At 38.6% G+C, this 288,358-nt stretch overlaps 3 protein-coding genes across 6 annotated transcripts in view; all 3 read left to right on the plus strand.

Moving 5' to 3' along the window:
* Positions 1-2,129: 2,129 nt before the first annotated feature.
* Positions 2,130-32,420, plus strand: slc9a1a (solute carrier family 9 member A1a). 2 transcript variants are annotated; one of them, XM_072393814.1, is made up of 13 exons: positions 2,130-3,261; positions 13,471-13,934; positions 14,776-15,026; positions 17,099-17,316; positions 18,208-18,410; positions 22,288-22,377; positions 24,275-24,345; positions 24,720-24,896; positions 25,576-25,702; positions 25,962-26,063; positions 26,696-26,777; positions 27,039-27,095; positions 27,488-32,420. In XM_072393814.1, the coding sequence occupies exons 1-13, from the start codon at positions 2,961-2,963 to the stop codon at positions 27,769-27,771; spliced, it is 2,427 nt and encodes an 808-aa protein (XP_072249915.1). In that variant the 5' UTR covers positions 2,130-2,960; the 3' UTR covers positions 27,772-32,420. The 2 variants fall into 2 exon arrangements, with proteins under 2 accessions (XP_072249915.1, XP_072249916.1); XM_072393815.1 differs by lacking the exon at positions 27,039-27,095.
* Positions 32,421-44,251: 11,831 nt separating this feature from the next.
* Positions 44,252-233,539, plus strand: LOC140316109 (mannosyl-oligosaccharide 1,2-alpha-mannosidase IA). 2 transcript variants are annotated; one of them, XM_072393817.1, is made up of 12 exons: positions 44,252-45,801; positions 129,697-129,793; positions 155,988-156,103; positions 173,062-173,142; positions 212,544-212,638; positions 217,438-217,561; positions 217,791-217,884; positions 218,919-219,034; positions 220,488-220,707; positions 225,196-225,368; positions 226,758-226,873; positions 231,415-233,539. In XM_072393817.1, exons 1-12 carry the CDS (start codon positions 45,244-45,246, stop codon positions 231,554-231,556), a joined length of 1,932 nt encoding a protein of 643 aa, XP_072249918.1. In that variant the 5' UTR covers positions 44,252-45,243; the 3' UTR covers positions 231,557-233,539. The 2 variants fall into 2 exon arrangements, with proteins under 2 accessions (XP_072249918.1, XP_072249917.1); XM_072393816.1 differs by having other exon boundaries at positions 212,544-212,637; positions 217,434-217,561.
* Positions 233,540-284,385: 50,846 nt separating this feature from the next.
* Positions 284,386-288,358, plus strand: part of ifnlr1 (interferon lambda receptor 1) — a 6,190-nt gene continuing 2,217 nt past the window's right edge. Inside the window, exons 1-5 of one of the 2 annotated variants that reach the window (XM_072393818.1) lie at positions 284,386-284,446; positions 285,412-285,538; positions 287,294-287,463; positions 287,563-287,747; positions 288,011-288,152. In XM_072393818.1, coding sequence (XP_072249919.1) covers positions 284,398-284,446; positions 285,412-285,538; positions 287,294-287,463; positions 287,563-287,747; positions 288,011-288,152 — 673 coding nt within the window. In that variant the 5' untranslated portion in view covers positions 284,386-284,397. Of the gene's footprint in view, positions 284,447-285,411; positions 285,539-287,293; positions 287,464-287,562; positions 287,748-288,010; positions 288,153-288,358 lie in introns of those variants that run through there. The other variant, XM_072393819.1, reaches the window with a different exon arrangement.

Here is a 288,358-nt window from a genome sequence, read left to right on the forward strand (position 1 = left end):
ACACTGCTACTCCAAAATACAGGAATATTTAACTGTACCAATAGGCTTGATAAACATTGAATGGTTTCTTGTGAAAAGAACTTGAATGTAATGGAGAACCCTTCCTCCAAACATCTGAGGGAGAAGTACATTTACAGAAGCATGCGGTAACTGCTATGATTTTTGCAAAATTCCTACTAGAAATAATATTGAAAACAACAAACTGTTTAAAAACTCTTCGCCGTTAGTTCAGTTAAATGTTATCATACCCACCACAGTCTTCACACACATTAAAGATGTTTGAATCTGGGTTTTCTGTTGATGTATTCAACTGTTCAACAATATAATGCACAAAGGAATTGATGTACTCGTCACACCTGAATATATAACGTGTACTTTGAGCCACTATGCACATTGTCACAACTCTGAAAATAAACCGTAATCATTAAATTTACCTTTCAACGATTTCATTATTCATACCTGTGTTTTTCAAAATATACCCACCAATGTCCTACAAAATAAATTTCTAAAAGAGATGCAAATTGCAGATTGTCCCCAACCACCACATCAAAAAAGCCATAAGTGTAATGAAGGCCTTGAGACATGAATAACTAACAGCATAGACTCTTTGTCTACTGGACTGGCTTTAAAAGTCTTTTGTAAGTGAGTGATATACAGCACACTGTTATCACCTTTGACCATACCTAATTAATGGTACACCCTGGCTGACTCTAAAAGACTAGACACTGTCTCATCCATTTTGTTTGGAAGATTTGCCTCAGAAAAAAAACAACAACACAACATCTGCCATTCATCAGCCAATTTACTGTCTTCGACTCCAAAAAGCAGCTAAGTATGTCTTGCTTCTTTTCTTGCCTCAGTGACAATGATTGTTGGGAGCCTGGGGCAGTTTAAGATACACAAAAAGAAACACTTATTTCATTACTGCAATCTAAGCTCATAGTTACAAAGACAGTGTGGCTAACCACGTGAAAGGAACTGTCATTTCAAAACCTTTCTTTGTCAGTTATTCTGACATATTTTCTCCGTTTACATGTGCAGGTTTTCTTGTAGACTTCAGGCTGCCCTTGTGCTGCTTCTGGGTCACTTCTCACATCAAGAGACATCGCTGATTTGATCAAACTGTCAAATAATTAAGCAATCCTTGTAAAAAAAGAAAAGAAAAAGAAGCAGTCTATTAACTGCTTTTGCAATTAGAACAACCAAATCTTACTTAACCTGGACGGTGTGCTCAGAAATGTACTGCATTGGGTAATAATTTTGAAGTTGTAATGCAACAAGCTTCCAAGGCCACTCCCACAGACACAGGCGTCTCTTTTATCTTCACTTAAGCCACAGCATGCTCACGCTTCAGTTGTGTGACTTGAACAACCTGATCTGGGGGTTGTGGCTACAACCTGAAACTGACCTCTGAACTCTCAGAAAAATGTAATGAACTGATTATCTGAGGTATAATTATGAGAAATACTACCTGAAACTGTGGTCTGTTGTTAACGCTCATCTAGCACTGGGGACCATGAAAGTATTGGATTACTGTGATTTACAACACAGATCCCCTTACAAACAACTTATAAGACAACAGGCCTTATAACGGGCTTATAAATAGCCCCAGTAAATGAAAAATATGCTTTGAGTCTCTGTGGATGAGATGATTTGCAGTGGTTTCTATCCATTTATGTTCACGACTGTGTCATTTGTGTCCATTTGTGCTAATTTTTTCTCTTATCTTTCATCATTTGGTGTCTTTCTCTGGTCATATTTCATCTCCTTATAGGATCACAGATTTTATTGGTGTTTTATCTATGTTTTTAGGTTATTTTGCATCTCCTTGTCATTATTTTGTGCGTACTTGTGGTGGTTTGATCACAAACGGGGGATAAACCGAATTCCTGGGGACTCCTGGCCTGTGCAGTGTTGGCTTCTTCGTGAATCTCTCCTTGAACATAGTTTACACCATTCAGAACCAGCTGCCTCAAGGTGAAATGTGTGTCAGACCTTTAAGTTGAGCATCAGCAGATCCTTTTTTAACCCAGGAGGCACCTTCAACCTCCATTCCTATAGGTGTCACTATAGTCGAACATCCCCCTCCCCTCCGTCTCCACTTCTCCTCCTCCTCCCATCCAGTAAACCTCCGCGAAAGGGTGTGCGTTTTGAAGGTTGTAGGAAGCTATAACACCGCTGCGGAACAGATGACTCGCCACTTGGCTTGACAGCCAAAGACTAGTGTCTGAATCCGGAGCGGAGCACACCTCAGGTCCTCCCCTGTTTTCCCTCTCAGCCCAGTTGCCTCTCAGCTGCCGCGCGACCAAGGTTTCGTCCTCCAGGACGCACGGTGGAGATGCCGCACGCACGGATATCAACATAAAAAAGTTTAGACATTTATATGATACATGGCAAAATGCAATGTGCCAGCTGTGTGGGGTTTCCTCAAGGTCAGTATCTGAGAACCACCGCCTCACTGACGAGTTTGTCTGGCTGTTGGAGAGGAAGAAGGGGCGAGGAGGGGATGCTGCCGTGTCTCGTCGCCTTCAGCATCTACAATGACATCTTTTACCGACTAGGACATTGATATTGACTGACAGAAGCGAGAACCACTGTGAGGAACAACCAGACTGCCCGTCTCAGCATTACTGCCTGAGCTTTTGCAAAGAGAAACTCCTCTGCAGCATCTTGGCGTTTCCTGCTTTCCCTCAGCCACGGCCTGTTTTGGTGCGGTGCACCTGGCTACTAACAAGTACGCTGAAGTCAAGCTAGCTAGCGATACCTGACAGAATGAGCCGTTGGTTCGGTTTAAGGTAGCCGGACCCGCCCGCTTGACTTAAAATGTTCCACGGTTGGAGAGTTTGTTAACGATAACAACACTACAAAGTTTTTTCCAACTCAACTTCCTTGAACTTGCTTTGTGTTTGAGGCGGACTTTCACACTGTAATTCTTTTCAAATTACGCCGCCTTGGACAGCATGCCTCTGAGGACTGGCTTACGCAGCTCCACCGGCTTCGGTAGGAGTTTACCGGAGCTGGGACTGCTCCTGCTGATGGTGTTTGTGCTACTGGACGGCTCAGTGCTCTCCCTCGGAGCTTCCAGCTCTTCGGATACCAGGCCCCATAAAAAGGACAATAACAGCGTTGGGGTTGAAAACCATACCATCACTGGGCACCCTACTAAAAAGGCTTTCCCTGTACTCAGCTTCCAATACGACTATATCAAAATCCCCTTCGAAATTTCATTATGGGTGCTTCTTGCCTCTTTAATGAAATTAGGTGAGTATCATGTGGATGTTGCCTGTGTTAAAACTGTCTGTGAATCAGAAGGGTTCAGCCTTTACAGGAAATACGTGTTTCGTGTTTTGTGGCCCTGCTTAAAGGGGTTGTTATTGTGGGTTTGTTGAGTAGCCCGGTTTCACCCAGATTACCCAGAAAGCAGACTATTTGAAAAATGGCCCAGATTAGACCCGAATTTATCTGTTGTCTTGCCATTCAAATGCACAGTTGGACTTCTTTATATCAAAACTAACCAGCATATCAGACTGTCCTTGGTTCAAAAGGAGTCTTCTGTCAGATTTAAAGTTTGACAACCGTATGCTTCGTGACCATTTAATAGACTTTAGTAGGAACCCCTTACATAAAACAAGCTGATAAGTCAGAAAACAGGACTGCACCTAAAGACTTAGACTTAGACTCAATTTTATTTATCCCTTGCTATGCTATGCTTACATAACAAGTTTGACTGCATCAGCTCAGTTCAGTCACTGAGAGGTTAAACGTGTAATGCTAGTCAGGCAGATTGCTCATCTGATCTGTCCACTGTATTTGGTCAGGATCTTCTAGAAGTGTGCACCCTACTATAGGGATGACAAAGCAGCTTCATGCAGCTATTACTAGGAAAGTAACTGCTGTATCTGCTAGATATAGCACAAGTTACTCTGTTGTATAGCAATACCCTGCAAAATTTAAAAGGGAACAAGCTTTTCTGGGATAAACCCATTCAACATGAGGATTCAAAGTTATCCGGTTTAGCTTTTAGCTTCTCTCTGTTGTGCCTGTGTCTTCTGTTTTCTAATTCTTCTATACACTATTCTGGTTTACCCCTCATCGTCATCAGTTCCTCCTTGTGTTGTGCTTTCGGCAGGACACTGCGTTGCCCTCAGCTTTCTTTTTTTCTGAGAGCCAGCTCTCTTGTCACTTGTCTGTGACATCAGGGGGCTGACTGAGCAGCAGTCTGTAGCCAGGGATTGTACCGCCTCACTGTCTGGGCAAGAAGCCCAGCATCTCAGGGGAAATGACAGGCAGCGACGGACCACCTGAGTCAGGTAGCTTAATTGCAGGACATGTCTCAAGGACATTAAGTGAAAATGAGACTATAAGGAGAATGAGTGACCAAATTTAAGTTAAGGGAGGCGGAAAAGAAATCGCCTGACAGCAACAGACAGTGGTGATTTTAAGCTTCTTATACTGAAAATGGGTTGTGGGTAATTCAGTGTGACTGCTTTTGATTCATGATCGTAGACTTTCTATCTTACAGACATAAAAGCAAAGCCACAGTCCATTTATCTCTTAAGCATTCCTCTCCTTAATTGTTCATTCAAGTATTTTTCTTGAAAAAATTGTACTCTGTGCCAAAGCTTTTAATAAAAATCAAAAATAGGGGATGCAGTTTAACTGAGAACCCGTCCGAAAGGGATAAAGTCTTCATATATATTAAACCTCTTCCATTTAGGTTGTTGTAATTAGGTTAAAAACATGTTTTAAGCAAGAGTAACTTTTTTTTTCCCCCTGCAATTTAAGACTCTAAAGTTTTATTTGGCTTTGGAAGTGTACTTTACAATCCTCATAAACTGAAGGATCTGTTTGAAAGCCTAGTTTATAATCGTGCAGTGACCTTCTTTAGGAAATCACGTTGTAACTGTAATATGTAACATATTAAAGCAATAAACTATATTTACAAGACTTCACATGCAGACTTTAGTTGAATGTAATTGCTATAGCAGCTTGTTGGCCCATCAAAGGTGTATCAGGCACTGACTGCCCCAGTGACCTTTTGTATTTCAGCCTGATAACATTCACTAGTAATACCTCAATAGACAGTTGGGACACACCTTGTAATAACTGCACTGATTCCCGTGTAGCTGTGTCCTACATCCCCGTCCCATGTCTGACCAACCCAGCTAGTGTCACCTTTCCTCATATTTCACAGATGATCAGACTATTTGAAGAGTCCTGTGTACTCAATGCCATACATGGTTTCATGCAGTAGTTGATACCCGAGTATAGTTTTGGCAGCTGTTCAATTCAACCCTCATTTTTTCAAAATATTTTGCTTCCAAGGTTCTTGAAATCTTTGAGTGATCGTGAGAAGTAGTTCTCCAGGCTTTCTTAGGGTCTATCAAAATGTTTTTGGACATTTGGACCCTATTTCTCTCATTCCAGTCTGGAGAACTGACCATTTTTGTAGGGAATATATTCATTCATCAAGCCACTAAACACTGACTGATGAAGCATTCGTGCCAAAAGAAGATGCCTAACTCAAAGGATGAACTAGTGTTGTGGATACATTTTAACAAACAAGTTAGCAAAGAACCTATGACTGCAAAATAGATATTATCTGAAAACGTGGATAGGCTGAGGTGTGCCAAATGAATTAGAAAGTTTTTACAACAGGCTTTATGGAGGGACTAATCCTCCCCAGAACCAGAACTTCAACATTATTGAAGCAGTATGGGATCATCTTGACAGAAATAAAGAAAAGGCAGCCACCATCCAAAGAAGAGCTTCGGTAAAACCATTTCTGAAGACTGCTTAAAGAAATGACAAGAAAGCTTATCTTAAAGGGTTCAGGCTGTGTCAAAGAATTAAGAATAAACTTACATTTATGTTTGCATTTTTCAATAAACTGATGCATTTGTTGAACTTTTTTCTTGGCACTGTACCAATAAATGAGGGTGGCCCAAACCTTTGCACTGTGGTTGTTAGCTATGAGGTGTGACTTGGAACTGTTATAAAACATATGAAAACCTTTTTGATGGTTCCTAACCTGCATTATGGAAACGTGAGGAATTAAATAAGGCGTATGTTTTGTTTACATTGAATTAATATAGACTGAATTAATATAGACATGGCCATGTTCAGCCACAGAAAGTAGGTTAAAGTACCCACTTACAGGTTTTTTTAATAGGCTGATTTGTTATTTTATCACTAACAAAGATTATTGTGATCCATTCATGTAATCGAGATGAGCTAAAGCAGTTAACCGTTGGGACTAATTATACTGTGAAAGGGTGAATTGTTGAATTTTTTTAAAATGTGAACTTAGAAAATGTTATTTTGTCATCGTTAGTCAGCAGGAAAGGCACAAATTCATTGTTGGTCCATAACTGCATCACTGACCACTATCTCAAACATTGCTGTCACTTTATTTTATTCCCATGAACTTAAAAGCTGCTTTTACCCTTAAGAATTGTGATTCTTACTCTTGGTGAACTGCAGTGTTGCAGACGGTTTTGATGCCCTGTAATGACGACACACGACTGCGATGTGTTTGCGTTTTCTGTGCTGGAGTGACCTGAGAGACAAGGTCTTCATTTCTGTTGTGTTGTTGTTTTGTTTTGTAATGACAGACAAATTTAATCTGATTTGTTAAGTCTGATTCTTACAGTCTGTAGGTTATTTTCGATTGCTCGGAGGGTGGGTTTTCTAAGATATTCTGTATTTTGATCTCTGCTATCTTATGAATGTTCTCCTTGTTCATGTGTTTGCAGAGTAAGTGCTTCCCTGAGAGACTTGCCCAAACCTTGAGAGATCACTTTATCTACAGTAAACAGTTCAGATTATTGATTAGTGACGCTGAAAATGGGAGACATGTTCAGTATCATTGAATTTCTGCATACATTTCTGCTTGTTTTCTAGCTGTGAGGGTTCCACTTTGTGCTTGTAGAGTGTGTGTATTCGTTCTGTACAGTCACTGCATTTCTTGATGAAATTGCAGTCTGCCAGAATCAACCAAGGACAGCTTTAAAGTGAATTACAGTGTCAGTGTTTCTGCCCACGCTTTGACCAGACATATGGCTCTCAATGAGGGAGTTCAGTCAACGTTACGCTTGCGTATAAGCCTAACCAAATATGGGCTTCACGGTTGTCCTAATCTATAGTGCCTATAGTGTTAAAGATACCCAGCACAGCACTAGAAACCAGACCTTTGGCAAAGCTTGAGTCACTGTGTCCCAAACAATGCTCTACTTATCTTTATCGTGCTATCTAAGTTGAGGCACAGCCCAGAAGATTTCCTGATTTCCTAACAAAAATAAATGCTGTCGTGCTGCTAATCTCAGAGATAAATTTATATCCCTATCATTTAAAATGCCACTATACAAGATAAAGGTGATTTATTGGCAGAAACGCAGTGTAATATTCTGTTATCAGTCGTGTAGAATCGTTTATGGAAAAAAAAAAGTGTCATCAGTAGGTGGCAGAACAGTGATAATTAGATAAATGAATTAAATGATTTCAGTAGTTCCTCTCATACAGCTAAGACCAACACAAAATTTGCTTTTAGAATTGCTAAGTTGAATGTTGTATTTCCCTTCAAAACTTGGCTTACACACCATTCGCTTCCCTGCAGTTTGCTACATCAGTAAAGGAATCTGTGCACATGCTTTACCTACGTGCACTGAACAGTTGCAGTGTTGAATTTTTCTCTCCCTTTAAAATGTCGCACCTCCTTTTAGCAAAAACCCAGCAGTGGCAAAAGTGAGGGTTGTCGCAGACTATGGTCATTTGCATAGAGAATTCAGTCTTGGTTTCAGAGCAGTTCCACCCAATTGTTGTTTATTATTGAACAAAACTCCCTAATGGGAGGATTATTGTCTTATCTAGGATATCGATGTTCTCTCTGAGATAAAGGTGAACTCATGTCAGTCATGAGGCAACCTCCAATGTGGATCCACACTATTCTTAGAATTGTCAACATGTCCTTAAAGCTTATTCTTAGATGTCTTCAGTCATTTCTCTTTGTTCACAACCTGATCTGAACCTGTTTATCTTGGTGAATCATGTAGTTCAGAAACATACGCTTGCATCATCAGGAGAAGCGACTAGTGTTTATGTGCAGGTACAGTCCTGAAATATACCAACGCCAGGCGTTAATGAATAATTTAAATCGGCGCTGGTCTTGCACTACTGGAGGTGCATAATGGTCTGCATCAAATAATCAAACAATGACTCACAGCTGCTGATCTTTCCCCAGCACTGGCGGTCACGAAGATGGCCTGAATCGCTTCAAAGTTAATGTGTATCTATGACCTTTCTGCTAAAACTAAAGTGTTGCAGCATTTGAAAGCTGGTCAGCCAATTGGAACGTCACCACTTTCAAAAAAAGAATCAAATTGATGTATGATAAGTCAACATCTTTTTAAAAGGCTTGCTCTCTTTTGTGCTTGCATAATCCAGTTGATGGAGTTGTCAGTGGTGCACAATTAGTCACCTGGCAACAGGACACCAGTTCTGGCTTTGAAAAGGATAATGTCTGGTCAGTACCAGGCTGTGTCGGCGCTGGGTACACTTGCAGAATTGAAAGAGCTGTCACCCCTTGTCAGTTTTCAATAACATGGCTACATAAAGGCTCTCTAGAGGGACAAGGACACAGCAGCTACTGTTGGTGATGAGTAGCCATGCCGAACAGCGTGATCTTCTCATATGAGTCTGTCATAAAAAAACACAAATATTACGTATTTGGTGGGTTTTTTTTTTTATTGATTGCTCACTCGTACACTTAGCACATATCTCCTATATACACACTTCCTGATTACACTGCAGTTGTCTGTTGTCTACAATGTTCTGCTTTGAAGTTCTTTCCCTCTGTTTTGTTATCTAATCTTTTGTGAAATGGCTTTTCTCTTGATGTACTGAAGTATGCTGGACTGGAGCCATGACTACAACAGAGATTTAGGGATATGCTAAATGCCGTCACCTAGCCTGGACTGGAGGCTTCAGTGCTTCTTTCACTGAGCCTTTTGTCCCAGGACCATGATGTGTTGAGAGTTTTTACATTGAAAGGGGTCAGTATTCATGGCGAAACGTCTTTTAGCCTCCGCCTGCTCGTTCTGCATCCACAGGGTTCACTTGAGTTTCATTCTCAGATCAATAGCTCGAGACACAAATAATGATATTTTCATCATCCAGCCATTCATCATCCAGTTTTTTCATGAGAATGAAACAACACTCCTGACCTCTGTTTTAGCTTCTGCACCTTGACTCTTACAATCACGTCCATGCCACTGGTTCCAGTATTTATACGCACCTTGCACAAACCCAACCATGTGAGATCTCATGTTGCAACTGATTTTAAATTCAGATTCTGTTATATTATGATAAGCTATGATATGGGATTCATCCCTGGCCCTAGTTTTACATATTTATGCTCGAGCTCATGTTATGAAATTCAGATATGATTGTCATATGCCTATGTCAGTCTTATTCATTTGATTTAATAGCAGCTGGTTGGGCTCTATTTACTGAATATGATTGAAGGAGGAAAAGTTGCTCACCAAAAGTGCCCTCATCCCTCTCTTATTTAACATCAGTCACAGGAATGCTTTACACAAGGGATCATGGGATTGCTTGTCCTCTAATAATAATGCTGGTTGGTTTCCCACGCCACCCTCTGGATTCACTTATCCTTGACTCTTTTTGGTGGAGATTTGAAAGACTGCACATGGCCACGTCTCTCTGTGGTCAAACTGCTTAACGGACGGGTAAAATGAGCTGCTCAGTCCGTAGCAACAGAGGCCGCTTTCAGCTTTATCAGCGTTAGCATTTCTGAATCAAACAGTGTAAGTTCTCACTGGGCGCTGTGTAAAGTAAGCATGTGTTTCCAGTCAAGTGGTTTATTTAGGTGAAGAGCGTTAGATTTTCTGAAACTTTCCATGCGCATCCTGTCATGATCGTCATGGTAACATCATATCAGGCTCAGTTCTTAGACAGCACAGAGGAGTTGCTTCTTTGACTTTCTCTGAGTGCGAGCTCGTTAAGGCATGTTGACTTTCCCTCTGTGATCCGGTGTACTTACACAGCCTGTTATCACTCGTGTGTGTGCAATGTATCCTCTCAGAAACAGAACAACTTCCCTTAAGGTTCTTAATTAATTGCTTGTTTGCAGATATTTCTTCGCATCCCATAAGACCTTGTTGCAGTCTTTCAGTCTGCAACTGTCTGAAAGCCATTGTTTAGTGCATTTGAAAAATAGAATCTATTATATACATAAATTGTTGGTTGAAATGAATAATTAAAATTATTTCTGGTTGGTTATTTATTTTGTAAGAAAAGAGAAGGACAATAAAGTTATCTCACAGATACATTTTTTAAAGTTAAAAACTATCAGGGGTACAATCTCTGAAGGAGGCCTGTCCCTGTTATTGATTTTGTTCACCTGAGATCCAACTAGCTTTCCTAAACTTGTGCAGGCTCTTTCGTGTAATTGGATGTCCCCACACTAACTGAGATGTGTCTGACACATTTAGACGTGACTTTGTAACTTTGACTGCACAACCCCGTCTTTGGAAGCTGAGACGCTGTGAACATTAAGGTGCTAATTTATCTTTACTTTGGAAGTCTCCTGTTCACAGATTGACTCACTCCTGAGAATATGTTATGCAGCGGATAGTCTCCGAACAAGATGTGGAATTTTACATCCTCCTCACTACAGATGCCTTTCGCCGCGGTGTTTATTGGGTCAGGCAGTGTTCACAGGACAGCTTTGTTAGCCCACCCTGCTGCTCAGTCTCTGGGGAGATGAAGGAGGTGCCTGAACATAGGTGCTCAGGTCCAGACATCTTTTAGTGGGGCAGCCCACAGACGTGCACTTGTTGAAACACTAACAGTGTTGTCTTGAAGCTGTCCACGTGTTAAACACCACCACCAAACATGTTTTCCTGCAGAACATTTCTAATTTCAGTGCTGAAATTCTATACAAATCCAACTGAATTAACTACTTAGTGACCGTGGTAAACTTGTATGTTGGCAGGACGAGGCAGTTGCTTAATAAAACTGTGAGGCTCTAATGAGTGAACATTCTTTGGAGCTGGCTGTAGCGGTTCACCTGCCTGTCCCTCCTCTCTTTGCACAGGAGGAAGCACACACCCTGCGGCTGTGGTTCCAGATGGTGCCATCCACAGATGGTGCCATAACTGTGCCATCCATTCTTGTCCCTAAATACATGAACTTTGTAGCTGTGGTCCTTACTTATATTTTACCATATGTTTCCAAGGATGATATCCAATATTCTCAGAGCACCATGAGTCAAACTTTTGAGGGGGAATATTATTAATGCAGTCTAAAATTACAGGGGTGGGCTACGTGTCCTTGTAGACATGGATAAATCTGCCTCTTTTGAACATAAACACACACACACAGGCTGTCAAATTATAGTGCATTTCTTATTCTGTCAGTCAGAGGGGATTCGAATCCTTTTGGGGCATGTGTTACAAAGCAGGAGCCATTTTTTTCACGAGGCTTTATATATAATTTCATCATCTCTCATAGTGAAAGTAATGGACTGCACCATATTTTAAAAGTAGGAAAGAAAATGTGATTATTCTGCAACATATTTAGGATTTTTGGAGTGAATGCTGTAAAGAAAATGAAGATTAGTTAAGTAGTTGGCCTTCAGATCTGAATGTGAGGTCTGATTAACAGCTAAAGAATATTTGTCATGTTAGTTCACGTGTGGTGGTTGGAGTAGCTGTTTGTAATGAACCTTCTCATTTTGGCTGAATTTTACTTTTGTGTGTTTTGCTCCTGTTATTTGCCTATTTTTCCGTGGGTATGTAGAATCTGAAGTAATTGTGCACCCAAGAGCCCAGTAAATCACAGTAAGCGATCAGGTGGACTTCGGTTAGTCTTTTTCTTCTGTAGCAAACTGTAGCAAACTGTAGCAAACTTTAGCAAACTTTAGGAAACTGTAACAAACTATAGCAAACTATAGCAAACTGTAACAAACTATAGCAAACTGTAGCAAACTTTAGCAAACTGTAGCATGGGTTTGACTAATTGCAAATGTTACGTGCCTTTAATTGTTGAACAAGTTGATTTTTAACAGTTACAACAAGGTAGCGGCACAGTGTTATCTACCCCTATGAAATTGTTTAGCCCAAGCGTGAGCTTGATACCTCACCTGGTTCATGTGTATGTTTTGCGTGCCACTGTCAGTTTTCTGTGGAGATATTTGTTACAGTGCGACCTAGAATGTGACACGGCCCTGTGCTGCAGCAGTGTACGGTAAATATAGCTGGGGATAAACTGCACATTGCTGTCCCTTTGAAGCCCTTATCCCCTCTGGTTTGTTGTTTCGAAGGCTGCAGTTGTCTTGTCACCTCGCTGTGTATTTGTAGCTGGGAGTGTGCTTTCGTCTCCTGGAAATATTGTTTAGTCTGTCGTTTTGTGTCAAAGCTAGACTTTAAAGTCTATCTGTAAGTGCTGGTGAAGGGTGCCTGAGGACTCACCGCAGAGTTGCTTGTGTTGTGATGCGTTCCCCGCTGCCTCAAGCAACAGTGGATGACTGGGAAAGACGTTTCAATCATGTGGAACACCTACAAAATTGGATTAGCTCCTAATTTAAAAGGGATCAATTAAAATTGAAGGATTATATATATTCCTGTCAGTTCTCAGTTTTTTAATTTCTTTAATGTGGGCTCATGGCAGTCGTTTTAAATTGGTGATCGGTCTTCTGTAAATGTTTTACATCTTGTTTAATTAATTCATTTTTTTTTCCTTCAAGAATTCCAAAGGTCATCCTTATAGTGTCACAGCTAACTGTACCTATTCGACAGGTTCAAGACCAGAGAGAATCAGTTCTGTCAAGGTGGGAGTTGAAATGAGCAAATGAGAACAGGCAAGCTCTGACATGTCTGCGCAGGCCGCAGAAGGAACAGAGGTGTTTTCCTTTAGCATTGTCAGTCTATCATCAGTCCTGAACACTAATATTTGTTCTTGAAGTATAATTGAAGTTTATTTTTAATAGTTTCTTTTGTTTTTTTTTTAATGGGGCTCAGCACCTCCAAAGTGGCTTATTAATTTGAACCAAAAGTTAGAAGTTGTTGCACCTCGGTGGTGACATAATCACCAAGGTGTAGCATGTCACAGCTGATTGTCGCTGTAGTGTTGTGTTCGAGTTATCTTTGAAGATCGTTTAGTATACTGCCAGTTCACGTGTGTCTGTTTGGGATTGTTAGCCACATTTCTCAGTCATCCATGTAACTTGGCTAATGAAAAAATGATTACTGGACTTACTTTAATTGACCGTGTTGTTTAAACAAGTTTTCGACATTGAACAGCTGTGGTTTTGTATTGAGTGTGTGTGACCTACAGCTCAGTCGTCTGCCCAAATTCCTCAAGAAACACGATGGATTTAAATGCACACAGACACAATTCATTTCAAGTAAATCTCTTCCTCATGCTTGTCATTTCAATTCCTTTTTCCAGGGTTCCATCTGATTCCTCGTCTGTCCAATATCGTACCAGAGAGCTGCCTGCTGATTGTGGTTGGCCTGCTCGTTGGGGGGCTCATCAGACTGGCTGGAGAGAAAGTTCCACCTGTGCTAGACTCCAAACTGTTCTTCCTCTGCCTGCTACCCCCCATCATCCTGGATGCTGGCTACTTCTTGCCCATTCGTCCCTTCATGGAGAATATTGGTACAATCTTGATATTTGCTGTTGTGGGGACTTTGTGGAATGCCTTCTTTATTGGGGGTGTGCTGTATGGTGTGTGTCAGATCAAGGCAGCCGGTCTTGACCATATAGGGCTTCTGCCTTGCCTGCTGTTTGGCTCCGTCATCTCAGCTGTGGATCCTGTCGCTGTGCTTGCTGTGTTTGAGGAGATTCACATCAATGAACTGCTGCACATCCTGGTGTTTGGTGAATCACTTCTCAATGATGCTGTAACTGTGGTGAGTGATCAAAACCGGAAATAAAACACAAGGACGACAGACTTTCATGATGCCGCAATGTCACAAGAAAATGCTTTTAATGTTAACTGGCGTACCAGAAAGGGAAGATTTTTAGATGCAAAGCAGACAGAGTTAAACTTTGTTGGTTTTTATCAACTGTCTTGTCTGCCACTGCTGGTTAATTCTCAGATAACACCATGCACGCTGTTAGCTTGTCTTCTCCAGTCCAGCATTTTTCTATCGTATGATGAAGTTATCAACCACACCTGAGCTGTAGCCTTCAGAGGCGTGAATGAGCTTTACTTTAAATGTGTTATAATCTTTAACCAGCACAACACTTTCCTTCATGAAGACAGAGATAAATGTTTCCCCGCATGCTCATTCCATCACGGACATTGTCTCCAGGTCACATGCTAGGCTGCAAGTTTGGCACCAGTGAATCAGTCTCGATGATGTTACGTGTTTTCTCACCTTTGGTTGGGTATTTGTAATCTCCTGTGACTTTAACCTCATTTTTATTTCTAATGTATAGCCCCCCCAAAAAGCCAGATGTACTTTAAATAGCTTGCATCATGACCAGTTTACTTCACAGTTTAAGTCTTTATTTGACACAGCCAGACAGTCATTGCAGCCGTGCTGCACGTAGAATATAAATTTGACTTTTTTTTCTCTCACAGAGATATTTTGTAAGCTTTTAACATGATTTCTCATAAAACAGAGGGGGAAAAAAAACCCACAAAACACTTGACGTCCTATTTTTTAATGGCATTTGTTTAAAAAAATGAGTTTCCCATTTCTTTCTTTTCGTTGGTCACATCTCTCCTCTCACCTCTCATCATAGGTACTGTACCACCTTTTTGAGGAGTTTTCAGTCGTCGGCACAGTGACGGTGTTGGACGGCTTTCTGGGAGTTATCTCCTTCCTTGTGGTTGCATTGGGTGGCATTCTTGTGGGAGCCATGTACGGGTTCCTGGCTGCCTTCACCTCTCGCTTCACTTCCCACACGCGTGTCATCGAGCCACTTTTTGTCTTTGTGTACAGCTACATGGCCTACCTTTCAGCCGAGGTGTTCCACCTATCGGGCATCATGGCGTAAGTTTGGGGGTGGGTAGGATGCACAGACACCTGCAGAGAGAGACCAAAAGAACAAAGCAAAAGAGCCATTTCCCCACATCTAAGGTGGGATGTGGCCCAAATGATACCACTTTATCTCAACGCACCACTGTGCCGAAATACAACTTTACAGAGCCGCTAGCATTGCTATACATCTGTTATTTAACGTTTGCCATAGAAACAGCAACCTTAAAGTTAATCCTGAATAACTAGACTCTTAACCGGCAGCAGTGTTTAAGCTTCCAGTGAGTAACATTAAGGATAATCTGTTGTGATAAATGCAATGTATTATTCATGTTGAATGGAGTTGAAATGAGAATCATTATGTCTCTGCTACGTTGCATTATCAGTTTACTACAGTAACCCCGAGAGGACAACCTAACAATGACGCTAGAGGGAGCCTTTTTAATTGCCATTATAGTTTTTTCCTATTTGCTGGACACAGGGGATGGTGAGTTGGAGAGTAATCAGCTGGTAGCAATCTGAAATTTATGCAGCTCGGTGTCCCTGCATGACACACGATGAACCTTTGGCTCAACAAAAGAGCGTTTTATCAAGGTGCTTTTTGCCATAACCAAGTCCAGCACAGAATCCAAATAAGGACATTAAAGTTCTGATATTTGTATGTTTGACTGGCAGGTCTCTCAGATTTTCTGCAGATGGTCACTGACTTTCTTTCCGGTAATTTCTTAAAGATATTTAGGATTACCATTCAGTAGGTGTTTGGGCTACAGAATACTGGAAAGAAAAGCAATTATATTCTGTTTTCTTTTTCTGTGAATCTTTTTCCAATAATGAAACATACTAAAGATGACTTTAGCCTGTTTTGAAAGTAGTAGAATGATTGAGATTATTTTGTAGGGAAATGCACCCACATTAAAAAAAAGTTGAAATCATTAAAAAATGCCTTTTTGCTGGGATTCTGAGAGATGCTGGTCAGAAAACATCCATGACTCCACCACACTATTATTAAAAAAAACATCTCTCTTTAACTGGAGGCTAGATTATCTTATTCTGACCTGTGAGCTGCTACTCAGTTTAAAAGTATAGATAAAAAAAGATAGTAGATCTCAAATATGCATATTCTTGTCCATTTAGGTGTAAAGTACTATAATCCAGCTCCACTGTAAATCCTGACAGCCTTAAAATGATTGGATAGTTACTGCAGTGGAAAACGGCCCACTGGATTGTCATACAATCCACTTTGTATATTATGGTTCTTAACATTTTTCTCACAGCGATTTGAAGTCTTGGTCTATACATAACCGTGTATCTGTATACCCAGTGATATAATGAATCAGTTTGATCTAATGCTGCCTGAACCAAGCCTGTATTTATTGGCATCTCAACATTTTCTGAGCTAGTATTTCATCAGCTCCTCCAGTACAAAGCAATCAGCTTCCTGTTTAAGGTTGTTTGATGGTGCTGACAGCAGGTGCTGATTTATTGAGTGTCCTCTGTGACAGGGCCAGTTTAGCTTCAAGGATCATCCTTTTTGGTTCCTGAGGCTGCCTTATTGCACCTTACATAAACTCTGGTTTTAGCTTTTTCATGTCAGTGTTTATGAAAGAGGAATGAAGCAGCTCACTTGGATGGATCCATTTTATAATTCTCTAATGCCTTTGAATCCGAACCAATATTTACATGGAGCAGAAATGGCAGTAAATGGTTAGCAGCTGCTGCGTCTGATGAGATACTTATGTAACAGTTGCTTTAGGCCTCCAGATCTTTGTCATAGAAGCATTGCATAACTTAGGAATTAATTGTAATGTTGTCATGAGGAAAGGGTGGAGATGTGTTTGTTGGTGTAATGAGTTTGATAATCAGTGTGAAGGGAGCACTTCCAAAGAAAACAAGGCTAATTTGCTGTTAAATCAGCCACTTCCCTTAAACTGTGTGTGGCTTCATCTTAATCATGTGTTCTACAACAAGTTGATTTTGACAACATTACATTTGTAAGCATGCAGGTTATTTAAATAAGTTTCCTAACTTACTTCTACTTATTTAAGCATCTTTAAACTGCGCTAACATTTGTCTTTTTTTCTGTTCAGGTTGATCGCATGTGGAGCAGTCACGCGTCCCTATGTGGAGGCTAACATATCCCACAAGTCCCACACCACCATAAAGTACTTCCTGAAAATGTGGAGCAGCGTCAGTGAAACATTAATTTTCATCTTTCTTGGTGTGGCCACAGTGGACGGAGATCACTCCTGGAACTGGACCTTTGTCACGGCCACTGTCATCCTGTGTCTGGTTGCACGGGTCATAGGTCAGCTCTACTTCCTTTGATAAATGCAACTGTACCATGTCCAGGTTTTTTAAAGTGTTGTATCTCTCGTAGATCATTGTTTCCCAGGTTAATTTGTGGAGGTTTTCAAACCTAACATGATATGTATAAGATCTGATTTAATCGTGCTTTGGCTTCAGCATTTCTTAAGCTGAAGAAATGTTTTCTTTTTTTCAAAGAACATGAATGTATTACTAAACAAGCATAAAAGGGCCTTGTTCTCAGTAAAGCAGCTAGACACTTACGACACCATGTTTCACCAGACTGCTGTCTTTGCATGAAAGGAAGCACTACGGAGGATTTCATTGTCGACTGCTGGATGCCACAAGTCCCTCTGCTGATGATTTGTCATACTAGACGGCTGGTGTTGTTGAGTTGACAGCTTGACAGTGAAAGAATCGTGGAGAATGCTCTGTCACGTGGTCCAGAGTTCCTGATAATACATGTGATAGACCACAGTTTGTTAGCTGTTTAAGTCACATGAATATTTCACTGCTTACTGCTTTTCAATGCTTTTGTGATCCAATTTTGATTAGAGCTTTTTCCCCTTTCTTGGTGGCATCTTGCTTGTATTTCACTGCTTTAAAATTTTCAATTTTGACAACATAAATGAAGATTGGTTCATGAAAATGAATCTTAAAGAGACAGCAAAGCGTAACAATGAAACAGCAGGCATATTTAACCTAAAAGAGTTGCATTCAATCTGATGGACAATTGATCTCAAGTAATTTGTCATTTAAACTGATTTTATGGTCATTTTCATGAAAGATGAAACAACATCAACACATTTTTTTTCTAAACAGGCAAGAAAGTACGCTATGAGACCTAGATATGACTCACCAAGCTAACTATCATGTGCCTTCTTTTTTCCAGGTGTGGTTGGTTTGACGTACATAATCAACAAGTTCCGCATAGTCAAACTGACCACCAAGGATCAGTTCATCATCGCCTATGGTGGACTGCGAGGAGCCATTGCCTTCTCCCTTGGCTTCCTTTTGGATCATCATCACTTTGTCATGAGAGAGATTTTCCTCACTGCCATAATCACAGTCATCTTCTTCACGGTCTTTGTTCAGGTATGGAAACAGAGCTAAGTTGTCCTTTTTATCATTTCAGTTAACATGAATTGGAGAAAACTTGCAGGAAGTTTGACATGAAATGATACGAGTGTTTGTTGAGGCTTAACTAAAACTATTTCAGTTGTTTTGTACTCTTTTTAATTCACATGCACCCTGTTTGGTCACTCACCTGCACCTATCATGTGAAAACATATTGGTTGCTTTCGGTGTAGTGAATTTGCATGTAATGAATCTAGTTTGAATTTTCCGTGCACTCAATTTAGTCAATTTAGTCAAGCTTGTATTCGCCCCCGTCCATAGCTGACTATCCAGATAACTTGGCATTGTACAGGGTTCCTACTCAGCCTTGAAAAGTATGATATTTATTTTCAGTATTCAGGTAAGTGAATGAAAAGAGAATACTCCAGACCATGTGCTTTTCATGTAACTGATATAAAAGCTGGAAGTTGCTACTGTGATTTGACCTTTTTGTTAAATCTAACATTTTAAGCTTAAAGTTTGGCGTTTTACCCATAACCATCTTGGCTTTAGACCCTGCATGTTTTAAGTTGCTGAGAACCCACAAACACTTTGCACTTTTATACAAGTGTCTGTGCGCCATGATGGGTGATAGTCCATGTGTTGGGTGATAGTCCATGTGTTGGGTGATAGTCCATGTGTTGGGTGATAGTCCATGTGTTGGGTGATAGTCCATGTGTTGGGTGTCCATGTCCATGTCGCCCACCTGTAAAGGTTCGCAGTTCAGCCAGGACACTGAGCCCCAAGGTGCTCCTATTGACAGCAGCTTACATGGAGAGCCATGTGTGAATGAGAAACACATTGTAACCTAGCTAAGGTTAAGGGGCTGCCCATTTGCATTGTCACTGAGATGTTGGCCCAACCCTAGGTTTTTTTTTTTTAAATCTGTTTTATATTTATTGTAGTTTTACTAAAATAACAGCATGTTGTATTAATAAGGATTTGATAGCAGTGATTAACACCATAAAATTATAAGAAAAATGGGGAACAATACAGCTGAGAAGTAGTCATTTCCTCATAGAATACAATCTGCACCATTTTAGCAATCAGCAGTGTCAGACCCCTTCTGATTGTTTAGTCTTTTCGAACCTGGAGGCAACATTGGTCTTAAAGTTACAGGTTTTTCATATCGGCTGAAGCAGACAGCCATCACTGTGTGGTAGAGGGTGGAGCAGAATGAGCTTGATGCCGTTGAAAGTTTGACAAATATACAAGGCTGAATTTATGTCAAGCAAATGTAGACATTTAACTTTTACTATTTTTTAGTATTTAGATTTTTCGACTACAGGAGAAACAAAAGAAAAAATGTGGAGCTGTCAAAGTATAAAAGTCATTCTTCAGTATTATGTTGGTATATAAGAGGACAAAGTGGCGTCTTTTTCGTTTTGTGCAGAGCTGTTTTTGCTCTCTGTTTTAGATCCCACCTTTAACAAATATTAAGGGTGCAACGATTAGTCGACTTTGTCGACAAAAATCGATAACATAATTAGTCGCCGACGTATTTAATTCTCAGTAATTGTCGGTTACGTGAGCACACGTCTTTTTCACGCTGTCAAGCCGAACATTTTCATTTATCATTTTTCTTACGGAGTGAGTTATCTCACTTCCTACCTATCTCTGCTAAGAGATGCATGCCTGTTACGTAAATAATAGACCTGTATAGACATAGTAGAATGGCTGCAGCGGAATTATCCTCCTCTCGTTCAAAAGTGTCCTGGGTCTGGGAGCATGTCACCCTCGGCACCCAGAAAAAATAGATTACCTGCAAGTTTTGTAAAGCGGACCTCATGTATCACGGGAGCACGTCTGTCATGCATGAACATTTGAAGAGGAAGCAGGTTGGAGCTCTGGGAGACGCGGACTCACCATGGTAAGATATTTAGCTTGTTAGCGTAGCCTGCTAGCTATAAATAAGCGGAGTTGTCTTGGCTTTTAACATTAAAGTGCAACATTGAAATTGTATCATTCAACTTCACAGTCTAAAGTTAAAACCAAGCTGTATTCTTTTTCACTTCTTCACTTTTTGGTATTGATTTGACTGTTGGTGCATTACACCCGCACTCTTCTGAGCATTTTCAGGTAATGTTAATGTTAAAAGTCAAGATGAAATATGGATTAAATGTATCCTTTTTCAGTTTTAGATTGTTTTAATTGGTTAATTACCAATTAAAACAAATCGATTGATCGATGACGAGTCGACTATCAAAAATAGTCGTTAGTTGCAGCCCTAACAAATACATAATTCACTCAATACAAACATAAATGACACACGAAGGCAATATAAAGATACATCCACAGCGATTGTTAGTATCTAAGCATTGGCCCTGTATTGTTCAGTTGAATTAGTCTCCAGTTGGATAGTAGGGTGAGTCTTGCGGTTAAACTGGATCCTTAATGGCAACCACTAGAATAAAAGCTTGAAATGGCCATGTTCCCTGTTAAAGGTTAGATTTGGGACATGTTTTATTCATGCTGCTGGACTCAGCTCCGACACTTTGATGCTGCCTAAGGTCAAGCAGGTGGTGGGTGTTCCTTTTATTTAGCTGTGATCAGAGTAATCATATTTGTTCTTTAATTAAGTGAATGACCAGTCGTGGCTCACTGCTGATATGTTTGTTTCAAATTTGACTATCTGGATTTGTGCACTTGTTTATGGGCTGATTGGTTGGCTGAATTTCTGATTAAACCTGTTATCAGTCTTGATAATATAGGAAATTCACGCTAAGTTAATATATTTCAGTTAAGTTATACTGGTAAACCTACATGCATATTCTTTCTTTTATTTATATATATATATATATATATATATATATATATATATATCCTCCTAAATTAAACTAATGGAGATATTAAGGATACTAACTTTGATGACAGCAGTTGAACTCTTGCAGAACTTTAAGAAAAAAGCTGAAATAACATCTGAATCAAGGTGCCAGTTTGACATCTTTTAGTGCACTACACAGCTTAAAGTCTGGAGTTTAATTTGGAGTGACCATTCAGTCATATTTGTTCCAGTGTATCCTTTCTATCCTCTATATTAGTATTATGGCTCGTGTTGAAAAGATATTAGGAAATAGAAGCGCAGTTTACTTTGCATACATCTCTATTAGAAGACAAGGTTATCGTTAAAGAGCAGGATTCTCTTGTTATCCACCCTATGCTGCGGCAGTTATCCAGACAGCTGGTTTAATCTCCTTAAGAGGTAGAACGATACACTGGTGTAATGCAGCCTTGGCTGGAGCTCCTGCTTATGATCTGAAAGTAACTTGACTTTCACTGTTTATAGGTTTCCCTTTCTCATTGATGTATTACCAGAATCATGTCATGTTTAAGAATCACATCAACTTGGACTTTATGGAAAAAAAATCCTCCTATGTTTAAGTGAACCACTGTAAAGTCCTCCTATTAACAGGTTACTTTAATTCCTTTTAATGCTAAATTGTTATTACCATACTGTCTGTCTGGATGAAACATTGAAATGTAAGACTTGTGTAACATTTTCTTATGTCCATGAGTAGAATACTTGCTCTGTACCTATTCTGAAACATGACGCTCCATGCCCATTAGGTATTCTGACTGTTAAAACTTTTTGCAGGTTTAACCCTAACCCTACTGTGCATTGAGATTTAAAGAACAAACTTTATGAAGGTGCAGGTGTGATGCTGATCTGACATGAGTCGGGGTGTGGAGAGTGCTGGTTTATGTCTCGTACGTTACTCTGACATGAAAAAAAACCCATAAAACCTCTGCAGATAAGAGTTTTAAAGCACTCACAACAACCAGGTCATTACAACGTGTTTCTATTTTTGGCGCGTTAACAACGAATAATTCCTTGTTCTTCTTTATCTCCTTAAAGGGCATGACCATCAAACCCCTGGTGGAGCTGCTGGCAGTGAAGAAGAAACAAGAGGCCAAGCGCTCAATTAATGAGGAGATCCACACCCAGGTACAGTCTGTCAAAAGACATTAGATCTCCCTGTATGTGTATAGGTGACCCAGAACCTTTTGCCATGCAGGTGGCATCTGAAATGTCAAAATGGTTTAGAAAGTTTTCAATCACAGCACATCCTCTGCATGATAACATTTGACACAGGAAGAAAATGCAGGTAAGTCCTGCAGCTCTCTCCTTCCCTGAGCTTCGACAGCGAGACGTTCTCTCTTCCCCTTTTTCAAACACAGAAATACAAATATCACCAATGATGTCCTTATCAAATGCATTTGCTGAATATATAGGAATTGGAATGAATTAGCAGTATGATTGATTAATTATTAGCTGCAGTTGTGAAGTCCTTTCAGTTGTAGTTTCTTGAAAATGTGACCTTTTATTCTAAAAAGTCTCTCAGACCGTTTAGTCAGATCTTGATCTTTACCTCCACCTGCTGGCCTTTTGGCGGTACTTCATAATTAAGTAAATGTAAATCTGGAGATTTTAATCAAAAAACAGTTTTTAATTTGGCTGCACAACAAAAGCTTTGTACAGTCTGGCTTTCTTCTATCTTTAAGTTTCGGTGTTATGAAAATGTAGCTACAGTGGTTCATGGAGTGTTTTACAGCTATGGATATAACTCAGACAGATTCACAGTCACACACACACACACACCCAGGGTTTTTAGTGATGAGTCATCGGTTCTCATGAAAGGACTCAGAATGCCATCCAGGCTTCTGACTTGTGTTTGTTTACTGTTTTATTGTTTTGCAAAAGATGAGTTGAGATATCCGTTCAACCAGTCACAACGTGCTGCAGGTTCTAGTGGAGATTTAGCTGCTGTTTTTGTTGTTAAGGTGGAAATTGCATAAGTCACAATACAATGCTACCAAGATGCTCCTGACAGTGACCGTGGTGTCACAATATGCTGTTGATTATGTAATGTTTGTATTGTTTGTCAGATTTCTGAAGCTGAACAGAAAAGCTTTCAGATGCAATTTCACTGCATCATGAGGGTTTAGAGATGGCTCACATAAAAAAGCATTTACAGTTTTGTGTCTACCTCTGTGCTTTCGTAGCACAGCCTTTACAATTGTTTCTGTATTCCAATATTACATTGGCATGAGCGGTGATACTTGAAGCTCCAGAATTAAGAGTTTCTAATAAAAGAAGGGTACATGTATTATCAGAAGAAAACTTATATTGGTGTCTTGATCATTTGACTTACTTGACTCTCTGCAGAAACTTTCTGGAGAGACAGCACTTTAAAAATGAGACTTTGAGCACTGCTTATATAAAGCATTCATCTCTGATAAAGCAGAAGTGGATTCGGTAGTTCTGCTTAATGACTTGTTACTATAGCAACACTGCCCGTCAGACTGTCTGACGGCTTAGTCAGAGCAGAGGGGGCAATCTGCGGGCAGACTACAGTCTGAACAACGAATGCTTGGGTACATCTCTCTGGTTCTCTGAGCAGCCATACTGCCGCTGGTAATAAACTCTGTCCAATCAATCACCCTCCTTCTGCTGCTGCTGCTGTTTCCTTTTCTCTCTGGATTCCATTTTAAAGCTTGTCACCTGCTGTTTTTCATAATGATGTTGGCAGTCTAACCAGAGAGGTTGACTTTAGTGTTTGGCATGGCAACAGCAGTGAGACAAACAGTAATATGCGTGGTCCTGGAGTGTCTGTAATCACTGTTCGTAATCCTTATGATTCATATACCAAAGAACTATTGCATATTTTCTCTCAAGTTTTCTTATTTAAAATACAGTGAACTCTCACATATGTTAAACAGGCTCTTGGATGACAGAGGCTTGTTCTCACGCATTACATTTTATACCTTGCTTTGTTTGTTTTTACATTCAAACTTATTCAGTCTGAAGAATTTTCATCAACTTCTTTGCTTTCATTATGCAGTTCCTTGACCACTTACTCACGGGAATTGAAGATATCTGTGGACACTATGGACATCACCACTGGAAGGACAAGTATGGATTTCATTGAGAGCTGATAATGAATCTTGTTGTTTTGAGAGAAAAATGGCTACAGTATTTTCTTTAGTCATTGAAAGGATCAGATCAAAGATGTTCAGGCTGATAATGTTTCTAATAATTTGTTTCAATCATATTAAAACTGAGAAAAGCAAGAGAATCTTTGACTGACCAAAACTGTTAATTTTCTGTCATATTTGGCTTACTATTTTCAGCTGAAAATAATTTTACTGTTGAATTATTGCTAGCAGTCACAAATCCCATCATTCGGCCAGTCTTACTCCTTATGATGTGCAGACTCTGCCTGACATGTTCTTAACGTTCTGTTCCCTTCTCTCTGTTTTCATTCATCACTGCCGTCCTCCTCTCAGGCTGAACCGCTTCAACAAGAAGTATGTGAAGAAGTGCCTGATAGCAGGCGAGCGCTCCAAAGAGCCACAGCTCATCGCTTTCTACCACAAGATGGAGATGAAACAGGCCATTGAGCTGGTGGCGAGTGGAGGGGGGGCGAAGCTGCCTTCTGCTGTGCCTTCCACTGTTTCCATGCAGTGAGTACTGAGAAGCCTTGTGCTGTTAACATTTATTTAAGTCAACTTTGACGTAGTTGTTTAATTCCACAACATCAGTCGCAGATTTGACGTGTTTAGGTCAAATTTAGCCTTTCACAGTAAGACATGCAACTTAGATTTATTTAAGTTTGAAATTGGGGAGAAATAGATATTTTCTTTTTTAGGGTGTTTTTATTATGTTGTGCGTTGTGTTGTGCCTCTATCTCATTGCTTTAGAGGTAGAGGTGCTGGCCAATAAGAGGACGACAAATTGCTTTTCTTTTCAGCATTTATGTAATACATAAATACTTAAATACAATTTAAATCACCAAGAACAGAAAATAACAGTACTTTACTGTTAGCAAACTTCTTTTTTTATAGAGAACGTAAACATCGTGCTGGGCTGCATCTTTTGAAGAATGCCCTCTTTTAAGGGTGCTTGCCACTGTTGTCCCCTGGTTAGCTTGTGTTTAACTGTAACAGTGCTGCTAAAGATAAACAGCGTGCATCCATAGCTAAAATCCTGTAACTTGTTAAAACTTGTCTTTTAACTTGCAGTGGAAAGATGTTTTATAGATGGTTGTGTTTTCACAAAAAACTAAACATGATTTGATGTGTTTGGCTGTTCTCACCGGTCTACAATGCAAAATCTCTGATCATTTCCCCGTTTGTGTTTTAGGAACATTCAGCCGAAGAAGACACCTGCTCCTAAACCTGCAGAGAGAGCTCTTCCACAGCTGCCCAAAGGCCGAGAGGAGGAGATCAGGAAAATCCTCAGGAGCAATCTTCAGAGGACACGACAGAGGGTAACACTGCTGATACCGTGTGCTTTTCTAATTAAATAAGTGGGGCCTGAGTATGTTGTTATTGATACTTATTTGTTTTTAAGTGCTCATATGTTACTGATGTACTTGCATGTTATTTTAATATAATTTTTTTTTAATCTATTTATTGATTTTTTTTTTTTTTTCCTGAGTTAGTGGCTGTACTCAGACAGTAAATAAGCACTGTTACTGGAATAATGCACCGTCTTTATGTTACGTTTTCCTTGCCTATATTTCTCAGCTGCGCTCCTACAATAGACACACTCTGGTGGCTGATCCGTATGAGGATGGATTTAGCGACTTGCTTCTGAAGAAACAGAAGATGATTGAGCTGGAGAAGAAGGTAACCTGAACAGAACAGAACAGAACAGAACATGTTTCATCAATCAGTCAGCGTTAAAGAAGTTTGAGACTGTTTGAAAACATCAGGATATCTGTAATCTTACGCTTGGTGAGCCACACAGACTCGGGTAGATTATGAGAAATGTTGTTGCCTGCAAAGAATCAGCAAACAGCAGGTCCACTATCTCATGCTGGCCCAGCAATCATTAAAGGATTTTAGCCTAAAGTATGATTTGTGTTCTAATTAGTCCACCTTCGGTCTCCCAAAATTGAATTTCTCCACACAAAGGAGCTGATTAAATCCCACAGCTGAACAGTCCTTCCACTGTCTTCCATTTCATCTGCCCGTAATTGGAAAATGAAATTGACTCCCGTTTAGGGTAAATCGAAGGTGCTGGAAGCAACTTTAGACTCAAAGGGATTTCTGCTCGCTCCAATAAAGCAACACATAACTTTAATGAAGTTTCCTAAAGACGTTGATTAATGATGATTGACTGGGAACTTTTTAGTTTGGTCACATTTTCTGAGCAGTTAATTGAGTCAGAATGTTCATGTCCCATATGAAAGCCTTTTTAAACGTACATTTCTTATTGTTTATCCTACGAAACAAATAATATTTCTGTGTTGTCTCAGATTAAAGAGATGACTAACCACCTGACGGTGCCTGCTGCTCCTCCTGACTCTCCAACCATGCGCAGAGCCAGGCTGGCCTCAGGTAAGTTCATCCATCTTGGTTTCAGCCAAACACAGTCGCTACCGCAGTAGCTTTCACCATTTTATTGTCGGGTACAGCTTGACACAAAAGAAGAAAATTCACCGTGTCACAAATGGGATCCAGACGGACTTGACGTTGTATTTTGTTGGGGTGACACTGCGTCTCTTCACCACACCCTCTGTGATAGATATTTCCCTCACTAATGGAAATATGTTTGCATGTGTCAGCCAGCATGTAAACCAGTGTATGGTTTCATTTTAGGCAGCGATACTGATTTCAAACCTGATCTGCAGCAAAAAGGAAGCAAAAATTGCTCAGGTATGTAGTGGGTGTAGACGGGACTCATTTCATGTTGCGTTGGGCCAACAGCAGTTCTAACACGCATGCTTGTAAACCTTCACTCATTTTTCATTACTAATAAGAGATCTAATGGGCTGGGTTTAATTCTGATGAGCATGTCACCTGTAGGTAGCTGTAGGGAGCTATTCCAGCATGTATTGGACCATCAATCATTGTGACCGACTTTGCTGTATTTGTGTTGTACTGTAAAGTATTAGTTAAGTTCTCACAGCCTGTTGTTGTCTAGTTAGGGAACTTTTTTAAAAAACTTTTTATATTTGTATGTTCATGCATGCTGATGGAATGATGGTCTGATATTAAAGCCTGTTAAGTTAGTTTCCTTGATAATTGTATCTTTGTCCTGCCTATAGATCCGCAAACCTACAATGTAAAGCCAACAGATGGCGTGCCGGCCATCAAGGTAGACCTGGCATCTCCGCAGTCTCCAGACTCTGTTAGCGTGTTTGACGAGTTCAATCGGGCTGACCAGCAGAGATCAGGGGAGGACCAGGGCCTGATCATGAAATCTCCTTCAGGGTCAAGCGGACCAAACAAGCACGGTAAAGAGGATGAAGCAAGAGATCAGCAGAAGCTAATGAGGTGTCTGAGTGACCCCGGTCCCAGTGCAGACGAAGATGAACCCTTCCTGCCTTAGGATGCAAAGCGCAGACAGAGAGGTCAGGCTGCACGACCCTCCTTCACTGGTGAAATGATCTCTGTGGTTCACACAAACCAAACAAGCCAAAACCGCTAATGCTGTAAGAACCAGGAGTAAAAAGCAAAAAGGAAGAGCCAGAGAAAAAAAAATAGAGCCATCGGTTTGTTATTTTTATGGCTGTTTATTTCTTCAGACAGGAAGTGGAACAGCCGCTGCTGGACCCACTGTCTGAGAAATGATGGATTTTATGTTCAACGGTCCGAGACGTTCAGGAAAGAACTATGCATTACCAAAGGTTTGGACTGTTTTTGTGTCAGACAATGTTATTTTAATGTTGTGTCAGATTTTTTTTCTCTTTGTTTCATTGTTTGCACCGTTGTTAGTTTAAATTTGATCATGGTTTTACAACTTTTGGGGGCTCTAGTCCTAAATGTAATCAACAAACCTTTCACTTTCACTCATGGAGCTCTGGGTTCTGTTTCTAATTGTCTTTGTGTCACTTGAAATTGCTGGATATCCAAACATTTTAGATGTAGCTATTTGAAATATTTTGCCTTATTTAACGTCAAATAAGTGCATTTTTCTCTCTTTTTTTAAATCAACATATTTTAATGTCACTACCGCGTTTGTACTTGTTAGACGTAGGTTAAAAGCAGGGTGTATTTCCTCACTGTGCAAACCACTTTGTAAAAGAACCACAGTTGTTTATAGTCAGGCTTACAGACGATGGCTGAGTGCAGGAGTTATGTGAACTGTAGAAAACCCTCTCTATTGTGGGAGATCGGAGAGGTTTTGACCCGAAAACGAAGTTAAGCTGCTCAGAGGTTTTGGTTTGCCGTCATACATGCGTCCTCATCTAAGTTATCCCTTTTCTGTGTGAGCGTTTTAGGTTTTGTCTCCATTTAAAGCACCCTTTAAAACTCTGATTCAGGGGCTGTTAAAGCAGAGCCCCTTTCCCATGCCACATATTCTAAATGTGTCTTAAGTCTGTACAAGAATCATCTCATGTCTCCTAACCTTCAGAATCTAAAGCCGGTCATGGCATGTCATGGCAAAAAAATAAATATATGTACCGGTATTTAATTCTATGCAGTATGGCCGTTTAAAATGTGTAGATTAACTATAATATCCTCTATTTATCAATACCCTTTAAAAGTCTTAATCTCTAATCTTGCAAATCACTGCTGAAGGCGAAGCTGAAATCAAAACTGGGGCATTAAGAAAAACAGTCACTGAAAACAATTAACATGGACTTTTACACATCTTGAGCTTTGCTCGTCACACGTGTCATTCTCCGCTGTAAATATATGCTGAGCCTGACACCACTGAGCAGTCGTTTAATCGCGGTTTATTCAAATAATCAAGATCACGCCTGCATGATTGTCTTGGGTCAGCTGTGTGAAAACAGCTGGATAAATCGAACAGATTGTTGACGAACGTCACCCTTTAAATGACGCCATCTTCCTGCACCCCTGTCCTCAGCTGTGGATGTGGCCTATCTGCCTGTTTATTTTTAGAAATTCTAAAAAGGAAACAGGAATTTTCTTTATTCCTCTTATTCTTTATGAGAGTTATGTAAATAATTAGATTATTCATAGGCTTGTGCTGCAATAGTGTTATAAACATGAGCAGCGAAAGACGATTAACGCGTCAACCAAATGTTGTCATGTCAGCTCTATAATACATACAGGAACAGTGTCTATGATAGGCAGTGGAGCATACAGTCTGTGTGTTTTTAACACAGCTGCTCAGTGAATTGCAATATAACACACTGTGAATTACTGTTGTGATGATTTTCATTCATTTGAACATCTCAGAACACCGCGTCACAGTTGAAATTAGATTTTTACAGTTACAAGTATTATTTGAGCCAAGTCTAATATCACTTCATTCCAAAAAAACAGACAAATATTCCCATGCAGGCTGTTCAGAGACCAGGCTGTGGAGAGCAGACTTAAGCTTTGTAACCCAGCCTGACTGACGCAGCGCGAGCGAGTCATTGTTCCTGCTTTCTGACCATGTTCTGGGTGTCCGTGACGACGGACTTTTTCCTGATCCTCTTACATCCAGAAAGCTCACGTTACAGCTCAGGTGAAAGAACAGAGGGCCGTACGGTGGTTTTGGTTTGCACTGTCACCTCCTGGGTCGAATCTCGGCTGGGGCTGCATGCTAGGGTTCTCCCTGGGTACTCCGGCTTCCTCCCATAGTCCAGAAACATGCATATTCGCTTAACTGGTGATTCTAAACTGACTGTAGGAGGAAGTTTGACTGTCAGGTGACCCTGAATAAGAAAAAGGATGGATGGATGGTGTAAAGAGCAGAAACAGCCGGCAGGTGTGTTCACCTCCTCCCACTCTGCTTCTCTTAAGCATCTGGAAATGGTTTGCTATGGTGGTTATTTTCATTCTTTTTTTGCCATGACACCATACCTGCTTTTCAATTTCTAAGAGGGTAGATACAGCTGAGAAGGGAGGATCTATCCTGAAAACATTTAATTTCTCTAAATTTGACTAAATAGATTTCTTGAATTTACTTTCTGAGGATTCAGCATATGTGACAGACTGTCAGAGAGGTAAGCTGAAAATGTCATTAGGGATGATTCAGGGACAAAAAGGTTGTTTCTAAACCTTGAATCTAAAACTTTCAAATCAAATTTGTTCCTTTTAAAGGAAAAGTAAACATTGAATTTCTGAGTCTGAAATGGGGAACAAGCTGCTGCTACAGAAGCCCTGAGAAACATTGAATTCCATCTGTGCTGTCGGGAGCGTTTCTTTGTCGTCTGTCCAGATGTTCTCTGAGTTGGTCACTCAAAGGCAGTTTGTTCCCCTTTAAACCTGTAACTGCTGTGCTCAGTGCAGGAAGTAACGCGTTTCTGAACCTACGCCTGCTTGTTAATGTGTAGCCGTGAGAACGAAGAGCAGATTATCTGTCTGAGAAACTATACGATTGCTTAGGGATGGGGATCAAATGAAGAGAACCAAAAAAGATTTATATTTACAATAAAAAATCCTCACAAGACGTGACATGTTGATGTTTACTTTACATTATTCCAAAGACATTGATTTCTATACAAAAGAAACACTATTTTCATACTTTTCTTTTTCATACCAAATGCATCTTGTGAGCAAACATTGGAGAGTAATGTTTGGTGCAGAAAACCTATTTGAAGCCATATAGCCTATAGAAGAACCTGTGTTATTATATTCAAGCATATGAATACATCCGTTCATATGCTCATCAGTTATGCCTTTGGAAAAACCTTTCCTGTTAAATCATCTGCATCGTTTCCTCTTGTTTAAAAGAATGCTTTTTGATCTCAGTGTAAACGCAAACTGAATGTTCACCTACGGCAATGAATCGTTTCAAGTTGTGGAAGTTGTACTCACTGGAAGAGGAAGTCAGCGCTGTTGCCTCACCAGCATTCACCTTAGCCCTGAGTCATTTAAGACATGCTTTACATGTTCAAGTGCTTTATTGTGAAAGTTTCGTTTTGATCAGCTTCACTTAACAGCTTCCTTTAATGGCAGAGCGTCGCATCACTCCGTGCTCCACGAACAGCTTCAGGCTTTGATTCACAAAGTGAAAAAATATGCTGAATTTACTCATATCAGCTATGATCAGTTAAGCTTTTAAGCAATGTGCTTAAATTCAATTAGCCTAAAGTCAAATAGTTTATCTGGATAAAGTGAGCTGAGTCCATTGAGGTTTTTTTTTTTTTTTTTTGCATGTTTTAGATTTGAGGTTGAGTTTGCTGTGGTGATTTCATCTTTCCAACATATAACTATAATAATTTATAGTGAAATGAATGGATACTAACAGTAGATGAGCCATAAGCATGAATTATTCGTACCACGAGCTAAAACCTGCCAAAACACTGGCACCTTGACATTTGACCAGCCTTTCAGTGCAATATTAACAGTCACGCTGCAGATTAAGACACCTGTCAGTTATAACCTGTCAGTTATATGACGCACACTCGCATGTCATCAACATCGTGGCCCCTGCGGTGTCATTACTCCGCCACCCAACGACTCTTTCTCCCTTTACCTCGTCTTCCTCCAATTTGTCCGAATCGACCCCCAACGCGCGACACTGTTTCACACAACTCGGAGCACTTTAATGAAGCTGTAACTTTATCTTAAAACGCTGATGTTGGAGTGAGCAATAAAAGGCTTTAGTTTAGTGTACGCATTGCACATTAGGTTACATGTCACGGGGAAAAGGAATGTACTTTATGATGGGCCTTATAACAGGAATGAGCTTTGTACAAAGAAGCTGGGATTTAAAATCTTAGTGAATGTTATGCCATATGGATTATATTCCCCTTTTAGTCATTTTGTCTGCTTTAACTCCATGTGATCGAATGTGTATCAATCAATTATTTGTTGTTTTCAAATGGAAATATTGCAATGATTATGAATATTTTTTATTTTATTTTCACATACAAACTAATATACTGTATATAAGAGGACAAAACAAATGTATTAGAGATTTAAAATGTACAAATGAGAATCTGAGAAACAAAGTGTGCACTTTCTTCTTCAGTAATCAGCCGCTTGAAGCATTCCATTGCAATGACCACTAAGACTAACAACCGTAATGTAAAGTATGCCCAAAACTATACATTAAAGTTTTACTTTATAACACACCTGTATCCATGTGTCGTGGTTTGATATTCATGGCTTGCGTGAAGAGAAATGTTTACTTTTAAGTTGATACATCAGATTTTGGAGAATAAGCTGATGTGTTTTTAAAGCATTGATGGCGTTTTCTCATTTGTGCTGAACGGTTTGCACCTGAGTTAGCCTGAGAGCTTGTAGGAGGTAAATAGAGATTTAAAAAAAAAATAATACCCAGACTTGTTTTAAAGGTGACAAAATTCCCTCACCAGACAAGCCGAAAACACTCTTTGAATCTTCTATTAGACTAAGGTAGAAAATGACTATCTATACTTGGCTTATTGAGCGCATTTGGAACATTTTCAGACTCTCAATGGATATGTTTTTTCTCCTGAAATTCTGCACATTTTTACTCGGTGACAGATCCCACAGTTTATAGGAGTGTAAAAGAAAAAAGGCAGCTGGGACTCGTCATTGACGGGCAACATCCCAGGAACTGGTAACTCGAAGGAAAATATTTTAACTTGCTGCAAACAGGTTATTTAACTGTGGCACAATTAAAAAGAATCTCTGCCCTCCAAATAGTCAACAATAATGTCAAACTTTCCTCATAAAAAGCTAAACATGTCACGAAAAAGTGAGAAGTGTCCAGTTATTTTAACTGTTGGAACGTAAAGCAGCATGAGGGAAGATGATGAACCATAAAACTATGTGCTGGTGACTCATACTGAATTTCCTGGGTCTGAACTTTGGTTTCCTGTCACTTGACAGCTTTTCCTGGCTTTTGACTGTATCTTTGTAGCTTCTTTAACACTTCATGTGCACGCTTGTCCATGAGGAGTGGTGTGACATCCCACCTCTGCAGGGGTGGGGGGAGGTTGCAAAATTTTTGCCAAATTCTCTAGTGTTACTTTGATAAAGCCAGCTTAGATAGCGTGTGACATCACTGCTTCATGGGAAGAACGGCAGGAATTCGCAGTTCTAACATCACGTTCACACAACTAATACAGAGGTGTGTTATCAGCAAAATGTAGTCCTCAGATAATTTAAAGCAGGTCTGTGGGTACTGATAATGCTTGTTTGATACTGCTAATATGTAAATGAGCAGATACTGTTTGTTATTAGTAAGTTACTTTATTAGGATCCCAATTAGCTGCAACAAAAGACTAGCGATTCCTCCTGCAGTCTGACACAATATACATAAATAAAACAAAGTACATTTATGAGAACGAATGTCACAAGGTAATATATACAAAAGACTGGAAATGAGTAGGCAGCTATAATGTGAATATACTATCAATATGGCACCTTGATACATACATACACATTGCACCACACTACTGTAATGTTGCCACATGATGTCTCTAATGTGGCCGACGCCAGTGAAGCTAAGTTACCTTTCTTAAAATGTCACCACTAACCTCATCCTCTTACGCTTGTTTTTAAGTCTCAAAGTGCAATTCTGGAAGTACAAAAATCTGTTGTTTCTATCTAAAATGTACTGAAGAAGAACTGATTGAAGAAATTATTCCAGCCAAGTTCAAATTCCTCAACGAGCAGTCGGTAAAAGAAAAACCAACAAATATAAAAGGATCATCGCACCTGCTTGAGCTTGCAGGGACTTTTTTGTCCAGTAGGGGTGAATGACGCACATCGTAATTAAAATCAGCAGCATTCTGAATATAGACATTCCCAAAAGGAAAACATAAAAGAGATGAGCTGTATAATTAGAGTGTAATAAAGTCAGAATGAACTGTCTGCCTTGTTAAAATGTAACTGCTCAGCTTGGCTCGGCTGTGCAAAACAGGAGGAAGCATCCAGAGAAAGATGTGGCCACTCTGGCTGGGATTGTTTGCTTATTCTGTTCCTGTTAAATGCATAACATCAATGACCTGTGTGCTCCCTATAACAAGTCTGATGAACGATTTTACTTCATATCAGTTTCCGAATGGATGTGCTTTATTATTGAGCTAATTTCAATGGCTCACGATGTCATATTTGATCAATTTCCAGCATAGCTGCTGGGTGGCCAAGTTTTGTTTTGACTCTATGAAAAGTACTCTGAGTCTCAAACTACTGGGATGGTGTCATCTTAAAACAAAAACACTTGCTGTAGTTGAATTCTTAGGCATTTGGCTGATATCCATCCAAAACACGAGGATAAGCTTAAATTCATATAGAACAATACAACAGGAGGAGGTGCTTTTTAAGCACTCAAATACCACAACTTTCAGTTTCAGCCCTGATCATAAGCTTCATATAGTGGAAAATAAGATCATTTGCTTTCTTGCAAAAGACGGATGATTCAACAACAAAAAAGAACATGTTAACTCGTGAATTATAGAGGTGCTGGTTGATGATTTTAGTTACCGTTGGACAAAACTAGCTGTACTGTTTTGTTTATAAGAAGTTTAGCTAACTGCAAATGTTGAATTATCCCTTTAAAAATCTTCAAGCCAGTGGATCCCAAAATAACCTACTAGTTGGGCAGAAAGGCTGTGAATGCTAGAGTTTTATGTAGAATCTTTTTATATCTTTATGATTCATCCGACTGAACTTGTAACCTCAGTGTTGAGGCTGAGAACCAAAAGCTTCGAGGAACGACTGCGAGCCACTGGGCTGCGGCACCTGCGTAATAAATGGACTGTATTTCCACAGCGTTTCCCTGCTCTAGTCGATCTGTCGAACCACTTTACAGTAAAAGAATTCTGAAAGGCCACAAGTTGAATCAAACTGAAGTCTGAGCGCAGAATGCTGCTCACCTCTTTCGAAAACTCTCAGTCAGAGGAAGGCTTGCTCCCTTTAGTTGGTCTGATAGCATTTGAGAACCTTTAGTTTCTGATTTGTTGATAAGGTTAACAGCTCTGTAAAATATCAAAAACATTCTGCCTGGTCTGTACGTTAGAAAACAGCTTTTTTCTTCCTCTGCTGACAAAGACGAGTTTGAAGCCTTTGAATCATCTTGTTGCTGCACTCCTTGAACACAGCAACTCTCTCTCGGCACATGAACCCTCACTGGTGAAAATCTACTGTATTGTATGTCCTCTTTTGGTTTCTTTTCTTTTCTTTCGAGGAATTGACCCTTCTCTGATGGGGTCATGTAAAAGAAAAAGGTTTGTTTCCACTTGTCTTCAAAAATAATGAATGAAATGCATCCTTTAAAATAGTTTTGTCTTAAGATTATTTAACAGTGGCTCAATTAAAAAAAAAAAAAAATTTGTGCACTCCAAATAGTCAAATTTTCCGGATAAAAAGTCGAACATGTTACAAAAAAGATTAAAAGTGAGAAGTGTCCAGTTATTTTAACTGTTGGAACGTAAAGCAGCATGAGAGAAGTTGGTGAACCATAAAACTATGTGCTGGTGACTCATACTGAATTTCCTGGGTCTGAACTTTGGTTTCCTGTCACTTGACAGCTTTTCCTGGCTTTTGACTGTATCTTTGTAGCTTCTTTAACACTTCATGTGCACGCTTGTCCGTGAGGAGTGGTGTGACATCCCACCTCTGCAGGGGTGGGGGGGACGTTGCCAAATTTTTGCCAAATTCTGTAGTGTTACTTTGATAAAGCCAGCTTAGATAGCGTGTGACATCACTGCTTCATGGGAAGAACGGCAGGAATTCGCAGTTCTAACATCACGTTCACACAATTAATACAGAGGTGTGTTATCAGCAAAATGTAGTCCTCAGATAATTTAAAGCGGGTCTGTGGGTACTGATAATATGTAAATGAGCAGAGACGGTTTGTTATTAGTAAGTTACTTTATTAGGATCCCAATTAGCTGCAACAAAAGACTAGCGATTCCTCCTGCAGTCTGACACAATATACATAAATAAAACAAAGTACATTTGTTAGCCTTAATGTAAAATAGTCCTATGATTTAGAATAGTTTTCGAGGCCATCGAGAATTGGAGTGATATGGTCCAGGTCATATTTCTGTATCATTTGTATGACTGAGAAACACATAAACACATCAAGGCAATGCGAGGTTCAGTATGTTACCCAAGCACACCTCGATGAGTGGGCAGGAGAAGCTATGGGCCATCTGCTTAGTGGACATCTGCTCCATGTCTGGAGCCACAGCTGCCCCATGAGTAAGTGAAATAAAATCCAATACATCAATCCTGCAACAAAAATACATCACGAATAATCTTTTAACCATTGTTTTGGGCTTTTCCAGTGGAAACAAAACAAACCTGTACAGAACTTAAAATGTTGGCTGCTTCCCCACTTTCAGATCAGAAGTTGCAGTGAATCTAGTTGATCTGTTGCTGCAAACAAAATGTACAAAACAAATGTGGTAAAAAACCTCAAGCATCTTCTTATGTGGTCTTATAGTGGATTAAACACGCTTAACATTCAAATGTCAGATGTTTAATAGCCCTCCCCGTTGCTGCAAATTTCCAAAAAAGATGTTCAAATGGATGGGTTTAAGCCATTCTTATGACTATTTAAACCACTGTGTTTAATTTGTCTGTCAAATGGGTCTCCATCATCCCAGAGCCTGTTACATTAGTCTCATTTATATGAGAGCTCTTCTCTTCATTATTTCTTGATTGCTCTTTGATATTTAGAGTGGCTGACCTTTAGATATAATGAAACTGTTTGTTTTGAATATTAAGGTAGTCGTATCCAGAATCTCCTCTAAATGCACAGAGGAGCTGAGAGTTTGGAGGTCTTTTGCCAACTTCAGTGATACACACTGCAAGATTACACTGTTGTAATATAATTCAACACAAATATGTGCAAATGCTAATTCTAATTCAGGCACCTTCGCCTCTCAGGATGTGGGAGAGCAAAGCCTTTACTCTGCTCCACATATTGTACATTGACTTTCGATCCACATATTCCGTGAATAACATGTTGTTGAGGTCAGAATTAACCCTATCTAGATAATGACGAAGACGCAGAAGCGTCCTCAGGCAGCAGGCGCCAAGTAGAGATTGGGTTTGAGCCACGTACACCTGAATGATATAGAAAGGTATAAAGAGTTGTCCCAAAACTGAGGTCATTGGGAATTTCCGTGTATGTGTCTGTTCAATAAATTCTGCTTGAAACCTGTCAATATGCCAGCAGATGGCACTATGTAACCATACAATTACCAAGCTCCCCAGTGGCTGTTGCCTCCACTGAAAAGCATCTACTTCTTTATATGTAATTTCACAATGTGAACGATTTGTACACTGAAAGCATTCTGGCATGTTTAATCAGTGTGTTAGGTAGGGAGTCAGGCTTTCTGTGGCCTCATTCCATCAGCTTAATGGTGTGTTTGCTATTGCCTTCCCTCTCATTTACATGGCCCATATACCTCATCTACTGTAAGGCTAATTGTTGTGTTTAGGCCATAAAAACGCTGAACCACTACACTAACGTTCCTCACAACACTTGCATTTTTAGCAGTGGCACTTGTGCTTTGAAAATATTTGGTTACATAAACGAGCATTGTTCTGATTATGATTCTGGTGGAGAAGGGTCACTCCAGGGCTGCGTACGCACAGTAGTTTGGTGTTTGTTTTGTCTATAAAAGGAACAGATTAATATAACTGCGGCAAGGCAATAAAGCCAAGCTCATTGTTCTGCTGATAGCCGGCAATTTGCACTGATGGCTGATCTGAGCCGTTTTCCATCTCTTTTGGACCAGGGAGGCAACATGATAGTTGAGGCTCACCTCTTTTCAGTAGAATTATGCACACAATCACCAAAGTACCACACATGCATCACTGGCAATCTTTGTCACAGTGAAAAGTTTAATCTTTTTAAATGTAGTCTTTGATTAAAGTGTAACAGTTTTGATGCTTTCTGTATCTATACCACCATGATTTTCATATTTTATTCACAATAGAACACAGAAAACATATGAAAGTGAGATGTTTTTTACTATATCATCAAACACTTGAGCTCTTGAACACTTGAGCTCATCTTGACTTTAATGCATAAACATATTTCAAAACAGTTAGGATGGGAAGATTGGCAGGAGTTCAGTATTCTGCAAAAAAAAAAAAGCATCTGCAAATGAAAGAGCAGCTTCAGAACGACATTTCCATCATCTACAGTACATAGTATCATCAAAAGCACTGCATTGAAAACGGGCATGATTCTGTCCTGGAAACCACTGCATTTATTCAGTTATTTTATTATAGATTTGCTCTATCATTCAAAGAAGAAGCCACATGTGAATATGATCCAGAAATGCTGCTGATTTCTCTGGGCTAAAGCTTGTTTAAAATGGACTGAGGTGAAGTGGAAAACTGTTCTGTGGTCAGAAGAATCAAAATGAATCATTCTTTTTTAGAAAACACTAAAAAAAAGGACTGAAGAGGAGAAGGACTCAACATCAGACTTATTGTCAGCGCTCAGTTGAAAAGCCTGCATCTCTGATGATATGGTGGTGCATTAATGTCTGCAGAACAGATGACTTGAACATCATGAAAAGTACCATCAGTGCTGAAAGGTATATTCAGGTTTTAGAGCAACATGTGCTCCCATCCAGATGACACCTTTTTCAGGAAAGGTCTTGCATATTTGAGCAAGACAATGCTAAACCACATACTGCATCTATTTCAACAGCATAGCTTTGTAGAAGAAGAGTCCAGGTGCTGGACGGAGCTGTCTGCAGTTCAGACCGTTTACCAAATGAAAATGTTTTTCACATCATGAAGCGCGAAATAAGACAAAGATAACTCAGAACTGAAGACCCAGCAGCTGGAATCCTACATCAGACAAAGGTCCAACAGCTGGTGTCCTCTGTTCCCAGATGTTTGCAGACTGTTGTAAAAAGAAGAGGGGCTTCTACACAGCGATTTTAAAAAAAAAATGGCCCTGTCCCAACTTTTTTGAGACATCAAATACGAGATGAGATGAGATGATATTTTTTATGAAATGGTAAGATGACTTTCAACATCTGTTGGGTTTTCTGTTATAGTGTGAATGAAATATTGGTTTATGAGAGTTGCAAATAGCAAAAACACTATTGGTAGATGAAAAAAACCCAGTAGATCTCCTTCAGCATGCAGCGGCCTCATAATCTTGTGTACATGATAATGTTAAGGCATCAGCAATAAACATTTTTGCATAAAGGCGCTGCACTTCCAACCCAGCAGGAAAAATGCTGCAAACTTTAGGACAAGTTTCCAGAGTCACATCTTGTCAGCCCACTCATAATTAATTAAAGTTCACAGTGTCTACAATATGCTTTGTCAGGCCTTGTAAATCTAGGACATCAAGCACCGGGGTCAGCACCCCATCTTCAAATTCAATCCCTGATCTTCATTGCTTTACATCAAGCATCCTGCCGGGTCACACTTCCCAATGTCAGGGAATGCTTTGCAGGGGTGCATAGAGAAACAAATAGCAGGGATGATGACATTATTAATCCGGACACTCTGGCACTGGCTGATAAGTATCTGTCCGTTGTTTAATGAATTACAATGAGCTGAACATAGAGATGGACTTTTTCATTGCTCATCATGTTTGATGAATAAAACATCAGAGCAGGTTGAAACACTTGCATTTTTTTACACAAGAGCAGAAATGATAATGGCTTGCAAGACATATTACAGACTGTGACCCTCTGCAGAAAATATTTTTAAGACTGAGCTGTTTTCACCATGCGTTGCATACATTCAGAGAAACTTTGTGGCCATCATGTGTTGGTGGCACATGTTCTAACTGTCAGTGACTGTAAACAAACAAGATCTTTCTTTCACTGCAAAACGAGCTCTCACAGTACATCACAAAGAGGGCACACAATGATTGCCTCTGCTCCCTAATGTATTCTGTTCGTGAGAACACCTCCCAATTGGCAAACCATGAGTCGCTCTATTAACAGCTGAGGGACGCATGCCTATTAACCACATGCAAACATCATCATATGCGGCAGCAGATTTCCCTCAGTGTGCTTACTGTCCAAATTATATTTGTGCATGAAGGATCAGGGTGCCAGGATGTAGAGCGCTGAGCCGATGAAGATGTTGTGTGAGTGTGACTGGAGCCCAAGTTGCATTATGAAGAGTCCATAGTCACTGCAAATGACATTTCAGCAGCAGAATCCCAAACACCATCCAGTTAGTTTCAGAGGTGAAAGTAAATGTGAGGCATACAAGATATAACCTTTGGGAGAGACTGTTTTTTGTGTGTTAAAAATGAAAAATAAAATGCCTGCTTTGGGCTCACTCTTGCCTGTTGATAGCAGTGACACTGTATCGCCTCGCCCATCTATCCTGGTGATAAACTAGGCTGTCACTGGACAGTGCAGCTTCATGCAAGCACAATGAGTGGACTCCTGTATAACCTGGCCTTTTGAGAAAACCGTGACTTGATGTGTCTATTAAGCTGTTTAAGAAGGAGAGCATTTCGTATTATGTTCAGTTGGGATTAACATAAAATGCTAACAATCTCAATGAAAAAAAATGATATAAAATCTTAAAATCTCCTGTACATCTTTAATGTTCAGGTTTAACGTTTCGCTTTTGTTGACACTGTTGTAAATGTGCACATCCAATTATGTTGTATATTCAGGATGGAGAATTAAAGTGAGCTTGGTGTTGCAATGTGGCAATTTTCTGTCTTTCCTATTTTCATGAAAGAATGGAACAAAATATTAGAAACAACCATTACTATATATTATCTAACTATATACTAATATTAAAACATCTAACAAAACCGATTAATCTGTGATTGTTTAAAACAAATGCATGGTGATGTACAGACTGTGGCCAAAAAAGTGACAACAGCACTACAATGATAAAACGATTCAAGCCTGTCTATACACTTCCCTCTGACTACAAACTGTTCTTTTGTCACTGATAAGGCTTTCAAAATGCTTCATAGATGTACCGACTCTCAGAGGCAATACAATTGACTTCAAAAGTAAAGAGGCTTATTCAACAGTTCTGTCTTCTTTTCTTCCTCTGTTCTCTCAACTACAGAAAGCTAGCACTTTGACTGAGTCAGTTCTGCTTTCAATAGTGGCCCAACAGTGGAAACACAGTGAAACAAACTGCAATACAAATGATCTTAAGGATAGCTTGGCCTAAAAGATGCACCTGGTAGTGCCTTTTACTCTGCAGGTAGACTTTTTTTCCCAGGAAATAAGGTGTTCATCACATGTCACATTCAATGTCTGGGATGTCAGTGACACTGACAGTCGACGTTAAACACAGGGATTTTAAGGATATCCTGTTAAAGGTTTCAGGCAGCAGAAACCCTCCTGGAGGCCTTTGGGTAGGTTTGGAAGTTGGTTTTGAATTGATTTTCAGTTATTGAAAAAAATTCAGGCCTTAATGACCCTACAGGTACACTGCTTTAAGAGGCATTACTTGAATAGTGCTGTGCAGGCTCTTCACTAATGGCCACTTTATCTGCCCATCAATCTTATTTAATCTTGAGAAACACTGTGTTTACAGTTCAGCTTCTATCCTGCTTATGTAAATATGATGTACACACACATCTGAAGTTATGATGCACACCTCACCCAAAGTATGGAGGGCTACTGAGACCATTCAATGTCATGATTGATGCCTTGAACTTATCTAAACTTGAATTTTAATATTAAAAACTTGACAGCAAGCCCAGCACATGGTCTCCAAACCACAGTGTTTAACCATACCACAGAGAGCCATGGTCCTCAGCAGCAGATGCTGCTTTATTGATGGCGGCGCTGACAAGCATACTGCTGAGTTCAACGTGTAAGATCTCCGTCATGGAGATAATCTCAGATTCGTCTCCATAGCTGAACAAATTCCATTTGCAGATAAAGACAATGTAACAGGATTAAACAAAGCACCAGAAAAAGATGGGAAATTGATCTTACTGTGCGTATTTACTGAGATAGAAATCATTAATCTTCAAATTTTTGCAAGGGCGCTATGAGCTGGTATATTCCATATTCAACTTGAATCTACTCTCTTACTAATATTTTCAGGAGAAAACGTGGCCAAAAGCACAATGGAGTATTACTGAAGTCCAATTAACATTTATCTCTTGCAATGAGTAGAATCAGTTAAAGTAAGCATGAAGAAATCCAACATTTTAGATGTTAGAGTTGTGTTGTTAAAAAACAGAGCTGTCTATGGACACACTGCGTTCCTCTACGAACAGAAAACACTAACCGCCATTCATGACTCATCATATTTACAGTAGAGACTTCTGCTCAGATGACTGTTGCATGGCTAAGGGGGCCAACTGAAAACCAAACCTTGAAAACCCTTAAAGATGTTTTGACAGCACTTACAGCTGTTTTGACGACATGCCCAGACTCATGATACAATATTCTGCCAAACTGGTTTGAAAAATTGTCCGTCTGTGACACAAAATGCAATATCTTTTAAATAATGTAGCTTACTGCATTGCCTCTCTGTTCAGCCAAAGACTGCAGCCAAAGCAGTGATACTTTTACCTGCTTTGTCAAACTAATGTGAAGGTATGCAACACTGTATTGAATGCTGGGACAGGAGCACCATCTTGTAGGATTGCTCCTCTGTTACCTCAGCCTACTACTGTTGTAGCCTTGCTCATTTTTGTTTTGTTTTGCCAAAAAAGGGTAGTATTTAGTATAGAAAGGAAGAGATGGAAAAAGATAAATCAGAGAAAAGATGGACCTTACTGGAAGAAACTGAATCTACCTGCCGAACGCAGGACCTGCTGATTAACAAGTTAAGTGTTCTGCTGAAATCTGATCTCTTGTAAAATCCAGTCATTTTTTTTTCCTGCCCAGTTTATTAAATTAAATGAATGATGATGCTCCCAAATATATTCAGCAATCTAATGAAGTGAACAAATCATAATACAACCAAATAGACTCAACAGTGCGTGACTGTATTGATAAGAAATGTGTTTTGATATTGACACTGTGTTTTTGTTTAACATTTGGTTAGGAGGACTAGAAATTAACTGAAATATGAGTTTAGAGGCCAAGCCTGAAGTCTCAGCATAGAAACACTGCCCTTCAGGTAGATTTCAGGGTTTGCACTACCTCAGAGCCACTTAGTATTTGCATATATAAAAAAACATGAATATGAATATTTCTTTAAAGATTAATTGATATTTCTTTAAAGATTAATTAAAACAATGGGCGAGACGTGAAATCTATCGATATCGTAAATGACCAAGAATCTATTATTTTAGTCTAAACATTGTTCAGGAACACCTGCGATACAAATTCACAGATGCTGCGTCACATCCGGTAACTACCTGAAATGCTGGAGACAATTAAGGTTATTCTTCGTATTTTTGTTTTGAGCTTCTCGTGAATTGCAAAATGGCTTCATACTTGAGGTAAGTGTTATGTTACATGAGTGACTTAGTGTTTTTGTGTTTGAGGGACTCTAATTCTTAAATTCCCGCATTGACCCAACAATAATCATGCCTGAAGCGCAAACAGGTGTGCTGAGGATAAAGACAGATAATATATAGGTTACCGGATGCATTTAACTCTCGGTGGGCTCCTGTAATGTAGTGTCACAAGCTAATTAAAAATCCAGGTTTTAAAAGAAAAAAAGAATAGGTTATTTTATGGTTTTGCTCAATTTGTTTTTGAAAATGAAAACACTGCTGGTGCATTCTTTGTATTATAACGTTGACATGCAGTCGAGACATCTGCCGCAGCTGTATCTATCCTCTTCATCATTTTCATGATTAATCAGGCTAGTTTTCCTCATGAGGTGCAGATGGCACCCCAAAATACAGAGCCATTGAGACCTCTCTTTTTTGACCTAACGGCTTAACTGTGTTTTGATAAGCCGCTGTGAATATCCATCAAGAAATCCGACCAACCCACTGGATTGTAAAGCAGTAGACCGTTTCGTGCCCTCCTCCTCTTCCTCACCCTGCCTGCACTATATGTTACATTTCCAAACCTCTCCTCTCGCTTTTCCACGCAGGCGGACGTTCACGCCACAGCGGCAGTGCGCACCACACAGAGCGGGGCACGGCAGGCGGACGGCGGCGGGTACCGGAGAGCTACGACACGGCGGCGTGTCTGTCTCTGCCTTTGCTGGAAACTGGCGGACTGGATAGTGGATTTGTTTTTTCTACGGATTTGGATCGGGGCTTAGGATAACTTCGTATGGGACAAAACCCGCCTTCTTTCATATCTGCCAGCGATTTGTTTCGCCCGGCGTGTTGACGGCGGTGGAGAGGGGGCAAACGGAGGCTGCCAGAGGAGCGCAGTTGACAGATAGGAGACATGAATATACACACGTTTCCGTCCACCAGCTGTACGGGATAGAGGCAAACAAAACGGCTTGTAACCTCATTTTTAAACGCGATCTCAGGAGAGTGTGATGCAGCAACGTGGGTCGTGTTGAACGGAAACAAGGAAAAGATGCTCTGCTGTTCGCTTGAGGTTTTGCACCGTAGGGCAATGCGTTATTGACGATCTGCACGGCATGGCATAATGCATTGAGCCACAACTTTGTTCAGAGGCCTCCCAGACTGCAAAACGTTTGTCTCTTGGAGAAGCGGTTTTATTCGTGATCCTGTACGCTTAAGTTATCTTATTTTATTGAACCAGCTCCGAAGCCTTTTGCTGTTCTGTGACCTGCAATTTAAACCCAAGTCCTGCAGTCTGTCGATGTCAGTGAGTGCGATAGAAGATAGATGAGATAAAAACAGAGTTCAGTTGACTAACGGTTTGGAAATTGTTGGTGTAGGCAGGCCTTACCTCCGCTAATGCAAATCCAATCGATAGCGAGATAAAGGCAGCTGTGGCTGGTGTATGTTTCCCTGCAAGTGTCACAGGGGTGTGTTTGGAGTCCTGCATATTTCGCTTTTACGCAAGGCTCGAGTCAGAGGGGACGCTGTCAAAACAACGTTTAGTCTCGACTGTGAAGTAGCGTCTCAAGAAAAGTTTCAATGGTTTTCCGAAAGTTGCCCGGTGTCTCGGCATCGGGCATGGGTCTGCGCCTGTCCCAGAAATTCGTCTTTCTACTCTTTCTCTCGGGTTTGGTAACGCTGTGTTTCGGCGCTCTTTTCTTTTTGCCAGACTCTGTCCGGCTAAAGCGCATTTTTCTGTCTAAGACGGAGATCCAGCCAGTCACAGTTGGCTCCGGGTCCGAGAACGATGTCAGAGAGCACCTAAAACGACACAAGGACCTGGAGCACCCGCGGGGCATGACCTCAGCCAAAGGGGAGACGGGCACCAAGCCGAAAAGTCAGAGCCGCAAACCCCCCGTGTCTCATGAGACCACCGAGGAACGACTCGCCGGGGGTAAAGCGCTGGAGGACTTGACTCTGTCCAGGTCGAAAACGGAGTCCGCCTCAGAGAAAATGACGTCCACTGACCACGGTGCCACCTCGGATACTTTCAATTTCAAGAAGTTCCAGAGGTGCCTGCTCAAGCCCCCGCTTGGGAGAGACACCGGCAAGCCGGCCGACCCCCAAACCAACGAGCGCCGGGAGAAAGTCAAAGAGGTGAGAATGAGACCCTGCTGGGGGATCATGAAGTTTGATATTTCTGTGTATAGATCCCTCAAGTTCTTCAAAGATGATATAAACGTAAATAAAAGATGTGAATGGTTAAACAGGAGCTACAGATATGAGGGGATTTTGAAACATGTCATATCTATCACTATTGAAATGACACCTTTTACAAGGCCTGCAGGCACTTTCTCTGTGGTTTTCTCAAGTAAATAAGTGTCAGTTTAAATGTCCTTTGAATGAGAACGGTTCATGCTGTCAAGAAACAACAGACAAACAGAGCAGATAAATGATGCCCTGCCTTATTTTAATGTAAAATACAGATTCACTTTCGATAGAGGCGATTATATTCCAAATGCTCAGTTAGATTTGTCTGACAGTACCAGCAACTTGACTATAGAAGCGGTGGGGCAGTTGTTTCTTGAGCAGTAAAGAAGACTACATAAAATCCCTTTCAGTCTACCTAAATTTCACCCCTTCTTTTTCCATAGCTCGATAAATTCCTGTTTAATATCTCCTTATCAAGACTGAGAACACTGTCAAAAGTACGGGTCGAATGAACATTTTCTTTATCTGAGTCAACGGTTCTAACATTCAGTCTAAACAAGGATGGAATGGCAGGAGACAAAATCCATTTTACCACGATTTATTTGTCAATGTGCACGAAAAAGTACAATTTAACAACCTCATTTGTTTTCTGTATGTGATGGGTCAAATTGTGTTTTATAAGGTCGCCCCTGCTCCTAAGCATAGCACCTCTGCCTCCCTCACGCAGTCGTCTGCAAATGATGTGACCGTGTGCTGTGACTCTAGCCGGGAGCTCTTCAAGCTGTGTGCCAGCCGCTGTTGAGCCCTGTGGCACCAATAAGGGCTTCGGAGTGGGAGAGTCTGTGGATCACACATCTGTACCCACTCAAGGCTATTAAGGCTGGTGCAGAGGGGGAGGAGGAGTGTGATGAGGCTGTTCGTTGGCAAGCATGTACAGATGGGTTTCAGCCTTGGCATGTGACGCGCATAAGTCCTGTTGTCACTCTCACTTCCAGCCTGGTGTCACCCTCTCACGCTGCTCACATGCCTTATATCTAGAGGTGATTATGACTGAGGCGTCAGAGGACGAAGGGTTATTTGCCCCGTGCTCTGAGCTATACTGACTCATAGTTTGTGTTTGATGCTCTTTGATGTGAACGTCAGTGTGACTTTGACTGTCCGATGTGTTCAGCTGTGCTCTGCAAAATTCTCAGTCGTTGTCGTCTGAGGAAAAATATTTTTATTCATGCCCTCCTTGCTTAATTGTTGATGAGGAATATCAATCTTGTTTCATGACTTATGAGCACACACACACACAGCCTTGCTTTGTGTGTATAATCCTATTTTTTGTTGTTTGCTATTGTTTTTCTGCACAATTTCCACCCTCTCGAGCTCTGCTGGCAGGGCTCTAGACGGCTTCTGTTTTCCTCCATGCTCGCATTCAAGATGCCAACGCAGGCTGACACATTGTGAACCTGTGTTTTGTCCAAGTTTACTGATGTCAAACCGCAGACTAAATGTAGCAATGAAACCAAATTGATTCACTGTTTGTCTTTCAGTGGTTCAGATATATATTTCTGTAAACCATACTGTTCAGAATTAGATTTTTTTTATTGTCACTCTCCCAGCTCATGTCGTCTACAGCTCTGTGGAAGCAGTCTGTTTTTTCACTGTCGTGGAATGCAGAGAGAGGGTACCCTTCACACAAAGCCAACAAAAACGGTCTGGTTCAGCCCACTGAGTGCCTCAATGCCCAAACTGTGAATGGGCATAGTTTTTCCTAAACTGCCAACAACAAGAAAGCAGACACCCCACCTTCTTCCTCTGTGTGTGCATCCACTGCCAAGACGGGGTGAAACAAGGGACAATGTCTGCCTGATCACACATCACAAATGTTAAAAGGCAGCCCTTAGGATACCAGCAAATACTGCCAGAGTTGCCAAGGTTCTGTATACCTAATTTAGAGACTCCGTGCTGAAATCATTGTCCTCCAAAAGTCCCCAGCAGGATAAAGACGACAGTCATTTTCATACAGCCTCCCACTTGTAATTCTTTGATGTTATTGCCCCAAGATGCCTACATGGCATGAGAAGTTGAATAGTGGGAATCTAAATGCACAGAAATGCATGCCAGATCAACTGGAGGGTGTTCTTTTCATCATGCACATTTAGGATCTGATGTCCTTTAGTTCAGAATTTGGAGTGCAGAATTAAAATCCAAAATGCAGAAAAGGAACCCTCACTCAAAAAAACATAAAACTAAAAATACAACTGAAGAGCAAAGTGGACATCAGAGAACGACAGGAGCTCTGTAGCGTGGAGGGCTGAGGCTCATTCAGACTGAAGCCTCCACATCTCTCCCTTCTGCTGGTCTCCACAACATCACACATACCAAAAAGAGAAGTGTGCTTTAAAAGGCTGTATCTGTAAAGCTTGAGATTTGCTCTCTCTTTCGTCCACTGAATGTTTAACAGAGATATGCCGATGCAGTCAAATGAGGGCTTTCGCTTGAGGGAGTCGGAAGGCACTCTAACATATGATGCGTTTGAAAAAGGAGAGGGTGACAAGGGGAGGATATGGAGCTGACAGCTGAGCACTGCAGTGAGGGACAGACCCGCTGCAGTTTCCAGAGCCTCCTCCAGTGGAGCAATAAAAGTCTTGAGAGCTCTTTTGTCCTCTGTGTGTGTCTGTGTGTGTGTGTGTGTGTGTGTGCATGCACATGATTAGTTGATTGAGGCCTTGGGGATACATAAGAAGTTTGAAGTTGTCACTGTTTTTATTCATCTACAGCGTTCTATGTTCAGAGTTCTGGATTAAATTGTTTAAGAACAGTCCTACTCATTATGTTCCTGACAATATCCCGGATGGAAAAATCATACCAAAACTCACATTTGAATGTCATGAGGCAGACTAATGAATTTATGTTGATGTCTGCAATTGCAACCAAATCACTTGATATTGGGTAAAAAACTGAAAAATGACTGAAAAATTCAACAGTCATCTTAAAAAATGACCTTTTTCTCATTTAGACAGTGTTGATCAAATGTTGTTATTTTAACTGACAAATTTAATTATAATGCAGTGGTGATTCATCGACATAATTTATTCTATTAAGTGGTTGATCCATTATGGATTTTACCCTGAACTAATTGACCCATTTGATCAGGACCCAATGTTGACGTATGAAATGGTGATGTTGATTCTCTGCTTAGGGAATATGGTCATTTTCAGACCGAGCTTATGCCACCAAAGAAGCTTAGCTGTTACAGTAAAGCAAACTGCAGCCTATGCATTGTGTTGCTATGGTAACCATGCACTTTAGTAATAATGGGCTGTAAATCCCTTTTTTTTTTTTTTTTTTTTTTGTCCTGATTTACTGACATAGTTGCAATATTGTTACATACTTTTTGCTATAAATATATTTTTCTGTTTTTCACACTTCTTCATTCTCACTAACCCTGCCCCCAACCTCTTACATCAGTGTTTTTTTGCTCTTGCTGAGCAAAGAGTTGGTGCCACTATAGCAGCAGCTTTTTGGGTCTTGGGCCAGTGCCTTGGTGGTTGAAACAGAAGGAACTGGTTCTAAGTTATGCTCTGGCTGTTTGTGAACGCTGCACCGTGAGTTGCAACGTGAGTATAGAGTGACATTAACGGACGCAGTTTTTAACAGAATGTCTAAACCTGTCTGCAGCTGCATTTATAAATGCTGCCAGGGGTTTTAATAGCACCTTCTGGTTATACACTCTTTCTAAAATAGTGTACATCCTGTTAGCAGCATTGTTCATAAATACTGGTCAGGAAAACACAGATCAGTGTTTCAGAGAGCGTTCACTAACATAAACTGTTTAACTGTTTGTGGGGAAAATGAGCCAAACACTGTGACCGTTGAGATTGCCTGTCTCTCTGCACTCTCTAGCACCTCCATTGGACCTGCTTTGGTGGAAAAGTGGTGTGACTGTTTTTTTAAGGTTTTGTCGACACAAAATAATTGTGGTTATGTAGATTATGCTTAATCGTACACCCCTCTTCATCACTGTAGACGTCACATGACTGGATGTTCTTAAAACCAAAGTCCGTCTTAATGTAGCAGAAGGTCATTTCTGTGGTGCTTGTCATGGTTGGAGGGAACTTGTAGATTGAGATTCGGTTAAGGTTTCTGTTTGGTATTCTGTACAGGACTGTGACTGTTAATGCGTTTATAATGATGAACAATAAGAAATGAATCTTAATATGTGAAGACTGTTTAATCTGATAATAAAGTCAGACTGAAACGATGAGAGAACACTTACTTTTCTGCTTACTATAACTTCCACATGACAGCTGTTGGGGAATTTTAGCAAATTTTTGCAGAATCCTTTCCAGACTTACTCTTTTTACTTTTGTAGCTTTTAAATCGGAGACCAAATATTTTGATCTGATTAGATTAATTTGAGACCTTTTTCCGAAGTAAAATCTTATGTGAATAAATTTAATACTTTCTTACGCACATGCAGTTTTATTTTCCTCTTAAGGCAGTAATGCACATAGCTGCAAAAATGGATGATGTTTTAGTTGGATCTGAAATCCATTATTGGTAGTAATGACCAGCGAGCATGGTAACTGCCTGAATAAAATGCTGCCGTAAAGCTGGCGCCTGCTGGCCGGCTTGGAGCGCTTTGACCTCCCTACACCCCTCATTCCCCCTGCTGCTTCCTCTCCTCTGTATAAGGTGTGCCGAACAACCTTCAGTCTGAACTGGGGAAAATAGCCTCCTGCTGAGTGAGAAGAAAGAAACGGAAGATGAACAGAGTCTTAAGAAAAGACTCGCACTCTCCTAGTGTTCCCACAGAGCTGGAACATTTGTGCTTTTCTTCTCCTCTGCGGATGCTGAGCAAATGTCAGACGCTGGTGTCTCAAATGTAAGCCCATCATTGTATTTGGTCTGTTTATGTGGGGGAGTGAGCCACCAGACCTGCTGGATTATTGATTATATTGTGCAAGTCAATGGAGGCAGAGATGGATATTTTCAACTACTCAGTGCTGCGTGGCAGTGATGCAGACCTTCCCTGCCACACAAACGAATGGCCTGTGTTTGCACTTTATTCGCATGATTGTTGTGCAATGGCTTTCATGATAAAGCTGCGCTGTTACTGTAAAGATGTCAGTTATGTCGGGATATGCTGTTGCAAAGAGCTGGAGAAAATTAGCTTTGATATTAATTAAAAAAGGCACGAAAGGCTGAAAAGAAATTTTGGATTTATCACATCATGGCTTTGTAAATGTTTGAGTAACCCGAACACAAGATTTTCAAGCAGCTGCTCATTTAAACCACATGGCCAGCTGCAGTTTACTGGTCGAAACTTCTTCAGCTGGTTCAAACTCTGAATATCCCCTTTGAAACTCACTGACAGTTGGTTTCATTTTTTTTTCTCTCCCTTTTGTGGTTCTGTAATGAAAATTGGCCATTTTCTTTTTATGATTATTCCTCCTCTGCCTTTGAGGTGTCAGAATTAACATACATGCCATCAGCAGCAAAGTGTCACCTTTAGTCGTTTGCCAGATTCAAGAAGGGCACGTTTGAAAATGCAGAGCGTATGCTCTTATGTCACAGTTTTCTGTAGATGCATCCCCTGAGTGGCACAACACCGATCATGGTTGCCTCCACTAATTGTGGGATTGAGAGAATTTCAAATAAATATCACATAAAATATCAAATTAAAGGCTGTTGATCTCAACATGGCACAACATATTATCATCTGCCCAGAAATCTGGTTTACTGAGGTTAATATGAAAATTTACGAAGCAAAGCTTGAAAGCATATGAAAGTCTAGCTCTCTGGTCATACTTCAAGGAGGGATTTGTCAGTGAAATTAAGGTGACAAAGACCCCAATTGACGTTCAGGATGTATATGGACAGGTTCATACCAGTATTTTTAATTTTATTCAGACTTTTATAACGAAAACTGTCGACATGGCTGTAATAATAGTGTAGAATTCACTGTTATGTGTGTAGTCTTCAGATGGTTTAGGTGTTTTTCTTGTTGGCATCTCAATCTGTAACAGTAGGAAAACATTTGACATGTGAACCACAGGACAAAGGCAGGTTTGGAGTTGGATTGAACAATCCATCAGTAACCAAAACTTTAACTGTAAAGTCGTTTTCTGTTCACTCAATTTGCAGAATGCACCCGTTATTATTGCTCTTAAGTTCATGACAAGTTAACATCTAAGCCTCATCCACAATGCAGTCAGAAATGAGTGTTTTTACCCTTTTTTTTCCCTTCAAATGCAAAAACATTACTATTACATGGACTGTAAATGGGAGATTCTAAATGATCCATCTAGGTTTATAAGAATATTCTCCAGATAATGGATCAAATGTGTTCACTGCAAATCTGTTTTTCTGAGCCTGGATTCCAGATGTCTGTGGCAGAAATCAATTTGTTTGTAAAAAGAAAAACCACAGTTTCTTGCTGAATCTGGATCTGTTGGCACAGTCTTTGGAGAGCTTTTATTGCACTTATAACCTAAGAAGTTTTCAGTTGAACATCTTGTTCACTTTACATGTGCAGTCTCTGTTTCACATGTGAACACAGGAAGACGGCAGGCTTTTCTTTTTCTTGCTTTCACCCAGTTCTGATGCAAGGGAGGTGATGAGCATTGCCTGCTTTGTCAACATAGTGCGAGTTAAGATTCTCTTGTTTATACACTTCACTTACAACACTGTAGAGGATCTTGTTTTATGTTCTCTTTTTTTACCATGCAGTGTTGGTTGTTGTTCACTTTCTTTTTCTTATTTTAAGGCACCCTTGGAGTTTTCTTTAAGGTCATGCTGCAGAAATGCAGGTGTGACAGTTGTGCTTTTATGCAGCGTTGCGTCACAGCTGGAGAGTTCTGGGTTTGAACCTGTTGGTCAGATGAGGCCTTCTGTGGAGTTTGCATATTCTTCATTTGCCTGTATATGTTTTCTGTGAGTGCTCTATCCTCTTCCCCCATAATTTATTATTCCTCTTCTCTGCCTTTGCTGGAAAGGAATCTGAATTGCTCTCATGCTTGCGTATGTGTAACTGTGCTATTGTTATTTAGCAGCTGCGGCTACACTTGAGTGATCTCATGCAGGTGTGGTTTATTGCTACACTTCTTTTTTTTCTTTTTTTTTATTGCCCCATCTTTTTTATATATTTTCAAGCTAATACCTTCTTACCTGCACAGACTGTAAGGAACTAGTTGGAATAGTAAAGCTTCAACTCCTCAACTATTGACCTTAAAGGTGAAAGCATCTACATCCAAGAAATGTGTGTTCTGCATAATGATGGTGAGGTAAAGGACTGCCAGGTAAAAACATTTGAAAAGTTGTTTTTCTGCAGGTGATGACGACTGATTCAGCAATAGAATGAGTTTCTTCCTCCAGGCACCTGCTCATGGAAGGAAATAATCAGGTGAACTGGAAAAAGGAATCATGGCAGTTTTCTCCCAGGACTCTCCTTTTGGTGGAGGCACTAGCCGTAGGGCAGGTTTCTCTGATGTGTGCTTTTCAAGAGGAGCGTGTCCCTGTCTTTGTGTCTTTTGCAGGAGCGTTCATACACAACTCTTTGAAGTTGGTTAAAAAATGCACATGGGCTGTTTGGTACAGGCATGTGTTTATTTTGGTGTTGGCTTTTCTGTAGATTGTGTACAGAGGAGGAGGATCAGAAGTTTTCTTACCTTCTTTGAGCCCTTTTTCGACATAAACCAGGAGTCGTTGGGTGTTTTTAAAAAAAAGAAAAAAAAAACCTGGTCAATTTTGGCATCCTGGTGAGGGTAAAAGGTAAGTGGAAGTGAGGCTGAGGCTAAAGTTTGGTATGTATTGGTTTGGTTTGGGCTGTCCACCACAGTCGTGGGATGTCCCAGTGAGTATAGCTGCACATGGAAAAGCTTGCTGGGAAGTTGTTGATCGGCAGTTTTAAAGTGACCCTCTGCTTTCTTGTGTACGTGGCTTAGTCAACGGTCCACAGATGTTTTTACTCCAGTTTTCCCTGAAACCCCCTGTTTGCTTCTCCACTGCTCTGTTTATTAGCTGTGCAAGGTCCCTGTGCCTGTTTACTGCAGCCTGCAGGTCTTGCGTAAGTTGCCAGTAAAAGCAAAGGGTAACGTCCTGAATCACATTTTGACCCCCAGCTTAAAATGCTTTGAGAGGGCATTGCTCTTGGCTGTGGTTGTATTTTTCTTGAAAGTAGATTCCTCCTTTTCTGAGATTTCATGAACCTTACTCTCAAGTCTTTTTTTACCAGCCCTTCTACTGTTGTGATGTTGCAATAAATTCTATCGCGGCCCATGCATCTAGAGTTCACAGCACTGCTGACATAATGAGGTCATCATGTGTGGGTGTCTTAATCATGTCTTCTGACGGATATGATTACTGGAAAAAGTGCCTTTGGCTTAACTTTCCTCTGTTGTTTTGGCTTGGTCATCACTTACAGGACCTCGTTTATTGCTTTTTCTGAGAATATTGACTTCACCAGAACAAAAATGGAGGAAGAAAAGGAACCTTCTTGACTGTCCATGTGAATGCATGTGGACATCAAGCATGTTAAACGAGTCTTTTGACAACTTCAGCAGATGTAGGAGTGTGTGTTTGTTAGTTACAGATAAAGAAAATGGAAGAGCTTAAATGTCTAGGCATGGCCTTGTTTGCTGCATTCTCTGCTTGACATCCAGAATGAAATTGCCTCCACCATTATCCCCACCTAGAATTGCATGATACAAACGGTACCCCGTGGTACCAAATCGTTACGGTTCCTACTATACTAGAAATTCTACACGGTACTACTGTGGATTACTATACTAAGGGTGCCAGTTTCCGCTACACAGCGGTCGCCTCGACTCTGCTCCCGGCTTCTCACCGGTTGCTACTTCCTTGTAAACAAACCCACACGGCAACCACTGCAACCGAACTACCCAGCTGCTGAATGATTGGCTGTTGTCTTGTTACTGGTGGCCTCTGGGATTTGATAGGCTGTTTCCGCACGCTGGGTCCGCCCGTCCGTTAGCTGATTGGCTGTTCGTGTGTTGCTGGCGGCTTGAACGAACTCCATGTAGACGGCTCCGCTTCGATAGAAATTCGTTTCAAAACGACAGTTCTGTCTCGCCCAGACGCCTGCACAGCGGTCACAAACACGAGACAACACACACACACACACACTCTCTCACCATGGCAGAAGCACCGGGCCCGAGCGGCGACTCTGCAGCAGCGTGCAAGTGGCACCATTTAAAACAAACTCCAAAAGCCACCAAGCTATAGGAGCCAAAGGGGCAACACATCCAACCTCATAAAACACCTGTAGTGTCGTACCAGGTTAGTATTTCCTGTTTATTTTCTAATTGGCTAAAATTAGGCTATATGCTCCATGTACAGGCTGAACAATGAAGAGTTAAAAGATGTTAAAGCACCTATAAAATACATAAAAATATAGTTTTCACAGGGAATCAGTTCCTGTTTATTGTATTTTGTCCTCCATGTTTTATTATGTTGGAGAAGAAGCATTATTGTCAAATATATATTTTAAAAACCCTCAAATTTCCTTGTACCACCCCATATAATGACAAAGACTATTCTGTTCTAAAAGACAGTGGATTTGTTATCCTAAGTCGATTATTTATATTAGTATTATGTTTATCATGCACATAATAACATGCGTTATAATAATATAAGTATTTATAACTTGTACAAATACATTGCAGTTCATAAAAATAATAATAATAAAAAAAAAAGGCAGCAGTATCGCGATAATACCCGAACTGTGATACTTTGTCTGGTATAGTATCGTGGTTACTTATTTTGGTATCGTAACAACTCTACCCCCACCTCCTCTGTCTTTGGCCTTGCTGCTCAGGCAGATTCAGCAAATAGGAAAGATGAGAGGGGCAGAGTGGCCTAGATGTAACCAGCAGATGATCTGAGCCCCTAGCGGAGTTCGAGCCTCCTGCCTTTGTGCCTGCCTAATTGGTCAGAAACAACATGCGTGGCTGTGTGTGCAGGGTAATGGAAAGACATTAGAGTAGGCCGGGGGATTTGGCCTACCCCTGTATGACCTCTTGCTTTTGTTTAATCCTAGTTGTTGTTATTTTTGTTTTATTTGGAAAGCACTGTCTTTGTTTGTCTATCTCCTTTGTGTTCCTTCCTCCCTGCTTCATGGCAGTGTGCGGCCCCAGGCATGTTTACTGCCAGCCATCCCCTCCTCTGCATCTCCAGAGAGCCAGTGTGAGCTGTCCAGCTGCTGCTGTCGCAGATCGGCCTGTGTGCATTGTTGTTATTGTTATGTGACACCGTTTCAGCCTACTTTTAAGCAGGCTGGACAATGCTGTCAAGCATTTGACCTACAATTTAGGCAGATCATGGAAGCCAGCTCTTTATTTTCTAGCTTTTTATTGTCATGGATCAGGTTTTGTGCTTATCAGATTGTGTCCATGGTCAGCACAGTGCTGTCAAGTATTTTGTGGGTTGAGAGGAAAATGTGTCTCCCCAGTGATTTGCTCCTTCATCAGCGTCAGCAGGCAAATTGCCATTAATTAGCTGAATGCTTACAAGACCGTTTTAGGCTGAGCTGGGTGTATTTGTTCATTATTATCGCAATTAAGTCTCTAATCAAATGGCAGCGATGGTGCTCAGTGCCCATTAGGGAACCATATAGATTTCTCTTGTTTCTATCAGGGTTTGATGATGGGCTCGCTAGATAATTGCAATTTTCAACCACGAGTCGGCAGAGAGGCAGTAAAACAACAAAGAAACTGATTCGATAGTCCTCTAATGACTGTTTGTGTGCGAAAACAACTACTTTGCTCATCGTTAATTGGATGAGAAGTGTACGTGACAAGCTCTTCTTCACATTTTTTGCACATTAATATTACACTGGACAGAGGCTGCTGGATGAGATGATGTGCCCATGTAATTCCTTTTGTAGAACAATAGCCATCATAGTCTTTTTAGATATTTATTTTGACCAGAAGGAAAGAAAAAGCAGTCTAAAATTAAATTAGAGTTGTCACAATACCAAAATAAGTAACCACGATACTATACCAGACAAAGGATCACGGTTTCGGGTTTTATCGCGATACTGCAGCCTTTTTTTATTGTTATTTTCATGAACTGCAATGTATTTGTACAAGTTATAAATACTTATTATGTATGTTGTTATGTGGATGATAAACATAATACTAATATAAATAATCGACTTAGGATAACAAATCCACTTTCTTTTAAAAAATCTATTTGACAATAATGCTTCTTCTCAACATAAAACATGGAGGACAAAATACAATAAACAGGAATTGATTCTCTGTGAAAACTATATTTTTATGTATTTTCTAGGTGCTTTAACATATTTTAACTCTTCATTGTTCAGCCTGTACACGGAGCATATAGCCTAATATTAGCCAATTAGAAAATAAACAGGAAATGCTAGCCTGGTATTCGGCATATAAATCTGGGTGACGACACAGCAGGTGTTTTATGAGGTTGGATGTGTTGCCTCTTTGGCTCCTATAGCTCGGTGGCAGCGCCTGCACAGTGGACAGCCATCGTCTATTGCTTTATCATCTGTGCCTTGTTTAAACCCAAAATGTTCCAAATGTGGCTTTTGGAGTTTGCTTTAAGCTAGATTTATACTGGAACGTTTTCAGCGTCGATGTGACGTCTTCCATTGAGCATTCGAAGTCCTGCATCGAGGGATCACGTTGCTCTGCAATTCTCCATGCTGGTAGGGGGGTGTGGCTGTGTTTGTGTGGTTTCAGGGGTTATGGCCGAATCCTTGCTTTTTCCTCCGGTCACAGTTAACAACGGTAAACAATGGCAACCGAGGTGGAGCAGCTGTATTTGCAGTTGGAGCTCATCAATATTGAAGAACAAATGCTTATATTGCAAATGTTGAAGCGCAGGCAACAGAGAAGACGTTCGCGGGGGTGGTCTGTACGACCAGCCGTGGCTGAATGAGGCTGAACAACCACCTGGATGAACAAATGCACTTTAGATCATTTCGAATGTCAACGAGCTTCTTCGCCATATACAGCCATTAAGAGCGGAAAAAGTAACTGCTGGAAATTACGTTCTGAGCGGACCAATCGGCCCGTGTCGAGGCGAAGTGTAGTTAGAATTTTTGGGGGGCGCACGTCAGGCTATGGCGGAGGGGTAATCGGCGACGACGTAGCTACTAAGAACCGACGTCGTTGACATCACGCGGGAACATAAACTCATTAGTATAGTAATCCACGGTAGTACCGTCGTGTAGAATTTCTAGCATAGTAGGAACCGTAACGATTTGGCACCGTGGGTGTCGTGCAACTCTAAATGAAATGTGCTCTGCAAAATATAGTTAAAAACCTCACATTCTTGGGAAACGGACATAAACATTTTTCATAAAAAGCACATCAACATTTGATTGAAAATAAAATCCAGTTTCAGAGCTGTCTGTTTTTAACGGTTCTTTCAGTTACCCTACTGTGACAGCTTGTTGTCCCAAGGCATCGGGCTGAATTACTGTTGAACCGGTAAATGAAGAACTCCTGATAGCTGGGACCAGTTTACCAGAGAAGAGAAAACTGACATGTTCTCAAATGTGTGGCTCATTTTCGGTTTCAGCTTAGTTGAAATAACAAGTGAAGCAGAAGTTTTGCAGCTGGAAATTGTAGCTTTTATTGATCAGATACTGGTATGACACCAAAAATAAGGTAGTGGTGTCAAATCTTTTTTTATTTTTTTTTTAATTTTATTTTTTTTTTAAAAAGCCTGAAATGAGGAACAATTTCTCTATTGTCTCTAAACCACAAGCTTCAAATGTTTTTTTAAATTTTTTTTTTTACAGTTTTATCTCGAACATGGAAGGCTCCATGCCACACTTCTCAATAGGAAGACTTACAACGGCTCAGTATATAATGACTTATGGTTTTTATTGACAGTGAAAACGGATTCATGCATTTTTATGTGTGCATGTTTGAGAATTAACTCATTCTGATTAGGAGCATTGTTGTTTTATGCTTCAAGTCTGGGCTGACACGCATGTCACGTCAACTTTTTCTGACACACTATCTACTTTCGTTCTTAAGATAATCTGAGAACCACCAGGAAAAAGTCACTAGTTTGAAATAAAAGCTAAATGTTTAGCCTGAGAAATAAGATTCCAGTGAACACTTTTCAGGCCCTCAGATTTTAGAAAGCTGCTTTAAACAAAGCCTTAAATATGGATGGTTTAAGCCAGTCAGCTACTTATAGTTAGAATAGAATAAAACTTTAAATTTTTAGATAAATTCAGGTCAAAAAGAAAAAGATTCACAGTAAAGCTGTTTTGATGGGTGTTGTGGTACAAAAACTTATTGGGGTGCACTGTAACAGGGAACTCAGGGAACAGGGAAGTTGTAAGTTATGAGTAAATCTTCAAAAAAAAGAGGAAACATTTGCAAATATTTACTTGGCCGTAATCCTCATTACAAAGGTTGAAGCACTGCTTTTGACATAGTCCCAGTAAGAATTAGAAATCCATAAAAAAGTGATACGCAGACTTCTACACGCTCTGTGTATACCAAATTAAAAATGTCGTTAAGAGTAGTTCAGCGGGAACTTAAGAAAATGATGACCTTGTTTAATCAGCTTGTCTTGTTTTCATTGGATAAAGTGAGTAGAAACTCATTGTGGGTTTGTGGGCAGAGAAGTCTCTGAATCTGGTCTTCGTGGAATGTTTTGCTGCATAAAACTCAATTAACATTACGATGTCTGATTTTTATTTTTTCTATTTTATTTTGTGGAGTGATTAATATTGTGGCATAAAATACACAAGTTTTCACAAGAGGAGTTGAATGTTTCCATTTGGAGAGAATGAATCAAAATAGAATCTTTGGGGTCATTTTGTTAGCAACCAAACACAAGAATCATGGATAGGAAATCTAAATGTAGATTTTGAGAAGGAAGCAGATTTTTGTTTAACTTGAATTTTCATGCTCCAATCTCTTCAAACACTTTGAACACAGGAGAAGAAGCCCCTCCTGAGGGACCATCATTAGTGCTCTCTCCCCAGGAGTTTCCCTCCAGCACTGCTCTCTCGACATGACTCTTTAACAGAACACCTTTGAAAGGTGGAAGCTCATGGCAGACCTGTAATAAGTAGCCCTGCGTAAGCTTCCTGTCTAACCAGCGAGTGAGCTGCAGGCAGCGATGAACCCTTTTCGAGGTAGTGATCTATCTGTTTGTAAGAGAAAGGATAATCCCAGTGGGATGGCAGTTATGATGGCTCTGGCAGAAAAAGCCTGGAGAATGGCAGCATGACAGGAGGTGGCTGCTGCAGCCCTATCTAGAGGAAGACTCAATGCAGTAGATCACCTTACAGTCCATTTAGTGCATGTCGTGTTCCTTTGCTGATTTTTTTTTTTTTAATAATTTTTTTTTTCTGTGAAAATCAACAAATTTAGAAATACACCCCATCAGGCCTTACATCAGAGTACATTGTGCAAAGAAAGGCTTGTATCTCAGTTCTCTTTGTCCATCAAGCAGCAAAAAAAGTTCATGAATTGATCGCAGTGAAGCCTTTTTCAGCTGGCACTGGGCTAGAGGCAGTGCAAACCACGAACAGCTCAGAGAAAGAGAAAGAAACAACCATTCATGTAGCAAAGATGTGGCTTCTACCTGCAAGCGTAGAATTATAGTATCTGGGAACGAGATCAGGTCACTTCTAATTTACTCTAATTCAATATGCAAATTGCAAATGGCAGTTCACACATTAGTTGCAATTTCCGGTAATATGGCAGTAATTACAGATTTGATAAAATAACCTTAATTATGACAAAATGCAGTGTGTTTAAGTTGCAAGGCTTTATTAAGATAGACTCCTTTAGATTGAAATGAAATGGATTCACCTCCGTCATGAATATCCAGAGTCTGCATACATACAGCACTGTATTTCCAATCAGCCTAGCTTTACATTGGATGTCTGTCAGGATCTCAACTAAACATAGACTTGTGGCTTTCAAACATTTGAGCTATAAAAGGTTTACATTGTACATACCAATTTGACGGCTGAGCTTTCAGCACATTTTTAAAAATGGGTCCAAATGGAGAAAGAAACGCAAGCAGCCAGTTAAATGAGATTTTGCCAGGTCAGCCACATCTTTATATAAAGAAATTTGTGGACACGTGATCCTATGAGACCCAGGCACCATCTTTTCTTTCATATCCTCAGTTCTCGTGAATTGTAGTGCTGTCTAATCGGTAGAGTACGGCTTTAGCTACAACTGTAGTTTTCCTTTAAGAACTCACAGATGTTACTGGCCATTTTTATAGATCTGGAAGTTGTTGTACCAGTTGTTGGCACACTGCAATTCTCTCTGTATGTGAAATGTAAAGCATCTGTGGGAAAGCTACCCTCTGAAAAACCAGGCTGTTTTTTATCTCAAAAGGCTGAGGCTTATGGAAAAGTTTAGCAAAGGTAAATGAAAAACAGATCCATCTCTATGGGGCACAGAGCACAAAGTGTGTGTGTGTGTGTGGGGGAGGCTGACGGCACCACTGCCATTGTATTTTCCAAGTAAAATGAGATGGATGCTTGCAATTAATTCCACTGTGACCATTAGATGAAGAGCTGAGTCCGGGAGAATCAGCGGTGGGAGGTTGGAATAAAGAGTAGCAGTGTGCATGTTTGTGCCTGTGACTTTGTGTGTGTGTGTTATACTTAAAAACAAATTGCTTTGGGAGCTTTGAGGCCCACTGAATCTTTACGAAAGGTGACTATATGCTGACTAGAAAGAATGAAAACTGACAGGAGCATTCCACATCTGTTACAGATTCTGCCTGTTCTGTCTATTTTTAGCTATGTAAAAGCATGATGTCAGTATACGATTCTTGTCTGTAGATAATTTTATGACATTAAAGACGGACCTGTGAGATCTTGGTTGACATTTGGAGCAAGCAAACAGGATGCTGACCTCTAAAGAAACACAATTAGTCCTGAAGGGATTTTTCTCAGGAGGATATTTTAGCGTGAATATGCATAACATATGAAGTTCACCTTCATTGTGTTGCTCCATTTTCTCATTATTATTAGACCTCATCTCAATTGGGACTTCAGAATCAGAAAAACAATCATGCAGAACTTGTGTTGTCTTGTTGGGTCCGTTTTGACTACTATTTTCTACTGTTGTAAATGAATTTATAAAGGAGAAAATACAAAACTGTGGGCATTGGTGTAACATTTTGGCCTTAGGATCTGACATAAGGTTGAAATTGAAAGCATTGAATTTTAGTTGTTGTTTTTATATGTGATAATGAATTTATTTGCTGTGATTGAAGCTCTTCATTGTGCAGAATCGACTCATCTGTATTTTGTATTCCATCTTGCAGCTGGCCAGAATTCAGATGCTTGTGTTCCTACTCTGCTTGATTTTTGAAACGGTGCCTGCAACAACAGTCTTATCGAATATGCAGGGGTCTGTTAGCCAGCTGGGACTGACTTATTTTAGTGGGAAGTTGACACACCAATGAACTTGCAGTCCTAAAAGAGCTGAAGGAACTAACGGAGCAGATAAGCCCAAAACTAAAACAAACAAAGCTGACAGCGGTGGAGCTGATGGTGAAGTATTCCTTCCGATGTTTAGCATTGTTTGCCGTTTCCCAGTTGCGAACTGCCACAAGATGATTATTATTGTGGCCCTGACATAAAGTTAGAGAGCTGCTTTTCTCAGTGATTATTAGATTAAGAATAGAAAAAATAGCTGTTACAAAAATAATTAGTTTAAAAGAATAAGATAAAATTAAAATCCCTAAACTGACTATTAATATTTTACGATGCTTGCTGTGATTAAGGAAGTTCAGAGAAGTGTTTGCTGCTCACTGAAAAAGCTGCACTTTAGTTGTCCTCTGGGTTTTTTTGGGGGACTCCCCCCTGCATTTAGACAAGGACTAAACAAAGTACCAAGAAAAAGCTTGTAAGAACTTTAGCTTGTCCTGAGGAATAGTTGTTACTGTTTGAACAGAACATGAAAACTCAGCCATTCATTCCCGTTTCAATGAGTGTGAACGAGCCACAGAATGAATGAGGAGATGGGGCAGCAATGGTGAGAACAAAGAGATTGGTTTGATAAATTAAAGTGTCTTTTTCTTAAATGGTTTTACAGCAGATAAGTTCTGAGGTTCTAAAATAATTCCCTGCACCTCCGCACAACCCTGTAATAAGGTGCCATGTTGCCAGTTTGTGTTGTTGTTGCCTCGCTTCTATGTACTGAAAAGCTGAGGTTCTTCTCATTTGTACCCATCTGCTCCCTCTTCCATCCTCCTACCTGTCAACTGAGAAACTGATCTCTGTGAAACTTTCTGAAGGTCTCGCAAAAAGCACCTGTAGAAGAGAGGAGGATGCTGGAGGGAGTTGTGAGGATGCATGGATGTGTCCTGACTTTTCGGCATCTACACTGTCTCAAGGGAGCATAACTCTTTAATCCCACGTTTTAAATATTATTTAAGATGTATATATACATCTTCCCAAATGTTCACTTGCCAGAAAAGAAAAAACAAAACATGATGATATAGTGATGTCATATTTGATTGATTGGTTTAAAATGGCAGGTCTGAAGCAAGGACATCTGTGACATGAGCCGGTCACCTTGCCTCCTCCGCTCACATATCTGTTGGGATGGAGGTGGCGAGGAGAAGAGTGAGTGCGGGAGAGACGAGATAAGAAGCGAGTCCTCAGACAGAGATACAGCAGTAAGGAGTGTTTCTCATTCGTCAGAGGACAAATTTGTCTAATCTTCCCTGGACTTGAGATCTTAGCGGAAACACAGACACTGCGGTCTGAAGATAGCTCTTTAGCTAAAAGTATTGGGTATTTTTTGGTCAAAATTCTGCTTAAGACTAAAATATTTCTGGTCTAATAGCTTCAGCATTGTTGTTTGCAGTTGTGCCTTTTTAAATCATTGTTTACACCATTATAAGTTATTATTATGTGCCCTTTTCATTTTTGATTATGACATATTAATCTAGTTTAAATGCATTGGTCAATGTAAGTACATTTTCAGGTTTTGTAAGTGTTTATGAAATGACTGTTTGGACAGTAAAAACCGACCACTGATCTGTAATAATTAACGCGGTCTGCATTGTCACATCTGACCTCTTGGGAAAAGTTTTTGGAGGATATCTCGAGGTACACATTCTAGCTGATTCATCTGCCCCTCCCTGTGGGCTGAACTCATTTGCTCAATGCTTGCATTAATAATTTATGGCAAGTATGAATTAAGGGGAGTCTCTGCTTTCGTAGAAATCTTTGGTTTTCTCCTCCAGCCTTTTTAGTTTTATTGGAATTCTCCTTGAGCACTGTTTTAGATTAATTTCACATCGGCCTCTCCCCGACTGTTGCTTCCATTCTATCTTCATGTGTCTTACCCACTCTGTTACTCCCCCGCTTTCATCTGCTCCGTCTGCCTTGTGTATAACAAGTACTGTGCTGTTGTGCTCTTGTACTTTGCCTCTTTCATGACTGCCTGACTGTTCTCATCCTACCCAGTGAAATAAATGGATTAATTGGCAAACACTGCTCATGTTTGGATATTCTGTTAGTTTAACTGGTTAGAGGTCAGGCTGATCCCATTTCTAGTTATGACAGTGATGTAAACTGATTATACAATGTCTGTTAAAATACATCATGTAACTCAGCGGTTACATTGTAGGATGGATCAGCATCTTGCTGTGAAGGGTCAGATTGGCTCCAGAGTTGTCACAGCAAGCTCAAGCATGATAAAGCTAATTACACAAAACTGGTTAATTAATTGCTTACAGCAGTTTAGTCACTCTCTGAGATAATGACTCTGACTGTTTTGGAGGAGTTTGGTGGTGCTGCTCATCTAATAGTGAGACAGGAATAAACAGGCATGGAGTTCCTGTGAACATGAAGTATTGTTCACCCAAAGGCCATCAAAATTCAGAGATTCACTAAGGGAACGGCTTAACTGTTACCAGTGCTTTACAAGTAACTAAGCAGACTCTAAACTTCATAGGATGTTCATTCTGGATTACAATCTTTGTTAGGATTGTCAGGAAGAGACCAGAAGTATTTAGGAAAGTAAACTTGTAAGACCCTTCTGGGAAAATGTTGTAGAACATGTAAAGAAACAGCTGGGTACAGTGGTAACTAAACCACAGGCTTTGTTTACTGAGGGAACAAGCAAATTTACCAAATCTACCATCGATGTGCTGCTGTGGTGTAATTTATTGTCATCTGGCTTCAATATTTGTAGACAAATGTAGTAATGGTACTGTCTGTTTTGCTTTATTTCAATATGAAAAGAGTTCCATTTCAAGAAAGTTACTCATCAGATTATAGGGTTACTGCTGTTTAAAAAGTAAATGATTATTACTGCATTATTTTTTTGTGAAAAGTAACTAATGCATTACCAGATATGAAGACCCCTTTGCAGATGCTCATGCACTTTGACTATAATGTCAGAGTATAACTAATTTTTAATGTACTGTCTCTACTTAATTAAACAGCCTATTCTACAGATTTTTTTTGTCCCCAACTCTGCTGGCTAATGACAGGAATGACAGCAGCAATATCTCCTTTACTGACCATTATCAGGCCTGAGTACTTTGTCTTCAACAGTGGTTCTTACTCAGGAAGTCATTGAGTTTAATAATAGTGAAGGCTAAAATCATGAGTTTTTTTTTGGTATACAAAAATTTACAGTAACGGCAGTCTGCACTGGGTCATGAATCAAAATGTATTTTCTCATTCTACAAATGGGAAGATATGTGTTGGATCAGGTCACCCTGCTCCCCAACCAACAGGCACTGCAGAGTTTTGAAGCCACAAAGGCTAAACATCTAGCAACATAAAGAGGAAGTTATTTACCTTTTCCTCAAACGTTATAAAATTACAAAGAGAAACTTAGTGTGTCTAAAAGGATTTACTGTGTTAACCTGCCATCACCATGAAAACATTAGCAAATTCAACTTGGGAACTTGAAGCTTCTCAAATGTCCATTTGTGATGCAGGTATTCATATGAACATTTGAATGGCATTGTTGGACATTTTGAGAAACAAAACAAACCAAAACTTCAAGTTTAACCTTAAGGAACATAATCATTTGCTGATTAAACTGTACACATTAAACCAGAGAACAGAAGCTGTAAAAGAACCAACAACATGTGTTTGGCTGCACCATCATTACTTTGTGCCTGTTGCTCCTGGCAACATTTTTGTCTCTCTACTCTCAGTCCAGCAGAACATTGAGCAGGGTCCTTATACAGTTACATTCTCAGCTCCAGGTTCATAAATGTAACCTCCAGCTCTCTCTTCCTGTTCCAACATGTGGGAAGTGGCTGCATGGGGAGCTGGCTGCTGATTAATAAGCACTTTGACTCCTACAGTATTGGATGGTGGAAATATAGACAGAACGTCACTGAATGAAAACCAATCCGAGGAAAAGCCCACACTGAGGAAGAGTTGTTGCTATGGTCTGTGCAGACTTTCTTCTTAATCAAAATGGTCATATCTAACATAGTATCCTGTACACTTGAAGTGACAGTATTTCACAAGCCATCCTTTACAGCCTCCTCGGGTAGCCAGATAATGTGACATGCTCTTCATGTAATTAAAGTGAATGAGAAAAGGTCAAGCATTCAAGCCGCATTCCAGCATCCCTCTGGGGCTACACACAGATTCAGACACATTCCCGAAGACTTGGCTAATGCATCACTACAGATTATCTGTCAAGGTCAGGAAGCATGCTGGAAGAGGAGAAGTAAGCATCTTCATTATTTATGTTCATCAGTTTGTTTAAGGGCTAGAGCAGACAGACCAGCAGAATTGGCAGGTGAAAGGTTTAAACACCTCAACACTAAGGTAACCTCAGTGTAACATAAGTGATACCGGTCCCTTTATATGTATGTACACAATATAATGCGGAGCAGCTGGCTGGAGGAAAAAAAAAGCGTTTACGTGGAATATTTAAAAAAAAAAATGGCTGGTCGGCAGGTGTGAATATGGGTTTTTGTTGCTGCACAACAGAGATTAATAATTTGACCTTAAGGTGCAAGAGAGGAAGCTAGAGCAGCTGTCTTCTGGATAGAAAATTTCTCATAAGCTGTTTTAATCATTCTCACCTTCAGAGCTGCTCTGCTGTACGTTTGCTTTATTCATACATTCATTTTAGCTTCCCCTCTCTGGTAATGTATAGATGCTGAGTCAGCCATTCTTTCATCTACTTTACATTTGAACACGTATGTTAATGTGCCAGCACCCCGGGCTGCCTCCAGTCTCCTGACATTTATCTGCATAAATGGTCTGCCTTTTGAATACTCTTACACTTCCTCTGAGCTTATTTCTCATGTGGTTTGGGGCGTGTCATCCTGAAATGGAGACCTTTCGCACACTTTTCTGCGTGAAGCTCTTTCTCATAAAAGTTGTGGTTGGATAGATTGATGTAGTTCATCAACACCCTTCCTTCCTCTGTGATGTCTTTTCATGTTCTTGTTTTTCTTCCATCTCATATGTGTGAATGTTGCAGTATATCTTCCTTTATTTTAGAATGTAGAAACATACAAGGAAATGTTGTCCTTGCTTACCCCTCATTGTAAATAATTGTATTTGCAGAACTGAATTGCAATCCTACTGCGTCTAAAGCCAAACTTTATTCTATTGAGTTCCAACTTGGAAAAACTTGAGCTGATGTCTAAAATGTAATTAAAAAAAAAAAACAGAATGCAACAAAAAGCTCGGGCAGAGTCTGTTAAAGGCTGGAAAGGGAAGTGCTACTAAAAAGAAACAGCTGGAAGAACTTATTCCAATTAATAAGGTAAATTAGCAACAGGTCAGTAACATGACTGAGTATAAAAAGAACACCTTAGAAAAGAAATGTCTCTCAGAAGTAAAAAAAAAAAAAAAAAAAAAAAAAAAGACCTGAGGAACATAGTTCATTGTGTCTTACACAAATGCAGGCTAAATCTCTATAATGCAAGAAAGAATCCATGTGTGAACATGATGCAGAAACGCTGCTGACTTCTCTGGGCCAAAGCTCATGTAAAATGGACTGAGAGAAAGTGGGGAAAACTGTTCTGTGGTCAGATATACCATCAGACTGCATCTCTGATGGTATGGAGGTGCATTAGTGCCTATGGAACAGATAACTTGAACATCTGGAAAGGCACCATCAATGCTGAAAGATATGAGGTTTAGAGCAATGTATGCTCCCACTAACATGACATCTTTTTTTCAGTAAAGGTCTTTCAGCAAGACAATGCTAAACCACATGCTGCATTTATTACAACAGACTGGCCTGCCTGCAGTCCAGATCTTTCAGCAACTGGAAACATTTGGAGTTATTGGTTTATCGATCTAATTTAGAGACATCACTGAGCTCTTTTGCTCTCCAAACTAGGTTGGTGCTAGAGTGGATCAGCCGGAGGGATGCTATGCTACAATTTAAGTTAATGTGCTGTGGTTACATTTTCACAGCTGTATTTTTTAGGCAGAGGCATTGAAAGTAAAGAGCCTCAAATACAGCTCAAAGTAGTAATCCAAATGTTTTTCTTCCGTAATATTGTGTAATTAATGTCTTAAACTTAGTTGTATGTGGAACCAGAGCTGTTTGTTTTAAAACTCACAAATTCAATAAAACATGAAAGAAGTTTGTAAAAACAAAGCAACAAACTTGGCAAAGGCTCATAGCTGACAGCAAAGTGATCGATCGCAGCAGGGCAGTACAACAGCCAATCACAGTTGCAGGTCTGCTGCAGGAAATGTGAAGAACAGGAAGTGGACTCAGCAGAGATCAACATTATCGGTGTCAGTTTTCTGCCTGTTTGCAATCTCATCGTCATCCTCAGCATATTTAGCTGTACCACGGTCAAAGGTCGCCTCACACTCTTCCATACAAACACAAACAGTGCAGGGATCAGGGATTGGAATTTCCTCCAGATTGTAATCAGCACTTCAAAGGTCCAAAATAGTTGCTCTTAAAAAGTGCCTTCTCAGCACTTCATAGTCACTTGCCTCCAACCTACAGGAAGAACTGCTTCACTTTGTTGGATAACACAAAGCAAACAGTTAAGATTTATGAGTAATATGAGTAATGGGATGGATGTGTGAACTTACACCCCCCCGGTTGTCCATATGCCTCATCTTCACTTTCTGCGGAGCTTTTGAATTGTGTTGGAGGTCTTCTGCGTCCCTCGGGTTGTTTGTGGCCCGATAACCTCACAAGACATCTGGCTTTGATTTGGTTTCAGGTTACAAAATGTCACATGAACCATTTTAACATTTTTGGATGCATTTTCATCTTTTTACTTTGAGAATTTCACATAAAAATGATTAATTTTACTGCCTGAAGACATATATTTGTCATTACTTGAGCTGGAAAATATGCTTCTGATAGAAATGATGTGCTATCCTGCCTTTTCTTCAAACATTTAGTTTTAACAGACCAAAGGTCAAACCCTCCCAGCCAACCTTGCTTTGTGACACTGATGGTTTAGCAGCTTTATTTGGCCTGGATATGGAGAAAATAATAACGTAACAACGTTTTTCTTTTTTTGTATGTGTTCAACAAGACTCTCTTCTGAGATGTGTTGAACAGTGCCCTGGGTTGAGCATGCCCAGTCATGACTGACTGACCCAAGGTGAAGGAAAATGTATCTCTACTTGAGTCGTGTGTATGTGTGTTTGATTTGGTTTAGCAATATCTTTCCCTAACTTGGCAAACCATGCACCATCTTTCCCCATTTTCACTTTCATGGAAACTGAATATGTGAAAAGTGATTTCCCATTTGCTTCTCTGGAAGTCGGAGAGGAAAAATGACTCAGTGGGACCATCTAATCTCCCAATTCCAAATAAACCTAAATGGCCTGAGATAAATGCATGCATACACACTCGTAGAAAAGCTTATACCATTAAACGTTCCCCCCCACAGAACTTCTGACAAAACTGCAGTTGGACCACTGTGCAGAAAAGGCCACGTTTGAAAATCGCTGTGAGGATCAATAAGACAATTTTCCATCGGGTCAGCAGCTGACACTCAGTCTGTTTACTCTGAGGGGTGAGGAAGTGTGGTGAAGGGAATAGGTTGTGGCAATATGTTGGTAGACATATTGCATTGGTTACCTAATCCATCCCCGAGCACTGGGATCATATTAGATGGCTTACGCATTGTCCCAGAACAGTCGAGAGATGACAGTGAGTGAAGGTTTGGTGGAAGAACTAAAGAATGGCTGCCTGTCAGTTTTGGACGTCTGAAGAGGGAGGATTTAAAAAGTTTTTCTGGATGTCCATAAATGTTTTTGAGTTTAATTTATTGCTAAATTCTGTAGCAATACAGAAAAGGATCATGCTCGTATAGGGGCATGTCTAATCAGCAGCAGCTGGGCTTGCCTCACTGTGGTGATCCAGCTTTTGAGAGCAATTTAACTACTGCCTCAGCATTTAAAGCTAATAGCAGCAACACAAGCAATTTAGCCATTAAAGAGGCCATATGTTTTTTTTGTTTTTTTTTCTGTTTGTCATATTTTCTGCATGTAAAAAATGTGTGGAGTTATAAAGCCCAAAGTCCACACCAAAGAGTTTCTGTGTCCCTCGGAGGGCAGACTGCTGGACTGCCTGAAACAATAGTTTCTAGTCCAAAAATTCGTTTAACTCCCTGTAACACCTGTCCAGTGGTTAGTTTTCTGTACATCTTGAACAAAGAATGAGCAGATGTCTTGTACTTTATTCCAGTCAGAGCAGGCCTTCAGTAGGTGGTCTTGGCTATCCAGTCTGATAAGACATCGGCAACAGATGTTTATCCACATTTTTAAAACTTAGAAATATGCCAATTGAAAATTGTGAGATGGCAATTTATGTGCAGCAGCTTAACTCCAACCTCTGCTCCACTGCTCCATTTAAGTGAACAAATCAACAAAATGATGTTGTGTGTAATGACGTAGCAGGTGAACATCATCATGCAGCGACATGTGACAGTTGAATTCCATCACGTAATCAGAATGTTGGTTCACATTGAACCTGTACATTATCTTGTAAGCTGCATTTCCGTATGGACAAAGGGAATCAAGACAAACCGATAGTTTTTTTTAGTCTGTGTAACTGCACAGTTTTATGCTGTGAAACAACATTAAAGCACATGGACCCTTTGTAGCAAACCTTTAAAATTAAAGTACGGCCATGTAAATGAGCCTGATATGGGCTCCTTAAAACTTTTGCCTCTAGGAAATGATTTAATATTTTACATATTGGTTAACTGAGAAAATAACTCCAGTTTACTGAAAATAAAATAATTATTAGTTTAATCTCTTTCAGGTCTTGAGTTTTCACTTAAAGTTGTCATTTTATTCCAAAACTGATCAACATTCCACCCATTTGGACAGTCTGTTTCACAAAGATCTAATTTCATCTTTTTGATTTAGGCTTGGATCAGATTGAAGGCTCTAGATTCAGTCTGTGTTTTCCTTTAGCATATTTATGAGCACGACATTCACTTGTAATGTGAGCTCTGAGCGGCAAGAGGCCAATGATGCAGAGAGGGTCAGTGACTGAAACAGACAATTCAAAGTTGTAATGTTTCTGTTCCAAGGATTAGTTCAAGAATTTAGGGAATTGTCATCTTGACTGATCTGTTTGAGGTCTGACATCACAGATGTGCTTCCAGCCTCTGTGAGGAAAAACACCCTGGATTTTACTAATGAAGTGTTGAGGATTACTTGCACATATCTCCTTCCTCTTGTTGCCAATAGAAGAACAGGTCCCAGGGGAGACAAAAGTGAAGAAGATTCATACACACATTGTCCATTTTCACAAGCCTGGATTATATTCTTTGAGTCTCAACAGCTGTGGAGGATTAGAGGTGATCTCTCTCTGAGAAGTCTGGTGAAACTTAAAGATCTGAAATAACACTAATTGGTTTGTCATGCAAATGAGACCCATTAGAGTCTGTTTTTTGCTTTCTGGGGGGTGATGCTTGCTATATTACACACTGTGATATATTCAAGGTGAAATGGAAACCTGAGATAATCAATCAGGCTAATGAATACAATAATTTTTTTTCTTGGGCATCAGTGGACATTTAGTCAATGTGAGGGCACTGAAGCTGAGATCACATATACACAGATAAATGTGTCCACTGTACTATTAAATTATAAGTAGACCATTGAAATGATCATGGTTTTAAATGATTATGACTTATAAATGTGTTTTTGGTGCATTACGAAGACCGTTCTTCAGCTTATTTTCAAGTAAACTGTACTTTGACCTTGCCAGCTGCAATTTGAATGTCTTTGATTTTATGTTTTATAAGGATACAGTGCCACACTAATCACTGTAGTTATTCAGCCGGCCAAGTCTCAGGCTGTTTTTTGCCCCCGAGCCAATAGCTTTAAAAAGTCAGATCGCCTCATTTAGAGTTCAGGTATGTCATAGCAGTGATTGAAACAGGCCCAGATTGTGTCAAATAAGGGGGCTTTACTTGGATTATCTGCCACATATGCATCATCCGTACTACTGAGCCATCTGATTTGACTGCCATGCCCAGGAGAAATGTTTTCCGAGCAGTAGCCCATCTTCTTCCCAATTACAGCAGTGGTGCAGGTGAAGTGGCCTATTTGCTTGCTGAGGTGCACAGAGCATGCAAGGCTCACTGGGATGACTGACACGGAGGATAAGAAGGAGGGAGTTTACATCGGTGCTGATGCTCCATCTGGTGTTGTGGGGAAAACGGTTACGTTCTGTTTCTGCTGGTTTGCATCACACAGTTTTTAACGTTGCAGTGTCTGGCTTTAATGTTGGGGATGTCTAAAAAGAGTTGCAGTGAATGGAAAGTTCTCAAGCAGAACCACAGAAGTTTGTTTGAGTTTGTTTTCCCTCTTGCCTTTGTTTGTATATTTGTATCTCCATCTGCTTAACTTCCTGATTTTTCTTTGAAGTCATTAAAAGGCGAAATGGGTAACATAACTGTATTCAAGTGTAATTGGGATGTCTGAAAAGTTATTATGTTCTTTATAATACCTGCTTGTCTGCCTTTGGTGTACGTTTTCAGTTTGACTTTTTCTACCCAAACAAGAGTAGCTCCTATCTCAGTGGATTTAATTGCATGTGTTAAGTTGAGTTGGAGAACATTCTACTTGGCTTTAGTGTATGCTTTTGTTTTGTACTGATAGGGAAGTGATGCTGCCTGGTGTTTTTTTGTGGTTGCTGTATAGCTCTTGTCTGGAAGGATGTTTCTTCATCTTTTTATTTTTGTCTCATTTACTTGGATTTGAACAAGGAACTTGACTCCTTCCGTATGGCTTGAGGGAAGAAGAAGGCCAGCAGCCACTAAACTGCTGCAATATTATAACACAAGACAGCGAAGTAGAAGTGTAAGTGTTTGCATGTGATCCAGTTGGCCCGGAATACTTAAGTGACAACATTATGGGAAGTATCTCTACTAAAGTGTAATTTCAAATTTAATAGGAAATGAGTTGTTACATGTGAAATGTAAATGTGAGACAAGGAAGGGTGAAGTGATGTTATATCAGCATAGCATTCTAAAAACACTGGTTTGGTTAGCTGTTGTCTTGTCTTTACAAGTTTTTTTTCAACGTTTGTGGTGAACATTTTGATCGATGAGTAAATACTTTAGTCAAAGTTGAAAATAAATCTGATTGTAAACTACCTTTTCTTGAAGAGAAAGTGCTCTCAGCTTTGTAGAGGTGATTTTATTAGCTCACATTCATCAGTCCTGATTGTTGTTTTTGTCTCCTCGTTGATCTTCTCTATAATTTCTATGTGCTCTTCTCTTGTCTACTCTGGATCAAATAAATAGCAATGGCCATCACATTCAAGTGCCCCATCCACAATTTTCAAAATCAGCTCAATGATGAGACCTGGCATGTAATCACAAACAGCTCTGAGGCTATGCTTGCTAAAATAAATGATCAGGTTTTATTGGAACCTGTGACCTGACCTTTTTGTAAACACCGCGTATCATCTCCTCTACACAGATAACAGAGGCACTGAAAGAGATGGCCCAGCTGAAAACTTCAGATATGAATCATGACAAAAGGTCCATCTTTGTAGGTTTTACTTTCATAGTATTAACAGACACTTTCAGAGCCATCAGAACACATACTTTGAAATGCTTTGGTCCCCCCATCATATTGTATTGTAACTGTTTAGCAGTTATTGGTCATGGTGTTCACGCTCAGTATGGTTCCGGTTTGCAATGACTCACACTAAAATACCCAGGAGGGAAACTCCTGAGTTTTCTTACAATCTTAAACACCATAAGACCAAGAGTAACCAATTTATATAGATGTTTAAAACATATTTAGATGGGTGGTTCATCTCTGAATCTTACTGGTTGTGGACCTAAATATAATTTATATGTGATGCAGTAGTAATTTTGTCAGTTTTTCAGATTCAGTAGCTCTATAAAATCTTTGCCCCAGTCAGCTGTTTAACACCCTTGCACACGCTCTGTGCCATTTTGCGCCTGCTTGTGCAGTTATGACTGTCTTTAGACTGGCATTTTCTTATGAAAATTACATGGAAAAGGCAGAAACAAATATATGCCACTGTGAATGTCAGTGGTGATTCACCCCTTTCTTTGTTGGTTCAGGAAATTATGCTCAATATTCCAAATACAAAAAGAACATTGCATGTTTGAGTGTATAACTTTATCATTTGTGGGAGCTCTTGGCCAGCAACTGTGTTCCTTTGATACTGTTTGTTAATCACCAAAACTGTCATCTGCTCAAAGTGGCAGAGTGAGAGTTTAAACTGTTAAAAATACAAGACTCTTTCTGCCCGTGAAAGAAAGATGAATGTTTGAGTGATATAATGTCAGATATAGAAGTAAACTCAAGCAGATGAAACATTTGGGAGTCAATAGAGGACTTTAACAGTCAGAGTAGGAAAAAACTGGCGGTGAAATCCAGCCTGCCTCAGTCTTTCACAAAAGACGGCCATGCTTTCTTTGTGCCACTCCAGAGACATCTCTAGCTGGCACAGACATGAATGAGGAGAGGCCGCGCTTATTTCTGTCCGACACCGAATCCTCGCCTCCCCCTGCTCACACCCCGGCACCCGACCTCCTGTTGATGAAAAGCGGAGAGATGAACAAAGACATTCATTGTTTTACCGTCTGCTTCTGGGGGGCTAACATGGCATATATCTCAAAAACAAGAATGGGGGAGAAGCCTGTGAGCAGGCCTGACACCTAACTGGGTGAGTGACAGCCCAGTTATTATTGCAAGGCATTCTGGGAAGATGTGCAAGAAAAGGGGAAGGAGAGCTATTCATCAACAGCCTGGACCAGAGAGCCTCCTAAGAGAAAAACAGTAGTTCTCTTTGTCATAGCTGAAGTCACAGGCGCGTTCAGTGCCTCTGGTGCCACTTACACATTGTGTTAGGCGAGGACTTGTTGGCGGTGAATAGATGGAAGGGGTGCACGAAGGGTGGGCATATGCACCGGTTGAAAGGCTGAGGGAGGCATCCCCCATGAAGTCCCCCATTACCCCAAAGTGACGTCACTGATGCTTTTGTTTTTCCACCCGCTGAGCGCCAATTAGCCTGTCGCCGCCTGCTAATGGAGAGCAGCTTTTTATGCTGCACAGCTGAGCAGCAGCCGTGTTCTCCTCGTTGACATGTGGTTCACTCTGCATGCCAGCTACTCAGGAAACAGGATGCTGCTGTAGTAAATGATAACACATATCACATGCTGTATGCTGAACTTTTCAGATGGTGTTGCATCTGATCTCTCATACAGTTTGTAATGCATTTTATATATAGCACACAGCTCTGAGTCTTAAGTGTAGAGATGTTAAATATCATTCTGGATTAGGTGTTTTAGCTTCAGTCTTAGTTTTTTACAATCTGTTCAAAGCTGGTTGGTTTACTTTGTGCATCTGAACGTTTAAGAAGTCATTGTGTTGCTCAGGTTCTTAGAAGCCTGATACATTACAAACTGTAACTTGTGCGTACGGTTACGGACCTGACAGAATTACACAAGGTGGAACGAAAAAAGGGAGTGGACAGCAATCCTCCAGCAAGCCAAGACATTTGAACAAGTTAATAACATGTTATGGAACTTGCTTGCCTTACCTGAATGCTTCAATGCGTAATCTACAAATCTGTGTAAAACTTACAGCAAACTGAGTAAAGGAAAGGTAGAGACTGATTGCAGAAATTTAAGTGCTGACGGACATCAAGATAAACATCATTCAAAATAACAGAAATAAACTTTAAACAAGAAAAAACTTAAGTGTGTGGCTTGGGCAACCTGAAATGACTTTGAGCTGAAGAACAACAGCTTGTCTTATTCCTCATTATGGTTTCTTGTCACATCTGACTTTGGCAAATCTGAGGATTGACGGCGACTCATTCAAAGGACACTCACAATGGCAGTGCTCAGCAGGATTATGAAAGATGTGGGTACACGCAGCTGAATGGGTCGGCCGGAGACGCTGATCCTGCTCACTTCCTTGTGCCTCACTATGACTCCAATCGCTGTCAGTCACGTTACATTCTGGCTGCAAAGTACTGTTTGTGGAGTTTGCTTTGGTGATACAGGTTGTCCTCTATAGCCGTCACCCCCTGACTCTTGTTTTCCTTTGGTCTAAAAAAAATAAGAAAACATTGTGTATTGCTTCTTTCATCTCATCTCACCTTGTTTCTGCCCTCGTAAAATGTGCCTCCTTCTAGGGACAATGTGAAGGCCATTTAGCTGAGTGACTCTTTCATTCGCCGGTGTTGTAATTGGCTCCCTCCTCTCTGGGTGGCCTTGGTAACTGCACTGAAATTGAGGTTGAATGGCCTTGTGGTGCTCCCATCCTTGGACACGGTGAATCATTGACAGCCTTTAAAGTTAACCTGTTAGCCTTACTGAGGGTTTGATGATCAGAGTTCTAATATGTATGTACTTTGGCAGGAATAAAGGTCTCAAAGGAATCTGGGATTTTCCAGTATTTCAAATATTCTCTATAAGAGTCTTCAGTTTTGACACAATTAGTTAAAATATGAAATGCATAGTGCGTTAACATAACTGATTATAATTTTTTTTCTCAACTTAATCTTAGAGCCAGGTGGTTTAAACGTGCCATTCCTGTTATCTATTTTGTTTCCTGCTTCTCTTAGTTAAAACGTGCCCTAAATAGTGCTGAAGAAAGAATGCGTCACATACAGCTTTACTTGAGTGTATTGCTTGTTTATCATCAAATCAGGCCTAAATGAGTCAGTTTTGTTCTGATTTTTATTTCTGAAAGTTTTTGTCAGAAATGGCAATCTGCATATTTGCTTCTGTAACACTTACCGAGTTTTCACCCTATTAAATGAGGTGTATTAGCTTCTAAACTAAGCATTAATTTATCACACCAGACTTTTGTAAACTGCTTCTTTCACTTCCTGCAGCCTTAATTTACATTATATGTTTTAGCAGCAGCAGCAGCAGAAAGAATGACTTTATAAAATGCACTTTACATCGGCTTAAATTTGTTGTTGTCCAAGTCACAATGTAGAAAGTGTAAAAAGTAAACATAGCTTAGATATGGTGGATGAAATAAAGATTCTATGGATTCCTCACTGGCAATCGCTGCAGGATTAGTCAGTGACGAGATTGAGACACTGTCAGAAAGGAATCTTATGCAACTAGCATAAACTCTCTCTCTGAGAATAATTCAAAGCAGTCCCTCTTTCAGAATGTTGGTCCCCTTACCACTATTTTGCTCCCACCATTTTGCTCTTTTCTTTACAGAATAATCCCCCTCAGGTGTGTTGTGACCAGTGAGTCCTATCTCCATTTTGCCATAATCAATGATGTCTGCTTAGATTAGGTTGAGTGTGGGCAGATTTCAGGTCAGATTGTTTTATTTATTTAATGATCATATGTCAAATTTAGATAATCGAGAAGTCAAATTACCCATATCGAGTACCAGATTCTTCGCCCTATTCGGTGTTCCTCTGCAGGTAGAGTCCTGACAATGTAAGAAGGAGAACATGAGCCGACAGTCCAAACGCACAGCTTCTGCCTGTGTGCAGAGTGGTCGTTGGACTGAAGAAGTTTAGGACAGGACAAGGAGTACATGACTGTTGGAAATTTGTTTGGAGTAAATCCAACCGCTGTGTACTACAGAGTTTAGGTCAGTGGGGGAAATAAATAGAGCCATGTGTTGTTCCTTATTCTGACAATACAAACGGTCCAAATGAGCTTAAAACCATGAAAAGAGATTTGCAAATAACTTTTCTTCTTGTGAGAACCAGGAATTTTGTTGAAGTATTCACGAGTTCAGTGCTGCTGCTGCTGTTGATGCGTACGTCTGCAGTTTGGAACCTCTACCAGTGTGGTGCTAACAAAATATCCATGATTAACAGTGGAAAACAAAAAGCAAACAAACAATCTGAGTTGATCTGACTTGTACCATTCAGTGAAAGTACGTTACCTCTCAAATCTTAACTCTGGGCTAAATTCCTTTCTTTGGATTGCTCATAAAATGTTAGAATTATACTTGATTTTATTTTGTTTCATATCCTTTTACCAAAGCTGGCATATTTATTTTCCCCCTTTGGTGCTTTGTTAAGCTGGGGCCCTTTGTGCCATTATCTAGTTATCCTGAATCTGACCGTAAAGAGAGTAATAATGTGAAAGCCTTGTGATGTGAATTTTATACCCACATAAAACTAAAATCTATTTAGATATAAAAAGCTGCAACAAGAAATTTGTCATATGGATCACTAAGTATAAGGGTAAATGTTGTAAATCCCTTCACCACTTTAACAGCACTGGTGTTGTTTCTTTCTGTTGTTTTATACGGGGAATTTCTGCTGGTTCTGCTGCACAAACTGCACACTACACAGTAGATGAGACATTGCACCCTGTGTTTCTGTATGCACCAGGAGGTGACAACATAGGAAATGCGGTTAAAATAGGCGTTTCATCTTAAATTAAAGGAGGAAGATTGACTATCATGGAATTGAATGTTGTTGCACGATTGTGACTTTGTTTCAGAAAAAAGAAAAGACCGGTGCTCTGTTTCTACGTGATATTGTTCTCAAGTTGTTGCATCTACATTATACTTGCAGATTGAAAAGGCTTGATTTGTTATGCCCTGTCACCCATGCATTGACACCTCCAGTCATCAGCCTTTCTGAATCTTATTTTTAACTTCTTTTCATGCACGGTCTCTAGCAGTGTTTGGCTCATGCAACCGTGTGCTGGTGACCTGCTGAGTGACACTCTCGCGGGTTTTGTCTGGTCTCTTGGGCAGATGTGTTTTCCTCCCTCAGTGAAGCCACACTGATTGACATCTTATTACTAGATCTTGCTTCTTTTTGACAGACCGATCAGGGAATTGAGAATGAGATTATATGGATCCCTGCACTGTCATAGGATTGCTTTCTTATGTGTGAAGCATTAGAACTACACCTGACATCTCTTTGTCATGCTGTAAGAAAGACAGCTGTGTCGATGTTTGGGGCTGAGGTGAAAGTTACAGATGATACTTTATAGCATTAGACATCAGAGTTTTACGTCTTTTAAAGCCAAAAAATGTGAAGTCATACTCCGATAACATTGTTGGACTCATGATACACTCTAAAATATGAATCAGAAACACAAATACTTGACCCATAACAACATGTGAACTTGTTTTGGAGTTTCAGGCTTGTCCTGTTGCACTGCATTTGAACTCAGAACTCAGAATTATTTTGACAAATCTGTCAAATTTACAACTTGGAAAGTTGGGAGAACCTCATTAGACCCAATGTCTGAATACAACATGGCTTCCCTGTACATATAAAGCTGTGAAAGCTGCAGTAATTAACTGTTTATTTCCAACTCTGTCAGCTATTAAATGAGTTACACACATATTACTGTCTATTGGTAAATGAGTTGCTATGTTTTCTTTTATTCGCAAAATAAAGTGATAGACTTTAAGGAGTATAAGGCACCCAAAACAGGTGTGACATAATTTCCAGCTCGGATTTCTGATTCAAATCAAATGCAGCATCCTGCTACTAAGGCTAAAGCAGCTCTGATGCAGCGGGGAGCCTCAAATTAGTCTCCATGCCTTCAGATTTTTTTCTTTCTTTTTCATGGGGCTCAAAATCAGTATCAATGTAGTTAAATCAATGTCTTACAGGATGTTGAATTACATTTCTCTTTGTAAGCTTGTGAAGCTGAATTTGACTTTTGAGGTAGAAATACTCCTGAAGCTGTAAGTCCATCGGTAGTACTCTGCTAATTCTGCAGAGCGTGATAACGATTGTTTTCTTGTTTAACTGCTGTCCCCATTTCTGTATGTTACAGATGTGTAATTCAGTTGCTTTTCACTTTCCCAGCATCTCTCAAATACTTCAGCACTAGGCCCTAATTAGGAAGTGGATGTTTTCCTCTTGGGCATGAATGTGTGCGTTTTCTTGTAAAAGCGTGTGTGTATATGTGAACATGCGCATTAGTGCTTTAGAAAATGCAGTGAAAGAAAATGTTAGCTTGTAATTTCTACTACTCAACCACATATGGAGAAAGTTTGAGTGGCACATGTTTAAATGGAACGTGCAATGTCCTCAGGTTTCTTCTGTTTTGTCAGATTTTGGATGTATATTATACACTGTCATACTATAAGTATAGATAACCACAAGTGGTAAAGTAGGGACACGTGCATATAACATGTTTCAGAGCTTAGGTAAGAATTTACTTTAGGAACTGAAGTCATTTACTTTAGCGCTCTGTATCACAGTAAACAGAAAAAGCACAATGTTTGTACATGTCCTGGTATTTATCAAAGATTGAATCACATGTTTGAACACACCTTAATTTAGAAAATCAGTGCATCCCTAATTATCCCATAATTTAACCCACTAACTTGTGGTGACAATTGAAAACAATACTCCCAACTGAATAACAGCCACCCACTCCTAAACTGAGTTATTAGAAGAAAAAAGAAAGCTACCAAATGTCAAAGTAACATCTCTGCATTGGTATTGCCTCAAGTTTAGAACTTTTAAGACCTGAGTTGGCCTTTAAACATGGGCAGTGATACTTTCATGCTGAATTGTTCTGACAGACTAAAGTTCCAAGAAAACCAAGCTGAAACCAGAATTATAGAAAAATAGATCTGAATGGAATTATAAACTATATGTAAATCACATTTGAACATGGTACTCACTTTCACATAATCACATGTTTGCCATCCTTTATCATTCTACTTTCTCAGTTAACTGTGGCCTGCAGCTTCAGTCGTTGGTGAGATGGCTCCGTCAGTCTTTTTCTGGTCACATCTCTTCACACAAAGCAAGATAAATGAGAGAGACCTCTCTTTTATTGTCTGAACTGTAATCGCTGTCGCCTGATAAGACTACTGTCACACTGCACACTCAGTTATTGACAACCTTTGTGGTCCAGATCGGTTATCTGTAGAGGTGGGGTGAAATGGGAGAAATATCAAATGTGATTGATTGCTGCACTTTTCACCTTTTGGTGTTTTTTTTTTGTTTTTTTTTTCTTTTTTGAGGGGGGTCCGCTGTATTTGACAAAGTAGATCTGTCAGAAGAGGTTGCTTTGTAAAAGATGAACTCGCAGTGAGGACAGATGCAAATAAAAACGATGTGCTTACACACATGGAAATGTACTCAAATGCTTTGTTTATACTATACTCTTGTGTCAGGTTTAACCCATGATGGCATGGACGCAGCAGGCTGAAAGTGACTTTTGCCTTGATGGTACCAAATCAAAGCAAGGGTCTCTCCTTCCCTCCCAGCCTTGATCCCATGAGGAGCCCCAGGCAAGACTAAGATAAATGCACCAGTGAGGAAGCTGTTCAGGCTTGACTACTTCAGTCTTTGGCTTTTCCTCCATGCTCTCTCTGTATTTTTGTTTGAGTGGATTCAGCTGGTTGAACAAAGCTTAACATGATCAGACAGAAGGACAGCCCTGTTGACGAACAGCTTTGGCACTACCATGAGTTGAGGTATTTGTGAGTGATCTTAGTAATTCTTAAACAATCTCAGTTTCCCGGTATAATGTAAAACAACAGAGGTATATAATGCAGCGATTTGCAATTTTAAGCCTTTTTATTGGTAGTCTGTTTGGCTTTCAGATTGACCTCTTGTAACATGGCAGTTCTTTAGAACTCTGTCCAAGTCTGTGATTAGAAAAGAATGTGTGCTTTTGTGTGTCACTGCTGTAAGTCTGTCTCTGTTTGATTTTAAGTGTAGGTGTGGTGCTGTGTTGGTTGGAGGCCTGCCCTATCACGGTGATTAGTCAAGATACTGGTTGGCAGGCCACATTTTGTAATTTGGCCCAGATGTAGGTTGAGACTTTGAAGCCAAACATTAAGCTGGAAGCTTTTTCTCACATGATCCCCACAACTATCATTTTCCTTTAACTTTAGCTCAAGGTTTCCCATAAAAAATTACTTTCACAGTGAGTTGGATACTTTGAGAGAACCTGTCTGAATCCTGGTGTCTTATCTGTAGGGGGAATTGGTACAGCCTGCATATTATTTTGCAATTTCATTTCCTTTAGGTCATGGCCTGTTTTGTGTGTTGGAAAACCCTGTCTGGGCTTGTTTTGTTATTGTCTAACTCCCTCTATTCTGTTTCTCCTGGTGATGATGCATGGAGCCTGTCAAATATTGAGCAATACAGAGTTTTAGAAATAGCCTGAAAAATGACCACATGTTCAAGCTGAGGCTAAAAGTGCAGAAATGTTTTATCCCTCATCTAAGAGTGAGCAGAACCACACTTGGACATTTTCTTTCCTTAAATTCACAATGAGCAGAGAGCCAGGGAATGTAAATGTTAGCAACTGATTAAATGTAGTCTGGTTGGGAGGACCAAGTCATCCACTCTTTACGTTAATGTTATTAACTTCTAGTTGTGCAACATCTAGCTCCTACAATTGAGGAAATTTTGACAAAGCAGATCGGAAGATGAGCTGAATCGAGTCCTTGTTCACATGTTTGAACTTTAACTTTGTCTCTGTCTTTGTCTCTATGTATTCAGCCCAGTTTCACCAGAAAACTAGAAAATTGTATATTTATTCACAAGTCCAATATGTAGTAGTTTTATCATCTTTGGTCGTAAGCTGTGAGTTGGTGTCTTATCTATGGGCTGTTTTCTCTTTCTGTTGGGCTTTCTGTTTCACCAGACATGACGGGAATCACAACGTATTAACATCGAAATATGTAAACCATAACCACTTAGATTTTTAACTGTCTAACTTCTACTACTTTTAACGTCTAACCATAACTGTTTGTGTGTGAGAGCGCAGCAGAAAAGTAAGGAATCGTGAGTTGGAGGGAAGTATAGTGAAGAACAAGTCTTGATCTTGCGATCTCTTGTATGGAAGTGTCACAGAGGCCTGTAACTGGAACTTGTCTTTCCCCACTTCAATCATATACATGTTTCCGGCCACTCCTGAAAAGTGGAACATGGACATAAAGTGTGGAGACATAGGACTGATCAAATTAAAGCTTGAGCTTTTCCAATATAGGGGAAACAAACAGGGTAAAGAAAACATATTTCAGTTTTTTTGCACCTTTTACTGTTCAACTGCAACATTTTGTGCTGTGGACCAACTTATTCATGTTTTGTCATGAGATTGAATGGGTGGATGATTTAACAAGACCAGACAGGACTATGATTAGTTTCTCTTGATCACATCTCTATTTTGAATCAATAATATATGTATTATGCTTTTTGAATTTATATAAAGCTTTGGCCTTTTCTTTAATCTAGATTTAGTGTTTTATTGCAGATAGTTTCCTTTCTGCTCTTTCTTGTTGTAGGCAAGTGATTTGTATGCTAATTACATGAGCAGTCTGCAGCACTTTCAATCAGTCCCAGTAGAAGTGTTGCAATAAACAGTTGTGCAACAATTAGTCATCTAAGGTCTATCAGTGGAGTAGAGATATGAAGTTCAAAAAGATGAATGCAACAACAGCGTTGGTTAAAAAAACAGACAGAGACAAAGAGGGTGATTTATTGAGGAGAAAAAGAACAAAGGAGCAATAAAGGCCAGTCTAGAAGATGAAGCACCCACCAAGCGCTCTGTAAACAAAACTAAACTGGAGACTCACCCCAGCGACCACAGCACCTCTGTTTTAATCATCTTTATATCAGCCATATGTCTGCGATAACACAGACGAGTTGGTCATCAATTAATCGCAGCTGCAGTTGACTCACATTACCCAACTGCTGTCCTTACCCATCATCCCAGTCCACAAGCCTTGATAAACTGATTTATAACACATTTTGGCTTGTGGAAGATGGCAGAACATGCTTTTTACTTTAGTCAGTAAAAAGAGCCCAAACTCGGTGTCTGAACGATTAACAAATACTAACTCCTATTTGCTACTTTCTAATTTGAATAAATGGGCTGTGTCCTCCAGCGATGTTCAAATTACTGCAGTATGGCTGAAAGTGTGTGTCTAGTGGGAAAATTTGAGGCCACACAGAGAAACCTCTCCTGAGGTAATCATTATCATTTCTGCCCGGCGCTTGTTAGGTCAGCCTCATTGCCTGAGCTGGCTGTGTCCTTGAGGCATCCACTGAGCTGCCCATCACCCTTTACAGACAGATGATTTAACACCGACACAGCAGCTTTAACCAGTGACAGCCTTGCTAACCTGCTAGCCTAGGGAAAAGCAAACTGATCAGAGGCTTTTTGATTTCTTTATGTGTCTGCTGGATTATGGAGGTGCAATTTATACACATGCCTCTTTGCAATGATTGTTTTACACACAGTCTACCACGAAGCACTGACATTTATCGTAAACCTGAAAACCTTTTATTTATTTTGTGTTGCACACTCATGCTGGTCTATTTTCTCCTCCTTTGGACTTAAACGTAGGTATTTCCAAGTCTTACAAACAAAGCATTAGTTTACCACACAATGTAGCTCCAAATTAATTTCCTCTCTGCTGCACCCCAGAAACTTGTTTTGACTTGGATTTTGTCTGGATCAGATACTTGGGTCGAGAGATAAGGTCAGCAGAGAAGCCTTTAAAGATTCTACATTTGGCACGGGCCTCTAAACAAACCGAACAATCTCTACCATCTTTAAACACAGCTATTTCAGTTTAGTTTGCCATTTAATTATTTGTTGGAAGACTCTGATTTACTGGCCAGGGACACACTAGCAAAAGCACTAAATTAATATGATTAATTCTGCACAACAGTGTCGCATCAGAGCCTCTTGTTGCCTGGGGATACCAAACATTTAAAGTTAACAATAGCAGCAGGAGACTAAATGGATGTGTGTAAGATAAGTTAGACCAGCAACCTGAGGAATGGTTAATCCCAATGGCTGACCTCTGACCACATACCCCTTGACCTCAGTGGACATGATGCTGTTATTGAGCCACACCAGAGAAGTTTTGTGATGTCTGACAAGAGACAGAAAGAGAGCCTTATGTAGTGAAAAATGTTTTGTGTGTGTCTGAGTGAGAGCATCGATTTTCATACATTTGAATGAGTGTGTGTGTGCGTGTATTTCCCTCCTGGCATCAGTATTTCAGTCCTGCTGTTACTTTCCACTTCTCTCCTTTTCCTCTGTTGCCCTTTGGGACCAGAGCTGAGTGTGTGTTCATGTGCATGGAGTCTTCAGCAGACAAAAAAGCCTGTTGTTGTCTTCCAAAAAGGGCCTCGGAAAAAAAAAAAACAATGTCAGAATCACGAGTTATATCTTCAAGGAATAGATTGACATTTAGAGAAACACACTTTTTCATTTAAGCTAGTTCGATAAGATCAAAACTGCTCTTGAGTCTGTTTGGCAAATACAAAGCAAATGACAGCTGAAAAGGTGGTGGAATGGTCTGTCTGGCTTGTTGAAAATACCATAAAAGATTTTATGATCAAGCTTTTTTTTTTGGTCCAAGCGCCTAAATGTTGTAAATATGTAGCTGATGCATTGACATATCAGCTGTTTGCTAAGTTTGACGCACATTTTCTGCACAATCAACTCAATGAAAATGCGGAGACCCTGGTTTAAACGCATTAAGCAGAAAAGCTTGAATTATTGATAATGAGACGTACTTTAGATTATAAACAATCTTTTTTGGGCTACAGAATGCAGAGAGCATGCAAACCAGAATAGCAGCCCATTTTGATTTGATATTTGATTAAGTAGTCATGAGAGTTGTATTAGTCTTCTTGTATTTCTTCTCTGTTCCCGTAAACAATTTCTGTGAATCTTTACTTCAGTTTCAAGAATGTTGCTATTTTTAAGCACTTTACAAAACCAGTTGATCAAAGAGACTGATCCCTGGCAGACCATGCAGACAGCGGGGCTAAGAAAGATGAATGCTGGTGTGGATGCGTAATCCCTCCTTGAAATCTATTTTATGTTCAGAACCACTAAGCAAATTCTGCATGTATACACTTGACTATGGACCTAGATGATCTGTATACGCTCAAACCTTTTGTAAAAAGTGTAAATAGTATGCATGTATTAGTACAGCCTATTCTCAATTAAGCTGCTCTTACTCACATATTTTTTAAATTTTTTTTGTAAAACTGCTTAAACGTCAGAAAATGCCAGAAATTGTGACTGTATATAAGCCTGTTAAATGTCGCTGTAATTTCCAGACTTTGCTCTGTTGTTATAAAATCCTGATTTTTGTAACTGCAACATCATTTGAAGAAGAAAAAAAATCACCATTTAAGAAACTTCTGAAGTCAGCTAAGTATGATGACCTCTTGTTTCCACAGTGTCATGTTTTGGACATATTTGGCTAATAAGTTCCCCTCCCATGTATGTATATTGGGACAAGAACAGTGATCCAAGTAACTGGTCAAGTTGAGTAGTAATCAAAGTTGAACTCTACTGTGCATCTAACTGCCCTGACTGATGCAAACCGTTTAACTTCTTTATAACATAAAGTTCCCTGAGTTACTAGTATTAAGTGATGCTGCAGACCTTGCTGTATGCACTAGCTAAATATAGTTGCACACTGTATTTGTTGGAAAAAATGTTGTAAAGTCTGTTACTACGCAAACTGGATCTCTTGTTTATATTCATTTTCTTTGGCGACTATGAGTGATTAAAGAGCAGGCATTGAATGTGATGAACTGGAGCCAAACAAAATGCACCATGATATCAGCATATGAATAATGTTACGGTTCTGGCAAGAATAAAACGAGATGTACAGTAATGTTTTTGTGTGACAGGACAGGCAGTCATCTGTTCGCTGTGGTATGTGAGACCGGCATGCTGAGGCTGGTCATATGACTCCCACTGATGAGTCAGACATGACAGTGGGAGTCCTGCTGCCTGTCTGACCAGCCCCAGTCCGACCCTGGGGCAGCTCTGTCAAGTCTGCTTCTCTCTGTTGCTGTGCACCCATTAGTCTCTGTAGACCAGCAGAGCTCGTTCCCATCCAGCAGCATTAATAGCATAATGGAGGTCATAGATTGGGGGTAAAATTGTTTGGGGTGGCAGACTGTTTGTGTATGGAGGGTGCATATGTGCTGGAAAGGAACATTGTTGTTTGTCTGTGTGCCTATTATCCCGTGTACACAGAAGATTTGCCATCATCGTCATCACAAGGTGGTTTCATAATGTAAAATGTGAACGTAAATCAATGATGAAAAGATGCAACACTGGCCAGCATGAAGGCAGAAGAAGTGAAGCATCTTTGTTTGTGAGGAATAGAAAACAGGAAAAGAGAGTTGGGATTTCCAATCCACTGTAATGCAGAAAGCAGATAGAACACAATTGTCTACCCTCTGTCATTAGAAGGGAAACGATCCGTAAATTCTGTTTTTAGTAATGACGATTGAGAAGATTAAACTCAACACAAGGATGTCTAATTTAAAGCAGGACAGATGTGATGTACTTTGTTATTGATGATAGACTTATTAGTTTTTGCAGATTATCTTCTGCTTTGAGAGGATCAGTTCAGCTGATCGTTTCATGGTATCGGCAGATTTTATTTCAGAGGTTATGGGCATTTATTTCTCCATTTTAATCGAGCTTTAATTGAAAAAGTGCACTGCAGACAGAGTTCAAAATAGCTTCATAAGCAAACGGAGACAAAGTGGGCATAGAGGCGATGATATTTCAAAAGCTGAACAATAATCCTGGGATTGTGTCAAACAGCGGGTTGAGCACTGAAGGAAAAATGATTTTACAAACATTTGCACTCATCAGCAGTGTCTACAATTCCTGCCTCATTTTCTTTGACAACCTCTGGGAAATTGTCTAGATGTATGTGAAGCCAATAAAACAAACAAACCAAAAAAAAATAATGTGATTAAATTCTATTTTGTCGATGTGACTGGAAATATCATCACAATATCAACCTTTCCAGCTGTGGGAAGTGTCACTGTTTTTTAACGCTCTTCTGGTAGAGGAAAGGTTTATTGTAGCTTTCCACTCTGCCACTCACTCTGTCACATGGCTGCCATTTTCTTTTCAGGGTCTCCTCTCTTGAGAGCTGGCCTGTCAGTCGGTGACAATGTGGGTTAGAGGTGTGAGATTTAACCGGGATATGGAGGAGGAAGGAGGTGGGAGAGAAGGCCGCTCTACTAATATGATAAACTTGCACACTAAAAGATTTTTTTTTTTACTCTGCTCTCAGAGGAGTTATTATCTTTGGGCACCTCTGAATGAACTGTTTTTGTTAATGGAAGTAAGTTGGCCTGTGAATGAGCATGCGGTGGAGGTCTTTAACCTTTGCCAGTACTGAGCCCAAGTGATGAACCATGAAGCTGTGAAGCAGCAGCCTTCAGAAAGATGATCATTAGCATCTTCGTGCCATGTATTGACTCTGAGGTGGTGAAAACACTTTTGCACAACTTGAGTCTTCAGCTATCCCTTGCATACCCAGCACACACACTTTCACACACCATCTCCACCCTCTGCCATAAACAATCATGACTCTGGCAGCCTATTTAGCTGATGGATATGGCATTGACTTTATGGGCTCCTGCACCATCTGCGAGGGGCTGACATGGTTGGTTTCCTGCGTTTGGAGAGGGTAAGCTGAAGTGGATGGATTGACTTGTGTATCGATAACTCTCTCTTCTTGTCTGTGGGTGGATTTTTTTTTTATGGCTGCAGGAGGACAAAATGCTGAGGTTAGAGAGGAAAGAACCTAGCATGAAAATCTGGTCTGTGTCAGTTGGAGTTTTATCACTCAGTGGAGGGAGATGACCAGACTTTGGTACTTTAGAGTTGGAAAATGTCTTATAGTCACATAGTCTGATCCCATTTCCATGTGAATATTCAGCCTAAGTTGATCTTTTAATGTTTCCTTTGGACCTTTTGCGTTATTCTGCGTGCTAGTCTATATACTTTAAGCAATTGGCTCTTGTTTTTTGTCGTCATTTTGAAATATTGCTTTTATAGTGACAATTTAAAACTGTAATTGCTGAGAATTTGTTTCAGAATTTAGCATGTAGAACCCTGCCAAGCTGACACACCCTGATGTCATATATAAAATATGTCATGAATAAGATGAAATAGGAGATGATGTTATGATAACAGTAGTTTTTTAGCCTGAAGGAGTTAAAGATGACTGTAGTGGTTTTTTTTTTCCCCCAATAAATTGTCCTAGTTTTTCACTTTTTGGGCTCAACTCTTTATCAGCAGGATACTTGTTTCACTCAGTCCTGCATTTGTTGTTGTTTTCAGCTCAGCTTTGTTAAAACGGTGGGGTACTCGCTAAGGTCTGCTTTTAATGTCTGATGCAGAGTATTCATTCGTCTGAATTCCATTGTGTATCCTTTGTAAAGGTTATTGATGGAAGCAGGGTAAGTAGCTGTGGCCTTAGCTTTTGTTTTCTGATCTCACACAGGCTTTTAATGGCCTAATTGGATCTATTAGAGCCCCTTGTATCAAGGTGTGTAGTAACTCGGACTTAGTCAGCCATCATTAGCTTATTGCAGAGTGTAAATAGGCTTAGTATAAAAATGTATCCTTTTGTTTGGATTAAGTGCAACTTTATCTTTTCTTGTTGCAGTATTTGCACAGTTGACTCATTCTTGGCTATTTCTCTTGTAGGCTGAATGTAAAGTGGTATGTAAATATAAAAGCACAAAACAGATGATTAAACATCGCCAGTGTTCAGTAAAAATGAGGTTACTGCATGATTTTGCACTGTGTCCTGGGGGAGACCACCTACTATAGAGAGATTCCATCCTGCTGTTCATGAGATCTCAGATGTGCACAGCACACATCTAACCACAGGTACACATGAGAGGAGCTGGGACGCACTATTTCTTCTTCGTGTATGAGCCTATGCAGTGTGTTGTACAGGCTCATACACGAAGAAGAAAGAAGAAATGGTGTGAAGTAATATCCTCTGTGTCCTTGCATGCAGGGTGGTTTTCTGTAGGTTTGTTTGGATTTGTTCCTCATGATGCTCAGCTCATTTAATGAAAAATACAGCAGAAAGACTCAGCCTACTATTTCAGTGAGCCAAATGTAAGTGTTGTATCAGACTATTGATTATGACATCAATTTGTTTACCAGAATATTAAACCGTACCCTTAACTTGAAAATGAAAGATTAACAAACCACTTAAAAACATCTCGAAAACTTCTTTATGAAGATAATTTTGTTATGCAAAAAAGGAAAATGAATATTTCTGGAAATCTTACCCAGATTCAATGTTTTGTTTTTTTTTCTGCTGATTTTAAAGTTATTTTAGTTAGACATAAGAAGTCCTTGCACCACACCACCTCTCAGAAATGCTTTTGATTTATGAGCCAGGGAGGCTTCTCAGATCCTCGGGCTCTTCTTTGTTCCACAAAGCAGAAGAAAAACTCTTGTTGATTCTGCTTTCTGCCATTAGGCTCCAACCTGATGAAACAGCCTGCCAAAGGATATGAGAGGAACTGAAATACGAATATTTTAATCCTGAACTGAAAACCTATTTATTGTGTCAGACTTTTGTGTTTCCTATATCATTCTTAATATTTTTTCATATAAACACTGTCATATTTAGCCTTCTAGCTAATCTATATTGTCACATTGACCATTATTTCATTGTATTATTTACTGGAAGCAATTGTTTTTGTAAAATGTCTGATCTTAACTTATCCATCTTATCCTTTATCTTAACCATGAATATTTTCTAGTTTTAATTGTTTTCAAAGGAACTTTATTTGTTTTGTGTACCAAAGTTTCTAAATAGCTAATTTAGAATAGTCACTTTGTAAAAAACAAAACTTGCAATTGCATTTGTTTTGTTGGAAGTATAATTATGTTTGTGTTTTACACATAACTTTGGAAATGTTTAACAAGCATTTTAGAAAGCTTCTATGCTTTAATGTTTATGCCCATATTGTTCTTATATGGTCAACTGCGACACCCATAAGAAACAGGCAGTAGAGCTCACAAGCCCAGGATGCTGCCACATTGGGGGCTTTCAGAAGATAGCCAATCAGAGGAAAATAGGATTTTTTTTAAAAGGGAGAGGGAGGCCTTAAAGAGACAGAAGCTAAATGGGCTAGTTTGAGGCAGAAGGGCATTTGCATTAAGGGTCAGAGAGATGAATGAATATTTTTTTAAATGTGAATCGTGCTAGCGTTTGAGGAATCCCTGAATGATAATTCAGTTAAGATGGCGTAAAATGCCTTTTCCGATAGCTGGCTTAAACAACGTGATAAGATTTTCCCATGACATTAGTGTAGTGCTTGGTGGTGGTAGTAGCTGCCATATCTGGAGTCTTGTTTGAATAGAATTCTTACTAAATTCAGTGAGATTGAATTTTCCAGACTTTTGAAGTCAGGCTTGTAATCTGCTTTGTATCTCCTGTGAAGAAATCCAAGACACGGTCACAGACATATTTCAGCCCTCAGTCTAGTTTATGCTTCGGTGAGAAACCGCACAAGCTGCTCAGCCCCTTGTGTCAATCACATCTGCACTAGCTGACTGACTTTCATCTGAATCTTTTATGGTGCATCTGACATCAAAGATTCAGCAAAATGATAACTGTGCTGTGGCCATTACAGTGCAAGAGCTGGTAAAACATTTCTGACAGGCATGAGGCATTTTATACAAGACACTTTATTAGACACACAAAGCCTCTGTCGATGAAATTAGCTTGTATCTGTCAGCATGTCTGCACTTCACTCAAGGTAAATGGAGGACAGGTGGTGGAGGTATGAGTCATGAGTCGAGGAGGTGTTTCTTTCAGTTGAATCAGGCAAATAATCTTTTTATTTATTTATTTATTTTAATGTAGAGGCTCAGTTTCTGTCTTTTGAGTCGGTTTTATAACAAATTAAAATAGAGCTTGTTTGTTGTGGGTAAACTCCTGTCCCACACCCCCAGTCCCCACAGCAACAGAGGCTTGAGTAGTGGGTTGAGAAATAACACACTTGGAAACCATGCATAAAAAGCACCTTTACACGGATCTTCCCTTTTCCTGTGGTTTTCAATTTAAAGTCACATCTTTTTCTGAAAAGGTTCTGAAAAGGTTCTGAAAGGGCGTAAAAGCTTAAAACGTTTTGGACCTTTTATTTTTGTCACCTCCTTGTCTGAGAGGAAGTTATTCATCAAATATGGATGTAGTCTGTGATTTATATTCATCACAGTGAGAAACGGTTAAGAAGCATGACAGCATGCAAGCACACCACAGCAGGATTAGACACCGATGTAAGAGTATTTGATTGTTTCCGCCGTTCCCATTTATTCCCATCCCACTGCGGTTATTCACCTCCCGCCTTCTACTCCCTCTTTACTCTCTAAATCTTGGCAGCATGTCCAAGTCTGCTCCTGTGATTCAGGAAACATCACATCCCACACTGTTTACCTCGAGCCAAACCCCTCTCAGATGGACAGAATGAAAGAGAAATGAGTTTGTGAAGAAAGTTGAAGGCAAACAGTTGTAGGCTATTTATAGTTTGTTAGTTTGAGGCTGCCCCCTGCTCCAGGTGTGTGGTGCAGACTTGTAAGCTTTATCCAATGCAAAGGCTCCAGTGCCCTGACAATTTGTATTACAACAGAAAGCAACTGAGTAGAGTGGCCTCGGCCACTCGTGCATGCTCATCTTTTATTCCACCAACACAAACAAACATCCAATATGAGCCAGAAATGGGCCGCAGAGAGGCCGCCAAGCTCATTTTGTTTTGTGATTCATTTGTACATGTGCATGCTGTGTGTTTGATCATGGATTTCTATGTACACAATCATATGTCTGTAAAACATCTTAATATTCAGACTCAGCTTATATCTAATTACGCCTGCATGCGTGTTTTTGTACTTGCTGTAGGTAATCTATTTGCAACGTTGCATCTTAAATCACATAAAGCATTTATGTACTATGTGTGAATCTGGGGTGCGTTTTCGAGGAGAAAAACAGTAAATGCATGGAAATTAACCCTGCCATGACTCTTTGGTTATTTGCTTGCGTTCTGGGTCTCTGTTGACTTTCCAAACAGTGTGGGTCGACTCATGTATTTACTCGACGCCTTTCTTGACGCAAGCAGCTTTAATATGGGTCGAATGAAGACTATGCTGAAAGCAAAGGAAACTGTGTGCCTGTGTGCATTTGATAAAGAAATATAGGGAGGGAAGGGAAAGCTATAAACGGTCTTTAAAAAAAAAGGAAATACTTTAAGTGTGTTTGTATTGATTTTTATGGCAGAAGAACAAGTGTATGTTGTCATATCTATTTAAGCGTTGTGTTAAAGAACCTTTACGTACATGAAAATTATTAATAAATCCAATTTTTGGAATGATGAAATTATTCAAGGGTGAACATTTCTTAAACAGCAGGACAGGCAAACTGTTTTTTGTTACTTTTTGTTTTTATTTCATAGACTTGCTTCTGTAATCATGTTATTATTTCACCCAACCATACCTCTCCTTGTAGCCAGTGACAAGCAAAACACTTCACACAGAATAATCAATGATATGCTAATTAATGCATAATAACAAATGTGCAGCGTCCCTCTGTATTACTTTGACTCACAACATATCTACTGAGTTTGAGCCATTCAGCAGCACAATAATGCATCTCTGCAGAAATGGAAATAAGCCGTATTGGATTCAAGTGGAACTTATTTGTTTTTGATGTGGAAAAAAAAAAGAAAAGCTAACCTGTGCTATTTTTCTGTTTCTACATATTTGCCGCTGCCATGATTGTTGTCTCTGCGGTGCATTCCTAACAGGTAATGTGATTTTATTTATTTATTTGTTTTCTCTTTCTTCCTCCTTTGATAAGCCTTATCTGAGTTATTCTGCGATGTTCTGGTTTGCAAATAAGTGTCAAAAACGGCAGTAATGGCAGTTATATATTAGATGTGACCTCACCAGGGCTCAGAGAATACATATTATTATTACCCATAATCTCCTGCTTAGAGCTGCACTCAAATTGCTGCCTGCTTTTACAGTGCAAGCAGAAAACAGACCGTGGAGGAAATGCGTGTTGCCCTTTTGTATACTTTATAATAACATCTGGGGCAGGGTGGGGTTAAAGCAAGAAAAATGTGACTCAGGGTCAAGTGGTATAAGCTTTGCTGCTGGAATTTCCAGAGCAATATTATGGTATTGTATTTTTGGTCAACCTTGTGGGGGAAAAAAAGCACTAAAAACCAAACATCTGACTCCAGTGGAGTCCAACACTTTTTTTTTTTTGATCTGTCTGTCTGTGTCGGGCTCAGTTAGGACGTCACTTTAATCCCGGGGGCCAATCTGTTGTGTACGTCTGCCTGTGTTTGTGTGTGTGTGGATGCCACACTGCCCTCATTCACAACTGTCTATATTTAAAATCCTCTGTCGGACCTTTGCACCAGTATGCCCCAACTACAGGATTGTTGTTTAAAGCTTTTCACCTCCCCCTCTCTGCCACTTCCTCTGATATTCTGTAATCCACACATTTCATTGTCTTAAGCTGCAAACATGGTACACTGCCCTCCTACTGTATCTTTCTCTTCTTTCTCGCATCCTTTGTCATCTTCTTAATCTCTTTCTTCATTTTCACTTTGCTGCTCTTGCCTCATCTTTCCTCCCAACACAACTGCTCTGCCTACATGTTGTGTTGCAGGATGATGAAGATGAAGAATAATTTGAAAGATTGTTAGATAGTTTTTCCATGAGGTGTTGCTCAAAGGATTTTGTATTCGTAGTTCTCGTTAAGCATGTGACATTATGGCTCTATAGTCTGCTGTGCACCTAATGAATGACAGGGACTCGTCCACTGTTGCCATTTCCAGATTATTCAAAGGTTATGTTTTTGTGCAGTCTTCATTCGCGGCACATTTAGGTTTCTTTGTCTCTGTGTGTAAATCTAATGTTTCCCTCAAGTCTGCTCTAACCCCGAGTCCTCAGCTCAGTGTCATATTTTCTTTGTTATTGCATCACAAATGCCTTCAGGGGAATGTTAATACTCTCGGAATGTCATAATGTGACAGGCCCTGTCTGTTTTGTCTGAATAAACAAATATCATCTGAACTGAGGTCCTGTCCTTGCAACAAATGCAGCTCTGAAGCCAGTCTCTGCTTCAATCAAGTGTTTGGATGGAGATTATGAACTGATTAATTTGCTGGGGAAGATTTCTGGGGGCCAAAGGAGATGTGAAAGCAGTGAGCTAAGCATCAGGGATTATCCAGATTTAATGGAGGGAATAAAGCAGCCTATGGATGGCAATCCGCTTTCTATCCACACAGATTTCTGTCGCTTTGATGTGTGATGTGCTGCAAAACACTGGAGCGGAGAGGGTGGGGCTTTCTGTCAAAGATGGTAGTATTTTCAGTTTCAGGTGCAATTGTTTAATCTTTCCTTATCGAATAATTAAGTGCTGTACCTTGTTAGAGGCTTGATGAGTATGCAAAAAGGTCAGATGTAACCAGCAGGTGGTGTGAGATTTACAAACACCAAAGCGCAAAATCTTTAGTCAGGCAATGAAGAGGTGGAGGATTGTGAGGGGTTCAATAATAGATAAACAAAAACTGCTAGAAAATTGTTTAAGTTTAAAGAGTTATGACGATTTTAACTGTGGATAGACGCCCTGTGCCTATTCACACAAAGTGCATGTATTAGAACACATATTACCCAGTGTTACCTGCAAGGTGATTAAGAAGCACAAAATGCAGACTGGTTTAGATTTTGAACACATTTTACTCTATTAAAGATGATAAATGTCTGATATGTCCATTGTTTTTAGATTAACCTTTGCATAGAGGCTATTTGGTGGAGATCTGACTGAACCACAGAAGGAAAATCTACTACCCTGAACCAGATGTTTGTGATTTGAAACCTTTGACCTTGACCCATATAGAATATGAACCTGGCAGGAAAAACACACTCAGACTTCTGTGGAAGCACTTTTAGAGCTTACTGCTATTAAAAGTTATCAAGAGTTGGAACTTTTCATGTTACTTGTAATCTTAGTATCCTCCAGCGAGTGTTTTTAGCAAAATACTCATAAGTTTCTGTTAGGCCTCTCCTGCGGATTTAAACATTTTGGCTAATCCACTCATTGTCAGCTGAAAAGTTAGTCTTTTGTTCCACTTACGCAGGCCAACACAACTTATTTTGCTGGATTAAGTTTAAAAGAGATAGCTGCATTTAAAAAAAAAACAACAATATTTGCTTGTTCATTTCTGCCCTGCTGCTTTGATACCACTAAGCAAGCAAAATTTTGCTCAGTATTTAGCAGTTTTTGTTGCGCTACACAAGGAGATCAGTCATTTAGCAAAAATTTAAAAAAGAAAAAAGGACCTGTGGTGATGTATTATCAAAAATGGCATACAATCCTCAAATAAACCACAATATTTCAGTCACCCTCCAGCTTTAGGCAATGCTGGCAACGTTGTCCTTGTTGCCAAGGATCCAGCTGAGCAGCCGGAGCAATCTTGCAGGGAGGGAGAGATTCAGTGTAGCAGATGCAGCGGTCTGTCTGTTAAACTTATATAGTTTATCCATTAATACAACATGTCTCCCTTAAGTTTTCTACCAGGTGAAAAATGAGGCGGGTGTTGGTAGTGAAACTTCGGCTCTCTGAGTAGGCGTGCAGCCTTCGAACCTCAGCACTGCGTTGCTGTGCTCTTGACAAAATTAATCCACGTTGTATTCTAACTCCAGCATGTTCATGTGCAGTCCCTTAAGAACTGCAGTGTAAGATTTTTGACAAGGCCCTTCATAGATCTTATTCCGTGTTGCCAGGTCTGTGGTGGTGCCACATTTCAGTTTTCCTTGTTTTACTCTGCAGTTTAAACAGTGTTATGCAATACAGCCAAGGTGCTTTTCTGTGATGAAGGCACACCAGCTAGTGAGTTGCTCATCCGAGGAAAATGTATTGTATTATTTATGACGTTCAAATGTTTGGGTTGGGACAGTTTGCCATTTCCTCTCCTTATATATCAATCACACTGCGTCAAGGAATTACGATTTCAGAACTGCCCAGAAAATCTTGAACATAAAATTGTAAAACCATTTAACTGCACAATTCAGTAAAGCACACTTCTCTGTCTGACCAAATCTCTGAATTTGCTTGTCTTCTATGTTTAACCAGACTAAACTAATTTCTTGTGGATAATTCTGTGGCATCAGCTGAGGGAGTCCTGGGGCTGTCCTGTGTGTTGTCTCAGCTTTTAGTTGCTGACTTATAAGATTGTTTATATATCAGGAGGACTCCTTGATGATTTAACTTTCTCGACTGATGTGTGTTAATATGCAGAGACAGACTGCTGACCTCTTCCTCTGCAGACGCAACACCATCAAACTAAATGGATGTCTGATAGTTCAGATAGTGTCCTCGCTGTGTTACCTGCTGTGATGTGTGTGCACATGCGTGTTCCTGTGGGTAGAAGATGTGAATGTGTGGACGGTTTGAATTATGTTGCCTACATATGTTTTTTAAGATGCCTGTGAGTGCTTCAGTTTGTGTCTTGGTGTATTTTGTGTGTTTCATTTCATGCAGCACTGTGCAAGTAAAACATAGAGGCTCAAGCGTGTGTCAAGAGATTTGCAGCTGTCTGCAACTGGGCCATCCATGCACACCCAAAGCATTCAAAGCAATCCGTCATTTATATGTCAGGAGTCCTTTAAATCCAGAGTTGTTGTAGGTGCACTATCGAGAGATTTATGATGTTTAATATACTCTATTCATCCTAAGGGTTGTAATGAACATCCCTAAGGCACAACAAGGCATGTGTCTGTTCACTTTTATACATGACAAAGCTACAAACCCTCTATATGTGACCTTGGTGGTCTCAGGCGTGGAGAAATCCAGCTATAAAACCCAATTACTGGAAGTCTCAAACACCTTAATGCCACTAATACATTGGTCTCAGAATGCATCATATGGACCACAGTTACTGAGCTCAGCATTGTCTCTGAGAATCTGCAGACACCTAACAGCTGGTTGGGGAGCAGAGTGCAGACTAAATTTCCCAGGTGTTTCTCTCCACACACAGCGACCTGTTCGTCAGCATGGAGCCATACTAACTTTCTCCTTCGCTGCCCACCTGCAATTATTTTAGTCTATAATTTTCTCTGTTTTACTTTCTGCTGAAGTTTTTGCACATCCCTCGCTTTTATGTTTTTGACCTGACGCTAGAATGATTTGAAACGATTAAATATTCATTGAGATTGTTCTTGTAACACAATAAATTTTGAACATCCTAACATAAAGCTAAGATATTTTTGAAGCAGCCACCAAAAAAGCACTTAATGTGAATCAGTCCTCTACTAATCCGTTCAAAAGATTCCTCTTTTGTAATAACTCTGTGTATCTTTATTCTGATTCAAAGCCTTTAAAAGAGTTCCTCTTCCATCTGTGTTGTTCCTGGGAACAATGGAGGTATGTAGGGGATCATATTCTTTTACCTTCACCCGCTTCCTCAGCTTTCCCTCATCTTCCCGATAACGGTCTTATCGCGACGCCACCCTCTGTCAAAGAATAGTGCAGCCTTTGAAATCACAGTTCTCCCTTGCCTCAGATCCTTTACTTAAATGATTTTCTTCTATTGTGAGCCTATACCTGGAGGTTAGTAAACTCTGTGCAGAGTGTGTCCACAGCCATGGTTGATTAGTAGAAATGAGATTTTGTGTCATATTCAATAAGGAGTAACTGTTATCTGATTTTGTGTTATCAGGAGGTATGAGTGGAGTCTCCAGTGAAGCATCCTTGCAGTCTCAGCAGAGGTGGAAAATAATAACTGCTGTTAACTGTGCCTGAGCAGAATTCACCTTGATTTTTTTTTTCCTGCTTTTTTTCTACCCCCAACTGTGTGAATTTATTATTATGCTTATTATAAGTTATTAGCTGAAGTCCTATATGCATTCGATTATCCTGAATAAGGATATCTCTGCTGACCTTTTTCAAAATTTCTATTATGTTCCTTTGGCCATTAGTGCCTCAGCAAGTCATCACTTAATCGCAACGCTGGTGGTTTGATCACACTTACACTAAATGACTCCCTGTGGTTTGACCAGTACTTATCTGGCTTCCATTGATGTGTGTTTAAAGCTCTTGTGAGACTAAATGTATTCTTTTTCTGTTTTATTTCAGTAGTTCTGCTTAGATAAGACTTTTCTACTTTAAGTTGTACTTCTATCCAGGATATATTTGGCACACTGACATTACTTCACAGTTTATATCAGGGAGCACCCCATCATTTTAACATGTTTATTTTTTTTCAACAGGGTTCTTATAACCTATTAAATGGCCATTACTTCCATAATTTTATCATCAGAATAGCCAAACTAGTACTAAACGTTGGCCAATAGGGGTGTATCATTCACTCTGATTACAGATGAACAGAAAGCAGATTATATGGGCACCCTCCTGCTGACATATGGAAAAAGCGCATGTAAACTCTCTCTTGTAAAAGTTTTAGCTCAAACTACGAACTTTCTGTTGCACTACCAAAGTCATTTGGAAGACAACAAACCACTTTTATGTCCTGAGCCTCACCAAATGATGACTGAAAACAGGAAGTCTAAAGGAAAAGTAGAAGAACAAAGATCCAACACAGAACTCTCGTGAGCTAACTGCATACTGAACTTATAGTCATATTCATAGGAGTGATAACAGATTAGGTCTATTCAACCCACTGATAACATCCAAAGCAGGTGATTTCCAGCAGACTGTATTATAAAACTAGAGGTGTGTGGAGTGAAAGGTTTGATTATTTACCAGGCAATTTTAAGAATCATAAAGTTCAGTGGTTTGGAGCTCAACAAGGAACTAAAAGTCAGGAAAACTTGCCTTAGCTGAAAAAAATCAAGCCATCGAGATAGGTCTAAAAATTAGGTTCCTTGACCCTAATAATGAATGGCTTGTGTTACAGCAGAGATAAACATGCAAAAGGCCTGGTATGAATGACTGTTTTGGACTATGTGGCTGTTCTTCAGCTCTACCACATTTAAAGCTTCAGTGTGTACTCTGTAGTGACTGTTGGCCACATAAATTGCAACCAACTTAACACTATCAACCTTATTCTCTGGGCTGCTCTCTGTAGCTGCTGAGTTATCCAGTGTATCCTCGGAATCTTACAGGGATTAATAACTTACTGGTCAATTCTTGCTACAACTCATACAGTCTCATACAGTCTGATGGAGATGTAATATCTTACATGCCTGCCTCAAAACCAGCTGTCCTCACACATGTGGCTTCTAATGACACACCAGATTATTTGCACTGGTTATGCTGACATAAATGATGATTTTTATATTCTCTGGTTGTGAATTAGTGGTTTAAAGTAACTAATATTTCTGGATGAGACATTTTCTGTGACATTTTTGAGATTTCGAACTCCAGTTTCAGTCACAGGATGCAGTTGGGTGTGGTTACGAGAGAAACCCTCCACTACCTGCTGTTCACAGGAAATTACAACAGAAAGCCTGAACGAAAAACAGAGTTCCACACGGCAGGTGGCCAAAGCTTTGTTGTTTTATTGAAAAGACACAGAGGGGTTTTTAGTGACTTTGTAGTGGAGAGAGACTTGACACAGTTGTCGTCTTTGGTTTGCGGCCCTGCTGCCAGGCTGGTTTGAGTGATGGAGGAGATGATTCTGCTGTGTAAAGCCTGCTTCTGTGTTGTGGAGGTTTAGACCCAGGTAACTCCAGCCTGTAATGGGATTGTCCTGGTGGGTGGGCAGTGGTGCATACATGTATTTTCACATGCTGTATGTCGCAAAAGGTGACGAAGAAAAGCAGAGTGTGGTTTTAGTGTGTGTGTGAGTGGTGATGAACATTGATGGGAGGAAAGACTCTGACATGATGCTGTGGTTTACTGCAGAAGAATCAATGTATTGATCGAATGATTGGCTGTTATCCCTCCCCGCTCCTGCTGAGGTGTAATTACTGAGATGAAATAGCTATGTTTCTTTCGGTCATTCATCCATGTCTCAGTGTCCAGGGACAGCAACAGTGAACAGGACCAGTAGAGCCTGTGTGCTGTAATGGAGCCGCAGTTCAGACCTGACTTCAAGTCTGAAATTAATCCTGATCTATGTTTATGACTCATGTCTGATTTAAACAGCTTGGTAGTTGATGTTGCTCTTTCATGCAGTAATACCACTCTTGCATATACATTAAGATTGACTTCTTATACCTGAATTTACTCCAATTAACATCAAAAGTCAGGAAGAAGCAGTGTAACATTTTAAACCAACCACTTGCTCATCAGATATTCTAATTACTTCTCTTTAAAAAGTGTCTTTAGCTCATTGGCAGAGGGTTTGTTACATACTGTAAGTGGCTCATGTCTCTCAGGCACCCTTCCAACATCATTAGAACTGCAGTTGTTGGGCCCCCTTCTGAAAAACTGAAACCTGGGTGCTTTGACAGTAACTATTGGCACATCTTTAATCTTTACTTCATAAGGGAGGTTATTGAAAAAGTTGTTTAATCAAATCAATACTATTTTCACACAAATATGACTCTGGACAGTTTCAGGCAGGTACTTTCTCACGTGTCAGAACTGAAACTGCTTTGTTCAAACTTTTAGATGCAATTCACCTTAATGACTTTAACAGTCAGCGTTAGGTTTTTCCCAAATGCAGACATATTTTTAAATCTGCTCAAGACTGCTCCTGATATTCCACCTTATGACTTTTGTATTTTACTTTTGTGAAAATCATTGAATTGAGTTGTACTGAGCACATCAAACTGCCATCAGTTATTAAATCTAGTATATGTATAAAATTGGCTTGATTTCAGTTGAATGCCTACAGTTTTTAATGAGTTTTTCTTTCAAAAAGTATATGATGATCTTGCTTCAAATAAGCACTTTAATGCCATATGGTATTAAAACGATTAGATTTTATGATTATGTGTAATCGTTATCATTTCAATGTAGATAAATGTCCAATTAAAAATGTCAAAGCAGCCAGATACAGATTATTATAATTATTAACTGTGAAATGCTCTTAAGTACTCGAAGACGCCTTCTTCTCTCTTTCATATCGCTGCATTTACTCAGGGATCTACAGTATCAAATACACCAGGTTGCGTTTCAAAAGGCATCTGACAACTGAGAGGTCAATACAGTATGAATGGTCACCGTGACCGGAACATTTATTGTAGCTGGTGAACAAAGCTCAGTTTTTCACTGTTTAAACTTTTCCTTTCTACTGTTTCTAAGGTTGTGAAGGTGTGAGGAGCTTTTTTTTTTTTTTTTTTGGAAAAACAACATTTAAGCCTCCTCAGCAGCACAGTCGATCATGACCATATCTGTGCTCTCATACATGAAGCATGATGGTAGAAATCAGATGAGCATGGAGCAGCTGCATGCTTGTGTGTGCTGAAGTTACAGCTGGGATTTGCAGGATTTGATGTTTTTTTTTTGTTTTTTCTTTATTCTGCTGCAGATGACTAGATGTTTTCGAAGGTTTCTTTTCCATATTGCTTGCAGTGCGTTTGAATAAGTCTGTCTATGCTCTCTCTGTTCCTGGCTGAAAATGGATGAGTGGACAGCAGTGAAGAAGCACCCTCTACCTGCGTGCTGCATCCTTTACCACCTCGACTCCCTTTCTTAATCCTTAATACAGTATTTTGTGGTTCCCCTCTTCCTGCTCTTGTTTGATCAGTATTCAGCAGCTAGAGGAGAAAGTGTCACAGGTTGCCTCGCAGCACAGTATGTTTAAAAAGAGGACATGAGTTGCTTATGTCCCTCCGAGCTAATACATGTAGGCATTTTGACCATGTCACTACCTCCCTGCATGTAGAATTTGCATATAAATGTATTTTTGAGTTTTTCCACTTACATTTGCCTTCTTTTTGCATTCATGCTGTGTGTGCGCACATATTTGACCTTTACCATAACATCAGTGCTGTTCTTCCTGTCCTCTAAGAGTAAAAACATACGGCAGAGGATGTCAATGACCTGCCTCAACATGGTGTTGTCAGACCTTTACGTCACCACAACAGTCAGTCAGTTTCTGCTAGTTTCTTCATAAGACAAAATCCAGAAGTTCAGTGTTTTATACTCTGCTTGTGGAGTTTTTTCTGCATTTTTCATTATGTATGGATTTGTTTGGTTATTTGATAACTTTACCTGGCTACTGACAATTAAAACTAACTCAAGGCTACAGACGCTGTAGGCCTTACTGCTGTGAACAGTTAGTTATTTACCCTTTTTTTTTTATTGAATCAAGGTGAATAATTGTCTTGAAAGCTTAACATCAGTGTTTTCCAAATAATTAGATTCTAGTTGTGGCAACATCTTATATGTAATATTACGAAATCGTACTGTAGAGAAGGTACTCCACTCTGTTTTACTTACCAAGTACTTTGTGACTATACATAATGGAATATATGCCTGTACTATTGGGTAGATGGGCCAATACTAACTGGTTGGCAGAGAAATTTGAAAGTGAAATGCTGTAAATAACAATTTATTTAGCAAAGTGTTTGGATACTAATAGAGAAAAATGTTTTTTAGAATAATAATATTAATACATTTTTTCTTGAGGATCTTTGTTGTCAAACATTGTGACTTAAAGCAAGTAAGGAACATTTAACTGAAGTTACAGTTTTCAGCAGGGAAAGAGAAGATATCAGTAAAGAAAGCAAAGAAGGCAATATAAACCAACCACAACATTAAAACGACCTATCACCTAATGTGCAGGTCAACCTCATGACACCAAATTGGCCCTAACCTGTCATGTAATTGTGACAGAACATCCCAGGATGTGTTGTTGTGGTTCTGGCACCTGGATATTGCAGTGGATCCTTTGGGTCCTGTGGGTTGTGGCTGCAGCCCCCATGGACCAGACTTGAATAGGCACATACTGTGGATTCGCTCTCTCATATTGTGATCTGTAGAAGGGCCAGATTGACACCTTGAATGTTATATCGTGTTCAGTGCAAGATGTGGTGATATTCTGCTGGGAAAGGCTGCCTCCTTGTTATGCTGAAACATGATCTGCAACAAGAGTAACTTTAAGCAGAGACGGCAAAGGGACGATCATGACATCCTTGAAACATTCCAGAGCGTTTCCGTTGTCCTGGAAGTCAAAATGTTGCTTAGTGATGTCCAACGCTTATAACGACTACTTAAGCTGTGGAAATAACGTTTTGGATGCAACATATCTTAGAAAATGGCCCAAGAGCACTAATTATACGTCTAGCATTAATTAGATTAAGCATTTTTAATAACTCAGACATGAATGGATCCAGCAGTTACAAGACAAAACTGTTTTAAGATGCTTCCTAATGACGTTACTGGTTTGTCCAGTACAGAAAGGTTTACTGAAGCCAAAGAGCAAATTAACTGCTTAAAACTAGTTTATTATAATTTGTGTTCCTGTCTGACTTTAATAGACTTTTGATGGAATAAAAAGATCATCTTGAAACCAGTGTGTCAGTTTTATACGACAGAGCCTCCTTGTTCTACATTATCACAAGAGACACAGTTTAACCTCTCACCTCATCCGCTTGATGTTGAGTCCTCTGATTTCATCAGGCAAGTCCTTTTCAGGATTGTTAAACCCTCGTGTTTCTTTTGGCTCAGAATTAAGTTTGAGTCTCTTGAATAATCAGGGCACAGTCGTATTCTGTTTCTGAGGTGATACTAAACCTACAGCCATCACATTTACATCTACATTGCATTACCCCATAGTTATTCATGGTTTACTGTCAGGGGTGAGGCTTGGCTGGGATGACAGATGAGGCGAATGTATTTCACTGAGGGATGTATGAAAGATCAGAATCAATAGCTTCTCAAGCCTTTTCACTTTGTGCATCCAAATCTTGATTCAGAATACACAATTTTACCAAATAGATCAAAGTCAAGAATCTGTTGTGGAGAGTCATTTTTTAAAAAGCATTCCCTACATAACTAAACAATATTTGACAAATACGATCAATGTCAGTCAGCGTGCCCTTGTCCTACTAGATGAGTAAAGGCCAGCAGCAGGCTTGTTTGAGCTTATTGCTCAGACAGGCATGAAGCTCTCCAACGTTGTCTTTGGGTCATCTAGGGCTGCTGTGAACATGCCAGAAAGGCACATGAGGCAAGTCTGTTGGGATTTACAGAAAGCAGCACAACCCATGTAGATCAAATAAGACATCAAGGAGTAAAACCTGATGGGAGTAAGGTTGATAGGATGACATTATTTGATATCTTCTGTTTTTGATCAAGTCATCCCATAACAACATCCAGGGGCAGATAGACTTTGTTCTGTATTCATGATTATCCTTTGGTTAATTTGAAGAGCGACCAAATGAGGCTGATTAACAGAATGAAAAATAACATGTTTACAATGCAACTTGCAAACAACTCCACCAAATATTTATTGTGCACTTCTTTGAGAGGTTACTTTGGTGTTACAGTCTGGTCAGAAAGAAAGGGGATATATAGACATGAAAATACAGATAAAGAAGCATCAGAAGAAACTTTAAAAGGTCTTTTAAAAAGTAAATGATTTGTTGTGGGCTGCACTGTCGCCTCACAGCCAGAGGGCTCCTGGTTTGAAACCCGGTTGCCAGGTTAATTGGTGACTCTAAAACTGACTTTGAGTGAGTGCAAGTGTGCATTGTCGTTTGTCTCTGTGTGGTCCTGTGATGTACTGGCGACCTGACCTTTTTTAAGACGGGTTAGCAGATTAGCCAGAAAGCTTTTTGTAAATCTCAAATCCATCAAACTAATAAGTGCGGGAGTGTGTGTCTCTGTGTGTGTGTGGTTTCTGCGCTTTTCTCAATAATCATTCATCTGATCTGTTTCAAACTTGACAGATGTGTTTTTGGGAACCTGATGTTGTTCAGTGCTGAGTTTGTCAGTTGAATGTGCAGTTTTCAGAGAATATCAGTAAATTATATTTCTGCTCCTCCAACCACCACAAGTACATTTTCATTGAGGGGGAAAGAAATGTGGGTTGTAAAATAAAATAGCTTTTTTTTTGTCTTTTTTGAACCCTGTTCAGTGAGTTTGTCCTATTAGCTGACTTCTGCAGTATGTTTACTGAAAAATAATAAACACCTGTTACACTTTCTTTGAGCGCGGACACTGCACATGTAGCCGTAAATACTTTAATTTATTCCTGAACCTAATTTAGAAAACCAGTCCTTGCTTACAGGACCATTTGAATAGAAGCCTCATAAACTTGTTTAATTTTTGCAAAGAAATATTCAATTATATAACTGACTGGCATGCAATCTGCGTTAAGCTTTTTCCCTTCATGTCAGGCATACAGCCTTCATGTTTAAGAACCAGTAAAGCTGCTCATTCTTTTTCACATATTTCCACCTCTGTGCCATATATAGTAGCCTATGTGTGACCCTCATGATGATAAGCATCTTTTTATGCCTTAAGAAATCCTGAAATCCTCTGCCTTGTCACCTACCAGCCTTGAAAATCCCACGTATGCTCAGAATTGTGCATGCTTGCATGTGTACAGTATGCCCCTGTGCTGTGATAGGGGTGGACGAGTGTGGGAGGCAAAGCTGAAACCATCTTGGGAAATAAAGATGAATTGTTTTGTGGATGCAGATATTTATTCTGTGGCCTTTATGGGACTGCTGGGGGACTGTGGGTCATGCCCTACCATCTCATTTAACTTCCAAGTTCTAGTGTACAACATCTACCTTCTGTGGAGCCTGTAGTCTTAAAAATGTGCACTTATACATTTCTTTTTCATGCTCTGTGACAGTAAAGGCAGGTAATTAAAGTCCCTTTATTGGGATTATTTCTTTGAATGCCTTTTTTTCCATTGATTACTTGCAGAAAGTACAAAAGCATGTTTTGGAAGTCTTCTTCCCTTAAATTTTCCTTGCAGTGCCAGCACCATCTCCATGCTGCAACCTATTAAATATGTCTTCAGGCTATTAAAGATGCCTTTCAATGACTCTTCCTTCTCTATAACAAAAGGAGGTTGCCAAGGCACCATTTAATTTTGCCGCCCCAACAATTTCAGTCCTCCCTCCCTTAAATTACCATGAGTGTCCAGAAGCAGACAGGTGAGACACCCTACCTGATGGTGCAAGACGTCCCCCACTGTTTAGCTGTTCTTTTTTGTTTTATTTTATCACTATCCCATTAGATTGCTGCTAAATCTATGGGTGTTGTCTTATAAGGCCATCTTCTTCTTTTCCAGACAATTTATAACACCAGCTTTCTCAATCGTTTCAAGCAGTTGGTTTTAATATGTGGTTTATGGATTTTTGCACCTGGCACTGCTTGCAGGGAAACTTCATGGCAGTTTTACACTTTCCACACAGGTGAAGGTAATTTTTGATTGGACTTGATTTCTGCCTGCTCATGCATTAGGGAAATTAGCTCAATGAAATTGATGGGCACTCATGTTGACAGTGTGTTTGAATATGACTTTGTGTGTGTGTGTGTGTGTGTGTGCATACTCTGAATTATACATGTAGGTGTAAGCTGTTAAATTTTTTTTCATGCAAATTTAGCCAAAAGAATTCCGTAAAAGAACAAGGTGTTCACATATGTTTTCTTCATATTTCAACAAATCCCAGATTTCTGTATTTTTGTTCTATTGGTGGAGTGTTTTACTCCTTAATGCACGCAAACCACTTTTACTGTCCCCCCTTTTCTGTTAAATGACAAACCAGCAGTTTGTTTTTACACCAACAGACTTTTTTAATACTTCTCCTTCAGCCGCCCTCTCTGAATTTTGCCAGCCCATTGATAACAGCTGTTATCAGTTTTGAATCCCTTTTTGTTTGTGTCATATTGGCCAATGTGGTCCTACTAGTAGGCCATAACGTGTCTGACTACTCTCTCTCTTTAGCCACCTCTTCCTGTGAGAGTTATCTAACAGAACCATTTAACAGACTTCATCAGAGTTTTCTCCTTTGAATAGAAAATCAAGAGTTAAAAATCACCATGTTACTGTTTGAGAGTTTAGGAACAAACAAAGCAGATGAAGAGGTCCTAAGCATCGAGTCATGTTTTATTGTATATTCTAATGCCAGAAGCTAACGGTGATGAACAGTCCTCTCAAACTTAAAATATTCATTTGAAGTAACAGGGACCCTGGAGGTTTTCATGTTTCTCTGTCCCTTCTACTTCTCTCATTTCCTCTTTTGTCGTATTTCTGTTTCTCTCTATCTTCTGAGTTCTCCTCTAGTTTCCCTTCATATACATGCCTTCTTTTGAGTTCATCCCAAGCTCTACCTCTTCTCATCTTTGTCTTCATTCTTTCTTTCCCTGGCTTTTGTTGCTGAGTGAAGACGATCCCTTTGCTTCTGAAAAAAAAACATGTAAGAGTAACAGGAACGTGAATAATCATGCTTCTCAGTTTTCCTCCTTATGGACACTTTAGTTAAAAAAAAAAAAAAAAAAAAAACTGACTTTGTGCCAGGACAAGATGGCCTGGATGGGCTTGTCTAAAGCCTTTGTCAATGTTTTTCACAGGGTAAAGATCAATGCTAACTTCATCTTGCCTCGCTGCCAAATAGAGCCTGATGGGAATCTTGATTCTCCCACTTGAAAGAAGGGAGGGGGAGGGGAGGGGGAGGGGAGGGGGGGGGGGTAGCTGCAGCTGGAGGTTAAAATAAACTTCAGATGTTCCGATTATGAATCCTTTTACTGGATGGGAAAATATTGTAAGGGGGTGAAAAGAAAGTTCCTCTAACTCATCGCTCTCCCCTTTCACATAGAATAATGATGTACCAAAATGTAACCATCTGGAGCATTCTCCTTATGTAGAATAAATGCTAGAGCAGACAAAAGGATAATAACTCGCATGGTGGATTCAACTGAATGTATTTATGTTGTGAATTTCTGTATTTTAAACTAAACCAAGACCCTTTCCTAAACTTAAACTTGAAATAGCTTTTGTGCTTAAACCTTGCCAAAAGGAAACACAGCGTAAACAGACACAGAACTCCGCTATTTTAAACATTTGTTCTTCAAATAATAGTCATAAAAGGGTCTCATTGTTCAAAGTCCCGTGGCTTACCACTTCCCCCATAAAAGCATTTTCTGAGGACCTTGTCAATTGTACATCGATAAACACTCCAGAATGATTTTGGAGCATTTGTCGTTGATGCCCGATATTACTACAACCGGTGTGTCAATGGCAAAAAAACCCCCCAAAAAAGTCAGTATTTGATGCCCTGGGATATAAATAGTGTAAAACGTATAGATTTATAACTGTGTTTGGTCATTTTCTACAAACTGAGTCGACTGAGCTGTTCTTTAAAGGGCCTGTGTTGTGCAGATCTGCAAGTTCATAGTCTTCATTTCTGGGTGGTACTGCAGTAGGTGTAATGTTAAGAAAGAAACGCATTGTAGCTCTCATACTGTACATTTATGCTGCACCTCTTCTTACCTTCTGCCTGAAACCCTCAGTTTTTCTACTGTCTCTTTAAGGCCATCTGCAAAGACTAAGTCTGCTGTGATTAGTGATTAGTTGGCTGATTGGTGAAAAATGGCAGTAGTGTAAAGTGGCAGTAGTTTATTCTTTGTTTGAGGGGTAGTAAATTAGCCATTTGTTACAGCCAGTGGCTTCTTGCGGCAGAGAGTAGCTCTCTTTGTGTAGACTTTTTAACTCAGACCTTTTACATGTGCAGAAAAGCTGAACAAAATATTGAAAGAAATGGAGAACACTGAAAAGCATGAAAATTAAAATACTGTCTGTTATTCTTAGAATAAGAGGCATTACTAGAAACGCATGGTTGATTAACGCAGCCAGAGAGATAAAGCCGTATGAGTAGGATTGCAAAGTCTATCAGAAAGCCAATAGATTACATTGTCACCAAAGGAGTTCTGCTTGGTTTGAGTCACCTGGGAAAGTAAAACAAAGCAGGAGAGATATGAATATAGAGCTTAGCTTGACTTGGCTGGCAAAGGCAGCACAGGCCATTCCCATCTTAGGACCCTTTGCTGGTTTAATGTGGCCCAGCTAGTCAGTTTTTTGTCATTGTACTGCTTAGAGAAAAACATTTCATATAAGGTGCAAGGTTAAAGTTAACCAGCAAGGCAAAGGATGCTGTAAATTTATGTGTAGCTGCGAAAGAGGAGATTAAGGTTTAAAGGTTCTCAACAATATTAAAAAGAGCTTGCATATTGACCATGTCTGGATCAGGCCTGGAGTTTCACTAATGATCAATGTCTCGTCAGTGAAAACCATTGGTAATGGACATAGTGTTTGGTAGGTTTGGATTCAGCTCCAGTTGCCACTGATCGACTCAGATCAGGACTGCTGCAGGAATTTAAATCGCAAGGGAGGAATAGAAATGAACTCAGCTAAGCAATCAAATCCACTGTGTATGCATGCATATGTGTTTGTGTGTTGACATATTTGCTGGCACTATCAGTTTCAAACCCATGTTTGGTCTTGATTTTCAGACGTTTATTATATTCCATATCTTCTTCCCCACCGAAGCAAATGCAGATTGCAGTGTATCAATTCTGTCACATGCATTCACAGCACGACACCAGCGACGTCACAGAGTGCATATTTATCAAGTTCTTATTTACCGGTACAGTCTTTGATAAACTGTTGCTTTGGTGTCGACTACCTGCAGATTTCACTGCGTCACTTAGCCTGCAGAGTAAATAATGCGAGTAGAGAAGCAGACACCTGCTTCGAACCACTGCCGGGCACATGAATAAAAACGCTTTCCTATTTTCTTTTAGTGCTTTTTCTCTCATTTCCAATCAAAATTGTGCCTTCTTTCCTTCTCCTCATTTCTTCTCTGGAGGTGTTCCCACATATAAACACACGTACAATAGTAATAACTGAAAGCCCGAGGGTATGATCACAAATGGGGATGGAGAAGGAGGGGTGTAATGTTGGCCTTTCTCTGGACTTATCAGCATTTTGCAGACACACGCACGCACGCACACACACACACAGGGAAATTATTAGAATCCCAACATATAAGGGAAACTTGCCAGGTGTAAGAATCAACAGTATCTATTGACCAAAGAAGCAAATTGGAGCTGGAGAGTGTCAATGAGCCTGCAGCTCTTTTGGCTAAAGATGCTGATTTAGGTCCATACTAAGTTCTTTAATCAGAATAGCTGCCCATTTGTGCTAAATCATTCATTCAGATGACAGATGGCAAGTTACAGGTCTTTGTAATCTGTAGATATACATGTGTTACACATGATGAAAACAATTCTTTATTTTGTCTGTACTGTACAACCTCCCTACTGTTGCTCATCAGAGGAACAAAAACAGAAGCAAGACTGTGCAAGTTGCATGTAAATGAAGGCGGAAGGCAGACAATAGAAGACTGATCTGAAAGGACACGCACCAGAAGAAACAAAAAATAGAAACGTAGAGCATGACCAGAGAAAATAAGCAGAAAAACTGGAGGCAATAAAAATAGAAAGTATCAAAAGGTGAAACAATAATCTTGCAGAAAATAGCCAAGACGGACCTTTTGGTTGATTTGAGTTTCTCGCTGTGTCTCTGCGGATCTTTTATAATGGCCATGCCCAGAAAAGCCAGGCGCTGCACAGATTTAAACTCATTTTCCTCTGCTCCCAGGATACATTTTAGGGGGGTAAAATGGATTGGAACTGGGGCACAGAGCACTTTTGAGACATCGGCTGCTTATACAATGTGTTCTTGATCTGTGGTGGTTGAACAACCTGATGACTTAACATAAGCCTAACATAAAGACTAGACTGAGTTTAGTTGTGCCTCTTGAATGGAAACTTGTATGAGGTTTTAAAACACATTAAATGTACTAGTAAGACCACAAGATAATTTGCCTTGTTCCAGAATATTTAAACTAAAATCTATCATGACTGGAATGGACCTGCTTTATAGACAGATAAACCTTTTATATTTTATGTTAATGCATCTTTTCCACAATTTTGTGTTAAGGTTTGTTGTTTAGCTTCTTTACACTTAAGTGTTTGTATTTATTGGCCATAGAGTGCTTGTGTGCTGTTTTGTTGAATGAACAAAAGTGGAGTGTCTGTGAGGCATCTCCATGACTTCACTGCCCCTGGGTAGAAGTTGGTGTCAGTAACACAGCACAATGAATTTGGAGCTTATTAATAATTACATTTTAGTTGCTTTGATGTTCTTGCCTCTAATTTGGAATACAGTGAATCAACAAAGCAGGCTTACTATGAAAACTTCTCTCTGCTTTATAAAATGAATCAGTATGGTTAGATATAGTGCGGCACATATCATTTGATTTATTTTTCATTTTAAAGAAGAGCAAGAAATCTGTGTAAGATTGTCAGATTGACTAATTACCTTCAACTAAATCTAGCTACATTTCTGTAAGATACAATCTAGTTTGTATCTTTTACCACAGCTCAAGTTGTATGTACAGTATGTCACAGAAGCTCTCATTTTCAACCACACTAACTTTGTAAATCTTCATCGGTGAATCAACCGGCAGATGCTATAATTAGCTTTGAGCTCGCCGAGTTGTCTTAAAAGTTGTGGTTAGGGGAAAAAGTCTTCAGCGTCCCTTTTTATTTTGTGCGTTGTTGTTGCTTGGGCTTGCTGTGTTACCATCCATGTATTTACCATGATATTCACCTGGTGAGTGTAAGGACCTGCTGAGCTTCTGCTCTGCTCGGAAGGCCTTTGTCTATTGTTCCCTCCTTCTTGTAAAATCTGAAATTATTTCTAGCCATTACATTCCAAACCATGTCAGCTTTTAGTGTTTGCCTTGCAAGCAACAATTGTGGGCGTTCACGCTGCTCTAACTACTATATCTAAGCAGGACATCTGGGCAAGCTGATGTGCTGTTTTAAAAGGTGTGCAGACTCTACTCACTCAGTGTTGTAATGCTGCACACCCACTGCAACGTTTTCCCCCGACGTTGACGCAGAAATATTTTACTCTGTGTGTCTGCTGCCAAACCTTCATCAACCGGCTTGTAATGGTAGATGTCGGTTAGTGAATTTATATTTTTGGGGTTAAAATCGATAAAGTTTTACACTCCTGCAGTTTACTATGTCAGTTTAGAATCTGATAGTCAAGAAATGCAAAATATTCCCCCGATTTCACTTAAGCAGATGATAATTGAGATGAAAGACAGAAGTTTTGCTTCTGTCCATTTGAGCATAATGCTGTCTGAAAAAGAAGAAAGCAAGCTTGCAGATGATTGCGATGTAATCACAAACAGACATTGCTGCAAGAAAAGAAAATTCTGACTGAATAGCTTCTTCCTCCCTGACATTAGATTGTCTCTCTGTTGTAATGGTGTACAAAATGCTTTTGTTGTGGACCTTCTGGACTAGAGGAGGAACTTTCTTTTTACGTTTTCATCTTCTGTAGATGTATCTCCAAGTGTTCTAAAAAAAAGCAAGAAATTAATTCTATCATGTGAAGAAAAAAGCCCCGGTGAAGTGTTCTAACCACGTTTGCTTTTGACTCCATACTTATATTCTCTCTGTTTGACATTTTAAAACAAAGTAGACCCTCAGATTAAAAACAAACTTAACAGAAACGTATTCTGTAGTTTGCATCTTGCTCAGCTTCCCGTCCAGTCAGATCACCATGACTGTTCTTTTTCGGTTTTATTCTCCATGCGTTCGACTCCTCTGTTTGTTTTGAGGTGTGAGCTTTTGCCTGTCATGCCTCTGAACATGGGAAGTGAGTAAATAATTATAGTGTCCACAGAGCAGGCAAAATAACCAGATAACCAGAGCACACCAAGACTCTCTCAGCACTTATGAGAAACTTGTTTCCCCTCAGCCTTTGTCACCTCATCTCTCAGTACAATCCCAAAATCCTCTGTGGCTTCTGCGACAGTGTAATGGCTGTTATCTGAGGGGCCAGGAGGTGACACAAGTGGTGTTTTTGAGGGTTCCTTTCACTGGAGGGAAGAATTACTATTCCTTAGACTCCATGACTGTGTTTGCAGTATAGTAGGCTACAGGGTCACCTTTAGCTTCTGTCCTTGCTGTTAACATTACCAGTTGTGGTCGTTATCCAGCTGAACTCATTTATTTTTTTTGCCTCGGGTTAGAAGCTTGCTTTACCTGAGGACCCGTGGATGCAGTGTTGTGTTGCATGACAAAACTGCAAAGCCTGGTTTGTTAATGCATTTAGAGTGGATCAATAGTGTTACCTCACAGGCCTGAAACAGGCCTCCAGCCTCCAAGTTATCTCTTGGCCATCTTTGATTAGCTACAGAATCATCTGATGTGCTGAATCCTTTTTGTATTCCTTTTAGGATTTGTTTAAAAGCAAAACATTAAAAATCTATACAGTCATTGTAATTTATCAATAATCGAGAGCTTTTAATGCCTTTACAGCACAGCAGTTACACATATATTGTGTGGTACCTGGGTTGTTTGACTATCAATTTCTCATGCAGGATTTAGAATTTTTCTGATTAAAGGTAGTTTGTTTTTAAAAATGGTATATTGTTGAGCTATTGACGCATATACCGGCTGGTGGAAATGGCCACGAGAGAGATCAAAACAGTTCCTGTTTAAACAAACAGGAATGGGTTCAGGAAGCCAGCTGCTTCCTTTTTGGATCTAGTTCTTAACAAGCATGTCGTCTCTCCTCATGTTTTTGAGAAGTTGAACACAAGCGGTCATATCAGAAGCTCCTCATTTATAGCTGGGATGGACTGTTGCTTTCTGCATTGACAATGCAATTACATCACTTTCACCTTATTGTTTATTTTGTGACAGCTCAACAGAGAACACAGTTTTGTTGTAGTCTGGCAAATCCTACACAAATTTTTAACTATAAAGGAGAGGTCAAATAAAAGTTTGTTAGTACCATTGGCATCAGTCTGTAATACATTAACTCAACAAGCGCCTTTACATGACACTGGGAAGAAAAAAAAGTGAAATTGAGTCCCTCAAAACCTTACTAACACACTCGGGGCATGCAGTTGAGGCTTGAATCATTCTTGCATGTATATGCTAAACTATTCTCAAAGGCACTCTGTACAGTTTATTTTTGTAAAAGCTGAATTCCTAGTGAAGTTGCTCTCAATCAAATATTTTTCTGTTTCTTTTGACAGACGGCTAAATGTGGCTAACTGACTGAAAATCAGCCCATTGAGACTACATGTCGACTTACAGTCACTTAAAACATTTCCAGACTGTTGTTTGGTTGTTGTTCTGCTCTAATATTATTCTGACGTAATCGCAACATCATCTGACAAAGTCACCATTCAGGTGGCTTAAAGACCATGTCTGTGCAGTGAATTCAGCTGTGCTTGCTTGTATGATGATCTCTCACCTTAGAAGAACCTTAGAAGCAGCAGAATGTCTTGAATCTTTTTCTGTCACAGGTCAGAGTTGCAGCATCAGACCTTCTCAGTTATCTCAGTTCTACTACCCTGTATAGTGAAATAAGGATGGTGGTTTAGTTAAATGGCCAGATTGAGCTGCAGTCTAACTTAACTCAGCTGGGACTCCAGCTTCAGTGCTTCAACTTTACATGAAAATAATAAATGTATTAAGGTATGAACTTCCAACTATAGAACAAGCTCACCACACATATTGCAAAAAAACAATAACTTAAAGAAGAATAAAAAGAAGCTAAACAGAAAATCTTATGGATATGGGTCTACAAATGATCCTAAATCTGAATATAACTCGCATAACATGCTAAATAATATTTCCATCACAAATAGCCTGTATGAGAACGACAAACCAAAGCATTACTCGCATGTCTGAAAGTCCTTATGGACTGTGTTGCCACAGAGAAGGAGCTTTGTTTCTCAGCAGCTCCAAAGCAATTTCAAAGCAAATGTTGTCTCTTCAAAGAAAATAAGCACAAGTTAGTATCCACTAAATGACTTGGAGCAAACTTGGAGTGAATAGTGTTGTTTCCAGGTGGCGGTATGGGCTTTGTTACGTAGGGTTGTAATAATCATCATAGTAATTGTTTAAAAAAAGAAAAAAAAAAAAAGCGAGGAAGGAGATCTAAATTAAACTATTTTAAATTAAATTAAATTATTGTTATTTTTTTTTTTAATTTTTGGCAAGTATTTGTCTAAAGGGGATGAGCTTTCTGGATTCTGAGATATATTGTCTTTAACAATCCTGCATTGATGCAGTTACAGAACATAATCGCAAATTTTAATTCTACACAAGATTGCAGTATACGATTTAATAAATGCCTCAGCCTCAGCGTAACAACGTTGTTACTTTATGTTCAACTGCCATAAAACTCCCAAGAAGAAGAAGCGGTAATGGCATCGGAGGAAAGAGCCAATGTGTAGCTTAAATGTCATGCTAACATTACTTTGATGTCTGGAGGCTCAGTATAATATTTTTGGGTGATATAGCAGAGGAAAACTAAACTCACCAGCAAGTGATCAAAAAAATAAACATGAACGTGGACATCTGGGCTCACCGTGATGAAACTGTAGACCGTGAACTTGATTAAAACACAGTGTGCAAAAACGACTGTATTTTTTTCACCTTATCACTTAAGAATTGATGAGATTATTTATTTTTTGTGAAATCGAGTTTTTTTTCTTTATTCTTTTTTAATAAGCCTTTTCTAATGCTTAACTTTAAAAATGCTCACTAAACAAGAAAAAAGACCTTTCCACGTGTAATGTCAAGAATTCTAAAGGTCCAGTTATTGTCTTGGTCTTTTTTCCTTCGGTCACTTGCCCGATCCAATTTATAGATAATCAATCCTTGTCAAGTCTTCATGTATTGTGCTGTTAATGTCATTCTCAGTGAGTAAACAAAACTTATGTCCACTTTTTAGGCAGCTTGATTAGTCATTTAGTAGCTACAAAATCGCCCTCCTTCTTATTTTTATATTTACTTACCTGCAGATGAACAATTCTACATTTACTGGCGTCTAAGAGGGTTAGGATTTGATACTGACTTTGAATGAAGTGAAATAAAATGAAAGTACAGCTTTTTAGTGTAGAGTACATTTCAAGCGAGAATTCAGCAGCTGCACCTTTCTGGCGTTATTCTCTATGAAACATATCCCCAGAGTAATAAACTGTCTTTATGGTTGGTTGTCAACTCCCCAGATGTCACTGTGTGCTGCTCCAAAATAAATTTCCAAAGACAACTACTGTTGTGTTCATAGAGCCATGATCGGCTCAAAGGCTTAAGCACCCATTGTTTTTAATTGAAGATGATATTTTGGGGATTTACTGGGTGTGAGTGAAGACTTGGAGATGCTATGGTGTGTGCGTAACAGAGGAGAATGAATGGAAGGGTTTATTGTCTGAGTGTTGAAACAGGCTTTTTTTCCTCAGTGGAGATTTCATTAAAATGAGAGAATATGGCTGTCAAACAGTTCTGGCAAGGTGACTGATGTCTCCTCGCCACCTCAAAGGCCCGGAAACAAAATGTATAACTTTCTTCAACCTGCTTTCTTTGCAAAAATCCCTCTTGCATTTTAAATTGCTGGTGTCTGAAAGTGATAATAAATTGTAGGATGTTCTTCCAAGAGGGTTACTCTGCTTATCTGTACATGTGGCATCTGCAGGCTTAACTACCGAATTAAAGTTCAAGAAGATGTTGTTCTTCAGTCCTTCTAAACAAAGGCAAAGCTCTGCAGCTTTTCCACTCAATTCTGTTTTTCTTTCTTCATATGAACTCTTAGCACAAATGAATTTGGGTTTGTTTCTGTTTTGGGAAAAAAAGCAGCAAAAAACAACAAATCTAATTTCTCATTAATTTTATCTCATAAGCCGAATGAAGCAACACAAACTTTCTGTTTAGATTGTGTCTTTTAAGCAGAAATGTAACAAATTAATTGGTTTCGTAGCTTTTTCTGAAGTAGTGCCCTTTTCAGGGGAAAGCCATGCACAACTAATTCACCACTGACATTTGGAATTGAAGCATTTTTTTTCCAGCTCTTCACAAGTCCCCAAATGCGAAATGAAAGTGTTGTTGGGTTGATGTGCTCGTGACATCTTTGAGTTCAAAGGCTTGCCTCTCTGTTTGAAGATTAATTTGTGGAAAGGAAGGTGTTTCAAAGCTGCAAACATACAGTAAGGATCAGAGTTTAAAACTTGTTGTAAAGCTCTGCCAATGTGATGAGCTATTAGTGAATGTGTTTGTGAAAAGTTTTCCTGCTTGTTATACTTCATTATTTTTTTTTTACTGTGAGAGTAAATTGGTCATTTCTGTCAGATAACAACGTAGCAGTTAAAAGTGAAATCTTGGCCACTAAGTGTTTACTGGGGAAGACTATTGAGAAGGTTCTGCATACAGGAGAAGTTCCTCTGTTAAAAAAGCAATCTTGATCATTCAATATGATAGTTCAATATTTGTTCCTTCAAAGACAAATGTTAAGATTCTTTGTAATGGAACTCTTAAGGAAAACACTAGGCAAAGGGAAAGCAATGATGAAATATAGCAACAAAATCCATGACACTTGAGCAAGAAACTGGACAAATTGGCTTGAATGTTTGAATTAAGGATTAATTACATTTGAAATAGATAAAAACTGTTTCAGTGTGCATCGGTTACCACAACTTTGCTGAGCTTAAATTCCCTGATTTTATTTTTTTCCGTTCAGTGGCCTTAAACTTGAAGATATCAACATTCAGAGTCTCAAGATTATATTTCGTTGTGATTACAAAGACATGATTATTGAGCAAAATGACAGTTGGTTATAAAAACTAGAGGTGTACAGTCAAAGCCAAATCCATTTTTGTGGTGCAGTGCAGAAGATGAATTCAATACTCTTACAGCCTGAGGAGAAAAGGGCTCTGAAGTCTGGTGATGTGTGGCAGATAGCAGCAGGGTGAACAGGTGGTGGTCGTAGTGGATATTGTCTTCCTTTGTGTTCTGCACAGACACCTCACCTCATCAGAATCACTGCTGTTCTATCAGTCTTTGCTCTCCAAACAGCCCTGCAGAACTGCTGCAACCCCTTTCGTTCTTTTTTTTTTTTTTCAACGCTTTTCATTGATGGGGGCTCCGTAATATGGATAAGCAAGAAAGCTTTCTGAAGAGAAGAAACAGGTTGATAATTGTTTGAGTCTGATTGCTTTTGCTATCTGTGCTATTTATTGACTGAAATATTTTTTATTTGGTTGTTGCTCAGTTTTATTCAATGAATTCCATAGATGGATTTTTTTTTTGTGCCAGAAATCAATGTAAAGGTGTTGCTCCTGTATCTGCACCGACTGTACCAGTGTGTAAAAATATCGTGACTGTCATGTCTACCCAGGAAACATTCAGTAGTGCCAAACACCATTCAAGTAGATATTGTGATGCTCACTGGGTTGGATTTGACCCTTAAATCTTAAGAGAAAAATGACATAGTTATTTCCACATTATGACGGTTGGCTGGTTTTTCCTATCTGAGTGCACTGTGAAATTAGTCTTGAAATTACACCACAACAGTTGACACAATAGAAAAGCAGGCTTTCTCTGTCATGTAAGAGCCAAACTTCTTTTGTAACCATCCATCTCTCCTCATCTTACCAAGATAAAGCTATTAGTGGTGCTCTTTTTTCTCTACCTGGCGCATTTTAGTAATACCTGGTCTACTTGCATGCCTTCCGTTAAGTGCTCTTCCTCCTGTAGTTGTTTTAGCTGGTGAAAAGAATAGGTGTGTATTTTAAATTAATTTCTAAAATGCATTTTAAGTTCACTATCATGATTCCCAAAGCATACCACAGCTCCCAGAGAGGAAATTTATCTTCAGGCAACCCACTAAAATTGGCAATGTTTTCAAGACAAATTACCTCCTGCCTCTCTGTATGTCCTTCCATTACTTTGTTCCCCAGCTTCTTTATTATCTGCCATCTTACTTTCTTACACTTTAAAAGCTTTGTAGTGGTATGGATCTACTTTCACTAACTCGCCATTTCTGCACTGTCCATGCAGTTTTATCACAAGCTTGTTTCTGAGGAGAGAGCTGCTGTCAGCAAGAGGAACATGAGTGGAGGATAGTTAGTAAGTTTCTGAAATATTTGAGGTTTGCGATACTTGTGAAAGCTGCTATTACTCCACTAAGGGAAGAAACCATTCTGCCCTCCCTTCCTTCAATTTCCATCAACTTTTCTGGCAAAGTCTATTGACTGGGCTGGCTTAGTGATCCACAGAAACTGTGAGAGGGAGTAAAATGGTTTGTCTGGAGTCTTGAGAGCCCCTGTGCAGACAAACATTACTTTAGAAAATAAAGTATTGAATGCTTGAGGAAAAAGCAGCTCGAGTAAATCAAATTTTCATCCAGCGTTTCAGCCAGTTGTAGGTGTAAAACAGTGACTGCTGGCAAAGTTCTGAGTGTGAAGATGTTTGCTTTTTAGTAAATGTTGAAAATATTTGTGAATTCTGCACCATGACAAACTTTCACAGAACATTGTTATTAAATTAATTTTTTTCTATTTGTAAAGTTGACTTGCAAGCTTCAACCACCTCTCCTCTCTGCTGAAACCTGCATTTATTGTTTGATTAAACACACGGACACACTGCTACCTTACACAATTGTTACAGTTTAGAAAGTTTTCAATGTCCTCTGTGTTTGGTCACAATCAACTCTTCTGGGAAACATCTTTTTTGTTCAAATCCTCCCATATATCCACCATCTAGTCTTCAATTTTTTCTGTTAGCCATTTGGTGCTCAACAGGGAACGTTTTAGTTGTTTCTTTATGAGCCTTCATTCTGCAAACAGATGCTTACTGCATCTGGAAATTACAGTAAGATGAGTGCAACAATAGGGAATCAAAACAGTCCAGATGTGGGTTGTAAAACCAAAACTTTGACAGTAATCATAGATGCATTGGAGAAAGCCTTTGTTGTGCATGGCTTTCGATGAGCCCCAACCTCTTTCTAAGATTTGCATTTAAAAAAAAAAAGATCTGTTTTAAGCTGTAGTTGGTTGACTTAGTGGAATTTTAGCCAACGTCTGAGAATTTCTTTCTACTTTTAGTAGATTTTTCAGTGCTACTCTATTGTCCGTCAGCAGGTGTCCTCTGCACAGTCCCTCCACCCTGTAATTCTCCTAAAACATCTGTTAAATGTGGAAGGTGCACGCATGTTTGAGGCTGACCACCTTTATTTTTGCCCCCAGTGGCTGTTAAAGCTTATGAAGACAGTTATGTCAGCATTCACATGACACAAACGTATTGATGTAATCTTTACATTTAATTTTAAAGCCATTTTCACATCAGTTTACAACCCTGTAGTCGCGTATTTCTTTCTCCTTTTTATTCAACATTGGTAGCCCCCCTTTGAGGCCATTAAGGCCCGTTAATACTCTCCAACAATTCAAGAGTCCAGACACTTTAATATGCTCCTTGTAGCGATTCTTTGTCTGTTGGTATGAATCTTTAATGGTACATTGAAACTCTTTACCCACTAGCGGGAGACGCTCAGGAGACAATTTGGCATTGGCCACATATCTTTCCTAATGATCAGTTTGGAATGAGCAGTAGGGACACCTGCCAGCAGAAGGGAGATGGAGGTGAATGCATGCACATACTGTGAAAAGTACATTTGACAGGATTTGGACCAAAAGAGAAAAAATTTAATGAATTATTATTCATTTATTTTTTTACTGCTCTATACCAGTGGTTGCAAGGAAAAAGGCTTCAGAATCATGTAGGACTGTAGAAGCTAATCTTTTGTTATGTTATGTGTCTTGGCAGAAGAGTACAAGCATTTCTGGGTGTTCCAAGGCTTGCTGACTCAATTATTGCTAAATACAAACACTCTGTGGACACATTTTGGCATTTGGTTACTTTTAACATTTTGCATATCTTTTTTTTTTTATTATTGTGTTCCAAGAGAACCAAAAAGTAGTATAATTTGAAACAATTACTTTTTTCTACATATTTTCTTCTCTGCATACAGTATTATTCAATAAGAGAAAAGTATCTATAAGTCAGCAGATGTTGATCACAAATGTTCATTAATTCGACGCATTAATGATCTGCAGGTCAGTTCTGCCTGCTTGTCCAGCTCTTCCCTGCATTGTCCACAGTGTTGTGCTAACTCAGGATGGCGTCACTTGCTGTCAGAGATCTGAAGGGTCACTCGCCATAAAGATGGTTTTAATAGTCAGGAAATGACTGTGCAGGCCTAATACTGGAGGAAGTGTGAGGGTGGAGGACATGCAAGATGAGGTGGGAGCTTCTGGGGGAAACATCGAGGAGAAAAGCTGATTCTACATTTTCTCAGCCAAAGGTCCCGTTTGTTTCAGGTGATGACACAGCACCTTGTTTGCCGGGGTGATTTATTATCCGTTAACAGGCGAAAGTCTCTCCAGATTAAAGGGAAACTTTGTGTTAGGCCAAATATAATGACTGCGTAACAAAACATCCAGTTTGAGAAGGCATCGATAACACTTTGATGCATTTTTAATATATATTTATGAGACAAGGCTCTTGTCCAGGCAGTCTGAAATAAAAGGAAAAGTTTGATCTAAGAAAAGAATACTTTGGTCAGCATTCTTCACACAGTTATACTGTGAATTTGGGACATGTGGAAGAAAAATGGATCTAACTTCTAGAGATTTCCTTGGCTGATTCTGTTTTTAAAGGTCTGACCAGCTGATTTTGACCTATTCTGATTTTCACTCCAATTTTTTATTCCACAGAATACGGAGTAATTTTTTTGTCATCTTGTTTTCCAATGCTCCAATTGGCTGAGGAGATAACCTATGCTTAACCTATATCTATTTTCACTTTAAAAAAAAGTGCATTGGTGAACAGTACAAATGTTTTTGAAATCCCTGAAACCTTGAACTTATAGTGCTGTTTTTGTACTTTTTGACAAATGCAGAAGGATGAAGCCTGCTTCTGTTTGATTTGTTTTTTTTTCCCAGAGATTTGCATGTGTTTCTTTTTTCTCTCTTTTTTTTTTTTTTTTTTATCTGACAGTATTCTGAAGAAGTCAGAAAATCTGCCGATCACCCGTTGGAGCTGATCAAGCTGTAAATTGGCCGATTATTGGAATAGGCTGATTAGTCGGTGCATCACTCTAACTTTTGCAAATTAAAGACATTAGTGAATTGTCCTTCAAGTGACTCACTGATGCTCTTTTAAAATGAACATATAAACATCCAAATAATTGGACTCTTCCTTCTCTTAATACATTTATTTTCTTCCTTCTAATGTGGTTGCTTGAGCATCATCTTTGCCTGCTTCAGATCTGGTTACTCATGTCTCCATGTAAGAGTAACTGAGAGCCAGAGTGACTTTGGGAAATAATGATGGTGATGACAGATCCTCCAATTCAACGCTGTCATTCAACAGATAGAATGTGACTCTGGTTGAGTTTAGACCACAATGAGACTTAAGTGGTGTCAGAACAACTACTGTGTCTTTTACCATCTGAGAAGGGGAACCCACAGCATTTGTAATGAAAACACAATGATTAATATTTTCACACTACTCTACTCTGTTGAAATCATTGTCATTTGGAATATTGAATATTACACAGTACTACTTGAAACCATTTTTTTGGAAAGACTAAATTATATTATTACCAGAGAGTTCAGTCTTTTTTAAAATTATTTTTCTGTTTTAATCCGTGCTGCTGTGTTCTGTTTTGTCACAGCCCATCCTGCATCGTAGTTCATCAGTCCCTGCTCCACATTGCGTTTTCTTCCCCTGTATACGCCACATTCTTAGGCTGAAAAGCCCCTGACTAAGTGCAAATAAGATTAAAGTTTACTTAGCAAGGGATTTCTCAAAAAAGTTAGATTTTAGGTTAATTTTTTACTAAATCTTTTTTGGTTTTGGACTGAAATTCTGTTGCCTCACATCACCTGGTGGTTTTCTAAGGTTGGATATTGGACTGCTCTAAATGTTTAAACCCTTATCTTGTATGTAGGTTTTCCAGAACTTGATTATGCTTCTACTGTCATTTCATAAATGTACAAGTAAAATGCTAAAGTATCATACGTTCCACAATAATTTTCATTATTATTTTTACTCTTTTTCTTTCAAGAAACCCTCCCTCTAACTCATGGCAATATCAGGGGGATGAGGACATCTGCTGTGCCTTCAGCAAAGGATCTGCTCTGATTAGTTTTTCAGAAAAAGCTACAGAACTGCTCAGTCCTTCAGTGATCTCTGTATGTCTCCCTCTTCTGGGCTGTATGAGAGGCCATGGAGTTGAAACCAGAGCTGTTGTCCAGAGCATATTTACAACAAAGGATTGAAGTTGTGATTCCCACTTTAGCCAGCACTGTTAAAACCCAAAGATTGTTACCCCTAGGATTCCAGTCCTGAGTATCTTGTGGATAAACACAGAATAGCATGTCTGTAAGACCAGATAATGCAGATGGACACCATCCACTCTGAACAATGTTGCGTCATAAGGGACAAATTATGTTATATTATTTGGGATGCTGAGATGTTACCTTGTTTGCTGTTACGCTGGACTACTGTTGGTCAGATTATGAAAATATTACCTCAGCCCTTCCATTCAGATGAGTTAACGCTTCATCTTAACTCCAGATTTAACCTTAGTCCAGAGGCCCTGCTCAATAAACCCTTCTTCTGAAACTTGTTTTAATCTGTTTTGATTTTTTTCTATATCACTGTCTTACAGAAGCATCAGTTCAGATGGTCTCTGCCATGTGCCAGTGATGTCTGTTACTGTGAGTCATCCTTTGAAGTGGTTAACACACAGTCAGGCTTTTTCTGTGACAGATAAAATTGGCTTTAAAAACCCTTATAGAGGCTGCCAGGTACAGCATGTCCAAATTTAACAAAGTGGTTTGAACTCACAAAAGGTGAGCTGCCACCTTCAGATCCTCAACCTGCTAACGACAGTCCATTGAAAACCATCTTTTAGGACTTCTCAATCTCGAGTCACACATTTACAGTCAGCCTCATTGGCCTTAGGTGTTGATGAGAGTTTCCATTTCTGTATGTAGGTAGCAGCTGTAGATCTAGCAAACACAGAATGCTAAATATTAGTTATGGAACACCTTGTTTATGGAGTGTACTTAAGGCAGACCCACTCATTCAACCAACCTTTCATCCACTGCACATGCAGATGTATAACCCTTTGTACAACTTAGCAGCAAGTCTGACGCACATGTAGAGGTTATTAATTGTAGTCTTTTAAAATGAACTTTTAGATTAAAGGGCTAGTTCAGGTTCTTTGTCATGGGGTTGTGTGAAGTAGTTGTGAGTAATTTGTACCTTACTAACAAAGTAGGCAACGTTCAGAGAATTCTCTGGAGAAGCAGGAAGGAATTTTTCCGCCATGTAAGAACTCAAACCTCAAAAGTTTCATAATCGTTCAGCAAAAGACTGAAGATTTCTTGTTTCTCAATTTTGCATTAGGCTGTTGTTTACTTCAACTGTTACTATGGCCGTGTTGCTCTATGTCACTGAGTGTGTTGCAGCTGCTTTGCTTACCCTGCTGCTAATCAGCTGTTCCTCATCGGTCTTATCCCAAAACAACAACTATGAGGCAGTAAAAATCAGTGATTACAAAAGTGAAGACGTCACGATGTCTTTTTCTGATGGAGGAAATCTTATCAGAGCATATCTGCATGAGCAAGAAGAGCTGTTGATGAGAGATGCAAAGCAAAGAGACAGAGCAGAAGTAACGCCCGTTAGGGACTTCAACAAGTCTAAAATAATTCAGGTGGACCAGCTGATCAGCGGCAGGATACACAGTGATGTTGGGCAACACTGACATTGTTCTGTTGAGAAAAGTGACAAAATAAACATTAGTGACACATTGTAAAATGTTCTAAAACAACAAATCTGTTGCTTAGCTGAACCGCCGAGAAATTTGAGGTTGTTTTATTTGCTCCTCTTTTGTCCCTGATCTCAGTAGCTGCCAGCTTGGCTCCCTATGAGAATTCTTCTCTTTCTCTCCAAACAGAGAATGCTCTGACCACTGCCAGCTGCAGGTAAGGTACTGACTAATCATAAGCACGTCATAAATACCAATTCAAAATACCTGAACTATCATTTTAAGCTTTAAGACAGAGTTTATAAAGATGTATCCCTGAGAAAATCCAATCTCTGGTACTGATGCTGCGGGTGATAAAAGTCATGTTTCCTGCTGGGATTTTTGCAGCGCTAAGTGGAACGGGAAATTGATATTTGTATTTCTTTGTTTCTGATGTTAACTTGGAACTGACACAAGGCTTAAGTGCATCTTTTGTGATTTGTTTGTCATGAGGCTCTACTTGAGTCTTCGTATTGGCATGTTGCTCTGTGTTCAGTTATTGATCTCCTCTGCCCAACTACCGGGCAATTAGTTAAACCAAAGTACAGTCAGAGTCCTGTCAGACATCATCTCTGTCTGCTTTGTGTGCCCCTGCAAATAAATTTTACATCCATTTGCTCTCTTGGAGAAGTAGCTTCAAGGTGGTATGCTCCGCTTCAGCGACTGATTATTCAGCACTGGCTGTGTTGTGATGACGGCTTGTTGTGAGACATGACAGTCTAACAGGTGTGTGACCTATGTCCTTCCACACTTTGACCCTGTGCAGCACACAGCGGCAAATATCTGTTTCCCTCCAGTACGATGAAGCGTCTTCGATGCGTCACAGCAGGGAGCCGACATGCATATTTTTATGTACGAGTATGAGTCTGATTATGCTGACATTTAGGCATGAAAATGCAGCGGTTTGTTTAGGAAGAATTACTCAAGGCGGGATGTCTGGCCAACATACTACAAGCATAACCTTTTAAATTTGATATTATATAATACAGAGAAATTAAGATAGTTGTCACATTTAAGGGTCTGAAAGCAGCAACTGTTGATCAACATCCATCTATGATTTCAGAAAATAAAAAACAGTCAATTTTACCTTTATTAGTTCCAGCTCCATGAGCGCAAACAGAACAACAGAAAACTAGAAATCATGTTTCATTTGCAGTTACTGCTGAGATTATCTGTCAATTCAACATTTTCCACTTACAGAGTAACAACGTTGTTGAATGCGATAAACAAAATCATTCATCAAAACACAAACGCTGTTGGCTTGAGCTTATCAAGTAGCTCCAATGCTGACACTTTGAAATATTTCCTCAAAGAACATGCTGTCCCGGTGGGCCGGAGTGGTACCAATTGTTGTTGATAAAAGCTGCAGTCTACGCTTGTATTTTTATGTTACTGTTCGAATTATCTCTGTTTTCTGGAACCCTCTGCAAGCCTTTGATTATAATGTTAGGATGTGCAGTAATCCCTGTAGCCATATCTTTATAAAGCACAACTGTACACACACTAATTATCCATCACAGCCATTACCTTGTCCATCAGCCAGTTAACTGCAGTGTCTATGATGTTAGAATGAAGACAGCAGCTAATAGGTTCTTTTCTCTGTTAATGCAATGTATTTCACATTGTATTTATTTTCTTGCGAGATCATGCAAGTGTCCTAACCAGCAAGTTGGAAAAAACTGCAAAATGCGCACTTAGTTCCAGTAACAAGTTGGAGAAGAGCACCATTTCACACGAGCAGTGGTGTCTCCCACATATAATCCTCTATTTTAGCATCTTTTAGGCTTAACTCTAAAGTTCAGTGTTAAGTCATTGCTAAATGATGTTGCAGTTTTACATTTTTACTTGCCTGCAGTTGAAGTATTTGCCTGTTTTCTTTCCTTACTATTTATTTGATGATTATCATTAAGTCCTGTCTACCTCAAAGGATCATTTTATAATTCTGTGCACAGATGTTCAGGACATGTTTGCAACATTCTTCAAAAGAAACAGGGATGCTAACATTTACCAAATCTCCTCAAAAGCGTTTTCCTGTTTTGTTTATTGGCTTTTACAGCTGCCGGAGGTACGGGACAGGCTGGCATTGTAAAAGATGGTGTCTGTTTCAAATAAAACTTAAAGACATTTGCTGTTTTTTCATTCTGTGAGGCAGAGCGCTCTGCAGGGGTCACACAGAGGCTAGCTCTGACCATTTCTTATCTTTCAACACTTCCTGAGGAAATTATTACCTTTGTGAACATATCTCCTCTGTGACATTCATCACTGCTCTTCCTCTGAATGATGTTCTGTGCTTGTTTTTCACACTGTGAGATTGCTGGTGCCCCTATTGTAAATTTCCTTTTTTGTAAATTGAAAAGGCACAATTAAATTCTGCACTGTCAGAGTTTATACCAGTCAAGCTAAAGAAAAAAAAACACAATAAGAGAAATTACGACCTTAATGCAGAGAGTTTTTCCTTCTGAGCTGTGAATGTCTTTCATTACATAGAGTGGTGCCGTACAAATGCCGGATCACAAATTAAATAGTGTCTGTAGATCAAAAATGATTAAATGGCTCATGGTGAATTTGTAATGAAATCTTAGCTTTCTGATGTGTAGGTGCTGTTTTTCTAACATTAAAGGTTGGTCTTTGTTGGTAAGAAATTGCGGGAATGTTTTCCATTGAGTCTGTAATGAGTTTCAGGACAAAAGGATTCCCAGCCGGAGGGAATTTCCTCAGGCTTTTTTAAACCCAAGAGTCCCCACTTTCTTCCGAGTTGTTGAGTTCTGAGCAGTCGAATTTGATTTTAATTTAATTTTAATCTAATGAACATGTTATAATTGAAACCCCTTGAATCTACTATACTTTGTGCTGTATTAGTTTTCAATATATTTTCAAGTACTTAACATCACACACATGCACTGTACATGCACCTTGGCATCTCTTTGATGATATGAAGAAAACAACTCATTTTTAATCCGGACACTTTGCTGGCAAATGATGATAGTCACTGAATTATGGAGAAACTCTGTTAATGAGTTCTACTCTATTGTTAGAAGTTGAGAAATGTCAGCCAAAACAGCAGTTGAGGGCTCATATTTCACTATCCTTTTTCACTTCCAGTTTGATGACAACTGGAAAGACTTTGAGGAGATTAATGAATAATGGCTGAAATTTAAGTATTCACTTTGGAGCCTGGTCTCATTTTCAAAGTATAACGTGCATTTGCTCCATAAGGGAACCTTGGCAACAGACTGTAAATTTACTATGGTTAGGCGTCCTTTTTTAGTGCATAGGCTTAATGCTGTGAAGGGGCATCTAATCTATGCTATCTAATCTATCTAAATTGGCCAAAAGCTCAAACATCCGTTAGTCCTGTTGTTTATTCCGTGGTCAGTGGGTCATGGCGGGTCAAAGGCAACTTGTCAATATATCTGAGATGCTGTGGGCTTTGATAGAAGAGCAGTAGCTGATGGATGAGACTAGGTTGAACTTTAAAAAAAGTATGTCCTTTTTAGCCACAATAGCAACATGGTTCTGGTGTTGCTTATTCTGTGGAGAATTTTAATCTGCATGAAAATGTATATAGAATTATAGTTGAACAAATAAGAAATGTCATGATTGCCTCTACTTGTCTATCTACATTCCTGTTTTGTTCTTTTCAGGGAAAATTTAATTGCAGACAACGTTTGAATTTTAAAATTTTTTTGTTCACCAAATAATAGATGTTTTTATCTGCTTTTCATCTTCTGGCATCAGTCCATCTTTAATTTAAAGGAGAAGCTGCAGGGGTAATGTCAGCTGTATTCTTTAGCAGGTGGTTTATTTGTTGTAATTGCGTTCTTGTCTTTTATCCAGTCCTGATCAATATCTATCATTCCCTTTGCCTTGAGCTGTACCAATTTAATCACGGTTGTATTTGGAGGTCTGATGTTTTGCTTTCTGTCAAGTGACCGGTGTCTGCCCTCTGCTTGTTTTGCAGATGATGAAGTTTGCCTGGGACAACTACAAACTCTACGCCTGGGGCAAGAATGAGCTGCGGCCTGTGACGAAAAATGGGCACGTTGGCAACATGTTTGGTAAGTGGAGGCACAGTGTGCCTGAAAGTCGTCTAGCATGCCTGTTGTTAAGATTTGTTGACCTTTTGTTTTAGGGTGTTTTATGCACAGCACAGAACAAATACGGACAATAGCTAAAAGGGGGGAAATTTGCATTATGATAGATGGAAGTGCAGCCTTAAAATGAGATTTGAAAGCAATCGTTTTGTTAAAAAACAAATATATTTATTTTTCAAGAACAGACATGGGGTCAACTCTTTCTCAGTTATGCATGGTTGACTTTGGAATTAATCAAGCCAGATGAGAAAAGGACAAACATTGCAAGGTTTCATTTGAGCTGCATTCAAACCAGAACTGAAAGCCAATTCACCTCAAAAGGCAAAGATAACGAAGCAATATTGATTCTTTGACTCATGGGCTATGCTGTATTTTCCGTAATTAGATATTCGGCATGGCTCTGCAGAAAATGTTAACTTCAAGAGAAACACAACAAGGATACAAAGCAGCAGATACCAAGTAGCTAGTCTGTTAATATAGTTTTACAAAGTTTAATTATCTGTTGCCTAATTGTAAATTAACTGTTATCAAGTCAGATTATTGAATGACAAAATCCTCATTTTGACTGCAAACATTTTTCAAAAGGTTTAAGAATTTGCACTTGAAATGATTTTTCTCAAATTTATTATGATATACAGTAATGTGCAACAGTCTTGATCCACCCTGAATTTTTTTCTTTATAAGTTGCTTCCAAACAGCAAGACTTTCTGTAATCTTTTAATGTACTCTGGATAATAGTTATCTTTCTGTTGTTTACTCAAGAATAGCAGCACGTTAAAAGGGAGAGAAGTTAGAGAGTTTACATGCGGTAGTCAGTGGGAGGACTGAGAATGAATCTCCCTATTTTTGTAGCCCAGGGAATTCAATAATAAACTTCTTCATTGGAGGAGCTGCTTTGTGTGTTTAACAGCGCAGGTAAATCAGTGGATTAGCATCATCACCAGATACGACTGAGGGTTTGTCTGTGGAGCAGCAAACCTTTCACCCAATCTCCACATGTTAATGATTATCATGATCTCAGGAGGAAGAAGCAGTTGTTCTGTTTCTTAATATTTAACACAATTAGCTCATTGGCCAAGCTTCTCAATAAGCTTGCAAGCTGGTGACTCGGGATGATCAATGAGTAACATCTTTAGGTCTGCTATGCTTTACTCTTCCTCACCAACAAATAGCCCCATCCTGACTAAAATGTGCCATTTTAGTCAGTCATAAGCGTAACAAACAAGGTACCTAACTCGAGAGGTGAACTCGTGTTGACAACTTTGCAAAGGACAAATTTTGAATTCTATCATTTTGGACTTTGCTACCAGCAGCCTTTCACAAACATGCATAAGTTGTTCCCATTTCTTTAGAAAATTCCAAAGATATAATACAAAATAGTATTTTTGCCACCAACAAAACGATTACCAAAGCCATTTGCTGTAAACTTTGCAGACTTCTGCACAGTACGGCAAACATGTTTTATGAACAAGAACATTTTTAACAATTAAGACCAGATGTAACATGAGGCTGTATCAGCTTCTGTTTATAGGGTGCTTCAGGTCATTATGGGTTTAAAAACGGAGTTGAAATGTAACAAGTGTCACCTGTTTGCATTTCAGTGAGCTTTTGGCACGGTATCTTCCTCAGCTTTCACTCAGCGCAGAAAACCTCAGAGCCTGCCAGGGGAGTCACGGTCTCCACCAGCCTCTAATTGGATCTAGATCCAGAGGGGTCCTCAGGTCCTTCTCAGTGAAGCGTATCAGTCAGCTCACACTGCTGTGCTTGAGGGATATCCCACAATACAGCCCTTAATAAAAGCTGGATCAGCTCTAAATATGACTTGGATGGGTAGTGTCTTCATACCTGAGGTCTTGCTCACTCTCATCAGCTACAGGGATTAAGGATTATTAAACAGATGACACAAGCTCTTTGGAAAATATGTTCCCTTTGGTGCTTTGGCTCATGTGAAGTTGTAAAGAGGAGTCAGTTTGAAGCAGAGCCCTTAAACCATGGGATGGCTAATGTTTCAAGGAAGCCAATCCAGGATTACTTTCTAATGAAAACTACCCAATAAATCATTTAAACACCGATTTAGAAAGAAAGGTTTGAGTGCTAGTTGGAAGTTGGCCAACATAAGAACCTTCTTCACTTATCAGGTTTAGAGTGCATTTCAAGTTTAAAGCAAAATCAAATCCCAAGTGCTTCCTATTGAGGTAAAGGAAGAATGGAAATAAGTTAGAAGTTAGAAAAATATGTCCTAAAGTTTTCGCCATGGTAATGTGTGTAGTACAGAATTTATGCTTTTGCATTCATTCAATTGGAATTACAGAAAATATCTCAAAATAGGTTAACTTTAGGATGGCTCGCAGAGCTCATCATCAGTTTGACAATGAAGAACAATAATAAACCAGATTTAGACACACTTGTTTTTTCATACTTTATTAGTATGGAATGAAATCAGCTTCTCTGCATTAATTTAGAAACCTTGTTTAATTGAAACTGCTTTCTTTATTTGACCTTTTAGTCCTTGGTTACTCATTTGTGTGCCTGGAAACACTTCATACCATAATACCCTCACTTATTACTGTCAACAGTGAAAACATGAAAAAATAATCAAATGCCATTTTATCACAAAGACCTTTATGATACTGAGAGGCACTGATAGTTTTCAAATTTGAGATGTTCTCAAGATGAGATATCAAAGCTTCATGTAATCAAGCTGCCTGTGATGTAATGCATAATTCAGAAGTAATAACAGCCAAGGATACTGAAAACTAATTGGAAAAAAAAACTAAAAAGAAAACTTGAGTGGTGATGGGATGATGATGGAGTCTGTTACAATGATTTGTTTGTATTGGATCTGCATTTAGCAGTGACTCACTGCTGTGTCGCAGAAAGTAAACTCCAAAGCAGACTCGAAGCAGTGAACCTTGATATCAGCTTATTAAAATGTTTTGCTGGCACACAGTATTAAGCACTCTATAGCTGGTACAACAGATTAAGCACAAACAATTTGTGTTTATCTGGTTTGATCCACTGAAGCCGTATTTATATTTACCACAAGAGGTTAACAGCAGTTTTTACTGTAATGGAGGTTTTAATTTATAGCCCGGTGTCGGTATTTAACTGCTGATACACAGCCAGAGCACTACGTAGATGCATTGTGCATTGTAATGCCATGCTATGCTTTCAAGGTAATTGTGTTAACATTCTTTGATTTACTTTGGCTGTAGACTTGGTATTCTCTGCCACTTTGTTCAGTATTGTATTTTGAGCTCTTGTGGTATTTTAAGTCTAAGGCAGCTGCATTCACACATAGATAGATGTATGTGAGGGGCAAAGATATTCAACCTTATGTACCAGTGAGTCAAAAACAATGAAGGGAAAGCATGTTTATATGAAGCAACATTCAGAACAGCTTATTCATTCTCACTGGGATTGTCACAGTTTAAAACATCATACAGGAATTATTTGGAATTAGATGAGAACTTTTCTTCGAGGTGGAATCAAAATCTACAATCTGAATCACAATTCTCCCCACAGATTTAGATGAGCCTATGTGATATTATGATAAGATGTAGAGATGGCTGCTGAGTTGAGCTTTTTAGGCAACAAAGCTCTTAGCAAGCTTGCCTCAAAAGGATTTGTGTATATGTAGTTCAAATAACACATTGATAATGGAAACTTGTGTCCATGAAACGTGTTAAACTAAGTCACGATCGCTATGCTAACCAATTATAAAGTCCCTACCCCAGTCCAGTTAGTATTTAATTGAACAAAGCTACTTATAGCTGCCTGGTTTTAGATATTTGAATCCTTTAGACAGCTATGAACTAGCAATTCAGCCTAAATTTAATGAACCCAGCTTCTCAAAATCACAAGAAAAAGCTTTTATATATGTGGAAATTACATCAGTCATGGCTTATGTTAGAAGTTTCTGACATATTACCTAAGGTTGACTTGGTTTCTTTTGGCTGCCCTCTGGGGGAAGCTGCACATATGCTTTTGTGCTTGTATTATGTATTACAGATCAGTTCATAATGGAAGGTCTAAGTTTTTTAAACAGCCCGTCTTATTCTGAGTATGCACTTCTCAAGTAATTCTGCTGTAGGGGGTGAAAGGTTTCTCATACTTAGCAGAGAACTCCTGAACCTCTAGTAGCTAATTGCCATCTTTATCAGTGTGGCACAGCTATCCGCTAAGCAGCGTACTTTAATGCAGATCCAATCGATATTCAAACAATATAAGCTGGAGTAAAATAAGCTATTTATCTGTGGAAGCACAGTTAAGAAATGACTCATTCTGCAAGTGTTGGGGGAGGGGAATGGCTTCCTTCAACTGAATTAGGTTAATCTTGTAAGAAAATATGTTCCCAGCCTGTTAGAAGCTGGCATCGTTTTCCTTTTTTTCCTGGTTTGCTACACAGTGTATTATCTATGAGCACCAAGAGGAATAGAGAAAGGGCATCTTTCTCGTGAGTAAATGTCACATTGTGAGAGACAGTGCGGGAAGCCAGGTATGAAATTGCATCCTGTGTTCTTTAATTTAATCCCAAGAGTAGACAGAGATGCTGCGATATTGGATCTACTGTAAGAATGGCGGTGGCATCAGAAGCTTGTCAATATGCTGAAAGTCACCAGAACGTCCCTGCTGTTCGACACTCATAAAAAGCACAATCCCAGCCACAGATGTGTACGTCTTTATCTTTATCACACTTTCTCTTTATTTTTTTTTAATAATCTGCCTTTAAATCTTTCTTTGAGCCCTGCATTCCTTTGTATTTTTAACATAATCTTTCTCTTCATTCTTTTGTCTCAAGGCTGAAAGCATCCTTTTCTTTTTTCTAAACCAAAGTTTTTTTCATAAACTTTTTCTCGCATTTCACTTGCACAGATAAAATGGAAAAAAAAAAATAAATCAGAATATCATTAGTTTATTAAAAGCTTTCTTTTGTCTCAAGGCAGTTACAAAGCTGTTTGGAGTTTTTCTGCAGTTGATGCCTCGTTGTGAGATTGCGTAGGAGTTCACGTCTAGAAATTCAGAAGAAATATGAATAGTCACACTCCTGTTGATTTATTTTTTTATTTTCTCATAGAGATAATATGAAATCAAAGAAAAAAATCACAATTGAAAAGCATCTTGCAGCTGATTGATTGGATATCAAACACCACCTTGTAGCCCTGCAGTGACTCCTGTTTCCCTTTGATTTCAGTGGATACTTCATGTGAGCTTAATATTAAATTTCATTATAAAAAAAGAAGGAAATCACAATCATGTTTAGTGTGACATTTGCTTTGTCTTCAGCTTCAGAAATGATTTTGGTCAAATATGACGTTCACTCAGTGTCACAGAGGGGCTGCTGGGCTTGCCTCACTCTCAGTGCCTGAACAGAACTACAGCATAAAGAAAGGGACTGAATGCTGCTCATTGAGAGAAAGTTCAAACTCCTTTTAATTTATTAATGACATGCTGACCTCTGTGTTGGAAAGGCATATTTTTCATTTGAAGGTTTGACACAACTGTTCGCAGAACACCGATCGAGTGAGGAATCTGTTAACTTGCTGTTTTCATGCAGGGTTTTGTTTTCCATCGATTTACGATGTAAATTTAATTTAAATATCAAAAGTCAGGAGCTTTAAGGTGAAAATGGCTTTGACCCAGGAAGAGATTGTCTTTGTTTGGTTCAGCATTTAATATTCTATAATTTACATGTGTTAATAATTTAGAGATTGGCCTTGAGTTTCGGCGCTGATAATATCGGCAGATTTTACCGTGACTGACATAAATCTCTGAAGAAGGTCAATTGGATGGTGTGTTGGATGTTTTTCATGCTGCTATTGACTTTTAGAGTTGTTTACTGGTATTTAAAATAAAATGATTCTGCAGAGTTATGAATCTGGAAGCAACTTGAGTCTTCAGGATGCTTTAAACCTGCAAGAACTCTCACATGGGAGAAATACATGAACATAAAATTGACTTAATACATTTTAGGTTTTAAATGACAGCTCAATGTGAAATCCAGCAGTTTCTAAACATTATTTTATTTTAACTTGCTGTGCATGAAGGAACACGGCTGCTACCATTGTGACATGGTTACCTCTTGTTTTGATTGGCTAATAAGTTGGTAAAAAAGGTCAAATCTGGTGAAAGGAAGAAGATAAAGAAAAAAAACGGTCATGTGGTTTTTGCTTGCAGAGGACAGATAAATTAAACTTTTTTCTCTGTCGCGTAGAAGGAGATTGAGTTTGTCGAATGTTAAACACGATTCTGAGGCTTCATATTGTGATCTCTGCATAAAAATGACAAACCCAGCTCCCCAAAATTCAACACAGCACAACTTTTATTTTTTTTCAGTATGGTAGTATTCCCATCCTTTATTTCAGTAATATTATCAGTACAAAGCTGTAAACATATTCTACGAGACCTGCACTTAAAATGCTACTTCGGTAAAATTGAACGTACTCTGTGCTTAAAACTATACTCTACGAATGCTTTATTTTATATTAGCTGGATATTATTACTCAAGTGCTGATTATATTGTCCAATAACTACTAAGTTTCACTTGTGGAAACTACTGAGCTTAATTATTACATAATGTTATGTTTTATGTTTAAAAGTCCTAATTTGCACGTTAACTAGTAATTTAAACAATTAGATAAACGCCTATTTACAGAGATAGTGCTATGTGTTGAGGTAGAAGTAGATAAGAGCGCTCAAGTCAAGTTCAACTATTGGCAATTTGGGCTTGAATGCTGTCATTGAGTAAATGTGTTAAACACTGTAAAGTCCTGGTTGTTGTTTCCTTACAAAGTCACTACTATTAACACTTTTTTTTTTCTTCTAAACTGTGTGTTTGGTCTCATTAAACCCCCGAGAGTACAACAGATAGTGTCTAATTAAGACTCATTTGCTGATGGACGTTGAGTTGTTTGGATAAAAGAAGAGTGTAAAGTTTGGCTTCCATTAGTTCATATAGCAGATTTATATTAAAGAAAAATAAATTGGAAAGAAAGGGTCTTTTTGGGCACATGTTCCCTGCTTGCAAGCCAGAGCTCTCTGCTGTGAATTATTTTCAATATTTGGCCCCCAGAGTTCTTCTGCCCCATTTATATGGTTGAGAGCATTAACTAAAGCAGCTATGGTTTTATATTTCCAATTTATCTTGGAGCCAGATGACAGAAAGCCTTTTCGCCTTAAAGTAAATGATGTTAAACACAAAAAGGGTTTGATTCCGAGGAGCTAATATATAGTACATAGAAGTGCTGCATGCTTAGTTTCCTAAAAGAAGATGCTGATTTGGATCCTTGAACTGGCACTGCTGGTACAAGTAAATCCAAGCAAAAATTCTTCACCCCTTCATAGGCTGTGTGGTCCCAGTGGTCTGAATCATTATCATATGAGTGAGATAATTAGGCTAATGCTTAGTATATATGTTTTGATTTAAGAAGATCACCTTCAGGCTGCGGTCATATGAACATGTTTTCATATAAACGGCTTTTCACAAAAGAAAATAAAAGAAATCCCTGTCCAGAGATATTTTTTTTCGTCTTTACAGTTTCAGAAATTATCTCTGTCCAAGCTAACACACCTTAAAATGTATGACATGACATCTCACATACACTGGCCAGGTCCGTCAAAGACGGTTGGTTGTTTAGTTGTAGGAAATATGATGGAGGAAGAGTGCAGTGAGGTTGATTAATACAGGATATTTAATTGATTAGACTGAAGAGATTCAAACGTTAAAGTGACACAAGGTGGTGATTTCCGGGGGGGGGCGTGAAAAATCAAGTAAGGACCCTTATCAATTCAATATCAATGAACTTCTCAATGAACATGGATGTTTGTGTCATTACCAGAATACTCAGTTTCTCTTGGTCCAGATGAGAAAGAAATCATCTTTAAAATGGAAAATATTAGTGTGAATGTGGTCTGAGAAGCATGTGAGATTTTCACGGCCAGACAACTGGCAACAAATCAGAGCAGACAGCTTGTTTATGTTATTAATGTTTTATTACTATGTACCTTAGAAGCAGGGCTGCTTCACTGATCTGAAAACAAAGCTGATTGTGAAGAGGCAGCTCTTGGACAATGTCCAGTACACATTTTTCTTCCTCTGCCTTTGTTTCCAGTCTGGGAAAACGCTCAACAATGGTCCCTCAAGTGATCTCAACATATCCATCTTGTGTCCTTGAAATCTAAGACTTGTTTTATATTCTCTTTTGGCTTCTGTAATGAGGTGGAAGTGATATTAGTTCTCCTGTGCTAACCTCATGTGAGGTTTAAAGTGGAGGTCCTCCTGACTGGCACAGAAACTCTCTGAACTCCTTACAAACAGTCAGACTCTAAAATCAAATTATTTCTTTGTTACTTCAGTTCACAAAAATTCCTTTCGAAGTTTATTTGGTTTTAAAGAATCACCTTGTGTTACCTGGGAAGGAGTTATTTGACATTTTGGGAAATAACTTTGCCTTTTTTTTTTCCCGAAGAGTTGGTTGGGAGGTTTTATAGGAAGTAAATGCTATTAATATCTAATAGGTCATCTCAGCCTAAAGACAGATAATAATGGACTATCAGCACATGTAAAGCTCATAATTGACAGATTTTTATCCATCGTTGTTCAGAAAATGGAATGCAACATAAGAATTCCCTTTTTGTGTATTTGGATGGGTCAATCATCTCTAAATCAAACAACTGCAACTTTTGGTGCTATTTTGACAGTTTTCTCATGCTCAGCCTATGTTAATGAATGTGCATGTGGTATCTAAAGTGAGCTGTACTTGAACAGTGTACTTCAGTTGGAAGTCTTGTAGCACTGGGATCACTATAGAATATATTGGACACCGATGTTATCTCAGTCATTTTAGATGAGGCTCTGAAGCATCTTCCTTTCCATTTACTAGCCTTATTAGAATTCTTGTGTACTACTACAACTTTCTCCTTTTGTTTAAAAGTGAGAAGCAAACCAATCCCACCGTCTAAGTGGAGGATTAAAGAGATGCTCATCCCTCTGTGAATGACGTCATTACCCCTGTGTCTGCTTATGTGGGTCACTAACCGAAACACATTGCACATTTAATGCCAGGCCAAACCCGTTGTCTCAGCAGATGCTGAGGACAAGACTTGTGATTGCACTGAAAAAGAGAGAACATTGCATTAGGTGTCACAGTTGCCCCTCCCTCCCTCCAGAGATTTTTCATCAACAATAGATGTCCCATGGCTGTTTAGGGGATTGGCCACATGCTGTTACTCACAATTGCTCCCCAGCTATCTCCCCATCTGCAACAAATGAAAGAGTAAAGTCCTCTTTTTACACATGGTTTTCTATTTGTCTGCCTTTGTTTTATGATTATTTATTGCTTTATTTTTTTTAAGTTTGTTTCATGACCCTGCTTTGCCCTCATTTTTTCTTTTTGTCACACTATTGGCAATTTGGGCTTGAATGCTGTCATTGAGTAAATGTGTTAAACACTGTAAAGTCCTGGTTGTTGTTTCCTTACAAAGTCACTACTATTAACACTTTTTTTTTTCTTCTAAACTGTGTGTTTGGTCTCATTAAACCCCCGAGAGTACAACAGATAGTGTCTAATTAAGACTCATTTGCTGATGGACGTTGAGTTGTTTGGATAAAAGAAGAGTGTAAAGTTTGGCTTCCATTAGTTCATATAGCAGATTTATATTAAAGAAAAATAAATTGGAAAGAAAGGGTCTTTTTGGGCACATGTTCCCTGCTTGCAAGCCAGAGCTCTCTGCTGTGAATTATTTTCAATATTTGGCCCCCAGAGTTCTTCTGCCCCATTTATATGGTTGAGAGCATTAACTAAAGCAGCTATGGTTTTATATTTCCAATTTATCTTGGAGCCAGATGACAGAAAGCCTTTTCGCCTTAAAGTAAATGATGTTAAACACAAAAAGGGTTTGATTCCGAGGAGCTAATATATAGTACATAGAAGTGCTGCATGCTTAGTTTCCTAAAAGAAGATGCTGATTTGGATCCTTGAACTGGCACTGCTGGTACAAGTAAATCCAAGCAAAAATTCTTCACCCCTTCATAGGCTGTGTGGTCCCAGTGGTCTGAATCATTATCATATGAGTGAGATAATTAGGCTAATGCTTAGTATATATGTTTTGATTTAAGAAGATCACCTTCAGGCTGCGGTCATATGAACATGTTTTCATATAAACGGCTTTTCACAAAAGAAAATAAAAGAAATCCCTGTCCAGAGATATTTTTTTTCGTCTTTACAGTTTCAGAAATTATCTCTGTCCAAGCTAACACACCTTAAAATGTATGACATGACATCTCACATACACTGGCCAGGTCCGTCAAAGACGGTTGGTTGTTTAGTTGTAGGAAATATGATGGAGGAAGAGTGCAGTGAGGTTGATTAATACAGGATATTTAATTGATTAGACTGAAGAGATTCAAACGTTAAAGTGACACAAGGTGGTGATTTCCGGGGGGGGGCGTGAAAAATCAAGTAAGGACCCTTATCAATTCAATATCAATGAACTTCTCAATGAACATGGATGTTTGTGTCATTACCAGAATACTCAGTTTCTCTTGGTCCAGATGAGAAAGAAATCATCTTTAAAATGGAAAATATTAGTGTGAATGTGGTCTGAGAAGCATGTGAGATTTTCACGGCCAGACAACTGGCAACAAATCAGAGCAGACAGCTTGTTTATGTTATTAATGTTTTATTACTATGTACCTTAGAAGCAGGGCTGCTTCACTGATCTGAAAACAAAGCTGATTGTGAAGAGGCAGCTCTTGGACAATGTCCAGTACACATTTTTCTTCCTCTGCCTTTGTTTCCAGTCTGGGAAAACGCTCAACAATGGTCCCTCAAGTGATCTCAACATATCCATCTTGTGTCCTTGAAATCTAAGACTTGTTTTATATTCTCTTTTGGCTTCTGTAATGAGGTGGAAGTGATATTAGTTCTCCTGTGCTAACCTCATGTGAGGTTTAAAGTGGAGGTCCTCCTGACTGGCACAGAAACTCTCTGAACTCCTTACAAACAGTCAGACTCTAAAATCAAATTATTTCTTTGTTACTTCAGTTCACAAAAATTCCTTTCGAAGTTTATTTGGTTTTAAAGAATCACCTTGTGTTACCTGGGAAGGAGTTATTTGACATTTTGGGAAATAACTTTGCCTTTTTTTTTTCCCGAAGAGTTGGTTGGGAGGTTTTATAGGAAGTAAATGCTATTAATATCTAATAGGTCATCTCAGCCTAAAGACAGATAATAATGGACTATCAGCACATGTAAAGCTCATAATTGACAGATTTTTATCCATCGTTGTTCAGAAAATGGAATGCAACATAAGAATTCCCTTTTTGTGTATTTGGATGGGTCAATCATCTCTAAATCAAACAACTGCAACTTTTGGTGCTATTTTGACAGTTTTCTCATGCTCAGCCTATGTTAATGAATGTGCATGTGGTATCTAAAGTGAGCTGTACTTGAACAGTGTACTTCAGTTGGAAGTCTTGTAGCACTGGGATCACTATAGAATATATTGGACACCGATGTTATCTCAGTCATTTTAGATGAGGCTCTGAAGCATCTTCCTTTCCATTTACTAGCCTTATTAGAATTCTTGTGTACTACTACAACTTTCTCCTTTTGTTTAAAAGTGAGAAGCAAACCAATCCCACCGTCTAAGTGGAGGATTAAAGAGATGCTCATCCCTCTGTGAATGACGTCATTACCCCTGTGTCTGCTTATGTGGGTCACTAACCGAAACACATTGCACATTTAATGCCAGGCCAAACCCGTTGTCTCAGCAGATGCTGAGGACAAGACTTGTGATTGCACTGAAAAAGAGAGAACATTGCATTAGGTGTCACAGTTGCCCCTCCCTCCCTCCAGAGATTTTTCATCAACAATAGATGTCCCATGGCTGTTTAGGGGATTGGCCACATGCTGTTACTCACAATTGCTCCCCAGCTATCTCCCCATCTGCAACAAATGAAAGAGTAAAGTCCTCTTTTTACACATGGTTTTCTATTTGTCTGCCTTTGTTTTATGATTATTTATTGCTTTATTTTTTTTAAGTTTGTTTCATGACCCTGCTTTGCCCTCATTTTTTCTTTTTGTCACACTTCATCCCAATAGGTGCAATTAAAGAGCATGAGGTCACTAGGTTTTGCTGAGAGTTGTCATGCAAAATGAGCCGTTTCAAATGACGCAAGCTGAACCCTTCACCTTTCTTTCATAGCATGGCTGGAGACCATTTAAAACCAGTAGAATCTATTAGAAAATCCCACAGGCCCTTTAGATGATGTAAAACACTAACAGGGCTTCTTATGGAGGAGAACAGAGTGAAGAGATGGTTGGAAACTTGATTTAACTTGGATCAACAACCCAAATGATAAAACCCTGGGTATTTATTTACTGGCTGGAGTTGTGGCAGAAAGGTGAAATCATTTTTTTATTATTATTTTTAGAAAAATTTGGGGGTTCTTAGGGTCTTTGGATCCCCTCAAAGAGATTAGTGATTTTTGTTTGTTTTGTTTTTACCAATTTTCAGTTTTGCATGATTTTTAAAAAAAATTATTTACTGCAAGAATGCAGCAGCACAAAGTGCTGCTTAAAAGAGACTCAAAAGTGGCTCAGACATGCAAAGATGCATGCATACGAACATTATTACTGCTGCTGTTAGAATTACATGACACTTAACTTTATGTTCCTCTTTCTTATGCAAACTCCTCCCATTTTTGTTATTCAAGGAACATTTTTTATTAAGAGCACTCAGCTGGCAACAGCTTCCATTAACAATTGCCTGCCCGCTCCTCCACCCACATATTAGACAGAGTAGACATGTTTTCCCTCCTTCGCAATTACTTCCCAGTGCGTCTTGTGCCCGGTCATGAAGAGGGCATTGTGAAGGTTAGTGAAGGCGGGAGGAGGGAGTGGCTGCCTCCATTGTCATTAGGGTTAAACGAAAGGCTTCACAAATGGTGCCTGTCGCCACCTGTCACATTGCAATCACAAGCAGAGGGAAGGTTGTAACTACCCACCCACCTTCCATTTCTATCTGCCCCATTAAGATGTAATCATCACATCTCCATAGCGACCAGTATCAGGTGACAAACCAAGATCTGGGCCTTCACCCGTCTTTAGAGCAACTGTCTATACGACCCAAGTTTTAAAAAGGTTGCTTTGGGATGCTTTGTGAGATGTAAATAAAAAATACAATGATTTACAAAATTCATAAACCAATATTTGCTTACATATGTCCAATGTTGAAAGGGAAACATTTTATGATTTCATGAAAAATATTGACTCCCCTTACATTAAATGGCAGCACTACATCTCAAAAAAGTTGGGACAGGACCATGCTTACTACTGTGGAGCACATCTGGTAACAGAGGAGAGCAGTTGTTGGACCTTTGGAAGAGGAATGTTGCCCCCTTCTTGTCTGATATGGTTTTCTAGCTGCTCAATAGTCCTCGGTTCCTGATGGTCATGATGCCCCAAATGTTTTAATTGGTGAAAGGTCCAGACTGCAGTTAAGCAATTTAGCAGATCTGGAGGGTATTTTTATGTTGAAAGAAGAGCAACATTTTAAAGCCTTTTTGGTGGAAAAATGTTTGACTTTTCTCTCAAATGGCTTTGATTAGAGTCTAGCTTTGTTTACCAGTAAGCTCCACTCTGTTGTTCTGGTTGGGGTTGAAGTTTTTAACGTGATATATTATGTTTGGCAAATAGTTAATCCAGTCAACCACCACATACCTTTTGACAGTGTTTGCGCTTTTCCAAACAGTATCTAAATCATTCCCTTTAATATAACGTCTGACAGATGAGTCTATGAGTGAGCTAGTTAGCCTGCTTGCTGATATTACGAAGCTCTTGCTTGTTATTTTAAGATCCACAGAGTCACCTGCACTCTGAGTGCTGTGCTTCCTCTCTTCAGAAAAAAGCATAGTCTGTCTTTGATGGGTCCAATTGCGTCTGAGAAACAGACCATTAAAGCCATTGAGCGTACAGTGCTCATAAATTGATAGTAATTTCATTGGGCCTTAAAGAGGAACTTCCTTTTGTTCTTTTAATATGCTCTTCTTAAGGTTATATGCTGGAACCATATCTCAAAACCCTATTTAGTATTGTAAGTGAAACCTATCAGACCAAGCTTGTTTCTGTGTATGTTATAGCCTATTTAAGACAGTTCACTCCCCAAACTTAGTGAAACTTATGGCAAAATATTTCCTCTGTTTCTTTCTCTGACTGCTGTGGTATGCTGGAGTCCTTAAGATCCAGTGAGATGACAAACTTGACAGTAAGCCTCCAGTAATGTACTCTGGGGGCAAACCTCCTGTCGAAGCAGGTTTCATCCTGCTGTATGTAATGAAGGTTCTGGAAAGATCTGCATGAGCTGGCTCTGAAACCATGACAACTGCCCTGAGATCACAGTGACCACAGCTCCCTCAAAGTGGGCCAGTGTTTCACTCGTAGCATGAGGTTGTGACAGCATTAGGAAAACATGGCTGTGTGAAGATCATGAGAAGTTCTGTAAAAATAGAAACCCAGAGGAAAGTGGGTTCATTTTCTTTCATTTTTGGTAATCTTTGGCAAGCTTTTTCAGACTAGACATTTAAAACATTTTTTGACAAGATTTCTTCCCTCACCTGTTAAAACTATTCTATAGCAATACAAAGCAGAGCACATGACAACATGAAAGCAAATCCATCTTTGATCATCATCAACTAATTCAGCTCTTCCCTTCTTGGATTAGAATAAATTCCCTACAGTGAGCATAAGCACAAAATCAAGCCTCTGTGTAGGGATTATAGTCAAGATGATGGAAAAACTGGTTGCAAAATGTATGACGAAGCAGGAGGATTATAAGGGATTGTCCTCTATGCTACTGTAATGATTCAATCTCAGACTGATGTTTTCAAGGGGGAAGGTCAAATTTTCTGCATCCAGATGAAGCCACAAAAACCCGTTATGTTTCTCCTTCTTGGCTTTTGATTTTGGGATCCTTGAACTGAGTTTGTCATAAGTAACCACGATTAGTCTGTGATGACGTGAATCCAGAGTTACTCATGGCTCCTGTCCAACTTGTGACATTCTGTTTGGTGTGGAGTAATCAGTGCTTGGCTGTTTTAATCAGTCTTTCCTTGCCAAGCTCTTAAGCTTATGGCAGTATTAAGGAACAGATTTAGATTCATTCAGTCATTTTAGTGACTATGAATATACAGGGCTGTTTTTAGCTTTTGCCTCATCGCATCCTGTCTTTATTCTCAAGCTGAATTTTCCACTAAGTCGCACAATAAATACTCGTCCTCTGTGTGCCCCCATGTCTGCCCGACTATTCATTGACAGTGAAACATGAAATCCACAGTTTAAACTCTCCTCACACTATTTCTGTCAGACACATACAATAGGAACAATTTGTTCATGTCTCCATGCTTATTTTTCGTTTGCCAGCAGCCTCTCAGACATTGCCTTTTTGTGTTGTATGAAAACACATAGTTGTTTAGATTTAACAATATTCATTCCCTGGTTTCTTGGCATTGTCTCTCTCCCTCACACAGGCACAGTGAGCACCCTACTTTGGAGCATTAGTGCCAGCTTTGGGAGAATACCCATCTCAGTAGCCTCTAGTGTTTCTTAAGCTCAGACACACACACAGGCTCACATGCTTCACTTTCTCTTTATCATCCGGCACTATCTGAGTATGAAATACTTTTCCCCTGTCTCACTGGCAGGTATCCGTAGCCAAAGCAAATCCAAGTTGGCAGTCAGGCTCTGTGCGGTGTTGCTTAAATTTTAGAGGTGAGTGGAGGGAAGGAGGTGGCAAAGTACGTCAAATTGGATAAAATTATTTTATATGTTGGTGTTGGCTGCTGCAAGGGTTGGAAGTTCAGAATCTGGTAAACAGTAAAGGTTTATAAAAGGAATCAGAGGGAGGGTGGAAGCAGTGCCAGAAACTGCTGAGTTCCCCCAGGAAATATTGTTAGAAAGTTTGCATTTCCTTTGTGAGTGTGAAATTACAGGTGAGCAAGCAGCAGTTCTTGTCAGGTTAAATAGTCTCTAAATTTAGTTAGTTCAGATCTAAACAGTGGAGCAGTTCATGCTTTAACTTTATTGAAATATTTTATAAATTATCTGTTTCATTTAATTCAAATTGCCTTTGTTTTTTTCTTTGCTGCTTGACGTGAACTTAATGTACATCGTTGCACAAACATTGACTATAGATGCACTCTGTTTCCAGGTTCTTCCACGACTTTTAAATGGCTGCAGCACTGATCAAATGAAGCAAAGCCGCTGCTCTTTTGAGATAGCTGGTTTAATTTCTCCTGTTGACGGGTGCTCTTTGTCAACAGGTTATTACACTTCCCCTAAAAAGGCTGGGTGGCACATTTTTCAGTGCACAACTAGTGAGCTGGAAAGCTCCGTTGAGATGAGTATTTCGTAATTTTTTTCAGGATGGGAAGCATTGCCATGTTTTATATCCATCTTCTGGATACAAAACATGACAATGCTTCCTATGCTTTAACCATGCAACCAGATTTAGCTTGTAAGTTTGAAAGGTTCACATGGAATCTCTGCTCCTCCTTGAAAATATCTTTTCAATTGTTGAGAATATTTTAGACTTTATTTCACTATTCTGATTTGTTCTCCAGATATACCTTACGTTGCATGATATTACAGCTGAAGTTTTTGTATATCAGCTGATAATCTGAGCCCTCTATCTCTAGATGCCATCTCCAGTCAGGTTTTGTGGGTTTACAGAGCATCAGATATGCGATCCTTCCTTTCCCACTGTGTTGTCTTGTCTATTGATCAATCCAAGACGAGGCTTTTTGGAGAAGCGGGGTTCGATAGCGCAGTATGCGGTGAATAATCTCATCTGAGCGGCTGTCATATCAGACAGGGATGTTGTGCTGACACGCCACGCTTTCCCAGAGAGGCAAATTAAATTGCTTCAATTAGATTGACGTGTGTGCAGCTAGAAGTCTGGAGGCTCACTAATCATGTATGGACAGTGTTTGTGTTTGTTTGTGATCAGATTATTCTGTGTTAGTGTGCTGATGGGATAGTTGGTCTTTTATACTTTTACATTTTATTAATAATCCTTGGTAAAGCCAGTCATGTCAGATTTAAACCTAAGTCCAAACTGAACATTTAGCATGTGTGAAGCTCTGCCTCATTTGTAAAAGAAACACTTTAGTTGAGCATGTACCAATGCCTAGTTTTAGATGCATTTCTTACGTGCCTCTTAATGATCTCTATCCAGCCTTTCTTTTTCATCTTCTCTTCTTTGTTAATCTTTTCCACAAATGATTATCCAAAACATAAATTCAGTAATAAAAGGAAAAATTACATCTACATGACAAAGGTATACTTTCTACATAACAAAAACAAATCAAACAACATCACATGCAGTTCCCAATAAGTAAAAAATGTCCATGTGCCATAGTCTATGTTGTAGGTTTCCTCTTGCTGGCAATATTAAGGAATACAAGTTTGACTCACGTTGATTGTTCAGAAAATATTGTCAGATGGAAGAGGTTCCTAAAAGAAAAGTTTGCTAGTGTTAGCACCAGCACATAAGCAATGATGGCAGTACAGTTGTAGCATATTGTTCATTTTACCCATATGCAATATATACTTAAAGGGTAACTCCAATATTTTTAAACCTAGACCTTATTTCTGGCATGAAATACGTTTATCTACTCCCTGAGAGCAGTTTGGTGAAAGTTGGCGTCCTTCGGAAGATATTTAGATTCCTCGAGATCCATATAACGGAGTGAACGATGCAGCCTCTAAATAAGGCTTATCTGTCTTTATTTCACCAATACTTTAAGACGAATGAATGAATGAATGAACGCGTACTATTGCTCTGTTAGCTCATAGCTGCAATGTGGTTGTTGTTGGCAGCTATCGGAGGGCTTATGGAGGGCTTTCTACACACTCGTCTACTGGGATGACGTCATCGACGCCCGCCGCTGCAGCACTGAAGTTTCATAAATCAACTGCTGCTTAAACAGGCAACTGTGAATGCAAATAGCTGTAGTTTTGAAACCTTTAGGTTGATTTAAATAGTGATTATCTTTTTTTTTTTGTTTGTTTTAAGGTCACTTTCCTCGCTTAAATCCTCATTATAAAATGTTGATAGTGTACACTTCCACTTCGGCATTTTTGCTTCACTGTTTAGTTGGCAGGTCAAACGCCTCAAAAGGGTCATATTTGTTCTGCGTATTTTCCACCAAAATGTTTGTGTTGTCCCATTTTCAACAATTTGTCATTTATTTTAATGACTATATACATCCAGATGAATCAGAGCAGTTTAGTGTACAGTTCACATAGCTGGCAAAAAAGAAGCACCAAGGTGGACCTACAGAGGCTCACCCAGCCTGTAGAAAAGCTCACATGGACACAGAAGTGTTTTATGATACAGAAACTGTTTGGACAAAGGGGTATGTTTTTTAAGCAACAACAGCCTATTAGTCAGATAAAACTCCATCTTAAGAACCAACAGTAGTATGACAATTGGGATTAACATTTAAAAAAAATTGAATCACAAATCAAAAGTTTACTAAAACTGAAAAGCTCTTTGTAAAGTGCAGTTGAAAGTATTAGCATCCAGATTTAATGTCTTTCTGACATGTATTTCCTGTCTTCTTATTGCATCACCGTCCAACTAAACAATTATAAGCTCTGAAATATAAGGCTGTTGCTGCCCATTCTTGTCAAAGCCTCTGGCCCAGTCTTCTCTTCATCTGCAGGCCTCATAATTGAACAAATTTATTTTGACTCCGGCTCTAATATCCCTTGATGTATCAATTCTCTGTCCCTTCCTCTATCTTGCCAAGAAAATACACTGGAAGGCACAAAGCATCAGCAGATGGAAGCTCTTCTGCAGGGCAGCTTGACTGGTGATTACCATAATGGTGAAAATGGAGAAAGTGAGGGGGGAAGTGAAGGGGGCTTTGTGTGTGTGTGGTGTGTGTGTGTGTGTGTGTGTGTGGGGGGGGGGGTTGTGCTGTGAGTCTTTGTGTTTGTAGTTGATATTTCTATGTTGTAGTTTAGCTGCACACTTGCTAAGTAGAAGATTTGCATCCATGGTTCTTGTAGCCATGGCAGCGTAGTGCTCATACAGATGTATTCACACAACATAGAAGGGTTGCACTTAGCTTTATGGAAACACAGTGCTGGCTATGGTTAAGGTGTATGTATGTATGATGATGCCATCTGCTGAGAAAAAATCATTATTCATATTGAAAACACTATTGTAGTTACATCGAACAGTAACTGGAATGCTGAATGGATTCTTGAAGATTTTTACATTCCTCTTTGATGCACCAACCTACAGCACTCTTTGAATAAGCCTCTTCTTGTCCAAACTAGAGCTGGGTATCGCAACCGATTTCCTGAATCGATTCAGTTCCTATTCAGAAGGTTTTAACTAATTTGGATTTCCAATTAAATTTGATATCTGTCATGAGCTGTCATGAGATTCTAACGCAGATGATGCTAAAAATGGTATATATTAAAATTCTATGAACTGATATTGAATTTTTCAAATGACAATCAATTTGACTGGAAAATTAATCTAAACATTTTTGTTACCCCATCCAAAGTCAAAAGAATAAAAAAGAGTAACAAAAGAATAGAAAGAGTGAGTGGTTTGTCGCTCCAAAGCTACTAGAATTCACTGCACTCTTAAGAACTGCCCACCCGGTTTATTGTGTGACATAAGACTAGATTTTCTCCAAAGATTGAAAGTTATTGAGGCACCATTTGTCCACACTAGAACAAACTGTGTTGTCCTGATTGGATGTGAGGATTAATTTCAAGATGCCTAATAAGCCTTCACCATTGTTCTGTAAAGTAACTAGTAGTCTTTTGAATGTTAATCGGTGGGATTTGTCTCCCTGACTCACTGTTCATCTTGTAGCTAGTACAGGATGTAGACGTAGGGATCTTTTATTTAGGTACTGTTTCCTAAAAAAAAAAACTAAAAAAAAAAACTGTAAAGCTGTGTGAAATAGTTTGCTAAGCATTTAACCCTTTATTTAGAATAACATGAAGCGCAGTATCAACTGTTGAACTGATTGAGTTCATTTTATTTTATTTTTTTTTTTTTTACATATTCATTTAGGATTTGATGCGAGCAGCACATTTTGAAATTTGGGGCAGGGTTGTGTCTACTGTTTTGCTGGGTCACCTCTTTTCCCCAACAACAGACTGAGTGTTATAAAACTGACAAGACCAACTGCTGCAGTTTTAAAATCAGTTTTCTGTGCTTGTGTACTCTGCAGGATTTGAGCTCATCGGCAGTCTGTTGTGTTGCTGGCATTAATATAGAAGTGTGTATTATTCACAAAACCATAACTGTTTCAACAAATTTAATCAATATTTTATTTACTTGATTTGCATTTACATTTTGCACTGCTTCTAAATGATCTCTCTCTAGCTGTGTTGGCTACATACATCACAATCAAAATCCCTCTTTTTTTTTTTTAATGAAAATATATTTTTCGTGGTGTTTGTTTTGTCGCTGTGCTAAAAATGAGAGTGCATGTTTGGTTCTAATCATAGTCTACCATAACAAATGAAATGGGGGGGATATGAGAATGAGAGCAGCTTTATGGGGAATTAGGCCGTATTAAAACACTCTTAGCTTTCTGCTTTTACAAAAAGAGGGATATTGGATCATGTGCAAAGCTTCTACATTCATCTGAGTCAAGGTGAGCAGATACATGTGGGAGTGATTAGGACCACAACCATGTTAGTCAGTAAAGTTCAGCTCTGCCTCTGGAGTAAATGCTAGTTTGTTGTTCATAGAAAAGGTGCAGTTAAAAATATAACCAATTAGTCTTCACCTCCTCTTTCATATTTTATATATTCCTTGACTTATCTGTTAAATTCTCCTTGAGGAGACTTGAGCACAGAGTTGGTATTCCAGTCCCTCATGAAAACCCATCATGATCGATAGGCATGACATTTATCACTCCCTGTTTCTCACTCCCTTTTTCATGTTCCTCCCAGTAACCCATCTTAATCCTGCTCTCTCAAAATCCACTTTCTTGTCACCCACAGCTGCTGTGTTTGTGCTTTTCATCTAAAGTCCACTCAACTACAGAGTCTTCTCCTCAGTGAACTTCATATGCGGTGCTAAGCCTGTGCCTTGCATAACAAACAGCTAGATATCATTAACATCACACAGACACGTCGGCTCGCTAACCCCGTCTCTCTGGTGCCAGATAGCATTAGAGCTAACAAGATACTCATTGGGCTTGTGATTGATAATTGGATGCTGGCAACCAGTGGTAACAGGGCAGCGTTATTAGTGTGAATCCCAATGTCTGCATCAGTTAAATTCACTTTGATGTTTCTTGCGTGGCTTCCATATTGACCCTATCTTTAATATTTTATTCCATCAGCTTTTTGCTATGATTTAGATACTAAAATGAGAAACACCGATTTGACTCTTCCCATGGGTGCATTAAAACACTTTTTGAAATCTAATTTTTCTTATCTGCTTAACAATATTGCAATTTTAATTTACTTAGTCAATGGAATTTGGAGTTAAGTTTGGATTTCATTTTAGAGATGGCAGCATCTATTCTGTATGCATATCCTGCAGTTTGTGCTGGCTAAATGATATTGGAGTAAAAAAAGTTGTCTCCATTCCCTGAGGAATTGAATAATGTAGTGCGTGTCTATATACATTTAGGAAAAATATTTATAGAAACTGATAGTCAAGCCTGTAAAATCATGAAATAAACATGCTGCAGAAAGCAGCTGATCATGCAGGCCGGGCTGTGTAATGTCACCCTGCTAACCGACACTGACTTGGCTGTGACAGCCATGATGGATGAACAACCACCAGCCGGTGTTGTACTAAAGGCTCGCCATGTACTGTGTGTGCCGACAGTACACATACACACACTTTTTCTGGTGTACCATTTCTTTTGTGCACATGTGTAATCCTAATCCTTAATATTGATGGTCAAACTACATGAATGGGTTTGTGTATTATGACAAATCACAGGTAGCAAGTTGAATATACCATGTCCTGTGAGAATATATTAAACATTTCACTCTGTTCTTGACTAATTTCCAATCAGTTAATTGTATAAATGTATGAACAATCTGAAAGGTGACTCATCTTTAATGTAATTTTTAAAGCAAATATGGCACATACGTTAGTTATTCCTTTATTTTTAATTTATCTTCATATTGCTGCAAAATAATTGTGGGTCAAAGATTGTTGGTAGTTCAAATCAAGTACTTTGAAAATATTAGCTCTCTGTTCTAATTAGAAAAATATTTACTTTGTCAGTTCAATCATTTATATTTGCAGCATTTTATATTGTTTAGCTAAGACTTGGGTAAGTATTACTGCACTAGATGGTCCTAGATTGTGTGCTTTGTTTTGTTGTATGGATTTATTGTCTGTGGACTGGGTGTATTGACTTGTTTGCTGGGGAAAAAATTGATGTTATTCACCCACTGATGCCCGCTGTGTATCAACTCATTCCAACTCCCAACTTGTCACACAGTCGTCTGGTCAGGACCTCTCTGCATCACTTTTTAATGCACAACGCAACCCTTTGGAGTCAATCTTATAGACTTCAATAGAAAACTTCAATGTCTGAAATAAATGCCTTGAGTCTGCTGGCAGCGTTCCAGTTTTGGGATGTCATTGCAGTAACTTAGGAAACTAAAATATTATGATGCGTCTCTGAACATTCCAAAGAGTGACTAAATTTCACAAAGGTGAATGAAAGTAACTTGAAAACTTAGCAATTATGCTTCCACAGGTTACTCAGATTCAACTCAAATGACTCAAACTAGAGTCTCCATTTATGAAAGTCCGCAGCTTTATACCCTACGTACCCCCCAATATTCAGATTGCCAACTTTGTTTGTCCATTAAAAGTTATAACCAGGCAAGTGTGAATCTGTCTGCCCAAGATCAGTTCTTCTTCCTTGATCATTCCAATTTCCTGATGCCTCCTTGGACTGTAAAGAAGTTTGTTTATATTGCTGTTCATACTTTTAGCCTTACTTGGCTTTAAATAGATTGCAATGTAGAGAACTCTAGGTTGCACAATTATGCAATTAAATCCTTGTTAAGTGTGTCGGTATGTACGTGTTTTTCAGTTTTTATAAATACGCAGTACGATACACCTATTGCATCTCCTTTAGAAGATCCTTCCATTTGTAGCATGGGACTAAAGAAATATGGTGGCAGTAATATCATGGATTGATCTGCTTCGTGTATCCTTAGTCAATCAATCTTCCTAGCTTCGGTGCTGATTTCAGTAAGAATTTTCCCCACTCTGCACATCTCTTGGAGCTACAGAGAGCCATTTCTTGGTTTGGATTACAAGAGGACATTAGATACCTGATTACAACCTCCCATCAGTTGTCGCTACTTGTCATCGATTATAGAGATAATGCTGCTGAATAAGAAAGCTGAGGTTTGCTCCCCTAGCTTCTAATGTCAGGAAATATTTGTGGTATGAGACACTGACGTCTAGCACTAAACAAGGCTCAACAAACTCTGCAGATTGTCCTCTGAAGTTATGCAGGCCAGTTGAAGAGCAGCACTGCTCTATTGCTGCCAAAATACAATAAACTTGCATCAGGCAAACAAATAGATGTACAGATAGTGGGCATATGTGGTGCGTAACAGCTACAGTCAAGTCACAACAACCAGGCCAGCATGCTTGGTGCGGTGTACTGTAATGAAACTGAGAAGACTTCACACTTTTTCTGCTTCATTTACCAGAAATACTAAGGGATTCATGGGCAAAGTGTATTACACACTTTTTGCAGAGAGACCTGACCCTCGTGGCCTGTGACGTCCTATCTGACCTCATCTGTGAAAGATCAGTGTTTAAGTCGAGAGCTTTGTAATAATGCTAAGTGCAGCTTCTAGTATAGTATGGACAGCTGACATAGTGGAGAACTCTGACTGAAATGAAAATCCCTTAAGAGGATGAGAAGAGTTGAGTTGTTGATTGAAAATGACTGAAACAGTGGGAGTCATTTTGTTTGCTTTCAGATCTGATTAGACAGTGATTGTGATGCAGTGCTTCTGATTTGGGAGTCACATTTTAGTATGAAGGAGAACAGATCAATTAGCAGACTGAAAGTTATTTACTACCAGTTCACTGTTTTTACCATAAAATATTTAGAGATATTAAACAACGATCAAATTAATTTCACATTTCTGGCCAGCTGTTGTGCACCAACTCTTGAGTGAACTCTAGATGTTCTAGCTGTAGAAATGCTGCATTATATTCATCAAGCTGATCACTAAACTTATCTGTCTTCAGTTGGGTTGTCTCCCAGTATTTTACAGTATTTTACAGTTTATTTGGCAGTATGGAAGCAGTGATATTAAAATGAACAATGAATGAATTTAAAGACTTATGACAGATAAGTGTAAAGATGCTAACTGGGAAAAATTTGTGATTCTTTTCTGTTCATCTTTTTTTTCTCAGATGCCACTTTACATACAAAAAACAATGCAATAACATTTAGAAACAAAGCAGCATTAGAAGACAGCAGAGAACTGGATCCTGACAGAGTTCCAAGAGACTTGTTTGAATTTCCAGATTTGTCATTTGTTGCCCAAAGGTATGGTTAGCATTTGCATATTCGGCGAGGCCTAAAATTAGTTCTTGATTAGGATGACTTTGATGTGTCAGGTTGCTGAATGGTTGCATCAGATCAATCCAGCCATTTACTGTTGGGTAGGTTCTTCTCAAAGGGTTTTCATCACACCTCGCATTTAACCACATCAGTTGCCACTCTGTTGCATTTTTAAATATACGGATTGAGCCTCCAAGCAGTTTGATTCAGTCGATTTAGTCATTTTCTCTTATTAAACCTCAAACCTATAATTTACCCTGCAACTCTTTTACAGCAATTCATTAGGGATAATGATTTTTTTTCCCTTTGTGTTGAGCTGTTTCTGTGAGGTTCAGCAGTATTAGCATAATATTTGGTAATATGAAAATAGGCCGAGCAATTTCTCTTAAGGCCACCAGGATGGAATAAACACCTCTTAGCATTTCTCATTAAGTTTGTGAAAAGACAAGAATAGCTTTAAATGAGATTCATGAAGAAGGACACTCATACATACATAGTAGCTGGTAACACACATGAGTTTACACACAGAGTTCAAGGAAGAGACATACTGTATCAACTCAGTGTAATCCCGGAGCAGCTGCTAAATGCTTCCAACAGTCAGTGTGTCAGTTCTTTCTTCCCCTCTGCTGCTTGATTCCTAAATGACTCGACTTTAATGTCACTGTGACTGATGCTTTTCAGCGGATGTTTTTTAATGTCTGAGCAAAGATGTCGTTCATGTGTGCTCCACAAAGCTGTTTTTGTGTTATCATTCAACATGAGGGACTTTTATGTTTTACTTGTTATCCCGCTGTCAAGTTACTGTTGTTAATCAGATCATTAAAGGTTTTGGGTTAAACGTCAGTACTTGTTTACCTTTGAAGAACTCCTATTCTGTAACAGAGGGATGAATTGTCTGTTTATTTTACTGTTACATTTTTCCATCTTTTGACAATCTTAAAAACTCTCCTTAAAAATCAACAAAACGTCATCTGGTTGGATTCCTTCACAACCTCAAGGATTAGTAATTAAAATAGCTTGGCCTCAGTGTGATGCCCTTTTAAAGAAACTGCATGGTGTTGGCATGTGCTAACAGAATAGATGTGCTGTAAACTTAACTTTGATTTATAGTAAGTATCAAAGATACTCCTCCTATATGAAAAATTCCTTTTCTTGTTTCCAAGGTTACAAGGATTGTAGTTGAGCACCATCAATACTATGCTAATTACGACAGCTGAAGCCTTAATGTCAGCCAAGAGAGAAGAAGGTATTTCCTCTCACCAGTGTGGAGAGGGGGGGAGATTATATTGAATGATAACTCTTTCAGTCTCCATAAAACATGCTAGAATTCTATAATTGCCTGAGAGAATACGAGCATACCTTGTTAAAGGTCCATTCATTTGAGGAACCTTAAGTAGTTACAGTCAGAGTCAAAAAGTAGTGAGGAGGGCTTTAGTTGGTGTTTGTTCTAAACATTTTTTTATTATTGTTATTATTATTATTATTATTATTACATTTTGACCCCTAATTCTGTTTAAAATGAGTTTGTCTCAATGCATCTTTCAGGTGGCTTGAGGGGAGCATCCATCATTGACTCACTGGACACATTGTACATCATGGGACTGATAGAAGAATACAATGATGCCAAGGAGTGGGTGCAGAATAGCCTGGACCTGAATTCGGTGAGAAACTATTATTTATTTATTTTTCAAACTGTGTCTTGGACTTTTAAAAATTCTGCTGAAGTTTTTTATTGTTTATATTATTTAAAAAAAAAAAAAAAAAAGTTGGAGCAGTTGGCGGTTTAGTCTCTGGTGTCTCTGGTGCACGTGGAAAACACTAAACTCCACATTGTCTCCGATGTGTTTATTGGTGAGCGAGTGTGCTTTACAATAAAGTAAAATCAATTAACCGAAAAAAAAAAGGTTGTAATTTATTTAGACATGCCATATGTCTGAATGGTGCTTTTAAAATGCTTTTAGTGGTCAACAAGACTTGAAAAGGGCCATAGAAATCGACATTTCGACATTTCTGAAATCGACATTTACATTTCACTAAGTTGGCATATAAATATGATCAGCCAGTATACTGTGAAATAGTAAACATATACTTCAAAGGGAGTGCTTTACACTACATTCATCAGTTACACTGAACTACATTTATCTATGTCAGTCGATTACTCAGATACATTTTAACCTGTCATTTTTATCTGTTGTTGTATGTATTTCTTTGCTCAACACAGGTATTTCCTTAAAGTAGGACTTGGTAACCTAGAGAAGAAGAAGGGCTTAGCTTGAAAATGCGCAAGAATACAACTTTTAGGTCTTTCCCTCTCTGCTGTGCTTCAGCTGCTTCCAAAGCCCCTCCCTGCAGAGGGAGCTCCCATGTTCAGGCTAGCAACCACTTTTTAAAAAAAATGTCCTTTTACTTTCTGCACCTACACGTGTGTAGATGTACAATGTTAAGATTAAATTCATTATTGTTTTTCACCTGTGCTGTAAACTATTATTCACTTATTATCTAGATACATATAGATCATATTTTAGCTGTAACTGACTTTCAACTCTTGTGACGGGCCCAGCCACCTCCTCCTATGTAAACAAAATTAAGTTTTCAGACAAGGCCTCAGAGTGTGCTGGATTGATTTTAAGCTGTGCTTTTGAGCTCCAACAGCAACATTGTGTCTGTGAGTTTGTCAGTTTCCCAAAGCTCAGGACACTCCAGCAGAAATCAAAAGCAGCTTCCTGTGTGGCCACAGCGTGTTACTGGCTGATGGGATTCTCTAGCTTGCTGAAAGGCCTTTGTGAAGCAGAAAATGTGATAAATACCAGAGAGAGGGGGGAAGAGGGCTGTAAAGGATGTTTTAGATAGAAAATTTGTGGGAGAGCAGAGGCAAAAACAGGCCATGGCCCTTTCATTAAAGGAGTTTGTAGAGACTCGGCCGGGAGCAGCTGATGGTTGCCAGGTCTGATATCATCTTGGACTGAGTGGAGGCTTGTGAAAGTGCCAACCTGGATGTTATTTTGTGCGGTTTTCTGCATACAGTCAAGTGGGTGAGCCAGTTTGTTGCTGGTTTTGTTGTTGTTTGTAGTAAATGAGAGAGGTCATCTCTGAGCCGCCTCCACCCAGTGTCATAAAATGTGGTTTACTTAATGGTGTGTAATTACATAAAAACTTTTTATGAGACACAGCACTGACTGAGTGTGGTGCTGAAGATTCTAGACAATAATTATACAAATCTAGTGCATGCTATGAGAATGTGTCAGATGTTTCAACTTTCTGTTTTTTTTTATTTACTGATGAAATATTCCTGAATTAGAGCTGAAAACATCTTTTATCATAAATAAACAAATTGACACATGTGGCAAGGTGCACATGATATCCCTAGAAATAAATAGTGCAAGAATATTCTAAATCCAATAATTCTGCATTTATTTTTTCACTTGGGAGCAGCCCTAGTTTATGATTAAAGCTAAAACATACTCAGTGTGTTTATGTGTTTTTATTCCACAGAGCTTAGCACAGTCTTGATTACTGACAGTTTTTGGGCCAAAAAGAGATAACTACACATCAAAGGAAGAGCCTTGTGTATTATTATTATTATTATTATCATTATCACCTGTTCCCCAACTCATGGTATGCACACACTTCTAAAGGTGCACGTAGTGAAAGATAGGCCTGAAGAGCTAGTATGCGGTTCATCCCCATGAATGCAGATGAGTATTAATCCTTAGCCCTAACAGGCAGAGTGGAGACAGCCACTAAAAACCATAATGTCACCAATCATAAAGACAGCAAACACAGATTTATACTTCACAGTGAACCTTGTCATGGGGGTCATTTGCCACAATCCATCAACTTCATCAACTTCAGTGGTCACTGGAGGGGCAACTTCCATTTCTTCTCCTCTGAGACAGTTGGTTGTGACTTATTAATGACAATTTAAATTAATCCTACAAGTGCTTTGATATTTTAAGGGCAAGTAGTTTGCATGTCTTGGGTTAGGGGCTGTTTAGTGTCTTAAAAGATATGATTACTGTTGTCAGATTTTTGAAAATGCCATGACTACCTCTCCGGGCAGTAGCACTGTGGGAGCTTCTGTCATCGTCTCTTGAAATACATCAGACAGTTTTTACAGTATGAGAGACACTCTTCAGCACATCCACTTTACGCAGAGAAGTGGTAAACCAGATGTTAGATAACTGCAACACCTTAGTAAGAGTGCAAACAAATTTTGCAGGATTTAAGCTTTTGATACCTTTTTTTAGTTTGCGTATTTTTACCATGGCCACTGACAAAGTAAATGTCTGATTCGCTACACTGACTGTCAAATGAACTTAGTTCACTAAGCTTGCCAAGAGGGCATGCAAAGTTTCTTGACGGCTCAATTTTTTTAAATCAAAATAACATCTAAGGAAATGTGACATTAAAGCAGCTGTTGGGAAAGTGGTATTTTCATTATTCAAATCCTAACTAGTGCTACTTTTGTTCGAGGTAGGTAAAAGATGTTTTTCCTCACATCAGAAATGCATTTTAACAGTTACTTTTCTTTTGTAACTTTTAGTTTTGCATTAAGGTTACATTTTGAAAATGTCCTGATCAATATCATGCGGTTCATTTATTTCTTTTAAAGTAACTAAATCAGTGACAGAGTTTATGCTTCTTTAATGCCTTCACGTGGAGTGCTATAACGTCTCTCTTCTTTGGGTCTGTAAGGTACAGAAAAAAGCCCATTTGTGACAAACTGTTATGAGTTATGTCCTTGCTATCAAATTTAGTACACTCTTACTCCTGTAACCTTGTCTTTCTGGATATTTTTGTTTATTATACTTTAATATTCTATCCTGATATGGTATTGTTGAATTTTCTAAGCTGTTTACATGCTTTCAACCACAGTATAATATTTTCTGTTTTTTTTTTCTGTTTCGTCCAAGTGATCTCTGCCCTTTTCATAGTACCCAAAAGTGTCAGAATCAGCCAAAAATGTGTTTTACTAATGAGAATAATAACAGTTCATTAATAAATGTATCTTGTGGTCTTAGCAGCCTATCAATTATGCAACTGTTTTATCATCAGTTATCTTGTCATAAAACTTGTCTGGAATGATCTCAGAAAGGCATGAAAGAGAATGTGTTACTTCCATATGTGTCTGTAGCATTCAAAGTCATGCACAGTAGTATAATGAAAGATGAAGAGACAGAGGCACGTGCACACGTAGGGATTTTCATGCACACATTTTTCTTAATTGCGTTGCAATGTCACCAGATGCAGTGAGCCACACTGTAGCTACATTCATCTGTTCAGGCTTGTCTGTCATCTAGAGCTCGACACATGCTGACAGCCGGTCTATAACTTGTTAGCAGTGAAACAAGGACATGACAGACAAGGACACTGTTACAGTAGTACAGACTTGACAGTTTTTGCAGCAGGTTTCAGCCTTTCTTTCTCCACTAAGAAGCCTGGATATCAGTCGTGGCTCATTATGGGTTTTCACAAGACTTTTGCTTTTTGTGGGAATTAAACTGAATCCTCTACTTTTAAAATGCCCCTAAATTACTTAGTAAGGCAGAGAAATAAGGTATAAAACTGCCAAATGAACAAATTACCTTCTTAGACATACATCTTGACTGTGTGACTTCATAATAAACAACATGCCCCTAATGCATGGGCGTTAAATGAGCAGCTCAGCCAACAGACTGGGCCATTCTGTTGACTGAAACTATTATCAGAACAAAAAAAGGCTCCCAAAGGTTTCTGTCAGAATTGACTTCTGTCACATTTCTCCATAAGCTGTTGCTGCATAAAGTACTTGGTAACATCATTGCAGAGCAGCATTATATTTCTAGACTTTGATAAAGAAGATATTTGTGTTGAGTGCTTAATGAGTTATTCATGGCTTTGCTTTAAGGATCTTCTATAAACAGTTTGGTCGGTGTGACTTCGAGGTTTTGGTCTGAGGCAGTATTTGCCCTCTGGTAGCTCATCAGACCTATTCTCATCAAAGAGAGTAATGGAGCAATATTAATGAGAACGTTAAGATTGGATTATATTCCCTCATGTCACCTTCCGAATTTTATTACTCTTTCACTCACTACTAATTTCTATATAACCAAGACTGTAAGAATCGGCTCTTCTCACCTCAGCAACTTCACTCAGTCAGCCTGTGACAAAACCACACAGAGTACACGTTGCTCAGTTTTTTTTGCAGTTATCCAACTGCAAAATGTTGTCTGCTTCATGTGTTTTCTGGACATTTTATTCGATATCAAGAGAAAAATGTGGATTTAAAGTTAGAATAAATGAAATATCCAATGATAATGGTGAAAAACATTGTACTCATAACCCAAGCTGTATGTAAGCAGATCGCAGGGGTGAAACTGCAACACAAGGGTGAAGATATTTTTAGTCATCATGTGTAGTAAGCACTGTCCTTGATGTTTAGATCAAGGGACCGTCGAGGTCATGGCTAAACAGTTTGTCTCTTGATGTAGTCCATGGATTATGAGTTGTGCTCAGGATCATAATCCTGTTGTATGGGGGGAAAAAAAACTCTTCAAATTACTCATTTCGTTCAGATTTTTCTTGTATTCAAGTGAAACAATTCTACCCTCTACCAGTGAAATGTTCCTTGTGTCATTGCAACTCATTGTTGCAACTGAAGCCTTAAACATGATCAGTCCATCTCTGTACCGTGCTTGCTCCACTCATAGTTTTGCTGCCATTTCTATTAAAATACATCAGCCGTATTCAGAGGTTAAGCTTCAGACTTTCAGTTTTATGCAGGAAAGGTTTTCTTCTAAAGGCTCCACAATGCAGATGCCCCTGCATAGTAAAACAATGCACCATGACTCGAGAGTCTGCTGAATCTTATTAAATGTTCTTTACAGTCAAAACAGCACTTTGATGAGCAGTTTTTCAGGAAAGTTCTCTTAGATTTTCACTCTTCATTTTGACATCAGCTTTTCAACTGTCACTTGTTACTCCTATTAAAAAAAAAAAAAAAAAAAAAAGCCTCTTTTAGCCTCTTTCTACTTTGTGACCATCTTTTAATTATCTGAGTACTTGTCAGCTACTTTGAAGAGCTAGTGGCTGCTGATTTTTAGGATAGTTGTAGGAGTCAAGTGTGTTTATAAAGCTTTGACTTTGTCATGCTATGTTTTTTCTTAACAATATCATAGTCCAATGAGCAAGGCAAATTCCTCACATGCTAATTAAGTTATGAGAGCTCAAATGTTCTTTTTCCTATTCTTTGTCTGTAAAACGGTATACAACAGATTGTCCAAGGCATACATTTTACTATGAAATAATGAAAGCATTGTTTCATATTTAACTTGATGCCTTTTTTGGGATCTTTGACTTAATTTTGACAAACTTGTGGCAAATTACTATGTCATCTTTTTGTCTACTTTAAGTTCACCAATATAAATCAAGAACAGAGCAATTAATTGGTAATGAAAATTACTGAGCTTTGTAGCCCTTGCTGATTAATCTTAATAAAGGAATTTATTTAATTTATCAAGTAAAGTGTTTAAAAAATTGTTGTCAGTAAAGTTTAACCTGCTGTCTAGGGGCACCATTCAATATAAAGTCTGTGTTCCTTTTCCTTTTTACAGCCTCGTGAAACTGCACATAACCCTTGTTGCTTCACTGCTTTAGGCAGAAATCCCCCCCAAAAAAATTATATTTTATTTATGTGAGTGTGTCGTGTGATAACCTGTGATAAGTGATAAGCTGTACACTGGATTTAAAATGTGTACAAAGTGCAGAGGTGCTGTCACACTAATATTGAACAGAAGCTGATTTGTGAACATCTTCTCAGGAAAGTCCAATCTTTTGTGATTTTACAGTAGTTCCTGTTTACAGATTAAAGGGTTCCACTGTGTTCTGTTGATGATTCCCATGAAGCCTCTTTAGCATACCTAGAGACATCTGCTGGCAATAACTTCTGATACACCACTGTGCAAATCCGAGGATGGCAAATTGTCTGGATAATTTGCAAATTCAGGCCTATAATTCCACACCTAAGATAAGGGGCTGTGAGGTCTTGTGGGTGCAGTTGGGTGAGCCTGAAGAAAGTAGCTGTGTTAAGTTTTTCTGCCATGCTTCATGCCTCCTATCTGTCAACAATCCAGTTGTACAGATGTTAACGGAGAGTCAGCAGGGTAAGAGAGGATGGATTTTGCTTTTTATCCTGAAGCATCTGGGACTCCAACATGAAAGATGGCATGGAGCAGCTGCCACTATGGATCTACTGCCAGCTACATTTGCAACATAATGCCACAAAAGCTCAACTTAAAACTACAATAAATTCATAAAGAGATTAATCTGTTGCTTTATCAAGGCTAGAGGCATGGTGATATTTATTTGAATTGTCCTAAAGTGGCAAGTTTGACAGTGACTGACCACACAAAGACAAATGACCAGTTAAAATAAGCATTTATATTGGAGCAAAGGAACTGTTTGTTGACTGCACGTTGATAAGTAGTCTTAATGAGGGGACTTCCAGTCACAATTTCTGACACGTTTAAATAATTTTGTAGATCTTCTTAAATAAGTTCCATTCTCATTCTACAACAGTTTTGTAAAGATGTGTTTTGAAATAATGGAAGCATTATTTAGCTCAGTTATTGGCCTCCTCTACATAACTGGACATTTAGTATTATCAGCCTGAAAAGCTGAAGTGCCTTTCTTCTTGTTGGCACTTTGTGAACAAACAGCCTCCAGTGGTGCTGAGAAAAAGTGAAAGATGTGCCTCAGTCAGCATGGCTGGATACAGTGAGAGGTATATTATGAGAGTCACAGGCAGATAGTTGCACTCAGAGTCAGGAAGGAGGAAGATGGACAACAGTGGAGTGAATCATAATGACAGAGCAATAGCATAACAAAGTCCCATGAGGTTGGTGTATTATCATAGAGGACATGGTGGGGGGTTACTGCATTCCTCCGAGAGAGCAGCAACCTGTTCACAAGATGTTGCTCACTGTGATTTTGTTTCCACAGATACATAGAAAATCCATTTAAAAAGTGGAATGCAGGGCGATTGGCTTGGTTGTAATTCAGCTGTTATGTATTACCCATGCAGCATTTGATGAGTTATTCACCAGGCTGTTACTATATAAATGAATGTTTTTAGTGGCTGTTTATGGTATAAATACATTAACTTCCTTCACACACACATTTGATAATGTTTGGGGAGATGTTCTATGCTTATTAATTGCTGGCTTTTAAGGATAAGTATTACAGAAGAAATAAAATGTAAATCATTTGCAATGAGATTCCAACCAGCAGCCGATAATGTTATCCCTCTGCTCAGACCATTTAATCGAGCTCTATTGGTCTGAGATGGGCTTTTCACTGAGGTATTCACTGAGGCTCCTCTGAGTTTGTAAAAATGCATCATGGGAATATAACAAGTGTGCATTAGTCAGATTGATGTATTGCAGCAGATAACCATTACAGTCTAATGTCTGTCTATTTAAATGAACCAGTCACTTTTTAAATAACAAAAAACACTTCAGAAAAGAGAGACGACTCCCTAATGTGATGCCTGTTGCTGAAAAATTAAAAGGAGCCCCTGACTCAAGGCAACATAAGCCCTTCTGATGAGTATAATAATTTGTTTTATGAGCATGGGTTCAATGAATAATATTGCAACGAGAATTTAAAAAAATAAGGGAATGTCAGTCTCCTGGAACATGTTAATATACTGTAATGACTGATTTCTATTCAGAAAAAAGAAATCTTCATTAAGTCACAGTTATACCAATCAGCCATCACATTAAAAAAGACCTGCTTATTCACAACCTGTTAGGGGTGTGCATCAATCATTTATGAGATGAGTTTCTATATTTATAGATATATAGGGTAAGATATAAATCGGAGACGATTACATTTTAAACAGAATTTGTCTATCTGATGTAGTTCTTTACAGTTGTTTAACACTGTCTGCACGCACAGTATATGATACTGTGTGTCAATAAAGCCGCTACAATCATAAATTGGTCAATAGATGCTGTAAGTAACTTTAACGTTGCAGAAATGTGGCTAAGTTGTGGTTGGAAATAATTACTAATATCGAAGTCTTGTTTCTTCTATCTATATTAGCATCCAGGGAGTCACCATTAGGGCTCTCTAAATAATTGATACTAATTGATACCAGACAGGCACACAGTTCCTCCCCTCACTAACAGCTGAACTCTGAGTTCATAAAAGTAACTTAACTTTATTTTCATTGTTGTAAGAGCTCCTAACCGTTAACACATAGTTGCATTTACATGAGCTGTAGTTGCAACATACATGAGAGTGACTTGTTTTTTTTCGTCACCATGTCTAATGAAACCATGTCAGAGAGGGGGAGAAAATGTATGTGTTGTGTGGGTGAGACGCTCATAGTCATCATAACAATGTGGTTGGGAATAATTAAAGCTGTGCAGGTCGTCAACCTCAGTCTAATCCATCATATTTATTTAGTAGACAGCTGACTTTAACACTGTCTTCACTCAGACGTTTTTTAATGTGTGTTTTTGTTTTTTAAACAATCATTAGAACCTGTGACAGGACAATAACGGATTATGATGCGGTTTTGATGTGGAATCAGCCGGTTGAATCGACAGGCAAAGAGTTCCTCCTTCCAGCAAAAAAATGTTACAATGAAGGGAATGTTTTTATGTACCCTGTTACTGTGGCCCAACATTGGTAGCATGAAATACCACAATTTGCTGACTGGACCGCAAACTTAAAGTCTCTGACCATCACAAAGTACATGGTATGTATGGTATGTGCCAAAGTGATGCTTTATAGCTGTTGTAAATGGTGCTGCTACCTTTCTTTTTCTTTTTTTGTTTTTTAAGTTTATAACTCTATAAAGGTAGTTTGGAACCTTGTATAATAAAAGCATTTTATCCCTCTTCATTTGTCATTCCCCCTATGGTATTGCAAATGGTATCGAGTTTAAAATTCGAGAATTTGTCTTCCTCATTCACCTTGACGTCTCACCACATGGAAGTTGAGATTTGTTGTTTGTCACAGACATTAGACTTAATGGTGCATCATACACTGCATCAGTGTTGGTTGTCTGACAATTTGTACATGTTTCTACCTTTCAAGCAATGAAGTTTGGCTTATACTCTGTCACTTTTAGATGAATTATGTGCAGATGCAGTTCATTCAGCACAGCTGATGGAGTGATAGTGCAGGCCCACTCTTATGTTTACTCTGACACTGAAGTGGAAATCTCATTTTGACTGTAGACTCAGAATCAACTTTGGTTGACTGGATTTTAAATGAAGAACCACGACATTGACCAATTTATGGTACATTTTTATTAGATCCAGGGTCCATGTACCAATGTAGTGAAATTGTTCTTTTTAAATTAGAATCTGTTAATCTCAACGCCCCTTAAAGCAGTGTGTGTGAATCTCTCCTATCCTTTGATGTCTTTGGGATATAGGTATTCCTTGTTTTGGCATATCCATTGATTTATTTTATTTTTTATTTAATTTTTTATGTATGACATGGATGTAATCTCTGTAACATCACATGCTGTTTAGTATGCTCCATAGGTTGGCAGTCTTTAACGCTTATGTCGTAGACTACTCATACAGCTTGTACACTGATCAAGATTATGCTACACTTAGTAAAAAGAGGAAAAATAGCTGGGTGGAGAGGAGAAGCTTAGAGGAAACTTTCAGCTGAAGTAGCAGCTTTGAGTGTGCAGAGGCTCTGTTACACTGACAGAGATTAGAGTAACAGGATCAAATTGGTCCCTTTCATGATTTCTCCATGTTAATTAGCAGTGTTAAGTTAAATCACAGTGAGAAACTATGAATCACCGGCTATAGTCGGAGAGGCAATCAACTGCTTAATTTTCATCCTTGGCTCATTGGGTCATTTTTATTTATTTATTTTTTCTATCACATCGGTCTAATTTGGCTTTAAACTCTGGGAGCTTGTGAAAACCTGGATGCTGGGCGGTGTTGAGAGTAATCTCCCCACTGACAATGATGCCTCTTTATTAGCAGTAAATCATTGCATTAGCGCCTGAGCAGGACACCCCTATAGACAACAGTTTAGTCAGCGCATTGGCTGCCACGGCACGGCAGCCTGTCGTGCCAGTCAGGCTCACATCCCAGACAAATCTGGGCTGAGCATGGTGGCAATCTTTGCCACGACTCTGAGATACTCATCAACAGAGAACCCAGCAAAAAAAAATACTTGTACAGTCAGCAAGGCTACATGCTGCTGGTGAAGCAGAGCAGTGACGAGCTTAGACAGCAGTGTACCCAATGAGTCATTACCCTCATTAATCAATTTTCTATTCTGCTGTGGCTCCTCCTGCACAATATTACATTATGTTAAGCAATTAAAATGCTAATTTTCCATTCACTATTCATTAAATACATGGGGAACTGTTAAAAGTTGTATTTAGCTACCTTTGTCTTGTATTTTTATGTTATTTCTTCTTGCAAACATGAGGAGGGTAAGGAAACTACAGTATACAGTAAAATCCCAAATGAGCCTTTATTGTAGATTCCATCTTGCTCTTCTCAGGCATTGGAGAAAGTACCTATCTTATATATTTGTTCAAGTAAGGGGAGGTTTGTTTGTATTTTAGCACTGCAGTGCACATTTGATTTTAGTGCTGAGCAGTCATTCTTCAGAAAGTGTCTTCTTTCACCTTTCATTGCAAGACTTTTAGAAAAGCTAGAAAGAGAGACTGCTGGAAGGGTTTCATCTCAGTGGTGAAAGCTTTTGTCTTTACCCTGACAGTCTTTTGTTGTCTCCTCATTAGATTCTCAGCTTGAGCACCATAAAGGGGGACAAAAGAAGAAAAATAGAAAATTTTTTTTGTTTTCTTTAGCAGATTTCTTTGGCATGCTTACAGGAGAGCAGAAATGCTCACTGCACCATGTGTTAACTTTAATTGAGCTAAATGTTTTTACCTCGTTTGGAAAAGATATTTGAATCTCTTTTGGTTTCCTTATTTGTCTATCATTTATCAATATTTATTATCAAGAAAATTAAACTTAAAAGCAATTTCAGAAGCCTTGAACTGTATTTAAGACCTTTGTTGTATTTCAATTTGACATGCAAATATCCCAGAAACTGGATGTCTTTCACCCGTATCATGATGATCAACTTTTTTCAGATAAATTAAAGTTTTTATTATAAAACATTATAGAATTATAAAACAAAATAACAAAAAGTATAACCTTGTAAAAATTATAAAACAGACATTGACATTTGAGTTCTATATTTGGTTAGAACTTCATCAGAATTTCACAAAGAAGAGGAGATAGTACATAAATAAATTTATTTTCCTCTGTGGGATGTGTGTGTCCAATTAATAACTAAAAAAAAAGTGTACAGCCTTAATAGCTTTGAAATATTTACTTGACTTGCTTTATGTGCTTTAATCAGAAACAAAATTTCATTGATAAATTAAAGCAAAGCTATTGGCTTCTAAAGGAAATGTTCACAAATGTTCACAAATCACAAATAGTTTCTGAGCACCAAACCAAATGTTTCTGAGGGACTTTCAGATATCTCACACTGACCAGTATGAACGAACGGCACCTGACTGGTTAAAAAGACACTTCAGACTCTGACTTCTGAGTCAAATCCAATCTCCTACACAGTTATTCATCTTCACCCTCCATACAGATGAAAGACAAGCAGAATTTCAAGGAGTTTGCCACTAAAACAGAAATTTGTAAGCTGCAAGCAACAAATAAATCAAGTCTAACAAGATAAATTAGAGGAAATTTGTCTTCAGTCTTAAATGAACAGTCTTTCAGAGGACGGTGACATTGTTCTCTTGAGATTTTGCTCATGATGTGACAGTTGAGTCAATCTGTCTATTTGAGTTTAGTGTGTGTTCATAGAGCTTTAGGGTTTTTCGATCTTAACATTTGCCCCGTTTCAGTCATATGACTTGGCAACAAAAGCTGTTTGAGTAGAAATTGTGCCTACGTTCCATCTTTGTCTAAATGCACGTGATATAAATCTTCAGATCAGTGTGAAAGTAAGTCTTACACAAAGCTTGCTAAGTGATTTATTGAGGCTTCACTGGGAAGTGAAAATCTGACTGAAAAAACCTTTGTCAGCGTTACTCGTCCCCTTTCATTGTGCTTCCTACCTGTCTTGCTAAGAGCCACTTTCACTGGTGATAAATAGACACTCCATTCCTAATCACTGCCATTACTGAAAGGAACAGTCATTTCTGGATTGGCAAGACTGCTCAGCTGCCCTGCCATAGTGCTTTGTTTCAGGAAGTGTCACCAGCCGGCGGAGTTCACAGCCTCTTGATACTGGCAAAATCCTGCTGTTGTTACCTGAATCAGAGTTATATAAAACATGACGTTGGCAAAAAAGTATAATATAGAAGTATTTTTGTTCACATGCGTGTTAGGAGTGCATGTCCGTTCGTTCAATCAGGAAGAAAAGTGTAAAAATGGTCACATTTGCTCTGAAATCATTGGAAGTATTGATATGTTCCTCAAACTATCCTCAGGAAAGCCAATGACTGTAAAAACATGAATTAAAAAAATGTATGTAGTGACATTTTGCTGGCAGCATCAAATGTATAGATTGAAACACATTAGATGATCATATATGTACATTTTTATTTATGTAAATCCTCCAACAAGATGATGCCCGAGTATCTAAATATTTTAAAGTGAAAATGTATGTGGCGATAAATGAGAGCAGATGAACAGATGCAAGTGACTCCCCATCTTGATCATATACTTCAAAGTGGAGCAAATTGCCCTTTCTGGTACCCAATTACAGTTTCCTTCTCATCCACACTTGAGATAGCAATTTCCTTCTCAATGGGTCTCCAACTCAATGAGTACCATTCTGCTTCAACCCTCAGCTAGCACAAGAGGCAATAATTATAGTGACATATTGAGACACATGCAGTGTTACCTGTTATTTCATACTTCATTTAGAAAAAGGAAATAGACCACGCTGTGTATGTCATGCTGAAATGGCAATGCTTCATACTCTGTCTTAATGTCCAGTATTTGAAATCTGGAATTTTTTCCCCATCAAATTCATGTCTTCTATTAAGCAAGTCAGACTCTCAGTGAATAAAGGTGACTGTTTATCTACATTCCTGTAGAAAAGTGTTGACGATAGCAAAAATCTGCAGTGTAATCATGTATTTCACAGTAGTTTAAAGACTGAGGATGGCTGAATACTAAACTTCTCGAGCTTTTTGTGCTGTAGCCCTTGTTTATTGTTGAAACACTTCAAGGCTTGTGGCTTGATGCTCAAATACTATTAATTCAGCACACTACATTTCCTCTGAACTAATTCCATCTGGACAACAGAGTAGTTACACGCATCAATCAGTTGAGGCTTTTTTTTAAATCGCATTATGAAATCCAATTATCTAACTTCACAGTTAGATGCATGCAAACCAACTTCCTTAAAAGACTTGTGTAATAGAAGGTGTATGTTGGGCTAACAAATACATTTATAAAAACTGGTAAGGAGTAGAAATACTAATACCCAACTTTTGAATTTAAAGTGAGGAAACTCTTATTTCCACTCATTACTTTTTTCCAATTGCTGTTTAAAGCTCAAACAATTTTCCAGCTGTTGAGGTAAGTAAAGGTCCAAACTTCTAAATGTGAAAGTTGTCCGTCCAATAACTGTTGACTTTACTCAAGTCAAAAAATCACAACCTTTTCTGATATCAATGAGGATTCAACTTGAAATTATTTTAAAAATTTTGAAAAATAATACAGCAGAGAACAGAGTCCAGCTTTGACCAGTAACCTATACTCTTTTAACCAATACCACCCTGCAGTTGTAAAAGAAACACTGGGGAACATGATTATATGGCTGTGATACCATGGCCTGACTTTTTAAAACTGACTTGGCTGTAATGAGATTTGTTTGGAGAGGCCTTTTTCTTTATAACAAGCATACTCAGAAAGGGAGAGTGCATGGAAGCCTGAAAGTAAGAGACATCTTCATAAGCACAAGAACACCGGCTTTATTACACAGAGACAAATTAGTCCATCCAACACCAGAGAGCCAGTCCCTGAAAAGCTTTGGGAGAGAAACTGAAGTCACACTGGAAAAGTTTGAGCTTCGATCATCACCCAAAGTATTTAAAGCATTCGAGTAATTTGAAAGAACACGCTGATAGGAATACAACAGAATCCCCTAATATGGGATATATTTTCTGTGGTTCTGTCCTGTCATCTTCAATCAACATTTACTATTAGTATATAAAACAATTTACTCTTGGGATTGATGAAGTATGTATGAATCTGAATTGGAAAACTGCCTTTTTGTTTGTAATGAACAAACTGAATAACATATTCAATAAAAATGTGGTATAAAAGAACTCTCTAGAAGTAAAGATGATGTAACTTTTAAGTTACTTTTAAGTTAAATTTATACAACTGTGGTAATTTGCAACTGTTCACAGTTGGGCCCATGGGCCGGAGCCATGTTATCATGGTCCTCCTACTTGATCCTCAATGCCAAGGCACAACATATCTATAAGGAAAAAAGTTGTTTACATGTAGCTGGATGATTAGACAGCTAGCAGTTGCAATTAAATTATAGTGTACTGCTACAATTTAATGAAATGTGTTGGACTGTCCCTGTGACATGCAGTAAAGTTTAACAGATGTGTGTTCCATGCGCTCACTTTTTGACTGGTTCAGAAGTGGGACCACGGCTGTGTCTCACTAATTCCTACTGACTGCATAGTAAACTGTATGTAGAGGACTGTATAGTAGACTCATAATGGTGAAAGAATGATTTTGGACAATACTCTGGTAATTTTTTCTTTGCTGCCAATGACCTGAGTGCAGTCACACAATTTAACACACCAGGTTAGAACTGTTGTGAGTTTCTGTGATGCACCGAGTGTATTTAATTTTTTTCCCCCTCTCTATTGGAAAAAATAAACAAACAACTAAATGCCTTGAACAGGTTTTTTTATGATTTTTCTGCTCCAATCACATAATTCATAATAGATTACACAATTTTTGTGCTACAACCTATTAGTTTCATGGTTGTATTTAAAAGGAAAACAAGCCTATACATGTTTTAAGTTATTTAATTCTACTATCATATATAACAGCAATATTAGTTTGCCATTTGTATTACTTAGAAACCTTTTTAAAAACATACAATTGTATGACAGTTTCTGGAGCTGCTGCAGGTCTGCTTGATCATCAACCTTTTCGTGCAATGCATTATGGGATATATTTACTGTGTTGGTGACATTCGAGTCTGTACTACTTTAATACTTAGATTAGATGGGAAATACAAAATTTCACACTTCATTCAGACAGCACAAAAAATAGCGAGTGCTCTTTGCAGTCTACTGTATAATGACCCTGCGTTTCCGACCTCCCAGCGACAGCTGCACAGATTTTGATTGGAAATGACATCACAAACACAAGGCAGCGGAGTCCATATCAGCTGTATTTTTGTTTCCCTTATGAACAGCAAGATATGGTATTAACGTACTGTCCATCTTAATATACCGTTCAGTGGGTGATGTCATTCTATCTTTGGATAAAATCATCTTTTTATCTCATCTCATGAAAATACCCTCAAAGTGTTATACTGATCAGAATTTAAGGATTGTAAATATATCTGTAAGCCATGTTACACAGGGTGACATATTTTTTTATCAGCATGAGCACTGGCAGTGTAGTTCATTTTATGTTGATGTCACCTATGAGATGCAGCTTCCATAGATAAAGGTTCATACACCAAATCACCAAACAATCACAAAAACAATGATTCCTGTTTGGAATCTGTTAAAACTGTTTAGCAAGTGTCATTCCCTCAAAAGCGGACTGTAGATAAACTACAGCTTGTAAATACAGCTGAGGCAGGTATATTCACAGCCATTGTTGCCCACGTTTATTTAAACAGGACAACACCATGCAGAAACTTTGTTTGTAAAAAAAAAAAAAAAGTTATTTCTCTTCTCTCCATATTTGTAATCAGAGGTGCAGTTTATCTTCACCACATTTGGTTCCTGTTGAAATGAGACTTGAAGGTTTGTTTGACGTACTTCTTTAGATCTAAGGGTTTGTTGGCGCTCTCTAAATCTCCATGATGAGCTGTGTACTGAACGTTTGATGTGTCCTGACATGTGTCCTGACATGAGCGGTCTGTTTCATTAATTGACTTTTTGAAACAAAAAAATGTACTGGTCCCTTAACAAGAAAAAGACAAACAAGAAAGAAAAAAGGAACAAAAGTTTGACCAAAGACTGAAGTAGGAACACAATGAAATTTTAACTTCAATAACAGGCTTCTTCGAGATGTATTAGACCATCTGATACATCTTCAAAGCATATAAAACAATCATGAAATGCAAATCCGCACACCTGGAAGTGATAAATATTGTCCTCATTATTATGGATCTCAGAGACTTTGCAGTCTGTTGTGTGAAATATGTATCTACACATCTGGACTGCAGTATTCCTGAGGCATCTCCCAAACCAATAACGCCAGGAAAGGAGGGAGAAAATTACTAATGATGTCTGCAGTGTATTCATTTTCCCCCTACATACCACCGCTTTAACCCCCAACTGGAGGCATTGGCTCAATGTGACATTTGACAATTTGATCTCTTTCTTTTGGTTCAACAGAACGGCGAGGCATCGCTCTTTGAGGTGAACATTCGTTACGTTGGAGGGTTGCTCTCAGCATACTACCTGACAGGAGAGGAGGTAAGATTTATAGATGTCTGTTACGGCTTGACTCTGGTGAGATCTGCTGCTTCCTTTATCTCCAACCAGCTCCGTGTTTGAATGATGAACAGGCTGCGTACGTGTGACAGGAGTGTGTTTGTGTGAACTTATTTGTTGCCATGGTTTTTTGATATCACACTATTTTGACTTTAAGGCTGAGTACACCCTAACATGAATATCTTTAAAAACAGAGGTTTCCCTGTGTTTCATACACAGGATATAAGTGGTGATAATTGTCATATTATCACCACTTATAATTATCACCATCCAAAGGCTTTCATGGTCATGCGTCATCTCCCCTCGCCAGCTAAATAGTTCAGCAATATATGATGTCATCATAGTTGTCTTCCCTCCAATATGGAGGTAAAGCAGCTCTCTACAACCTATTCTCTATTCTCAAAGTTGTTTCGACAGCTAGAGGTCAAATCAAGTCGGGTCAAAAACCAGGGACTGGTTCCGTGTTGGATTTTGTACCATTGTGCATTCTGACGGATCTAAGATGTGATTGACAAGTTGTTGTTCTTTGGGGGTATGTAGTTTTTGTAGTTCTTAGTAAGATTTACTGCTCACTTTTAACTTATGGCTTCAAGAGACAAAGGTGGAGAGTTTGATGCCTCAAAGGCAGAGTTTAAAAACCAGTGGATGATGTCACTGACTAGCATCCATCTGTTTAACTCAGTCCATAGTTAAACTCAGTATCTGACTCAGTTCAGTGTTGGAGCATTTATGAAGCCTTCGCTTTTTTGACAGGACCTCTATAGAGTTTATGAAATCAATGAATATTGTGTGTCTTGTTTTTGTCTCGTGTTAAATATGCAATGACATGTGGATGCAGTTTTAATGGAGCTGTGAAGAAAGAACAAAACTGTTGAATATTCCTTAAAATTAATGCTTTTTTTTTTGCTTTCTATGACTGCTTCTACTTTCAGGACTGATTAAGATGGAGTAATAACACATTACAATAAGTGTACTTCTAATATATATTATAATATATACTTATAATAGATGTGGACCTGGGAAGTGCTCTGCATGTGTTGTTAACTTAATTTCCTTGCGAAAAATCCAACCTGATGATACAAAAAATAATCAAGCCTAAGTACAGTACTTGTTTACCAGCATTTGCATTTTCATTGCAGTTTTAAGTTGTTGCTTGGAAAAGCAAACTTTAACACTTTGGTTAAATTGAGGAGGTGCAGTAAATGTGTCCTTGAAAGAAAGCACAGTCATTCGAGAGAAGCTGCTCAGTGCAACATCATGTGGTTACAGTGGACCGCGTCCAGGTGTGAAGCTGTGAAACTTTATGAGCGCTGAGCCTGGCCTAGCCAGAAAAGAAGTATGAACGCTGTGAGAGCCTTGGCTGGATAAATAATGGTTTAAAATTGCCTTTGACAAGCACGCAGCACAAGTGGTCCAGTTCATTATTGGGATATTGTGAAGTCATTGGAGGTCAATGTGTCACCATAATGAGCATCTGCCTGTAGCAGCCTCCTGGAGCGTACACATATCATACACTGCAGCTGTACTGTTTTGGTCACTGCAGCCACTGAAATAGACTGAGATCTGAGCAGAAGCAGAGTTAATGGAAAGTAGATGCGGTGACATATGAACCCTCCGTCACTTTAATGGACATTGATTTTCAGACCACGCAAGTTGAGACGAGAACAGCGTAAAATTGTCCACCACTGCTGAATGAGTGAAACATAAATACATCACTGAAGCAGAATATATGTCATTGGATCCATTATTCCCCATTTGCTTACTATTAAAGCTATGCAAAAAAGATATTCTTCTATTTCATTCACTGGTCCATTGAAATTTCTACATATGGGAAGCATAATGACAGTTTCACCTTGAAGTTGGCCTTTATCTCACCATGTCACACAAGTGCAACATGTTCTGTTCACAAATGCAGAGACATTTACATTAAAGGGAGACTTTATTGCTACTAGGGAGTTAATTTAATAAAACTCACTATCCATCTTTTGACAAGGCAGTAACTGCAGACGTTCTTCATATTCTTTTATTTGCATTTGGACTTTCATACTGTTTACTGCACACCATCCTTCTAAGTCTCAGTTTCCTGACAGCATATCAATATCCTTCACCCTTGCTCTGATATTCATCACATGGCCCACTCATGTGCTTTCTGAGGGGTTACAGAGAGCAAGATTTATAGCTACCTGGGCTCCTTCCCTTGAGTCCCCCATTAGAGACTTCTCCCAGCAGTCAGCTGTTCTATTCGGATGATAAAAAAACAAACAGATTGAAGGTCTGCCACTGCTTCAGAGACTTAAATCAGCTGAGACACCGTGCAGGAGACTATTATGAGATTGTGGATCCAGTATGACCAGAGGATATTGGGCAGCTGGTGCTGCTGTAAATGATTGCAGAGAAGCGGGAGATGATTATGGCTCCTTGCGGGGCACAGTTTGCTAGAGAAGTGTTAGGAGCCAAACTGCAGCAGCACCTGACCATTAATAACCTCCTGTTGTTTTGACCGCGTGGGATGTGGTTTTAATGTGTGTGTGTTTTCTTAGATCCCCAGAAGCTTCAAGGCTGGTCTTTATGGCAACGGTACCCACATTAAATGTCTTGTTCAAAGGGGTCTGGCTGCTCCCATCGCACTCTTTCAATTTTCACCAGCACACGCTCATTGCAAGGCCAAATGTTTTGGATATAAGTGGCAATTCGAACAGGTGGAAGATGTGTCTGACTGTTGTGTGGATATCTTTGTCAATTAATCTATGAGCTAAAGGTGCAGCAATTATCGTCATTACAGTTTATGTTTAGATTATTTTGGATTATTTAGTCAAAGCCAATCAAATTTCCTCAAGTTTTGTCTGGATGTTCACTCAAGTACTAATCCTGCTCAATGACCAGCACACTGAGATTTCTGCCAGTAACTAATCATAGTCTTCATCCCACTGCAAATGAAATCCTAGTTTGGTTTGGCTGGACCATAAATCTTTTTTTCATATTTAATTGGTTTCTAAATGTAATCACTGTCCTTGAATTCGTACAATGTTCACAATATCGTAAATATTTTAAGAAAAATTTTAAGGCCAACTTTGTGGCTCCACTGGAAGAGTGTTCAGTTCACTGTGCACAAACGGACACAGTAAGAGTAGAAGAATGATTTGAACAGCTCGTTTTATCTGATGAATGTTCCAAACTTCCCAAATTGTCTATGTAAATTTATGAAAAAAAAATTATCATTAAATGTGAGGTATTAATGCGGCAAATGTCAGTTATTTTCATGTCAACCTTTTGATTTCAGCATTTGATTAAGGTGTCAAATATTATGTCATGCTTAGCATTTTTCTTTAACATCCCCCTGCTGGTTATCATGGGAACAAATCATCTGTTTGACTCCGTGTGTAGGTTTGTGTTGGTCTCTTTTCACACATGTTCATAAGAAAGCAGGTGCATGTGCAACAGATGCATCACCATATCAGAATCTGTGTGTATGTCAACTCTACCTCAGTTTTCTTGCCTCCCGGATGCCCAATGCATCCCTTCTACATCCCTTCTACCAGTTGTCTGTGCGTTGCGTGTTTCATTTGTCAGTGTCGATGATATTTTTACTTCATTCCCTTCCCTTAGCAAGAACGGTGAACAGTGAAGGAAAAGAAGCAGGGGGATAGGGAATTAATTCAATCAGCCTTGTGTGAAAATTGCTCGTGAGCTGAGCTGGGAGAGCAGGCAAAGAGGGAGACAGCAGCCGGCAGAGAAGAAAGACGTGTGCTCCGATTATCATCAAAAAGAGGAAGGAGGGGGCAAAGGCGATCAGTAAAGGTGAGAAAGATGCAAGGAGTGTGTTCTTAAGCTGATTGTGCAAGCTCAAGAATAAGTGATGTGTGGATTCAAAATGTTCGAAAAATCTGAAAGATTTCTTTCTAGTATTTACAAGAGAGCTGTGTTCATGCATCATACTAATCTAGATTTCTTAGTTTTAGATTTACATTTGATATTACATTCCACTATTTGTGCCAGAAAGCATCTGTCAAGTTGACTGAGGATATTTGCCTAAACCTGCTCAAGATCAAACTGGACCATGGCAACAACAAGGGTGCAACTGACTGCAGTCGTGCAGACTAATAAGACCTAAAGTTTAATCACTCGACAACCACGTGTCACAGGATTAAGTAACAGTTTCAGACAAGCACCCCATTAATGTTACAACCAAGCTGCTAGAGATAAGGGAAGTAACATTTAACCTGAATGTTAATGGTTGTTAATGTCAAAACAATTATTGCTTGTTGACATAAAAAACCTGCAGTCACAGCGGGCTTGTAGATGCTACCAAACATGTGCCAAAGCTGTTCAAAAGAAGAATTTCTAATAAAAGAAGCAAAACCATATAAAATCCTAAGCAGAGCACAATCCTGCTCCGAAACGTGATTAAACGGAATATACAAAACCTTAAAGTGAGCGTGACTGATCTATAACAGCAATCAATATCTTGCCCAGCTCCAAGCCTCTGTTAAACTCGGGCTCTGACTTTAAACTTTTCACAACATCTTAAAGACGGTCTTCACAATCCATCCAGTCAGTGACAAGATTGAGGCAGTGTCAAACAATCAGGTGCCAGTCCTGACTGAGAGGTAAATCAGTGTGGGAATCTGCAGGTTAAGGACCCAACAATGTGTTGGCCCACAACTTTCCACTCTACAAACTGCAGAGCTGCAAGCTCAAGTTCAGACTCATAGAAATTCTCTTTTATACCCCATGTTTTCTTATACTTGTAGCTCAGTAATTGATATATTTATTGATGCTTTTTGGCATGGTTAGAAAAAAGTAAAAAGTTTACTGGTAAGAAATTGTCTGTAACCTGGCTTCACAGATGTCCTATGAGATGGCATCTGTCTGTTTGCCGACCAGTAGTGCTTGTGTGAAGATGTAGGTTAAAAGGCTGACTGGATGCAATGGTATGACATTTGTTACAGTGCAAAACGTGCAGCATTTTTTAAAATATCTGGCTGGACGCAATCGTTACTGTTATTAGTTACAATGACTCATACAGGAGCCAAAACGAGAGTCTTTGTTTACTCTGGGGAAAAAAAGCCTGTTTTTAAATGAAAATGTGGTGTGATGGGTAGCAAAACAGCAAGAAAGATGTAGATTCACAAAGATCTGTAATCATTTCCCCCACTATTATTAATATGCAAACATAGATGGTATGACAATCATTCATCTGTATTCTATAATTAGTTTTATTTCACTGCATTGATAATGATCAATATATGTTAATCCTTTCTGGCTGTCTGTCAGATACCAGATTTCTGTTTATCCACATACTGGAGAAAAAAAATATTGATTTATTGTAAATTTTAAAGTAAGATGCTGTTCTGGCTAATGGTTGTTTGGCCAGTGGTAGTCTATAATTTTGCTTACAGTTTAACTTTGTTTTTCTCTGCATCTCATTGAGTTCCAGGCTGGGATTCTCCTATTGTTTATTAATATAATCTGTAGCAGGTAATGACAGCCAGCTGTCTGCCCCACTATATGTGACAGACAACCGTCTTTCTTACAAATACATAAATATAAAAACAGCTTGAAACTGATTGCAGCTCAAGATATTTATAGATGCTATAATAAGAGTTACTTTGTTGCATGAGAAATTTAAAGCAGAAACAAGTAAAATCCTGTATGGTAAATAAAACTCAATGTTAATTTTTCTGAGCTGGTGGAATAGTTTATTTTTTGCATATTTTGTGGCCTGAAGAACAAAGCAGTAGTTTTAAATTAAGAAGATCTGCAGAATTTGTTCTTAGGAAAGCTCCTACACTCCCCATGTAATTGGCCGTCTCCCATGTGTGACAGACTATTTCTGCTCATGCAAAATGCACAGTGGAAGAAAGACAGACAGATGGGGAGGAAAGTCGGAGACAGAGAGAAGAGAGGCAAATTAGCATTGAGGGAAAGCAAGCATGACAATAGATGGAGAAGAATGAAAAATCAGGAAAAAGCTGAAGGGCGAGAGTTCATATTTTTGTAGACGGGTAAGGATTAGGAGTCAGACAGGGCCAATCACTGGTAGCAGTCACATTATCTCATTTCATTCTGCACAATCCTGTCAAGCAGCAAACAAAGGTCAAAGCACTCGCTCTTACAATAAACTTTCAACAAGACTACACACAACTGCTGATATCAGATCATATGTTTTCTGAGCAGGGAAACACCTTGTGGAGAAGAGGGAATAAATGCTTATGCAATCAGCTTTTTTTTTTTTTTTTTTTAACGGGATAATCACATTCATACCAGCAACCTGTCAGTAACTTGGATCCACTTCAGTTTAAGATGTTGAACTGTGGAAGGTAGAATTTTCTGGTTTTCAAGGGCCATTGACCTAATCTTTTACCATTCAGACGTGGCTTTTCCCCCACTAAAGTTCATAAACTTTTATCTGTTTGTGGCTTGAGGGATTCTTTTTTTAAACCTAATCTTAAAAAGTCCATCTTTCATGATGTTTTGTTTTTGTGAGTTGATGAGGATTGTAGTGGGTTTTTTTTTAGGGTTTTTTTTCACCACTTTGTGTTGTTTTTCCTTCTAATTTGGGTGACCCACTTTCGTCTCCAAATGTGCTTCTATTTTGGGTCATAACACAGAAGAGCTTCTTCACAAACAATAAATAAAACACTGTAAAAAATGCAATGAATTTAAAATTGCTGTGAAACATTAATTTATTTTCCTTTTTTTGTATTATACATTACATCATGAAATCACTTCATTAAAGTTACATTTCGTCTGAAGGAACATTTTCTAGGGACTAGTGTCAATGGAAGTGTGTAACATTAACCGGTTTTTAGTTTATACAATACAAGGTTTATACACCTGGTGAGGTGTTCTGGGCACGTCCCACTGGGAGGAGACCCCGGGGAAGACCCAGGACACGTTGGAGAGACTGTCTCTCGGCTGGCCTGGGAACGCCTCGGGGTCCCCCCCGGAAGAGTTGGAGGAAGTGGCCGGGGACAGGGACGTCTGGGTTTCTCTGTTAAAGCTGCTGCCCCCGCGACCCGACCCCCGGATAAGCGGTAGATGATGGATGGATAGTTTATACAATGGACACACACACTTCCTGGTTTAAATGTCTTTGTTGCAGAGTAAACCTGGGTCTTTGACCTCCACCCTACTTGAAGGGATGGTGGAGACCAAACATTTATCCATAAACCACCTAATAATGACCAGGATTACTAATCTCAACCAAAACTTTACATGCTGAGAGATTATGACAATGATCTTGAAGTAGATGTCTGCAAACTTATTTTTGTTCTCTGCATTTAGTTTTAAATTGACTCCTGTTATTTTCTGCAGTGTTGCAGTTGAATTCAAATATTTTAATAATTTTAATGTATCTTTATATTATGATAAAGACAAACATTTGAAACTTGAATGGAGCTGATATACCGATATTCTTAATAAATACGAAACCCTCTGTGCTTCTACATCATCATAGTGTCAGACAAGGCTCGTGTGTTGGTGGGAATGATCTTTGTTGGGAACACCCAAGCTATTTCTTGTGCAAACCAGTGAGCCTGATTACATTTAAGAGGGAGGAGTGGCACAGCAGAGGTTTCAATGTTGCTTTAGTGATGCGGATTAGCAGGATTTGTGCATGTGCTCAACTGTTGTGGCGCAATCGTGTACAACTACATCCTTAATAGATTAACTAACGAACACATGTTCAAAAGCCCATTAAATGCTTGTTGATAATATGTTGGCCAACTTGACTTGGAGATGCATTAAGTCCCTCACTATTTGCACATTATGCTGAGAATTATCGCCCCAGTGTATGTGGCAAGACATAAATTATTATAATTTAGGTGGAATTTTGCGACAGAAAATGTATTTTATGTATGTGACAAGTCTTAAACTAATGCTACTTAACATATATTTATGACCACATGAGATGCGCTGGACAGATGGAGAACCACATCAGAGAGAAATGTCGACTGGCAACACATCAGTCTGCTGGGAGCAAGACACAGAACTGTTACCTTAAAGAGAAGTATGTAGGGTTTAGTGATATCCGGTGGCCAACTTGCGGATTGCAACAAGCTGAAGGCCCCACTGTTTAACCCTTGCCTTCCAGACCTGTTGAAAAAAAAAATTGGTTGGCTGTGGAAGAGGGTTACCTTCTGCTGTTTATAGAAAATTGTGTTTCTACAAAAATTAAAATATACTTCTAAATATTAAATTACATTTGTGCAAATTGATCCACTTAAATGTACACTTGACTTGGTTAAAGTTTAAAACACAGACTGTGGTCTCTCTTAAAACCACCATGTATATCTTTAACTATAGAAATAGAAGTTTCCTTTGAACACAATCCAGGCAGCAATTACATTTTCCATCCTAAGAATGGATGGGATGACATACTGTATTAGTTTTATAAAGTAGATATTTTCTTGGCAGCATGCTTCGTCATGTGATGGCAAAGACCAACTGACAGATAAATGCATCATCCCAAAAATGTATTATGTTAAATTGCTTCTACAGTCTAATATTAAAACTCTTCTTAAAGCCAGTTTAATTTATGATATCCAGTGGTGAATAACTCCCACTCTTTGACATCAGCATGGTATGTTACGAAGCACTCTGCTTTTAATAGAACAGAAAACAGGTAACCTGCTGGTAACGTTTCATCCTCATTTGACCTAATTTCTAACTCTGCTGTAGTTACACCATTTGCTTCTGGCCACAGCATTACCTAAATGTCAGCGACCAGGCCGTATGCGCCACGCTCTGCTGAATGTGTGCTTTGAACTTTGTGCCTATCATGGAAAAACAAAATGTGGTCTGAATTGAGTCATTGTGGAAGAATTTGTGCAATTATTATTCTTTTTCCTTGCTTTATGGAACCATCCTTTTTTGAAAATTGCATCTTTCAGATTTGCAGCTTTGGCAAGTTTAAAACCAGGGCTGAATGCACTGTTTGCTTTGAGGGTCTCGCAACATATTCTTGAAGCAGATCCTTGGTGTTACTCCAGCTCTGGCAATCTCTTAAACCTTTCGGTCTTCACCTTGAAAACATTGTTGAAAACCAATGAAACCGTTGTTTTTCTCTGGCTCCTGCTCAAAAATCAAGTTCAGAAACCACGACAGTTGCCAGCAACAAAACTAGTCACTGGTTGACCGTATATAAATATATATATGTGTAGCACATTTGGTTGTCATGGGTACAATACTGCTCTACAATACTGACAGTTACAGTAGACAGGGAGCCAAATGAATAAAGCTGAGCCTTGGCGACCCAGTGAGCGCTAATAGACATCAGAATATGATGTGCATTAAGAGGATCACTTTTCAGTCATCCTGTGGGGAGAGACATGGATATATTCTTCTGCCAGCTGAAGGTTAGGGATCTCTTTTCTGACACCCCATCCCCCATCATGAAAGCTTCAGTTTGCATAAGGCAAAGAAAATATGGAATAAATTGCACACCAGTGCTGGTGGTGGAAAGATGGAGATGATATATTAAGTAGAATATGCTGAGTATCTCTGTGCAGTAATTATGTGAGTGGTGCTTCTTGACCATAAGTGTAAAATGAAAAACAAATACATTAAAGTCCTCAAGATTAGTCATAATTTGGTCATATTCATATTAAGCAGAGGAAAAAAATATGAAATGATGAACAACAAAAAAAGAAGAAGCAAATGAGAGCTTTTAGAAATATTTTGAGAAATAAATTGTTCTGTCATAAATGTGTTTTCTTTATTATATTTGCAAGACAAAAAAGTGTATGAAACTTCCAAAAACCCATTACATCTTAATATTGTAAAACTATTTGCCTCCTCAGTAAATTATGACATGTTTGACTGTTCCATTTTGGGCTCATTATATATAATACATAAATGTGCACTATGTGGTCAAAGTGGAAAACAAAACAGTGACAGTTGGTAATTTAAAAGAAAAAAAACAAAGAAAATGAAAAGACACCTTCCTGTTAGGAAATGTATCTATATGAATCCTAATTAGTTTGACTAAATGAAAATCATTTAGTGTCGCTTTGAATATTGCAGGATGGTGTTATCTCCTTCATTTTCATAAAGGATGGTCCTGTGCATTCTATACTAAAGCAGATAAGAAAGGAAATACTGAATCTCATTTCCGTAGCAATTAAGAAATTCAACCAGCTCTTATCATGGAAACCACTTAAATATTCCCAGGTCATTTCACTCAGCCGGAACCTTCCTAAGCGAAAAAGGCTACAACCTGTAGCTGCTTTTGATCACCATGTTAACATTGTCATTGTGAGCATGTTGACAAGCTGACATGTGTATTTACTTTAAACAGCACTTGTGCTAATACAGTCTGGGGGATCTAACATGACTGTAGCTTCTTGTTTTATATTGGTTATAAAACCGAGCAGTTTGCTAGTCTTTAGAATATGAGGTTCCATATTAATTCCATATTAATTGACTTATGGTGCTTCAAAATATTGAGGTCCGGGCTCTTGGGAGGATTCATCACTCCATAAGACCTGTTGCGACTGAATTTCAGTCTTGTTCTTGTTATTTGGTATTCTTTGGTCTTTTCTCCGTGTTTCCCTTCCTTAAGAATTGCTTCTTGACAGTCACCCATCTAGGGAGACCATTTCTGATGAGGCTTCAGTGAACAGTAGATGGATCAACTGAAGGTCCAGATGCATCTCGCAGGTCCTGTGTCAGGGTTTTGATGGGTTTGTTTCCCTTCTTTTGTCAGGACTTCACTTTCAGATACTGTTTATTTAGTGTAAATATTTGTTTTAGACCTGACACTTCTTCTTTTGTCCTCCACTTGTCCAGTTTCCTCTATTTATTTTTAAGAACACACTGCACACCATGCTGAGATATGCCAAGCTTTCAGCAAATATGTCTCTTGAACTATTTCCTCTTTGGCATTTTTTTTCTAGATGCATCAAAATAAATGGCAACAAATTTTGGACCGGCTGCTTGTAACAAAGTGCCTCAAAGTGCAAAAAATGGTCTTCTTGTATTTGTCGATGCTACACTGGTTCACACCTGGGATTAGGTGCCCTTTTCTGTGCTTGAACGATTCATAGGTCAGCTTAACAAATAAAACACATTTCTCTGAAAATAGTCTGATACTAGAACTAGACTGAAAATGAGTGAAAAGAGTAGCCAATGGTCAAAGAAAGGTTTCAAATGATCTTCAGAAAGCCTGGAGAGCTTTTGCTCAAGACTTCTTTGAAAGATTACAAGACAGTCTGAATCCTTTGAAACAAAATATAAAGAAATGAAGGATGGCCCAGTACTTTTGCATTGTACTGTACAGTCTTTTTGAAGCGCATCAAAGAGTCCAAACAAGCATGCCTGTTGTCAAACACTGCACACAAGTCCATGTTTTGAGGCTGGAGGCAGGTCAGTAGATCTTTGTCTAAGATATACTTGAGTTTACAGAGTTTGAGTCTCACTGTTGGGTTGAAGTTCAGGGATAAAAAAAACAGAAAACATCATGCTCTGGTGTAAAATAACAGCTGCTTCAACACTGAAGTCAGACAAAGTACAGTAAGTTCATTTATCATTTGAATGTACTCTGTGTTCTACTGCCTGCGTGTACACAGTGTGGCTGCTTGTATCTGGTTGTCTCTTTTTTGCTAAAGACATGAAAAGTGCTCTTGGAAGAAAATTCATTTTCTCAGATCAAAGTGGATCATCATAATCGCACAGTAACCTGGCTCGCTGCATGGTCTCTGCCGCAGGCTTAGCAGTGAAAGGAAAGCTGCACATCCCAAACCCCCATTCTGCTCTGTGTACAAACACCTAATCCCATTTGTGCACGGTTAAAATAACTATTCACCTACACTCTTACTCTTTTTAGTTTTGCTGTAGAATTAAGAGGCATTGGATAAGAACAACGTCTCATAACCAGCAGCTCACACATCGGGTATTATGGCTTTTTGAAATGTTGTGTGTATCAGACCGTGCAGCTTTATTTAACATTTATTTGCATTGCGTACAGTCTGCTAATAATAACTCACTTCCTGAATGAATCTGTCACTCAATTCAAAGATGGCTTGTTTTCCAGGCCTGCAGCCAAGCCGAGCTTATAAGAATACGTTTCTGTGACTGCTTGAATTATTACATGATTACGGATGCAAACTGTGTTTTTCTCCTGCAAGGAAAACACAAGGTCTTTTTCTTCTTGCTTTTCTCCACTGTCGTCAGTGATGTGGCCTCGCATTTTCTCAGCCAGAATGTTAGTTTTCCTGCTGTATAAGCCCTTCAATTAGTCTTTTTTAAGCTATACATAACATTCTTGTCACAGTAATTGCACTCAGCCTGGCAGAGCTTTGGCACAGGTCCAACTGAGCCCAAACCTAAATAAAAGCCCCGTTGAGAGACTGATGAAATTTGTTTGTGTGTTTTGTTTAGCTCTTTTTTCCCTTGCTTCTGTTTTTTCACAAGTCGTACCAGTCAGGGATGGATGTGACACAGGCCAAACAAGTCAAATCCAGGGGCTCATTAGGCTGCTCTTAATGATGTCAGCTTTGTGGCATCCAGGCCTTTTTATTGAGACTTTGCATGGCTCACTGCCTTGGGGTCTTATTTTATAGGCTTCAGTGTTCCTCACTATCCAGAAAGAGCCTATCTGTGCCTCTGAGGAGGAACTGAGGACATTTAAACAAAGTTTCCAAGTATTCATAGTAGACTTAGTATACTTCTGATTGAAAATGAATTTTTTTTTTTGTTCAGTTCAGATCTTTCTTCTCAGGGAAGCATTTTTTTTTTGCAGCCTTTAATGAAAAAAAAAGAGTTTGATGTAGAAACAAGAGGCTTCTTTATTGCCTCAGTCTGTATGCAGCATTATTTAAGGGGTTAACAAAATGGCTTTTAAGCGTAAAACTATCGATCCTGATGGCTATGACCACAATCAATGCCTTCCTGGAAATGGAGATCTATGCATGGTGGGACTGGTGGTTTATTTGTTGCAGTGGAGACTCAGTGATGCATATAGAGCCTAATGTTTTTTTTTCAGTCAGTGAAATGTAGAGAGAATAAAAAAAGGATTTTTTGTTGTAAGCAACTAGTCTACAGAAATTATATTTGTAGTCTCCATCTTATTTTGTTGAACCCTCCCACACCTTATTTTTTTCATATTCCCATATAGCATGCCATATTTTTGTCCTTTTCAGTATAAGTTGTCTGAATGCACAGAATCCAGTAAGGTGGGATTCACAGTCAAAATAAGCGTGCTTAGGGATCACGCTTATTGCTTTGTAGAGGCTGAAACTGAAAACATTGAAATTTGAGTTGATTGCATTTATTTTTCAAGCCCAGTGTGACTCTTACAGCCAAGAAGGTATTTTGAATTCAGATGGTGTTGTCCATAAATGCTTTTTATTCAAAACAAGACCCTGTGGAATTGGTTTGGGTGGCTGCCTCTCTAAACATGAGCTTGAGAGATAAACATGTGTGCCTTTGTGAGTTTGTCATCATCTTGTGTGTATGTGTGTTCACGTATTGTTGGTATACAAAACAATAAGTCTTCAACAAATAAGCACATTGAATGACTTCCCACACTCCAGTGGGGAGGAGGACCGGCGACCGGACAGTCGCAGCCTCGAAGCAAACAAACTGAAGCAGAGCAGCAAAGACTGTTGACAGCTAAGTTGATTCAAAGTGAATTTTGTGTCAAGAGGAAAACTTGAGATGCGATATCGCCACTGAGGCAAGATGACAACGATATGAAAAATAGTCGAATTTGGTCCAGAGGACCAAGTCTATCTCAGTGACTTCCATTTAGCTGATTAATGTCTGCTTGGCATCCCCAGCAGTACAGCATAGCACAAGCTGCTGTGGCTTTTCAATTCCAGATGTAATTGAGTGGTTTTATGAAGCTGCATTGGCCATTTATTAAGCACATAAAAAGCAGCACATTAATAGGGAGTCAGGTTAGAAACTCTACATGCAGTAGTCGATTAGAAGGTGAAGGATGAATAAAATCTCACCATTCGCAGCCTGGGGAAATTCAATTATTTATCATCTTCACTTCCTCACTAGAGGAGCTGCTTCATTCAGGCAAATCAGTGGATTAGCATGAGAGCTGATGTTTGGGGACGATCAATGAGCAACAGGATGCCTCACTCTTCTTCACCAACAAATAGCCCCTTCCTGACTGAAATGTGCCATTATGGCTAAAGTGCATGTACCCCTGCTTGCTGTGTGGGTAATGGAGGTCAGTCTTGCTGCTGCTATGACGACCTTCCAGAGACTGGTTCCTCAGAGGTCCAATTATAATTTACAATCTAAAATAAAAACACACAGACCTACCTCTAATTTCATAATGTTTTGCTTTCGAGCGGCCATGTGTTTATAATCTTTTAAAGTGATAGTAATAGTTCTTTAAGCTTTCTGAAGGTCTTTCAAAGTTTTTCTTTGGACATTGACTACTTTTCTCCAGTCCAGTCTTTGTACCAGACCATTTTCACAGGAATATGTGTTGTTTTTTTGTCTTGTTCTGAATTCAGCCACTCAACTCTGGCCTGTGAGTCATTCATCTTGAGGTACTTTGTTACTCGCAAACTTTCACGAAGAAAACATAATTCGTTCCCATATTTGACAAAAGTTGTCAAAAATAACAGTTTGACATAGTAGTGTTTTTACACCAACAAGGTGATTCTCTAAGAGTTATTATCTCTGAAAATGTGACATATCTTAGCATAGTGTGCAGCACGACCCTGAAAAGAAACTGTGAAAAGTGGCATGCTTACAAAAAAGTAACTATTTACAGCAAATAAACAGTATTTGAAATTGATGTCCTTTAGAATTAGGGAAAAAAATGGAGCAAATACCTAATACATCGACCAGAGAGATGCATCTGGCCCTTCAGTTGATCCATCTACTATTGGCTGAAACCTCATCAGAAATGGTGTCCCTAGAAGATTAGCTGTCAAGAAGCCATTCTTAACGAAGGAAAACAGGGAGGAAATGACACAAGAAGTGGACTGAAAATCAGTGGCAATGGGTCTTATCCTCCCCAGAGCTGGGACCTCATCACTATTGAATCAGTATGGTATATCTATAGTTTCCAACAGAGCTGTGGCCATGGCCTTTAACATTAAGTGAGGTTTTGCTTAAATTCAGCTCCTTAAATTCTGTCCCTTCTCCTCAGCTAATTTTTTAATCTTTTTTTTTTCTTATTTGTATTGTTACTCCACGTCCCTACTGACTGAATGCTTGGCTTCCCTCTTTACCCCCTTTGTTAAACTCCTGGAATGGAGCACACAAAGTTAGATTGCCCTGGGATACAAGAGTCAACTCACAAACTCCACCCGAGGCAGTCACGCTACGCTGTGCATCTCAGAAACAGAAGACATAAACAGAGTATCCTTGGGGCCTGTGGGAGAGTCTTTGTTCACTGCGCCCCTTTGACTAGAAAAGTCCATGCATCTCTATGTTTGGGTGGCAGCGGTCTTTCTCGAGGTCTTTCACTGTTGTCTCTGCTTTTGTGGGCAATTAATTGCATATAGTTTGCCTCGAATCAAAATACAAAGCTTAAATAAACTGAGCAGGATAAATACATGCCTGCTTTTAGATTTTTATTTTTTTTTTTTTTTTACAACAATTTAAAGAGAGTTTTTGTTATTTTATTCCCCTGCAGCTGAATGAGCAAAAACATAAGGGGTTTTTCAAAGAAAGCCTCCATCTGGACACAAGACTATTAATAGTAACCTCTTCTCCAGCATGTAAATGAAATGTCGTCCCTTTACAACTCATTTTAATCTGCTAATGTAAATCTCAGTGGTATCTCAACTATCTGTTGCAGTCTGTTTAGATGAAGAAGTCAGATTAAGGAAAAGATTGATTGATTGCTCTCAAACAGTTGGTGTTATGATTCTTACGGTGAATCCATGCACTTGATTTGATTCTCTGCATGAAATGCTTTTAATACTCAAAATCTCTTGGTGTAGTTGGTGTCTCAGTAAGCATGAAGCGTGACTGACATGCAGCTTGTCACACGGCTCGTGTCAGACTGTATACTGTAACTTTGTGCCACATTTTCATCTCACTTAGTGGTCTGATTAAAGTCAGAGAAAACATTTAGTTGTGGCAGGCGCAGATCAGTCTTTGCAAGCAGGAGAAGGGGTCACTCGAGATAAAACACGCAAAAAGAAAATCAATCCTGACAACTGGGCCTTGCAACAGTCGATGTTCATGTTTTGAAAGAAATCCACATATCAGTCGAAATCCAGGGTCTGAGTATGCAGTTGTCCTGCCCAGCCATGCAGGAAATACAAAGTCTGTGTGATCTCACAGCGCTTTATAATTCCAGAGGGGGCTTGTATTGTAGAGGGCTTTTTTTCCCTTAAAGCTTCGTGTTTACAGTTACAAATACAGAATACACCTATACCTCACTGTGCTGCATAATGGTGTAAAAATGATAAATACTGGTGCTGTGCATTGAAGTGAACACCCTGACTCTTTTATATTTGTTTAATTACGTAATCTTTTTTGTGCAAAACTGCCAAGTATTCATTCCTTCAGCTTCTCAAGAGTGAAGATTTGGTATTTGCCTTCAGTTAGATAATAATAAAAGGAATATTTTTAGATTTTAGACTGGTTTACCAAAAGAAAGCAGTTGAAAACATCAAGTTAGGTCATGTAAATAACAGCAGATTAACTTAGTTGCAACACTACAAATAACTTTAAGATGAGCTCATCAGTTAAAGTAACACTGGAGAATTTACCAAACTTGTTGCCCTTTGTCTCCTCCTACATTTGTGGGATCTAACACAGCTGTCATCAAAAAACTAATCTCGTTCATAGGCATACACATGAATTTTGTTCTAATGTTGAAGAGGCCACAAAGACTGTGCAAAAAGGTGTGCTGCACGGTTGTGGACTTTGGTTTATCAGCCCCCGGGTGCTCCAAGACAGTTTCAGGTCCAGGACTGTTAATAACAAACATCAGTTTAATTTAAAATAAGTAAGAAGTATATCATTTAAGGATTCACAAACTTCACTTGCTTTGCTTTGAAATTTATTGTCAGTATTTATTAATCTAGCAATTATTTTGTTGGTCAAAGCCACTTGATCTTCAGATGTTTTGTTTGACCAACTCAGAAATAAATATACAAAGATACTCAGAAGTTAATGATCAAATACAAGGAACACAACAGGTATTTTTGACTGTGGTAATTATAGTTTACAATGTTTTGGACATCTTGTGGAGAGGAGGGGGGGGGGATGTTTTTACACGCAGCTTAGATGGTTTTTGCCTTTTTTGAGAATAGATTTCGCTCTTAGGACTTAGTCTGTATAAGTTCTGACAAAATGAATCATGAACTCAATCAGCTGTTTCAACTTCTAGAAAAGAACAATTTATATTATTATAAAGAACGAGGCTATATATTCTGCTGTTATTTGTTCCAGGGCTGCTGGATTGCATTATGTTGTGCAAGTGTTGCTCATTTGTGTAATACATATTCAAAGTGCATTCTTCTGCAATTCTACTGCAAGTGCTGCCATTTGCACCTCATCTTGATGTGCTAATTAAATTATTTATCTTAATTAACCTGCAGACATCCATTGCATTTGGTAGGCTCTCATGTGGAAATCGTTTGTTTAATTTTCATTAAATCCTCATTTGTCCTTTTGTTTTTTCCTTGGCGGAGTCTTTTATTGGTTTTACTTCTGTCTAATACCCCTCATGTGAGTCAACATTTTAATATTTTACTGGAGGGAGTGTCCCACTGTAACCTGCCTCTCAAACTGGGGTTTGTGAATTTGTGCATGAACATTGTATTAGTATGTTTTACCGACCCCCCTCTCAGATACTTTTATGCCAGGCTTGGAAGCCTTTCTTTTCTTACTTTCAGGAGAAGTGCCTGCAGGCCTGCATGACATTCATATCAGGCTTCTTTCTGCTTCTTTCTGTTCACTGTAATGTGCATTTGAGGGTGAATGCTGAGTTTACAAAAGAAAAAATGCTGTTTTCACTCTCTCTGGTGGCTAAGGCATAGTGAACCAATAACTCTGGGTAGGTTCGAAATAGGATTATGGTGCATTCTGACAGTCGGGGGTGAAAATGAGTTTGATATATTGGTTAATATGCACACAGGCTTAAACCCACAGTTCTGAACCTCCTCCCACGAGGAGAGGTGAGAAGATCAGATATTAACTCTGCTGAAAAGCCAGAAGTGGTCTTTTCTGGAAAGTAGGACAAGTTCTATCCCTGCAGGAGAGTATTTTATAACCAGGTGACAATAGCGAGGTGGTGGTTATCACATTTATAGGTAACAAATATGGCCCAAATAAATGAAATCTGAGTCTGCAAGGCTCCAATTTAAGCAAGCTGATGTGCATTTTAAAAGTTTATTTATGTGTGTGTGTGTGTGTTTAAACTATAAATGCTTGGCAGAAACGCCACGTTCTCACTCATGTAGGAAAAGTAGAAAATAGATCTCTTCTATCTTCTTTATTAAACTTCTCTGTGAACTCTGGTATTAAGAAACAGCTTCCAACTTTTAAGATACAGGACATCGATCAATGGAAAATGCCTTTTAGTCCTCCTCATCATTTCTTAAAAGTTCAGTCTGGCTACCCTTCCTGCTTTTGTGCTTTCAGGAGTAACTTGAAAAGGCCACATGGTCTCAGATCCTAATTGGCTTTTCTCCCTTTCTTCCCTTTAAATGTAAATCTTATCAACTATGAAGTTGTGTTTTACTCAAGAAGTTTATATTTGTTAATGTCAGTGACTAAGGCCTCAGAAAGCTACAGACTGAAATAAAGATATTATAGACATGGCTTTATTTTAAACTGGTTACTGGGATCAATGAGAGTCTGAATCAACTTAACGATCAAATCTCATCCTATCTCTGAAAAATGGAGCATTTCAGTTATGTAGTGTATATGGATTGTATTTGATTATGGTCTCTAGTTATTCCTGACTATATATTTGACAACTTTTTGATTATTAAATTACTACAATAATCTAAAAGAAACCCTTACCCAAAATGAAGATTTTTTTTTCCTTTGCGCCTCAGACTAAACTGTCAGAAACAAGAAAAAGGGACATAACCAATAACAACACTGATTCAGATACAAAGATGATAATCAGCACCAAGTCATTTAAATTTGTAAAGTAAAGTAGTTAAAAAAGAATTACAAGAAACAAAGTTTAGAAGTAAAACCACTGATAATTCAGAGCAGAAAATAACCACCACACTCCACAGAGGTCATTAGAAAAAAGAAAGGTTTTCAGTCTAATCTTAAAAGTAGAGACGGTGTCCACCTCCCGAATTCAACTGGCTACACACGAAAGGTGCCTGACAGATGAAGCTTCTGCCTCCTTTTCTACTCCACACGCAACCTGGTATTTTGAGGGAGAAGCGCTCTGTTGGGAAAATATGGGACTATAAGGTCCTTAAGATATGATGGAGACTGGCTGTTGAAACCCAAAGATATGTCTTTTATGGAACTCGAACTTGATATTTTAACTTGATCATCAACTAAATGATTAAATTATGAGTAATATCAGGTGATTTAAGCTAACAGACAAAGCCAAAATAAAATCAGGAATCGGATATTACAGAAGTGAACTTTAATGAGAAACACGCCAAACATCTTTATCTTATCATCCTACAATTTGCTACGTTTATTTTCTATTGATGAATAGTCTTTCTAAGGTGATGTTTATCCTGTGCAGTGCAGTAAAACCAATAATCTGTGTGTTCTGTCTGCTTTGGAGACATAATTGGATGATTTGTTTGTGCAGCTGTTGCCTTTGTGACGGTCAAATTTTTTCATAATTACAGCAGCAAAAGTGGAAGTGGTCACTGTTAATACCAAAAGCACCGGTTCTAGTGATTAGCATTTTATGATAACCAAAGCAGCGTGCAAGCCAGTTCACAGTTGATCCCTCATCTTCCTCCTTTTCCCTACCTTTAGCCTGTGGTATTCCCGTATCCATGGCAACCCCAAAGGCCATTATTCAAGATGAAGAGAAGTGGAGGTCGGGAAGAGGCGCATATTTGTTTTGATGTCTTCACAAAGCACAAACAAATTGTGGGTCTACATAATGCCTTGGGCTCCCTCACTGTCAGTGAGATAGATAACACACATAATTATATAAAATTTTATAAAGAACTACTTCTACCAAATCTAAAGATGTGTGTGTGTGGAGACAAAAATGTGTATGTGGACACAAGTTGTGCCCCCTTTGTTTATAAAGCGGCTTCATAGCCGAGGGGATGAAGCTGGCCCTGCCCTTGATTGTTTTGAATACAGCAGCTGATCACCTTCCAGACAGCAGGATCTGGAGGCAGGTGTTGAGGTTATGAGTTAAATTCCTTGGAGTCTTATTTGCTTTCTTTACCATCCTCTGATCATTGGAGCCATTGGAGGGTTAACCACTGCTCTCGGCAAAGCTTAGACCCCAATGTTATCACCTTCTTTTAGATTTATCTTGTTAGTCTTTGAGAGCCTCTCATACCAAACCAAAAAAAAAGAAAAGGACAGGAGGATCTTTATGTGGTTCCTGTTGAAGCAGTGGAGGATAAGAGGTGCATCATCCAGCCGCCTCAGCCTCTGTAGGAGGTTGATTTATTGCTGTCACTTCTTTAAGATGTCCTAGATGATATCACTTAAGGTCAGCTTGCTGTCAATGGTTGTCCACAGGTCCTTGTAGTTATTAACCCTCACACAGTTTCTCCAAATAGTGCTGTCTGTGAAAGCGGATCAACTTTCCTCCAGAACTCTGAGGAGTTCCTTTGTCTTCCTCATGTCTATCCAGAGAGAATATTCCTCATACCAATGACAAAACTTAATCCCCTCAAAGTGGACAAGCCTATTGAGGTATTAATCAATGTGGTGTCATCTGCAAAATTCACACCCATACTCACACTATCCAAGCCCCACATGCTGCTGGTATACAGAATAAACGAGACTAGGTACATTACTGTTACCTGGTGGGCACTGATAGATGAAAGCATAACAGTGTGAGAAGAACTGTTGACATGACAAGCTGCTGCGTTTTAAGGAAAAAGTCCACAACTCAAAAGGATCATGCTAGGGTCCATCTGGAGCTGCAACAATTTTCTCAAGAACTTTTGACATAAAAGGAAGATTGGATATAGGTCAATAATTAGCTAACACTCCTGGATCAAGAGATGGTTTTTTTGGGGTTTTTTTTAAATAAAGGGGTGACTACAGCAACCTTAAAAGTCTGTGGTACCTAGCCTGTCAACAAAGACAGATTAATCAAATCCAATACGAAAGTGTTGGTTAAGGGGGAAATCTCATTGAACAGTCTGGTTGGGATTCTAAAATACAAGTTGATGGGTTAGAAGAAACTTTTGCTTTTGTTAGCTCAGAGAGTTCAACTAGACAAAAACTAAATGCAATTTGTCCAACCCTAAATGCAAATTAGGCTCTAAAGATGCTCCTAAAACTGCTGCACTTTGATGATACATAAGTGATAATGTTGGGTAGGATTCAATGAATCATCTCTCTAATAGAAACAATTTTACTGGTGAGGAAGCTTACCAAATCATCCCTACTGAAAGTTAAAGGAATACACTTAAGAACTGACAACATACACAAGATGAGGTTGGTATGTTGAATCATGTCACGTTTTTTTCTTTTCGTTTAGCCTGTAAACATTAGTCATATGTGAATGTAAAAACCAGGCTCTGCACAGTCATCACTTTAATAATATGAGTCAAGTAAAAAAATAGTATGTAACTGAGTAGAGAAGGACTTAAAACCATCTTCGGTTTTACTGCAAATCAACACGAACAGTCCATAACCCTGTTACCTGTTTAAATCCATGAATTTCAACTTAAGGTCTGGGGACTGATGTTCGGTTATTCAAGTAAGTATGAATTAAGCAATGTCCAAACCTGGTCCTCAAGGGCCGCTGTCTTAGATTTAGCTTCAACACACCTGATTCAGATTAAATAGATCTCTTCAAAAGATTACATTCTACACAAGCCTGCAAATGATGCTCTGATTTGAATCAGGTGCGTTGAAGCAGTGAAACATCTAAAATCTGTAGGACAACGACCCTTAACAACCAGATCTGGACATCCCTGGTAGTGATCAACAGTGTGATTCCTCCATTCCTTTATAGTGTATAAGACTAAGTTGTGCAAGTATCAGGCTATTTTTTTGTCACCAACAAAGCTAAAAATAACTATCCAGCTTGAAATGAACAGATAAATGCGTGAGCCTAATGTCAGACAGGATCATTTAATTAACCTGTTTATTACATCTCAAGAGACATCAGAAAACGTTTCTGCTGTTCAGTTCGACTCCACCTGATCATCCACATCACTGCCTCAAAGTGAATCCCCACCATTTCAATTCACAACAGCCAATTCCTCCACTGTTTCTGCTTCCCTTGAGCTCATTTTCCACCAATTCCTTTTCTATCTTCCAAACCGTTTTGGAGGCTGAGATTGGGCCAATTCTGGCCAGCACGACATTTCATTACAGCCAAAAATTGAACACATGGTGACCTCCGCTCAGTTCCCGGTTCCCACATCAAGTCATGACTTCCTTTCTCTCCCTGAGAAAGAGCTTATTCTTTTTTGCAGCCAACTGTCTTAAGTGCTGTGGCTTTGCAATCAGCATTTCCATAACGATATCAATCAGAGCCAATCACAATGCCCCCTGTAGAGGTTGCATACTAATTTGGGCCTTGATGAACTTCATCTTTGTATGATTTTGTCATCATCTGTGATTGCATTGATCAAGTTAACATGAGTTGTAACTCAGTGGGGAATGTGTCTTGATTTGACTGTCAGACGTTCATGTCGAGAATGTCCTCGCAGCTTCAAAGTAAAGACGCTTACTCGTACTGGCAAAGGCTAGCAGGGACTGGGCCGAGAGCCAGCGTTGTAGGGATGGGAAGTGCTTTTTATTTTGTGCCAAACTGTGTTTTGGCACGTTGAAAATCCTCACATTCATCCCACAGAGCATGGACACAGTCTGGCAGTTACTAAAGGTACATTGAAGGGGAAAAAACATTCTCTCATGTTTTTCTAATTCACAAACTTTTGACCTCTTTCCCCACTCTCTCTCTCTAGTTTTTTAGGTGTGACACGACATGTTAGATGCTGGCAGAAGTGGTGGAAGTTAATTTAGCAGTTTCACAATATGAAAATACAGTTCAGCATTAAAAAAAAAATCCTGTATTATGACCAGTACCTTAAGCATCAAAAAATATTGCATTATTTCATCTTTTACATCACAAATATGGATTACTTTGACTTGTGTAAACATATTAGAATCAAAAGTTTAGTTGTTTTTTTTGATGGCTCACTGATTACATTTGAAAAACAGATGTGTGTCTTACAATACAAAGGTTTACTATTTTTGTAGCTGTTTAAGGGAAATAATCTAAGTTCAAAGCCTTATTAAACCCTTTGGGGGTGAACAAAGAAGGAAAAAAACTTGACTAACATTCCTCTTAAATGCCTTTTCTCATTTCCACCAAGTGAAGAAACGGCTTCCTGAAAACACTTTACTCTTAAACCTCCTCTGCTTTGTGAGAGTCAATTATTTCAATTTTTTGTGTGCAGAAGCTTAGGGCTGTTGAGTTTAGGACAAGGTCTGAGAAGTAAGAGTTTACATAAGCCCTCAGAATTCACATTACCTGATCTTTCTTGATAATTACTAAGAAACAAGCCACAGCAAGCCAAATAACCTAAGAAAATGTCAGTAATTTAAAAAAAAAAAAAAAAGCTTTAAGGTTTAACCTTCCAAATGTTTATATTTCCTGAAAATATTCAGGTTCTAAATGATTTCTTTAAACCAAGCTTGGTTACCATCTGTGGGATTTGAACAGCAGTGTCATAAGTTTTGGACACTAAATAATTTTCTTAAAGCAGTGGTTTCTGATAATCTTTAGAATAATGAATTATTGTGCATGCCTTATAGATACAATGGTGTAAGTACACTTCTTCAAAAACACAATACATCCATCACATAATGAAAACATTTTAAGACCATGGCAAGTACTGCCATGCTAAGTACAGTGTTTGAGAAAAAAATTTCAGTGAATGGCCATTATTCCCAGTGCTATGATACGTTTAGTCTGAGTCTGTTTAAACAAAAGGTTGCAGCCGTTTCAGACTACTCCAATAGCTCTCAAAGGATCAATAAAAATAATTCTACAACCAGAAAGAAAAAAGTGAATAGATGAAAAAAGAGTTCTCATAAGTTTCTTAGTGTGTCTTTAATATTGAAGAACAGGAGAAAGATAGCAGAGTGAAATGTAAATTAGGTTGAGAATCAGATTTTTCTTATATAATTAAGTCATAATTGTGAAGACGTGCACTGAGGTACAGTTACTGCCAGACACTCAGGCCACTTTAATTGGCATCCGCAGAACTTTTCTGCTCTGCACGCTTGACTGAATTCAAACATCTAATGGCCTCTCCAACATTTTTATACCCTCACTTTTAGAGCACTTAAGTTGTTTCTGTGTGCTTGCTAATTGGGATGTTTGAGGTGATGGCAAATTGGAAGATCACTGGTCTAAGAAGCCGCACTGAGAGGTAAAGACAAAAGGGAGGTAGCAAAGTGACATACAGAGCTGCTGTGAGACGCTTCGCAGCTGCCAAGCAGGTAGCTGTCCTCACAATGTGACACATTTGCTACCTTAAAACTGGGTCCTGCTGGTTCCCTCACAGAAGAGCTCTTTTCACATGCTACTGCTGTTTAAAGTAAGTCCAAGCTGTGCCAGGAGATTCTGAAAAGGAAGAAAAAGGGAACGTTAAGCCTTCTGTGTAGACATTGATGTGGCAGTAGTGACAGCATGAAGTCTTGGGAGACACCTTGGCTCTGCTGTTGCCACCACTGTGGACACGACACATCTCTGAAATTAATATAAGCTGACCACTAGCCTGCTCTCTTAGCCTTGAATGGGAGAGCAGGCTTATTCACTGTGACAGAGCATGTGACTTGTCCCAGCAAAGCCTGTTTGTCCTGACTGGACTGGGACATTAACAAATGCCACTCTACATGAAGCCCTCCCTAAATTACAGCTGACGTTGTCTTGAGGAGGTGAAATCTCCACGACAAGGTGACTTTCACAAAGCTCAAACTTGTCCAGAAAAGTCCCTCAAGTGACCATGTTTTAACTTGCAGCCTCACTGCCACACATTTACATTCTTCTTTGGGATTTGTTATGTTGTTACAGAGGGGCAAATAATTGGGAATGTCGCACCGTGTTAAGCTGATTGTTTTCCACGCACCAATAACTTGCATTTAAACATCTGAGTCCCATCCCACAGCCAACCACTGATGCACAAAGCAACACAGGCACTCAGATGTAACAAATCCAGCCAGTGCACACAGAAGCAAACACTCACAACTCACACCCTCACGAAGCGCCTTTTTGCAGCTCGACATTGCTCTGCTGGCTCATCAACTGAGGACCTCCTGATGCGATCAACAGCTGTGTCTCAGTCGAGCGACGAGCTGATTGCCGCCTGGTGGTGTTCTGCCTCACTGTTGCCTGTCAAGGTCAGCCCCCCCCATCACAATTTGTCTTTGTGTCCACATTTCAGCACTGAGCTGAGTAGCAGTAATGGTTCTCACAGCCAGAATGAGAGTAATGTTATCTAAGACCTCTCTTCTGGAAATCACAATGACGACAGTTTGTAGATTTTTAAGGGTTAGACCTGTTTCAGCCTGATCTGCCCTGAAAGGCAGAGCAAGAAGCCAGCTGTCTTTGAGAGATAAGATTTCAATATTGTGTAAAATCTGGGATGAAAGTCTCACGAGGAAGATATCTTTGTGTTGCAACTCAGAGTAATCATTCATGTGTCCTCCATTTCAGACACTCGTCTCACGCTTTTGTAAAATTTTTTATCAGAGATGCAATACTTAGAAACCCTCATTTTGTTTTGTAATTCTGACTTGAAAAACTGAGTACAAAAGTTTTTTTTCTTTTTTTTTTCAAAATCTCAATCATTGAAGAGCTAAACGCACCTGCTCCTGTCGCATTTCCACATTAGGATGTAGGCGCACTTTTAATGAGCAGTTTCTCTGCCTGCTACGCTCATTAGGCATGTCAGTTAAAACATGAAGAACCACAACTTTACTGATTGTGCCATGTTATTGAGATCCACTGCAACATCTGTCCAGATGTCTTTTTTTTTTAGTGCCTTTAACATTAGCTGACTATGTGTACCTGGGAAACTAAATTGGCAGTGACCCCTCAATTATCATTCTTGAGGCAAATAAATGGATAAAAGTGTGTGTGTGTGTGTATATACATATATATATATATATATATATACATATCCAGTAATGAAATGGAGGGGATAAATTCATCATTTATACATCTCCTCACATTCCTCCCCCTCTACTCCTGCAGCTCCTCTTTATCTTGGCACTTGGTGAGCAGTAACATTTAATTAGCATCAAAAGACAGAGGCCTATGCAATATCTATGAGCAGTGACATTTGCTTCAAGACAGGGATCCCTCAGATGACCCCAGGGGTCTCGCACATCGAGGGGTCTTGGGAATATCAGACACCATTACTCACCATCTTGTAGGAATATTCAACCGAGCATCCTCAGCCCAGAGATGTTCCAGTTGCTGTGATAGGTCAAACTCCAAGTGCTCTTTTTACGAAGAAGTGTCAGAGAGATTTATTGTTGTTTGTGTTGTTGGTCATCCCTTTAGCTGTGTTTTACCAGCTGGTGCAGTGCACATTCTTTTATTTGAGTTAGAAATCTGATCGCAACTTCGATTTTATGTCCAATGCAAGTTTGTCTGGAAAACAAGCTGTTGTCTAAAATCAAACACTGTGAGGACAAAGGGACCTACGCCGGCATGTTCCCGGGGAAGTGTCTCAGCAAGCCAGCTAGCAATTTAACACTGGTGATAATGTCAGGAGGAAATCTACAAGGTGGATGCTCTCAAGCATGGCTGTTTTCTGGTATTACTTCAGTGAGCACACAAGCCATTTCATTATCATTGTTACCAGGTCTGTGCTTGTCACGTCTGATTTGCTGATATGGTCAAGTGTAAATTATTCAAACATACAAGTTTATGATTAAGTAGCAAATACAAAGCAACATAGAAAGAATACAAATACCTGTGATACTTTTAGCATGCTGGAATGTGGAATATACAGCAGCTTGGCTTTGTATCTTACTCATGAAATTTAAGCTGGCTTAACACTATGCTGATAAGAGTGTCCTCCTTTCTCTCTCAGCTCAGAAAAGCTCTGCTGTATTTATTTGTTTTCCTCACTCCCAATGTCTTACACCTGGGTATTTTGTCAGGTGCCAAGCAAATGTGCTCAGCTTTCCTAACGTTGTTTTGCTTTCAAATTGATGAAGCATGCCTAAACAACAATCCTCTTTACTGACGAACCATGTGTCTTCACTGTAGTCAGTAGTTGTGCTGATGCGTACCAGCGCAGATACAGAAGAGTGGCAGCAGGATGGATGCCACCCCCAGTGAGAAAATGAGTGGAATCATAGCACTTTCCACCCAGCTGAAACCCAAGACAGATGGATCTAGTGAACACTGCAGCACAGCCACCACCGAAACCATGGCAACAGTGAGGCTACAGGAAGCATGCCAGGCCAATCAGAGACGAGAACGCAGTGCTATCTAAGTAGGTCCCCGAGGTAGACTGAGAAAGGATGATGGCCTAGTGGATGGAGGTCGGTGCTGAAAAAAATCGGGGGAGATTCATCTTAACTATAGCAGAGGATCGAGAGGAATTGACCACCATATGTTTCGTATCCTGAGGGGATAATTTGATATAGACTGCAACAACCAGTATGTTAGATCACAGGCGAAATGGCACACCACCAAAGCCTGTTAAACAGGAGCAGACTAAAGCCTCAAGGCATGTATACAGTTGATGTGTTTTTATGGTTTATACAACAGCTATATGAAAGTGGTGCATCTCTAGATTGAGTACAGCACATTTTTACCTCTTATTGTACCTTTCGATTGCTGCCTACATAGAATTTCTCATTTCATTCACGACTGATCGAGATTAAGTGTTTGACTCAAGGATGCTTCAGCATGCATGACCTCAGGCCTTTTGGCAGTGTGAAAGTCGTGGAAGTTCCACATGCAGTAAACCACCTTGTTAACTAAGCAGCTGGCTCTTGAAAGGTGACTTTACGGAAAAAAATTCATGCTGCCAAATAATTTACTCAAGATTCTCAGTCAAGAAACTTTACAGAACCTGCTTCTGGAAATTCTCTCTGCAGTATCCCCTTCTGCTGGAAATGTACATGATTTATTGTGTAAGGCCAAGCTGAATGCCATGAAATTGCTCTAAGAACAATGAGACAATTTATTATTTTTAATTGAATGTGTGCTGTTGAAAAAGCATCACTTCTTCCATTAAATTTGAGGTCCACTTGCCTGAAACTGAAGCTGAAAGCAACCCCTGCACAACCCCATTCTTCAAGCTGTCTGCTCTATTTTCTGGCTCTCCTGCGTTGCTGACAAATGTGCAAGAAATGCTTAAATTACGAATGCTAAAAGACAAACTACAGTCTCTGCACCGCCAGATGAGCTCTGCAGCACCATCACACCTTGGATGCAAAGGCTCATGGGTTTAGCATAAGAAAGTTGAAACATGCTGTGACTCAAGTTAAGTATGGCATAGATTACCGTCTGAAAAGATTTTCACAGAAGAAATGTCTTTAAGGTCCTCACTTGGTCCCCAATTTTAATCAAGAAGAATCCAGTTTGACCTTTGTTGGCCTCTATCAAAGTTAGGTTTTGCTTTTCAAATGCACTGCTTTACAGCATGCTGATAAAACGTGTTATTATTTGAAGTGAATTTCTGCCTTTGCTCTCACTCCTTTTGAAGATCTTGTGAAATTTAATTTCAGTGCAAATTTAAATTTTACAGAAGAAGGAATTACATTTTTAGAGAGCCTGACTGGCAGGTACGTGCACAGTGTGCACTGTGTTAAGGTACACCTTTTGTTATTGATTAGAGCTTTTGTCATTAAGGTTAAATTGCATAATGGACCACCCACCACATTCCTATTTGTTGCCAGCCATGATAACACAATAGTGTCCTGCAATAGCTTCAGTGAAGAATTCACACTATAAACATTTATCTCTGAATGCGTGTTATGTGGCATCTTAATTTACAGCAGAGAGAAACACATCCATCTTTCTCTGGCTTCCACACTCACATGCACGGCATCACAGTGGCCATATCCTTCACTGAGTCGAGTCTTTGATGAGGCAGGCGACGCTTTGAAGCCTGCGCTGCCATCAGGAGCTCCTCTCGCTCCACAGACAACTAGCAGATATCACCAACTAAACCACAGATCCTCGCTAGGCCACACAGATAACTCAAATCTAATCTTCCTCATCTTGCTTCGCCTCCTCTCATCCTCAGGATTTAGACACAAACCTTGCCCACCCCCTTTCTTCCTCATTTTTCCTCTTCTTCTCTTCCACTGGGGCTCTGAATGCTTTATCTTTTACACTTCATCCTCACCCCCTCATCACATTGTGTTCCTCCAATCTCATTACCTCTCTCCTGAAATCTGCAGGGGCTTTTCTCACAGATCATCTTCACCTCTTTCTGATAAAAAGCAACAGGTATTTTCTGCATGTTTGCTGTGATTCATAAATGTCTCAGAAGAAGTTACGTGGTATGAAAATGGGAAGCATTCAAAACATTCCTTTCCTGTATGTGCATTTATGTGATGGGAACATTTGTACTGATTTTAATTAAGAAATACTTTTGTAAATATCCAAACAGTCACTTTGAAGATGATACAAGAGGCTAAAAAAATCCTGTTTCATACTGTTTCCCAATCTCAGTGAAATACCATAAAGTGCATTTTCGTCAGATTTTTCTGCACCCATAGTCTTGTCCTATCTTGCTTTAGAGTCTGTTTAAACTGATTCAAACGTTTAAAATATAGTTTTGTGTCCTTTTGCATAACCAAATGATTATTTTCCTTAATTCAATGCCAAGCATGTAGATATAGGGTCACTTGAGGGTCTGGTGAGAATTGACAACTTCCTTTGATACTCTAAGAAGGCTCATATTGGTATTTGTTAAATCAGTACATGAATGATGTGAAAACATCACCCACTCAATATCTCCATGCGATCATAGTCACAGCGAGTCTGTTTATATTCTTTTGTAAGAATCTCTGAGACATATAGCTGTGCATAAGTTTTTTTGTCTTTTAAAAGAAAGTAAGAGAGTGGCTGACAGCAAATGAGGAGAGAAAAATTACCAAAATCTCCAGACTTTTCTCCTCTTGGTTTCTCCAATAAGCTTTCTTCTTTAACCAATTTGCAGCCAAAAGTTTTTCTTCAGAAGATGAAAAACTTTGTTTGAGTGGGTTTCCTGATTACTTTAATGTTCTCAAAAGGGTAAACTATTTTTAATGATAGCGCTGTGCTCTCCAGCACCTCGAGGCACAACCTTCTTTTTAACGCAGTGCCTCTGCATTTTTATTTTGAGGTTTCTAATGAATATAACTATCTCTCTGTGAGTCTTTCTAGGGCTCAAACGTTTTACATTCAGTTGCTGATTACAAGTTGCTCACAGGTATATATATATATATATATATATATATGCGATCATAGTCACAGCGAGTCTGTTTATATTCTTTTGTAAGAATCTCTGAGACATATAGCTGTGCATAAGTTTTTTTTGTCTATATAAATTTTAAAAAGTATACGTGAAAACAATTCATCACCCCACATCTTCCAATTTCTCCACCATTTGCATGTAACTGACAGACTGTCTCTCTCTGTAAGTCTTCAACAAGATCTCTCAGATTTCTTGCAGTTTCTCGGCTGTGTTGTCAGTTGATACCCACAGAGGAAGGTATCTCTTCACTCTTCTGTGTGGCTGAGTGGGAGAATAGGGGCCTGTAGTCCTCCTACACCAGGCCTGTAGGGCCCTGTCAGGGTCCTAATGAGAAATGGATCTGACATGTCCTCCAAACACTGCTCCTCTGTACTTCCCATCAGCGCCCACCTCTTCCTGTGACTATCCACAGTGAGGATGACAGAAAGGTTGTGGCAACAGGAAAATTGCAGGTTGAATTATTGATGGGTCACAGAGTATGTCTGGTCAGTCGCTTCAGGAAGGGCTTATTGGGTATGACAAACATCAGTGTGTAAGCAGGTAGTGTTGCTGTGAAGCTTCTTTATATTATGGGTGCATCTGATGAGATCCAGTGTGCCATCATATAATTATCAAGACTATCAAATTATCAGTTGATTTTCCACTGACAAGTAGCTTAGAGATATGGCATGCCGAGTCTCCTTGTATTTTGTCAGTGACACATAAATGGGATCAAGACTTCCCTCTGAATTACTTTTTCATTTATGCAATGTGAGCATTAGCTTAAGACATAAAAATCAGCACCAGACAACCTGAGTTATACAGTGCCACTCCTTAGCTAACCTGTAATATAAAAAGATTGTATTGAAGCTGAAACAATCCAATAATGACCAGTTATGTTTGCAACAACTAACCACATCACCTGTCATACTCATTGTATTTAGGTGCAGGGTATTAACATGAAGAGCTGAGGCGAAAGGCTGTGGGAATGTATGCACAACAACTGGATCCTTGAAACACAACAAACTGTGGCTACTGTAGTCTGGATAGGGTGTAGTCAGCAAACCAAAATAATTTGTAGAGCAAGAGGAAGGGCAGGGAGACCATGGATGCTGTAATGTGAACTAATTTGAAACTGCTCCTTTCAGGCAGGGGCCCAATTGAGGAACCGCCACTTGTTTGTCCTCCAATTTGGGCTTTGGTGGGCACTTCCATTATTTTGCCGTGTTTGCTTTCTGAGAAGTCCCTATGTCTAATTTATTGGATCTGTTTTAGCATGTTCGCCTGCTGGCTCTCAGGCGATGGTGTGCTGCATAAATTATGCAGAGTACTTTTAGTTTCCGACATCAGGAGCGAGCAGCTGATGTGAGACTGTATGTTGTGAGTTTGCAGACAAGGTTGAAGACATTGTCACGTTGCCATCCTGGATGATTAAATAAACAAACATTAAAACATATTTAAGGTATAAAAATGAAACACAATTTTGCAGTTAAATCACTACAGTCTTGGATGTAATAGGTTGAGTTTTTTCAAATTAAACTGGTGATTTGCAGAGTGCCTCCAGACACATGCAGGCTTTCTGCCGTGCTGCCCATGTTAGCTGTGATTATTCATTATGAATGTTACACACCACTAGTGGTGCTCAATATAGCTACCATCTTTAGCTCAGTAGCTTCAGCTTTCTCAAAGACAACAGAGTAGAGGCACAAAGATTCAGATTCTGTGAATTATGGTGCTGTGACCTGTAGAGTCACCTGTTTCTCATGAGGTCACACCAGCAGCTTGTGAAATGAAGAACAAAATCAATGTGCAACAAAGGGTCTCCTCCTGTCAGATGTAGTTCACAGGGTAGATATATTGGGGAAGACCACTGTAGCGGAGACTTGTAATATTCCTTTCAGTCAGTGATTACTGCAGTTTGTGACCTCACAAAGAGCAAGTGAGTGTCTCATATAGCCTCAGTAGAATTAAACCTTAGATAACTCTAAGCCAGAAGCAGTACTTGAATAAAACTTTCATGTGTTCTTGAGTGTGAGCACAATTTTTTAACATCAACTGTAGAAAAGATACATAGTTTATAACGGTTCATATGGGTGTTTGGAGGTGGAGCCAATCTAATAACTGTATCTATACAGTTTACAGGATTGCTTTCTCTTTATGGTGAATGTGTATTCTGTATTCAAAATTTTTCTCTCACATGAGAGCCAGTTATTCATCATACATATGTCCTTAATGGTGAGTAACAGCAATGCAACTTTGGTGACCTCAGATTCAACATGACAAAGGCTTACAACTTCACATAAGATAGAGCTTTGAGGTGGAAAATCCTCGACATCAGGACACCTTTTCAGTCTACTCTTTAAACTCTTGGCTTAACTTGCATAAGGCACCTGTTTGGGTCTCTTGTGAAACCTTTGGCAACACTGACATGTCAACATGTTGTAGAGTTTAGCTATTTAGTCGTCTAGAAGAGTTGCTCTCCAACATGGAGGCCCAGAGCAGGTATGAAACCAAAGCAGGGAGAGTGTGGATGACCAAGAGAAAACATGATGTAAGAGTTCATGAGTTTGAACTCCAGAAATGATCTGGAGAATATGGAGACAATTCAGTCCAGACTTGCTTGCAGTTGCTGTTCACACATGAGCTTACCAAGGGTGCAATATTCTTCTCACGGCTGTAAATATTACACAGCGGTGTCTCAGTAAAGCTCATAGGAGGCAGGATATGATTTTATAAAAGTAAGCTTTGGAAACTGCTTGTTTACATTACGTCAGAAATGTTGGCTGATGTTTCTGTGTTGATATTAATACCACATCTGTTTTAATGTATTCACAATATCAAAGAGTTAGTGGAAAGTAGGTCAGTAGAAACGGCTATCAGCACTGACATTCGCTCGAAATTAAAGCTCTCGATTAACTGCCACAGTCAAATACTGTCTGGCTAAATCATTTTCTGGAGATTTTACACAGGAGCTGACTGCAAAATCTTTGCCAGAAGTCAGAAAACAAAGTTGCGTTCTTGCGTGCTGCTCTTCTGGAACATCTTTGCAAAAATCTCACGGGGTGCAGCGCGTTTGTGAAAGCTGCTTGTGTTAAATTATTAAGATTTATGGAGGTAAGATGAACAAAAGTTGGCAGTAGCTTCAAAATATCCATTCAGATTTGTTTCTTTTTTTCCACTAAAATGTTGTTAGTCATTGATCAACTTTAAAGAAAAAAAATGGATTCAGATTTTGTACTTGATCTCACTGCTTCTTGCAACAAGCTAGTAAAAGTAAAGTAAAAATTGCTGAATTAGATTTAAATGTAATAACATTCAAGTGAAGCTGTGATTAATCGATATAAAGTGCACTTATCTCTTTTGATAATTTAATGTTAAGATCAGATTTATTGTCATGCATACACACACAAAATTTGTCCTCTGCTTTTAACCCACCCAGGTTGGCACCTGTTGACATGCACAGGGTCACACAATCATAGACAGATCCATACACTGGAGCGGTGGGCAGCCATTCACAGCGCCCGGGAAGCATGGAGGTACGGTGCCTTGCTCAAGGGCACCTCGGCTGTGACAAGGAAGTGAACTGACACCCCTCCAGCTGTCAGTTTAATGTTTAAACATCTGATTTTGCTATATATTGTCAGCAACTGAATAGCCCCCAACCTTTAAAATCAGGTGTGTAAAAGCCCTTGTTTGATTTGAGTGTTCATGGCTGATGGAGGCAGTGCAACATAGGAGATTTCATGGAGGAGGACCTGCACTATCTATAGATGTACTGTAAACGTCCCTCTTTACAAAAACCAAATGGAGCATGGAAACCCCCCACAAAGTGGAGACATTATTTTCACAGGCATTATGTTCCCTTCTTTTCCCTGGCTCATTCACAGGTGAACAGTGTTGTCTGTGGCACAGGCTTTAAAAAGGATCTATTAATGGCATGCTGGTAGTGAAGGATCAGCTTTAAGTGTAGTTAAGTTGCCTCCCTTTGCCGCATCATAGATTTAATGTTGACGTAGTTCGCCTCTGACCTTCAAACCCAAGAGAAAAGATGAGCAAATGACTTTGTATGTACAATCTTTTTACATTTGTGTGTTTTTAATCCCCCATAATAAGAATTACTCATGTGGGTTAAAGAAAATCAGCTTAGTAAACAGTAGATTTTCAAAACATCCCCCACTGCGTATTTAGATTTGGTTGTTACTTGTGGAGCACAGAAAGCTTGTATGAAAACATCATGCACGCTCTCTGCACATGCTTTGGTGTCACAACTAGAGGACAGAATCAAGGAGACCACAAGCCGTTCTCTGAAGCTCAGATGAAATATGTCTTCAAACAAGAGAGAAAGGTTTTCCATGACACTGCTGCCTACCAGCCATTTCTCACCTTCAACAGATCATGCTTTCAGCCCGCTTCATCTCCTCCATCTCTGTAATGTGAGTAAGGGGAGGTGATGGCAGCTATAAAAGAGATGGGGATGGGGCTTTATTCTCTCATTAAAAGCCCCATTTTTCTACACAGATGTGATTGAGGGATTCAAGGAGCCAATGAAGTTCTTGGCTGGCTGCTAAAACACATGAGCTACCAGTCGCATAGTTTGTCATTTTATTGCCACATTATATTTTCACGATGCCCATCACCTGTCTAGTCAGACTGGAGAACATGTCCTGAATGTGAAGAAAGGAAATACAGGTGAGACAGCCTGCCAGGCCGAGTTAGTTGTCAAGCCACAAAATATTAAGTGGAGCCAAAAACCTTTAGACACTTTGGTGTGAGTAATCGTTAAGGATAAGAATGGTTATTTTCTGTTTCTTTTAATGTCAACAGATAAAAAAGACAGGTGCTGGTTGTGTAGCAACATCCACACTTCTACTTGGAGCCATAAAGCTGAGTGTTTTCCATAAACGATTTAAAAACATTTCAGAGACACTGATGGGTGATTTGTTCATATATTAACAGGAGAACACACGGCCTGTTTGAGTGTGCCGTGACAGATTTGATTGTTTAAAGGGACATTTTGGATGATCAGTTATCACAAATGCAAGTTATCATTCAAAACTAGTTTCATTAGTGTTTGACTGAATGAACGTAAGAACTGCTTTGTATTTTTACACCCAAATATGCAGCATTTTGCCACACTCTGGCTCTACAGTGGGGCTTTTATGAATTTCCAATTGACAATAGTTTGTGGGTAGGTGGAGGGTAATCATTAAGATGGATTTTGCAGTTTGTGCCACTAGATGTCCCTACATCCCACACGCTGAATGTATTTTCTAGAAACACTGACAAAGTTTAGAGCTATTCAAGAATCAAGATCTTTATTGTAATTCAACAGCATGTCTCATATGACAGAACAAAATTATGATGCAGAGGATCAATAGGGAGGCGTAAATAGTTAAAGAGCAAACGCAAGAAGGGCAACCAATTTTTTAGAAGTAGGAAAAGTACTAATATTCAGAGTCTGCTGGATATAATCAAACCAAGATATGCTATATCAGGAAAACTGAGACAGTTAATCCTGAATTACATTAAATAATTTGCCCTGTTGTATAAAGATTTATGTTCTAGCAGAAAAAAGGCTGCTGAGAGCCACTGATGGGACTGAAACTGGAAAATTCAAAGATGTTTGCTCGCTTTTTGGTCTCTTCATGAGTTTGTTTACATCAAGGAAAATAAAGAATACCAGCAGGGATAAACTAATCAAAATACACAAACAATGCTGTGTTTGACAACAAAACTATACACTCACAGACATGGAAGAGTGCATCGGCCTATTTCCATGTCTTTTGTTCCCTCAGGCAAAGGCTGAGAGGTATAACTGGTAAATAGAAGAGGCAGACCAAGAAAAATTTCTCTCCTCTGGGCTTTGATGATGTTTGCAGAGGGAGAGATGACATGCACGCCTGGTGAGTGTCTTTGGCAGTTAAGAGCTGAAAGAAAAGCCATTTGTGTCAAGATTCCCATCCACTAACCTGCAGAGAATTTCACCTAAAAGAGAAAAAAACTGATCACTCGACTGTCACATTCAATCAATGTCGCTCTTTACAGAGGTCCTCCATTCCTCCATCAGACAGGCAGAGAATGTTGAAAACAAGAATTGTGAATAAAACCAATATAGTGATTTATTTATATTCTAACTTACTCAATGGACAAGTGCGAGGTGCACACATTCAAAGTCCATTTACAGTAACAGAGGGAAGAAACCAACTGTGTGTCAGGGTGGATTGATTTATGAACGCAGCCTTTAATTTAGCTTGTGTGCTGCAACAAGTAAGTTGCAGAGCAGATGCCAGCCAAAGGGGTTTTACTGTAATTAATCAAGAAATTCATAAACAAGATAACAAGAATAAATGAATGCAATATAATCTACAGCTGCTGCTTCATGTCTGTCTGTTAGTTAATGTAGTAGAGACAGTTAATTTAAATGTGAATGATGACATGAACGAAACTATACTGCAGTATTGAAGTTTTATAAAATTATCCATGTACTCCAAACAAGGGTGTGTGTGTGTGTGTGTGTGTGTGTGTGTGTGGGCGCCTGCCTGCCTGTGGGGATGTGGTTTGCTGGAACAGCGATGGTGGTACAAAGGGCCGATGAGGAGAGATGAGACCAGGCGGTGGGTCATTAGTGTTCACTTTGATAAAATAGAGAACCAGGGAATTCCAAAAGGAGTGCACAACGACACACACCAAGTACAGCCTTGATGATTGTGGGTGTGTGGCTGTTCTGTTATTCTGTATGAGCTCAAAACAGACCAACAAAGATCCAGAACAATGCCTGAGATTCTGAGAGCAAAGCTACAAGTTTCATACATCACATCGTTAAGACCTTTTCAGTTGTGTCACAAGGACTTTGCATAAATAAATCCAGTCTATAGCGGCTAATTTTCATCAATAATTGATGTGCAATAATTGATCATTTTTGTCTGTAGTTTGGTCTAATGGTGGTTACGATTTCTCAGTAATGTCAAACACTTTTTCTCTGTAAAAAGAATTCTAAAATATTTTATAAAGGAATGAAAAAACTAGTCCAAAAATCTCGATAGTGTTTTTGTTATATTTGGTGCTGGGCAAACATTTAAGTTATTTTTAAAGTGTCTTAAGAGTTAATGCTGATAACCTGAAGCTGTTTAAAGTATTAGAAGGTAGTGACAGGTCTTCTCCAACGTGGAGCTTTGTGAAAGGAGCACTGTCTGTTCTGCAGCAAACAACTCTTCTGGCATTGGTGCGAGTATCTTTTTAAAAACGCTGCAAGGAAAACTGGCACGATTTGAAAAATGACATCTGCTGTTTGCTCACTCATTCATTGATGTATGAATGAGTTTATGTACTTTTTGACCATTTTGAAAACCCTACTCTTGGCTGTTAAAGTCTGTTTGCATAGCTGTAAAGAATGGTTTGGGAACATGCATGGGTGTTTCATGCAAAAGCTTACAGGAAGGTTTTCAAAGCACATAAAAGGATGCCGTGCTTTGCACAAGAATGATTATGCATAATGACCATACATATTGTGGGTGTTGCTGCCACAAACATGAATACTTTATGCATTTTAAAGTATAAACTGAAAAGGGGCGCTTCAAAGACTAATTTACCCGAAAGGCCTCATAAATATGAATGTCTCTCAGGGGTTTTGAAATTATGAGGAAACCATGACATTATTGCTTGAGGATGGGTAGACGTGAGAACACAAGTCCATGTGTTTTATGAAAATTATCTAAAAGTAGAAAAGGAACCAGCTGATTGAGAGTCAGAAGCAGGAAACTCTAACAGTGATAAGACATGATATGAATAATTCCAGATTTATTTTTGATTTACAGAGGATATTCTCGTCCTTGAGATCAAAGCATGCCAGTAATAGTTGTCTGCACATCTGTACGAACTGCACACTGGATCGTCGTAATTGTATTGGTTGATTCTATTTTTAAGCTAAAACAAAGGGGCGGGGATTAAAGCTAACAGAATCATTTATCAACTCTCCTGCAACATTATACGCTCTCTTCACACCTCCTAAAGACTTATGGAACAAAGAATAATACTAGAGTAAAATCCATTAGCTCTGATCGTGTTGCAGTATTAGATATTCACTGAAACTCAAAACATCCCATCAACATCCCTGCAGACTACACACTGCAAAGACCGTTTGTACTATAATAACAATCTTCAAAGTAAAGACCCGTGGTTTCCACCTATCTGGCTGCAATTTATTTCTTCAATCTTCTGCTGAGTCACTGCTCTCCAACACTGCCACATTCACACGGTGTTCCTTTCAGAGACTCTGCTTCATCTTTGACTAGACTCTGTTTGCCCTGCATACACCACACCTGCCTCTTCTCACTCACTATCTCTTCCTCTGTCAGCTCTCTGAGGTTCTGTCTTTTATATGAATCTTCACTTTTCCTCTCACCTCTGCTCTGTCTCCTTTTTGTCTCCTCAGATGTCTCACTCTTTTTCATGATTTCATTATTTCCATCTCCTTCTTTTCAAACCCCTTTTGTGACTGATAATTCATAAGATGACACATTGACTGCCGGTGATATGGAAGAAGACTATTGTAGATTACATTAATTAGATTGTTTTTACCCCAGCTTGAGTTCTGTTGTAGCAGACTGTATGTTTCACATAATGAGCTTTAAAGAGAAAAGTGGGGGGAAATGTGCTCAGGGTTTTGATTCCCAGTATGTCACACTTACTTTTTAAGCTAGGTTGAGATGTGAAGCGCGTTTGTAATTATTTATGAACGGCACAAAAACAGAAGGAGCGATAAAACATTCACACACATATTGTAAATGTATTGTGTATTCACCAAAAGGATTTCCTCTGTTTTCTTTTCAGCTCTTCAAGAATAAAGCCATGGAGCTGGGAGAAAAGCTACTGCCTGCCTTTAATACGCCAACAGGAATCCCCCGAGGAGTCATCAACCTGGGGAGGTGAATCTCAGCACCACTCTTACATCTATACTGAGTTAAATTAGCTGACATTAATCAGTGCATGAAAATGTCTAAATCTCAGCAGCAGCAGTTTAAAGAAAGACTACTTAAAGACTTGTTGAGTATGTTTAATGCTGACTTAGAGTAAATATATATAGGGTAAATATCCTAATATAGATGCATGGGAGTATACAGATATTTGTTTATTGTTTCAAAGCAAAAATGTGCTGCCGATGAAATGAGGCACAAAATGCTAAACAAGCTGCATTTATCGCTTTTCACCACTTAAAGTGCTAAAGTAATGCTTTTTTCCTGTATCACACACATTTACATGCCGACTAATGTACCTGAAGCAGCTGGGGATTGAACTACTGCCCTTCCAGTTGAGAGACCGACATGACAGAATAAACTCAAAACAGACAGATGTGGCCAAGACATGGGGAACATCTATACCCACAATAGTATTTCAAAAACGCGAAAGAAAAAGAACAATGACATAACCACCAAGGAAAAATATGCTCAAGCTTTGCAAAGAGATAAGACTTTTACTAAAATAAAACACCTAGCCAGCAGTGACTCTGTGTATTATCACTCACGTGTTGAGAGCCGCAAACTGTCAATCACTTGGACGTCCAGACCGATCCTTTCTGTGTTGGAAATGATTAGGCTTCTTATGAAAAAATTAATTAAATGTGTTCGTCATGTGTGTAAATTCGTGCAAAAACCAAAAAAAAAAAACTACCTACCTGAACATAAACAGACAAAAGTCCAAATTTCACATGCTTTTAAAAGGGCAGAAAACTCCAAATATATCCAGATTATTGCCATGGCAACTAAACATAATCTCCACATGAATATCAAAAAGTATTAAAATTCTCAACAAGCAGCTCGAAGGTTCTGTTCACTGACAACGGATCAGTAGCAGGCTGAGCTTTATTAACACATGACATTTGGATAAGAATAAATCTTGTCCATAAATGCTTTGTAAGATCACATGAATAATATTTGCATATCTTTAAATGAGTTTTGTTGATTTTTAATCTGTTCCAAGCCATTGCCTTTCTAATCTGACAGTCATGTTAATGCCACGGTCATGCAGCACTACTTCAAGTTATTGTCCTTTTAACTGCTATTTGACGACGGATCTTTGCCTCTCTAAGTGTTTAGATTTGGATTTGAACCTTTTTAAGGGGACATGAAAATAAAAATGTGCATCTTGTGTTCTGATGTCACACTAACAGTGAGACTGAAGTCACAGCCAAGCAAAAAATTTAAATAAATAAGGGAAAAAAATCTGACAAACTGATAAATGCAGATAATAACTCTGTCAGTGACTGTGACAGGCAAATTATCATCGGCAGACTCATTGCTGCAGTAACTCATTCCTGTTTTGCCTTGCCAGCACACCGTACAGTGTATGAACCGCACGGCATGAGGAGCACATTATGAGGCTTCCGCTGAGATTTGATCTGAAATTTCTGATTATATTTGACCGGATTTTCTCTTTCAAACTGCTTTCTAAATCCCACAGTAGTTAGTCTTCCTCATCTCCTAATCTCATCTTCTTACGAGATACTTTCTGGCACCTCTGTCAACCACCTGCTACCAATTACACCACCAGCCAATCTGGGCAGCTGCTGGCAGATTTAATTACCTTATTCTACAGTTGATTCTTGCCACATCGCCAACATGTGCCGATAGGACAGATGGGCAGGGGAAACCATGCTGCCACACGAAAACAAACCTGGGCACACACGCGTCGCATCAGTTTGGAATTAAACATACAGGATGTGTAACAAAATTATCATGCAGTCAACACGGTGCACGAAGAGGACTTCGGTTTTCTTATCACCTGAAACAGTGGTGGGCGATGCTTTAAGTTTCCTCAGATGTAATTAGTGCTGCACTGTGCTGACGTGAACTGAGGCCTGAATGTGTTTGGTCAGGTCATGTTATTTAAGTTATTAGGAAAAAATTTTTTTTCACAAAAAGTCCAGGTTTTCTCTAGTTCCTTCAATATGATTGTGAAAGCCTTTCTTTTCTTGGCTTGGTGAAGATGGAACTTAATTTGGGAATCACTGACAGCTTTAAGAATCTGTGAAACAAAAGACTTTGAGCCATTTCGAAATCCAGACAAGAGTCCCATCAGTCTTTAAATTTCAAGTCCAGTAAATATCCAGAGGAGAGTGGTCTGATCTTCCGTGTTGCCTCGCGTTCTCATCAATGCAATGCAATCTAAACCACCCGATTCCCCCAGTCTGGAGCTAAATTGCAAGTTACTCACAATAATCTTGGCAACTGTGATCAGCCTAATGATAACAACAACAAAAATAATATGCACTTTTTCAAAAATTTAGTGATAGAGATCCATCAACTTTAACCCTGAGAGATTTAATCGGGGCAAATCAGGAACATTCCCAGCTTTTTTTTCTTTTCTTTATAAATCCAACATTAAATTGTTATCCAGGGGAGAATGAAGCAATATTTGTGTGAACTTTTCCTTTTGCTTTCCCCCGATTATTTTGCACAAAATATTGGAATATTTAGCTAAAGCCTTTAACTAACACATTATTCTGCCATAACAATGTTCAAATAGAAGTGCCCACTAACAGAATAGTTTGTCCATCCATAAAGCTGAGCAGCATTGTTACATATAGGTAGATTTTTCAAGGACTCACTGATTTTTGGCAATTTGCCTTTTTGTCAAACATGAAACATTAAACGCACACAATTTAATTTTTTAATTAAACTTTGGTTTACATTTACCTCTCAGAATAAAACTGAATTAAATCATAGTAAAGTACCATTTGATATATACAATAAATACATAAAAAATAATTGAATTGCAGATAGTAGCACTTTTAAACTAAATTGTATAAGCCAGAAGAATTTTGTTTCCAATCATTAAAGTTTGAAATTATATTAGTTCTCCTGATAAAATGCATAAGAAGCCAATTTCCTCAACACATTTTTGCATAACATGTGATATTGATTTTCTAACACCAGATTATACTCCTGGCAGCTGTGGAGAAGCATCCAATTATTAAAGGAGGTGAAAAGACTAATGGATGTGTGCCAGTGATGCAGGGAACTCCTCCCAACCCCAACTCTTCTGCAAACACACAAACACACCACCTGCTGCTCTGCACCTCTCCGCAGATCCTCAGATTGATTCTTCTTTAAAAGAGAAATCAGATATGACTCGAGCTACCGCTACTAATGATGCGGCCCCCTAAACTTTAATGGGTGCATTCATCAGAGTGCAAACAACAACCTCTCCCCCTTTTCAGTTTCACATCTGCTCCCCCTCTTAACAATTCAGCCAAATTCATTATCCTATAATCTGATATCCTACAATAACACTAGGAGGGTATCTAAAGTCATTCTAGTGATCCTCTCAGCTTATCTAACCATATGAGAGTGCAAAGATTCACTGACAATTAGATTCCTGCAATTTTCTAAAGCCGTTATAAATGCACACAACTTGGCAGCACTGCTGATGTTCATAAAACTTTACACAAACATAACAAGCTAACAGTTATTTTCTTGATTCGTTCACCGATTGTTTTTTCTGTTTTGTAAATAAGAAAGAAAGAAAAACGTGCATAATGGTTACCAACGGCCCAAAGTAATTGGTATGGCAATACCTGCATTCAGAATGAATTACACAGTTACACAGTTCAGTTTAAGATCGATATAATCTTTTTAAAAAAAAAATAAGTTTCAGATAATTACTAATAGGGCGTGTGAATTTCAAGTAAAAACAGTCTTTCATGGTCTGATGGTTCTCTGAAATATTCTGTCGGGTCTTTGAAATGAATGCACTGTACAGAAGATGCTTGATGAATTTCATCAAGAAAGGAAATGAAAAGTGTCGTGATGAATTAAGCCGAGGTCCATCTGGAAAAATGAAGTCTCTTTCACATATGCCTCTTCAAGTCGGGACTGATGCACCATTGTTGTTGAGCATTGTGGAATGGGCCCGCATTGTAGGTGCGCTTACACACATCAGGCTGGCATCACAGAACTCGCCACTCAAACCAACAGTGCTGTGGTCACTCGGCTGCTTCTGCAACACTGGACTAATGTGTGTCAGAACAGAGAGGCGTGGCAGCAGCTGGTTAATCGGGACTCCTTTTCCTTTGGCCTATAAGGCACAACAGATATGTGAGTCGGCTGCAGATGCAGTAGGATCACCTGAGCTGAAACTGCCAGTAAAATCTACTGACTATTGCTCCATTTTGCACATGACACAGACAACATGGAAAAAATGTTCCCATACTACTGGGTGAATTTATATGTACTGTAGTTACTAACTCAAAAATATTGGTTGTGGCAAATCTTTTACTTAAAAGCAAAACCAGACACTGTTTATCATACTGAGCTACAAACACTAGTTAGTACAGAGACTAAAATCTTTCTCAACTAACTAGTTCATTTATCATCTGTGTGTTCACTCAGGGTCCCTTTTCATCCAGCTTTAAAAGAAATCCACATGTTGTACAGTGTACTGGTATAATTCTAAGTTTTTCAATTTAGCTTATATAACCTTCTGGCTGCTCTGGCTGTCCCTCTTCTGACTTTCCACTAAGCATTGCAGACAATGTCTACCTGATGACACACACCGACACAGATAATTAGCAAAACCAGTAAAGGAAAACGAGCAGTACTTGCACTAAAAAATAATCCTCCCAAAAATGTCTCAAATACAACTCTGTTGATGCTGATGGCAAGTTTTTGTCTGTATTCATCTCTGTGAAATTCATGATATTTATGGTCAACCTCTTTGAATGTTGCAGTGGCACCAGTTGGAGCTGGGGTTGGGCTTCAGCCGGGAGCAGCATCCTGGCTGAGTTTGGGACCCTTCATCTTGAATTTGTGCATCTTACTGAGCTGTCCAACAATCCCATCTACACAGAGAAGGTTCAATATACAAATCACATTGCAATTTTTATTTAATTCTTTTGCTAATATTACAGCTGTTGGAACAAATATTTGTCATTTTACAAAAGGTTTGAGAAAATGCTGGTTTGTCTTTGTTGTCACATCTGATTTCTTGTTTTCTTAACATATCTTCACTCGGTGATAAAGTACAAGTTTGTTGGGTGAAACCAAGGTAGTACTTAGCCAGCCAATTGACATGTCTTTGCAGGTGATGAACATCAGGAAACTGCTTAACAAGATTGAAAAACCTCACGGCCTGTACCCCAACTTCCTCAGTCCAGTCAGCGGCAACTGGGTCCAACGTAAGTAATGCAATTAATGTATATGAGGTATCTCTTTTTTTCCATGAAATTATTTGTTCAGATAAGGCTGTCTCTTAGACAGTTTGATTTGTAAGAAAGCCAGTGGCTGAAAGAAAAAAAAAAAGAAGAGCATTGTGAAGGTCAAGATTATTTTTATTTCCTACTTATGACAATATGTGTTTTCATAGTCTAGGTGGGGCTAAAATAATTTGAGTGCAGTGAACACACTTTCTCCCCTCTTTTCGTCACTCTTTTCTTTGCATTTCACACACCTGACAGACTTTGAGACACCTCGCATGCCAAAACTCCTTCAGCTCCTCATCTGTCTCATCCACTTGCCCGTCATACTTCCTTTCATTTTTAATATTCGGCTCATACTGTTGCAGTGGCTATATGACTCCCATTGCTCTGGGTTATTGAAATGATAATGAATTCAATTACTTCAAGAAATTGGATCTTTCCAATTTACCTGAAAGGCAGTGGGAGGGAAAAAAAACAGGTGATAAAACTATGCTGAGAGTGAAAAGGTGCTAATCTGGGAGATTTCAGTGGCTAATTGTCTATAAAACTGCATATAATAATCAGCACAAAGAACATTATGCTTTGGCTTCTCTCATTTGTCACATTGAGGACAAATATGGCAGTGCTGTGAAAACCTTGTGAGGAAGGCAGGAAAGGTGCTGTGCTTGCACCGAGTATGAATGGTGATGAAGATGAAGGCTCATGTACCGTACGCCTCCTCAGTGATATCGTATTCATCTTTATGTAGACTGAAAAAAGTCTTATAAATACACTTTTAAGACTGATAGCATACTGAATAAAACTAAATACACTTTGCTTAATTAGACCCTTATTAGGAGCTTGAAAGATACGGCCACAAATGTAAGATTTATAACCTCCAGCAGCCTGGAATCAAATATGTCATAACACTATTACAAAATAAAAATGTATTTTTTGAGAAATATGTATCTACCCCATTTTAAAGACCTGTGTGTGACCCTGTAACTCAGTTTGCTTCCAATTTCTCTTTTTAGATCATGTTTCCATTGGTGGCCTTGGGGATAGTTTCTACGAGTATCTGATCAAATCTTATCTGATGTCAGACAAGACAGATGAGAATGCGAAGATGATGTACTACAGCGCGCTAGAGGTATGGAAGTCTTAACACGCAAAAAGATGTGCTTGCACAGGCATAGCTCAGTTCCATAAATTAATAATCATTACAGTAATTTGCATAGGTTTTTCCATCAACAAAGTGCTTTACGTTCAGGCAAAATGCAAGAGGATGACAAACATTTTGTTTTGATTGAAGGAAACAAATACTGAGATAACTCACCTCTGCATGTTTTTTTTTATGTTGTAACATTATACAGGAGTCCTTCCAAAATCTGCAAGAGATACATATGCATAATTAAATTAATCAGTACCTCTATTTTTGTCAGAAGAAAGTACACTGACTGTGGGTACAGTTACTGTAAATGTAAGTTTCACCAGTGTTTAGAAAGTCTTCCTCTCTCCCTTGACTTGGCATATAAAGACCAATTAATCCCAAGTGAGATATAGTGTGAGATTAAGATATATGCTGCATGTTTAAACAGAGATCCAACGTTAGGAAACAGCACAACTCATGATTATTGGCACTGAAACAGAAGTAGACAATTAAAATACAATGTCGAACAAGAAAATATTTTCAGATTATGCAATGCCATGTTTACCACTAACAACTGATAATGACAGGAAAAATCCTCTCATTAAAAGTCTGAACTGCCAGAATTTTTTTTTGTGAGAAGATGGTATTTATAAAATGTTTTGTTTACTGTTTTTTCCACATTAAATCTTCATCATCCCATACTACACGAATGAACAACATACAGCTGAGAGAAGTGGTAAATAGGAAGAGCACACAAGGTTATACGGGATGAAATTAACAGAAAAAGTGTTTTAATTACTGAAACACATAGCTGCTGCTGTTTTAACTTTTAAGTGTTAAGCATGTTAAGAATTTTTTCACAAACTGTCCATTTCAAGGTTCTTTCAACAAACTGACTTGCACAGATTAAAATAAATAAAAAATAAAAAAAAGCAGAAATCCTACATGTAATGTACATGTAAACTCCAGAACAGAAAACCTCTGCTCACTGCTCCTGGAGGGCGATGTTAACAATTGATCATTTACACAAACAGCTGTCTGACTGGTTCAAATCAAAAATATTTCCATAACATCGCTTGGAAATAACTTAATATCTAAACTGTTAGTCTGTGTTTTCCACACAATAGTGTGCAAGTCACTTCTCTCCACAACTAACCTAAAAAAATTAAGAATTTTCTGCCTCAGGCCTACATTGCATGATGATCTCCTCCTTCTCACACTAAATAACCATAAGTAATGTGGTTTTTAAACTGCATCAGATTAAATATTTTTCATATGAACATCACAGGTAGACATGAAACGGGTAGATAAGAGATGAAGGTTTGGGATTGAACATGGTTTTACTTCAATAGTGCCTTTTTTTTTTTTCCTTACAAGAGTTTCACGACATGACTCAAATCATGTAAACAAGTACATCAGCTTTAAACATTGCTGGCTTTGCGTGTTGCTGCAGGCGATCGAAGCTAACCTGGTACAGAAGTCACCAGGTGGTCTCACCTACCTGGCTGAGTGGAGGGGAGGGATCCTGGACCATAAGATGGGTCACCTGGCCTGCTTCTCTGGGGGCATGATCGGCATCGGGGCTGATGATGGAGCACAAGAGAAGAGGCAACACTACCTTGACCTTGCTGCAGAGATTACACACACATGCCATGAAAGCTACACTCGCTCAAGTAAGTGGAAATGTCAGGGCACTAAAAGAGGTGTATTGAGTGTGCGCTATGGCTTTGCTCTTTGCTTTAAAAAGTTGTACAATAGTCCATTAAGGTGACTTGTAGTTGTACAATGGATGAAGGATTGCTCTAGCTCTTTATTTATTTATTCTTTATAAAGAGAGCAGAGAATTGCAGGGCTTCCTACCTCACTGAACTTGTTCCACAACTAGACTTAAGACTCCATCCAAACCGAGGATTAAAAAAAACTGTTTTTATTTCCTCATTCCTCATGCCATTACAGCCTTTTACACCATGGTTTTTGCCTCGAGCCCTTTTAAAATGTAACTTTTGCAGTGGATTATGGGAAAGTTGAATATGTGAAGTACCCAACAGGCTACCAAATTATTATCCTAACAAATTCTTCCTAAACACTGTATCAAATGAGAACTCCCTTCTAAATTTACCTGGAAAGATATCTGAAGTGTCTCAGAATTAAGGATCAAACAGTACCAATGGACAATGTCACAATATTAAAATGCTTAAAACAGCATGTTAAATTGATTAAATAAAAGAGATAAAATTAGAAGTTTTTCATGATTGTCATGCACATTAAAGTGAAGACGGGTATACAGTCCCACCTAGCCTATATTTGATCATGTCAACCCTCTTTTTTGGCACCGTAGGAGACCCAGATTTTAATTGAGAAAATTCTGTAACTACCGGTTGACACAGCACAGGATTTGAAACAGTGTAGAATTTCAAAATAACTACTAAACTGCTTCATCAAACTTTTAAGAGGCTCCCCTTTTGCCAGTTTGTGCTTCATTTCATCCTTTACTGAGCACTAGCTTGCCAGGCCAATACAACTAATTGGTTACATTCTGTCTCTCTTCCTGCTTTCCCCTGGGCATTATGTGCAATATCTACTTCCAAAACATAATAAGCATCGATGCAGACAATTGGTGGGGCGTGGAGAGAATATTCTTATTAAATGTAATACAACCCAAACCCTGAAGCTTGTGCAGCATCCCTAATCTGACACAACACTGCACCCCTTCAGTTTCAGGTAGATGAAGTCGAACTGAAGGGGATATAACTGAGAAATAAATTGTTTTATTCAAAAAATGTGTTTCCTTTTAGTGGAATACTTAGTTTCTACATATGTTATGCTTGTGCATTAAAAGAAACACACTATAATGTTACGTTAGGAGAAATTATGGTGGCACTTACTGAGGAAGAGTAATATTGTAAAATTTGTCCTGACTCAGAGAAAGTGGCATTCTACATGGCTTCACCTCAACTGAGAAATAACAGGTCCAATAAGGAGCAAGATATTTTCTCACATATGTCAGATATGACAGATATGTCTCACAGCTGTAGGCAGCAGAAGTGGAGCCCCATAGAGTGTGCCTGACACTGATAATCACAATTTGTTGTCATACTTAGTGGGAAGAAAGAAAAAGGGAATCAAGTAGTACTGTAAACTATGTTATACAAACTCCAGCGGCAAATTTGCCATCACTCCGACCAATAAATGAGACCAAGAATGATTGCACTCAGATACTAAAGATTCACCTGGTTTTAAAAGCAAAACAATGAGAAAACCTGCCCTCATTTTTCAAGAAGACCACTGTTTGATCTCTTCCCTGGTATCCATCCCTAGCCCTGATGAAAATCCCCTCTCTTAATTCCAAGCTTTTTTTTACCCTCCACTGTTGGGTGAGCTGTAAAGATTAATCCTCAACTGTTCCTTCGTTTTTACATACGCAGTAAGGTAATGTGACTCACCCCATAACAGGTTCCTTGATACTCTTTGAATACTCCTGATCTTCACACCCAAAATGCTTCTCTCTTTTCTCAGCACCCAGGTTTCTCTTACAGCTTTAACAGCTCTTGGATTAGGTTTTTGCAGGAAAGAGAAAAGTGAAGTTTGGCTCTTGCATGTGCGCACTGCAGCTGCCATTTACCTGTCTCTTAGATACTGATACCAGAAGGCTTGCCAACTGCTGCGACTATGGATTTCTGTCATCTTCGCTGCTTTTGGCTTAGTAGACCGAATATCTAGCTGTAGCATTCCTGAAAGCTCTTTTTTCTCTAGAAAATAAACATCTATGTATCCGTGTCTTTGCACTATGTTCAATCTTGACCTTTGAGAAGAAAAATGTGAAGTCAAGTCACAGCTAATATGACAAAAACAGTCATGAAGAGTCACTTTTATTTCTAAGCCAGAACTGTTTGAAGCTTACAGACTTAAGTTTCTAGAAATTTGCATTTCAAAGTTGCAGCCCTTTTGAATGGCTGACTTGAGGCATTCCAAGGATCTATTTTGCACATTTGTAAGGTAACTTCCGTGACATCGCTTTGATTTTGATGGGATTTATACATCAGAAAGGTTGCTTTGCATAAGCGTATGTTAGTAAGAAGATAAATTAGTCTGAGTTCAAATTAAATTTTCCTCAAAAAGTTACTGTTCAATTCACTAGAAAAAGTAAATACTTGACTGACTTCTGAAATGTATCTGATGCAAAGTGTGAGGAACTTCTACTTTCTGTGCAGAGATGCCTCACTGCATGTTTTGAACCAATAAATTCTCTGGACTGTTGATGTTAATGCTAATTCCAAGTGTTAGAGTTTCGAAATTGGTCTGATATTACTTGTATTTATTTAATTTTATTTATTTATTTCTTGGGAAGGCATCCTTTGAGGAAAAAGCCCTGTACAGCAACTTAAAAGCAAAATAGATCTGAATAATTACACAATTTATGTGGCATCTTGTAACAAGCCAATTCAAAAGTTTTAAATCAAACACTTACAGGATAGCAAAATACATATATAAATGACCGTATTTTTTGCACCATAAGGCGCACCTAAAAGCCTTAAATTTTCACAAAAAAACTGCCGTGCGCGATAAATCTATCACGGATACCGTCATTTTGAATTTACCACAGGGAGGGCCGAGCATTCATCGGGGCATTAATCTCCCTCCACATCGCTCTCCATTCGCGCCATTCACCGCCACGTTCACTTTTGCCGCGCCTCTTCGCTCTCGTACATTGGAAAAGAATGGCAATTGGCCACTTCCGTCGATCGCTTTGTGTTCGGTGTGAATCCAGGGTCAGGCGGATCCCAGCCATTCACTCTGAACGGTGCGAATATTGTATCGTGTCATCATTAATGCTTTTGCGCATGTCCCCGAGTGCCTGTTCATAAGTGTAAAAACGATCGAGGTTGTCCTTCACCGTCGGACCATTTCCCGCTGACACAGGGACGTAATACATACACTACGTGTGCTGGCAGAGATTAAACCAATCAGAGAACATTAGGTAATACTTACGCCTTATAATCAGGTGCACCTTATAGTGCACAAAATACGGTAGAAAGAAACGCATTAAAATCAGTTAAAGTAATAGAGGAAAGTCCTAATCTGAAATTATGTTGAGGCAAAACGACCGTGTGTAAGATGCCTCTGGAAGTCATGACACAGTAAGGTTGCAGTGATAAACCAGTGTCTCAGTGTGAAAACTTGTGTGTCTATATATGTATTAGCATAATTAGCTATGATGTTGTTGGAGAAAAAGTAAAGGGCTGTTGTTGCACGTGTACAATTCTAATAACATTTTTTTTTTAGAAGAGGTATATAGAAGTTTCATCCTCCCTGAACGTCTCTGGCAGGTTAAGGGAGAGCAGAGGAGTTCTGATTTGCAAAGGCTCATTCTATACCTGCTTTTAGCCTCAAATTGGGAATCATTAATACAAACTACTAAGAGGCTCAGACTTGTATAGAGTCATTAAATCTAAATGAGTAACACAGGAGAAGTTTAGAGTTGATTTTAAAAAAGTGTACTTCTTGTAGAGGTGATCCATTCTCAATGCTTCTACTACTGTTCCTGAAGAGGAATCATCCTCCTCTTTCCCTTATAAAAAATTTGTGGTAAAGTTTTCCTTTGTTGGGCAACTAGTTCAAGGGTGATTTGAGCTGTCTTCATATTACTGTTAAAGATTTTCAAGTAGCTAACAGCTTATCTTACAAATGACCAACAGGTTGCCTGTTTTCCTTAATTACCGGTTTATATAGTGATGAAGAAATAATGTATTCTGGGGGTTTGTGAGGAACAGTAAACCATTTATTGCCATTTATTACAAGCACATTACAGTGAGTCTGGGATTTCTTGTTTTAGTTCAACCAAATGTAGCTACTTGCAGACCCTCAATGACCTCTGTACCAGCTTTATCCAAACAACCACACAGCCAATAGAGTACACCAAATTTATGTTTCTATGCCAGTGCTTCTGTCCTGACCTGACCTTGGTAAGAACAAATCATTTTGTGCTGCACATTGAACAGAATCTCTTTGCAGTCTTAAAATGTGGTATAAAATACCTTAGAAGAACAGGGAAAAGAAAGACAAATTAGAAAAAGTTGCAGGTCCATTGAACAGGTGGTGAGATCTTTTTTTAATTATAGAAATTAGAAATAAATTAATTGCTTCTTTTTTTTTCCTCATAGCTACTAAACTCGGACCTGAAGCATTCAGATTTGACAGTGGAGCTGAGGCCACAGCAACCAGACTGAATGACAGATATTACATTCTGCGACCAGAAGTCATCGAGAGCTATATGTACATGTGGAGACTGACCCACGACCCAAAGTACAGAGAGTGGGGATGGGAAGCTGTTGAGGTGAGACCGTTTATACAGAGTCATTGGTTTGACTGCTGTGTAGGTGCAATCCCACTATTGTTATGAAAATAATCACTTTATTATTTTTCTTCAAAATATCTAGTCATACACAGTTTGATGTAGAAATGTTTAGACTCTTAAGACAACTCGCTCTCAAAATGTAACAAAGCCAACAGACCAACATTTTTTGTTTGCATTTCAAGCCTCCAAATGAGACAGGAAACCACCCAACTGCCCCATAGACTCAGGCAGAGCAGTTAGTTTTTAACATTTTTACACCAGAAACATAAATGTCCTACTGATGTGTGATAGAATAGTGGCAAATCAATGTCATGAGTTCCAGTTTGTCCTCAGAAAGAGCTTTTGAGACAAAGTTGAGGTGAGTTACAGTTCATCTCCATGAGGCAACCTCAACAACCAATCAGAATTTAAGAATGAAAACTTTATTTCTCCATAAATGGCATAATATACTTACTGAATCTTACCTCATATGGAAAAAAGGTTAACTGTATTATTTCTTCCTTTATCCAGGCCAAATTAACTGAATGGCACAACACACTTTCGGCCAGCACAAGAAAAATTTCATGTTATATTTAAGTGGGAGTGTAATTTTGTGCCCTATACCAATTCTCTTATTGGTGACCTGGATTCTCATTTTCTAGGTTGTACTCACCTATTATGTCAAGCCCCTTTAACACCCTCAATTACCCTCCACCAGCTTCCCTGATATTGCATGGCTCTATACATTAGCTGGTAGATCAAGAAGTCACACAAGTAGGAGATGAAGGCTTAGCAGAGATCACCATTATTAATCTGACAGTTTTACTGTGGAGGGCTGGCAGGATAGAGTTAGCATTAATTTAGCAAGCACAGAAGAGGAGAGATCAGGCTGACAAGTTTGAAGGGTCTATAATTATCGGGCACAAAGGTTGGAAGCAGTGCACAACACTTCTGCTCAGGAACATCAAGCATTAACACATCAGGGTCTTTATTAATTAGCACGTATAAACCAGTCCTTTGTAGCTGGACTAATCATGACTTAATCTGCTTGGCTAACTCAGGCACTCAGATTTATCTTTATTTGTTAATTGTGTTGCTGCCTGAGGTGCTTGACATGTTCCATTATCTATTTCAGATATCTATGGATACCGTTTCTTAGCAAAGGATTCGCTTTTTTTCCACCAATATTTTAGCAGAATACCTTTTTCTTGCTTGCGTCCTCTGATTTTTGTGTAGTTACAAAGTTACATTACAAAGTGTAGTTTATAATGAAAGTTAACTTATCAAAAAGCATGAATAAATTAGGTATTCTTCAATTTGACTGGAAGTAGTCTTGACTTTGTTCTCTTCTCATTTAAATGTGCCCTCTCGCTGTCTACCTCCTGTCAGGCACTGGAGCAGCACTGCAGAATAGAGTCTGGCTTCTCTGGGATTCGTGATGTTTACACCATGACGGTCAGCCATGACAACATGCAGCAGAGCTTCTTCCTCTCAGAGACACTCAAGTAAGTCCCATTTCCTCTCTACATTCTTACTAGTGAGAGAAATGTCATTTTCATCAAGTCTACATGCATAAACCACCATTGCCATGGTAGTAATACACGATCCAATACTTAATCCTGGGGTTCTACCGCTGGAGCGCACTTGTGCTGCGAATGATATACAGAGACTATCGTTGGTTCAGAAGTGTTTCCAATCAGGTTTTGAATAGGATACTTTCCACTTGTATGGGAAGTCGAGATTGTTAAGTAACGGAAACTGCTCATGTTACACTTTGGCATATACAAATTAAAACTACCTTTTTCTTAAGTTAGAGGCACAAGACGGCACTACTGCACCTCTGTAAAAGTGATTTTGAAATAGAGTCCATCCCTTCTCTGCCAATTATCCAGGACAGGAGGTCAGCCTCCCTCTCCTAGCTCTTTATAGGAGGACACCAAGTCGTTCCCAAGACAACTGAGATATAGTCTCTCCAGTTAGACATGCCTGATCAAATGCCCTAAGTGCCTTAACTGGCCCCTTTCGATGTGGAGGAGCAGTAACTCTATACTGAGCAAGCCCAGCTGCCCACTTGTGTTCACAATCTCATTCTTTGACCACTACCCACAATTCATTACCATGAATGAGGGTTGGTAGATAGATAACAGCTTCACCTTCTGATTCAGCTGCAAATCACTACCCGAGAAAACCAACAGGAAATCCATCCATTAGCTTCTGTTTACCTGAGGTCGGGTCACAGATGCCACAGGTGCCAGAAGGGATATTTAATCCCTCTAGTAAGCACTGGGTCTTTTTCAGGTCTGCCTGAAAAACTTCCGCTGACTCCTTTTGATGCAGAGGAGCAGCGGCTCAACTTCGAGCTACTGACCCTTCGAAGAAAACCGATTTCAGACTGGGACAACAAAGTCTGAAAGGCCTCCTTCTTCAGCTTCCCCCACCAGCGAGTCCTGTGGTTATGGCCACAACAGGCACAGACGTTCCCAATCCACCCTCATTATTCGTTTGGGCTTACCTGGTCTGTCCAGCAGTGGGTGAGGGGCCAGACAAAGAGTGATTCAAGTGCCCTGGTGATGATAACTCCTTACAACCTAGTTACCCCATCCTGGAACCAGGTCTGAGCAAGAGGCTTGTGAGCGAGCGCCATGTGGTCAGACCTTCACCCATGTGGACAATAACTCTATCTCTCCTCGTGCATGTATACTGAGAAAGGATGATGGCCAAATAAAACTGTACATGAACAAAAACAAACATGATGAATGGATACTGACTGACAACATTTGCAACTTTTTGAAAAGTTCACATATTTTAAACTTAAAGCACTTAGAGATATAGCACTCAAAACTAACATGTATTCTTAGTCTACAAAGTGCACTGTGGCTGTATAATAGTAACACTTTTGAATTCTGTGGAAGAATTCTTACTGACCTTTCTCTCGCCAGGGTTGTATTGCACTTTACAAAAGATATCCTCGTTAAGCCACTGCTGTTCCCCTTGGGTAATGCACTCATTGCCACATCACTGTGTATACAAAAAATAATTCAGTGTTTTAGAATCAGCTGAGTGACAACACCATCATTAGTAAGAGCAGCATGCAACAATGCAGTGCCTCACACTTGCACCACCCAGCCTGCCATTGTACTTTAAATAGTATATCGAAGCAAAACATTAAGCATAGTTTTTCTCATTCATTCATCTTTGGTGATCCACATAATTATTGCAAGCAAACACATTTTGTAGGATTTATCTAAAAAAATTTTTTTAAAAACATGATATCAAATTAAGTACCACCATGACAAAGTGTGGCAAGTGTGTTGCTGTTGCAATTCAGACACTTTTTTTTTCTATGACAACACTAGCCTATTTGCCAAAATACTTTTTTTGAGCAGCAAACAGAGTACACTTGCCCTCATACTGTCCAAGAGTGAGCTTGCCTCAACTCAGTCTGACAGCTGCAGTGCAGGGAGAGGTCGGTGTGAATAACAATGAATATCACAGTCCATTGCAAGAGCTACAATTAAAAGGAGCCTGGGTCCAGGCCTATTTTATGTTTTTTAAGTTGAACTCCTTCCAGATGGTTAGCTGTGCCAGAGCACCACGTTTCTGTGCTTCTGTCCCCTATGAGGGACATTATTCAGAATTAGAATGCATACACTATGAAACCAAATTCTCTCACAAGCTATACCGATAACCTTGCTCACATACAGAAGTGAAATACGTTCATATATTAGACTGGAGAGGTGTGCAATTTATGATTTAGATGAGTTTTTTTTTTTTTTTAAGTACACTGATGTCTGCTCAGCACTAAGTTTAATCAAAACAGCAACATTATCTGATATTATCCACAGCAATTGAGAAACAGAACAGTGTCGACACACAAACATTTCTTTCTAGACCCTCTCAATTTGGTAAAATTAATAGTTCAACAATACATACAGAAAAAATTAGTAACTTTGCAAACCTCACCAACAGAAAAACAACCTCAAACAAATGTTTAAAATATTTACATGAAATATTTTTCCGTTTATAGGAATTAAATCAAGGCAGTAATGTGTATTAAACTCTATTAAGTGAGTGCCCACTCCTGCATATAGTGTATACACTTCCTATCAGAGATAACTACCTTGGCATGACACCTGTCCAGCAAGCTATTACAAAAGTGGGCTGGAGAAAGAGATGCTAAGTGACTGTTCAGCATGTCTGCACTCTGAGCTGCAGTAGTTGGCAGCTTCTCAACTGAGCAGACACTAGTGTGCTTTAAGAACAAACAGCATCTAAAATCATAAAATATGCACAACTTCCCTCTGGTTCAACTGAAGTTTTCTGAAAACATGATAGTGCATATGGGAGCATTTCAGTACAGTTTGTTAAAGATTTTTGGTTTCATAGGTGTATACACACGCTCACTCTAAATAATATGTCCCTAAAGGCCTCTCCTTGTCCCCTATGGGAAACACATTTTTAGCTGTTTTAGCTTCTGTGCAATCTGCTTCCAAATTCATCTTTGTCTAACATGTCATAGCTTAAAGCCTGGAATAGACAGACTGAGTGAGAAAAAGTTTATCCTCCATTTTTCCTGGTTACCAGCATGACAGTTTCTGTCCATATGATAGGTTGCCTGCAACAACACCAGCATCTTTTTTTGGGGATATTCAACTCTGGAACTTTGAAGAAAAGCATTATCTGGGCACCAACCCAACCATCTCAAATTATTATGGAAAAAAATGACAGAACTACTGTGAGCAGTACGTTATTACATCTAGGAAAAAGAGAAAGAGATGCACAAATCTACCCCGCAAACTAACTACATGTTAACATGCTTAGTGGATTTTAAAACCTGTGAGCAGTGCTAACCAGCTGTTGCACAATTACATTTACTGAGGATAACTCAGTAAATAGTAGTTAAACTATAAGAAATTGAATCTTTCATACAATTATCATCATGAAATGGAGCCATTTAATTTTAACTCGCAGCTGGTAGTAATGGAGAGTGATTCACTACATCCAGGCTCCAGTAGAATGTATTTGGTGCTCCAACAAGACCAAAGCTGTCAAACACTTTTGTGTTCTTCTTCTTCAAAAAATGCACCGATTGCTTTTTCTTTAGTTTGTGACAAGTTAGACATTGAATGACACATTTGGTGCTACAGTTAGTTATAGCATTGTTGAAGAATGTGAATGTGTTGGGGGGGGGGGGTGTTATTCGTCAAAAAAAGGTGCATAATTCTAAATAGTATTTTCACTTGAAATACAAATCTCTAATATTTACCATGTATGACATGAGCCGCATTCGGACAGAGATGTTCGACGTTATAAGAACTGCCATTCCCCAGGGAAACCGTTTCATTTTGCATTCACACGAGTCAGGGACTGATGTGATGCAACAGTCTGCGACAGACGTATTACTTTAGCGCCACACTCAACAACAAAACCCGTGAAAAGTAAGGAGAGAAGAAAACAACACCACCAAGAAGCTAATATGGAGAGCGAGGAGGCCACCGTGTTCATGGTCCGCATGACGGTAAAATTAATCATGGACGATCACATCAGGCATCTAAGATCAAGGCTGGAAGAGCACACAGCGAGAGTCAGGAGACAAAGAATCGAGCGGCAGGCGATACTTCTTTGTTTCATGAAGGAAAGAAGGAAAGCAGAGCACCACAGACAAAGGAGACGACGTGTAAGTTTAACTTATTAAACATGCGGCGGTTCTGTCTGTGTCATATGAGTAAACATTTCAGACAAGGGGCGTAGCTACCAACCACCAAACACCTACGTCATATGTGTTCCCATGGAACCCAGAAAAGACCCTGCCTCGGAGAAGGAGCTAAAATGGTTATAGGAACCGAGGGCCGTGGTCCCCAGTTCCTGTATGTCCGAATGCACGAAAAAAACGTCCCTATTCCTGAAAAGGTTATAGGAACTGCAAAAGGTTCCTACAGTGGGAATGCACCTATTGTATTGTTTGTGTTCATGCTATCACTTGGAGAATGAAGTGCAACGTGCCATGATTTTGATTTAACAACAAATATCTTTCTTGTTTGCTCAGATATCTGTACCTGCTCTTCTCTGATGATGACCTTCTCGCTCTGGATGACTGGGTCTTTAATACTGAAGCCCATCCGCTGCCCATCATCCGCAAGAGCTGCCTGCACGATGAAGCAACACATGAGCAGACAGTCTCTGAATAATACCGAACACCACTTAAAAAGTGACACAGTTACAGACACACATGCAAACACCAATTCAGTGCAGGTTCAGAGACATTTCAGGAGTGTGTTATTGACTCTAAATTCCTTTCAAGTAAAGGACGTTGTCGTTTTACGCTGTGATTGTATATCCTTTTGCCAGGGTTACTTCCTGCTGGCACCTCTTTTTTGTGGACAATCAAGACAAACATGACTTTCATGAAAAGATACCTTTTTTCTTTCCTTCTTTCCTCTGTGAGGAAAACAATTTAACTTACAGACCCAAATGTATGGGAGGAGGTTTGAACTATGGGCCATATTGTCAGAAAGAGAAAAACATAGAAGACCACTCAAGTTTTGTTCCTCGTTTTTTTTTCTTAATCTTGAGTGACAGATTATTCCCTTCAATCTTGTTATTGCAGTTTTTCCTTTGTGAGTACACTCTTTGACCAAAGGTTTCTTTGCATTTCTATTTCCCTCTTGAAGTGTTTTTGTTGAGATGGAAGGTTAAAATTTACAGTAAGAATTAAATATTGATCAATGTACAGACAAACATGAAATGTGACAAATCCACCTCTGGACTAATTTTGATGTCATGTTTCTAACTGAAACAAGTCTGAATGATCTTTTTTCTTTAAAGGATGGCGATGTCAGGAAAGCAGATATATCTAATCCATCCAGGGACCATTTTTATCTCTAAAATAATGTTGGTTTGTGTTTCCACTTTATGCTTAGATAATAATTTCAACAGAACAGTGTTTTTTTTCTCTTCCTTTCACAGCCAGAGTACTCTCAATTAGGGCTGGGCGATAAAACGATGGCAAAATTAGATCATGACTAAATTTAGGTTGATCTCGATGATCAACATGCAACATTTTCAGTCAATCCACCTGTACATCCTGCTGTATAGTCCCTCAGAACACTCCAGTCCACTAGTTGGCAATAATGCACCAAAAGGGAAAAAAAAAAAATTACGATGACCAACTAGCGGACTGAGAAAGGAAACCGAGCAGAAACATAGGAGAGAATGAGTGTAGCTGGAGAGAGTCACTAAAGTGAACTCACTTCTCAAACTGTCAACATAGCAGGCAAAAAAGTTCCCAATACGTCAGTGGTATTCAGAAAAATGATGAACAAATTAATACTATGTTTAATCACCTGAAAAGGTAACACAGAAGGCATGAAAAGGCGGGCTGATGTTGCTCTGCAAGCTTCAACCAGAAGCAAAAAGATTACAACACTAGGTTAAAATTTTATAGCAAAATTAATGATTTAAATGTACAAGAAACAGTCATAGTTTAGTATTTCATTGTAATGGGAGAAAACCTGTATTGTTTCTAAGTATGTTTTTGCACAATTGAAAGTTAATATGGTGTCACTTAACTTTGGTTGATAATCTATGTTCTAAAATTGAACTATATGTGTTTTATGTTGCAGTCATTAGTATGCTTTTGAAATTGGCAGCATTAAACTCTATATCGTGATAAAGATCGATAAATATAGAAAATACAATTTTTTGCCATTTCGCCCAGCCCTACTCTTGATCATGTTGCTGTCATACAAGCATATAGGTAAAGTACACAAATGTTAAACAGTTTTAAATGGGTTTCTCTGCTTTTCCCTGCCTTCACACGTGCACCTCTACGCCTGCTGACAGTGAAGCTGCAGGCTGTTCTACTGTTTTTTTCATCCCAGTTGTGGAGCAAATATGCTGTACATACAGATGAAGCAAGTGACACCTGTATGAGCTTGTCTTGATTTTTATTTCATTTTATTTTTTTGGTGGTTATTTTCTTTCTGGGTTCTTCATTGATTTGCTTCCCTCAGGTGTTTCAGAAAAAAAAATCAAACTTTTTGATTTTAAGTCTAGTTATTGCTGATATTAATTATTGTTATTACTTATTCTTACTGTTTGATTTAACTTTAATTGTTAAATATTTTCAAATAATTATTAAAAACCTGTACAACTTTGTACATTTAAAACAATCACTGTTGTGTCATTATTTGTCTTGTTTACTTATTTACAAAGCCTTAAAAAAAGCACATGTCGTAATCTGCTTCAAGTTATTTGTAAGGAAAACAATCTGCTGTTTACATTGGTTTCGGTATGGTTTCAGAAATGACTGAAGGGGTTTAGTATAGTATAGTGTAGTTTATCTATATAGCACCTTTCACAGACAAATGTCACAGTGCTTTACAGAAAGCGAACCCATGAAATACATAAAAACAAGAATACAAAATAGTTAGAGTAGCCTAAGTGTAACTAAAAGTTTCTTGGAACAAAAATGTCTTCAGCTGTTTTTTTTGTTTTTTTAAAGAATCCACACAAACCAGACTATGTAGAGATACAGGGAGAGCATTCCACAATCTAGGTGCCACTGATTGGAAAGATTGGTCCCCACAAGTCTTGAAGCGAGTGCAAGGGACTGAGAAAAGATTCTGTTTGGACGACCTCAGGCTGCGACAAGAGGTGTCCAACCGAATCAAATCAGCAATATAAGGAGGGACCTGTCCATGGAGCACTCTGAAGGTTAAAACCAAAATTTTAAACTTAACTCTAAAACTGACTGGAAGCAAGTGAAAAAGCCATGCTGCAGAGTTCTGGACAACCTACAGCTGAGCTAGCTCCCTCTTTCTGAGACAAGTGAAGAGACTGTTACACTAGTCTAATCGTGAGGAAATAACAGCATGGATTATCATCTCAAATTCACTAGCGGACACCATCGATCTGAGTTTCAAAGATGAAAAAAGCAGTTCCTTATCAACTATTCAGAGTGATGTTCCAGGGACAGCTTCATCAAAAATGACAAAATTTCTGAGACTGATCATATGAGAGGTTCCTAAATCTCCCAGCAGCTGTTTAATTTGTCCGGTGCGATAATTAATGTTCCTGTTTTGGCTTTCTGAATTTAGCTGTTAGCCGCTGCACCTCTCCGTGTGTCAAGCCAACAGAGCAAAACTTCAAAGTCATTCAGCTGTACCTGCCGTCATCCGAATCAGAATTTCAGAGTAATACCTTGACTCCACATTGGCTTTGCACACCATTTGCATACATTATTAACGTCTTCTAAACGACAGGGATCTAACAACTTATGCTGAGGTGTGAGCTGAAATGGTTTAACATGTAAACATCACCCATCTTACTTACTACTTTGAGTAATATATATTGATATATTTCCTTCAGCTGTGACATTGGTTAAAAAATAAAAAAAATAAAAAATAAGGAGCGCAACGTATAGCTTTGTAAGAAACCTTGCCTGATTTGAAAGCACCTGAGACTATCAGAGAGTGACAAGCACTACAAATAATCCCCTCCCCTCTTTTTCTTGCATTTTATTCTGCCCCCAAATTGTTCAGAGAGCCAAAAAAAAAGAAATGACGGGACTGCTGTGTGATTTGGCGAGACCTCCAGTCGATGTGTAATGAAGTGGGAAGAGCCGCCGCTATCTCACTGACACAGTTGTCCTCCAGCTGTTCCACCCCCAACAGCAGTTTTACAGGGAAGAACTGGCCTGTCACAGGTATCTAATTCACGTATCAACTAGCAATACTAAACATAAAATGGACTTCTCTTGGAGTCTTCCTTCTTTTATTTTTCAACTATCCACAGCTTTAGGGAAGAGCCTCATTCTTTAGAAATTACCAAAATAAATGCACCCTCCGCTACAGTCCATATATGTGCATGGCCCTGGCAACAACACTGTCTGTTTTAAAGCTTAAGCAGAATATGCATTCATAAACATCATGAAACAAACAAGCAAGTGCATCAACACAGCACATTGTCCATGTCTGTGCACAAGCATGATCACCTCCTGTTGATAAATGGTTATACATTTATGTTTATTTAAATGCAAAAACCATATGTTTTGTTCTCATTAAATCCAAAGAAAAATAATGCAGAACATTATTATTGAAGAATATTTATTTTACTTGACCTTCTGTTGGGCCTAATTAGATAGTATACTGCATTCATGTGGTTCTGCATAGGCTATAAGACCAAAACATTCTTAAAAGGGATATTTGAGCTTCTTTGATATGGATTTTTTTATCCATACTCAGTGTATTACCTACAGAAGACAGCAGTTCCCCACTTTGGAGAAGCACACTGGTGTACTGGCATGGATACTAATAGTTTTTTTTCATGCAACAACCCATTCTAACTTTTTTCTTTAGTACCACAACATACAAGGATTCAAGCTCGCTGAAAACGAAGCCAACTGACAGGTCAGAGAGTTTTCAACAGTAAGCGTATCAGCACTCTAAAGCAGAGTTGAACTTTCACTTCTGTGCGTGTGGTTTACAAATGTGAGAGCACCATTTACGAACAAAGAGTAGAGAATTTTACACTTGTTTTCCGCTGCTGACCTGTGAAAGTGTGCCAAGTAGCACACGTTTGTTATGTTTACTCTGACAAAAATGCAACACTTAAGTGCTTACACATGATCTCAAACTTTTACAGTGTAATGAAAACACCACACACAACTGGAAGTTCTGTCTTCCTGCCATCTCCCTCTCGAAGATACTACGATAATCATCTGATTTGACTGAACTAAGCTCTAACAATCAATGGAAAAACTGCAAATGCAATGTTCTTCTATAAGTAGGGTCGGGAGCATAATTTGACCATTTAAAAGAAAAGGTCCACCTGGTTGAAAAGAAAGCTTTGAGTAATGTTTAATGCTGAGAGTATTTCGACATGCACAATGAGAACATAATGTAAGGTACTGGGACTAAACAACTGTCGAGTACAAGCCTGTACATGGAGCAGTGTTGTGATCTGGGGTTGCTTCAGTTGGTCAGTTCCAAGTTCACCAACATTTGGTGCTAAATAAAAAGGACGTCAGCCAACTATCTCAAAATACAGAATGAAGGAAGTTTTTCTTTTTTTACAGAAACATATACTCAGATGTCAATGTCAGGATACTTGGAACTCAAATTTGTGAGAGAGTGGTTCAAGTTGCATGCATTGACTATCTAAGACTCCAGACTGTAATCTGACTCTCCCATCATAAATACTAGATCTTGGTGAAGAAATTAATGCAATTTATGATGTAAATAAATCTTATGACACTGCATAAGCTTGTCGAAAACAATGTCATATTGAATGTGTGCCATAATCAAAACCAAAAGTGGTCCATCTATTATCCCGCTTAATCCGTCAGTTGGGTTTGCGGGGGGGCTGGAGCCTATCCCAGAGGTCATCGGGCGAGAGGCGGTATACACTCTGGACAGGTTGCCAGTCCATCACAGGGCCACACAGAGACAAATGAGACAAACAACCACACACACTCCTAAGGACAATTTTAGAGACACCAGTTAACCTAACATGCATGTTTTTGAACAGTGGGAGGAAGCCGGAGTACCTGGAGAGAACCCATGCATACACGGGGAGAACATGCAAACTCCACACAGAAAGGCCCCAGCCGGGAGTTGAACCTGGAACCCTCTCGCTGTGAGGCGATGGTGCTAAACTAGAGCCAATTCACATTTCAGTGAAACCTAACTATCTTTTCAACAGTCAACCCTTTGTTGCAATTATGATAAATATATTTGGGGTTTTTCACACAAATGTAGCTGCGTGCAGTGCTTTGAGTCAGCCTTTTCTTTTTTGCTCTGCTCCTCCCCATTAACACATCAAATAAATCGTGATCACAGAGGAATATTCGTTGGATCACACTATCACAAATCAGATTGAAAAGTTGTTCTTTTGTTTTTTGAAGAAAAAAAACGCCTTCCAAAGACTACAGCAACGTTTCGAACTCATATCTTTCTGGACAGGATGGTCCTTCTCTGCTTCAAGCACAGATAAGGAGACTTTGTATCGATGCTTTACATCATGGTCAAACAGGCGCGCTGCAGCTATTTCAATACAAAAGGAGCCAGACAACAGCTGACAAGGATGTGAAAGAGAGGGAAATTAAGGTATTCTGTTGCTTAATAATCTAAAAACAATAACTGAATATGTAAATAAATCTTATATTTATATAATATAATAAATTATATACTTGGTCAAGGTAAAGTACCAACATGTCCCCCACTCAGCAATTAACAGACTGAGATTCTTATTGTTGGTTAAAGCTTAGTCAATCATTAAAGGGCAGTCCTAACTTTTCCAGCATATCTGACATAAGTAGCGGAAAATGCCAGAGAGCATTCATAAAGAAGTAAATAAAGTTCTTAAACTGACAAACACTTTTTTCATTGAGGCCTCTTTGAATTAAATTTTTCATACATCAGCTGCTCTGAGCTCACTCAAAACAGTTAAATTACTTGCCAAAGCTGGCGCTACAACGGAAACTTCAACTGCTTCAAACATTCACTCCTCAGCTAACATTCATCACATTTCATCTTCACCTCATCGCAGTTCATCTGCCTTCAGCTGAAACAAACTTCAACGCTCCTCTTACACTGCATCTTGGATGCAAAACATTTCTGACTTCAGATAAAAATGCCAGAACATAAATAGCAGATGATAAAACACAAGGCAGCTTTGCTTCATCTTCTCCAGTAACAAAAAGAGTGATGTGACAGGTTCAGTCTCCTTATACCCTTCCCTGCACTCACCTACCTCCACCTTTGGTTGAAATCAAAGAATTTTCTTCAAAATCCCTTAGATGTATTCTGGGACAAAAAATTCATCTCACACAGTTCTTAAAACAAACATCTCACCTGAAATGTCACTATCTGACACTGAAAGTTTTTAGATGGTGAACTACTTCGCAAATTATTCATCGAGTTGGACACCTCATCCCTGCAGCTGTTCTGTTTAATTTCTGGGAGAACTAAACTTGTCAGTTTTTGGAATAAAGTCCTTGAAATTAACATTTAATTCAAAACTTTCATCTCATTCTGTTCTTTCTGGCTCTTTCAGGCCATGTCAGCACACTTTCATGGTTTGTTAAACACTTATTTTCTCACAGGGTTTCTGGTAAACAGGAAGGGAAAGGAGACAATATGGATGGATCAGATATTAAAGTGTTTCCTGGAAGTAATTGCAAAATGTCTGGCTAATCAGGCCCATAAAAATATTCCTATGAAAAATTTTGTTAGTTTTGTACAACTCAAAAAAACAAGCTTTTCTCTATAAAATGTTACGTTTATTACAGTCACTTTCAGATAAGAGAAACAGACATTTTTAATACATACTTCCTGAACTGCAATTTCTGAGAAAGGAATAAAATATTTCGACAATATGTGTGCCTTCCTGAAAGACCGGAAAGCTTTCTTTCAGAAGTTTCGGCATAAAAAGCCCTCCAGAGAAATTTAAACAATGTGCACGATCAACAACAACAACAAAACCACTGAGATTGAGTAATCAATATAGAGGGGACATCAGGTAGATGTGACATTGGCACATCCAAGGAACACCGACAAAGAGCCTGAGATGTCAACCAAGCTTCCTAACTCCCTAGATCCCAATCTGACTGAGCATCTGTGAAATGTGCCGGGACAAGATCCGATCTATGGATTCTCCACCCCACAACTCACAGGACCCAAAGGACTTGCTGCCAGTTTCCTGGTGCCTGCCACTGCAGGTCACCCTTAGATCCTGTAACCATGGCCTGACTGCTCAGTGTTGAACTTAAAGCATCCTAAAGTACACTGTTAGGCTGATAGTTTAAGTGTCATGGCTGGTTGATCTGTACAGTTTGGAATGTATATAGGGAACTGTAGAACTATGGGGTGCTTTTTAAGTATTATTAAATAAAGATCTACTTTAATAACTATTAAATCAATAAATGTGGCTATGACATAAAGTCAGTGAATCAGATGAAGCAGCAGCACCAGTTATCAGGGTTTGTGTCAGCAAACTATCTTTACATTGCTAGGGAGATATGAAAGAATGTTTTCTACACAATGGCCCAAAAATTAAATGAAAACTTATTAAAATTAAAATGATCTATATAGAGTCTCACTGAATGCTGACAGAGAACTGCTGGGAGAAACCGTTAAAAAAGCAGCACAGATGTTTCATGTTTTATGGTTTCTGATAAAATGCTTAACTGTGAAAAGCTTAAATTATTCTTTCAATTACAGTGAGTGAGCTGCCTGTGATATACTCTTATTGGACAGATTTTTTTGAGGGCGTAATCAGTATGTGATCAGCACATAGACAGATGACTGAATAGCTGTACTGCAGGCAATATGGAAACTTGTGCTAGTTTGTTCCACGTCATTATCCAATTTCATGACCATTAAAACTTCTGTTATCATTAACTAAAATCTGATGAATGGAGGAGATACTCCTATCCAGCCATGCTGTCATTTAATATTCACATTCAACCATAGACTATTTAGATTAACTAAAATGTATACTAGAAGCAGGGTCATAAGCTTCCAAGCCATGAATTCCTTGTAGTGGAATGTAACACTTAACTGTAAATGCTGAGTGACAGAGTGAGTCTCTGCAGTATATATTTTGTAGGACTAGTTATGTGAACTCAGGGAGTGAACAGATTCATCAGCCCTCAGACAGAGTACTCTGTAGCTTTAGTCTGGACATATCAGCACAGCCTGTGCTATTCTGCACTGCCAACACATGAAGGTCTGCCAAGCTGCCCTCATCTGCTGCCCCGACACCTTGTTGGTGCCCAGAAGGAGACACAACTGCATAATCAGCTGCTATTACTGCTAAAAATAACACATTCAGCTCAGGGGTCTGAGGCAGGAGGACTGAAAATCATCAGATAGAGAGCACAAACACATTAAAAAAAACATATCATACTGTAGCATTGGCTTTTCATGAAAACCACACATGAAGAGGTTTACAAACAAGCCAAAATCAATAATATCAAATGTTCAAATGTAGCCAGTTTATCATCATAAAAGATGCAAACCTGCTTATAAATGACAATGCCAAAATGTTCATTTTCTTGGTTGATGGTGTTAGCAGGCAAATGCTATCGGATTAGACATAAGAACAAAGAAAAGCAGAAGTAAGTGTACAGACTCCCCCCCCCCCCCATTCAAACTCAGAATTGAAAACTTGATATTTGACAAACTGAAAAGTTAATCAGAAATGCAAAGAAACTACTTAAGTTACTACACTCCTTCCTGAAGGGAACATGCACAGCAAACTGTTCTATGAAAGACCATTAAAGAATATAATTACTGCAAACCGTTAAGGATTCATAATACAAACCCATACAATTTTATCAGCAGATGAAATAAAGTTATCTAAATATCATATTCTTTAATCACTGTAAATATATATATATTTTTAATTAAGTATCATGACGACATATCCAGTAACCGTCGAGGAATTTAACTGAAAACAGTCCAACTCCAGGGGGAGATGGATGAAAGTCATAGGCTCCTTGTATTCATCCTCTGGGAAATATGAATTTATCCAACAAATTACATGGCTATCCATCTGATGTTTTCATCAGGGCAAAAGTTGATATCCCTGGTGGCTGAAAATCACAAGTCTCTGCGGCAGCAACCACAGAGATTTGGGATTGTGAGAAACAATCACACAGGCAAGAAGCAACAAACAACCCACTGATTTGACATCAGAAAGGACAGCTTACAAGCTTAGTCTACAGGGAACAGCCGTGTCTTATTTTCTCTACCTCTGAGTGGTATTTTTTATCATATGACGATGAAAATTAAAAACTGAGTTTACAAATTTGCACACTTACAGCTTGAGATGTAATAACAAAGAGCAGGTGGTGGTTTGACAACCTTGGAAGGTTCTTCCAATGATCTTTCCCATGTTACGTTTATTTTGCAGTGCATTCCTTTTCATTTAGATTGGAACATATCCAAAACAGCGCGTTCAGGTCAGTGGTTGTTGTATTTGAAGTATGTTGATTTTAAAGATCAATTTAGGGGTTAAAAAAAGGGGACATCGAGTGAGCATATTTTTCAAATCAGTGTGGTAGTTGCATCGATATTCAATATTTGCGATACTCGATGACACATTACTCCATTTCAAATTCCCAAAGCTGATTTGCTCATCTCTATAGAGTGATTGTTTGTCTCCTCGTCAATTAAGTGTCTTAATGTTCAAAAGCTTTGAGGAGCCATGCAAGTATAGTAGTTTAACCTAGAATCCTGATGAAAGCTAATGCTAATTGTTATGGTTTTCACCATCATAAATACTAATTTGTCAACACTGTGCAGTGTGTGCGACACACCGCTTACTGCTCTTTGCAGAGATTTACAGCTCTGGAGATGCTTCATTTTGTAAGGAGCCCATCTTGTGACAGTGAAATACCGACAGGTATACTTAAATTATTTTCATCCAGATACTGCTCCAAGTTGAGTTCATTATGTCACCCATGATAAATACTCTACAGCTTTAACACATTACCTTAATGTCTAAATCTGTCTTTATTGCATGGAAAGATAAAAGCAGTGGAGAGTATTCACATCAAGGCTTTTTAGCCTGATTCTTTCATTGAAAGCCCTCTAATGAACCTATCTTCCTATTTTGTACTTGTCCACTCTGCTCATACCACACAATCTATATCCTTGAATGGTCCAAGACTTTAAGATAGCATAACTGGACTAAATAACTGGGACAAATGAGGCTTCTCTATCTTGTAAGATAGGTCTGTTACATTAGATACACAAATACATAATGTCTAAGAACGAAGCCAATTATAACAGGCTTGAGAATTGTGTCTGGAAAGGCACATTGCACTAGCAACAAAAACCTATAAACTATTGGGTTTTCTACATTTTTTGCTCATTTGAGCCCAACAAATGAGCAAAAATTCTCAACTGCACTGCATTAACAGTGATTGTCTCAGCACTGCTGGCAATCCCTGCATCGCTTACAAAAAAAGAAAAAAGCACAACTACAGTATGAGCATGGCCACATATCACTGGAGCGTAAAGTGAGAAACTAAATTGAAGGGTTTCAGTTACTGACTTTTTATGCTGGCATTGTTTGAACTTTCCACATGATAAAGTAGATCTTCAAATATTTGCGCTTGATTGGCATCTTAAGCACCATAACAGTAAACTGCTGACACCTGCCAAAGAAGTGTTTATACAATGCTGTAAAATATATATCTGCAAAACAAAAAAAAGGTTGAATGAATGCAGAAAAGAATGCAGCACAGGTGTGCTGTTGTTGTTTCAGCTTAAATTATAATGTTCTCATGGTAGAGATGTGTGTTTTTGAAACCAGTCCAACCAGTTATCAAACCTACTTTTATGAATTTGGGTGCGATTCGGTTATGCATGCATTTAATTCCCAATGGATGGATAATCTTCTGAATCTGAAATACAATACAATAAAAACTGTTTACAGGATAGTTTGTTAAAGTTTAGGCAAGTTCTTTTTTTTCTTTAGGACATTGGTAAAACTCATATTTTCAGCTGTGCTCATTTTGTTTATTGTTGGTTTAGAATATAGAGCATTTGGGTTTTTATCTGCATCAGTCAAAATGCAAAAGGACGGCTTGTTTTTTTCCTCTAAAAACTTAAACAATTCTTTTTAAAAGCTGGGAGCACTCGTTATCTTTGTAAATGAAGGCACAAACAGATGCTAATGCTTAAAGAGGCTGCAATGAGGCCACCAACCTCCACATACACCCAAGAGAGACACTACATCGGCAATAAAACATACATAAACATAGCTTAAAGAAAGTATTTCATGCGTGAGATTCCAAAACAACTATCACGCTCCAAAAATGATTGGGCAGCTCTCCTGCAGTGACAGCACTCATGTTCCCTCTTCATCTGCTGTCCCCATTTTTAAGCCTTTTTTCTATTGCATTATTTTACAGTCAGATACTGTATACTCACACTCAAAAGCTGCTGTTTTACAGTGTTTCACAAATGTAAACAATAGATCGGTTTCAGTCCTTGCTCATGAGCATGTCTTTACCCCAACAGGGGGCCAGATTCCTGCAGGAAGTCTCAGATCTTACTTGCAGTGCCATCAGGAATATACTGTATTTGTCCAGTGAGGAAAACAACAACCTTCCCGACAGCAACCAACACCTCCGGTCTATCTGCAGTGCGCCACACCATGATATAAATACATTTACATTAATCATGTCACCATGCTTCTCTGAGGACTGCCTTGTTGTTGTCCCTCTCTGCATTAAATAAAAACACAACAATGAAGAATTTGCTAACTGTGCAGAATTTTTCTTATGCAGTGACAAGTCTAACAAGTTTGTAGCTCATAATAAACTACTCTGCCAAGAAAAACAATAACAGCTACAGTTAAGGTACAAATGGAAACATAAACAGCTACAATTACACTATATTGGTACACTATTGTAGTAGCAGCAGTTGAGTAGCAACAATGTTTTGTGCACAGATGGATGACGAAAGATAATTTTTACCATAATAAATTATTGTATAGATCATTTTCTGTATTACTTCAAGATACATATTTTACAAACAGACAAATCTGATTGGCTAACCCATACTTCATTATACCAGAGGCACAATACATTGAATTTGAGTGAGTACATGTCCTTTTTTCGCAGCATTTTCAATTCAACTTTAATAATTAAATCTATCAAACTTGTTTGGTGCTCTTAAATTCAACAGTGAAGAAGTGAGAGACGTAGACAGACCATCAGTGCTGACAAACCCAGCAACATGAGAAATGTATTTCTCATGTTGATGTTTTTAACGCTGCTGTTTGCTCAGTCACTCTGTAAGAGTATAGAAGAGTGTATCCTGCTTCAGATTTATAATTCATTCTTATTTTTCCCTTTTATATTAGATCCCAAGTGGCCCGTTTTTAAACTTTTAAACATTAGCATGTGAATATCCATTTCTTGTAACACAAACCTCATTCTTTCTACAAGGCAATTTGAACTATTCTTGTTTAGAATATTCATGAACATTGGCTAAATGTACTGTTGTGTATATGGATTAACCATAAAGTGCATGTGGATGTTTTTCAGAGTTGAATTAGTTTATTTACAGATTAGATGATCAAGAGCTGATGATCCACTGATAACCATTCAAGCAAGAAAATAAAACACTCGTTGGTTTAATCCTCTTAATAGTAAAGACTGACTATTTCGATGTTTAATCTATATCTTCATCCATATTTTTCTATATCTGCCTGTCTGGCAGTTTATTTATATGAAACCAATAAAACTAATTCTGATAGAGCCCAAAGTTTAGCTAGAACAGTCAACATTGCATCTAAAAGGGATGCAGCTATAGAGAAGCTGCATATTCAAAAACACAGAGGGTGTGTGCACATTTTTATCCCGACAGCACAGAAGATGCATACAATACAATCACAACTATTCCAACACAGATTCCACGTTTTATGGATCCATTGCGAAACGAACATTATGTTGTAATCAAAGATGCAATCTCAACATAGCCACTAGTTGCTTTTGGATGTAAAGTCTATTTAAGTAGAGATTTTCATCAGATGCACACATTGCACAACAGTTTATCTTAAACTGTCTTCAACCATGCAATTTACTTTACAACCAGATATCCAGAGAAGACGTAAGCTTAACTGTGAGCCATCTTCACAGGAAAAGAAGCTCAAGGCAAATTATCTTCACATTCTTACGTCATCATCATTATTTAGAATATGGTTTTTAATGTTTGAATCCTTCTAAGAAGTGTCATTTTCCACTCTCTGGCCTACATGTGGTTTTATAAAGTCATTTATGCTGTGGGTGATCGAACAATCAACAAACCAGGCTTGTGGGTTGACGATGAAAATGTTCTGGACCATAAGCAACTAATTAAGTTTAATGTTGCAAGCAAAGAGACACTCCGAGTTCACCTATTCTTGGAGAAAGTCAACAACATTACTATTTATTCTGAATCAGAAAAAAATATTTTCATGACTACGCCTACGCTCACATCTTGCTAATTGCCCATGAAGTCATTTCCATAAATAATTGCTGCTGTTTGTTGCAGAGTCCCATCTGCCACACAGGAGTAATCAAATGAGAACAGTGACTTTGACTAATGGCACTTGCAGGCTTATAATGAAATATTCAACCATAAAGCAAAACTAGCACAACACAAAATCATCTGAACAAGTATTCACTTTGAGTCAGGCTCATTTCAAACAAAAAAAGTTGAGGATAGGCCGTCTCTGCCCCACTCAACTATTTGATGAATTGGCATGAAATCTGGTAATCATAAGCATTGTAATCGCAGAATGAAGCCCACTAACTTTCTTCTGTTTGTTGAAAGTTTAATTTTTTTACTATTAGTTAGATATTTCCTCTAGCATCGTCACATGTGGACAACTATTGGATAGATAATCATGATATTTTGGGCTCCCACTGTGCCAAAGAAGTCACACCTGTGTCCACCTCCGCTTTCCTGACTGAGTGAGGTCAATCTGTGACCACGCAGACTGAGAGTACCAATCATCTGGATCCACCTCAGTTAAGCACAAAATTAAGACAAACTGCAGAGAATTGCAATCGTCCACTTCTCCACAATATACTGTAAACTGATTACATGGCCTTGCAAGGGAAGCTTTTGCACAGCTTAAACAGTTTAATCAAAACAGAAAGTATTTACTTTGAAGACTTTTGGTCTCATTCTAAAACAATCACCTGCCTGGTACACGCTGAGCAGTGAAGACAAAATAAAAGAGTTTAAAGGTACAACTTATGAAATACTAGTGTGGCAATGAATTTTAATTTGCCCCCTTCTTTTCAAGTGAAGTCAGTCACACACAGTCAGATGCTGTGGCACAAATTTTAACTTTGTGTAAATATTTTGCAAACGTACACCACTAATGTACATAGTTAATTTGTATATTAGCCCCAAAAGCTTAACTCCATTGTGAAGAAGTCGATTATGTACATATGTCTCTGCAACTTTAATTTCACACCAAAGTATCTAAAAGTCTGTATTAAGAATAACTTGGCCTGGACATTCTCAAAAATTATTTTCAGCAGAGTCAATTAAGAAATTATGTGCTTCATTTGACTGCTGACCATAATGTTCCCTACTGTTTTCTGCTTCAATACGCACTGTGTCTCTCTCCAATCTTTATAGCATGTTTGATTTAATGTTATTATACTGGAAAGAGACAGACTGGCAGCTATAAACTTTAAAATGGAGATAATTATTTATTTCAATTACTTCAACAGCACAAATCATAGTAAAATTTAAAGTTTAAAAAGAAAAAAATCTGAGTAGCAAAACTTTTGATTTGCTGTTCTCTCTACAACAGTCGAATGAACTGCAGCACTTCAGAACTTCATGAGCTCATATTGATAGATTAGGTTCTTCGACAAAGTTACTTTTTACCTTATATCCGAGTTTGTGAATAGTAATAGTAATGAAGTAATAATCCTATAGTAATATTAATCATTTTCAATAGTAATCGTTTCGCTAAGCTTTAGTGGTTTTCATATCCGTTCTCCATAAACAGCTCCACTTTTAAGTGTGAGCTATAAAGACGGTAGCCTTATCCGGGTTCTGGATTCCTCATTTCAGTTTCATTTAAAAAAAAAAAAAAAAATCTAAAGGAATTTGATATAAAACTAAAGAGAAAGAAAAACTGCAGAAAGAGACTTTTAGTCTCTTATACAAATTTTTACATTCTACATAGCTGAACATGATCGTTTTACTTAAGAGGAAAAAAATTGTAAACTTGAGAACATAGACACCCTCTTAAAATCATGGCCTAATCATGGTCATTTTTTTAAGTTTTTCAGAAAAGACAAAACTAAAACATTCTAAGTCACACTCTTGATATAGGTCATTATACCACAGGGCACAAAATCTGTTCAACTGAGGATGTAGGCAATTTTACCAGAGGTGTCCAGCATCATGAGGAGATTATTCAGTTATTGGTCATTATTTCAGTTCTGTTTTACTGTTGTGTGTACAGTTATTCGTTGAAGCTTTACAAACTTGTCAAAAGACAGTGATTAAACAACAGAATGTTTGGTCAGAGACATCTTCACCTCTGCTGAACAAATGGAAATGTGCGATTAGCCCAAATACAAAATCAACAAGACTTCTACAGTTACAACTGTGGACGAACACAATAGTACTTCAGTCAACTTGAAGGTATGACTGGACATTTCAGATAAAAGTTATGACACCATTTTCTCCTTTTCTGATGGCAGTTTTAACCTTGACATTTCATCCATCACCTGTGACACTGAGGAGATAGCTGGGGGAGTGTTGATATAGAAGAAAGAGTGAAGGCAAGACACTTATCACAAAGATGACAAACTGGGGGAAAAAAAACCGAACGAATGAAGGATTTAGTCTGCACTCTGATCCAATCCTCCCAAAGAGTGTTTACCGTCAAAATGAGAATCAATGTTTCAATCCCTCTGGTCTTTTTAAAGGTGAAATTATGATTAATCATGTCATTTGAAACATTTCAGCATCCAATATAGGCAGACTGGGCTTCTTGCTACTTCCTGTCAAGAGCATTTTGACACTGCTTTGTGGTAAGAAGAGGACAAACTTTTGTGATTTCTGTGATTTATCACATCCATCTGAGGTCATACCGAGTTATTCATACCCCCAGTACTGTTCTGTAAAGTAGTTTCCCATCATATGTCCTTACTTCCATAAGGTGTTACTGTATGTAGGTGACACAAGAACCATTAGATGTTGCAAACTTGTGGTTCCCAACCTATGGTCCTTGGCCCCTAAATGACGCACAAAAGATAACAGTTTGACAAAATTAGATTTTCTCATGTACAGAGTCGTAACAAATGTACTGAATTATCATGTTTGTGTGAGAATGAAGTGCAAATAACACTGACAAATTTGTGGTGAGTTTTAGGGGATGGTGTCAAAAGTGACTCCATGACTCATATCTCACGGACACAATCCCTCTTTAAAATGAGACCCACAAGAAGATGCAAGTTCCTGAATCAAACATCATGCAGTGCAAGAAAGCTAATAATGCAAAAACTGAGTTAGAAAAACCAAAGGAAACCACAAAGGAAATAGCTATCAAAAGAATCATTAATGCTCCTTTTCCACCCTCAAGGATGTGTAATACCTCAGCTGGGAAAATGATATTGCTCCTTTCAGCTGATTCAGTGTCAAAGAAATATTTCAAGGAAAAACTGTCAAATAGAACACTGCTGATGGTTGAAGATAGTTCTAGACTGTTACAAGCATCACACACATGACATCTCATCCCCAGCCAGAGGTATGCAAGCTCAAGGTGGTCACTGGTTTTCTATGCTGGGAAAACAGTCACTGATTGTTCCAGAAAACAGTGCAAATAAAGCTTTGGAGACTATTTTTGATCTGCATGCATGTGCACAGATACGTCGGACTGAAACAAACAGAACCATAAAACAAAAGTGTGGCACCCTTCAACAGATTGTAGGGCTCTTCATCTTGGAACAGACAGATCAATAGTGATCAGTTTTCAACCTGTTTTTAATCAGTCTTTGTAGTCAAACCTGATTCATCGTAGGAGGAATATGGAGAGCTGAAAGACACTGACAGCTGCAGACTGCAGACTGCACTCTGCCATTTGTTATCCAACTATCTCAGCATCAGAGATATTTTTGTGGTACATTACTGAATGCAAATATATCTTCTCAAATAGGTTTTTACCCCATGCACTGGGATTTTCAGCTGCATATCACCCATGACAATCAAAACGTATTTAATATTAAATTGTGACCAACTCTTCTCCTCGACTATATCGGTCTTGTGCAACTTTGCTCACGTCTTCTTCGAGATACTCCTAAACTCACTGGCACTCGCTCTTCCAAAGATAAATAAGAGCACAAAGGCATCCATTATGGCAATGAAGCTGAATGGTTTTTAACTTTTTAAACTTACATTTAGTCTTTCTGAGTTTTGCAAGTGGAGTCCTTTATGGAAAAAAATACTTTGAGGTTGTCTTTGTTCGTTATGTCAAAAACAAAGCTAGACTTGAACCCAAATATCAAAACAACAATCACAAACTAGGTAGCGATTTGTAATCAGCAGAGATTTGAGCATAAATATCTAAATGCAGGTCGAAAAATATCTGGCATGCACATACATAATACCAAGGTCAAATAAAAAAATCATAGAATAGAGAGGTAATGTGCAATCAGGCACTTGTTATGAAGGCATATTTTCCTCTGAATATGAAACTTTTATGAACACATTACAAGTTTCTCAATATCAAACTTTACCATTACCAGCTGCTTTCAAATTTTAGCCTCAATTTCTTTTTGATAAGTCTTCCTTCTCCATTTTTGTTTTGTTTTTTCTGCTACATTATTATATGCCGAGGTCTTTTAATTAATTACTTATAGGTCATTTGTTACATCTTTTAACAGGGACTCAACCTGATGAGAGCAATCCTTGCTCCAACTTCATTCTCATCAAAATGTCACATTGCCCAGAGTGACAAAAGCTGGACAAAGACGATTATTTTACTAATTGTTGAGACATCAAATGAGGCTACAGTTTACTCTGTCCTTTGAATAAAGGTAGGTGTTCAGAAACAGGCTCCTTTTATAACTCTTCATTTAGAAATTGTGTACATTCTGCCAGTACAAAAAGGGATTTTAGAAACAACAACATACTATTCTAATTCGGTGGACAAAAACTGAATCCATTTATCCCGGCGATTGCAATCTGTCTCCAGTAAAAACATTGGGTTGGAATGTGCTGGTGGCTCACTACAAAATATCCGGATTGACAATTTGAGGGAGACTGAGAAATATTTTCAAGTCCAACAACAAATAGAAAAATGGTCATACAGTCACTAAAATGTATCAGAGAGAAAATCCTCTAATGTAGGCTGTCATAACACATGGACAGGTAATACCTCTGCAAGGTGACGGTCTGCAGATTAATGCATCTTTGTCTCTGTTAGCTTAAGTTTGTTTGCCTTGCAGAAAGAGCCTCACAGCCTTAAGACCGCAAACAAACACAAGAAGAGTGAAAGCTCATTCTGTTGTTTGAAAGATCTGCACTCAAAATATGAGGCTCAATTTTCATCTCCCGGTCAGGGTGAACCGAGTCGAGAAGCAAGTTGGGCTTGAGAGTTTAGTTTTCTGAATATAAGATAACATAAGTTTGCTGAACATAAAAATATCAATACCTTTACCATTCAACATCAAAAACCGAACACCATCACTGATAAGGATTTAATTCACTGAGGGTATAGAGTTGAATTGATTTAACTAAAATTATATTTCAGTTTTCTTTGTCTCTTTTGATTGTGAAGTTCATGTTTAGGAGTTTCTTTCACTATTTGCATGGTATAATGCAGATTATTCAAGGTAAACACAAGAAACTTGTGCTAAAGAAAAAACGGATCCGACTCAGAGAATAATTTCCTATAATCTCTATGTGCTGACCCATCAGGTGGGAAAGATTAAACTAATAACATATCAATCAATGAAAATGTTAATTAACTCAGCTCCCACTACATTAATTGTTCCATAATCTTATATCAGCGCTCTATCTGGATTTTTTTTTTTTTTTAACATCAAATAACTGAATACTGTATTACCTTTGCAACTTTTCCAACAAATCAAATGTCAAAGATAAACAAGGTTTCACTTCTTTTTTTTTTTGTCCACTTTGACAAAGTCAACTGAGAAACACAATGTTGGTACTAATTTCAGAAAGAAATTAGAGTAGCTGCCATCTCAGCTGGTCTATACAGAAGTGCAGAAGCTGCACTTCAGTGTTGAGTGATTGAGAGGCAGAAGATGAGCTGCCAGCTTCCATTACGAGGCCCAAGATGCCAGGTATCCGCAGTGTCATTCAGAATTTAGAGCGCACACACTCAGCAACGACATCTCAACATGTCAGATTAAAAAGTGAATTTTTTCCAATTAAGAGGTGAATAAAGAAGGTATGATTGAGTGCTCTCTGAGTACTGTCCTGACAGCAGTTTGAACCAAAGCAGGTTCTTCCCATCATCCCTCACACTGTCATTATATACAATAAATCATGTTGGACTACATCACACTAATTACTGAAACCCGAGTCACTGGAACAAATATGAGATGTAGAGTAATTTAATACTTAGTTAAACTTATCTTTGAAGTAGTGCCGCAGCTAATTAATATTCTCAAGTTATTTTGTACTATTTCAGTTATTATCAGTCAGTTCAAATATATGAGAAAAACTGGGTAAAATGTTGAGAAATAACATCCTCAATCACAACACCTCCAACTCAGGTTGCTCATTTCATCCCACTATTAGTATAACATTTTTAGTTCAACACGATTTTGGAAATATATAAATTGAAACTTCTTCCATCCTATATACACTGAATTTTTGATAAATGACACGAAATGTTTAGCTAATAATGTAAATGTTTCAGCACAATCTCTATGGCAGTGATATCCCGTAAAGGCAATAACAAATATTTATATCATAAATTCGGTTAATGAAAAATGTCATTCAAATTCACAGGGCCCAGGTTGCTGTCTTCTAGGGTCTCATTTTGACTGATTGAAATCAATGCAAAAATTGGTAAGCTTACCCTGAGGTTGTTTATACCTGATAGATACGTGCTGGGTGATCCAATCGCAAGTGTACCGTTCAAAGTACGGTGTAAATGCACTAAGGGGCAGATCTAGTACAGATCCATGATCTGGAATGCATGCGATCACACTCTTATAATAGTGTAAAAATAAATGTGTCCTGAGCCACATTAAGGGATCACCTACGCAACTGATCTCAAGTTGTGTTTGGGGGGGTGTAACATAAATGGGTTTTATATTAAACTTATACATTGAAGTCTCAGTTCGCTTGTCTTGAAGTGCACAGAAACTTAGGTGTGTGTATGTATATATATATATATATATATATATATATATACATACACACGATTTCACGCTTCTTTAACTTCCCTCTCATAACACATCTATTACATAAAAAGGTGGTCATATACATAATGATGCATATATTCATCTCTAATTATATCCACCAGCTTACCAACTTATATATCATGGCTGAAAATAACAAAACAAAAGAAAAACATGATCAATAGAGGAAAGTTAAAGCATTCCAGGTCAGAATGAAGTGCTGTAATTCATGTTTTTTGCGAACCAATTTCTTCTCAGGCTGGCTTGCTACATGATCTGACTTAGTGATCGAGTGTATCTCCCTGAAGGACTTACATGAGTCCACAGGGAGTGATGCATCATAGGTGAATCTCATTTCTCTTATTTCATATCTCCCGCAACCTCTGGTCTCATGTGACCTGGAAATCGATTGAAGTCGTCCATCGTTGGGTTGTATTAGTGCTGAGTCTGAGTGCTGCCTGAAGGAACGAGGACACAAATAAGTAGAACTGTGCAATATGGAAGAAATCAATACAAATATATTAATGCAAGACCACTAGTCCTCTTTAGTAAAATGGATGCTGCAATACAAATCTAAACTATATAAACTGACTATCTGCACAAGGATCTATTGTTATAATCATCTTTTCTCATTAAACAATTTTCAGTCAGGAAACTGCATATATAATGATGATGAGCCTCTGTCTGTGGAGTTAAAGCTCTGTTTCAAAGCACAAGAAGTGATTTTATGATTCATTCAGGAACGTCAGGGGATAAATTGCTTTCTCCTCTCTCATGAACACCCTCATCACACCATTAAAAGGTTTATACAGCAGTATACAAGCAATATTTTCACACGTTTGTGCAAACAAATAAATACATCAACAAAAGTCAGCTAAGCACCTTAAAAAAAAAACTCAGGTAGAATGGGGGGAAGAAAAGGTTGCTAGTGATGCCTGCAGAGCTCACAGACTGGTTCTTCCCATCATCTGCAGCTTAAAAGACAGCTCGCAATTTTCCATTGAGACCATGCAAGAAAATCACTGCCTGTACACATGGTCCATGATGACAATAAAAAAAACTTTTTTTTAAAAAGCGTCTCAAGTCTTTATGAATGAATTCATGGAAATTAAATGGACGCGATGAAAGTAAAACTTTCTTTGCAGTCCCTATTTGAGGGTGATCCCAGTGTTATGACTCATGCACATTTTCCTCATGCGAAAGTGCTTTGAAAAGATAATCATTTAAGTGATTATACGACATTCCTCATTAGATTTAACAAAATAAAAATACAGACGTGTCCACTACCTGAGCATATCAGACAGATCTTCTAAACAGCAGGGTTAATGCCCCTTTAAAGTTTACAGTCGTCAAATATAGAACCCTACTCAGACCAAACAGATTTTTAAAACAAAAGTAAAACAAAGCGCTAAATTTAGGCTTTTCCATGTTTCAACCCATCACTTGAGGAGGCCTGATTCAAACTCCAGGTCAACCAAAGTATTAGACATGCTGTTAAACTGTATCATTGTACTTCAGTGTGACTGCATCCTTTTATGATAAACATATATTTCTGTTTTAACAAACATTAACTCGTGAGGGTACCATTTCTAAGTACTTTACTGTAGTAGCAAAAAAGCAACACTACACTTGTCATTTCAAACGTCATTTCACCTTAAAATGTTACATCTGCATCAGTGAAGGAACAAGAAAGAAAAGACAAACATATTTATTTTAACACAAGAAATTAACAAAAGAAGACATTTTACCATTTTAAACAAAACTCGTGGACATTCAAAGTGATGGAAATGACAGCATTTACATGATGGAGCTTAAATGCGTCATAAAGTTCCCAGTTTTCAGGTACACTTAATATCAACCTGATCAACTTATTCATTGATGCACTGTGGATTCACAACAGGCCTTTTGAAGTTTTCGTTTTCATGTGGCGATAGCTTGACTGTCTATTAGTGATATTGGCTGTGTTTGACAGTGACAAGCTGCAGCTGCTCTGCAGGACACTCAAAGGCGTGGGAAGAAAAGCGAGTGATGACACCGCTATGACAAGGTTTGTCCACGGTTTGTCCAACAAGTACCTAAGTTCTCAAGAATCTAATTCTAAGCAAGTCGTCGAGTCAACATGTTGCTGGCTTTATAAAGGAGACAGATTAGCTAACAGTATCCGTTTCAATATAAACAGTATTCTCCAAGTTTATATATTATATATTATTTATAGAAAAAATCTCAGTATAAACGTAACGGTCGACATACTGCCAAGTTGTAAGTACACCCTACTATACATACATACACTACTGCAACACCCCGAGTTCCTTCTTCTTCTATTGCCATCCAAAAACAACCTCAGAAATAGAGCGCCATTAAGGAGCCCTGTGGGAATTAGAGTGTGTAAGAATTTAGTTCCTGAACCGTGTCTACAGCTGAACACACAGCTTGTGTTACTTTGCCTGTGAGGGAGGAAATACCCCCTCTATCTTTGCATTTTATTTTTCTGCACTTCCCTCTATGCCTGCACCCTATCTCTACTCTGTCACCTCTGACAGAGTCGGACTAGTGGGTTCCTACTATGTAGTTTATTGTTAACTTTTTATATAGCTTGTTATATCTTCATTTGTAAGTCGCTTTGGATAAAAGCGTCTGCTGAATACATAAACATAAATGCAATGTTTGCACTTCACAGCGGATGATCATGTTAAGTGTGTTTAAGGTAAAATGTGAAATTTGTCAGTTTGGTGGCTACTTTATGGTGATGATTTAATGGAAAGTCTTATTTTCTTATGATTATGTTTGTATAAAACAAAGATGACAGAGCAACTGGATACAACAAGTTTGAGATGTCAATGAAACCAAAGAAAACAGTATGTATTAACAAATCATAGTTACTGATGCTTCTATATTTTATAGGTAAAAGATATTTGATGCTTACATGAACAACTAATTCATTTACAGAGAGATAAATCTGAAAGTACAATGTCTGATGTGTTTAAATGCTTTTAAATGAGTTAACTGCTGCCTAATGTCATAAGGCAATATGTATTATAATTGTTTGTAAAAGGGGGGGAAAGCTCTGACTTCTGCTTCCTGTCTGTAAGATATGTTTTTCATCTTTGTTGAATCTCAATGAAAGTTTGTTTTCATTTGATTTATCTTATTTGAATTCAAACTCAACGGTACATAAAGAGGACTCTCTAAATCTTAGCTGATGAGTCTGAAACATCTCAGCACCGATTTATTCTGGAGTAATAAAGTGAAAAGGTGCAGGCAGGACTCTTATTTCAAATCATTTATTTTTTCTTTCTTTGAAACACTTCTGAAGAAAGTTGGAGCTGAATATATCAGAACATGTAAATAATTTCCCCGTTTCTCTTTTCTGAAGATGTTTCACCCCTTTTTTTCCCTGAATTTACAACTAGCCTTTATTTAACGCATTTTCCTTTAACAACTTTACAATAGATAGTGATGATCAAAGTATTGTACTTTTCAGCATGGGATTTTAGATATTGCAGAAAATTTCACACAATCAGTAAATTCAGCACTTCTAATGAGGGACATCGCACACATTTACAATGATATAATTTATCTATGTACAGCCAACACAGGCAGAGGGGTGGAAAAAGGCACAGAAACTACAAGTTGGACCAACTTCATCCTGCAGAGCACGCATGACACGTGCTCTCGCCCTCTGTAAAAGGTTGTGATCTCATGCAACTGTTGCTGTGTCTCTAGGTAGCACATATACAGACAGCTTAGATAAATACAAACTTGGGGCATCACCAGCCCTGAGCATCCAGAGCTGCAGCCAAGATGCTGCTGGATCCTTCCTATAGAAAGCAGGCTATGTTTTGGTTTATCTGTGTTTGGTACAAGCTGCATACTTCTTACTTTATGGCACACACTATTTTGCGCACCGCAACCGACAGAAGGAGAGAGTGGAACTGGCTGGTCACTGTTGGCACCGACTGGTAGACACACTTACACTGTCGTCATGTCAACACTAAAAATCAGAAGGACTGATCGTGAATCGATATCACTTAAAAAGCTCCAACTGTAAGCTAAACTCTTTACTGCTGAAAACAAGGGACTTTGTGAATTGTTAAAGGTACATCCGGTAAATTCTGACATCTACACCTCTTCATCAAAACCTGCAAATCCCCATGGTGCATTCAGGAACACCTTGTGAACTTAAAAAACAATAAATAAATGGCCACAATTGAAGTTTAAAACAGCAATCATTTCTCATTACTAATTGTCTTTTTAAAATTAAAAAATATATTTCCTTTTTTATTCCCTTACTCATAAAGACATATCTAACCCAAAAACGTACTCTGACAATAAATATTTGTACAAAATACTGAGATCGAAGTCCTACCACTCAACTTAATTTGGGAAATACTTGTGTTACAGCAGGTATATTTACACCTAAACAATCAAAACAATAGTTAAATGAAATACAATAGCTAATAGAAATAACTAAAAAATGCAGAAAGAATCGTTCAAGTTGATCTCACGGCAGAAATCCTGAATAATGAGACTTATTTCAAGGCCCTGTCGGTGTACATAGTTAAGACTACCTTGCCAGGGACAGAGTGTGAGACCAAGGGAGAGAAAAAGGGAGCCACCAAAGAGAGACCGACAAACTGATGTAGTACAAAGAGATGACCACCAAGACCAGAGAAAACAACTACAAGTTATAGGACTCCATTGTTCAGAGAAGTCCTAAATTTGAAGACTGGCAAAATGCAATGCAAGGTAAATATAGGGCAGCATAAGACCTGTAGTAGAAGTCACAAGTCGTAGCCCCTGAAAATTCATTTTAGGCCCCCTAAGTGAAACAAGTGCTTTCAACCATAAATAATGCAGGAAATATTCAGCAGCCGTATAATCATCTCCTCATGATAAGTTTAAAACTTATTGTTTATGGTTTTAAACACAACCAATGATTACAGTTTGAATAAGATAAATGAACTTTAAAACTAAAATTAGAATTTACTGCAACAAAGTGCTTTCACAACCATTTGGTTACATATACAACTAAATATAGTTAACTTTTTTTTTGTATTAATAGGTAGGGAGCATTTTTTCCAGTCTTACTCTTTGATAGTTAGGAAGAAGTGAGCTTTTATCTACTCTCTAGAGGCCATGGGCCTCAACTGCATCTGTACAGCCATCGTCACCTGCCAATGGCGCTGCGTTAACAGGAGAGCAATGACTTTTCAGTAACACACGAGAGGAAAAAAACTTCTCCATTTTCATGTGATTGATGAAATGTGTGTGGAAGAAACAAATTTCCACAGGGTATCGTACTCCATTAAGAACAGCGATAGCACCCATGTGGAATGGTTATACAGTGTGATGCAAAAAATGGACACCCTGACACATCGTAGGTCTGGCAAAAATAACTTATCTCAAAGCCAGGGCCCACAGCACTCTTCTTCATCCTATTACTCATAAACCTCTCAGTTTCCCTCAGCTGTCTGTTTGCCACTGATAATAAGGAGGCCAAATATTTCCCAGTTGCTCTATCAGTCTTTCTTGTATCTGAAGTAGATTCTGATTATCAGACATCTTCATTTTCTGTGTTGCTGTTGTGATGACATTGCGTTTAATAAACCTTGTTATAAAATATACAAAATAAATGTTTTACTTTTGAGATGATTCGATCAGTTAATTAAACTAAGTGTACAATGATGACAGTGAGTTGGTTTTTTTCAGATTTCTAAATCGGGAACCAGATAAGAAACGGTCATGTACTCAGTCTGTGCTCCACTGATTGGAAGCAACTCTATTATCTGTTCCATGTGAGGGTAATGTTAAGTGGGAGGTGAATTAGGCTGTGAGAAACAGCAGGGGTTTCTGGATGATACTATGTCTCTGCCAGGACCATCTGCACTGTTGGAATAGCTCTCCTTTTTAAGCCGTCGGCGCGGTCGCTACATCTGTTTGTGAATCACGTTGTTGACACAACAAATGCCATGAGTGTTTCTATTCTACCTTTGCAATGACCATTTTGAATCTTAAGGTTAAGCGAGGATGTCTGTGGAACATGAGGCTCATAAAGCCTAAAATTTTGGGCTTAAAGGTAAAATTTAACCAAAAATATCTACCGAGGCTAAGCCAGTTTGTATGATCAGCTATCTGTGGTCATGCCGGATGTCTGGTTGCAGATGTCATGCTGCTACCGGGACCGGTCCTTCCACAAGAACAAGCACCAACATGCGCGTTACACTAAACTCTGAACTAGCACTGTCCTTGGTCTCTGCTTCCCTTCACCTCCAACCTGTCCTGATGTCGAGGACTTTCTTAAAGACTTTCAGATCACAGGACTGCAGCACCATAAATTCTTCATTCAGGCCCCATCTATACAAGGTGGTTCTCTAAAATTACTTTCCTTACATATTTTAATTGACAACATTCAATCTGATGTTCTGAGTTAGTTTGCAGGAACAGAGAATCTATTGTATCTAATATTACTACAAGCTGAATGAATATTTTAAAGTGTCAGATTTTATACATACCTGTTAACCTGGCAAAAAATGACTTGGAGGATGTTCATTCATGTTTTTTTTTTGTTGTTGTTTTTTTTTTTTTTTAAATGAATTTGAAATAAAAAAATTTCAATTGGGGTGATTCCCGTATTTTTTCCTGAGATTGTAAACAAGTTCTCTTGAATCATTTACTTAATAAACATACAGTAAAACCAAAGCCAGTTACAGATATAATAATCCAAAACTGGTGTCAAACTCCAGTTTAAGACTTCAAAGTCCAGTGGATTATAATCATATTTCCTTTCAATCTGCCCATAAAGACCTTGTTGTTTGTTCATAGGCAAACACACCAGAATGGCATTTCAGCCATTTTAAATTCATCATCATTCATCATCATTAAAATGCATCACAGCAACGACAACATGGAGTACTGACAAAACATCACTATTTCATGCTCTGGGATCAGACTGTGATTCAAAATAAAAAAATAAATGAAAAATATCCAATCAGACATTAAATCATTAGTTATAAGTGAAAGCTACGGGTCAATACACAGGCGCACACTGCAGTGCCATCATGTGTGGACTCCACATCTATAAGTAACCAGACAATCACAAGATACATCTCCCTCAACTGATCTCAACCACTTTAAAGGTGTCCCTGTAATGCAAATAAGAATAATGTACAAGTGGAAGCTGTGCGATTTAATTTGGTTTAATCTATCGCAAAAAAGTTTGTTTTTCAGAAATAAAACGATTATCACTTTCTTGAATATAAGGCACAAAATAAACAAAATCAACACTAGTCTTGAAAGCAAAGCTTGTATTTTTTGTTCCTTCAAAACAGTAAAAAGCTTATCTAGAGAGATAAATCATTTAGCAGATGAGCTCACAGCTGGGAGTGATTCAATGTGGTTTGGTGGTCCTGAGCCAGACTAGGACACCATTTGGTCCATGGCTCACCCTGCTGGGTAATAATACTACTCACTCTGCTGCTCCTGCACCCTCGCCATCTGGGGATTTAATGAGCCCAGAATGGCCTTGTTGATGCCAACCAATCGCAGAGCTCCACACAGTACCCCTGGTTAGTCAAACCAGTGTGAGTCAATAGTTTCAAGGAAGCAGAGCTACGTGTCCCATACAGCGAGTTCAAGTGAAGCCCTGTATGACATGCATTCCGGTGGAGTTTCAAATTTCATCACTCCTTGTCACAAATGAATGTGATACGCACCTGCATGTACAATCTACATTATATACTGTTCAACATTGCTACAGCAAAGTTGCTTAAAAATTTCTGTTGATAATACAATGAGAAATGCTCACACGTGAAAGAGCAGCAGGCTTCAAAGATACCTCAGTATCTGTTAGAAGCAGGTTTGCAGGAAGAAACATTTCTTATTAACCCACAAAAATTCTCTGATTGATCTGATGTGCGATATAAAACTCTTCATAACTATGGAAAGTTTGTTTTACTGAAAATTTTTCTGAGGTGAAAACAGTGTATGACTCCAAGTCTGGGCGAAACACCTTCCTCGCAGCATGAGGCAAAAAGATCAATATTGTGTATTGCTCATTTTGCTACTTCATTTTTTGGCTCGACACAGTAGCAGCAATAGCTGCTGATTCAGATTACACTGATGGTGAAATCCTCCCTATTATTGAGGACTTTAAAGCAACACAGCTTCCCCAAAAGGACTGAGAAGGGTTCTGTTGAAGCACTTTAATGCTGTTCTTCAGGCTTAGAGTGGCAACAAAGACTTAAAAATGTGTGCGATAGCTGTTGAAAAGTACAAGGTGGTAAAGAAGAACCTTGCTTTCCTTTTGTGATATTCTCATGTAACGGGATGCAGTGATTTCCAGAACAGATATCTGCCTGTTTTTAAATGCAGATTGCTTGAGGGCTCAAAGATCATGAGCATCTGGTATTGATTTTCAGCCGTGAGATGTCTCCATATCCTCAGAATCTTTTGATGAAAATATGCACTGTAGATTATGGATTATTTAAAGTCTTTACACTTTAACCTAGAGGAGCATTTTTAAATTACATCACGGTTTGCAGACTCAGTATTTTACAGATTGCTGAACCTCTGAACATCCAACTTTACTTCTGGGATACTCAACCTCTCTGAGGTGCTTTTTATACCCAATCAAGTGACTGTCCTGTTGCCAATTACCCTAATTTGTGGCAATATGTTCCCCCAGATGTGCCCATTTGGTACCACTTACTTTTACAGCCTTTGGTTGCCCATGTCCCAACTTTTGTTTAGATGAATTGCTGCTATCACAGTCATTACATAGTAATATTTTCCAATAACTAGTAAAATGTCTCAATTTCAGCATTTGATAGGTTTTCTATGTTCTATTGTGAATAAAACTTTTGTCTTTTAGATTTGTAAGTCATTGCATTCTGTAAATTTACATTTTACACAAGTTTTTTTAAACAGAAGTTGTACTTGCGGGCTGCATGGCAGTGGGGTGGTTGGTGCGATCTGTCCAGGGTGTACCCTGCCTCTTGTCCAATGACAATTGGGATAGGCTCCAGTCACCCCGTGACCCTTCTCTAAGTGGTTATAGAAAATGGATGGAGGTTGTACTTGCCCTAATTAGAAAGTGAAATGCTCCTTTGAGCAATGAAGACACTGAGTTCAAATATGAGAGCAGAATCAAAGAAGGATTTCAGAAATGTGCAGCACAGTGACACAGCCATGCAGGAACTAATTAATTTTTTTCTTTGCCTCTCTTAACGGACACCATGAAGATAAAAGTGATGGCTTCTCAGTTGTCCTTTTGGCCAAGGAGCCTTTGTCAACAAAATTTAATTATTTCTTCAGTGGACATACAGAAGGCTTGTTTATTGATGTTTTCCATTTTATGTGCCTTTGATTTTGTTTTTTCAATTCCTGAGGCTCATAAGTAACGAGTCCCACAGTGGCAAATAGCTAATGCGGAGCTCTATTTGTACCTGCTGCTTTTTTAAGATCGTCACTTCAACAGAGCCTTTTTCCCCCTCTAAACTTGCATAATGTGCCCTTTAGGAGACCCTAAAATTGCACTCAATGATCTGCACTGAGTTGATCTTCTTTCTCTGCACCTCTTCCCAGCTGAGACTGTAATTAACTTGTACTGATTGAGTCATCAAGCCCCCGACGTGTGTTCCCACTCAAGTGAACCCCGTAGAAGAATCAGCATGTAACACAAGGCTTACTGCTGTTTGGATGATGATGACTGAGCTGTTTGCTTCTTTCTCTAAACTTTCTATTACTTCATACATGTAGGCATTCAATATCGACACAGAATGTAAATCAGAGAGATAAACAAAAGACGCACACACTAAAATACAATCCACAATTTATTCCTGGGAGTTTTATAAGAAATAATTCAGAGTTATGTCTTTAAAGCCTCATAGGCCCTGGCTTAGAGTGTAGAACCATTCAAGCCAGAGGGTCTTTATTTCTAATGGGCAAAATGATCGGAACTTTAAAAGAAAGACACAAAGTGAGCTTTTGTGTCTCACTCCTACAACTCACAAGCATCATTTCTAGCCCTAGGGCTCGTTTGCGGTCAGACAAGGACTGTTAGATTTGTTTCCGAGCCAATTATGCAGATAAAATAAGCCATGTTTTTTGCCCTAGAGGGACTAAACTACAGCTCACTGATTCTGTCATTGATTTGATTTAGTAAGTTAGATGCTTTTAATGCATTTTTGTTAAAGTTTCCTATTTTGTCAGTCTATTATTAGCTCAGTCAAACTGTCTCGTCTTGTTATGACATTATTGAAAATATCAAATTTTGTTTAGATACAAAACTCCTTTGGAGCCCTAGGGCCCTAGGGCTCATTGCAATGTTGCAACATAGACAGCACCCTTTAGCATAATTTTTCAACATACATGGTTGTGACATACATTATCTTGCTGGGCAAGGATGTATAAAACCAAAGTAAGCATTTCTTTGTCTAGATGCAGGCAATGTACTTAAGTCATTTCAGCTGCTGTTATTTAGATTTAGTCAATACATATCATGATTCTGGTCATGATTTTGGTCAAAATACACCATAAACAGTGTTGACCATCCATTAGCAGAAATACATCTTCTTGCAATAAGGTTTCTCTTCCATGTTCTTGATAACCTAGATGATGAGTCCTCCAATAATGACACTGGCTATGGTCTCAAAGCATGGATTTCAGATATAGGAAGGGCTTCTAATGAGTTTTTTCAGACTACCATCCATGTCAAAAATATATGTAAAGAGGTACCTTGTGCAATAAAATGTGATAGCAAGGGATCCCAACAAACCGTCTATAAGTGATTAGTTTAGATTCAGGACAAGTTGCTTGGTAGAATATCAATTTCTAACCAAATGAATGGCAATACTTTGAGCCAATGTCTCAAAGTAGGCAAATCACACTGTTAAGCTAACACAACCTAACAGTCACAAAAAGTTAGGGCTAGGATTCATTGCAGAAGGGCTGTATTTTTCCGCAACTGCAGCAAGGTGTGCTTCCCAATTGTGTTTTTTCAAGACTCCCAAAACCTGGATCCATGAAGTTGGGATATATCATAAAAGGCTATAAGTTAAAGCAGCTAATAAAGCATGTACAATGAAAGCTCTTACAGTCGCAAACACAATGGATTTGTCCAAAATTATTCTTAGATAACTTACATCTGATGTTGCACATTTAAATGATCAAATTAATTAAAATTGGATGCAAATACTTCAGTCAAAATGGTATTTAAAGTTAAATACTGAGAAACAAGATCAGTCAAGGAGTATCTTGGTATTTCAATAATAGCATTAATGTTTATTTTTGAGGATATATCTGATCAAATTATATTTAATAAATAAAAAAAAGCTTGTGTTACTGGAAGAACAATTAAGGATGTCTTCTTACATTGAGAAATCTGAGATGTGAAAACATGACTGAAAATAACTGTTAGTTGAAGGCATATAGATTATTCATTTTTGTGAACTTCCGGTATTCAAATTGAACCGTTTGTATCACAGGCTTGTCATGTCTCTTTAGCTATAAAAAGATGGAAAAACACAAATAAAGGACAGAGCATAAAAGCTGTCAGATTGTAACTGGCAACAGTATGAATTCTCCTGCTCTTCTTTCAGAAAAATGCTGTATTCATCAAAGGTTAATTGTTGGCAAAATAATAAAGTTACTTGAAATGTATTTGCAGCTGCATGTTTGACACAGAGCGTATGTTAAAGGTAGATATACTATATCTAAAGCAAATTCAAACCACACTTTTCTGTGTTGTTAGCGGAAGACTTATAAGCTGATGCTTAAGATTCAGGGCATTGTTTGGGAAACAGCCTGGAATGAAATTAGGAGAGACAGCAGTGAAATGAATCCTGGTAGGTCTCGCGCTCCAGTTAATCAGATAACAACAAAAGGCAGCAGAGCATGGAGGAATCTGTCAGTGGGAAGTTACAGTCTTGAAACTCCTGGAGAAGTGGAAAGAGATGGAGTAAGTACACACCAAATGTATTTTGGGATGAGACGGTGCCAGTAGATCCATGAAGGACTATGAATCTAAATGCTTTCGTTATGGATGCACCAGCAGGTGTCACCAAAGCAAAGTAGGACACACCAAACAACCCCTTACATAAATTATTCACTGCAATTCTCTCAGTTTTTTGGGCAAAAATGAAGCATGAAGTATGAAAAAGAGACAGTGAGTGTGACATACTGATGGCAGTAATAGGTAAACAGTTTGAGCTCTGTCTCACTCCCATTTCTTTTACATTAAGTCAGTCACAAAACACACATCAACTTGGGTTGTAGATGCTGCTGCCATTTGCCCTTTCCTAAAGTTGAGAGGTTCTCTTGTTTTGATGTGTTCTATACCCTGAAAAACTTAAATGACAGGATGAGTAAGAGCCTCTCGGATTCGAAACCATAGAGATCCGAATTCCAACACTGCCTTTAATATCCGTGTCACAGAGAGAAGAGAACTGGATGCTTTAAAGCCTCACAGCAGTTGAAAACAGACTAAACAAGGGGATCCACATCAGATGCACAGTTAAATAAATGTGTCAATCAAAGAATGACTTTTTAAGAAAAAAGTCTCACCATCTGAGCTATTCTTTTATTTAAAATCATATTATCTTCATCAGTCATTTGTCAAATGGCAACACACAAATCTGCAGGTAAAGATCTTGTTATACGACAGAGCTCCAAAACAAAAACTAAACTGGAATCATGATGGCATTATGTTCTTAGTTGCCATTTCCCCAAGTCCAGTTTCAGTTATTAAGAATGTCTAAACATGGTAAATCACTGACTCTTAAATTTGGTTTCTTTTAGGTTGACCGATTCTGAACAGTAGAAGAAAAGATGAAACAAGAGCTGATTCATGGATTCCGTAGCTACCTATCCCCAAAGTCTGTGAGACTTAAACTTTGTCATGTACACCTGTCCAATAGGGACTACCCCTAAGTGATGTAGCCCAAAAGTTTGTTACCATGAGACACTTTGCCAAACACAAGTGGGCCAACTACAGATGTGCCTGGATTAGCTTCCCATTCATAAATAAAGAGGCAGAGATGAAGATAGTGTGTTAAATAAACAGAACTGAAATGCTTTATAAAGAAACACATTGTGTGACAATTTTACTCCACAGCGAGGAGTAAGAAATAATATAATTAAACGTTGATTAAATCCAAAAATCAGGGAATCTTCCACAAATAAAGATAACATAGACCTCTGAGATAATAAATCATAAGCACCGAACAGGTGCTCTAACAGCAATATGAAGAGTTCTAGTCCAACAAAACTAAGATGTCTCGTATTAAGATGCTTTTGTGTTGCTACAGACAGTTCTTTCAGTCCACATGAAGTCTTTTCAGACCAGGCATTTACACAAACCATGTACTGACAGTTTTATCTGAAAAGCCATTTGAAAAGCCAAGTGAATGGGGCTAGACATGAACCAAAACTACAATAATTTGAGTTTTATCACATTTTAGGTTCATTGTGCACTTTAAACATCAGGACTCTCAAAGTTGTATTTAAGATAATGCAGTTTCTGCTAATTTAATTTGTGTTGCAATACAAGAAAAATACAAAACTTCCCTGCACCTTTATTTCCGTATAGATTCATTCACATAACTGAGAATATGGGAAACAACAAAACGGTAACCCATGTAGTGTGTTATTATGGGACCCTGAAAATTTTTAATAGGCATAGATTTTGTGGGGGTTGCACCTGGAGGAAGGTTAGGTCCCCTGGTTCAACCAGCACAAAAAGTTACTTGTAGCCCTGATGTGGCTTTAAATAATATATTACAGCATGATGTCTCTACTAAAATATGAAAAAAAGTGGCATGTGACAAGTGAACAGTGTACCTACAGTCAGTGTTGTGAAGCCTTGCCAACTAATTTAGAAAATCTCGAGTAGATGAAGAAACTTGTATTTATGGATAACTTATCACATAAGATGGAGGCTGGAGGATGTGTCGATGGACAGACATCAGTCTCATGTGTAGCGTCAGGTCTATTTGCATCTCCAGACAGTCTCAGTGCTGAATGGCTTGTTTCTGCTAGATCATTTCATCTCTCAGCTACACTGCCTCTTCTTTTCATGGGCATATTTTTTCCTTTTCTCCCTGTTGCAGTTTATAAACCTCTACAAAGTGCCAATATGCGTCTGCTCCTCTGAGGCTCACGATAAAAGAAGATGAGATTTTTTACCTCAAAGTGTGATTGAGCACACAACAAAGCATCTAAGCAATCAGAGTAATAACATGCTGGAAGAGTATAGATTTTGATCCACGGTACATTTATTTATGTGCTAAACTGTTAAATCCGTCTTGGTTTCTTTACCCTTTCCTCCCTCTGTAATGTCATGTATTTCTCATGGCTGGCAGACAGCAAAAGGGCTTCAAATCATTGTCAGCCCTGACCTTTCCTTTGAAAATTGGCCCACATGCACACTATATATAGTTAGTGTGTGGGCGTGCATGAGTCTCAGCGAATATTTATGAGCATGTACATGAGCGTATTCAATCTCCACAAATAAAAAAAAAAAAACAACGTAATCAGAATGCCACGGTCATTACCCTTCATTTCTTCAGAAAAAAGCAGCTAGTTTACAAAAATCTATTTGCAAAAGGTCACGCACGCCAGTCCAACACTTTGCCTTTCTATTTTCATTTGGTACAGCCCTCCTTCTCACTATCATCCATCCCTGTCCGTCTTCCTCTGCAATATTTCTCAGACAAACAGGAGCTATCTTAGTTTTCAAAGCAGGCAGCAAGCGGCAATCAGCTTGTGACATCTTATCTGAGTTTATGCCTTCTGTCTGTGAGGAGGAGACGGTGAATCTTTAACCATTTTATAGCAGTACATATCTGATTGATAAAATTAATGAATTGTTAATTAATTAATTAACTAATTAATTAAGTCATTGTGATGTTTTTCATCAAGTATTTGTTGAGTATTTCGGTTACTGCTGTTATTAAAATGTGAAGTATTTCTGAGTCACATAAGAAGAGAAAGTGGAATCTTTCTTAATTTGGTTACAACCCGCCCCAAAAAAAGTTTTTATTTTTATTTTTATGGCAGCCTTCCTTGAGTTAGATGTAATTAAAAGCTGCCAGCAACAGTTGTTTTACAAAGCAGATGCTTCCAAAACTGATCATTCATTTATCATTTTGTTCCAATATCAAATTAATGTCAGAGGAGGGCAAGGACAATTTTCAGGTTTTTTTTTTCCACTTTAACTCTTTCATATATATAGTAATAATGGGCACATTCCAACTATTTTTGAACTTACAGTTTTTCAACTTACTGAACCTGAACGTGACATTTCAGCCTTAAACTTGGTGTCCAAGTATAAATGATTTGCACACGGAACAACTACTGAGTGCAGCATGGATTGGAAGGAACACAGGGTTTGGCAAATGTTAAAATGATGTTAATAAAAAGCAAAAAAATGGCCTTGCCCTTCTCTGATATTAATTTGATATTGGAACAAAAAATTTAAAACAAAGTGATAGCTATGTGAAAAATGGCAGATGACCATGACCAATTCGTTTCAAATCTGTATGGCTTGGGGCCAGATGAACTTTCAGCGTTTATTTGACGCAGCTAATAAAAGGTTCATGAACAGAGAAATATTTCCATTATCAATGCAACATGTGCGCCAAGGTCAAAGGATGCAGAACACAAAAATATAACTCACTAATTACTTGTACAAAGCATTTCCATAATGTATTCAAAAGCGATATTAAAATTTAATCAGAAAACTTAAACAGTAAACCAGGTCTCAAAATGGTAATTGGTCCACTTTACATGTATTTCTCATTCACAGAGACACTTTTACAGCACAGCTAATATACATACACATTTTATGAATATATTATGTAGAGCTTTTCCTTCACAATCACACATCATATACTGTATAACGTATAGAGGGCAATGTGGCGTTTAGTATCTTGATCAAGGACACTTTGATACGTGGGTGCACTGGGAATCAAGTAAGTGACCTTCTGGTTGAAAGACCACCACTCTACCAGCTAAGCCACAGCCACCCAAAAGCAACATTTTAAATCAAGACACAGCTTAAATAATTCTGTCCTTTCCTTTATCTGGAAGGTTAATGGAATAAGACCTTATTTAGAGCATTCTAATCAGAACGGTGATGTGGAGTAAATGGGGATAGATACAGTAAATCTTTACCATCAGTAGCTCCAATTCATTTCCCTGCTCTCCTTTAATCCCCCCTCTCCTCTTAATTAGCTGATTACAAGAGGGAAAGTCCAAAATAAATAAATAAATAACTTTCCATGGTCATTTTAAGTATAAGTTCACTCTTATTTCGAAATACTTGAATGTGAATTTCTTCTTCTCAGTAAAACATCTTTCCTTAGTTACAAGCCTGTATCTGCCGCCCATAACAGTAAGCGGCTTTATATGCACGTTGTTATAGTGTTTTTGTCCCCATCTATTTCACTGGTGGCAGTTACAGAAAGGTAGCTTGCACATTGGTGTGTGACGTGCTACAAAAGGATGTCAGCCTCATACTTAGCCACAAACCCATTATCTTGTTTGCAGTCACAGGTGAGCTAATAGTAGATTGAGGGCACAAAGTGAAGAGCTAAATAGAAGAGGTGGGACACTGCATTGCATTTATAGCATTGTTTAAACTTGCAGAGGAGAAAGATATGAACAGAAACAACAATTCATAGATGGGACACATATTCTATAAAGACAACATTTTTTTTCAGCTGAACTGAAAGACTTGCCTGCATTTGAGGCCATAGATGGAGCAACTACAGTCCAGTTCTGTTGTATCTATAGAGAACTTTTTTTGTGAGCAGCTCGGTCAACGAATTTGGTACCAGATATTTTTTGTTTGTTTTTATTTGTCACCCTAGACTGTCCCATGAATCTAAAGAAACGAGACGCAGGCCGATACAAGATTCTGACAAACTTAAGCAAAAATATCAATGATAGCTCTAAAATAAGTTAATTTGACATATCTGGATAGTGAACAGTGAGAATAGTAAAAATCAATTATTTTAAATTTTGAATACATGCATAAGATGCACTATTCAAAAGTTTTAAATTACAGAGATAAAGAAATGACAATAACTTGAATATTACAGTGAGTAAACGGCAACGTAAGCAATCGTGCAACTCGCAAAGTATGTGAAACTTCTGACTCGTTTTGAAGTATACCGACTTTTGTCAGGCACATTCCCAGGCCTGAAACTGTCCTTGAGTGCCCGGGAGCTCAGATATCACACTTCACATCTTTGGTTTCCAGCCCCGCATCACACAGTTTGGCTTTTCGGACACTTGACATTTTTGTGGACTCTTCAACATGACAATTAATTAATATGCATGGTTGTGCATGTGCATGGTTCAGAAGGGGATTTGTTTATGTGACATAACTTGAGGTTGGTTTGATATTTGATCTCCACAACATCATATTTAGTTTGAACAGTCTGGCTTCACAGCACCACCTCATCATGTCCGAGTAGCCAATTTTTCCCTTTTCCAAAATTTTCTAGACAACTTTGTTTTATAGATCCCAACTTTAGCAGGAGAATGTGTACATACCCAAACACTTTTACATGAATCAGGCCCCAGATCTTTAGTGTAAATTTTCTGTGGTTTGTGGTAGAGACTATACACAAGACAGAGATATCACCATTCTGAATGCTCAAGTTTGGTTTTGGATGTTGCCAAATTGTTCTTTTAGTAGGTAGAAGGGATTGTTCTGAAAACTGATGAGATGAGAAATGGTGAGAAAAATATATATATATATTCTTTTCTGTCAGTTTAATTAGTTAACAAGTAATTTATCAGAAGAAGTCACTTTGGCTAAAGTTAATGACATTCGTGAGAGAGACAATTTTTAAATAATCTTTTGGACTAAGACTTTTGCACTTCAAAGGACTCCGCTCTCAGGCCTGATGGTTCGTTCTCTTTCAGATGGAGTTCTGTATGCCAACCATACACCCCTAAATATGTAAGTAAGTAAGTAAATGAATAAATGAGTGAGTAAATAAATAACAGTGCCCTAATTCATTTTAACCCAATAATCTTAACTGTGATAATGACTCTGAAACCTTTAATTTCATATAAATGTAATTTCTGGGATACAGAGCAACTATCTTTGTGGTATCATCAATTCATATTTTAGGCAGACATGAAAATTCTAATCAAGAAATCAATTAGAGGAAATATATTGCCCCTCTGTGGTCTCGAAGGCCTCACTAAATACTGAAATTAATCTTAGAGGAAGAGACTGATTTATTTTACAACCACTATGCCTTGCACTGGTTCCATTGTAATATGGGTTTGATTTTTGTAGACAAATTAACACGGGAAATTTAACAGAGCAGCACCTAAGAGCATTTACCTGAGATTATTTATTTATTTTTTATACCAGTTGCACCCGTCATTTCTTATTCATTTCTGAAAGGGTTTCAAAAAATGTCTGAAGAGAGAGCATATTTCACAAATCAAAGTGAACGGCACATAATCGTATGGGAATAAGGATCCAGTAATCTATCTAAATTTAGGAGTTAAGAAGAATAAACTAAGCCTTAAAGTAAAAGAAGAATTTGAAATCAGTGGATTGGTTAACTTAACACAGTATATACACAGCACATTGTGGGGTAACGCATGTGCGTTACTCAATAAAGCTCATTTAATAACATTTTCATATTTAATTTCAGAGAATAAAGATCTCAAAACGACGTTTGTGCAACTGCTCACATAAATGCTTAAATTGAACAAAAAGATTGATCAATTTGGTCTGTGAAAATGTATTTTTTTTTTCTAGTAGAATTTTTTCTTTTCTTTTTTTAAAGCTTCCAGACGAGAGACATGAATATAAAGACAAATAAAAACCTCTTCAAGTTCTGGGCCAAGATATAGCAACCACCAATCACTTGATACTAACTCCCCTCCCTAAAAGGGAACTCCTATTGACTCCAAGTCCCTCTCCTCACCATAAATCAATCAAGTCTTTAGTGAAGGACAAAACAGAGTGAGAGAGGAGAAGATGACTGAAGAGAAAAACTAGCACGTATTTGTGTGTTTGAGAGAAGATGATAGATGGGAAAGGTAAAAACAGCTGAACAAAAAAAAAAAAAAAGAAAACTAAGAGAAGCATCTGTCATTAGTTGAAATAAAAAAATTGCTTAATCCATAAATTTAAATCAAATAATTCAATTGGGAAATATTCAACTTAATTTGTACTACAGCCCAGACTGAATCACTGTTTTGTGAAAAATCAACCCAGAAAGTTAAGCTCTGAAGCTTTAAGAACATATTTTCTTTATTCATTTGTAGTGGAAATGCATTGGAAACCAAACAGTAACTGTAATTTGTGTGAGATTGGCACAAACTGACTTAAGAAAAACAACAAAGCCAAAAAAAAAGAAAGGAAAACTGAAAACAGGTCGTTCGTAGAAACAATCTCCCTGAATGTGACATAAAGAGAGATGCTGAGGTGGCATTATGTTGTGGCAGGCACTTAATGATCAGCAACTGCTCACAGTTACAGTTTGGAAGGATTTTAATAATTTTTTTTTTTTACTACAAAAACTTTACTTTTGTAGGAACTCGATAGTCCAGCTTTTCGTAGAATAAAAATAATGTTATTGGGTTTTACTCGACTGTTGTACATCTATATACAGAGAGAATTCCAATTCCCTCTCCTGGCCCTGATCTACTGCCTGATATAGATGTATTGATATGATGTGGAGTGAACATTATTAAAGATAACGCAATTTACAATGATTAGGCTCATTATTTTTGCTATACGATCTTAGATCCATTAAAAGACAACACTTTGCGACAGCACATAAACACTATGACATTAGTTATAAAGCCTATAAGAGACTAATGACACCAAGAACGTTATACACAACAGTGACATTTCTGTCATGTTTTATGACCGAGGTATTAGACCATAAAGACTCCTGGATTGGCAGCTTAATGATTGATAACCACACAAACTGAAAAAAAAGCTAAACACTATGATGTGATATGATGTTATATAAGAGCAATTCCTTTCACTTTGTTGCAAGTTATTTCCATGATTGATTGAAATGAATACCATACAGTTCACAACAGCACATAATGAAGTCGCACAAAGCAAAAGAGTCTTTGATTCAAACCATGCTGGTGCCTCTCACTGCTGGTTTGCTCTATTAGCTTAAAATTTGGCCCCATGGTCAAACTTCTAACAGCATGTCTGGGTTGTTATCTTGTATTTTGACAAACATTTTACAACTGAGCAGTCTGCATGGAGGCCGCAGGACTGCACTTTACAATTGTTTACTCACCCATCCCTTCTGAATCCTTATGTAATGTAAGATATCATTGCCTCTGACATTTAGCCCAAACAGAACTGATCACAATAACGTCATAGAAGTTTGCTACTGTCCCTCAACTGTATCTCTGCAGCTCCAAGTTTGAATTTCTGGATGCATTACATTTTTTGTAGCTGAAAGTAGTTTGTCTTTTAGATATGCAATTGTTTAATACAGAGCTTTGCTTTAAGAAATGGGTTTAAAGAATGGCCGAAAGGTTAAACTGTCTCCTCCTTTTTAAACTGTAAAAAACATTGATGTTATAAGCATCTGTGTATAGTGTGTGTATATAGCTGTTGCTGCCATAGTTGTCCAAAGTAACATGTGCCAAAATTTTAGAGACTAAATGAGTTTAAACTTTTCAAATAATTAGCGAACTTTCAGATATAAACAATTCACTTAACTATCTTATACTTATAGAGCTATTCTAATTTAACCAGCAACTGGTGGTAATGCATTACTATCAACACAAGGTGACAGTAATACACAGAGCTGTTAGCCAACCGCCATGAAAACAACAACAGAGTGCTTCACAACAGTCGATCTCCGGTACAATGCATCTGCCACAGTGAGCTTAGATGCTAATGGTGCTCCAACAAGACAAAACAGGCAAAGCAAAAGACTGCAGCTGTCAAACGCTTCTGCATGAAACGAAGGAGAATGACGTCCAGTACAAACTTTCCCCAGGTCAAGCTAGCATGTCATATTTCTAACAAGTATAAAAAAAATTATTTTAAGAGTACACCCAGTGCATTTTTTTCTTACCGATATGTGAAACATGACTGTAGTATGTAAGTATGACAGTATACGACACATTTTGCACAATATTAACTGTAGCACCACATCACTAAATTATGAGATGGCAAAATAAACAAGTGTTAGAAAAATTGTCGAAAGTCAGAAAATGGCTGCATATTTACTTTGTGATTTCAAATAGTATTTCCACTTGAAATGCAAATCCCTCCGACACAATGTGCTTTTCTGTCAGGTATAAAATCTCAAGTTATCCTTCCTATTTACAGAAGAGCCCATTTTCACAGGCTCAGAGTTAAATATGTTCACTTAACCATCTTCCTTTACCAGCCAGTTAGAACCTTTTGTTCTCTTCTGTACTTTTTGTTTAATTTCATTTCAACGCTGACTGATTTTGAAGGGTGCCGTTAATGTGCTTTGGCTTAAAGTTGCCCAGGCTGTCAGAATGGGTAAGCACCTTTCCAAATGTGAGAAGCCACAGGAGTGAAGCCACACACACAAAATGTCACTACCATGCAGAATAATCCTGACGAAATGATGCTACAACAGCTTAGCAATAGTAGTTAAATTGAGGATATGAGGTTGGGTGAACAAGGACATTCAAAAAAAGTAGAAATGAGAACTCTCAATGTAGTCGCAGGGGGTTTGAAACAAACCACAGCCTATCTGGACAGTGGCATGATGTAAAAAGCTGCTAGACTTTAAGTTATTTTGTCAACTCACACTAACCACAATCACACTGTGATATTGAGGAGAGGTGGCCAGAGGCATGAAAATATCTAATACAGTGAGTTGTTCAGATTTGCAGGGTAATGTTAAGTCATACAACCTCAAAGAAGAAATTTCCAGTCTCTTCATTCTTATTTCCACCAAACTTCAACTTTACATCATGCTGCATGTGCTGTATCTCAGAAGTGGGAAGTTAAAACTGTTTTGCCCTTGTATTTTGTTTTGCTGTTAACAGCAAACTCTCATCAACAGTTATAGTTCACGTAAGAACAAAATGACCAAACAGTGCTGGCACAAATCAATACTTTGTGCCACGTTTAATATCCCAACTAAAGAATCCTACTTATTGTTAGGATTTTATTACATTTTCCCAAGTTGGAAGATTGAAATTCAGAGTTTCCATTTGTCATGAAACACACCATCAATAAAGCAACAGTGGTTTACAAAATATCACAACCCAAAACATCGATGAAACTCAACCGTGATCTAAAAAAAGAAGACCTAAAACAAAACCACAGGGATGGATAGACACTGAAGCCCAGGGTTTAGCCAGCCCATAAGTTACCGTCAGACATTAACTATCGCGTCCTTATTTGCAGTATGGCATTTTACCATCCTGGACCACTCATGATAAGGCTGAGCCTAAAAGAGGGATCAGTACGAACCAGGAATGTAATCATACTAATACTCATCATAATCCTTCTTTTAATGCAGTATGCACTGTGGTACTAAGTTTTCATACATTAATCAGCTCTTAATGACCACACAATGTGGACATACCATAGGCAATCTGAGGATCAGTATGACACTTCCACATCTCATAACCACCCCTGCATTCTATAAAACACTCCTTCTAAAACATAGGTTACTTTTTAGTAATGATGAAGGTTTTGGTCCATGGATCCCCAACCACCAAGAGGTCTGGCGAAAAAATGAATAAATAAATGACCAAAGCATGTCAAACAAATATTACAAAGACCTCAAGAAATTGTGTCAACTTGTGTCAAAACTTAACTTAATTAAGTTGTTCTCCTCACAAGGGTGGTTTCAGTGTATAGCAGATTATGAAGTATTTACAAATATCTCATGTTTGCCTTGCAAAACTGGTTATTATGTCATGAATTTTTACATTTTCCCAATAATTTTCCTTCTTTAAAGGATTCACTTTAGAAGACTTGGTGTTTGCTCTGCACTGTGCCCCTTTTGGCAAAGTTCACTTTTTCTGTTCTGCCAGCAAAACATTACATTTACATCGATTTACATCAAGATCTATATTCTTGTACCTACTTTCAGCTGCTGAAAGATTAATCTATTTTGTACATTCAGAGACACAAGTAGTTTTATAAGTAGTTTATTTTGACTATGTATCCTGCACCACTACATCAAATTTCAACTGCCACAGCGATATTTGGGGCTACGATTAAGTGCGTATTCTTTTGTGTATTCAAACCAAGACAAATAGCCATAGACATAACCAAGGCAACTGTGACTTTTTTAATAAAGAGAAAAAGTCAACCAGCTGAATCCAGAGTCCTCGCAGAAAATGTAATAAGAGGGACAAGTGGTCTCATGACTGGAAGGACCTCAGTTGTTTAGGAGGACACATTTATGACTCTTTTATAATTCAGTTCCCAAGGTGACGTGCAGAGCAGGAAAAAAAACACAGGCTACAGACTCGAGGCTGCTTTGTGGCTTGGAATTGTCACATTTTGATTTGTGAATCCTCAAGAAAACCCAGCAGGGACTTACATTCATTTAGGCATTATTCTGTTGTGATGCATTTTCTCTTTTATGCACGTCCAATGTACTTGCTTTCCTGGGAGCAAAGATTGATAGTTGTTGTCAACCCTGGATGACACATGAAGCCAGTGGTAAACTCTGTCAATCTGCCTGTAACCCCCTCAGCTTCCCAAGCTGGCAGCTTCAAATCCACGTTTCTCATCCGAGTTCAGTTGAAAATGACAAGGCTGCCATTATAACCCTTACAGCTAGGTTTCCTGGATACGTCTACGAATCTATGATTTACTCAAGACTTAAACACATCAAGCTTTGCTTCATCATGGTCTCAAACACTGACATTCAACAAATCAATATGCCAAATGCAAAGAAAATAAAATACTGACCACACTGGCTCCCATTCATGAAACTGACAACACAGGAATAAAATCAAACAAAAACCACATTTCTAAAGTAAACATTTCAATTACATACTTCTCATGGTATTCAATAGCACTCAACAACTGTGGCTTCAAAGTGATTATAAGATGGAGAAGTTATGGCTTAAATTACTTAATTTGTCATAAACTGCTCATTCAACAGCCTCTCCTCTAAGTAATAGGTTTTACTTAAAAAGACAGCATGTAACAGAGACAGTGTTTTCATCCTCTTCCTCTCCTTCTTCTGCCTCCTCATTAATTCTGATCTGCCAAAGCAGTGTGAGGCCTAGTATCCCTCACCTGCCCACCAGCTGTCACTGGTGAGTATTTTTATCATCTTCTGGGGTCAAATGTTTAAAGTCTTTCTCCAGGCATTGATTAAAATCAATTCTGCCTGCATACACTTTGCGTGCTCCGCACATGCACATACATTTACATTGTAAGTGTAAATCAACTCAGCCAAATTCCTAGTAAAGCTGCAATTGTTAAGTCAGCTAAATTCAGCCCATTCAGATTATGTGTCCACGTCGTTTCTTAAATAATTTCCGTGACTCCACTTTAAAAACTTCCAGATTTTATAACTGCAGCATCATCTGTAAAAAAACACTATTCAATTAACAATAAACATCTGTGCAGTGAATTTCTCAACACTTACATGCACTATTATCACAAACAGAGAGTTAGTAGTAGCAGGTCTAAAATCTTTCTCACAGTCCACAACGTCACAGCATCAAACATACTGTAGCTCTACTCAACTGCACAAGTAACTACGCTGACTTACTTTTCAGCGCTTACATGACCCCCAAAATTATATTTTTTTGTACACAATAAAATCAGTGGTGTTATTAAATGGTGTCCATTTCAGGACAGCTTAAGTCAATGCAACACAACCAGGACACCAGATGGGCATCATCGACTTGCATTGGTTGACCCTATCCTATTTGCCAATAGGGTGACTGCAGTGAAGAAGCTGTGTATCAGCTGATATCCATGTTGGGTAGTTATATCTGTGCATCTCTAAAATAAGCAGTCACTTTTCTGACATTGCATGTTCACACTGTTTTAATCACAATTCCACACAGGTTTTCTATATCTGCTTCTTGGTTATACCTCACCTGCTCCAACATAATACTTGAAATTGTCATTTGAGAAGTCTACCAACAAAAGTGCCATTTTGTAAATGAATAGATAAGTATCATAACAGCCTTAGTGTAGTAACACAACCTGCAATGCCTGTCATGTCACTGATCATGTGTTCCTGAATGTCCCACGAGCTGCCCTTTTTATCTCTGTATTTTTCATCATTAGCCACCTGCAGCCAACTGATCTAAACTCATCATTCCTCTTTGGCAGCAACATATTCAAATGACATAGATTTTACAAACGTGCATCGTTAATCTCTTCATCGTCAATTGAACCCAATAAAATGAATGACATAATAACGAAACCTTAACAAGATTTACACCATTTGGAGTAGAATGACACAGCCACCATGAAACTAACAATGAAAGGCCAGGTCATTCAATGCTCCTACAAATGCAATAAATACACCTGAGCGAGTATTTAGTGTTAAAACATGTACTAAACTGAAGATCACTCTTTGTTAGAGACTAAGGGCAAAAATTGTAATTGTTTTGTACTTTTTAGCCAATAATTTGAAATAAATAGAAAAGCATTACTACATTATAACTTCATAACTATCATCCAATGCTGAAATTATTCAAGAAGTGAAGACTGGAGAGTTGACCAAATGCAACCAGTTAGCAATCATAAGGATTTTTACTCAAGCTCAAGATGGGAGTGGCAAGCATTGAATCTCATCAATATACCAACACAATTACATCCCATGCAGGAGTTCAGCTCCAACTATATTAAGTTTCACTCACATAAAACACAAATTCCCCCTTAAATCATATGCAACTGCCAAAATTGAGTTTATAAATTTTAAAAAGCAATAGCATTTTCATTTCTGTAGCACAATTTATTACTTGTAAACCCTACGTGCTGAACATACACAAACTATGAGAAAAGCACACATTAAGTTATGCAGCAAAATGCAGTACAGGTCAGGTTCACATACACACAAAAAGTTATTATCTGTAGGTTTTAGAAAAGAGGACTGTTTTGAGTTTAGTTTTGGATGTAGACATATTTATAATGGAAATCAGGTCAGAGAGTAGTTTGTTCCTGAAATCAGGACCAACAAACAAACAGACAGTAATGAAAATAGTAATAATAATAATGGTAATAGTAATGCAAATGAATAATAATATGTATATAAATTTAAGTATAAAGTAATATCAAAATTATTAAAGTAAGATTATTGCACGAAGCCTCCTGAGCAGATTTTAATTCAATTCTGGGAACAACTAAAATACTTGCATCTGATGACCAGAGAGACCTGATCAGGTTATACGCAGTGAGCAAAATGTCAATGACATGTAGCGAACACACTGAAAATGTGAAAAATATCCTGCTGCTAATATGAAGTCAACATAATGATTGAATGAGTACTTTTTACTGAGAACTGCTGCACTGACATCTGCTTGAAGAGTGAAATAGCCACAACGCAAAAACTATAGATGACATGATGGATTCACATCAAGAACTCATGTTCAACTACACCCACCCATGTCAGATAATGACATATTATATGATATATTGTGTGCTTGCAAGGTAAAAGCAGCGTCAGCCATGACATTTGATCAATGCATTCCTCTCTAATCCATCCGTTTCTGCTGTCCCATCAGTCAGTTTCTCCTTTTGAGTCACTGCCCTCACAAACACCTCCATCTCCTGCTGCAATTATAATGATCTGATGTTAACGGATGGTTTTGAATAATGCCATGGCGAGAATCCAAGCATGCACCTCACAAATGACATTAGTGATCAAATCAAGGGTCTTAGCAACAAAACACATTTTAGAGTTTTACACAAAATGTCATTCAACATTAATTTATGAAAAGGGCACATTTTACACCATCATGATGTGGCTATAAGTGAACATGTTGTTTAGCGGAATTAATCTGTTTGCGATAAACTTGTTCAGAAAATATAATTTCAGCCCTTTTTAATAACCTCTTCCACTCCGTATTAAGGTTAATTAAACTGTTTCCCAAGGTGCCACAAATGCTGCAGCAGTTTCGTACCCAGTATATTTAGGATTAGGTTGTTTATGCTGTCTCAGCTGCATGTTTAACAAAAGTAAGCTGTTATAGATAATCAATGTGATTTAAATTTCCTGCATTGTCTTTTGAAGAGTGATCTGTTTACCTGAGAACAAGCCTGTTTTATACTTTAAGTGCTGCGGTTTTATCTTCCACAGCAGGCAGATAGAAGGAAGAGCAAGCGCTACAGTGGACGGACTCCACATTAGGATATGGAGAAATATAAAGCCATTTTACCAAGAACAACAAACTTAACGTCTCTTAGGTAAATATAGCAGCCTGGCAACTGATGGTGTAAATGTGAGAGAGTCAGGAAATTATGCTGCTTATCTTATGATGTGTAATTTTAATATGAATGCAACTGTTAATACATAGGAATATCGCTAAAAAAATGTAACATGTTTTGATTAAATACAAATTAGAATAAAACAAACAAAAACAACACACAAAATTAAATGAATTCATACTTATGCTATAAAAGCAAATCCATAAAAGTTATGATCATTGGGCAGTAATAAGTTGCTTTATTCTTGATATATGGCTGCTTGTGAGGACATAAAGCCTCAATAGCTAAAAATAAATAATAGTTAGATCTTGGTCCTGTTGCCCTCTAACAAGGTTTGCCTGAGATGGTAACAGATATCCTCTATATTAAAAAATAAAGATCATTCATCATTTCATCAGGCTTTTAAGTGACCACCAATCAAGTTATTTAGGACAAATATGGACTGATAATGATTGGTGCCCAATCAATGTGTGCACGTCTGCGCATGATCAATGCCTATAGTAAATTTGTTCAAAATCTATTATGTGAGTAATATTATGAATGAAGAACACTAAATGATGCTGCTCATGTTCAAAGCATCATAAGTTGCAACTCTATAAAGTTGGAGGACTCTGTCATATAACATGACAATATGTCAACGGTTTGAACTGAAAAAAAGTTTTAAACTGAAATCAGGCCATCAGCCCAAAATTAACAATGACGAGCGGAGAAGGTCAGATTATTTTAGAGGACATGATCCAACCCCGTCAAAGTAGGTTTATGTTCACAGTTTCTATGAAAATATTAAAAAGGAGTAAGTATGGATCACCTCACAGCTTTGCATATTTGAAGAGCTTTTTATTTTGACTGTGAGTAATCGAGAATAGATAAGCCTCAATTGTTTATCAGATACTGGCAAAAATCCAAATGCACTTATTCTAAATCTGTCACATTTTCTCCTTCCCACTGTTGATAAAACTCTTCAGGGGATTGTGTCACCAGCAGAGAATACAAGGAAATACATACCAAGTTAGAGAAAATAAACCATTTGCACCATTTGCAACTGTGTTGCACCAGATTAGAAGTGGAAATCAATTAGATGGCTTCTCTACACCCTCATCCAGAGTAAGAAACTTTCTGGTTCAACCTGTTTTTCCTGAATTAGATCAAATGTTTTGTATGGTCTTTGTGACTCAAAACTGGCTGGTGGGGTAAGAGACGCAAGATGCATTTGATGATCTGTGACAGAGCAAAGGATGAGTCATTGATGATGATACTTTACCAAGGTGCAAGAGCCCACGGAAGTATATCACATCTCCTCAATGACATCAAAGCCTTCCCTCCTCTCAGGGATGCCTCCACTGTGAATTAATTTGGTGACAAATAGAAAAGGGAAGGCTTTTGCATAATAAAAGTGTATTTGCAGTAAAGAGTGTCCAACTGTGCAGAAAAAGGTAGGCTCGTTGATTATTGTGTGATTTTGCTTGCAACTCGGGTATCTTGGAGGTTCAGATGGATTTGAGAGACTTTGAGGACTGAGAAGACATAATGAAAAGACTTCTGGTTACAGTCTGTTCAACTAAATAGAGCCAGTCAATTCATGTTATTAATATTTCATGAATAACTCAACCTCACAAGTTAATGGTACACTAAATGGATCCTGGACTAGCACAAAAGATCATCTTATATGACGTACTTTTATTTTTTCACCACCCACAAGTGACTCATTAAGGTTTTATGTGGTTGTTTGCTGGGTTGGTTTCTCCTCTGCGCTCGGTGGCATTTCATATTAGTGAAACGAATGGTGCCTTCAAATAAGGTCATGATTACATTGATTTAAATATAAATGCCCTACATGGAGGCTCTCATGAATTTGAAGCAAGATAACCCAGAAATTTCCTTGAAATCAGAATTAACTCTCATTCTTCACCATACTGGTGAGATACGGAAAACATAAGCATAATAACTAACTTTGAGAAGACGGTAGAGTACTTTTATTGTCTCGAGTTCAGTTTATATTAAGAGTGATCTCCAAGGTTTATATTGAAACAGACCCTTTATCATTTTGAAGCCAGGTGTCAGCATGCTGTAATGACTCCTGTAACTGGTTACAGGAGAGAAGTCAAACAACAACCCAATTAAAATCATCAAAGCAAATCAATGCCAAAATATAGTCTATAATTAGACGTACTGACCATAACCCACTAGAACATCCAATAATAGGCAAGATTATGTACACAAAGATCAAAGTAAAAATTAACACAGACTTCTGTGAGATTAGTCAGTAAATTGTCTTTGCTTTAGTTGAACAAACCACGCTGTGCTTTACATATGAGAATTGCAAATAATCTGCAACAGAGCTTAGAAGTAATTATGTACAAATACTTCTATAATGTATTTAAGCTGAATTCTCGGGTATGTCTTTTACTCGAGTGCTTAGTCTTCTGAGATTTTACGTTTAACTGCTATATTTTGACACATATCTGTATTTTCTACTCCTTATATTTTCAAAGAAGTAAGTTATTTTTTGTCTTCACATATTCAATGTGAATTATGAATAGATTTTTTATCTTTTGTAAGTTGTCCTGTAATCAAGATCAATTTCAATTTCAACCAAATAGGCTTGATATTGGCTCATTTATTACCCAAGTGAAATAAGTAACATGAGAACAAACAAACATGACTGCAAAGTTTTGAACTTCCACTTCCAAATGTCAAATGCAGCATAATGTCTGTAATGTCAGTAACTAGTGACACGGACAAAAGTGAACTAGACAACACTGGAGAGGTAACAAATTCAGAGCAGCGCCCTCATCATCTAAACCAACAGAGTCAAAAAGGAATCAGTTTTTCAGTTTTACTCTACTAAAAAAATTGAATCTGTACATCCACTTTTACTGACTATCTTAAAGAAAAGTATAAGATTGTGTATGCTCCTCTAAAACACCACAGTAAACTCTAATCTGCGAAAGCTACTTTTGCTGAACGAGACGTATGTAACCAGAACTGTTGTGTCTTTTAGGGCTGGTGACAACATGACGCTTTTTCTTAAAGTGGCCACATACAGACCATGCTCATTGGAAATAATGGAAAAGTGCTGCACTAAGAGTTCCTTTTAGAGCACTCCACTTTTTTGTTCAGCTACTCTGAGCACAACAAAAATCGGAACTTTTCACAAAAGCACTGATGTGCATGGCGGCTTTTTGTTAGGCACCTAGGAAAACTGAGAATAAACAACTTCTCTCTATGATATGTCGGACCGAGGTGCTCAGAAAAGTACATCTGTGGGAACGGATTGGCATGACACAAAATGATGGTGGTTATAATATTGATAATGTGGTGGCGACAAAGCTAAAACGGTCTTAATATAAAAAATTTAAAAATTACACAACAGATCTGATTATCTGACTGAAGGCTGAGGGCCTCCCTGAATCCTCTTACAGGAGTCCTACTGAATACCGTCCCATGTTTAACCTTAAACAGTCCTGTAACCAAGCTCCTTCTAAAAGTGTCACTTGAATAGTATTCTCATTGGTCTAAATCTGATTACATTAAAAAAAAAAAAACAACTTACAGTCAAGGGAAGTTTTTGGCTACTGCGTATTTCAGCTGCACTGAAAATAGAGCAGATTTCATATGAAATCACATCAGATTTTAAAAGTGTAGCATTTGGGTATGAACCTATAAGTGCAACAAAAATCACCTATTAGGTGTGTGACTAAATTCAATGTACTATTGTTTTGTTCATTATGTTCAGTGTACAAAGGAGAGATCTCAAATTATATATATATATATATATATATATATATATATATATATATATATATATATATAAATAAAAAGAGTTTTGTTTAGCTTACAGTATGCGTTTTCTTACCAGACATCAAGGAGCAGTACTGATTTGCTAATAAAAACTGACTTTCCTGAAAGACCATGCCATAAGAAACATGTAGTGAATATTCTTCACAGCTGCTTGCTGTCATGTATGTATGCACCTATCCTGTTTGGTGGTAAGGCACCTGGGAAATTCTTCACGTTCTCCCAAACCTTACATATTTTACAGTCAATACTTTCGTCTAATCCAGTCTTGTGGGTTCTATGTTAAGGTTTGAAAATGGAGTGTGGTGAGGAATAGAGGCTGTATTTGATGCTGTTCTCATTAGCTAAATTGTACTTATTATTCAGCCATAATCTTTTCTTTTTGTTGTAATTTCTTTGACAGTTGTTGGCTTTCATAGGCAGCCATTTTGCCTGAGATTTTATATCACTGCAGCATAAGGACCGTGTGCTGTAACACTGACATCAAGCTGTTAGTACCTGTCTTTTCCAGTTCAATCTCAAGTCACCATCATTTCTAGTGATGTAAAAAGAATAACTGAAAAAACCTGAAAAACAACCTAAGAAGGACAATGAGATTTGTATTGGATAGGGGAGGAGTAAGAACTAAAAGAGAAGTTGCGACTCCGGACAGAAAATACATATGGGTGGAACATATAATAAGCAGAAAAACAGGAACAAAGTGATAGCATGTGCCAAAGTACACCTGCACACCTGAGTACAGCCACTCCTTTCCCAGGACACATCAGAGGTTGCTGAGGACCGGAGACAGGAGACTGCTCTGAAACCTAACTTCAATATTTTATTTTAGAATTCACAACTCGACCAAAAGTTGAGCACAGGATTTAAGTTTTTTTTTTTTTTTTAATTTTTACAACCTACACATGAGGATGTGGTCGATGAATGTTATGAATCTTCTCCTGTTCTGCTATGGTGAGTACAGAAGAGCTGATTTGAATTGAAGATGTTGATTAGAGGCAGACATGCAATGAATAAACAGTTTTTCCTTTGAAGTAGTCTTAATACGGGGAATAAATAATTATATAATATTATTAGCACTGAAGCCAAATAATACATTTGACAAAGAGTTATTTAATCACTTTAGACATAAGGAAGAGTCCCAGAACTCATTGAAGGTATGGGTCATTTTGAATGACGGATCAATGGAAAATGAGGTTTAATTTTCTAGTCGATTATAGATTGACTGTATTATTAATTATAAAAATTATAATTTTGTGTGGACAAACGTGGGTAATTTACACAACATGAACTACAAGGGTTAACACACAAAACTCTAAAAAGTTTTGGGTTGGTAAAGCTGTAGAAAAGTCTGTAAAGCTTGAACATATATATGATATTAACTGTAAAATACAGAAAAATATAAACCTTACACTGAGGTATAATGTCCTGCATGCCAGCAGGAGAGGTTGAATTATTCCCTTGAATTAAAGACATGATAGGCAGCCACAAGAACAAGTAAAGTTCAGCTCTAGAAATTTCCCTATGGTACTGAATGCGTGTGAAGAGTGAAGTGTCGCTTAGGCTTAAGATGTTATGGTGTAAGAACTAGAGCTACTTGGACCCAAGCAATAATTATACAGTCAAAGCAGTCATTTCAAAATCATTCTTGCCCCTGAGGATAAAGGGGCTAAATAGGTTTAAAGTCACTGAAAAGTGGGGTTACAACATGCATAAAAAGAAAATGTTAATGTGTACTAAATGCTGTTTATATCATGACAAGTAAAGAAAACTGTTCCCTCTTTTAATTGGTATTAAGAGAAAAGTTTTTAAAATGAAAATTTCTGGATTTCTGATTTCCTTCAAGACAAAAATTAACCAGACTGAATGAAAGGACATCTGCTGCAGGAACATTTACAGACACTCTTTTTCCCCAACAGCTTGTCTTTCAGTTGGAGATGGTGAGGTGCATTTTGTCTCCAGGAACTTTTATAATGTACTCCACTGGGATCCTGTGAAGCCTGCTTTTCATGGGCAGAAGGTGCTCTACAGTGTGCAGTACTACAGGTAAGACCAGGGTGGAGATGGATCAAACATTTTTTTAATTTTTTTTATAATGCCTACGTAGAGCTCCGCAAGGAAAGGGGAGAAAAGGAAAATAATATTAGCAGAGTAAACATAGAGTAAACACGTGCTTAGCTCATAGTCTGAAAGTCTGTCAAGGTTCAGCCTTCGTCTCCAGATAGTCTATGGGTGCTTACAGGAGGAATGTATTAGCAGGTACAGACATACTCAGTGTAACTCATACCCAGCAGATTTTTCTAAAAGCTTTCTGTCATTGGCATAAAATGCCATCACAGACTAAAATCCTAATGGGAATTTGAGCTGTTTTTTGCCATCACTAAATCCCATGAAAGGACCAAAAGCAAAATGAAATGGGCCTCCTTTTTTAAACCAAAACTGAAATCACCAAATGGGCTAACACTGTCGCACTGAATACAATTTATTTTGAATGCCAAAAACATGCTGGACACTTTAATTTACTTCAAACTTATTCTGCATACCCCAGACTGCTGTTTAAATGTGTTTAGATGTGCAACAGCACACTTCTGTGTAGAAGAAAACATCAAATACTAAATTACTGTTCATGTCAAGCATGCTAGAAACTATTTCAATTAAACTTTAAGAGTCATATCTGTTTGAAAGATATGAGAGACCCAGATAGTATGAGCAAGTTGCAAAATAGAATGTGTTTCTCTGGAAACTTTCCTCTTTCTCTCCTCAAGTATATATTTGGCTGCCCAAAAACTAAACACACAGCTAAAATACCATGAAGTTGTTGGGATTCATCTGAGCCCAATGCAGCTTAGAGGAAAAAACTAAAGACTGTCTGTATGGCCCGTTCAATTTTTCATGTATAGCACTCTGGGTGTCAGTTCACAGAGCAGAGCATTACCTGCTTTCATGGCTTCCGACAAGAATAATTTTTGTTCTTTTAACTCACAATCTGCAAATGGTGTCAACACGGTAGAATTTTAATCTTGACCAATTACTTTTTCATTCATAGCTCTTTACATTTGTCAAGGAAATGTTGTCAAATACTTTACTCGTCCTAAAAGGCTAAATAACTATCTCTTGCCCGACATTTCTAGCAGCACCTGGACCTGCTGGAGTGACTTTCAGCCACTCAGAAACACTACTTTAACTATGCCTGCTTAATATCAGTTCATTGTTAAAATAAAATTAATTTGCCTACCTACATGGCAGCTAACTGTGTTGAACTGAACGTGGGATTTTGTGTGGTCAAGATGTATGCAATGATAGGTGTACCACAAAAAAAAAATTAGACAATAAAGAGGAATTAAAGAAAGAATAAATATGTAAATAAGACATTTTGGACATATAAAAAGGGAAATAAATAAAACAAATATGGTATATTTTTGCTATCAATTATAGTGCAATTAATTTACTTCTATAATTTAATTTTTTATTTTCTTTTTTTTCTCACATTGCTGTTGTTTTTTGTGTTTATTGCATTTATTACTTTTATTATTTTTCCAATAGCTTTTGCTTTGTGACATTCCTATCTCTCCATGTTGATAGTGTGTGTGCACGTGTGGTTTACAGCACAAAGCAGCTTCAGCACTTAAAATACACAGATTATGTTCTTTTTAGTATTCATACCCTTTTTTCTGATGCAGCAAATAACTACCCAACTGTTTTTATGGCACATTTTGGTTTTGTACTTTGTACTAATAACACTATTAATGCATAGCCTTGCATTCCCAACAATGAGTATACTATCTGCTATTTTCATCGCAGAGATTCTGAGAAGGAATACCAGATGAAAAAGGAGTGTCAGAACATGACTGGCCTGTCATGTAACCTGACTGCAGAAACTCCATCAGTGTATGACGTTCACTACAGGGCTAAAGTGTGTGTTAATAGTAGCTCTTGTAGATGCACCACCAGCTTTAAACCTTTAAGAGACAGTAAGAATCTCCAAACTCACCCATGCATTCCTTCATTGACTCCAAGCCAGGTTTAATCTGCTGCAGCATTCATTCAGTCATTTTTCTTTGTGTCCACAGCTGTTCTTGATGCGCCCACTTTGTCTGTAACCACTGCAGTGTCTGGCCTGCATGTCAAAGTCACCTTGCCCCTGGGGCCAAATGGAGTCTCCATTGCAGACATAATCACCAAAAGCAAAAATGGGTTCTCCAAAACTATACCCCTGTATACTTTAAAAATCACTCATCCAGAGTGGGCTGCACAGGTGAGTCTGTGTTTAACGTACAGATCTAAGATAAAGTAATGATTATGAATGATGTGTCAGGTAAAACTACATAAACTCAAACAGGATCAGAATCAGGCATTTTCAGTAAGAATATTTACTGAGAATGCTCTGTCCTCATATTCATCTACTTCAAGGCTTTCTTGTTTATGTTTGGAGTTTGGTCTTAATGATCTGGAAATGTTTATCTGACCTGTGCAATAACATGGATTATACATCATCCATATGATGCTCTGTCTCTCCAGGAATTTAAAAACACAACAGGCCAGTTTGACATCAACTTAAAGTACAACCAGACGTTATACTGCGGTCACGTGGTCTACAAACCAGCATTAGAATGGGGCCGCTCAGACAGTGAGGAAGCCCCCTTCTGTGCCAGACTGCCAGGTGAGTGAAACAATAGCCAAAAATTTCATATGTGCACGATTCACTTGTAGGTGCTAGTGTCGGTTTGTTTCAGCTGAGACAGGCTCCTTTTGCAAAATGCAGGAATTTGGTTTCAGTTTTATTAATAATTTTATAAGCATGTCTAAGAACCTATCTATGAGCAGCAGAAGTAACCATTAAATTTTACATAATAGTATTTCACTTGA

The sequence above is a fragment of the Leuresthes tenuis genome, unplaced genomic scaffold (assembly GCF_036924035.1).
Source record: "Leuresthes tenuis unplaced genomic scaffold, fLeuTen1.0.hap1 SCAF_10, whole genome shotgun sequence".
Classification (NCBI taxonomy): domain Eukaryota; kingdom Metazoa; phylum Chordata; class Actinopteri; order Atheriniformes; family Atherinopsidae; genus Leuresthes; species Leuresthes tenuis.

Coding starts and splice junctions, on each gene's coding strand:
- slc9a1a (XM_072393814.1), top strand. CDS start 2,961: ATGCCTCTGAGGACTGGCTTACGCAGCTCCACCGGCTTCGGTAGGAGT. Junction 26,064..26,695: donor TGATTGAGCTGGAGAAGAAG/GTAACCTGAACA, acceptor GTGTTGTCTCAG/ATTAAAGAGATGACTAACCA. Junction 27,096..27,487: donor AGGAAGCAAAAATTGCTCAG/GTATGTAGTGGG, acceptor TCCTGCCTATAG/ATCCGCAAACCTACAATGTA.
- LOC140316109 (XM_072393816.1), top strand. CDS start 45,244: ATGGTTTTCCGAAAGTTGCCCGGTGTCTCGGCATCGGGCATGGGTCTG. Junction 173,143..212,543: donor ACTACCTGACAGGAGAGGAG/GTAAGATTTATA, acceptor TTTTCTTTTCAG/CTCTTCAAGAATAAAGCCAT. Junction 220,708..225,195: donor TGAAAGCTACACTCGCTCAA/GTAAGTGGAAAT, acceptor TTTTCCTCATAG/CTACTAAACTCGGACCTGAA.